The sequence below is a fragment of the Pseudonaja textilis genome, chromosome 10 (assembly GCF_049901715.1).
Source record: "Pseudonaja textilis isolate UNSWEBS1 chromosome 10, rPseTex1.2, whole genome shotgun sequence".
Taxonomy (NCBI): Eukaryota; Metazoa; Chordata; class Lepidosauria; order Squamata; family Elapidae; genus Pseudonaja; species Pseudonaja textilis.
The window spans coordinates 7,547,808-7,818,536 of NC_141999.1; the positions used below are offsets into that span (position 1 = coordinate 7,547,808).

The following is a 270,729-nucleotide window of genomic DNA, read 5'->3' on the forward strand; positions in this document are numbered from 1 at the left end:
TTAAAGTTAGTTCTCAACTTACAACCATTCACATTGCTCATTGCCGGTCCTCACACTTACAACTGTTGCAACTTCCCCACTGATCAGAATTTGGTTGCTTGGCTCTGGCATTAATTTATGATGGATGCAATGTCCTGGGGTCATGTGATTACTTTTTGGGACCTTCCCAGGCATCTTCTGACAAGCAAAGTCAATGGGGGAAGTTGGATTTGCTTAACAACCATATGATTCACTTAACAGCTGCAGTTATTTGCTTAACAACCATGGCAAAAAAGGTTATAAAATCAAGTGCAACTTCTTTAACACCACCTTGGTTAGCAAAGGTGATCCCAGTTGTGGTCATAAGCCAAGATCACCTGTAATTGCCTCTCCAACTCCTTCAATGATTTCTTCCTTCCTTCACCTCTTAATGGCTCTTTCAGATTTTCCCCAAGGACATCTCCAAAGTGTTTGATAAATTACAGGGTACCTCTGTCAACTGCCCATCTTTCACCAGGACTTCTTGGTGAGACCCAGGTTCTAGTTCCCACTCAACCCTGGAATCATTGGGTGATTGGTGTTGAAGTTGATGGTTATACAATCTGGTTAATGATGGTGGTCTGTAGGTGAGGGACAAATGCAAGATATGACCATAAGTTCTTAGTCATCATCTTGATTTTTTTTTTTTTGACCCTCCTCCTGTTGATGTCCTTGGAGTCATTTTTCAAGAAGGAGAGAAGAATTTGCTGTTTTCTGGAGCTTTGTGGTTCTTGGCGCAGGTGAGATCATTCCATACAATTCCTCTTTTTCTTTTGTAGTTTTGACTTTGGAAAGCCTGCTCTTGCCACTCTTCATCTCAAGCCAAAATCCGGGAAACGCCGAAGGCATCAAGTAGACAAAAAACCTTGTTGACTTGGGTGGATTCTAAAAAAGGAGAGGGGGTGGAATGGAAATTTTAATTTTAAATCAAACAACAGGCAAGGTCTACCTTTTGACAAGGGCCAAACCGCAAGGCCAAGCAATGTGGGAAATCTATGCTTTGTATCTGGATCTGTTCAGACCTGGGGATTTCCAGTGATATGATGTATGTGAGGTGTGCTGAACTAAAGGATGGTTGGAACATGTACCATTATTATAGCATTAATTGTTTTTTTATTATTATCCTCTGTTTAATCATGTACAATTCTTGAAGACTGCAGGATATGACTCCATAGTTTTCTTGGCAAGATTTCAGAAATGATTTGACATTATCTGCTTCTTGGGACTGAGAGAGAGAAAGTGACTGGTCCAAGGTCACTCAGCCGGCATTGTGCCCTAAGGCAAGATTAGAAATCAGGGTTTCCTGGTTTCTGGCCTGATGCCTTTTCCACTACACCATATTAGCTCTTCAGTATTAATTACACAACAGTATTAATTATAGAACAGGAGTATTGTAAGTGTGTCATGCCAGTGCCTTGCAAAATGTTAGTTATTCTTCACAAGTAGATGCAAAAGGACCGATTCTGTTCAAACCATCCGCTATGACATGTCAATGTTTTATTGAATGGATCAGCATCATGGCATATACTGTACCTCTGAGAGTTGGTTCTCAGTGACCTACAGATACAAGCCATCCCATTTTTTCCAAAGAAGCAGGCATCCCACAGAGGAGGAGAAGAAGAAGAAGAAGAAAGAGAAGAAGAAGAGGAAGAGGAAGAGAAAGAAGGAGGAGAAGAATTTAAGAATGGATGTGTGTGTGTTTGTGTGTGTGTGTGTATCTGAAAGTAAAATATAGGTCACAATTCTTCTTTCGTTCCTTTGACTTTTTCCTGGATAAATCATACAAATCTGAGGAAAAAACAGTGCTGCTCTTTGGACTGACTTTTTGCAGCTTGATAAATGTGACCTCAAATCCTTAAGAGGCACTTCCATACTTCCCTTGCAAAGCTCTTTAACAACTCACAAGTAAATATAGAAGCCGCCTGGAAAAATCTCACTAAGATTTCATGTGAGAATCCACGTGAGATCTGACAAGATTTTGTGGATTATAAAATGTGCTGCGATCAAGCCACTAGAGGAGAAGATGGAACCTGAAATCAGAAGGTTTTGTCATATCCTGGCCAAATGTGTTGCCTCTATGCAGGATGCAACTACTTCTATGGATTAGAAACCAGAGATTGAAACCATATTTTATGGCAATTTACAGATTAACAGAGTTAGAAGGGACCTTGTAGATCATCTAGTCCAACCCCCTGCCCAAGCAGGAGACCTTGCACCATTTCTGACAAATGACAGTCCAGTCTCTTCTTGAAAACTTCCAGTGATGAAACTCCCACCACTTCTGAAGGACAGTTGATTGTTCTCACCGTCAGAAAATTTCTCCTTAGTTTAAGCTCTGGTAGTTAAAAAATTTTTTAAAAACCCCACGCACAACTAATCTAAGATAGAAATAACCTACATTTGGGTAACATATTTCAACACTGCTAAACAAGAGAGACTTTGCAAGCTGATACTACAGATAATTCTCAAGTTACAACTGTTTGCTTTGTGACATTCAAAGTTAAGACCAACCCCAACGAAAGGGAACTTACAATCTGGATTCAAAGTTTTGGTGGTCAAGTCTCCTCTCTGCGGTGACTAAACTTCAGGCACTTGGCAACTTGGCTGCCTTTCTGGTTTCGGGCAAAACTGTGCCCACAGTGACTCACTGATTTACTTAAAGACCTCAATGTTCACTTAACACCATGAAAAAGTCATAAAAACGCTTTCACAACATACGATCATAATGGGCAGGTTCCATTATGGTTGTATCTTGAGGTCTACCTGTATTTTGGTGAGGAGAAATTGCTAGAGTCTGGTTTGAGTTTAGAAGTAAACATAATTGAGTTCTAGTTAGTACTTTAATATGAAAGTACTAGGATATTTCAGAGATGTGAGCTAAAATAGGGCCTTCAAAAAACATCTCAGACATTAATCCTCAGCATTTTTGTCCTGCTGCCAACACCACTATATGGACATGTCCACGGACTCACCAAGATTTGAATTCAACTCAAGGGCAGCCTATTTTTTTTCTTACATTTTTGTGGCTGTTGAGGAGGTCAGCAACTGTCCAGTTACTGGATTGGAAGAACATTCAGATGAACCCCAAAAGCACTGCTTGGTTTGTTTTCAATATTTTCCTCTGACTTTTCAAAATTGCCTCCCACAGTGGCTTGTATAAAGCAAACCATGCAACGTTGCAATTTTTTTTCACTTTAAAAACAACAGTAAAACTATCTCACAAATCAGGCTGACAGTTATAGAAAACCATTTAAAAATCAACAATAAGCCAGCCATTCAAATCAGAAAATTGGCTCAACGTTCAAAATAATAACTCAGCTACAAGTAATTGGAATTCAAACTGATGAGGAAAATCTTATCCAACTTTCCATTGAGTGTAACTTTTATACGTGTTGTGCTGCAGATGACCTTAAAGCAATCGGTTTTTGATATGAAAACAGCACGAAATGGAAATAGGACTCAGTTTGGCTTGAGTGAGAAACATAACCAGTGTGGCACCTCTACAGTTGAGGATCTGAGGGAGTTTGGGTTCAAATGCTATCTTTGTTCTTATCATTATGTGTGACACACAATAAAAAAAAAAAGAATAGAACTTCATTACACTATCACAGCAGCCTGATTGACTTTCTTTTTATCATACAGCTAGTCCTTGAGTTATGATTGTTATTGAGGCTGTCAATTATAAAAAGGGTCACACATGACTGGACCCAATTTTTCAATCTTTTTCACGGTGGTTGTTAAACAAATTCCATACTAGTTAAGCAAACCCATAGTTTGTGAGGGGTGGTTTTGCTGGAAAACAGAATTAAAAACTGGTTTCCAGCAACACTGATGTCAATCGCAGTCATGCGAAATGGGGCATTGCAAATGGTCATAAATATGGGTCGGTTGAAAAGTACCTTAGATCACCTTGGGAGACGGGACATTGGAACTTCAAAACTGTCTCTCTCTAAAGATTAACATTGGGACATGTATTTTGTTGATTAGATCAGTGGCCCCCAACCTTTTTTGTACCACGATCTGGTACTGGCATCACAAAATGATCCACGGACTGGTACCGGCATCAGCACGCACGACCAAGGCAAGGTGAGCCGAGCGACCGGCCAGCCAGCTGTCCCCCGCTTCTCCCCGCCACCTTCAGCTCCTCCTTTGTACCTTCTCGCAGTCGATGGGCTTTTCGGGCTCTTTCTTAATCTCCTCCTGAGTAACGCGAGACTCTACCGCCATCGGGACGGCTCTTTGTTTGAAGCCGCTCCCCCCCTCTTCGATGAAACTAAGGCGCGAGGATTCCTTCAGTACCCAAACATCGCTTTCCATTCAACCGACGACCGACAAGCTCACCCGGAAGCACTTTCTCAAGCGCCATCGAAACAAGATGGCGGTGCCCAAGCAAAGTAGGCGGCCCGGTACAAAATGATCCACAGACCGGTACCGGTCCGGGGCCCGGTGGTTGGGGACCCCTGGATTAGATGATTAAATGTTTACCCTGATGAGAATGCTTAGTATTGGTGATTCATATCCCTATTTAGGAAGAAAGACATTTTTGTAAAAGAGATAAGCTAAGAAATGAAGTCCCAAAGATGCTTTTTCAAAAGGTAACTGGATTTTGTTTTTCCTTGAAGGTGTTATGCTTCTCAGCCAAGAAGCTTCTTCAGTTCAATTCTCCAGTTCAGAACTGAAGGGGCTTCTTGGATAAGAAATAAAATGTCTTCAAGGGAAAACAAAGACCAGTTGCCTTTTGAAAAAGCATCTTTGGGGGACAACCATGACCTGGATGGCTGAGAATGTTGGTAAAGGTAAAGGTTCCCCTCGCATATTTGTTGTTTCCAGCTCTAGGGGCGGTGCTCATCTCTGTTACAAAACCGAAGAGCCAGTGCTGTCCGAAGACATCTCTGTGGTTGTGTGGCTGGCATGACTAAATGCCAAAGGCTCATGGAACACTGTTACCTTCTTACCAAAGTGATCCCTGTTTTTCTACTTGCATTTTTACATGCTTTCGAACTGCTAGGTTGGCAGAAGCTGGGACAAGGAACGGGAGCTCACTCCGTTAGGATTTGAACCGCTGAACTTTCTGATTGACAAGCCCAGCATCTTAGCCTACTAAAAGATAAACTTTCGCTATGATTACCTTGCAATGACAAAGGAGTTTGCATATCCCAATATCTCTATAGGTTCCACTGTTGAGATGATGGATCACTGAAGGAAATAAAATCCCTCCCCCCCAATATAAATGGCAAACAAACCTAATGGGATTTTGCAACCAGGTCTCTGTCAAGATGATACCTGGAGATAAGGGAGGATGGTATGCAATGTGCTGGTGAAGAAGTGCAGAGGAAAACACAAGTAGGACTGGTGTTTGTGAACTGCTCAAAAGTGAAAGGGACACCCTAAAACCAGAAGGAAAGTTTGATCTTGCAAGGTATGTATCCTTGGCACCTGAAATCTTTGAACCATGAACATTGGCCAGATTGGGTAACAGAACAGAAATGTGAAGACTGAAATCAGACTGTCTAGAAATCAGCAAACTGAAATAGGAAGGAATGGATCACTTCAGGGGTTTTTATGGCAGATGAGAAAATTATAAAAGAAATGGGGAAGCCTTTGTTATTAACACAAGTAAGTGCTTGTATTTAAAATTCCAAAATCATGGAATGATCTTGATTCCAATCCAAGGAAAGCCAGTCAAGAATAGAACGATTCAAGTCTACATAGATTCAGAGAAAGTGAAAGATGAACTATTCTGTGGAGACCGGCTGCAACACATTGGAGAGACAGATTAGAACAAGAGCCATCATACTAATTACAGGAGACTGGAATATAGAAGTTGAACATAAAATAACATCTGGAATAATGAGAAAGCCTTCCCTCAATATACAAAACAAATCAGGAGGCAAACGAGTACAGTTCAGCCAAGGAAAGTTAATGTTTACAGCAAACACTGCCTTCCAACAATCTAAAAAAAGTTCTACGCATGGACATCACTGGATGAACATCAAAATTAAATTGATACTGTATTCTGCACTCAGAAATGGAGAAACTCTGTTTATTTAGACTACATCTTGATTGGGTTCTTTTTTTTTTGTGACACTCATACTCCTGCATCCACACACTCACACCACACAGTGGCTGTCTCAGGCCCATTTTATACACTGCCTGGTTGAAAAGCCAAGATTCCAGAAGAAAATCATCCTCTCAGCTGAATAGCATCTGTGACCAAGGGCTTCTAGAAGACCCTCAAGTGCCCCTAAAATGTGATGGGTGAAGTCATTGCATCAGATTGCCGTAGAAGCTTCCTGGGTTTGCTGGGCAATTTCCTATCTCTCTCGTCCCAAACTTCCTCGTTGAGATGTTATTGTGAGGACAAATGGAAGGAGTCTGTGCCATGCGCCTAAATATAGATATAAATAAGAAAATAAAGAAGGAGGGAGAGAGTAGAGTAGGGTAGGTAGGGCAGAGGAAAGGAAAGGACAGGAGAAAGGAGAAAGGAGAAAGGAGAAAGGAAAGGAAAGGAAAGGAAAGGAAAGGAAAGGAAAGGAAAGGAAAGGAAAGGAAAGGAAAGGAAAGGAAAGGAGAGGAAAGGAGAGGAAAGGAGAGGAAAGGAGAGGAAAGGAGAAGGAGAAGGAGAAAGGAGAAAGGAGAAAGGAGAAAGGAAAGGAAAGGACAGGAAAGGAGGAAACTGCAGAATAAATTTGCCCATTTCAATAGTAGTGTACCGAGGAATGCAGCACAATGGTATTTTCTCTTTATTAGTTGGTAGATTGATTCTACTTATTTCTTCCCTCTGGAAGTTAAAGGCAGTGCATGTATGGAAACATGTTTGGTTACCCTTCTCCAATACATAGGGTGTATTTCCCTCCCTCCCTCCCTCCTTCCTTCCTTCCTTCCTTCCTTCCTTCCTTCCTTCCTTCCTTCCTTCCTTCCTTCCTTCCTTCCTTCCTTCCTTCCTTCTTTACTGTAATCCTATTCTTCAAACCCCTGCCGCCATTCTGTGATTGAGGCAGATGCACCTACAAATAAATACAATAAAAATAAGGATCTCCTTCGATGCCATCTTTAGATTGTAAACATCTAAAAGTGTCCCATGAATTCTATGACCAAAGGAATCCCAAACATGGGCCTCTCCAGTCATGTTAAAGGTAATGTAGGAGATAAGTAGGCAAGGATATGGGGCACCAACTCTTTTGTCCTCGGAAATAGCAAAAAATGAAGTTTCTAACCCTTTTTTAAAATATATATATATTGTGGATGGTTTTCAAAATGTTCACAAAGAGCAACTTCTGTCCAGATAAGGATCCTCCCTACTTAAAAATCGCTCAAGCTGCAGAGAATTCTTACTCCAGTGGCTTCTAAATCAAACTGATTAAGCTCACCAAAATATTTGGATTTGGGGGATTTTAATGAGCACATCCGTCATGTAAAATTGAAAATATGCAGAGGCCAATGGTCTAGATGGGAAGGAGCAATTTTGCAAGATTTTTTTCGCCCCGAAGAGGAGGTGAAGGAGGCAGCAGGCTGGGGATGGGAGGTTTAAAAAGAGAGCCATCCACTAGTTTGCTCGGTTCATTTTAATCGGCTGTGTAAAGGAAAGCTGTCAGCAGGTGATTCCAGATGGACTGGGCCAGACCTGATCCCCAGCAAGAGAGGGAAGACGTGAAAGGGAAAAATGTACCTAAAAGGGTGAAAAGATCAGAATCTATATACTACTAAAACTCTTGTTCCCATAACATTTAACTGGGCGAACTGGTGCATCAGAGGGCAAGTCAGGTATTTTGAACCAAAACATCTCAAATGGGCTAATTCAGAAGCATCCAAAACCTAGGACCCATGACTGCAAATTTTATAAAGCAATATTATGATATAAACATTACCGTAAAACAAGTTTATGACATGTCCCAAAGTTGGTTTTTCAAAAGGCAACTGGACTTTGTTTTTTTCCTTCATTTCTGACTGAATGCTGGGGGATGGAAGAACGGAAGCCTAACTCTAACTCAGTATTCAGATAGAACTGAAGAAGCTTCTTGGATGAGAAGTGAAACATCTTCAAGAAAATAACAAGAAAGTCCAGTTGCCTTTTGAAAAGGCACCTTTGAGACAACCATGACTTGGATGAGTGAGAATCATCGTAGACAATTTAGTTTATGACATAATACAAAATGCCACGAAGTATTTCCTGAGCTGATGTTTGACTGTACTGGATAGTTCAACATGAGCTGTTTTCAAGGCAGAAACATTTCTGAATGTATTCCAACTGTTCCAATAAAGGCAAGTACATTTAGAATCCCTCTCACTACTAAAGGGGCAGCAAGGAGTCTGATTGTCTATCAAATTTGGCGCACAAGGCAGGGCAATTACACAGGAAAAACCTTATTTAGGAACACCAGGAAATTCACTATGGATGAGACGGAGAAGAAAATTCACAGGTTTAATTTGTTCTTAGGACATCGTCTATGATGAAAAACCTTTTCCTATTTCTTCAGGCTTCCTTCCCTCCTTGTCCTAACTTGACCAATGTAGGAACTATACGCCGACAAATTAAATGCTTTGCATGGGTCTCTTTTTTCTTCTTTTTCTCACCCCTTCCCTTATTCCTTGTCTGTTGTATTCTTTTCAACGGTAGGCTTGGAAACTGGACAGGGGTGGGTGGGCTTCGAAATTTTTGGCAACGGGTTCTCTGCCCAGTGAATTGTGGGCATGGCCATGGTGGGCGTGGCCTAGTCAACCTCCTGCACCACGGTGGGGGGAGGGGGTTTGCCCTCCCCAGGCTCCGGAGGCTTTCTGGAAGCCGGAAATGGGCCTTCCTGGACTTCCAGGAGGCCTGTTTTTCCCCCTCTCAGAGCCTCCGCATGCTTCCTGAACTTACCTGCATCCAAAACGGGCCACATGGGGGTCCCGGGGAGGAGAGGGGTGGGGTGGGCGGGGCAAGCCAGGATTGGGATTTGGGGGTTCTCCAAACTGTGCAGAATCTTAGCTAGAGGCTCTCCCGAACCCCCGCGAACCCCCAGCAGCCCAACCCTGAAACTGGGATTCATGCAGGAAGTCCTTGACTTATAACTACAATCAGGGCCAGAATTTTCATTATTAAGCAAGGCATTTGTAAAGCAAGTCATGCTTGATTTTATGACTCTTTTTTGCCACGGTCCTTAAGTGAATCTCTGCAGTTGTTCAGTGAATCATGCAGTGATTAAGTGAATTCAGCTTCCTACTTTCTCAGTAGCTGGCTGAGAAGGTTGCAAATGGTGATTATGCGACCCCCAGGACATTGCAACCACCAAAAAACACAGGTCAGTTACCAGGCGCCCAAATTTTGGTTGTAAGTCAGTTTTTCAATGCCATTATAACTTCACATGATCACTAATGGAATGGTTGAAAGTCAAGGACTACCTGTATTCAGCTGATTTTGGTGAACCGCTCTGAGAGACCCTTAGCCCCACTGTTTTAGCACAAATGGGCTCAGAGAGTTTTAGCTAAGCAGTTGCAGATGCCACGAAAAGCATCAAATCTATCAGAAAAATGTATCAGCCTGGTTTATGCATTACAGTAATCTATACCTTGCTTGAACAAGAAATTGAATATGTTACAATTGGTCCGGATTATATATTCAGCCATGCCCACAATTCAAGAGGACAGAGATGGCGTTACAGCATTGTGTCTGCCAATTTGCTGATTTTAACACCCTCTTCGGATGCCGCTGCACACATGTTAAAATATAAATAATGGTTTAAAAATGCTCAGGGCCTTAGCCTAAATGCTCAAATTCTGTCCCTGTGGATTCTAAACCACTTTTTATGGCTCAGGACAGTATTTTGCAACCTTGGCAACTTTAAGATCAGAGGACTTGCAACAGGCAAAATTCTCCATCCATCTTAAAGTTGCCAAGGTGGAAAAACATTGGCTTAGAATGATGCATGAACTCAGCCACTGAGATTTGTTTAACCAACCTTATCTAAAATATATCTTGGCTTAGTTCAACACATGAATACAGCCAAGGCCTTTTCCCAGATTGATTTCAATGCAAACTTTATCCTTAAAAGTTTGGGTTTTCAATTAGTCTGTCCTCTCTTGGCATATTAAACATCTCCTGGACACAATCCCTCAAGCCAGCATGACAAAGTGGTGGGATGCCATCTGGAGAAAGCTGAATTTCAACACATCCATCCCAGCAGCGAGGTGGCTTTCCCATGACTCTCTTTAATATACAAAATCCAGCTGTTTGCTAGAAACTGAAACAATGACCGACAACTTCGGGGATTATGTCATACATGTTAACTGCACATATTTTCTGCATGGTTGACCTTCCCCGCTTAATTTGGAAAGCAGTGTTGTCTATGATGGATTGGTACTGGCTGGGATACCAAAGCCAAGGTTGGCTACCTCTCTCTGGACATCAGCCATGGCAGCTTTGAGATGTGTGGACTTCAACTCCCAGAATTCCCCAGCCAGCATGAATGATAGCCTGATTTCCGCAAGGTCTGCTGGCAATGTAATTGCAACCAAAGATTGGGAAGATGCCAACATGGGAGCTGAACTGGAAAAAGCTGAAAGCCAAGAGCAATGTCAGTGGGAGGGAAGGAATTCATGCTGGACAAAGAATAGGTAGATCAAGACTGAAATGGCGTCTTGCACAAAGTTCTTTAGCTAACCCTCGATACTTCCAAGTGGTAATTTATTAGACAGTTCCTCATCATCACACTTAAATCAGGAATCCAGTAACTTTCCAACCAACAATTTTTTTTATAAAAGGCAGAAGCTTTCATGACCTGCAACTTTCCTCCTAGGATGACACCATCACCATGATACTCATGGCATTTTTTTTTTAGTGGGCTGAAGGTCATTCTCTTCCATCTTTAACTCTCTTGTTTTTTCCTATCACCATGGCCATTATTCTTTTTAGAGCAGTTCCATTGTGGAGGAAAAACCCAAAGGGATTTTCTGTACATTTTGGATCGATAGTGCTAAATAGGGAAATTATTTGACAGACATGCATTCTGTTACGGTCACCCTAACCCTGGCGCATAAAGCTAATGGAATGGCAGGATTAAACGGATGTTTGCTTCTTAGAAATACAGGGGGAGAGTTTCCCCCAGAAGGCAATTTGCACATACCTCTGAAAGAGGAGAATTCTCACCGAGGGCAGATGTCCCTTATAATTACAGTGACCACTAGACAACCCATTGGCTCATCATTTCAGAGATAGTTCCTTACTTAAACAAAGAAACAGAACGACCAAAGGAAAAAGAACAGAATGAATAAGCAAAAAAGCAGTGGGAGTGGGAGCAGGAGTAACTTTCTATTTCCTACTGGCTTTCCCATTGAGATTTCTTGCGGAAAGCTTGCAGGGAGCATTGGAAATTCCCTTCCCTTCCCTTCCCTTCTCTTCCTTTCCCTTCCTTTCCCTTCCCTTCTCTTTCCTTCCCTTCCCTTCCCTTCCTTTTCCTTTCCCTTCCCTTCCCTTCTCTTCCCTTCCTTTCTCTTCCCTTCCCTTCCCTTCCCTGAGCATAGGGAAGGAGATTCAGAATAACCATACCCTAGAATTTCTCAGGATATATCCAGTAGATTAGAAAGTTATAGCTTTAATTTGGCAAGACTCTGCCATTAGGTAATGAAAGATTGGGCTTGATTGAATCTCATTGTCACGTCTCTGGTCTTGAGCCTGACACAGTGTCCCATGGTCATGCGATCACCATTTATGACCCCTGTTGATTTCCTCATTGACTACAGTGAAGATTGTATACAATAAAGAATATAAAGGTTGTACTTCTTGACCTGGGACTTGTTTGACCAGTGGTTAACTAATAGAATCAGAGATTAGAATTTAAAAAGATCCAAAAGACAATAAAAACTTTTGTATTAAAAATTTTGTAAGGATGGATAAACTAATTTTATTACTATTTTGCAATTATTACTGATACATTTATTATGCTTATTATTGTGATAAATGTTGATTAATACTGCATTTCTACTTAAAACTAGATGTCAGATCTGTGTATCTGTCATTCTTCAATGGAAGAAGAACGGGGGAGTTGGTACAAGTAATCCTTTTTGATGTAACCTGAATATATTAAATCTTACATTGATTCTGTATAACTTTCACATGATATACAACTGGAGGACTGGAGACAGATGTCTAGAAACTTGTCACCTCTTGAAGAGATAATAAGATGAGAAGGGACCACAAAAATTCCGGCTCTGGAAGATACCCCTAGGAACTCTCCTAAGATACGTTCTCAGAGAAGAGGAGGGGGCATTAACATGTTGGTTTTTTGTTTGACTAAATCCACATCTGAATAAGGGAAGGGATTCTAGCTCCCTTTTTCTATTACTGTATGCCTGGAAACATCTTAGACTCTGCTTTGACTAGTGCTGGGATTCACGCCCTTTCAATTAAGGATTCCTTTTGAAAATATCTAGCTTTCAGGAGTTCATTCTTTTCGGTTGAAGGGAAAAAGTCCAGTGCTTACACTAATTGTGTCCAGACAACACACTGTTCAGATAGATATGGAATTTTTATGTGATATAAAAATGTATTAATAAAACATATATTAAAAAAAAGATTGTAAATAGTAATCACATGACTGCAGAATGCTGCATTGTTATGAACTGGTTGCCAGGCCCTGAATCGCAATCACGTGATACAGCAATGGCCACAACTACAGAGACCTGTTATGTCATTTGTGTCCACCCCTCATCCATCCTTGTTGTAGCTTCAAATGGTCACTGAATGAGTGGACGTTAAACAAACTACCTGTCCTGTTTGATTTTAGATTTTTTTTATTAGAATATGCATATGTAGGACCGATAGAGGTAGATTGTAGTGGTTATATTGAAATACGATTTTATTTTATTTTACATATTTATATATTAAATTGTTGTATTTTATTCCAAGTTCATTTTAAATTGTTTTTATAGGGTTTTGTTCATAATTTGTGTTTGGAACTCTGTATTTTGAAATGGCCTATGGGCTAATCAATAAACTAAATTAACTATTAGAATATGTATTTTTGTAAATTTTTTCTTGATTTTGCTCTCGAATTTTCTTTTGTAAAGGACAGTCATAACAATTCAGAATTTTTATCCTTATGAATTTCATTCATATCTGCCCTTTTTCAGGTTTGTCTTTTATTTTTCCAAAGAAAATATGGTCATCGTATCTATATTTCTCACCCAACCTCATCCTACGGCCTCTTCAGCACGAACCTCGTCCTCTGGCTGTCTATGGGAAACTTCTTTAAAGCTGACTTCTCAAGGACAACTTCAAAAGGACGGCTTTCCAACATTCCATGACTTGAAAAAAAGCACGGCTGTTTCCGATGGATTTCCCACCCCTGCCACCCTCATGTCTTTTGTGGTCAAAAGCGCAGAAAACACAGCAGGCCAGGAAACCCTGAACTCCATGACCTCACAAGATTCCATTTAAATAATTCACTGTCCTGCTTTGAATGAAATGTCTCCATCTCTCTAATTTTTCAGAATACCATAGCTGGGGTGAAGTCTCCTCTCTGCATGGCCCTGGGAACAACTGGCTTCGTTGACATTGATGTTTCTCCCGACCTTATTTGTTTAACTGGGGAGTGGTTTGATGGACAGGGCCCAATGCTACAGTAGGCTGCGATGAAATCCAGATCCCATTCTCCTCCTTCTCATCTTCTGGTTCAAAGAAGCAGCTGGATCAGATTGGGTCTGACGGGTCCTTGGTGCCTTATCTTGTTTTTTCTTGGCACGAGACAACAGGCCCAGAGATGCAAGGATGGATGGATGGGCTAAAAGCAATAGATGGACAATTCTGGATCCCCCTGGGATGAGCTACGACTTACTTCATTGGATGCAATCAAGTGGCTAAACTGTTGGGGGCTTAAATTAGAATGAGAGATATGTGAATGGGCAAAAGGCGAAGAAGACATGTTGGTTAGGCAGATGCAGGTGAGACAGACCACAAGTACGTTCTCAGTGAACAATTGTAAAGTGTTAAAAATCCATTGTTTCTTGAGATAGTCCGAGATGACCTGAAACTTACTCGATAGCCCACAAAAGTTTATGCCTTTTAACAGACCTGTAGGTCTGTGCTACCAGACTCCTGAGAAAACAAACCAATCAATCATTGAAGAAATGAATCCACTTAAGTCAGAAAAGACCAGACTCAAATTATCCTAGTTTGGACATGTCATACCTGGAACACCCAGGTATTACCTTCTCCATGTAATATCTGGTCTCTGGAGAAGGCTCAATCGCTGGGAAAGGAGGAAGGAAAGAGACGAAGAGGGTGATCAGGAGCAAGGTGGATGGATAGATTCTGTTACAGTGTGATGGGTACCTCATTGGAAGAGCTGAATGATTAGGCTGGAGACAGATCTTCAAGGAGAAAATCTATCTCCGTGGTTGCTGGCAGAACAACTTGATGGCATATCAATCAATCAGTCATTCAAAAGTCTCCTTTTGGCAGTATACGACTGCAGCTGCTTGGCTTGCAAATAACATGATGAGAGATGTTGCATGAATAGAGATGCACTCCCATTTGTTTTTAGTATACCCCATCCTCCATGACTAAACAGCGCCAACATATTAACCCTGTTGAAATATAGTCCTTAGCCAAAACAGTGCATGCTGGTTCTTTCCTGATGTGTTGTACTGTATTTCTTCTGGATATCCATGACCTAATTTGCCAAAGACCACACTGGCTGTGGCAAGGGCAGTCCCTGTGATTCCCCCCAAAACACACTCCTATCTGTAGATGCCAAAATCTGACTTTTCCAGTTTGCAAAGCCTCTGCAAAATTTATTCTGTTAGCTAGCAGAGCTTTTATTTTTTCTTGGTTCAGAATCCAGATTCTACAGATGCTTGTCTTTGTTACATATCAACACTCAACTTGAGTCCCTTGGTTTGGACGGTAACCTTATTAAGTACAGGCTGGGGATGAATTTGCAATCTCTCACTTTTATTAATAGAGGCAGCGTCACTTCGCCTATCTGTAGGAACCAGCTACCCTCCAACCATGCCAAAGTGCTGTCATGGAAGGCTGTAGCCCGTGTCATCCATCAACTGCTTGGTGATAGCTTTTCCTGGATACAGTAAAAGCATGTCATCACCAGGTTCCTGGTCATTCAAAATAGCCCAGCTGTTCTAAGTTGAATATAGCTCAGGGTCCTTGGTGATAGATGATACATTCGTGCTAGATCATATAACACATTAAGTCAAAATGCATCTGGTTTGGGTTTTGGGTGGACCTGCCTGATGAGCTCAGCTGTTCTGGGTTGGAAACCATGGCTTACAGCAGAAACATGAAACATTTTCTGGGCCTAGAACTGTCCTTGGGCTTAGTGGTACACCAGGGTATGCTCAAATAGGTAGTGGGTGGACTCAACATGAGTCCTAGATTTGGTTTCAGTTGGCTTTCACTTAAGTGTAACAATAGTGGACCATATGTATAACTCAAGGTTGAATTGTTGAATTCTTGTAGGTATGTATGCGTTTATTATTTGAATGTATATGACTAGATGAATGTATATTGACACATGATTCTGGGCAGCTAATAAAGAATTAAAAAACAGACTAAATCAATTGAAACATCAACCCAATTCATCATCACTGAGTAATACCTAAACCAAAACAACCGGATGAGCTCACTATAAAATATTCCTGTGGCGGGGAAGAGCCAGGTTCTTCACCATCTTAAGAAAGGCCAGTCAAGCTGAGCCATTCAAATCTTAGGTGGTGTGATGGTTCCTACAGCCAACACTGTGACAGAGAAGACCCACCTCCTGGGTACATCAGATGTCATTGCTTAATGGATGGGATTGCATTACCAGGCGCAAAGAACCTGGACCATTTGTGTAGAGTGCAGCATAAATGATGTATCCAAGACTATATACAAGAATATGCTCAACTAATAGGAAGCACTAAATTGGCAGTAGCTAAAGGTTAGTGGAATTCAAGGAAGACTGGACATGGATCTCTTGTGGCAATGCAAGGATTCTAAACTGATTATGTATTTTACTCTGCCCCACCCCAGCCTGTCCTATACAATGCCATTTCTATGAGAACAGAGAGAGAAACCATGGAAGACAGACAGTCCCTTAAATAACCTGACTTGTGCCTTGAAATAATTTACAGCACTATAAATGACATCCAGAGCCACTGCACAGTGGACAGTAACCTTGCAGATGTAAGATCTGCATTGGTCTAAAATGTCTACATTTTCCCAGATGAAATTATGGCTGAATGATTTGGGAAATTATAAAAGACGTCACAGTGTTTGGCTGCCACTGATTATAAGAAGACACTGATGGTTTCTGAGACAGTTTTGATAGATGGAGAAACTACTGTTTGGTGGATTGTGATCCCACAATGGGGAATACAATACAATGAACATACTGCCCCTGGTGGCTCACTGAGATATTGCAGGATCATTGGTAAACATAGCAATGTAGAGAACCTATTTCCCCCTGGTGGCTGAATAGGGTCTTGCAGGTTCAATTTCAAAAATGTGTTTAAAAAAAAGCTGTATTGTATAATTGACGGTAATAAAGAGTTGACTTGAGTTGAACCTATATACTTTACTGTCCATTGATGGTTCAGTGCGGTATTGCAGGAAAAATAGGACAATGTGATACAATTAACTGCCCCCAGCTTATTAAGATATTGCCAATTCATAGGGCAATATAAGTTCATGGACACCAATTAACTGTGAGAAGATGTGATGAAAAGTCCTTACTTGCACAACACACTGATTGGCATCCTTCAGTCTCAAGAGACTATGGTATCATGCTTTGAAAAGAGGTCCTAAAACAGCATCTAGTGTGGCTAAAAAGACCACTTCAAGAGTGGCAATCTCTTCCACACTCTGGACAGATACAGTCTGTCTCCTGTCCACCCCCCCACCCCCCAGATTTCACTGGTTTCGGGACGGCCTCTTTGCTTCAGTCTGCCGAATGAGTATCTCTTCGAATTGAAGAAGGCCATGTTGTGTCTTTAGTCTCCAAGCTGAATGATCAGAGGTCAAAGTTTCCCAGCTGTTGATGTCCATTCCCAAGGCCATTAGATCTCTCTTGCAGATACCCTTATATTGCAGCTGTGGTCTCCCAGTGTTCTGACCCAACCTGAGAGCAAACACAAGACAAAGGCAGCAGCCCCCACCTTTTAAGGTTTAATCCACAAATTCTGTTTCTTCACAGATAAAAGGCTGCTTCCAACTAATTAGCTCTGACAAGAAAGAGCCTTGCCAAGTTGTTTGTCAAGGCTGCCCAAAACCCAGAGATAAGAACTAGTTTACAACAGTGGTGGTATACAGCTGGTTCGCAACGGATCGGGCGAACCGGTAGCAAGAATTTGGCGTGGGTCGCTGAACCAGTAGTAAGTTCTGGCTGGCCATGCCCCGCACCCAGTCGCCCACCCACCCGATGCTCGCTTACCCCACCTGCCTGCCTGACATTCGCCTAAGGTATTTCTTTCTTTTTTTCCCCTCCTGATAATCAGCTGTAGATAAGATCAGTTGTGCCGGATTCCCCTTGCTGAGGCCCAGGAAGGCAAAAAATGGAGGCCCCCCCTCCATTTTTTGCCTTCCAGAGCCCCAGAGGAACCTTGGGGGAGCAAAAACGCCCCCCCCAGAGGCTCCTCTGTGGCTAAGAAGCTCCCCAAAATGGGTGAGGGCTGCAAAAAAAGCCACACCCACCCAGTCACATGGCCACACCTACCAAGCCACACCCACAGAACCGGTAGTAAAAGTTTTTGAATACCACCACTGGTTTACAAGAGTTTTCAAATCTTAACTAGGAAGTCCACGAGGCTGAGCTTCAGAGCTTCTTTGCCTTCTGCAAAGAATGCTTCTTCAACAACCCAGTTTAAGACAATATTCAATCTGAAGAAGAGAGGATTTGTTTGAGACATGTTAGCCATAGTCAGGAACATAAATGGGAGCTACACAGAAGATGGGATTGTAACGATTTTCCTTGGTCACGGAAACTAGACTCAGAAATAAGGTGACACTACCTAGATTTTCTTCCAAACCAAGGAAGGCTTCCTAAAGGTTGTTCTTAGGTTGTGGAGCAGTCTACCTCTGGTGGTTTGAGTTCTCCATCTTTGGATGTTCTGACCCAAACTTGGTTCCAACACAGCAAACACAAGACAAAGGCAGCATATAATCTTTTTATGTTTAAGCTAAGAATCCTGTTTCTTCACAGATAAAAGGCTGCTTCCAACTAATTAGCTCTGACAAGAAAGAGCCTTGCCAAGTTTTTTCAAGTCTGACAAAAAACGTAAGAAATAGTTTACAAGAGTCTTCAAATACCAACTGTAATGTCCATGAGGCTGAGTTCAAAACTTCTTTGCCTTCTGCAAAGGTTAGTTTCACAGCTGGCTTTTATCTTTTTGAAGGAAGGGGCCATTACCTTGCAGCCTTACTCCCGAGTCACCCGTGCTGTTGTAACTGTTCTTTCCTCCAAGCAATCCTTCGTGCATGCGCACTTGGCACAGGCTCCTCGGGAACCTCCTCTTCACAGCTGCCAGCCCACACAGTCTCTGAAGGCAGCAGTCCACTCCCTAATGGTCCTGGCCCCTCATCTGATTCCTCACTCTCCTCCACTGTCTGCACCTGCTGCCGGCTAACCACAACACCCTCTAGGGTGGTTCCCCTGCGTAATTCTCCATACAGGAGGTCTTTCTCAATCCACCCATCAGCCATCCTCACGACATGCCCAACCCAGTGTAGATATTGCTTTCAATAGTATATACATGCTATCAATTCCAGCATGTTCCAAGTCTGTGCGGTTTGGAACTTTGTCATGCCAGATGATGCCAAAAATACATCAGAGATAGCATATATGAAAGGTGTTTTCAACACCTTGCACAACACAAGACAGTCTTAACCATAGTTTTCATTGGGAAACTGTGAGAATCTTAGACCAAGCTAACTCCAAAAGTGCTAGAGAATTCCTGGAAGCCTGACATTCAGGGAAATCAACAGGCACATAGAGATAAACAACATTTGCACACCATTCAAAAGAGACAATAAAAAAGCACCTCCTTTCCAGTAGTCAACATTGCAGATAATCAGAGATTAACATTAGGGTTAATACCAGACCAATGGTTAAACAGTAAACAATATCTTAATCGAGGAATTACCAAACAAGCAAACAGTAAAGAAGAGCCTAATCGAGGAACCAACAAGAATACACCTACTACCAGTGACAGGGCAAGTCATTTGTATATCAACAGAGAGCAAATCCCATTCCTTTTTAATGCTGATCATGTTATCTAGCTGGGTACCACTTCATAATGCCTTGGTATGACCCTGCTTGGAATATTGCATCCAGTTTTGGTCACCATGATATAAAAAAGATGCTGAGGCTCTAGAAAGAGTTCAGAGAACAGCAATAAAGATGATTAGAGGACTGAAGGCTAACACTACGAAGAACAGTTACAGGAATGTCTAGTTTAATGAAAAGAAGGACTAGGGTTGACATCATAGCCGTGTTCCAATATCTCAGGGGATGCTAGAAAGAAGGGGTGGGGTGTATCAACCTATTATCCAAAGCATTTGAAGGCAGGACAAGAAGCAATGGGTGGAAACTAATCAAGGAGAGAACTAACCTAAAATTAAGGATAATTTTTTTCCGTCAAATCAATCAATCAATCAGGAGAACAACTTGCTTCTAGAAATTGTGGGTGCTCCAACATTGGTGGTTTTTAAGAAGAGATTAAACAACTAACCAGAATAGAACTGGAAGGATTTTGGAGATTTTTCTAGTCCTATTTCCTGCTCAAGCAGGAGGCCCTATACCAGAAGGTTGTCTAGTCTTTTCTTAAAAGCATCCAGTGATGAAGCATCTACAACTTTTGAAGGCAAGCTGTTCCACTGGTTAATTGTCTTCCCTGTTAGGAAATTTCTCCTTAATTCCGAGTTGCTTCTCTCCTTGTTTAGTTTCCACTTATTGTTTCTTGTCTTGCCTTCTGGTGCTTTGGAAAATAAGTTGACCCAGGGGTGGGATTCAAATTTTTTAACAACCGGTTCTGTGGGCGTGGCTTAGTTGGTGGGCGTGGCTTGGTGGTCATGTTATTGGCTGGACGTGGCCAACTCAACATCACTCACATCGAGGCACGCATCTCCTCGCCTGGCCTTTCATGACTGTGGGGATGCTGCAACAGTCGTAAGTGTGAAAAATGGTCATAAATCACCTTTTTCAGTGCCATTGTAACTTTGAATGGTGACTCCACACAAGCCAAGTCCCAGCAAAGGAGGGGAAAAAAACTCCAGAGACGTTTCAGAGACAGGAAGTCTGGTCCTGCCAAGAATGTAATAAGGGTTAACAGAGAGGCAGTTTCTCTAAGCAACACCAGAATGTTTCCTTCCTGCCTTCCTTACAGGATTAGGCCAGTAATTTCTTCTAACAACCGGTTCTCCAAACTGCTTAGAATGTTAACAACCGATTCTAGCGAATAGGTGCGAACCTGTAGAATCCCACCCCTGAGTTGACCCTTCTTCTTTGTGGCAGCCCCTCAAATGCTATCATGTCATCCCTAGTCCTTCCATTGGCTATATCTAGTTCCTGCAACCATTCTTCATATGTTTTCATCTCCACGACCTTAAATATCTTAGCTGCTGTTTTCTGCACTTTTTCCAGTCTCAACATCTTTTTTGTAATGTGGTGACCAGAGCTGGATGGAAGATTCCAGGTGTGGTCTTACTAAGGATTTATAAATACTTCGTGTGATTTCGATTCTATGCCTCTGTTTATACAACCAAGGATTGTATTAGCTTTTTTGGCTACCGCTGCACATTGCTAGCTTCATGTTTAAGTGTTCATCCACTAGGACTCCAAGGTCCCTCCCACAGTTGCTGTTTTTGAGCCAGGTTTCACCTAATCTGTACTTGTACCTTTGGTTTTTCCCACCTATGTGTAAAAGCCCTTGCTTTTCTCTACATTACATTTCATGTTGTTGGATACTTTTCATGTTGTTGGGCCCATTGTTCAAGTCTGTCAAGATCTTTTTGGATCCCGAGCTTGTCTTCTCGAGTGTTGACTATTCCTGTCACCTTAGTGTCATCTGCACATTTGAGGTATTCCTCTTCTATTCCCTCATCTTTTTCATTTTATTTGTCCAAAATGGTATAGGGCCGTGATGGCGAACCTATGGCCTGTGTGCCACGGGTAGCATGCAGAGCCATTTGTGCTGGCATGCGCATCTGTGTGCCTCGCAGCTGATTTTGGGGTGGTTTGAGGCCTTTTTGGCCTCCCAGAGGCTTGAAAAAAGCCTCTGCAGGCCAAATAGGGCCGTTTCGTCGCTTCCTGTAATACTGGAAATGACAAAACGGGCTTATTCGGCCTGCAGAGGTTTTTTTCAAGCCTCTAGGAGGCTGAAAAAGGCCTCAAACCAGCCAAAAATCAGCTGTGAAGGGCAGTGCAGGTAAGGGGTGGCGGCGGGGGATGGGGGATGTTCTGTACAGAAATCTGCATACTCAAATCCGCAACCCGGATTGGCTAAAACGCACAGCCACCGGATTGGCTGAGTGCGCGGCACTGATTGGTCGCCGGAATCGACCGTGATTGGCTGAGCCGATCGCGGGCGATTCAAAACGACCGATTGGCCGCAGCACTCAGCAGAAAGCCTTTTAAGCCGCACTTCTTCCCCACTTTCCCCACTTGTGTTTTGACCCCAATAAACGAGCTGAACCAAGTCAATGACTCGCGCCATTTGTTCGTATGAGATATACGACACTGAGCACGAAAGGTGGGATACTAGCAAATCCCACACCGCACGTGCCCACGGGACCGCAACCGCAACATGGCCAGCGGCAACGTGCCACCCGCTCCTTTCAACGCTGCTACTGAAGAATGGGAATCTTACATCGACCGATTCCTCATGTTCTTAGAGAGCAACAATCTCAAAGACGCGAACGGACAGAGGAAACGGGCCGCTTTTCTCACACACTGCGGCCCCGGTCTTCAAAATGGCAAAAGCCCTTGCCAAGCCGCCGATGTGAAGATCATGGACTGGGACGATCTCGAACCCCTGCTGAGGAGCCACTACGCACCCGCTGTGCCCACCCTCATTCGTCGGCACGAATTCTATCGCCGCGACCAGAAGCAGGGTGAGAGCGTCAGTAAGTTTGTGGCAGAGCTCAGGGACCTCGGAGGGCTATGCGGGTTTACCGATCTAGACGAGGCCCTGAGGGACCGCGCCGCCCTCGGCCTCCGGGATCCCGTCCTGCAAAGCCGGATCATGGCAAAGGGCGACATCTCCTCGCTGATGCCCTCGCAGACGCCACGGCGGCGGAAGCGACCCGGAGATCCGCAGCCCAACTGAAGCAAACCGGCACCGCAGAACGGACCACCGCAGCCGCAACCGACGACAACTACCGAACAGCCATCTCCACGCACCACGGCGACCTCGAGTCCTCCTCAGGCTCGGAAGACGACGAGGAAGATGTCCATCGCATGCAGACGGGCGCGACCGGCGCGACCCACGGAACCGAAGATCAAAGTTCCAGTGTGCCGGCTGCGGGGTGAGCATCCAAGGTCAGAATGCCGTTTTTAGACGCGATCTGCCGCCATTGCGACAAACGGGACACATCGCAAAGGTCTGCCGCCTAAAGAGGAACCACAGCCCCGCCACCGAGACACAACCCCCGAAGACGCGACACCACCAGGCGCAACAACACACTCCACCAAGAAACCGCGATCGGGACAGCGAGAGCCGCTGGAGCCGGGAAGCGAGGAACCGCCGCTTACACGAAGGCCGCCAGCGTGAGGAAACCCACCAAACGGTCATCGCCGGCCATTCCTCCAACTGGGACTGCCGGAAGGTCCACGTGGAGGTCGAGATCGAGACCGCCCTGCAAAATGGAAGTCGACTCCGGTCGTACCTGTCCATGGTCGCGTGGCGGGAAATTAAGCCGACTAGTACCTTCCATGAAGCGGCACGAGCTGGAGAGCCAAACGCGTCCTCAAAGATTACCAGGGAATCGCATCCCCGTGGTGGGGACCGGGCACTTCAAGGTCACCTTTAAAGGGCGCACCGAGATACTCCCGCTAACAGTCGCCGAGCGAGACCGCCCCAGCCTATTGGGACTACAATGGTTCGCGCCGCTGGGACTAGAAGTGACCGGCACCAACCACGCTGCCGAGGCGGACTGGGAGGAACAGCTCGTGCGCGACTTCCAGGAGGTTTTCACGGAAATCTAGGCAAGTACCGGGCCCCCAATATCGCTCAGCCTAGACCCCACCATTGCACCCATCCGCCTCAAACCCAGGCGAGTACCTTTCGTGACTCCGCCCCAAAATCGATGAGCAATTAAACAAGCTCATCGAACAGGGAGTCCTCGAGGCCACAGACCATGCCCGATGGGAGACCCCCATAGTCACCCCGATAAAGCCAGACGGGTCGGTGAGAATCTGCGGGACTATAAGGCCACCCTAAACCGCGCTACAACAAAGCGCCTACCCCGTCCCCAGTAGTACAACACCTCTTGCACTCACTGGGAGGGGGCAGGGTCTTCGCCAAACTCGACCTGGCACAAGCCTATCAGCAATTGCCGGTAGACGAGGAAACCGGAAGCACAGACAATAGTCACACACCGAGGGGCCTTCCGCTGCAAGAGGCTGAAATTGGAGTCAGCGTAGCCCCGGGCGTATTTCAAAGCCTAATGGAAAGACTCCTCCGGGCATAAAAGGGGTGGTGCCGTACTTTGACGATGTGTTGGTAGCCGGGCTGATCAGAAACAATTAGAGGACCGCCACGGGAAGTACTGAGGAGATTCCAAACGCGGGCTCAAGGTTAAGAGAGAGAAGTGCCAACTGCACACAACACGGGTCGAGTTCCTAGGGTATTTACTAGATCAGCAGGGAATCCACCCCACCGAGGGCAAAATAAAAGCCATTAAAGAAGCCCAAGCTCCCGAAGCCCAAACAAAACGGAATTACAAGCGTGCCTGGGGTTAATAAATTTCTACAATGTTTTCCTGCCCCAAAAGGCAACCGCGGCGGAGCCATTGCATAGGCTGCTCGACAAGGCAGCCACCTGGACGTGGGGAGACGAGAGAGAGGACGCTTTCAACAGAACCAAGGACCTTCTCACATCAGACGCTGTCCTCATCCAGTACAGCGAGACACTCCCCATCACGGTAACGTGCGACGCATCCCCTCTTCGGAGTAGGAGCCATCCTCAGCCACACCTGCCGACGGAAAAGAAGCGCCATCGCTTTTTCTCGAGGACCCTCTCAAAACCCGAACGAAACTACAGCCAATTGGATAAGGAAGCTCTGGCCATCGTCGCGCCGTAAAGAAATTCCACGAATACCTTTACGGCAGGACCTTCACCATAATCACGGACCACAAACCACTGCTGGGAATACTGGCAGGAGACCGGCCACACCAATCATCCTCTCCCCAAGAATGACAAGGTGGTCCGAATTTCTTGCCGCCTATAATTACTGGCTAATCCACCGCCCGGCAAAACAATTCCGCACGCAGACGCCTCAGCCGCACACCGTTGCCAACCCTGGACGACGACCCAGCACCAACCACGTCTACCCTGAGCATCGAGACCTTACCCAACCTACCCCTGACCGCGCCAGACATTGCCCTAGCAACCAATAAAGACAGACGTCTGGCGAGGTCCTGAGATGGGTGGGGAAAGGCTGGCCGGAAAAAGAGGAAGACAGCGAGTTCAAAGCTTACCGGAGCCGACAAACAGAGCTGTCAACACAAAAGGTTGTTTATTGTGGGAGGACAGGGTCGTAATCCCGGAAAAATTACAAAAAAGTCCTAAGCATGCTGCACGAAGGGCACCCAGGCATCGTTAGGACAAAAGCCCTGGCCAGAAGCCACGCCTGGTGGCCAGGGATGGACAAGGAGATCGAAGCCTGGGTAGCCTCCTGCAAACAGTGCCAGGAATCAAGACCAAACCCCCGCCGCCCCAAGCAGAGAATGGGAAACCCCAGGGGCCATGGTCCCGAATCCACGTAGATTTCGCGGGACCAACCAGAGGACACACCTTCCTGGTAACCGTAGACGCTTACTCAAACTGGCTGGAGGTAAGCAACATGAAGACGACCACCACAGACTCCGTCATCAGAGAACTCAGCAAACTCTTCGCAACCCACGGCCTCCCAGATGTCATCGTATCGGACAACGGCCCCCAGTTCACCGCACTACTGCTCGAGAAATTCCTAGCAGAACGAGGAATCCGACACGCATTAACAGCACCGGCGCACCGGCGGCGAATGGTAGGGCGGAGAAAATGGTCCAATTTACAAAAAAACCATCCAAAAGATCGAAACCGCGACATACAGGACAAGATAAATCGAATGCTCCTAATTCAACACATAACCCCGAGTACCACAACGAACAAGAGCCCAGCGGAGCTACTAATGGGAAGAAAACTGCGATCCCCGCTCGACCGCCTGCACCCACATACAACCCGGAAAGACCCCCTGATTCTACCAGCAAACACAGAACATTCTCACCGGGAGACAAGGTCTACGCAAAAACCTCACCGGAGACCCCTCTGGGTACCGGCAACGATCACCAAGCAACAGGGCCACTGCATCGCGCCTCCAAACAGCTGACGGACGAGCGTGGAAGCGCCACATCGACCAACTGAGATCAAGAACCACCGCGGGAAACACAACCGACACGCAGACACCAGGTACAGTAGGGAACCGGCAAGACACCAACCAAGAGGGGAGGGAAGCCCACAAAGAACAAACCCACCCGAAAAGGAACCAGCAGTACTCACCATCTGAAGAACCGGAGAGCGACCCACTCAAGCCTCACCTGGAAGGAGCAGCCGAGCCAGCTCAACCGACCCCGGAAGCCCGAGCGGGAGCAGCCAAGCCAGCTCAACCAGCCCGGAAAAGCCGAGCGGGAGCAGCTGAAGCCAGCAGCTCGACCGACCCGGGAAGACCAGGAGGGAGCCGCGGCGAGAGGCCTGACTCACCTTCCAGGCGGTTCCATCAACGAGGCGGAGAGCGACAGGAGTCCCACCCGAACCGGCCGACAACCAGAAGACAACTGACCAATGCAAGTCAAGTCGGAAAATATGGAGCCCGCCTACTACGGGACTACGTCACGTAGGACCAAACCAAGAGGGGAGGGGTGTTCTGTACAGAAATCTGCATACTCGAAACCGCAACCCGGATTGGCTAAAACGCACAGCCACCGGATTGGCTGAGTGCGCGGCACTGATTGGTCGCCGGAATCGACCGCGATTGGCTGAGCCGATCGCGGGCGATTCAAACGACTCCGATTGGCCGCAGCACTCAGCAGAAAGCCTTTAAGCCGCACTTCTTCCCCACTTTCCCCACTTGTGTTTTGGCCCCAATAAACGAGCTGAACCAAGTCACTGACTCGCGTCATTTGTTCGTATGAGATATACGACAGGGGATTGCGCACACATGCACAGGGGGCGCGCATTGCCTTCTGGGTGCTGGCACGCGAGCGCACGAGTGCCAGCACACACACACACTTTTTGGCACAGGAACCCAAAAAGGTTAGCCACCACTGGTGTAGGGTTTCCTATCTGAGCCGAGTTGGACTCTGTTATTCTGGTAAGTTCAGAAAGCACCAAAGACCTCATTCGAATATTGCAGACTCAATGGGGGGTGGGAGGAAGGCAAGTGATGGGTCATCATTTCGGATGGGTCATCATTTGCTTACCAGATTTCTCAATGCCTTCAACAATAGACGGAGCTTCAAATTCCGGGAAAGATTCAGAGACATATCTGCTTTAAATTCGAACTTTATAAAGCAGTCAAATATCAGGGGTTGACCAAGTTGACCAGAGGAAATCATTTATGATATCATTTGTATTATGCTTTATGATTACTTGCTTTATGATAATGTTTATGAAATTATCATAAACCAATTTAAAAAGTTTGCCCATTTTCAACTCCACCGGATTCATAGATCCCAGATTCTGGATACATTTTGTAAGTTAGCCCATTTGAGGTTCACAAATTACTCCCCTATGATGCACCATTTATCATGACAATAAGAGATTTTCTATTAATGTCTATACTGTAGATAGACTTAACCCAATGATTTCTGCACTCATTGCTATTTTCTCATTTTCTGTGTACAGTTGTCTGAATTTCCTCCACTGATTGATATCTTTATGTTCTTTATAGCTGCCGTAGATTAATTTAAGGAAAATGCTCATGCAAAATACACACGGCTCATGGATAATACAGGACAAAGTGATATGAATGGAAAAACTGCCAATAGAAGAGAATATAGCTCAGGGTAGAACTGTGAACATAAAAGTTATACATTTTAAAAAACCAGGATCAATTGAGAGTTCTGTAGGGCAATGCATTCTTTAGCCATGTAGCATTTTCTTTGTTAAAAAGCCTCTTGTTTCTTATTGCAACCCTCCCACTTGAAATAAATTATCCTTCTTAAAAAAAAAAATGCCCTAAGAGCAGGTTCCGCTATTTGAACCATTTCTTTGCCATCTCATCGTTGCCATGGTCCCCTGCTCCTCCTTTGTAAACAATTGCAGGGAATGCTTTCTGATTGGCTCCTGGAGAGTGTGGTTGCCTGGTAACGTCTTAAAGTGTGCTTAGCAACCTTGCTGATAACAGAAAAGCTGCCGGAAGCAGAGGCCAAGTGGAACAGAAGCGGTGAGTTGAGGGTGCCAATTCAGGGGAGAAAAGCTTTTCTCTTTCTACCCCATTATCCCAAATCATCTAGAGTTGTCGTTCCTTCGTCAGCAGAACATAACTGTAAAAACTTTTCATCTTCTAACCCAGGGTTTCCTCAACCTTAGCAACGCTAAGATGGGTGGACTTCAACTCCCAGAATTCTTTCGACTACATGCTGGCTAGGGACTTCTGGGAGTTGCAGTTCACCTATTTTAAAGTCGCCAAGATTGAGCCTTGCTGTTCTAACCTGTTGTCTGACTGATTGTATGTTTTCAGATGTTTTAATATCTTTTTCTAGTTTTGTATGCCACCCAAGCTCTACTGGAGTTGGATGCCTAGTAAATTAATAACCACCACAACAATAATATTAATAATAATACATAAATAAAATTCAGCTCTGGATTATTTTCATGAGCTCTGTTTGTGACATCTATGATATCGTATCGCTGTATCTATCTATATTGCTTTTCCCCTCATTTCCTTTTTTAAAATAACTTTTATGGAAGAAGTTTTTCAACAAAATGGAAAACTGTTGAATTAAAGAAGAATAAAGGAAAGTAACCAGAAAGTGGAAAAGAAATATAGAAAAAGGAAAGAAAAAGAAAAGATAGATTCTAAAGAAGCAGCTTCCATTCTTCTTAACAGCTGTTATAAATAGATTTATATTTTATCTTCTCTCCCTATGGTTACCTCATAATTTCCGTCTTTCCATAAGCTGCCCTTTCTAATCATCGGACCCATAAATCACAAGTTCCATTTTCCTCTCTTTTTTCAGCAAAAAGTCCGTAAGAAGTTTCCAGTCGTCAATAAATGTGGTTCCTGATCTTTCTCTAGCCAAGCAAGTAAATTTTGCCATCTCTGTCACTTTCATCATGCATTCCGCTGTTGTGGATACCACAGAGTTTTTCCATTTTTACTCATATAGAAACTTGCAGCAGGGGTCATATAAAAAAATAGTAATCTGTGACTCATTTTTAATTGATTGTCCAGTAATCCCAGTAAAAATAAAGTTTGGCTTCAGGTGAAAGTGGAAAATTCTTTGTTATTTTTCTATGTATTTGAACTCAGTTTTCTGGCTGTTTTAGAAGTCTACCTGGTATGATAAAATGACCATTTATGTTATATTTCCAACATAAATTTGAAATATCTTTATACTTTTGAGAGAATTTTTCTTTTTCCTAGTTTCTGATTTTGCCTTAAATTCATTTCATCCTGATTTTGCGTGATGTTTCCCCCCAGCGTCAGTAACTTTTTGTCTGCTTTTCCCCATACACACATAGTCACACACCCGTGCACACACTCACAGAGACTTTCCTTTTGGTTTTGCATACTGCATTCCTGAATTAATGCGTGTTTAGACATTCCTTTTACTAATCTGCTGATCTTTCGATAAGAGAACTGAACTGCAAAGTATAGAAAATAAACAGATTTTTCTTCCATTATTCCAACTGAGCATGCCAAGTTTGACCCAATGATTAACAACAGTTTTGTCTTGAATTTACTACTTGCCATTAAGTTGACACGTTGAAGAACATTGGCGTGTTACAGTATCACATATGTACTTAAATAAGGCAAGTTTCATGTAAAAACAAGGTTTCATTATTTTCCTTATGTGAAATATTTAATAATGCCTTTAAATAATGCCTGTCAAAGAACCAGGAAGCAGAAGGAGAAGAAGCAGGACGACAACAAACAATGATGGCTTTGCTCATTTGAAAGATGGGTTTATTCGACAAACCAAAGTTTGAATAAACCACATCTTAGCTACAAACCATGGCTTGACTGTAATCAATATGCTTTTCTTGGTTTTTCTTTTATAGCAGGAAGTCGTCATGGCCACTCTGAGCGTAAAGCCAGGCCAGAGGTTCACACTACCAGATTGGCATATCAATTCTGACCTCCTCTCGACCAATGCTGAGCGCCAACGCTCTGCTTCTCACCAAATTAGGCAAGAAGCCCGAATCCTTCGCAATGAAACAAATAACCAGGTAGGCAAATACCGACTGGGGAATTCTGGGAGTTGAAGTCCACATTTCTTAAACTTGCTGAGGTTGAAAAACAATGCAGTAATTGTTCCAGGGCATTTGTGAAGACCTGCATGAAATGAATATGATGCCCAAAGTTGCTCATATGTGAGTTGAGCAATATATAAATTGAGAATAGAAATAGGAATAGGAATAAAAATAGCAATAGCAATAGAATAGAATAGAATAAATACTTTATTGGCCAAGTGTGATTGGACACACAAGGAATTTGTCTTCGGTGCAGAAGCTGTCAGTGCACACACAAACAACGAAGTAATATAATCATAAAATACCGATAAAGGAGAATGCAGCAGAAAAGATTAGAAGGATAATAATAATACAGCGTATCTGAATAGTGACTTGAGTTTTTTTCCTCTTCCCCAGACAAAATGGGATGAGTACGACAACCGTACACGTCTTAATGAGCGTCTTGACATTGTCAATCGATGGAAAGAAACTCTGGATAAGTGCCTCACCGACATGGACACAGAAATCAATAGCTTGACTCAAGTATGTGATGGACTCATGTCTTCCTCACCCCAACCCATTCTCCAGGAAATTAGCAGAAAATCTTCCATGTTCTGCAGTTCATTCTAAAGACCCAACACCAAACCAGATCCTGTATTCCTTCTGAATTTTCATGAATTTCATGAATTTTCATTTCAAGATTTCACGCTCAAAACTACTGCTGTGAACCATTGCTTTGTCAGAACTAGCCCAGCACATTTGCACACTTCTGGTAGGAAAAATTGGTTGTGGATTGGAGAGAGCACTAAATTTTTTTGAAAGTCTGAGGCAGTAGCAAGAATGAGATGATGCAAAATTCTTGAGTATTGTTTTGTTCTGAGTTTTGAGAGCAGTAAGTCTAAGTTTTATTCCCCTCTCCCCTTCATTTCCTCTTATCCTGGAGCAAAAACATTTGGAGGATCACAACACTCTTCCCTGAGTTTGATGGAGCAATACAGGTAGTCCTTGATTTATGACAGTTCATTTAATGACCATTCGAGTTTACAATGGCACTGAAAAACTAGACATGTGGCCATTTTTCACACTTACAACTGTTGCAGCATACCCATGGTCACATGATCAAAATTCAGATGCTTGGCAACTGTCTCATATTTATGACTATTGCGGTGTCCCAGGATCATGCAATCTCCTTTTGCAACCCTCGGACAAGCGACGTCAATGGGAAAGCCAGATTCACTTAACAACCACGCTACTCACTTAACAAATGCAGTGATTCACTTAACAATTGTGGTATGAAAGGTTATAAAATGGAGCAAAATTTACTTAATATCTCACATCAACAGAAATTCTGGGCTCAATTGTGCTTATAACTAACTTGAGGACTACCTGTAAAAGTTTTATAAGACATAAACCTCTGTAGGTATATCTAGTTAAACTCTCAGAGATAATGAAGTGGACGAGTAAACAAAGTCCAGTATTACAAGGTTGGTGGTGTTAGAAACATAGATTGCTATACTGCACAATGCACTGCATTAGAATGTTGCTCCTAATCTTGAGTGTCACTGTGATTAATTGATGAGTTCATCTACAAAGTGTAAGCTGAGCCTCAGCAAATAAACCCCACAGAAACTTTAATGAGTCTGTTGCCTCCTACGGCTTCTCTCCACCCTTGTTCTGGCTGATCCTTGGAGGGCTGTTTCTTCTGCTTACTCTGTTGTGACCTCCCTTTTCAGATGAAGGAGGCAGCAGAACATGCCCTCCAAGCTAAAAACCTGCCGTTGGATGTGGCCATTGAAAATCTCACTTACCGTGAGAGTCGCCGAGCCATTGATGTAGTGAAGGACCACGTGGAGGAAGAGCTGCACAAGGAAGTGGAAGTGATTGATGCCACCAAGAAAGACCTTCAGCAGAAAGTCAACGAGGCTTTTGAGCAGCTCTGGTAAGTCAAAAATTTTTTCAAGGGCGAGCAGAATGTACTTATGGGGATCTTAAGGTAGGGTCATGGACTGGGTCTCGTGAAAACAAAGATTGTCTTTGCTCTAATGCAGTCTTGGTTTATCATTCTCAGCCTCTTGCAGGAGGCACGGCAGCAGTTAAATTTTGATCACCGAGGGAAGAGGGAAGCCCTGGAGATCGACCAGACCTGTGTTTCTCTCAATGTCAACGCTCCCAATATCTCCTACAAAGTCAACCCCACCCGGCTGCCAGTTGGGTAAGATTTAATATCTAGAAAGAAGAGATGGGAAGCCTGACAAATAATGAATGAATGAACCATTCAGGCGAATTAATCTGACTTCCTTTTGGTGCCATTCAAATGGCAAATGGGATTTCTACATTTGCAGTACTTGGTGGAAATCCACCCACTGTTCTGCAATGTATTTTAGGCAGCTTCTCTTCGCGTCTTTGGGTGTTTTTATGATTCTTTATTTTATGTCTAGCCATGAATCACCCTGGTAGCACACACAGCAACATATTACTCATTGATTAAAACCTATAAATGTAGTTTGTAGATGAGTGAGATTTTCACATAGTGCTTAATAATGGATTAGATATTTTCATTCAGACTTTTATGGCATTGAGCAAAAATTCCTTCAACCTGGAAGCTCTGGGTCATTCCACTTTGAAAGGATTTGCATGGGAAAGTGCAACAGGATCCAGTTCTGCCCCATTTCCAGTTCAACAGATTTCCAATACTTTCCCAATTTACATATTTATGTATATATGTGGCCACCCAACTCAAACAATGCCGCTTCAGGCAATTTACCCAAAATGGCATAAATAAAAACAACAATCAAAAATCAGATCAATAACAGATGATCTAGTTCACACTTGCCCACTGTCTGCTGAGAACTTACTCATCTGTATCCAAACAATGACGGAATAGTTATGTTTTTAAGACTTTCCTCCAAGCCAGCTCATTCAGAGCCAGCTGAGCACTAGAGATATTACTCAAAGTCACTGAAAAGCCACCCCATCTGGGCCCCAGGAGGGGACCCCATCTCTGTCCACTCTATTGGAAGAGGCAGTCCCCAAAGTAAGTTGAATCCTGTGCCTTGTAGGATGTGTTTACAGATGATGACTGATAACTTGAATGGCACTTAAAAGCTGATACAGAGTTAGTGAATCTAACTTGCAAATCTCAACAAATAAATGCTCTGTCTTACATATTGGCAGAATAAATCAGAAAATAAAAAACAAGCTAAATAGTCAAGACCTTGATGAGGAGCCAAACTCTGTCAAGGACCTTGGAGTACTCATCTCAAATGATCTAAGTGCTAGAGCCCACTGTAACTACATAGCCAAAAAGGCATTAAGAGTTGTTAACCTAATCTTATGTAGCTTTTTCTCTGGTAATATTACATTACTAACTAGAGCATACAAAACATTTGCTAGACCTAGACTTGAATACAGCTCATCAGTCTGGAACCCATATCATGTATCTGATATTAACACAATTGAAAAAGTCCAGAAATATTTCACAAGAAGAGTTCTCCGCTCCTCTACTCATTGCAGAATACCTTATGCCACCAAACTTGAAACTCTAGACCTAGAAAACTTAGAACTACGCCGCCTCCAGTCCAATCTAAATATAGTATATAAAATCATACATTGCAATGTCCTACCTGCAAATGAATTCTTCAGCTTCAATCATAACAATACAAGAGCGCACAATAGATACAAACTCAAGGTTAACCGCACCAAACTTGACTGCAGAAAATAAGACTTCAGCAACAGAGTGGTCAATGGCTGGAATACTCTACCTGACTCTGTGGTTTCTTCCCCAAACCCCAAAAACTTTAACCTTAGACTGTCTACTATTGACCTCACCCCCTTCCTAAGAGGCCTGTGCATAAGTGCACCAATCGTGCCTACCGTCCCTGTCCTATTGTTTTTTATTTTTCTTTATAAGTATCTATCTTATGTATTCAAAATTATATTTATTCTTATACCTGTATCTTGTAAGCGATTGACAAATCAAATCAAATGTAAAATGTAAAATGTAAAAGTCATGTTCTGTGACTAGGGTTTAAGTCTATGTATCTTTTGTATTTGTTGACTTGTCCTATGGGGAGTTGTCTATAGCAAGTTGGCTGTGATGAGAGGTCCTGAGGTGAGTTGACCATGGTGAGTTGTCCTATTCCAACATGGCTGTGCTGATTTTGCACATGGGCACACTTTCTTTTGACCTGTATGTCGAATCTTGGGAATTCTGAGTGAGGGAAAGAGGGTGTCTGCTTGAAAATGGCATGAATTTGAAGTAAATAACCAAACCAACAGAACATGTTTGGCTTTTGTAGGACAATCACACCAGAACAGTGGGACCAATTCAGTCAATACAACAAGGATCGGGCAGAGACAGAAATGAAAGCCGCCACAGAATTGAGAGAGGCCATTGCTCTCACCATTGCGCAGGTTAATAATAGTTTTGCTTCTAGCTAACAACAGCAAGTTAATTGTTTCAACCCCTTCATAAATAATAAGAGCCCATTGATTAGCCATTAGGCCACATCAGAATACAACGGACAGAACCATCATAAGACCATGTATAGTAGGGGTGTCCAACTCAAGACCTGCAGGCCAGATCCGGCCCATGGGGTGCTTAGATCTGGCCCATGGGGCTGCCCTGGAAAAGGGTGAAGGACCGGCCTATGGTGACTCTGCCAGCGAAAATGGAGCTTGGGAGCCTGATTTCGTTGGTTGAGTGCTCAGGCTACCACAGGTACCCCCGATATGAGTGGTGTTCAGCTGACCATCCCCCCCATGCCCCCCCCCCAGATCAAACACAACCCTGATGTGGCCCTCAATGAAATCGAGTTGGACACCCCTGAGCAAAATAGAGTAAAAGGCAGAAGTAAATGGAAACACAAATCTTATGTCAGTGTCCTACCCCTGCAATTTACCAGATCAGATGCATACCTGCAGATCTCAGTTGTACTGTTTTGTTCAGATAAAGGGTCGTGTTATAGATAACATTTGGGTTCTGATTAGACATGAAATGCAGGTAGTCCTCAACTTATGACCAGAATTGGGGGCCAGAATTTCCATTGTTAAGCAAGATACTTGAGCAGTGAGCTGCACCCAATTTTACAACCTTTTTTGGCCCCAGTTGTTAATTGAATTTCTGCAGCTGTTAATTGAATCACTTGGTTGTTAAGTGAACCTATTTTCCCTCATTGACTTTCCTTGCCTGAAACCAGCTGGGAAGGTCACAAATAGTGCGGTGACAATTTTAAATACATGGTACGAAGTGCCCAAGTTTTGTTCACATGACCAGGGGGATGCTATGCCTATAAACATGAGGAACACTTACAAGTCACTTTTTTCAGTGCTGTTGTAGCTTGGAATGGTCCATGTATGAATGGTTGTAAGCTGAGGATTACCTATATGTTGTTTTAATATATGGATCCCCAATTTTTTTCAGTTAATACAGTATTTAGAGGGACACATACAGGGATGTGAGAAGTCTGTAGTAAGTATCTACAGACCCCTCATATCCGGGACATAAATTGTTTCAACTTCTCCCCTCAAAACAACACTATAGGACGCTGCACACCAGAACAACTAGACACAAGGAGAGTTTTTTCTCGAATGCGATGATTCTGCTAAACAACTAACTCCCACAACACTGTCAAATTACTTAGTGAGACTTTATTACCATTATTCTTCTCATCCTTCCTATTACCTATTTCTTCCCACTTATGACCATAACCGTGTTGCTTGTATCTTTACAATTTATATTACTTTATTTGTTTCCTAGTGTGATTTGCTTATTAGTAACCTATGATTATCACTAAGTGTTGTATCTTATGATTCTTGATGAATGTATTTTATTTTTTCTTATGTACACTGAGAGCATATGCACCAAAGACAAATTCCTTGTGGGTCCAATCACACTTGGCCAATAAAGAAGTCTATACTATTTATCAAGCTTGACTACTTTAATATGTGTGGACTTCAACTCCCAAAATCTCCAGCCAGCATGAGTTGAAGTCTATGCATCTTAAAATTGCCAGACTTCAGAAACACCAATCTAATCTGCAATCCAATCTCTCTTCCACCCTCTCTTTCTCTCTCTCTCTCTTTCTCCCTCCCTCCCTCCTTCCCTCGCTCTCTCTCTCTCTCTCTCTCTCTCTGTCTCTCTCCAAACCAGTTGGCATTCAAATAATATAGAAGCTATATCATCTATCTGTAATAGGAGCAATGTCTAATGTTTAGGCTGTAGAGAGAGTCTTTTTCTTCGTTTGTCAGTTAAAGATGAAATATTAAAACACCAACCTATGATAATTGAATGATATACTGAGCTGTGGGATTGTACAGCATTAAATTATATATTTGGGATTCACCTTTAGAAGAACCAGAATAAGAGAATTTGAGAAAGACATTATAGAAACCTGTCTGAAAATTTCAGACAACGTGCTACAGAGATGCATTATAGTATACTATTTGAGAATAAGAAGGATTATGTTTTTGATCCGTTCTTGATGTGTGATTTTGATAATAATTGAATAATAATTGAAACTGAAAGACTTTGGGCCAGTCACTCTTTCTCAGCCCAGCCTACCTCACAAGGTTGTTGTTGTGGGGAAACACAGGATCTAAAGTAAATAAATAATATATATATATAAATATTACCATTTGTATACTAGTTCTATCTATCACTTGAGAAAGAATCCAGAAAAGGACAAATTACTCTGTGTGTGTGTGTGTGTGTGTGTGTATTTCTTTCTGAATTCTATCCTATGTTTAAATGGATGTAGCATCATTCTGGCAGTCAATGCTTTAAAAAGAACAGTGGTAGGTATAGTGATATGTGCATTTAGGACATATATAATGCTTAGTTTAAATGCGATAGCCCAGGTTGAAATTTCAATACATTGAATTATTTCAGCCGGTTCTCCTTCTCAGCCAGATTCATTTCACAGAACTGGTATGCCCTTGAAACATTGAAATTAAATGTGGATGTGGTAGGAAAAAAAACACCTCACCAGCTCTAATGGTGCAAAGCAAGAGCTACCCATTGCATCATTGTGACTTCCATCTTGACTTTCTGACCATACCAGACGGAGACCGCTGAGGACAAGCAAAATGGCTGTTCGGACTATAAGGAGAAGAATCTCTCACAGTTCTTTAATTACAGTTTCTCTGTTGACCTGAGTGTTTTCTTTCTAGACCGACAATGAGTTAGAAGCTCAACGTGTGGCTACCGAATTTGCTTTCCGGAAGAGGATCCACGAACTGGAAAAAGCTCTTGATGAGCTGAGATGGCAAGAAAAGAATGTTAGTCTTCAGCTCGGGCAGGAGGCTCATCAAATTTGTAAAGAGATCCCTTCAGAGTTTGCATGTATAGAATGAATTTGGGTCAAGCTGAGGTCCTCCCAGGCTGTTAACATGGATTAACTGCAGAGGGATGTCCAGGGGACTAAACAAAATATCGCTAATTCTCAGAATTTCCCATAACGCTTCCTCTTCCTTCTCGACAGAATGATACAGGAAAGAGGGATGTTGAGCTGGGGAAGCTGATACACTTCCAGTCCTTCTTTTCAACAGGAAGGGAGCAGATTCTTCTTGATTGGCCCATTCCCTTCCCCTACTATATGTGTCATATAATGTATGTGGGTAGAACAGAGTAGAACAGAACAGAATAGAATAAACAGAGCGGGAAGGAAGACCTTGGAGGTCTTCTAGTCCAACCCCCTGCCTAGGCAGGAAACCCTATACCAGTGTTGGTGAACCTTTTTGGCACCCAGTGCCAAAATGGGAGCATGCCGGGGGGGGGGGGCAGCGCCAGAAACCAGAAGAGCAGCTCCCTGGCGTGCATGTGTGCATTAGGAAGCTGAGCTTCTGGTTTCCGGTGCTTGTATGCGCTTTCCGGTGTGTGCATGTGTGCTGGGGAGCTGCTCTTCCAGTTTCTGGTGCTTCTGCATGTGCAAAGACCAGCTGGCATGTGTGCTGTAACCTGGAAGAGCAACGGGTGACAGTTAGCGTGACCAGAGAGATGGCTCTGTGTGCCACTTCTGGTATGTGTGCCATAGATTTGCCATCACGGCCCTATACCATTCCCGACAAATGGTTATCTAATCCCTTCTTAAAAACTTCCCAAGCACCGCAACCTTTGGAAGCAAGTTGTTCCACTGATTAATTGTTCTAATCGTAAAGAAATTTCTCCTTAGTTCTAGATTGCTTCTGCCCTTGATTAATTTTCACCATATATACATCATTTTGTAGGTATTTATTTTGTCATATTGTACATTGGAGGTGGTGACCCTTTGAGAGCTATATGCAATGAAATTTCATTTTAATGCATACCTAATTAGTGTGTATTTAAAGTGACAATAAATGTTATAAGTCTAAGTGTGACAACTTCTAGGACAAGAAGTTTCAAAGTTCCAGACAGGGATTAACAAGTTATGAGGACTCGTGCTACTTAAGATTCAATATATTGGGCAAACGCAGAAAAAGGGCTATATCAGTAAACTCTTTGGTAAGGAGAGATCTCAGTATGATTATGAATAAATAAAAAATCATCAAATGAATGAAATAATCAAATTCTGAACAAGAACTCAAAAGCGGCTGAGAAAAGCTACATTAATTCTTATGGACTTTTGCTCCTTGCTCAGTTGCTCTCCTGCCAACATCATCGTAACTTTCCCTCCCTATCAGTCATCTCCAACTATAAAAAAAATAATGTAACGAATTTCCCCAGTTCCTTCACAAAGTAACTTTGAGTAGTGGAGTTTATGCTTGCACTCTCTGCTGTTAATGAGAGAACATCAGAAACCACACTTCCTTCTTTAAAAAAGTTGTCCTCCAGAATATCCCAAAAGTGCCTTTTCAAGGGGCAACTGAAGCTTCTTGGATGAGAAGCGAAACATCTTCAAAGAAAAACCAGAAAGTTCAGGCGCCTCTTGAAAAGGTACCTTTGGGACAACCATGACCAGGAGACCAAGAATCTTCATAGACCTGCAGAGGTGTGAATATCAACTCCCAGAATTCCCCAGCCACCTGTTGAGAATTCTGGGACTTGAAGTGTCTGCCTACTCATATTGAGGAAGACTGCCATTGGCAGAGCTCCAGGGGTCGTACGTTATATACGTAGCACTAGTTTCTCCTGAAGTCTGGCCCAGATCTTTCTTGGTTCTACCATAGGAGCTCCTGCTGCATGCAAAATTCATCCTAACATGAGCTGTAACCCCATTCCTATACCTCCCTTTTACGTGGAGTTGGCAGTATTTTTGAATCACCAAGAAAAAAATACCAGGGAATTGGTCACCCATGTTTTCTACGCTCTTTTCGTAGGGTGTTTCTGAAAACAAACCATGGTTTTGTCTCTTGCAGACACTGGAAGAAATTGCTGAGATGGAGGAGGACATTCGACGTCTGGAGGAAGATCTCCGGAAGAAAATGGCCAATCTGAAATTGGCTCACACTCGCTTGGAGACTCGCACTTACCGTCCCAACATGGAGCTTTGCCGTGACCAGGTACAGAATGCTTTTAAGAGTAGAAGGGCAACAGTGGGGATCAGAACTAACACTTGCATTGGGTCTCTGATTCTGCATGAAAGTGGAGAGAAAACATAACACTTCCATGAAAGAGATGTAGATACTGAAAGAAGAGACTGTTTGTAGCTCAGGTTTGAATTGTGGGTGTTAAGTTTGGGAAAAGAGAGGCTGAACCAGAGCATGAGTGCAACAATACTTTATTATAACAATAAAGGGCTGACCGTGCTTGCCAAGCCGGGAACTGGCTCGCAGCGATCAGCAACTGGTTGGACCCCGCAGCCTGCTTTTATAGCTGGATGCTGGGGAGAACCAACCAATGAATGAAGGGGAAGAACGCCCCCGCAAAGTGAATGGACCAGAGTGAGAACTCCTAGGGTTCTCAGAACATAACACCCTTCCCCCAGATGCGAACACGCATAGTCTTTGAGGTAGGCAGGAGGTTTATGCTGGCGCCCGGAACGGCGCAGCTCCGGAACGCTGTCTGTCTGTTCAGGGTCTGCCTGGGAAGGCAGAGCTGGTAAAGTGTCACCAACGTGCACCTCGGTTTGGGCAGGTCCGGGACTCATAGGGTTGGTCACTGGGGACGTGCTCCGTAGACTGGATCGGACTGGTCAGCCGTCTGGGCGCCGCTGTCCGTGTTCGGGCTTTCTGGAATGGCTGCTGGCGCCAACTAGTCGCCGGAAGGATGTGGATGTGGGGTTGATGTTGAGGCCTCCCTTCGTTTTGTAATTCTGGGTCTCTGCTAGCGAGGGTGCCGAGACGCCACGCAGCTGGTCCAGGTGCCTTCTCCAGACACGACCATCCTCCAGTCTGACTCGATACGACCTGGGTCTGGTGATGGCCACGATCTCGCCCGGAATCCACAGGGGGTCTCCAGCGAAGTTCCTCGCGAATACTGGCTCCTGTAAGATAAAATGTCTAACCCCCATGTGGAAGCGAGGGAGAGTCAGGGCAGTATTGTGGGTGCAGTCTGTCCAATACAGTCCTCAGGCGCCTGCCCATCAGGAGCTCAGCTGGGGACTTATTGGTGACTGAACATGGAGTTGAGTGCTGGCTCATCAGGAAACGCGCGAGTTTGTGGTGCCAATCATCCTTACTGAACCTCGCCAGGGCTTCTTTAGTGGTCCTGACGGCCCTTTCAGCCAATCCGTTACTGGCAGGATGAAATGGGGCTGTGAAGATGTGGCGGATACCCAGGTTAGCGGCAAAACGGCTGAACTCGGTTGATGCGAACTGTGGACCATTGTCGGAGACAATGGAGTCGGGTAAGCCCGTGTGTAACAAACAGGCGAGTTAATACTTTGGTAATTGCTTGTGTGGTGGTCGTGGATAGCTGTGCTATGTCAATCCATTTAGAATAGGAGTCCACGACTACTAGGAACATTTTCCCATGCAAAGGGCCGGCCAGGTTGATGTGAATTCTGGACCACGGAGCGCTGGCGCTCTCCCATTTAGTAGGGGTGGCAATAGGAGGAGCAGGACGGGATTCCTGGCAAATGTTGCAGGAACTTACCCATCTGACGACGTCCTCGTCGAGGCCCGGCCACCATACGTAGCTGCGTGCTAATGCCTTCATTCTAACGATGCCAGGGTGTCCCTCGTGCAACGCCTCCAGAACTCGGGTACGCAGTGAGGTCGGGATGACCACTCGAGTGCCCCACAGTAGACAGCCCTGCAAACTGGACAATTCCTGCATGCGGGTCTTGAAAGGTGTGAATTTGTTTTCAACATTACAACCCGGCCACCCCCTCCTCACCCAGTCGAGCACTTGGGCGAGCGTTTTGTCTGCCTTGGTTTTAGCAGCAATGTCAAGGGCAGTGATGGGGAGGTCCAGTTGGGTGACCTCAAAAATAGCGTGGATAGGAGCAGGGTCTTCAGCTGGAGCCGGCAAGGGACAGCGGCTGAGAGCGTCAGCGTGGGACAATGTTTTACCTGGGCGGTGTGTATGAGTCTGTAGGAGTAGGCTGCAAGGAAGAGGGTCCATCTCGTCATTCTAGGAGAAAGGACCTGAGGGGTCTGTTTGTCCCCAGCTAGTAGACCCAGGAGTGGCTTGTGGTCCGTGACCAGCTCGAAAAAATGGCCAAAGAGAAACTCGTGAAATTTTTTTCACTGCTGCAACAGCTGCTAGAGCTTCCTTATCGATCTGGCTGTAATTGCGCTCTGTTGTAGAGAGCGTCCTGGAGAAAAAGCAATGGGAGCCTCGGCGCCATTGGGAAGCCTGTGACTTAATACTGCCCCGATTCCAAAGGGAGATGCGTCTGCTGCCAGCACTAATGGAAGGTTGGGGTCGAATTGAATAAGTACCGCCTCTGACGTGAGCAGTGATTTGACGGCGTGAAAAGCAGCGTCTTCTTTGTGCCCCCAGTGCCAAGGTGATTTTTTATCCAGTAATCTGTGTAGGGGTTCAGCTACTGATGCTTTATGGGGCAAGAAGGAGGCGTAAAGTTCAACAGCCCCAAGAAGGCCTGTAGTTCAGTTTTGGAGGTTGGAGTGGGTGCCTCGTGGATTGCCTTAACCTTGGACTCCAGGGGTGAATGCTTGAGGCGTCAATTTTATAACCCAGAAAAGTCCACCTGTCTAGTGGCAATGGCACATTTTTCTTTTTTTAATTTGAGGCCATGCTGTCTGAACCTCTCTAACACTGCTCTGACTCTCTGAAAGAGTTGGGGTCTGTCCCTGGCCGAGACTAAGATGTCGTCGAAGTAGGGTACTACACCAGGGAGGCCCTGCAAAATCCGGCCCATGAGGGATTGAAAAATACCTGGGGCAACACTTACGCCAAATTGGAGACGCTTGCATCGGAAAGCACCCCTGTGAGTGACAATTGTCTGGAGTTCCGCTGTTTGGTTGTCAACAGGGAACTGTTGATACGCTTGAGACATGTCCAATTTGGCAAAAATGCTGCCGGGTTCAAAAGTGTGTAATAAATGCTGAATGACGGGCACTGGGTAAGCGCTGACTTGTAGAAACTTATTGATTGTGGTCTTGTAGTCCGAGCAAATTCTCAGGCTATCGTCTTTTTGAGGGTGTGACAATGGGCGTCTCCCATTTGGCGAAATCTGTTGGCTCAATGACCCCTTGTTTTAACAGTTTATCCAATTCCGCATCTAGTTTTGGCCGAATCGCGAATGGGACCCTCCGCGATTTTAGTCTGATTGGGACTGCCTGGGGGTCGACTGAGAATGAGATAGGGGTACCGTTATAACACCCCAGCTCATCGCTGAATACATCTGAGTAATCAGCGAATAAGGAGTCAGTGTCAGAGGTTGAGACAGCATGGACTCCTGTTAGCCCTAGGCCGAGATGGGGAAACCAATCGAGCCCCAATAAAGTAGGGAGATTGCCGTTAACTACCACTAGAGGTAGGTGACCTTTAAAAGCTTTAAAATTGACAAGGAACTTGCCTCTGCCGATTACAGGAATGGTCCTCCCCTGGTAGTCCTTCAGGCTAAACTGGCACTTCTGGAGCCGGCTAGTTGATAGGCTGGGCTGGAGCCTCTTGAGGGTGTTCCACGAGATAATTGAGAGCGCTGACCCTGTGTCAACCTCCATGCGGCACGGTTTACCTTCTAAGTAAACGGAGAGAGAGATTTTACTAACAGTGTGGCAAGTGTGCTTGGCATGGTGGTGAGTGCGACAGTTCAATACTTGCCTCTGCGGTCCAGAGTGTGAGAAGGGGGTGCCTTTGTGCTGAGTTTTGAGGGGCTTGGCAGATTCTCGCGATGTGCCCCTTTTATGGCAGTTATTGCAGGTGGCTCCCTTGAACTTGCAGGTGGCCCTCAGATGAGATCCACCACAGGCTAGGCACAGGGTGATGTGCTTGGGCGGACCGATGTTTTCTTGTTTGGCTCCTACCTGCGGTCGCCTGGCGTTGGAGAGACGGTGGACGTCGTTTTCATCACTAGGGCTTCCTCTGCTACCACCTCCTCGGAGTGGACTGGAACTGTCGTTAGCTTTGCAGTCGGGCCATGGATTTCGGTGGCTGAGTGCGCTGCCAGTTCTGCTGCCAAGGCCTTCTCGACGGCTTGTGCTAGGTTGAGGTCCTTTTAGCGAGAAGGAGCCTTTGAAGGTGTAGGTCCTTGACCCCGCATACTAGTTGATCGAGGAGCATGTCCTCCAGGTAGGTTCCAAACCCACAATGCAGTGCTGCTGTTCTGAGGGTGGCCATGTACTGATTGATGGTCTCCTTGTCCGATTGCTTCCTCATTCGGAAGGTGAATCTCCTGGCAATCTGTGAGGGCCTGGGAGAATAGTGGTTAGTGAGGATTTCAAGTAGTTCAGACCAAGGAACGTTTTTCAACTCACGTGGAGCCACGAGGGCTGTGGCAGTATCGAAACGATGGCTCCACAGTAGATCAGGAAATACGATTTTTTCCGATGCTCCCCAGCATCAGCCAGCCCGATCGCATCGATATAATGGTTGAAGCGGTTCTTGTATGATTCCCACTTCTCCTCATCTGGTTTGAACGCTGGGAAGACTGGATTGGAATTCATGGTGATGGGGCCGGTGGAACAACCTGTGGACAAAATCTCTGGGGCAGCGGCAAAGGTTCTAGTGCCTGTGGCAGGCAAGTGATTTCAGCTCTGGAGAGGCTTTTGCAATCCTCTCTCTCTCTGGGCTAGCACACGGTTTGGCTATCAGCCGTTGGCAGCATTTGAATTCGCGCCTGTGTGGGCGTCAATGACTTGGCTACAGCACCGCGCTGTACCTTTTAGGTTTGAAATTCAAATGACAGCCATTTGAATTTCGCGCCTAAACAAACGAGTGGCTGCGGCTCGCAGCGCTTCACTTTTCCTGTAGCTGGGCTAACAAGCGGCTACAGACGCTTCTAACTTTCGATTCTGACCGCTCTCTCTGGCTGCGGATCAGCGTTCGCTTCTTAGTGCTTGCTGACCGCTTTCTCTGTCAGCGGATCAGCGTCGCTTTTTTTTGCTTGCTGACCGCTCTATCTGGCTGCGGATCAGCGTTGCTCTTATCGCCGGCCGATCGCTCTTCTCTGGCTGCGGATCGGCGGCTAGTGACTCAGCGGTTGCATGGTGCTTCTGGTAGCCATCCCACCTTCGTCGCCAGTGTTAAGTTTGGGAAAAGAGAGGCTGAACCAGAGCATGAGTGCAACAATACTTTATTAAACAATAAAGGGCTGACCGTGCTTGCCAAGCCGGGAACTGGCTCGCAGCGATCAGCAACTGGTTGGACCCCGCAGCCTGCTTTTATAGCTGGCTGCTGGGGAGAACCAACCAATGAATGAAGGGGAAGAACGCCCCCGCAAAGTGAATGGACCAGAGTGAGAACTCCTAGGGTTCTCAGAACATAACAGTGGGGTCCTTAGTGCTTTCTGAGCTGGGTTGTTTTCTTGATGTGCACTGATGATGTTACCTAGTTTGGTAATGAAATGTCTGCAATAAAACAATCCAGCTCAGAGAGCACCAAGGGCTTCACAAGGGCTTTTGTAGAGGATTCTAATGTGGATGAACCTTAGCGTTCACTTACTTTAGACGCAAGAAGATTGAGCGTGGCTATTCTCTGTACAAGTAATCTTCACTTAATAATTGGTTGTTTAATAACTGAAGTTACAATGGCCAAGGAACAGGTACTTTATGGCCCATGAAGCACCCCTGGCCGTTGTAAGTGTTCATGCTGCCCCCCCCCCCCATGGTCATGTGACAGGTCAGGTGGGTTGGCTTTCTGACTGGCCAGTGTTCTGTGGTCACATAATTATGTTTTGTGATGTTTTCTGCTGCCTTCTAGCATTTTTGCCATTTTGTGGAGAAAAAACATCCATTCAGATAAATGGATTCACTTAATGACTGCCACAAAAAAGGCTGTAAAATTACTTCCAATCATGTGACCACCTTAACTTATGACTGCAATTTAGGGCAAAGATTACTTGCAGAACGCAATTTTTTTATAGCAGGAGGTGGTAATATGGAAAGAGTTATACTACTCTGACCAGTCTTGGCCTTTGCTATTTCTGAACCCTGAATTGCTTGCTTTCTGTCTCCTTAACTCTAGGCTCAACATGGATTAACAGATGAAGTTCATCAACTAGAAGGCACAATAGCTGCATTAAAGCAAAAAATGGCGCAATCACAGTAAGTTGAAGTTAGTTCTTGTTGCACCTTTGGCACAAAGCCAGCTTGGTGACTTTGGGTTAGTCACTCATTCTCGTCCCAAAGAAGAAGTTAATGGCAAGCCACTTCTGAAAACTTGCCAAAATAATTGCAAGGACCTGTCTATACAGCCATGAGGAATAAAAAGCTGACTCAAAGGAATCAAATAAATAAATAAATCCTGTGTATATTTGTGTATACACCCATTTGCGCGTAAGCCAATCTTCAAATTTTTAACCAAAATACTGTGAAAATTGCACCACCTGCAGATAAGCCAATGATGAAAATTAAAACATGAAAATGTTGAGGATTGTATTATATGCATATGGTGGTATTTTGGTTAAATTCAAGGCTCAGGTTATTCATGCATGGGCTTATCCACAAGTGCAAATGGTAAGTATAATTAATTTGATGAATTTTAACAGATTTGTATGCAACATACTTTAAAAACACAGAGAACCCCTATTGGTTATGTAGCTGCAAACACATAGGAATTTTAGGGCCATAGTACGAAGGTTGTGTAAGGGTAGTGATCTGGGAAAGTGATTAAAACATCAGCTGAAATGAAGTCATGACAGATCTATAATGGTATCAATTCAAAGCCAATTAAATATTACTTTGGCTTTAGCTTCCAAAATAGGAGAGGGCTGTGATTTTGCGATTTGGCTTATGTCATGCTACAATTTATATCACATCTGACTTTGTCTTGTTTTTGTAATGTAGTAGGATAAAAAGTATGTAAGCTGTCGTTCTGTTTTTCCTCAGGACTGTTCAGCAAGCTGCCAATGCTTTTCTGGGAGCTTGATCTGTACTGTAATTACTTGCGTGCTTAATAAATTTATGTTGTGTCTTCAGAGTGATTTGGTGGCTTTAGATAATTCAGGTTTTAGCCACAACATGGCCAAAGCTCAACAAAAGGAAGGGAGGAGGCTGAGGGCCTCAAAGCAGACTAGATTATGTAAAATAAGTCAGTCAGATTGGGGGATTTGGATTTTATTTCTACTTTATTTTTCAACTGTGATACAGTTAAGGATTTTAGTGCAGTTTTTGTGCATTTCTTCTCAGCATGGTAGGAAGTTGTGAGTTCAGAGGAGATGCCTAAGGCTGCAAAAAAGAATAGGTGTGGGCTGTCTGTGACCCTGCGGCTGCCAGTTGCCCACCTCTGCAATAATTACCTGCGAAATAATTAAATCTGATTGCAAATCGAATCAATAAATATCGTGTTTTTATGATTGTAGGCCACCTAGAGGTTTCTTTAGGTGGGCCGGGTGACATAAAAGTTAAATAAACAAACAAACAAATAAATAAGCAAGCAAGCAAGCAAGTAAGCAGGCATATGGCATTATTACAACAACCACAAGACCACAATGCTATTGCCGAGCCGTAGTTTGGCTTGCCAAGGTACAGGACATGCTTGCATGCTTCCAAGGAAACCGCCTGCCTGCACAGAACACTAGCTTGTCTCCTTACCAATAAAGTGGTAAGGAGATATTTATATAAATATTTACATATTTATCTACTTGCATAGAACATGTTTTCGAACTATTAGATGGACAGCAACCAGGGAGAGTTATGGGAGCTAACCTTGCCACACAGTCCTAGGACTCAAACCACCAGACCAGAAACCATCCCCCATGTCATAAAGCCACTGAGTCACCATGCCTCAAACAAATGAACAAATAAATAATTTCATTTGGTCTAATGCAGGAGTCACCAACCGGTGGGCTGTAGCCCACTGGTGGTCTGCAAGAAAATTTTGGTGGTCTGCAGAGAAATGTCCTCCCCAGAACACCCCCTGAAGCAATTAATCCTGGCTGTGTAGGAGCACAAGGCTGCGCTGCCCACATGGCCCACTCACTCCTTACCTGGCAAACTTGACTGCTGTTGCTATTTTTCCTTCCCCCCGCCCTGACTATCAGCTGTTCTGCTGTGCCAGGAGAGTTAGATTAGCTAGAAAGCAGGAAATCGTTGGATTTCTTGCTTCCTAGCTAATCTTTAGCTGAGCCAAACCTTCTTTAGGACTGAAGCAGTGCAGACTGAGCTAGCCAATGGCAGAAACACAGATCTCTAAGTGAGCAACTCAATCTGCCTGCCTGCTTTGCTTGATTTTGGGTAAAAGTTGCTCTTTTTTTAAATAAAAAATTCAGTATTTACATACATGGTGTGATGTGAGCTAATTTTCTGAGTTTGCTTGCAAGCAAATGTTATGTGACAGACTCAGGTAGGCGATGGCAGAAACACAGATCTCTTGAGTGAATCTGCGATTCTGTGAGCAACTCAATCTGCCTGCCTACTTTACCTGCTTTTAGGTAAAAGTTGCATTTTTATATAAAAAATTCAATATTTATATAAATATTTATAATATTTACATACAAGCCATGCCCACCCAGTCACATGACCACCAAGCCACATCCACAAATTAGGCCACGCCCACAGAACAGGTTAGTGATCCCCGGGATTTAAAATTATGAGTTTGGTGATCCCTGCGGTCCAAAAGGTTGGCGACCCCTGGTCTAACCTATTTTGAGAGATGTATAAAAGCTGGTCCTAATATCTCTAGATTCGTGGTAAACAATAGCTAGCAGTGTGTTCACAGACATCATGTTGGCTTCATGGAACTGTACAAGTAAAATGGTTATCAGCTGGGAAATGAGATTATGAAAAAAAAAATCCTGGTCCCATCATACTTTTCTCTCTAAGGGGAAGTGCTTTTTGGTGGTGGTAGAAGGGGATGATCTTTCAATATCAGTTGGGAAATCGTGTTGTTCACTCCCTTTACTAGTTTCAGATGTTCCCTGTTTCCATCTCTTGGCAATAAATGTCGGAATAAGATTGAAGTGGGAAGATTTGCAATTTTTAGTTCACCTGGAATGAAGCGGCAATCATCTTCTCTTTTATTTTTGCAGGGACGCTCTGGATGCCCTCTATAAACACCTGTACCGCATCCAGGCAGATATTTCTTACAAGATGAACTCTCTGATGCTGGATAACAAATGCATGGATGGCAGGCGTAAGCTGATGGTTCCGGCCGAGAAATTTGTGCCAGAGGTGGACACTTTCAACCGCACAACCAACCGTACTCTCTCACCCCTCAAGAGCCGGCAACTGGAGCTGGCCTAGGATACCTGAGAACATTGTAGACCTTTTCAGGATTGACTTCTAGCCAAGCCAGGCTATGGTCTGCGTTGGGTTAGAATGACTCAAGTCATCTTCTCCTTGACCCTTCCCAGAGTTGTGTATTTGCCCTTTATTTGATTCTCTCAGCTTTGGTATATTGCAAGAAAAAAGTGGGATAACTAATTAAAAAAGCTGCCCTTGGTGTTGTCAAGCCATTAAGATTCACGTGTGGTTTTTGATGCTACTTGAGATTTTTGACAAGCTTGCTTCAACTTGTGCACGGCTAGACCTTCCATCAGTGCCAGGTGCTGGAGAAAAATCTGTAGGAGGGAACTCCTCGATTTCCACACCATTTAAGAGTTTTCTCTCCCTTCTAAAGATGAGGTTAATTTTGTCTACTTATGCAGGATACTGAAGTACTTCAGTCTCCAAATTTTATGATGAGTTTGCAAGAAGGCTCCAGGGCACATGATCACAGAGATCTGGGTTGAAGTGTCTGGCTGGAATCAGGAAATAAATTAATTCATGTAAATCTGCCAAGGGAAAGTAAGGAGGAAGGAAACAATTTATGAGGTAAGAATACACTGGAGTTTGACAGTTATGCAAACAGAATACTAAACCTCCCGTCCCAGGGATCAACCCAGATTGGATCTTGTTGTGCAAATAATCCAGAAATATCACATAAAGCTCAAAACGCTGAAAAGTACAGGTAGGCCTTGACTTACGACCATAACTGAGCTCAAAAATTATGTTGCCAAGTGAGTTTTGTCCCATTTCACAACTTTTCTAGCCACAGTTGTTAAGTGAATCATTGCAGTTATTAATAACCAGGTTAAGTAAATCTGGCTCCCCCATTGACTTGGATTATCCGACAGTTGCAAAAGGTGTTCACACGTGATCTGGGGACACTGCAACCCTCACCAATATGAACCAATTGCCAAGCATCCCAATTTTGGTGCTGTGACCATGAGGATGCTGCAATGGTCGTAGGTGTAAAAAATGGTCCTGTCACTTTTTTCAGTGATAACTTTGAACGGTCACTAAATGAACGCTTGTGAATCAAGGACTACCTGTAATAATTTTCAGTAGTAATAATTATAATAGTAGTAGTAATAATTTATACAATTATAATGATAAGGACAAAAAGGAGGACTTGTCTTCTGACTCTGGAAGATACTGGAAAAGATAATAAAAAAATAGATCTGCCAACATCTAGAAACAAGTAAAGTAATAACTAGCAGTCAGCATGGGTTTGTTAGGAATAGATCATGCCAAACCAATCTTATTTCATTCTTCAACACAGTGACTAAATTAGTAGACCAGCAAAATACTGTGGACATAATATATTTAGATTTCAGCAAAGCATTCGACAAAGTAGACTACAACCTACTTCTTAGTAAGCTAGAAAAAAGTGGAATAGATAGCACCACCACTAGATGGACTCGCAACTGGATGGCAAACAGTACTCAATGAGTAGTCCTTAATGGGTCTAAGTCTACAGTAAGCAGTGAGGTGCCACAAGGTTCCATCTTAGGCCCAGTACTCTTCAATACCTTCATTAACGACTTAGATGAGGGAATAGAAGGGGAACTTCCCAAATTTGCAGATGATACTTAGCTGGCAGGAATAGCTAACACCCAAGAAGATAGGCTCAAGATCCAGATGGATCTTGACAGACTAGAACACTGGGCCATATCTAACAAAATGAAATTCAATGTAGAAAAAAGTAAAGTCCTACACCTAGGCAAGAAAAACCAAAAGTGCACATAATAGACTAGGTGAAACCAGGCTCAATAGCAGTAACTGTGAGAGGGATCTTGGAATCTTAGTGGACAACCAGCTAAATAGGAACCCGCCTGTGCAGCAGCCGCCAAAAAAGCTGATGCAATCCTAAATTGTATTAACAGAGGGATACAATCAAGATCAAGGGAAGTACTAATACCACTCTACAAAGCCTTAGTAAGACGACACCTAGAGTACTGCATCCAGTTTGGGTCACTACATTATAAAAAAGATGTTGAGACTCTAGAAAGAGTGCAGAGAAGAGCAGCCAGGATGATTAGGGGACTGGAGTCTAAGGCATATGAAGAACGGATGCAGGAACTGGGCTTGGCTAGTCTAGTAAAGAGAAGGACCAGGGGAGACATGATAGAGGTCTTCCAATATTTGAGGGGCTGCTACAGGGAGGAGGAAGGGGTCAAGCTATTTTCTAAAGCCGCTGAAGGCCAGATGAGGAACAATGGATGGAAACTGAACAAGGAGAGATTTAATCTGGAAATAAGGAGAAACTTTCTGACAGTGAGAACCATTAACTAATGGAACAGAAGTTGCCCTGGGAAATTGTGGGAGCGCCATCACTTTAAACTTTCAAGAAGAGATTGGACCGCCATTTGTCAAAAATGGTGTAGAGCAGGGTGTCCAACCATGGCAACTTTAAGACTTGTGGACTTCAACTCCCAGAATTCCTCAGCCAGCTGCTGGCTGAGGAATTCTGGGAGTTGAAGTCCACAAGTCTTAAAGTTGCCAAGGTTGAACACCCCTGGTGTAGAGTCTCCCGCTTGGGCAGGGTGGTGGTGGACTAGATGACCTACAAGATCTCTTCCAACTCTGATTCTCCGTTCTCTGACTCCCGCTTTCCCTCATTCCCATCCGGCAACCGACACACCTGGAGGCTGGCCGGGCAGGGCAGGTAAATGAGGGTTCGTAGAAGGGGCGGGGCTTCGTGGGCCCGCGCTGCTCCCCCGGCGCCCTCGGGTGCGGAAGAGGAGGAAGGAAGGAGGCGGGGTCGGGCAGAAGCCCCCGCACCCTTGCGCAAGATGGCGGCGAAGGCGGCCGCGCTGACGCGGAGCCGCTGCCGGGGATGTCTTCTCGGGGCTCTGCTGGGCGACTGCCTGGGCGGCGAGTTCGAGGCGCGGGAGTCGGTCAGCGCGCCCGAGTTGCTCCGCTTCGTACTTGACCTGCGACCGCTGCCATCGCCGCCCCGGGAAGGCTCGGCTGCGGAGCCTGGCGGGGAGAGCGGCAGGCGGGTTTCGAGTGAGCAGAGCGGGACCGCCTGGGGGATCCAGTGGGTCGCTGTCTTGGGATCTGGCTTGGGTCCTTGAGGGGAGGGTCCCCCTCCCAGTCAGGACGCTCGGCTTGGATTTCTCCCTGCGCCCCGCCCCCCCCCCCCAACATTTTATTTTATTTGCTATGTCATTATTTTACATTTCCCTTGTGCCTTTCATTTTATTTCATTTCCTTCTTTGGTTTTTAATAGTTTAATAAATAACTTCATTATAATACTTCATATGTATATACATATATATTACATACATACATATATATGTATATATGTGTATGTGTGTGTGTGTATATATAAAAAGTTTTCGCGGGTACTTACACGTATGGCATTCAGCTTTGTTCGGGTATTTTCCCACGTCATTGTAGTTGTGCTTTTAAAGTTGTAGCGACATTTCAGCAGAATCTCATCTGCCATCAGATTATATATATATACACATATATATATATACACATATATATATATACACATACACACACACACACACACACACACACACACATACATACATATACATACATACATACATACATACACGGGTTTGTGTTTGTGTGTGTATTATATAAAATATCATATAATAATTTGCTGGCTGCCATCAGTTTGGCAGTTCGATCCTGAGAGGGCTCTAAAGCACTGTGGAGCCGTGGATAAGACTTAAGTGCTATTGCTGTTTAATTTCTTTATTGTTGTGGTTAGGCCTAAAAGTCTGATTGCTGCTTTAATTCTGCTTTAATTCTTGTTCCCTTCACAGGGTGGGAAAGGCAAGGTGGGATGGGGGATGGGACCCTTCCAGATAAAAGCTTCAGGCTGCTTTTGCTGGCTTCTCCATTGTTCTTGTAATCACAGCTGACTAAGAAGGATAAAAGTGGTGTGGTTAAATGTGTGGCAACATTGCATCACCATCAGGGCAGGAATCACTGCTTAGATTTGCAAAGAGGAACAATTATTTGCTGTGGTTTCGAGTCTGCCTATTAAATATTTCATCAAAGCTTGCTTAAATTAGCAAGGCAGTACTGCATATTAAGTTATTGTGATTATTCATGTCAGTTTGACAAATTTATATTCATTAGACAACTACTCTTATCAACAAAGAGAAATACCACTATTATTAGTGACATTATCATTACATTATTTACCATAATAGTCACGTCCTGTTTGAAAATTAGGTTGCAGTTAATAATAATGCAGTATTGCCAGATTGCATTTAATTAAAAATGATTCTTAAACATCAGCCAAATTTCTGAAAGCATTATTGGATTTTATTTATATTGAATTTTCAAAGATCATAATTAAAACAATTTTATATTATGATAATTCAAATATTAAAATTCTGTACTTTTAAAATACAATTAAAACAACATAATTAGGGGTTTGGTGGCACAGTGGTTAAAATGCAGTACTGCAGGCTACTTCTACTGACTGCCAGCAGTTTGACCTTTTGATTCACACGGGCTCAAGGTTGACTCTGCTTTCCATCCTTCCAAGATCAGTAAAATGAGAACGGAGATTGTTGGGGGCAATACGCTGACTCTGTAAACCTCTTAGAAGCGGTGTTTAAGTCTGAGTGCTCTTGCTCTTACTATAATTAAAATTGATTATATTTTATTAAACTTCCAGTGTTTAATGTGACAAAATTGTAACCTAAGAAGAGATGGACGAGTCACTTTGTGATCACAATCCTAGAAATAATTTGCCCTCTTTCACTTTGCTCAGTTTTTCTTTCTGTGATTCACTTTTAGCAGTTGAGCTAAAAAGAAAAAATACGGCAGCATTCTGTTTACATTTAAGGTGTGGTAAAAAGTAAACACCGAGTTTATGGACTCCAGGCTGTTTTTCAAGAATCTCCATTTTGGATAAACGTATGTTTGATCCAAAGCCTGTAAGGTTCCCTTTGAATCTTCATATTAAATTCAGGAAGATTTTTTTTTAATGCCCAAACGTACGAGGCATAGCAGTGGAGTTTCATATTTACTCATGCCTCTGTATAAGTAGTCCTTATCCCCAATTGCTTTGCAACCATTCAAATTTATGGCAGGCCTTCCTGGGGTTAGAAGTTCCAATAACATCGCCGGCTTACACAGTCATGTGACCCGCATTTCAAGCACTAGGCAACTGGGTTGCATTTGCAGCAATCTTTGAAAAAAGAAACAAAATATGTGAGTTTCCATATATATATATATATATATATATACTCTCTGTGTATAATATATATTGCTTTATTGTTTGTGCCCTAGAAATCCTCTATTACAGCGATGACACAGCCATGACCCACTCAATAGTTAGGTCACTGTTGGCCAAGCAAGATTTTGATGAAGTGGATATGGCAAAGAGGTAAGGCACGTGGCTGTTTTCAGGTAGAGGAAATACTATTGGATTAGGTAGAAGTATTAATTTTGATGGCATGGAAAACTTAAGTTTGTACAATCCGGCATTATTCAGTTTTGAATGTAAATGAGATTTGCCGTAGAGAGTTTTGTTGGTGTGGTGGAGAAAATGAAACAGGCCCAAACCTCCTTTGTATTGGCAGAAAGCACAGGAATATCCCAGATATTCTTCGATATCTTGAATTCTCTTCAGTTCAAGTCCCATCTATTGCTGTGCCTGTATTTTATGAATCCATGTGGAAAGTAATGTTGGAACAGCTGTAAAATACTCACCAGGAGTAGTGTTATTTTACTCTAAATCCAATACTGTATTAGTATTTTACTAATGCGTATGGGATTTATCCTTGCAAAAGATGAACTGCCAAGTGCCGGGGAAATCAGCAGATCTAGGCAGTTTAAATAAATAAAGATTTATTTCAAGCTTGTGCTCCACAAGAATCTGAGCTGCTAACGGTCAAAGCAAATTGGCGGGAGATAAGAGTCAAAGGAATTCAGGGTGGGCTGGATTTAGATCTCTCAGCGCAAAGAGACTGATGACACATTTGACCCCTCTCTCAGGCTTAGCCTGTTCATCTACATGAACAACTGCTTTTTAACCTTATTTATTAATTTTATATGTCGCCCAGTCTTGTGCGTTATGCAAATCCAGGCGATTGGGCTAAATCATCTAAATCTTAGAATTAATTACAGAGCTCTGGATGTAATCTTGATGAGTTAGTATGATCAGTTAATATCCTCCTTACGTGGATTAAACAAATCCTCCAAATAACATCCTTGGGGCTTGATCTATTACCCTTGAATAAAGCCGTCTTCTCCTGTTGTTAGCGTCTTTCCAAGCAGACGGAATGCAAATAGCCTATTTTGTAATCAAAGTCTTCTTCTGGCAGGTTTGCTGAAGAATATCACAAGGATCCCGACCGATCCTATGGAGGCGGTGTGGTGACTGTATTCAAGAAACTGCTTAGTCCTAAATGCAGAGACGTGTTTGAGCCAGCAAGGCAGCAGTTTAACGGGAAAGGTTCCTATGGGAACGGTGGTGCCATGAGAGTAGCAGGCATTTCATTAGTTTACTCTGATGTTCAAGACGTAAAGAAGGTGAGTTAATTGTTTTAGATGCCACGCCAACTATTTACATGGCATTCAAAAGTATTTACATACAGCAATCCTGTTTGATGCAACAAGGCCTTGAGGGTGGAGTTGCTTTCGATTTGGAGTTGTCTCTCGGTTTATATCCCCAAATTAGCTACAAGTAGTCCTTGACTTACAACCTCAATTGAGCCCAACATTTCTGTTGCTAAATGAGACATTTGCTAAATGAGTTTTGCCCCATTTTGCAACTTTTCTTGCTGTTAAATGAATCACCACAGTTGTTAAATTAGTTGCACGGCTGTTAAGTGACTGTGCCTTCTCCATTGACTTAGCTTGTCAGAAGTCGCAAAAGGTGATCACATGATTCCAGGACACTGCAGCCGCTATAAATATGAGCTTGTTGCCAAACATCTGAACTTGATCATGTGACTGTGGGGATGCTGCAACAGTCATAAGTCTTAAGTCACTTTTTCCAGTGCTGTTCTAACTGAATGGTCACTAAATGAATGTTGTAAGTTGAGGACTAACTAGTTTAGAACCACAAATAAGGGGCAGTCCAGGAATTTGTTTGTTATTTTCTCTTTCTCCTTCTACCTGAGCTTGGTTGTTTTCTTGCAGACCTTTCATTACCCAGACTTGGTAACATGATCAGTAAGAAAACAACCAAGCTCAGAGTGCACCAAGGACTCTTCGTTTAACCTGGAGCTACAAATATTCTTTTTTCTTGGTTGTCTTCTACCGTCATGGATGGTCTGCCAATATTTCTGGGAAACTGAATGCCTTTGTAGCTACTATAGGCTTGCTTGAGGTGGAAATTCTCAAGGAATGCAGTCTTGTGAAGGGTATGTCAACGATCCTTTTCCTAGCAAATACTCTTAGAGAAGGAAAAACATTGAAACAGTTGATTTCTAATGCCAAGAACTCCAGCAATGGCATCAGATGTAAACATTAGGGAGCAGTATTAGAACAGAATACAGATTTTCTTTTTCAGAAGAGCCATAAAATTAGCCGTTAAGGAATGCTGTGAAAATAAACAGTGTGTTAAGTTATGAAGGAGATTTAGATATGTTTATGGAAAAGGTGTTCATCCAAGACGTTCAACAAATTAAGTCATATTTTGGACATTTCTAGATTAAATGCACAGTACCCTTTTCCTTAAATACACATTTGGCATACCTGGCCTTGTTCTTAGGTGTCCACCTGAGAACTAGCAAGTTAAACATGTAACAGATGTACACGCACAATCATGTAGAAACTCTTCAGATCAGCTCCTTACGTACTTGTCTGTTCAGAGCTCTTTTGTTCAGATAAGAAAACAGGGCTATTTTTATCAATTCCTGTCTATATGCCTTCCATGAATGAGGATGGAGCCCATTCACACTAGGATGACTAACACAGAAGTTCTAGAATGAAAATCTGTTTGTTTATTGATTTATAATTCATTTTCCCTGCAAGGTCAGGCAAATAAGTATAAGATATGTCTCCTTAATAAGGCCTGTCTACTAAGCTTTGATCAAGACTTTATTGCCTTGAGAAGTTAGCTTATATTTGATATATGTAGAAAAATAATAGAAATTACGTTAGAACCGGTGAAGCTGAAAAAGAGAAATTTAGAAAGCAATTGCCACAAGCATTGTGTTTGCACAACAATGGAAAAAGGAAGAGATCGTTACAGATGAAAATGTAATAAAAATATTAGAATGTGCAGAAATGGATAGACTAACACTCAGAATTAAGGGGAAGGAAGAAACAGTACTTTTTAACATGGGATTTATTTTATCAGCATCTAACTAGCAGAAACAGAAGTTAGAAACTTAAAAGCATAAGAAAATGATTAACTACATTGAAGATTTACTAAAATAGATAAGTATTTATTATTACTATATGATTACTATTGATGTTATGAATATTATTATTACTATTTCTTAAAATCAACTGTACTCAGACAACACACAGTTTATATATATATTGAATTTTTATGTTTAACATTATTTAAAATTTATATATATATGTATATAAAATTTATATATATATAAAAGAAACCAGTTGCCACAAGATATGATAGCAACCATGTCAAGGAGATTAGACATACTCATAAAGGATGCATCTCCCCTTAGTTATTAGTCTCTTCAGAGGAATGGGGTCAGGAGAAGGACCTTTTGTGTGCTGCCAGTAGGTTTTCCTTGTTCATTGGGTGAGCTGACATTAAATACAGCATGTCCCATTTATTCAGAGAGAGGCACAAAATCTTTGGATAGGTATATGTTTACCTAATAGTCTGTTACTGCTTTCTTAAACACTAAAGATTCTGTTTATAAATTTATTTAAAACATTTAAAGAATCAAATAAATTGCTATACAAAAATAAAAAAATGATAAAAGAGGATAATGGATGGAAAATAAAATATCAGTAAATAAATAGTACAATGATAAAACTAAAACTCTTTACATTGATTAAAGTATTAATTGAATATATAAAACAATATTATACCATCTTGAGTGAAAATTGTAAATCACTCTGAAAATCTAAATTTAATATAGGCAGTCCTCGACTTACAACCACAGTTGAGCCCAAAATTCCAGTTGCTAAGAGACAGATGATGTTTTACCACCTTTCCTGCCACAGCTGTTAAGTGAGTCAGTGCAGTTGTTAAGTTAGTAACATGGCTGTTAAGTGAATCTGGCTTACCTATTAACTTTGCTGTCAGAAGGTCGCAAAAGGTGATCACATGACCTCAGGACAGAGGTCATGAGTCAGTTGCCAGTAATCAGAATTTTGATCACATGATCATGGGGATGCTACAAAGTAGTTACTAAGTGTAAAGTATGGTCATAAGTCACTGTTTTCAGTGCCATTGTAGTTTCAGTCAATAAACGAACTGTTGTAAGACAAGGATTACCTGTAGTTGCATGGATATCAGCCTTGTTTCTTAGGATCTAACAGAAATGCATATGACCTCATGAAAAACAAAGAACAATTTAAAAAGACTAAAAAAAAAACCCAGCCAAAAATAGTAAATTCTAGACTCCCTCCCATTGTGCCTGATGATTACATTAAATTATGTATAAAATTTAAAATTGCTTCTAATGATTATATGAAATAATTCACCCTTAAAAACCACACTTGGCTTATCTGAGTTTTGTGTGATTGTCACTGTTTCCTAGGTGCTGCCAGCAGTAGCCAAAACAAGTACAGGCCATCCTCAGCTTACGTCTACAATGGGGAACACAGCTTGTGTTGCTAAACAAAGCAGTTGCAGCTGCACCTGATTTTATGATCTTTTTTGTCTCGGTTGTTAAGTGAATCACCACAGTTTTTAAGTGAACCACACGGTTGTTAAACAAATCTGATTTCCCCTATCGACTTTGGCTTGTTGGAAGGCCACAAATGATGATTGTGTGACCCTCTGGGATGCTGTGAAGGTCATAAGTACAAGGTCTGGTCGTAAATCACTTTTTTCAGCGCTGTTGAAATTTCACATAGTCACTAAATGATTGGTCGTAAGTTGAGAATTACCTGTATTAAGGTAACAAAGGAAACCACCTCTCCCGAAATTATTTTGAAGTTTTCCTAGTTTTTTCTAAAACAGTTGTTTTCTCTCTCTCCAGTATGCTAAACTGAGTGCTGAGCTGACCCATGCAAACTCCTTGGGTTACAACGGAGCCATCTTGCAAGCCTTGGCAGTCCATTATGCTCTCCGTGGGGAGTCAGAACGGGACAGGTTTTTGGATCATCTGATAGGCCAAATGGAAGACGTGGAGGCCGACGACAAGTCTGTGGCTGATGCACAAATGTAAGAACGGTAGTACGAACCGTATAGCACGAGGGGGCAGCGCGCGGAAATATTTCTCCTCTGTGTCTTCTCTTCAGGCTGGGCTACGAGGACCGTCCCTTTTCGAAGCGTTTAAAGAAGATCAGAGAGTTTTTGGAACAGGGTAGTGTGTCCAGGTCGGATGTGTTACTAGAATTAGGTAAGTACATTGCTAAATAGCAGGGAACCATGAAATTATTATAAGAAATAACTTTTGCAAGAAGAAAGGCGGTAGCGTCTTTCACAGAAAGTAACTTAGATGTGACACCTTCAGTCAGCAGCAGGGTGGATTAATGAACAAAACCTTAATTCCTGCTCATTATACAATGATTGCTGCAACATGTACCATATTTTTTGGACCAAAAGACACTCCGAAGTATAAGATGCACCTAGCTTTTGGGGAGCGGGGGGGGAATCTGCCTCTGCCTTCCATCAATTTGCCTCCTTGCAGCAAACAGGAAACAGCCTGGTCAGTTTCGGCACAGCCTGATTAGCACAAGCAGCTGATTGTCGGTTGGATCGGCCTCCCGATGAACAGCTGTTTCAGGCTACAGGGATCGCCATTGCCTATTGTCGCCTCCACGCATCTCATTTTCGGCCTCCGTGTATCCCATTTTTGGCCTGTTCCAGCTGGTGGGAATCGGAATAGGCCAAAAATGGGGCGCGCAGAGGCTGAAAATGGGGTGTATGGAGGCGACGGGTGATCCCTGCAACCTGAAACAGCTGGTCGTTGGGAGGCCAATCCAACCGGCAATCAGCTGCTTGTGCTCATCAGCCGAAGCTGACCAGGCTTTTTGCTGCAAGGAGGCAAATGGCTGGGAGGCAGAGGCAGGCAGGTGGGTGGGTGGGCCTTTGGCAACATTCACTGTATAAGATGCTCAAGACATTTCCACCCACTTTTTTGTGTGGGTGGTGGGTGGAGTCTTATACACTGAAAAAATCCTGTATGTACCTTGAGAAAGAGAAAACAGAATGAAATTAACAGGCATGAAGTTTGAGATACTTAAGCTGTGTAAGTATAAGACTTATACTGTGCGTGTTTGGCCTATCGAACATCACTGTAACAGGGTGTTGCAATAGATGTAGGGGGAAAAGGTGTTAAGATTCAATTTAGTTTCTCATTTATTTATTAAATTTATATGTCGGCCGTCTCCCCGGTAAGATGATTCTGGGTAGCTCCTTGTGATTACGAATGTAAGTTCTGCATTTAGAGGAGGTTTATCTCCAGTTATTGTTCAGAATCAGTAATAATATCTGTGTAACGTTGGCATAGACCACCAGCTTGGTCTAGTGGTTTAAGGAATCAGGCTAGAAACCAGGAGTGAGTGAGTTCCAGTTCCATTTTGGGCCAGCTGGGTGACTTTGGGCCAATCCCCTTTCTTTCAGCCCCAGGAACGAGGCAGTGACAAACCACTTATGCCAAATCTTGTTGAGAAAAAAACTGCAGGGATTTGTCCAGGCAGTCTCCTGAGAATTGGACACAATTGAACGGAAGAAACATAACGGCATAAAAGTACTTTTGGACTTCTCCAAAGCTTTGGTTATGTTGATTTGACTTGGTTGAAGATATTTTTAAGGGGCCCCATTCCTACATTTGGCTTTTTCTTTATGATTCCTGTGAAGGTGGAGACTGGGGCTTCTTACCCCAGCACAAACAGTTTTGGAGCTCTTGCCTGGCATTAAAAATTGCTGTTGCTGAGGGAAGAGCATAGAGGGCCAAGTCTAGAAATTGTTTCTGTTGTACTGAACGGAAACAACTTACAGCAGTTTGTTCAATGACAGCTGGAAATGACAATGGCATTGAAACAAAGGACTGCTTTTCACACTTACAACCATTGCGGCATTCCCATAATCACATGATCAAAATTCAGATGCTTGGCAACAGACCCTTATTTATGACGGTCGCAGCGTCCCTGGGTCATGCGATCCCCTTTTGCAAACCTGACAAGCAAAGTCAATGGGGAAGCCAGATTCACTTAACAACCGTGTTACTAACTTAACAACTGCAGTGATTCACGTAACAACTCTGGCGAGTTGGGGCAAAACTCACTTAACAAATGTCTCATTTAGTGACAGAAATTTTGGGCTTAGTTGTGCTCGTAAGTCAAGGACTACCCGTACTTCCATTCTTTCAGGATTCTTGGAGGACATATTTGCAGGTCATTCCTTGGAAGGGAAACAAGACTCAGTGGGCATTGGTGCATACACAATATTTGCTTTTATATGTCTTGTGGTTCACTTTGCATTCACAGGTGGCAGAAAACTAGAGAGCAATAGAGTTATATACTGCTTCACAGTGCTTTGCAGCCCTCTCTAAGCAGTTTATAGAGTCAGCCTATTGCCCCTAACAACCTAGGTCCTCATTTTACCCACCTCGGAAGGATGGAAGGTTGAGTCAACTGGTGAGAGTCGAACTGCCCAGTTGCAGTCATCTGGCAGTCCAAAGTATCCTGCAGTATTGCGTTCTAACCACTGTGCCACCATGGCTCTGTTCTGTAAAAGTAATGCAACCTTTCGATTCAATGCAGGCAATGGCATCGCAGCCCTGCATTCTGTCCCCACCGCAATCTACTCGTTCCTGCGTTGCATGGAATCTCACCCTGATGTCCCTGATAGCTACAACTGCCTGCAACGGACCATTATGTACTGCATCTTACTGGGCGGGGACACGGATACGATTGCAACCATGGCAGGAGCCATTGCAGGGGCATTTTACGGGGAGGAGCAGGTGCCCCAAATTTGGAAAGAGAGCTGTGAAGCCTATGAGGAGACAGAGAAGCTGGCCGATGGCTTGTACGAACTCTACCACCAGCCAGCTTGAGCCATGAATGAGGATTTGACGCCCGGTAAATCTGGTCTATAGTTTTGCATCATGTACCAAAGGAAGCGAACCATGCCCAGGACATAGTGAATGGCTCCCTCCCAGCTGTGGCTGCATGTTCAGAAGTGCCAGTTCTTTTCAGCCGCATAGTCACTGTTCACCCATCCTTTTCTCCTTTTGCTGTTTTGTTTCCTAATTTTGAAATTTTTGTAATTAATCTTGGTCAGAATTCTCTTTAGTTCATTGTATCCCGTGTTCTCTCTGCAGCAGGTGGCCTTCTGACATTTTCCCAAGCAGATCCTCACCCCAGAAAACTTGAGACAGGACTAAGTTTAGACAAAGTCAAAGGACAAATATGTAACTCTGCAGTTCAATCAACTATTAGATTGAGAGTCATCAGGCCGAGCTGCTTCTATGGGCAATTGGAATTTTAATACTAGAATACCAGAAATGTCTTTAAATGTATTAACTGTAATGCTGGCATTAATAAATTTTACCGCTTTTTAAAAACTAAGATGGATCGATGTGTCTCTGCTGGCTTCATGAGTAAAGTAAACAACTCTAAGTTGAGCCAAGGTATTTTGTAACACTACGTCTTGCTCAACCAGTCCACCTCTGAATACCAGGTTTTGGGGATGGTGTTAATAGAGGTATCAATCCCATTTCTGCAAACACCAGTAGCCACCCAGAGTCACTTCAGTAGTGAAATGGGTGGCATATGTATTTAATAAACAAATAATTGGAGGTACTAAGGAACTTACTGCAGTTTACTTTAGAGCAAAGTGCATTGGATGGGCTGATAATGGAAGCCAGGAATGGAAGCCTGGGTTGATCAGGTACACATCATTCACAGCACAGGTGGATTTGGGACCTCCCAAAGTGCCCGTTTTGTTAGGACATACCCGCTGTTAGTCGAGCTTAAGCATTTTGGCAGCTGAAAAAAAAGTCTAATTAGTAATCAGTTCTACTTAAGGTTAACATCAGGCAGGGCAATCAAATTAATAAGCAGTTAACTATGGAGAGTTTAACAAAAGTAATTGAAGCTAATGGCACACAAGGCAATCAAATGAACAGTTAATAAGTCTATAGGGAGTTTAGTAGAGTTATTTCCATTAGGGAAAGGTGAAGGATTCAAGGGAAGGAGTCGAGAAGTGATTTATTTTACCCAGTCTTCAGTTATTGAAGAAGAAGAAAGGATAAAAACACTCATTTGTCACAAAAGAAGCAAATGTACAGATAGACATTGCACAATTTGGCATTCATACACAGATGCATGCTAAACTGGGCCATTAATATAGAAGCACTTTAAAAACAGAAAATAAGAAATTCTGGACTGAAGATAGAAAGGAAACCCAACCAACCCCATTCCCTTTTAACACTGATGATGTTAACTGGTTTGGTAAAGAAACGGCTGCAAGAAAACGAGCTCAGAGAGCACCAAGGACACCCCAAAATCAAAGTGAGGAGCGATTCAAAGTGACGTTTTTCATTTAACAAAGAATTCCTTTTGTAGAAGATTTCAGACAAAAGTATTATTAACCCACGTAGAGTCACTGTGGGACAAAAACAAAGCTGGTCAAGAGATCATAATCCTAAAGAGATTTTTTTAAAAATAGGGAAAAGCCAGGCCAGATGTCTAGATTTGACTTCCTCCTGGCCTTAACCAACTGAAAAAACGATGACTCCCTGGAATTCTTTTCCCTCCTTGTTTTGATTAACCAAAAGAACCTCAAGGACTGTCCCAAGAGTGCAGCCCACCTGATCCTTATCTAGAAAGGGAATTGCATGCATGTTGGCTTATAAGCCGTCTGATTTTTTTTCCCTTTTCACAATGTATGGACCTAAAGGTGGGTTGCTCTGTAGATACGTTGCCTATATATATATATATATATATATATATACATATATTTACAGGCGATAACTGGATATACAAATAAATCTCTGTAAAATAAGATTTATTGAAGTTGGATCAATACAATCAAGTGTAATTTCCGTTCAGAAGTGAAGGCCAGAAGTGAAGTTTCTGATCACAAAACGAGTGCATTTCAAAACAAAATTTACTATGAACAGTGCATGTAACATAAGTATTTACAAAACTGGAAAAAAAAATCCTCTATATAGTAGAAACAAAGATACTAGCACAATTTTTTTTTTTAAGGATATCCCAATGGTATATGAAGATGCACAGTGTAACGGCGTTCTAGGCCTGTGTTTTTGGCTGACTGAAACTCACTTTGTACAAGTTCTCCCCAATGCAAAACCCAAGTCTTTTCTGACAAAAGATTAGATGCTGTAAATCTCAGCACAGATAAGCTAAGGATTAACCTCTTCAACCCATGCTTCATCGTCCTGTATGTGATCGCTGCTTTTTTGTTACATTTATAATGCATTAACGTATAGAAGGGTCATGCTTTCTATAAGGAAAAAATTATCAGGTTGTAAAACTTTGGAAATCTTTTCCCTGTTTTTTTGAAATTGGAAAAAACGTTGCCTGTTCACTTTGTTTTGTGGTTGTCAGCGCACAAATGACCAATACAGGGAGTCCTTGACTTACAACCATTCCATTTAGTGACCGTTCGAAGTTACGACACTGAAGAAAGTGTCTTATGACCGTTTTTCAAACATACGACCATTGCAGCACGCCCATGGTCTCATGATCCAAATTCTGATGCTTGGCAACTGACCCATACTTACACAGTTGCAGTGTCCCAGGGCACGTAATCCCCTTTTGTGACTGCTGACCAGCAAAGTTAATGGGGGAAGCCAGATTCATTTAACAACCGGGGCACAATTGTGACAAGGAAGGTCATAAAAGGGCAAAACTCACATAACTGTCTTAGCATCAGAAAATTTGGGGCTCAATTGTGGTAGTAAGTCAAGAACTACCTGTATACATAGAAAGAGATTTTTTTTTTAATGTGCAGCAGAGCATGTTATAAATAAATGATGCTCTGGGCACCTAGACCAAAAATCTGGATTTATGTGATTCTCTTCTGCTCTTAGAATGCTTCATTTTTTCCCCCCCACTTCAGATTTTGCTAAACTGTAAAGTATTTTCTTTGAATGGTGTCATGAGTTGAACCAAAAGGCTGTTCTCCACAGGAAAATACACTTGAAACAAGACCGGAAGCCTCTAAAATTGGCCTTTTGAGTATTAGGCACACAGAAAATGTGCCCTCCCATGGCTCCTTCAATTTCAGCCTGAGGCAAACCAAGGGTGAAAATAAAGAAGTTATTTTGCATGTAGAGTGTGCCATTAGGATTATTGTCATCTTCAGGAATTTATAAAACAACTAGATGGAATTAAGATTTTTTTTTTAAAAAAAGGATGGAAGGGGGGAAAAAGGCAGTTGGTATAATATTTGTAATAGCAGATGACCCAAATATTTTATTCCCCAGCAGTTTTCTTTTGATGCTCTTTTTACAGTCCAAGGTGTGATGTTTTTCACTTGTGGCAACCTGGAATGTTTGTCAACAAATTCAGCGTTGATTGCAATTGTTGCTGCAGTTTGAGTTGTTTAAACGTATATATGTTTACAATAAATCTGAAAAACATACTAAGCTGCTCTGGCCATTTCAGGATCTATAAAAAGAATAGTTAATTAAATCCATCTATGTTGTCCACAATTCATGCAGAAAGTAATCCTTAGTGTATATTTTTCATTTCTTCGGATGACAAAACCCTCTTTTTTGTATTTAAGGGGTACAGATGGCTACTTTAAAAAACAATGCAAAAACTAGAAGCCTAAACTTTGCATCTTTTTTTTAAAAAAGGATATTGCACTACTCAAAATGTCCTTTAAAGGAGCTAATATTAAGAAAAATATTACTTAGCACTATTGTGGAAATTACGCTGAAGAATTTTACTTAAAAAGAAGAGATATCAAATATTGAGTTTGGTACTGCCACCTTCATCAACAGTCTGCAGATCCTGAGGAAACATGGTAACAAGGTGTTTGAACTTAACACAATTCAGTCTTTTTTATATATATATATATATATAAAATTAGCAATATCTGCAGTGCTTTAATACTCAGATATCCATAGAAATATATTTATTTATTTAAACTACTGCCTTGCACCCGATGGACATTTGACCGTTTTATATAACCCTGGGCTATCAAACGCATGATGTACAGAGTCCGGCTTTTTCCAGTTGATTTTAGAAGTCTCTGTATGGCTTGAAATCAAGAGTTCCTTTGTCATCCCTTTTCCCATAAACACCGAACGGGATGCTTTAAAGATACACAGAGCCTTGCATGAAAGATGCTTAGAGCAAAGCATTTCACAATTTCATAATTCACCCTTCTGGGTCTTCGTTATGCCTCAGGCGTCGACCGAAATCACATTTTAAAAGAGCTAACACAAAGGGAAGGAGGTGCCTTAAGCTGATTTAATTAAAAAAAAGAAAACCCACAACGTTAAAGGTGACTTTTGTTGGCACAGCTTTCCCGACCCTTTCAGACTTTCAAGGGCCCCAAAGACGTGACGGGCAGCATCTGTGGTCTTGCCAGGCCATGCCGTCCTAAGGATAAATCAAATTCCAAATCCGCAGGATGTCCAGCAACAACAAGATTCTCTTTCCCGGATGCTCGCCTTGGTTGGGTCAAAGCGATCATGGCTCGCACAGTTCTTCCCAGTGACTTTCCTATTTTTTTATTTTTTATTTTCCAAAAAAGACAAGTTTATGACTCAAGGGGAGAAAAGAGCAACTCCCAGCGGCTGTTATGTGGGGCAGAGAAGGAACCCGGAAAAAGACGAATGGATGTATTCGGTGGAGTACAGACCGTTGGCTTGGTCTGACGGCATCTGGATCCAGACTTGGTCGCTTTCCTTGAGTTCAAGCACGGCGCTGCCCGACGCTTGGTCTAAATAGCCTTTTTTGTACTCATCGTAAGTGTAGGTGGCCGGCACGTTGTTTTTGTAAAGGGCCACCCAGACGTTGGTTCCTTTCACATGGACGTGATAGGCAAAGTAATAGATGCCAGAAATGGGGCAAGTGAAGATCCCCGTTCCTGGGTTATAGCTGTTCTGCCCATTGTACAAAGTCCTGTCGAATTTTACGGGCATTCCTGAGGCTGGGAATGGGGAACTCAGGATGGCGGTGAAAGCTGGCAACATTTGGGCAGAGAGTTCCCCTCGACCGAACTGGGGTTTCCCAGGCTTGCCGTTCCCCAACACTGCTCCGTCAACGTTTCCGTTGGGTAAGTGGTGGCCCTGAAACTCCGTGGCAGGCAACACTCCTGGGGCCCCAGGTGGACCTGGAGGTCCCGGGCTCCCTGGGAGCCCAATGATTCCAGGGTTTCCAGGAACCCCTGGGGGGCCAGCGGGACCTATCATGCCTGGCTCTCCAACTCGGCTGATCCCGGGGGCCCCCGGGAGCCCAGGTTCACCTTTCAGGCCTTTCAAACCTTGGGGGCCCATGGGACCCAAGGGGCCTTGTAAACCTGGTATTCCTGAAGGGCCTCTGAGGCCTGGTTGGCCTGGGATCCCGGAGTCCCCCTTTGACCCATGGAGCCCAGAAGGGCCTGGAGCCCCAGGAAGACCCATGAAGCCACCTTCCCCCTTGGGGCCCATTGGGCCAGGCATCCCTATGGCACCGGGAAGCCCTCTCTCCCCGGGAATCCCCGGCTTGCCCACAAAACCGTTGGGTCCCTGGTCTCCCCGCAGGCCTGGGGGTCCTATAGGCCCACTTGGCCCGACTTCCCCTTTTGCGCCGGGGAGCCCATGCTTGCCTGGCAAACCCATGATACCCTGAGGGCCAGGGACCCCAACCAGGCCCTGGGGCCCCATCTCCCCTGGCTCTCCATCCATCCCGGGCTCCCCTTTATCACCGATTATTCCTGGCACTCCCGGTTGCCCACGGTCCCCCTTGAAGCCAGGGAGCCCTGGTTTCCCATACCCTGTAGTGCCAGGCAGCCCTGGAAGGCCACGCAGGCCAGGTTCACCCTTGGGGCCCAAAGGGCCTGGCAGACCCGGCATGCCAGCTACGCCAGGCAGTCCGGTGCCATCCACACCTGGAGGACCACGAGGGCCCATAGGCCCAGGTTGTCCACTCAGCCCTGGCTCACCTGGAAGCCCCAAGTCCCCTTTGTTCCCCGGAGTCCCGGGCAACCCATCCAGGCCGGGTTTTCCGAGGCCAGAAGGCCCTGGAGGCCCTGCAGGGCCAGGCAGTCCCGCATTCCCTCGGGGGCCTGTCAATCCGGGCATCCCCACGCCATTCTCGCCCTTTGCTCCACGCTCGCCTCGCGGGCCGGGTTCTCCTTTCGGCCCAGGCTCTCCCCGGAACCCAGGGAGCCCCGGAGCCCCACTTGGCCCTGGTTTCCCATTCACAGTGAGCCCAGCAGGCCCAGGCAATCCTGGTGGCCCTGGCCAGCCCCTCAGTCCTTGGTCTCCTCGTGGGCCAATCTCCCCTGCTGGCCCTGGCATCCCCTTCATGCCAGCCTTGCCCGGAAGTCCTGGAAGACCAGGTTTGCCAATACCAGAAAAGCCAGGGGGCCCAGCAGGTCCAGGTTGCCCATGAAGTCCTGGTTTCCCGGTGCCTGGTTTCCCAGGATAGCCTGGCGGTCCAGGTGGTCCTCTTGGGCCTGGCTTTCCCGGTGGTCCAGGTTCACCCTTGAGGTCCATCGGCAGCAGTGGAGGCATATCTGTGAAGACATGAAGGACCCATCACTCAAGGCAGGCTGAGCATCTTGGCAGAGGCCAAAGAAGGCAAGCTTTGACTTTCAGAGACAGGCAGTCCTCAACTCTTTTCCTGACACAGGGGGGCCCATTGCTGCAAGCGCTGAGGGAACTTTCTGTCAAAGCAAAGCTCTCTAAAGCAAGAAGACTCTTCAAAAGGGTCTTCTGGGTTATGGATAATGTTTGGAACCATTTTGAGCTCAAAACAGCGGCTTCAAGCATAAAACGGGTCACTTGGATCCTATCAGAAGGTCCAACAGGAGAGAAGATATGTACCTCAAGGTTGACCAGTTGAATTATTGATTGTCTCATAACTCAGTTGTTTGTTTTGTTTTGACCTAACCTGGTAATGGTAAGAAAACAACCAAATTCTGAGAACATCAAAAACTCAACATGTTGGAATTTTTCTAACACTGTTCTGATCTCAAAACAGCTCAGCTTTAAGCTGAGAATAATCTTTTGAATTTGAGATGTTTCACATACATAACACTGAATTTGACATGTCTATAGACTTGAGCCTCTCTGAGAAAATTTGAGGGCTTTGCAAGATTTCTATTTGGTGGACATGACAAACTCAGACTCGACTTCCAAATTTCAACATTATTGGCTTCCATTTCTAAATGACAATATCCAGGAGTGTTACAAGTTAGCTGTAGAAATCAAAGTCCCTTAAAACAACAATTAGCACGTTAGCACTGAAAAACGGTGTTCAGAGGAGATGCTTTGTATTTCTGTTCAATAGTGCAAAACTGAAACTCATTTCCTATCATGTCTTCTGATTAAGAAACTTTTTAAAGAAAAAAAATCATAGAGGAATCTCTGGAAGTTTCATTCCCTCTGGGGAGAAAGGCAGGCTAGCGACAATAATAGTTTTGTTTTTCCTTACTTCATCTCTGTATTCCTATTTTAACCCAGGTCTAAGATCCAGCATCACACTCCATAATGTTTTCAAAGGTTTGGCCCATGCTAATTTTTTTCCTTCAACTAATATAAAACCACTTAAGCAAATCAAATGCCAGCAGAAAGAGACCAATGCCATTGGTGGAATGAACTCCAAGTTGGCATAAAAGAGCTAAGACGACTTTTAAAAATATTTTTATATAGGAAAAAAACCCAAATGGTCTCTTGAATGATTTTTGTTGTTAGTGGAAATTTTGAGTTGAACTGTACATCAAACGTTTGTCTCATTTACGGCTCTAGTGAGGATCACATAAATATCCCCCCAAAATCTTTGTCCATTAAATTCTCGTACTATAATAACGCAGCCAAAACATCTATGCTTAAGCAAGGTTTTTTTTTTCCCCTTTTATTTTGTGTTTGGAAAAAGGCCTTCCCAAAGCAACTGATTTCAATATGTTCTTATGCTTTTTTGATACTTTGGAAAAGAAAGAGCTTTCAAGATCATCCGAACAAGGCAGCGTTGTCAAGGTGATGTGAGATGAAGGACACCCCTGTCTTCTGAAAAAGAATGGTGGACTTGCAAGGGCCACAGCCCGGAGCTATCGGCCAAGTCTAGCCAAAGAAATGGGGGGGGGGGAAGGAACAAAATCTGAATTTAGGATCTTCCAAATGTACAGGTGCAGTTTGGTGGCTCAAACGTGGTATCCTTCAAACGTGTTTGGGTCCTTAGATTCACTAGCCCTCATCCAGACAACCTCAGTTTGAGGAAACAGCGAGCAGGCAATATTCAGCTAGTTTCCTATGTATCATTTATTCTCATCCCCGCGCAGCCGTTCACATCAAAGAGAAAAGTTATCCAGGCTTCAAATTAAAAACCCAGTTGCTTTACAGGTAATCCTCAACTTACGGCCACAACTGAGCACAACATTTATGTTACTAAGCAAGACAATGAATTAAATGAATTTTGCCCCGTTTTATGACTTTTCTTGCCACAGCTGTTAAGTGAATCACGGCAGTTGTTAATAACCCGGTTGTTTAAGTGAATCTGGCTTTCCCCATTGATTTTGCTTGTCAGGTCACAAAAGGATCATATGACCCCAGGACACTGCAACCGTCATAAATAGGAGTCAGTTGCTAAGCATCTGAATTTTGATCATGTGACCCTGGGGATGCCACAACGATTGTAAGTGTGAAAAACAGTCATAAATCACTTTTTTTCAGTGCTGTCATAACTTTGAATGGTCACTGAATGAACTATTATTAATCAAGGACTATCTGTACACTTCATAGATTTTATTCTGTGTTTAGGCAGGGATCCAGCCTTTTAAAACCTTAATGAGGGTCAGGCCTACCTCCATCACAAGGTTTTCCTTAGAAAAGAATCCTTCATCTTCCTTGTTTTTATTACCACAGTATCTGAGGGGGACTTACTCTAAAACAGCATTTCTCAATCTTGGCACCTTGGAAGAAGCGTGAACTTCCTTGCTGGTTGGGGAATTCTGGGAGTCAAAGTCCACACAAGCTGCCACGGTTAAGAAACGCTGTTCTAATCTAGATTAAACGATTCCCCATTGATTTCAAACAACCCTTTGCAAGGTCATAGGGCTTTTCTTTTAAACGCCCGGCATTTGCCAACAATTAAGAGACCAAAACAGCTTAAAAATACCTTTTGTGCTCTTTTTCCTTAACAGCTTTTCCAAAGTCGGCCATCCCGAAATGCTTTGGGGTTATAGTGAGTTGGGGAGAGGTTGTTAATGCTTTGTCAGCCAATGGATTGTATTTGCTGGGTTTCAGCCCAAGAATTAAAAGACTTTATAGTCTATAGCCTTCTGAGATTGGAAGTTATCCATTGTCAAGCCACTTCTACAGTTTTGCCAACAAAACCACAAGGGACCTGTCCAGGCAGTAGCCAAGAGTCAACACTGATTCAAAGACATTTAAAAAAAGCATTTCTATACTGATCCCACCCCATGGACCCATAGTTACCTACTAATAAAAATATTGGCATCCCAAATATGAGAGTTAGTTTGGTGTTGTGGTTAAGGCATCAGGCTACAGATAAGGAACCATGAATTCTGATCCTGTCTTAAGGCATAAAAGCTAGCTGGGTAACTTTGGGCCAATCACCAGGAGGCTGGGAGTTCTAGTCCTGCCTTAGCCGTGAAGCCTGGCCAAATGACTTTGGACCAGTTATTCTCTTTGCTTAGGAAGGAGGCAAGATTATTACATGCTCAAAAATGGAAAGGTCTGGCACTATCCACAATATAGGAAGATGATGGAACTGGCAGAGATGGCTAAATTAACTTGTTTAATTAGAGAAAATATTTTTATTTATAGTTGACTGGAAATCCCCTTATAGATTTTTTGTCATGAAATTTAAAAAAAATGAAATTAATTATGTTTTGATTAGTAAAAAGAAGTTATTAAAGTTTGATTAGTAAAAAGAAGTTACTACAAAAAGACGTTTTAAAACCATGGAATGTATTTGTACTTATATTTGCTATAAAGAATGTCTACTACCAGAAAATCTCCTTTTTATTTTTTCCTTCTTTATTTTTGCACTTTAGACTTTTTCTTTCTTTTTTCTTCTTTACTTATATTAATTCTCGTTAGCTTTTGTTTCCTTTTAAACATTTTTTTTTAAAAAAGGAAGCTAGTTTGTTTCCATAGCATCCACCAGGTGGCAATGTTACTCCAAGACAAAGACTTGCATTCTTCAAAATCTCTGAATTGGGAAAAGATGCCCAGCATAAAGACCTTTTTGTCCCAAATAACATCCTTTATTTTATTGTATGAGAAATCACTGTCCATGCTTCTCCTGGCCAAAATGGACTCTAGTATATGACATACTAAAGAATTTTCTTTAGACATTTTAAGAAAAGAAATAAAGCAACAGGAATAAGAGAAGGAAAAAGAATAAGAGAGTAAAATACAAACGAGGTTACAAATAACACAGTATGTTCCATCATTTTAAAAGATTAGGAATCCCTATTAAGCTTTGAACTAAGAATAAATAGCAGGTCCATGCAAGATATATTGCCAAATGAATGAGAATTAAATCCTTGAGCATTTATGAATATACAGATCCTCAACTTATAACCAATTGCTTAGAAGCCATTTGAAGTTACAATTAATCTCCCCACAGGGAGTTATGACCCAGATTTGTGACCATGGGTTGGATTGGCTTTTATCTAGGGCTGTTTCTAGTGTCCCACAATCACATGAGCATGTTTTATTATGCTTTTACCGCCCCTCCCCCCAAAATAGGCATTTTCTTTTAGTTTTCAGTAAAACTGACCATAGAAGACCATCAGTTCACTTAATTGCCATGTTCACTTAATGGCTGCTGCTGCAAAAAAAGATCATAAATTTGAGTGGGTGATCCACTTTATAACCATCACTACTTAATGACTCTGATGGGCATTTATGGTGATAAATTGGGGATTACCCAATACTCTCTTTTTTGCCTCACAGGAAAAAATGCGATTTGTCTGCCACCTTCCTAGCTTTTCCCATCCTCGCCCCAGCTCCTGCCAAAAATAGCAGTTCCAAAGCATACAAATGTGAATAGATAAATAGGTACCACTTCAGTGGGAAGATAGTAGTTCTCCATGATATCATGTTGGCCATGTGACTGTGGCAATGCCTTTGGACAGCGCTGGCTCAATGTCCCTGAAACAGAGATGAGCACTCCCCGCTACAGTCGGCAACAACTAGCTGAGTTAAATCCGTAGGGCCTCTTACTTCCTAGATTTTAAATTCTACCCAACAGGGGTGCACTCTGGAGGCAGAGGAGTCCCAAAACTATAAAGAAAAGTAGCAATGAGTAGGATTCAGCAGAAAGTAAAAGTAAAGATTTCCCCGGTCCAGTTGTGTCTTACTCTAGGGGGTCGGTGTTTTTAGCTGAAGGAGCCAGTATTGTCCGAAGACCCTTTCTGTGGTCATGTGGTCCCCATGATTAAGATCAGGGGTGGGAATCAAATTTTTTAAGAACTGGTTCTGTGGGCATGGCTTAGTTGGTGGGCGTGGTTTGGTGGTCATGTGACTGGGTGGACATGGCTTGGTGGTCATGTTATTGGCTGGGTGTGGCCAACTCAATATCATTCACATCAAGGCACGCATCTCCTCGCCTGGCCTCTCATGACTGTGGGGATGCTGCAACAGTCGTAAGTGTGAAAAAGGGTCATAAGTCACTTTTTTCAGGGCCATTGTAACTTTGAATGGTCACTCCACACAAGCAAAGCACCAGCAAAGGAGGGGAAAAAAACCTCCAGAGAAGTTCCAGAGACAGGAAGTCTAGTCCTGCCAAGAATGTAATAAGGGTTAAACGGAGAGGCAGTTTCTGTAATCAACACCAGAATGTTTCCTTCCTGCCTTCCTTACAGGATTAAGCCAGTAATTTATTCTAACAACCGGTTCTCCAAACTGCTTAGAATGTTAACAACCAGTTCTAGTGAATAGGGGCCAACTGGTAGAATCCCACCTCTGATTAAGATGATCTGAGATGATCAAAGTCCTGGAAACTAAAGCATATGAAGAACAGCTGCAGGATTTGGGTCTGGCTAGTCTAAAGAAAAGAAGAATTAGGGGGGACATGATAGCAGTATTCCAGTACTTGAGGGGCTGCCCCAAAGAAGAAGCGGGGGTCAAATTATTCTCCAAAGCATCAAAAGAGAAGACAAGAAATAATGGTTGGAAACTAATCAAGGAGAGAAACAACCTGGAATTGAGGAAAAACTTGCTGACTGTGAGGACAATTAACCAGTGGAACAGCCTGCCACCAGAAGTTGGGGGTACCCCATCACTGGAGGTTTTTAAAAATCTAGACCTGTGATGGCGAACCTATGGCAGGTGTGCCAGAGGTGACACGCCGAGCCCTCTCTGTGGGCATCTGAGCCATGGTCCCAGCTCAGCTCCGCTTTGCATGCACATCCCTCCCACCGGCCAGCTCGTCTTTGGGTTTCTACTGCGCATGTGTGGGGGGACGGGGTGCATATGTTGGGGGGGGCGCATGCACAGGGATACATGTGCATGCAGGGATGCACGTGCATACGCAGGGGAAGTGCATGCGTGTGGGGCGGGGCACATGCAGGGTGGCACATGTGCAGGGGACGTGCGCATATCACATTTGGGGGATGCATGCGCTTTGGGCACTTGATGCTGAAAAGGTCTAGACAGTCACTTATGTGAAATTTTATAGGTTCTCCTGCTGGAGCAGGGGGTTGGACTAGAAGACCTCCGAGGTCCCTTCCAGCTCATTCTTCTCTTCTCTTCTCTTCTCTTCTCTTCTCTTCTCTTCTCTTCTCTTCTCTTCTCTTCTCTTCTCTTCTCTTCTCTTCTCTTCTCTTCTCTCCTCTCCTCTCCTCTCCTCTCCCCTCCCCTCCCTTCCCTTCCCTTCCCTTCCCTTCCCTTCCTATACACCGAGGTACATGGACCGCTGTTATCTTCCTTCTGAAGTGATACCTATTTATTTACTCCCATTTTCATGATTTCAAACTGCTAGGTGGGCAAGGGCGTGGTGTTTGGGTCTCAAACTGGGCTGTCAGCTGACAAGCTCGGGCGTCTTTAACCACTGAGCCAATGTGCCTCTACTTTCAGAAAAAAGTAACAAAGTCTAATTCAGAAAGAGAGAGAGAGAGAGAGAGAGGGAGGAGAGAGAAAGAGAGAGAGAGAGAGAGACCCTGGCATGCACAAATCCTCGAGTCCCAGACCAGTATCAGCCATTTTTTTTTACTTCTTCCCAATCCTGCAGCGCTGTAGTTTGTGTTTCCTTTTGGTCTCCTTGGACAAGGAACAGATAAGAACGGTGCCAAAACTGGTCCATCGGAGCTTGTCTTCTGTAAAGGAGAAATCGTCTCCTTTTGTTATGTTTAAACTTTGATTTTCGTTCGGTTTTGTTTCCATTGGGCTATTGGGACCCTCTCAGGCCTTTTAAATGGGATTTTGTTACAGCTAAGAGTTGAGAGATGGAATGTTGAGTTTTATACGCGTTAAGTAATGTTTACATTTTAACAGTGAAGCGGACCCTGCCAAAGCTCAGGGATAACGCTGGGAAGAAGTACTGAAATACAATTGTATCATATTTTATTTATCCGTATATTAAATTATTGTATTTTATTCCAGCCTCATTTTAAATTGTACATTTATTTCAATGTTGTTTTAAATTGTATTTTATTCCAATTTCATTTTAACTGTATTTTATTCCGATTCCATTCTAAATTGTTTCCAATCGGATTTTTGTAATAATTTGTGTTTGGAACTCTGCACTTTGATAACGGCCCATGGGCTAATCAATAAAGTTAACTAACTAACTAGGAAGAAGTAAGATTAATATTTTAGAGGCCTGTTGGGACATTTTGCTGATAATTGGGTTGGAAATGATGTTCCTTATTTGATTTGCCTATTGTGAAGAGATGGATGATGAGAAGAAGAGGTTTTATATTTATATTCACTGTTAATGAAGACGAGGGGAAGAGATTATGCAATTGCTTACAGGTAATCCTTGACTTACAACTCTTTATTTAGCAACTGTTCGAAGTTACAAGGGCACAGAAAAAAGTTACTTATGGCCGTCCTTGTATTTATGACTGTTGCAGCATCCCAATAGTCATAGGATCAACATTTTGGATGCTTGGCAACTGGTATGTATTTATCCCAGAATCACCTGAATGTTATTTGTGACTTTTCCAGCTGGCTTTTGACAAGCAAAGCCAGTGAGAGAGGCCCAATTTGTCAACAGTTCTATGATTTACTTAACAACTGCAGTGATTCACTTACCACTACAGGTAATGCTCGACTTACAGCAGTTTATTTAGTGACCGTTCAAAGTTACAACGGCACTTTAAAAAGCTACTTACGATTGTTTTTCACTCCTATGACCATTGCAGCATTTGATCACGTGATCAAAATTCAGACCTATGGCAACTGACTCATATATATGACGTCTGCAGTGTCCCAGGGAGTCATGTAAATCCCCTTTTGTGACCTTCTGACGAGCAAAGTCAATGGGGAAGCAAGATTCCCTTAGCAATCATGTTACCAATTTAATGAATGTAGTGATTCACTTAACACCCATGGCAAGAAAAGTCGCAAAATGGGGCAAACAAATTCATTTAACAAGTGTTTCACTTAGTAGCATACATTTTGGGTTCAATTGTAGTCATAACTCAAGGACTACTGGTAGTGGCAAAAAGGGTCATAAAATTGGGCATGACTCGCCATGCTTAGCAAGAAATTCTGGCCTCAGTTGGGGTTGTAAGTTGAGGACTACTTGTACACTTACTATGATGAAAGTGGCAAGTTCCCTCTTGCGGGAGGGAAGGGTGTGTGTGTTTGTGTGTGTGTGTGTAGAAAAATCTTGTACAGAGGTAGTCCTCAACGTACGACCCCAATTGAGACCAACATTTCTGTGGCTTAGTGAGCCATTTGTTAAGTCAGCTTTGCCCCATTTTACAACCTTTCTTGCCACCATTGTTGAGTGAACCACCGCAGCTTTTAAGTTAGTAACACTGTTGTTAAGTGAATCCGGCTTCCCCATTGACTTTGCTGGTCAGGAAGTCACCAAAGGGGATCGCAAGACCCCAGGGACACTGCGACTGTCATAAATACGAGTCAGTTGTCCAAATTTTGATCATGTGATCCCGGGAATGCTGCCATGGTCGCAAGAGTGAAAAACGGTCATAAGTCACTTTTTTTCAGTGCTGTTGCAACTTTGAACAGTCACTAAATGAACTCTTGTATGTACGAGGCCGCTTGTACTTTATTCTTTTTCTTTTTAGTTTGTACTATTTTTTTTTAATCACTCTTTTCCAAACTTTTAATAAATTTATTTTCAAGAAAAGGAAAAAAAGAAAAAACTTTGCCAAGACTGGAAAAGGTGGTGCTGGTAGGAAATACACACGATCCATTTTGTGTTTAAACACGATTTGATTCCAGATGCAGGTCTTCAAGGCCAGCTAAGCCATTTGGTGGTTAGTATACCCTGCACAATGGAGTTTTCTCTTATTAGATTGCGCGATAAGGGAAAAGATTATTTCTCTGTCCTGTTACAGCTCTATAAACAGTGGATTCAGTACTCAGGAAATCCTTGCCAAACACAGAACTTCTCAGATGATCAAGTTACGAAAGCCGGGAGCGCCTCCAAAGTCCCATTAGTCAGGAGGTGCCTGGTAGCGTCCTTCCTATCCGACTAACTTGTTTGATTAAAAGGTGTCAAGTCCTCCCATTTGTCATTTGGAGAAGTGGCCACCAGATCCTCATGAATCTCAAGCAGCCGAAGCTAACCTTCAACTTTGCAAATGCAGAATCTACACAAGGTAGGCATCGCATGATCTCTGGATGGTTGTTCGTGAAACAGGTATACGCTACAATGACCAGCCTTGTATGGAGTAGAATTTTGGGAGGGAATTGTATAAAGCAGTGTTTTTCAATACTGGCAACTTTTGGATGTGCGGACTTCAAATCCCAGAATCTCCCCAGCTGAGAACTTGTGTGCATTTATGATGGGGAATTCTGGGAGTTGAAGTCCAGACATCTGAAAGTTGTTAAGGTTGAGAAACAATGGTTTAATAGGAACTTTGCTTGCCTATGTGTCCTCTTTTGAATGGATACATTGTATTATGGGTCAACTCTGAAGCGAACCTGGCTGAAGCCATCTTGTGCTGCCTCATAGTTGCCAGAAAGGGGGAAGGGAGGGGGAATCTAGATAGCCCAGCTTACAGTCAAAGCAAAATGTTTTCTGGTGGGAACCAAGGTCATCATAACAGGTGGCTGGGGAAGGAGAGGAGCCTGCCAGCTGTATTCATTGGATAATGTGACTGGTGACACATGGGGGATGGGGAGTTTTACTCTTTTAATTAGGTGAAAATCACAGGAACCTTTAGAGTTGGTTTTCACTGGCTGTGCTGAGATGATGTCTCCAATAAACATGTTGTCATGCTCCCGTCAGAGTGTGAATACGAGGAGGAAGATGAACAGCCATCAGGGAGCAGGAAAGAAGGCCGATTGGTTGTGGAGGAAACTGGGGAAGGGCAAAGTCAGGCTGGGCAGAGGCAGGGGAGCAGTAAAATAAGGGAGAGGGAGTTCAGAGGAAGACCAAGGCCCACCCCTTCTTCATCCTAGGGCACGCAGGGAAGAATGGAGAAGAGAGCAACGTGGGTTGTGTGGCTTACGAGGGAGGAAAGGGCCCTGATTCCCCTCACAAGGCACACCTGGGAAGGGAGTTTAAAGGAGAGACAGTTTGGGAGGGGCGTTTTTCAGGAACAAACCTTGAGTTTATCTTGTGTTTGGCTGCGGTAATTTGAGTTCCTGGCATCCCCCCAACTGGTTTTATTTACTGCTTGGTTACTTCATTTCTGGAACTCCTTATCTTGCTCTGCCGGATTTAACTACCTTATCTTACTTTGATGGATTTATAGTTTAAAGTTTTCAATTTACAATGTTTGGACTGGAATATCTGCAGCCAAAGGCTGGTGCAGGTTTGTGGGAGAGTTTTTCTCCAGACTGGAAGGTAACCGGGTCATTGGGGGCAAAGTTGAAACTGAAAAAGAAACTCATTCTTATTCACTGACTGTGTTTGCCTTTGTGCCACGCCCCGTGTCATCACTCATGTTCTTTGAGGAACCTCCCTGCCTCGGAGTCCTGCTTTCAATGGATGCATTACTCAGAACATTGACACGGTGATTCCAATTTTCCCCGCTAGAAAGTTAGATCAAAATCTGAACCACACTGTATCTGAATAGGTGCTTTTTCGAGACTTTCTGGTTTTTCTTTGAAGACGTTTCACTTGTCACCCAAGAAGCTTCTTCAGCTCTGAAAACTTAACACCTGCAGTGAGTCACTTAACAAGTGTTGCCAGAGAGAAAATAGGCCAAAATTTACTTAACAAATATTTTGCTTTCAACAGAAATTTTGGGCTCAATTATGGTTGTAAGTCAAGGACTATCTGGATAAAAAAAAATTAGGAGGCAAAATTAATTCTCGATGAGCTCATTAAAGTCTGAAGAAATATAATACAAGACAGACAGAACATCTTCTCTGTGATGGGTGAGAGCAAATTTAGCTTTGTGGATCAACCTATTTGCTTGTGTTTTGATACTGTTTCAGAATAACTAGGCCTCCCAAATAGCTTAAACCAATTTAACCCAAAGCAACTACTGAAATCCTTAAAGGGGAAAGTCTAAAAGTTAATGTCATCCAAAAACTTTAGACAAGGGAATGAAAACTTGGACCAGAGTGGCACTTTGGCAAAACCAAATAAATGTATTTCAGAATAAATATATTTGTTGATTCAGCAAAGGGCCATGTAAGGAACTGGCTGTTCAAAGACAATGAAGGAGCTCTAGACAGAGATTTCCACAGCCTGGTGCCACGTGGAAATCCTCTTGTCCTACAACTCAACCACAGGCGACCAGATGGAGAACTTGAGAATGGAAAGTAGTATAAATAATGGCTGTGGCTCATCATTGGGTTGCACGAAGGAAACCTTTGAGAAGATGCTATCAGGTGAAGATCAAGCAATCATCTTAATGGGGTCATTTAGGATTAACACGTCATCTGGCAGTCAACTCCAATTGGAGGAGGAAATTCGTTAATTTCCAACTACAGGTAGTCCTTGACTTATAGCCACTTAGCAACTACCTGAAGCTACAACAGACTTCTCCCAAAGTTGCTTACAATCCAGATTCAAAGTTCTAATGTCACATGGTCTGCATTTTGGGACCTTGGCAACTGGCCAGCATTTATGGCTGCAGTGCCCTACAGTCACATGACCACAGTTTACAGTGTGGTTTTTTTCCTGGAAACTGGCAAAAAAACCACAAAACCGCACAAATTATAGTGAATAATGGATTTGCTTAACGACCGTTACAAAAAATCATAGTAAAATTGGTCATGGACATGTGCTGACCCACCTAATACAAATTACGACTAAAATTGTGGGCTCCATTTCCATTGTAATTCAAGGACTATCTGCAAATTGATGCGGGCTCTTCAAAGATTTCCCATGTGATCCCAGAATTTATGCCCATATTACAGATAATCACGTCTTGCAAATAAACATTGTAAACGAAACATGGTATTGATCGTATCATGTAGGCTTAGTCTATGTTTAATCCTAATTAAAGGGATGGGTTTGCAGAGTTGAATGTCCTGCCTACTGAGCTACTTTTTTTGGCAGGCAACCTGGTTCTTTCTTGGTGCACAAATGGTTAATGGTTTGATATGCACTAAAACATTCTTAGTGCTGTTTCTAGTCTTGGAATTGTCCAGACTGAATGGAAAGGATTTCTTTTCTCTGGCTATCCAAGAAACAGCAAACTTCCTGTATTACTATATATAATCTGGTGGTTTTGGCAGTAAGCTAGAAAACGAAAGACTGTGAGTTCAAGTCCCACCTTAGCTATGAAAGCCAGTTCTCTCAGTCCAAGCCACCTCACAGGGTTGTTGTTATGAGGAGGAAGTATTGGATATGTTTGCTGCCTGGAGTTATTTGTAAAAGTAATAAAGCTGGGATACAAATAAACACAACGCATAAATCAGTGTAAACTCCTGGGTCTGGGTTTTTATGCCCTCCGGAGCCCAGGGAGGGTGAAGAGAGCCCTTCTGCCATGGTGCAGGAGGCCACACCCACCATGGCCCACCCAGCAACTGGACAGAGGGCCAGTTGCTAAATTTTTTGAAGCCCATCCCTGCTCTACTTCTTAAGTATACATAACTCTGGTGCCAAGTTATGCCACTTAAGCTTTATACCAGCAACAGGTTTATTTTCAAGTTCGATGACTTTTAACCACTTTTTTTAAAAAAAATCAACATCTTTGTCACAAGATAGAGGAATTAATGAGAGGAATCAGCTTCCATCTTAAGAGACAATTAGAATGCCAGATCCAGCATTTCCATTTGATTGCCTGCACATTGTCTCTTGCCAAAATTGTTCCCGAGAGATTAAGCCAGATCTAGTGATTCACCTGACTAACCAGGTATCTGTCCTCATCAAAGGGAGCTCAGTGGTTAAAGAAGCAGAGCTGGGAGAGCTGACAGCCCAGGTTTGAGACCCGAGCTCGGCACAACAGGATGAGTTCCTGTTCTTGCCCCAGCTCCTGCCTTCCTAGCAGTTCAAAAGCAAGCAAATGCGAGTAGATTAATAGGTACCACTTCGGTGGGAAAGTTACAGTGTTCCATGTGCCTTTGGCGTATAGTCATGTTGGTTACATAATCACGGAAATAGTCTTCGGACAACGCTGGCTCCCTTAACCAAGAAACAGAGATAAGAACCATATCCCAAGTCGGACACAACTGGACGGGGAAACCTTTAGCTAGTGATTTACTTTGCTAACCAGATATCTCTCCTCATCCGCCCTGCTTGCATTCAATAACCTTTTCAGGTGTCTTCTTAAATCACCATCTTTGCACAAAACTGTTATTTTCCTCGATGCCTCCTTCCTCAATAAATTAACCAAGTGCCTTCTCTGAAGGCAGAAACAATGGAAGAAATCAGCCTGGGTGAAGGCAGACTTTCGTATTTCCATCTTGAAGGTCCACCAGATGTTAGATCCGATGGTCAACCTTGACGGTATCATTTCAGATGAAAAGTTCAATTGAAATTCATCGCCACGAAGGGGGAAATGGCTAAATTTCAGAAAACATGGTAGGTGGGCCAGTCAAAATTTTTCTGTGCAAGCATTGAATAGCCACCATAGAGTTTACTGGCCAAGCCTGGTAATCACATCTGTAAGCTGTGATTGTATGAGAGAAGCATAGTGCTTGGGTCACACGCTCTGACTATGTTTAACCTGTAAATCCTACCGAAATGCAGAACTGTTGAGACTTGTTCTTAGGCTCCAAAGGTGAATATTTTAATACTCAAATGCAGCTCCTTTATCAGGTAATCAATTCTCCACTTGCAGATTAGAGGGTAAGCTATATTTTAAATTTGACTTATTTTCTTCTTATTTAAAAGTGACTAAGGTCTGGGAATTATCCAAACTGGGTGGGGATTGTTTTTGAGCATCACAATGCCTTCTAAACCCTCCCTATTCTTTTAAAACATGCAGCCACATTCTACACAATTAACAATTTTCTCCCATTGCATGCTACTTGTTTAGAGAGCTTCTTTTCTTTTCTCTGGCTTCTTCATCTCTCTAATTTCCATTGATGCCCCAGACTTCTTTTTTTCCTGGCAACTGTCAAGAGAGAACAATGAGCAACTGCATTTATAAAATTTGCAATGCTTAGTTAGGTAGTAACTTGGCTGTCTTTTTTTGTGGCACAATATGTTATTGCAACAATTAGACATGTGTTTCAATTCACATTCGGTGAAGTCTGAAATGGCATACAGTCTCCTATTTGAGCAGGGGGTTGGACTAGAAGACCTCCAAGGTCCCTTGTTAAGTGAACAATCCAAGAAGTGAGTTAATCCAGTAAATGTGCTGCATGAATCGGACCAGTGTAATTTCTTCCTGTCCTTTGGTAATTCACAGTTGGGCCCCAAACCGTTTCTTGGTTAACCTTGGTTCCCATTGTAAAAAGGAAGGGATTGTGGGAATCAGACAGCAGAGGCTAGATAAAGATATTATTTTTATCTCCCCTTTATCTTGTTGGGGAAAACCAGACAGATATCTTTAAATGTAATTAATGTATCTAAGGCATTTGATCAGCATCTGGCAAGCACACACTCAAGCGAGAAACACAAAAGCCATAAAAGATAATCTCAAACCACAAAGCCAATATAAACAAGGTTAAGATGATAGGCTGAATTTCTTTCCAAAGCAAACCCTTCTGTCGTCTTTCCAATCTGGCCTCCCTGCACACCACGGGGTGCCACTTACCTATGTATTGGCCTTTACCTTCTCGGAACGGGGGTCCGAGAGGCCCTTTCACCACTGGCTGCATGTATTTCATCTGCGCATAACCTCCTCCAGGGCCCCCTCCGGCTATTGCAGAGATTCGGATGCCCACCAGCAGCCACAGAGCCACCTCATGGAACATGGTGCCTTGCTGAGAGTCTCCCTAGAACCAAAAAAAGGAGAAGGGCAAAGTTACTTGAAGAAAACCTCCAGGCTGTTGTCGAAGGCTCATGAGCCAGAATAAAAGCGGGAAGAGGGCAGCTGTATCGAGAGCAAAGCTTGGCTTTGGTACCCTATCTCGGTCTCTCCTCAGCTGTCTAAGCATTGTCAGCCTAGTTCTTTTCCTGTCCAATCACAGGCCACAACTTTCAATTTATCAGAAGCACGCCATGAATGTTGTACCAATACAACTACCACGAGGTTTATAGATTCACAAAATGGGGGCCTCAGCTCCCCTGAATACCCAATCTCCCACATCGTGAAGGATCTCTACTATCTCCTTGCTTTCTGGACACACTTTCAAAATCAGGGCTGGGCTACGGTAAGTTATCTTTCTATCAATGGGCGGAAGCTTTACAGAAGGAGATCCAAATTCAGAATAAGAAGAAATTTCTTGATTACACGAGCTATTAAGCAGTGGAAGAACTAGTGGAACAGCCTGAGCTGTTGGGGTTGGGATGAGAAACATCAAAGGTCCCTTCTACCCCTGAGATGTTACGATTTTCTAAAAACGTTGATGGGATCCATCCATCCCATCAACCGGAAGGAACAAAATAAAAACACATATAGCAAAAAGACCATTTAAACCAGAGGTCTCCAAACTTGGCAACTTTAAGAGTTGTGGACTTTAATACCCAGAATTCCTTTGCTGGCTGAGGAATTCTGGGAGTTGAAGTCCACAACTCTTAAAGTTGCCAGGTTTGGGGACCTTTGATTTAAACCAATAAACAAGGCTGAGGCCCCAATAATGCTTATCCACCAACTATCCCATGGCAGATCCATCATCCTCTTGGCCTCAGTGCCTGGGGAAAAGCCAGATTTTCACTTGTTTTCCTGAAGGCCAACAGGATCAGGGCCAGGGAAGCTGTTCCATAAGGTTGACACCATGACACAGAATGTAGACCTCCAAGCATGCCTACTCAGCTAGATCTGATAGGATAGGCTAAAGCCATTGAGGACAGGCAATCCCACAAATAACCCAATCCCATTCCATGTAGGATATTAAAGATCTCAACCAGCACCTTCAGTTGCACTTCAATTGAGAAGCCTCATGCAGTACCAAAATCCTGCTGTATTTTGAACCAGCTGCAACTTCCAGATGCTCTTCAGCGCCAGTTCCACGTAAATCCCATTTGCGGTTGTCCAAGCAAGAGGTGACTAAGGCATGAGTAACCACGAACCCTTATGGAGGTCATCAGCACTTGTGGAAATGCTGAAAGCGCGTGCAAATACCCAACTTCCCAATTCTTCTTCTTGAAATTTCAATAAAGAAGAGCGCTTCTCTGATGCAATGCAAAAAAAATAAATAAAAAAAAGATAAATAAGGCTTAGAAGAAACTTCCGAGAGTTCTGGGAATCCGTGCGTTGCTTTGCTCATTTCATACCAATCGTCAGATCACTCCCATCAAGAGGGCAAACAAGGGAGTAGATTCAAAACAGGGGCATCTGCCCTCTCCTGCCCACCAACTTCTCTTTTTATGTATCTTCTGAAGATTTGAGGACCCACCCATCTCTCGCCTTCCTTTGCAGAAGGCACTCAAAGGATGAATAGGAGCTCATGATTTCAGCACATTTCTCTCCCTCCCTCCCCTCCAGTTGCAATGGACCATAACTCCCATTATATCTCAATCAACATATCCCTGGCACACCCAGTCAGATTATTATAGGAACAGGAGCCAAGAACATCTGGGGAGCACCTGTTTGGGCAAGGCTGCGAGCAGTTGGGATACATCCTGAGTGCATAGCGAAAATGTGGGAGATGTGGCAAGAAAGGAAGCTTGTAAAAGCGGAGGTCCTTGAATCAGGGGGCCTTGATGCTCTCTCAGCCTGGCTGTTTTCCTGCAGACCCTTCATTACCCAAACTAGGTTAACATCACTGATGACGTTGTTATCTAGTTTGGGTAATGAAAGGTCTGCAAGAAAAAAAAAACTAGGCTGAGAGAGCACCAAAGGCCTCTTATTTCAGTACCGAACTACAAATATTCTCTTCATTGTCTATGGAGAGTCTCAGTCATCCAGGTCATGGTTGTCCCAAAGGTGCTTTTTCAAGCGGCAACTGGACTTTCTGGGTTTTTCTTTGAAGACGTTTTACTTCTCGTCCAAGAAGCTTCTTCAGCTCCAACTGGATGGTGGGGAATGAAAGGATTTATGCTCCTTGCAGACAGAGCTGGTCGTTTGCATTCTGTTAGTGAGTCCTTGAGGACACTTGGAGCTTTATCAGTCACCTGAGTAGTGCAAATGGACGTGGAGCCTTCTTGGCTGCAGAATGTTTTCTGCCCTGTGTCCCTTCACTGGGGATTCTCCTTTCTTGGTCACTTTGAATCAGGCCACTTGTTTTAAATGAGGCTGTAGCGCAGACACCTTTGAAAGCCTTGTCTCCGAAACATCCCTAAAGCCCACCTTGATTGGAGAATTAAAGTAGTCAAGGAAAGGTAAGAGATACTAAACAAAGGTGCCGTCATTGCTCTCTGTTTTTCTCCGCTGTGGAAGATTTCCTTGAGATCTGGCTCTTGAAAATTTCTCCCCTTCCAAAACTCAGAGCTCATTCTGCTGCCTTTGAAAAAATTTTGGCTCAAAGGAAGGGTGTGAAGAAAATCCCCCGTTGCGTTTGGCAGCTTAAAAAATGGATATGTCAGAGGCACAATTCTCTGGCTTGGAGTCCTGCCAGAGGCAGTAACTCTCCAATGTGGTGCTTCTTGAAATGTCAATGGAAGTTTGTTTGGTCAAGTGCTTATGAGGAATCTTGATGGTTTATGATGCTTCATAAGACGAGCTAAAGGGCCCACTTGTGTAAAATTAAAAGCCTTTCCATAAACATCGCTTTCCCCTCTAACAACATTTTCCGAAGCAGGGCTTCAAACAAGGGTCTGTGTGAAGCAAAGGAGAGATTATTTTCTGACAGGTTTAATGACACAGAACACCAAAAAGTGCTGTGGATTAATTGAACCGCAATTGCCATTAATAAAAATTAAAGACGTTGGCCCTTTCCTGCTTGGGAGGGAAGCAGGGAAGGGAAGAAGTTCTCCAGGAACTGGATTGGAATTTCCTGAGCTGCTTTCCTTGAAATAGCAGTGAGGTGGAGAGAGAATATGAGCGAGAAGGAGAGCAGGCAATATGAGAGGAAAGACCACTTTGAGTCGGGGGCTGCAGTGGACAAATGCTCTATAAGAAAGGGATTTGAACACTTCCTGGATTGGGCAGTTTCTTAAACGGGTGTAAGTAATAGTATCATTTCTCGTCCTAGGCAGATAAGAGTTCCAATGTATTCAGTTAAATCCAGGGGTGGGATTCAAAGTTTTTAACAATCAGTTCTGTAGGCGTGGCTTAGGTGGTGGGCATGGCTTGGTGGTCATGTGACTGGGTGGGCGTGGCTTGGTGGTCATGTGATTGGCTGGGCGTGGCCAACTCAATATCACTCACATCGAGGCACGCATCTCCTCGCCTGGCCTCTCATGACTGTGGGGATGCTGCAACAGTCGTAAGAAAAATGGTCATAAGTCACTTTTTTCAGTGCCACTGTAACTTTGAATGGTCACTCCACACAAGCAAAGTACCAGCAAAGGAGGGGGAAAAAACTCCAGAGAAGTTCCTGAGTCAGGAAGTCTAGTGCTGCCAAGAATGTAATAAGGCAGTTTCTATAAGCAACACCAGAATGTTTCCTTCCTGCCTTCTTTACAGGATTAGGCCAGTAATTTCTTCTAACAACCGGTTCTCCAAACTGCTTAGAATGTTAACCCCTGGTTAAATCTGAGAACAAGACTTCTTCCCTTCTCTGGGTTTTTAGTATTTATGACTCAAATCACCCAAGACAGCATTAAACTTTCAGGTAGTCCTTGACTTATGATTATGTTTTTAGTGATCATTTGAAGTTACGGTGGCACTGAAAACTGTGACTTATACTTATGATCACTGCAGCATCCCCATGATAACATGATTAAAATTTGAATGTTGGCAGCTGGCATGTCATTTATGGTAGTTGCCATGTCCCGGGATCATGTGATCACAATTTTCACTTTTCCGGTCAGCTTCCAGCAAGCAGAAATCAATGGGGTAAGCCAGATTTGCTTCATAACCACGTGATTCATTTAACAACAATGTTTCACTTAAAAACCATAGAGCAGCATGGTGGCCTAGTGATGAAGACCCTTGCCTCCCATTCTGAATGTTGAGAGTTTCTTTCTCAGGGCGCAAATAAAAATGTGCTGCGAACTCCTCATGGTATCAGGAAGGGCATCCGGCCAGTAAATGCTTAGCTCCATCCAGTCACCCCAATAGTACCCCAAATTAAGAGATGATAGAGTCATAAAAAGGGAGGTTTTTTATATTCACTTAATGACCATTTTAAAAAAGGCTGTAAAATAAGGCTTGACTCAAATGTCTCATTTAGTGTGGAAATTTCAATCCCAATTGCAATTATAAGTCAAACGCTTCCTGTAATGGAATCAATTTTCCAAGCTTCCATAGGACCTTGGTCAACATCAGACGAAGCAAATGCTGGCCCTAAGACAGAAAGTAAGTAGAATGGAGGATGGAAATCTCAGTGGTTTCTGAGCTGGGTTGTTTGCCTGCAGATGTTTTGTTACCTGACCAGGTAATGAAATGCCTGCAAGCAAACAACCCAAGCACAGAGAGCCCTGAGGATTCCACAGTTCAAAATGAAGGATGCCAGAAGAAATTCAGTGACCTCTTATTTTTTTTTCATGAAACATCAAGATCCATTTTTTCATATGAATTTATTTTTTCAGGAAAGCTGTGTACAGTGCAGTCCTGAAACTGCCTTCTTCAGCTTGGCATTCTCCAAAATTCTGGACTATAGGTATACTTGGGGGTAACGGAGATGTGGATTTACAAATCTGGAAAGCATCAGAAACTTTGAAAAGATGCCTTGAACCACCCTGTCCTTGGAGAAGTCAAAATGACCCACTCAGAGGAGAAGTCTATGTCAAGACCATTCTGGCTCGAAAGAAATGACCAAATGCTTAGGATAAGGAGATTGTGCTGGACTTTCTAAGTAGCACCAATTCACTGACACACCTATGCAAAACTGGCAAGAACGAGAGAGGTTGCACTTCTCTAGAGTAATCACTTGAGTGGAATCTATTGGAGGGGGGGTGTAGTTCCTTTGCCCATCTACCTGCAGAGTAGATTTCTACTCCACGTCGCTTATTGAATGGTGGCTCAGTGGCTAAGACGCTGAGCTTCTCGCTCAGAAAAGTCAGCAGTTTGGTGATTCGAATCCTAAGCTCCCGTTCCTTGTCCCAGCTTCTGCCAACTTAGCAGTTTGAAAGCATGTCAAAAAATGCAAGTAGAAAAATCGGGACCAATTTGGTGGGAAGGGAACGGCGTTCTCTGCGCCTTCGGCATTTAATCATGCCGGCCACATGACTACGGAGACGTCTTTGGACAGCACTGGTTCTTTGGCTTTGTAATGGAGATGAGCACCATCCCCTAGAGCCAGAAACAACTAGCCCATATGTGCGAGGGGAACCTTTACTACATCGCTATCAGTCTGTTACCACTTACATTATCTCTCTGGCAGGCAAAAGCCTTCAAGTTTTCCGGAGAGACAGGCCATCCCTTGGTCACAGCACTTTCTTTTTCTCCTTTTCTTTTTTTAAACATTTTATTTAACAAAATGACAAGACTTAGAAGGGACCTTGGAGATCTTCTAGTCCAACCCCTTGCATAAGCAGAGAACCCTATAACATTTCAGACAAATGGTTGTCCAATCTTCTTTTTTTAAAAAAAAAAAATAAAATCCAATGTTGCAGCACCCACACCTTCTGGAGCAAGTCGTTGCACTGATTAATTGCTCCTACTGTCAGGAAATTTCTCCTTGGTCCTACATCGGTTCTCTCGATACTAAAGCAAATGTGGAGTCCTTGGTGCTCTCTGAGTTTGGTTGTTTGCAGATGTTTCATTACCCAACTAGGTAACAGCTTCAATGCTGTGCACGGATGCAAAGCCCTGATGAAGTTACCTAGGTGGGCACCAAAATGCCTGCAAGCCAGCAACCAAGCAGAGAGCACCAAAGAACTCCAGAGTTCAGGTCAAGCCAGGTGAAAGAAATTAAAACTGCTGATTCAAGCTTTTGCCAAAATTGATCTGACCACCCTCGGTATCTCTTTAATATATATGTTGCAAAAAGTCTATTTCTACAGCTGAGATCTCTTAATATCCACTTCTTGGCTCTATTTAAACAAAACCCCATTAAACAATCTTTTCTAAAAACACGAATTCCTTTCCCAACTCCAATAGAGATCAAACTGAGGAGGGCCTCCCCACGGAGGGAATTGCACTGAATCTGGCTTGCTGCTCCACGAAATCCTACTTGTACAAGAACTGGACAGCTTTTCAGAAACAATCCAGCCTGGCTTTTCAACCTGGCCCGCTGCAGTGGAGTTGTGGTCCTTCTTCTTTCTTGCACAAAAGAGTTTGCGAGAATTTAAAGAGCTGCATATTCTTTCGCTTTGCAGCACCGCTGCTGGATCTGTATGGAATTGGGTTTGTCTAGCGTAGCGAAAAGAAGGACTGGGATGGCACGATAGCCGTGTTCCAATATCTGAAGGGCTGGACAAAAAAAAGAGGCGGTGAGGCCACCTTATTTTTCAAAGCACCAGAAGGCAAGACCAAAAACAATGGATGGAAACTAATGAAGGAGATGCAACCTAGAATTAAGAAATTTCCTAACAGGGACAATAACAATTAACCAGTGGAACAGCTTGCCTCCTGACGTTGTGGGTCACTGCTTCATCACTGGAGGCTTTTAAGAAGAGACTTCAACAGTAGGAAATAGTATAGGGCAGGGGTGTCAAACTGGATTTCTTGGAGGGCCGGATCAGCATTGTAGCTCTCCTCGGTGGGCCGGACAGGGACGGGAGTATGGGACGGATGCCTCCTGCAGCACCCTGCCGGCCAAAATGGGGCATGGAGGGGGGTTTCACGTGAGGTTCCCCCATGCCCCATTTTGTCTGGCAGAGGTACTGTGGGCCAGTCCTTTGCTATTTCCAGCCCCCCCGGGGCAGATTTAAGCACGCCGAGGGCTGGATTTGGGCCTCAGGCTTTGAGTTTGACAGCCGTGGTGTAGGATTTCCTGCTTGAGCAAGGGATTGGATCAGAACAGATCCAAGGTTCCTTCCAACTTTGGTATTCTGTTCTTCTGGGAAACCACTCTCCCCTCAGCCACCATGGAAGCAGGATGCTGGATTACATACACTATATATTTTTTTTTTTTTGCCTGATCCAAGAGAGGATTCTTTTTTAAAAATTCCCTGAATTGCTTATGACATGATTTCTACTTGGAAGGGACAGAGTTTTGAGACAGGCAGGATCAGGAAACAGGCACAGCAAGGACTGCAGGCTTGCTATTGACTATTGTAGGGTATAATTTATTAGATTTTTACCTCACCTTCATTACTTTATAAGCCACTCGTGAATATGCATAATACATTTTCATTCCTCCTGTTTTCCTCACAACCTGTGAGGCAGGTTGGGCTGAAAAAGTATGACTGGCCCAAAGTCACCCAGCTGGCTTTCTGGCAGGGCTAGAGTAACAGAAGTGTTATTTATAAGATGTAACAACATCAATGTTCTCTCATATGGTATAACAACAGAAGTGTTCTTTTATAAGGCAGGGGGTCGCCAAACTTGGCAACTTTAAGATTTATGGAACTTCAACTCCCAGAATTCCCCAGCTAGGATGCTGTTTAGTTTGCCTGCCAAACCCAGACACGTTGAAATTATTATGGAAAGCCACAAGGTTTTCTGGATCTCTTTCCTACGGCTACTGGGCTTTGCCTGATGGGCCGCTTCCTTCTGTGGGAGCAGTACTTTCCCATCTGCGGAAATGGGATGCCAAGGCAACTTGGCAAATAGTCAGATGGGAATCTGGCAACCGACTCGGTCTCTGGGACGCCAAGCCTTAGCTCTGTGGAAGTCCATAAAAGGATTAGATGGAAAGACGAGGTCCATCTTGAACCCTGGCACTCTTCTGAAGTATCCCAGACCCCCATAAATCCTCTTTAATTGACTCCAAATAAATAAGCTTTGACTTTCATAGGCTAACTTCCTGAGTAGCTTGGACTAGAAACAAGGGCTTTAACCATCTATTCTCTCTTTTCTATGTGTCCGTGTGGGTGTGGGTGTGTGTGTGTGTGTGTGTGGTGTAAACCTACCCCAATTTAGAAAAGCAAAAGAGGGCAGCTGCCAATAGCAAAACAAACTCTATTTTGGTCATGGAGATAGATAACCAAGGATAAAGTAGAAGGGGTGAAAGAATAAGAACTAGGAGTTCATTAAGGATCATGGAGACCCAGATCCCATGGCCTCATCTCTTTTGTAACTTTCTTTGGTTCAATCAGCTCCAAGGCTAAAGTCTTCAGTATAGGGGTGCCTGAAAGGGGGTGCAACACATAGAATGCAGACAATGCTAGAATCACATCTTCAGGGCCACCATTTGGATTATTTTTTTTTTTTTTAAAGACTTATTTTTGTAGAATAAAAGGCAAATAAGAAAGGAAGGGAGGAAATGTGAAAGAAGAATCAAAAGGGAAGGAAGCAAAAGTGAAAGACAGTTATTGATGGGAATTGTAGTCCCTATACCTAGAAGACGTGGGGAATGGTGATGGGTGGATGGATAGATGGAAGGATGGAAAATGAAAAAGAGGAAAAAAAATCCTAAAGTTAAGAATTACACGAATGACTTCCACCTTCTTTTCGATAAATAATTACAATTTTCCAAACCTTTCTCCCTCTTAGATATTACATGCCCTTCCAGCCCCTCATTTAATCCACCACTTTCTTGATCCATAAATCATCATTTCATCCCTTTCTTCTTTCTTCAGTCTATATAAAGTTTCCTGTCTTTCAGAAAAGGCTTTGTTGTTGTTGTTTTTTCTTTGATCAAATAGATCAACTTTGCCATTTGTGCAAATTCGGATATTTTCACCATCCGTTTCTCCACCCTGGCAATTTCTTCACCATTTGGACTTTTTTTACAGCACATTCTGGACATTCTGGCTTCAGCGGCTGCATGAAAAGCCTCCCTGCCTCCTTCAGTCTGTCTGAACTAATCCTCTGGCTTATAGATACCAGGTAGTCCTCAACTTATGATCACAATTGAGCCCAAAATTTCTGTTGCTAAGCCACACCAGTTGTTAAATGAATGTTGTCTCATTTTATGATTTTTCTTGCCACAGTTGTTAAGTGAATCCCACAGTTGTTAAATTACTAACTGACTTGTTAAGCAAATCTGGCTTCCTCATTGACTTTACTTGTCAGAAGTTCACAAAAAGAGGATTAGATGACCCTGGGGTGTTAATATGAGTCAGTTGCCAAGTGTGATGACCCAAAGGGGCGTGGCACAAAGGCAACACAGTCACATAAGTAAGAAAAGTCCCTTTAATACTTCCAACTTTGCCCCCAATGTCCAGCTACCTTCAGCTGGAGAAAAAACTCTCCCAAGAATAGTCTTTAAGTGGAGGAAATTCAGTCCGAAAACAAAGAACATACAAACTGTAAATAAAAATACAAACCACGCTGCAGCAATTAACTGGACAGGGCAGGATAAGGAATTACAGACTTCAAAGGCCAACAAAACACACACAGTTGGAAAGATGCCAGGCACCCAGATAAGCCTCGACGATAAAAAATAACTCACGATTTGCTTCCCACGAGTTGCTATGCGCAAACTCCCTTTTTAAACACTGTGTTCCCAGCTATAGCTAATGAACGGAATCAGGGCCCTTTCCTCCCCCGTAAGCCATGCAACTCATGTTGCTCCCTTCTCTGTTCTTCCCTGTGTGCCCTAGGATGAAGGGAGTGGGCCTGGATCTTCCTCTGAATTCCCTCTGCCTTGCACTACCTCTCCCCTGCTCTGCCCAGCCGGACTTTGCCCTTCCCCAGTTCCTTCCACAGCCACTGGAGCCACACTCCCATTCCCTGTCAGCTGCTCGGCCTCCCCCTCAGAATCAGATTCCGACAGGGGCATGACACCAAGTGGCTGAATTTTGATTATGTGACCTTGGGGATGCTGCAAAAGTTGTAAGTGTGAAAGTGGGTTATAAGTCTTTTTCAGTGCCATTGTAATTTGAAACAGTCACTAAATGAATTGTTATAAATTGAGGATTACCTGTATGCACATTATTTAAAACTGGGTAACTTTCTCCTATTTTTCCTTTCTGTTAATAACACTGTGTTCTTTAACTTTTTTTTTTAAAAAAAGGTATATTTGAGGAATTACACACCATTCTCTATATCCCAACTACTTCCACATGCAGTTTGTAACTGACAAACATTGCAAACAAAAGTGGCCATAATTCATACGTTTATCAATACATTTTCCCAATAGTCATTGGCAGCTCTTTCATAAAATGCTTCACCTGGTTTCTAAATTGACTCATTTTCTTGATATGAATTTAGCCACTAAAAGTGACCTCCAAGGATAGAACTCTCTGCAATGCTGCAATGAAGTGCTTTAATCCTTTTTTTTTTTATAAATCAGATAAGTTCAGTCCTCATGATCCCTTAGCAGTGATTCCATAAATTGACTCATTCTGGTGCTGATTCCTAGGATTTCCTGCCTAATAGAAATTAGCATTGGTTATCTATGATTTCTTTATTATACTCCAATCAACAATCTTGTGTTTACTTTTTTTAAAAGATGAACAAGATGAAACAAGCCCCCCACAGGCTCATATAACAAGACAAACAGCAAACAAGCCTATTTTACTAGTTGAACGGAAATTTACACGACTTTGGGGGATACTCTCTTGGCTCTGTGCTGGCTCTAAAGCGGTTTATCTTCAGTCATTAAATGTAATTAAATCATGGTTCTCCTTCTCTCCCCTTCAAAAAGTAAGCATAAAATAAAATTTAATATAGAAACGCACAGCCTCCCTAGCCATACAATAACAATAAAACTATTCTGCTGAAACACAAAGTTGGAATACAAGGGGAGATGTGGAAAATTAAAGAGTGAAGAAAACTGATCAAGGGTCAAACGTCTTGGCAACCTTTCCCTAAAACAATGAAGATTTAAGAGGCTAAAAAGATTGCAGCCAATTTACTACCTTATAACACAGGTTCTCTTGTTCTTACAAACTCTCAAAGCTGCCCCAAATCAGGCCTTCAAAGAAAACACACAATGCAATTCTTACCGCAATGGAAAGGATAAATAACACAAAGACACTAATTGGCTGTATTCCACAACAGGCTTAACCAGGGAAGCTGTTGCATTCATACATGTCCAAATTTTGATTCAACATGTAAAATTTCTGTATTTGCATGTCTTAGGTCATTTTCACATCACCATTGTTCCCAGTTCCTCTGTTTGTCCCCCAAAATCCTCTGAAAGAACCACGGATCATCTTTTTACTTCTGCCAACTTTGAAATGCCGAGAAATGCTGAAACTCGCATGGACCTTTGGTAGGAATGCAATAAACAAACTAACAAACAAACAAACATCCAATCAGTGTCCTATTTCCTCAACTACTGTAGATCCAGTAGCAACCAAAAAAATCTCTCCATTGGCCTTCACAGAAAAAGAAAGAAAACAAACTTATTGGCACCCGCCCATTCCCATGTTTTGTTTGGGTTGGGTATATTGCATTTTCTGTCGACAAAACAAATCCGAGCAGTGGTTATGAGGAAAGCGTCTCTGGCTGCAATGCTGCCTTTGCTTCGGCACTGAAAATTCTCTTGCGGGACTTCCAGTTTGTAAGGCTTTGGCAGTGGCAGGAATCCACGATCGTGCATGGTTTCTGCTGCGCTTGCCGCTGGAGTGCGCCCGATCCAGCCAGATTTGGGGGCTAATGGTTACCCCGTAGAGGTAACTGAAGATAGGGAAGAACCAGCAGGGGTCTGGGGGAATCGCAACCCCCCTCAGCTGGCTTAACTCCCTTTTCTGAAAGTGGTAGAGCGGCGGTCAGCAATGGCCGCCACAAAGAAGCTTGCATCTGGATAAGAATGTGCAGGAGGAAGCTGAAAAAGTGAATGTTCTGGCTGACCGGGATAATAAGTAGCATTTAAATACCCTGGAATTTTAATCTCGTCAAAGATACACCGTTCCCAAAGAAGATTGGGAAAAGCGGCGGATGAAAGTTAAAAGGGAAAGTTTGTTTTTTCTCACTCTCCTTCCTTACGGTGATAGCAGATGGAAATCGGAAAAACCCGTTCTGGCACCAGCAGGTAATTAAATTTGAAAGAAAAATCTCTTGCAAGGCACATTGGCTGTTTTGCTAACAAATGTTTTACCCATTATCTCTCATCAAATGGCCGGCTGCTTTAGCAGCTCAGATGACAGTGGACAAGGCACCAGGAACAGGTGACACCAGGGGCTAGGAGAGAAGATACCACTTCCTGCTGATGAGAACGTGTGCAGGAACCAGCTCTGCTAAACTGCAGAGCTTCGAGATCAACTATTATGATTACAGGTAGTCCTCAACTTACAACAGTTCATTTAGTGACCTTTCAAAGTTACAAGGGCACTGAAAAAAGCGACTTATGGCCATTTTTCACAATGAAGACCTTTGCACCGTCCCCATGATCATGTGATAAAAATTCAGATGCTTGGCAACGATTTCATTCTTATGACTGTTGCTGTGTCCCAAGATCATGTGCTTCGCCTTTTGCAACCTAGCGAAGTCAACGAGGGAGCCTGATTCACTAACCAACCAGGTTACTAACTTATCAACTGCAGTGATTCACTTAACAGCTGTGGCAAAAAAGGTCGTAAAATGAGGCAAAACTCACTTAACAAATTTATCACTGAACAATAGAAATTTGGGGTTCAATTGTGGTTGTAAGTTGAGGAGTATCTATATTAGCATGTGGCGTTGTTACAGTAGCCACGAGACCACAATGTTATTACGAAGTAGTAGTTTGGCTTGCCAAGGTGCTAGCCCTGTTATAGGACCTACTTGCATGCTTCCAAAATGCGTCACACGAGGGCGAGTGGGCTTCAAACCGGATATCAAGTCCAGTGGCTCTTTGTGCTGCATCACCCAAGGCCCCCTCCTTTCCTGCAACTGCCTCACAAACAGGCACTGCAACTGGGAAGGTTTGGATCCATCAGAAATTTGACTGCCTGCACAGAGCACCAGCTGGTCTCCTCACCAAAGTGGTACCTATCTGTCTACTTGCATAGAACATGATTTCGAACTGTGAGGTGGACAGAAGCTGAGGTGGGTGATGGGAGCTCACACTGTCATGCAGATCTAGGGCTGGAACCGCTGGGTCTGAGATAATCTCCAGCATCGTTAAGCGACTGAGCCACTGCGCCTCTTCAAAATCAACCGGTGCAGAGCCAAAAAAAGAAAAGCCAAACCAAACAAAGAAGCTTCAGTTCTTGATAAGATTTGTCCCAAGTCTGAACTGGCATAAAGAACCGTACAAAATACCCTACAGCTTTGTTTCTCAACCTTGGCAACATTAGCATACGTGGACTTCCAATACCCAGAATTGGGAGTTGGCTGGTGAATTCTGGGACTTGGAGTTCATGTATGTTAAAGTTGCCAAGGTTGAAAAACACCATCTCAGAGCATTTTGTCCCAGAAAGACTAATGGACAACGTTTTCCAGGGACACCACCAATGCTCCAAGTTATTCCTTAAGACAGCTATGTCCATATCATTCCTAATGGCTAAAAGTAAAACAATCAAATGTATCAGTTTCTGCAAGGGGCGAGTCATCTTTCTCTTCAAAAAGAACTAAGAACTAAGAGCTAAGCCTCTCTGTTTAATATCCACATGCTTGCCACCAAGAAAGGACAAATTATGTTTTCCAGCAAAGAAGCCAAAAGCCTTTTGCATTTTACCTTTCCTTTGCCAATCCCAGTAAATTGGTGCGGACAAAAATTGCTCTTCAGAGAATGAATTCCTGCAGTTCTTCCAAACAGGGCTAGCAATTTAACGATGTTACCCTCCTTAATGATGGAGGGAGAAAGGAGGAGAAACAGAGAATAATTATTAGCAGAAAATAACCAGATCTGAAGCTCCCATAAAATTCTCTTAATTAAAAAAGGACTATTATACAAAATGACTTGGATGACCGCAAGAAAAGGCAGGCATGTGATTAAAGCTCCATCCATTCCCATTAATGTTGCAGGACTTCAGGAAAGGTCAGCTGGATGAAGTATTTTACTTTATTCCACACAACTTCAATCAGTGCAATATCCATCCATCCATCCATCCATCCATCCATCCATCCATCTACTGTATCTGCCTGCCTGCCTGCCTGCCTGCCTGCCTGCCTATCTATCTATCTATCTATCTATCTATCTATCTATCTATCTATCTATCTATCTATCTATCTATCTATCTATCTATCTATCTATCTATCTATCTATCTATCTATCTATCTATCTGCACCACGAGGACAAAACCAGAAATTTACTTTATACAACTTCCATGTCAATCAATCAAATGTGTTTAATTAATTTCTTTCCCAGGAAGTTAACCCTTTCTTCCTGCATTCTGAAAGGTTCCTGGAAATAAGATTTGACCTGGCTCTCAGAAGCTACTTCCAACACTCTTGGAGGGGCCACACAGGTTTGGGGTCCTAACCTGTAGATGCCCAACCTCTCCTTTGATCAAGGATCAACTCAGCTCAGATGACATTTCCCTGGCAAGCACATGCAATGAAGATTTACAAGTCCAAGATTTTGCATTTCCTCAAATGTAGCATTTATTCTGCAGGTTGAGTTCCCCTCCTCACCACACCAAGTCTATTTTTCTAGCTTCAGGCATACAGGCTATTTACACAATTCAAGCTCGCGCGAATGATAACACTGATCCCTCCTGATGATTCTCAATGGACAAGGAAATTGAAGGAAATTCCATGATCCCCCCCGGAAAAATAGCTTGGAAGAGAAAGTGGGGTTTTTATTTTTTGGTCTTCCTGTTTATCAAGGCACAAAGAAACTCAACTTCGTAAACAATCCTGAGCCTCGTCTTTCACTCACCTGCCTGTCTTTGAAATGGCTGTTTCTTCAAGTTCAATGTGCCTTCCACTTTTCTTCCCGAAACTCCTGGACTCTCTCATTGTGTTTTGCCAAAGTGTGACATACACACCCACCTACATATTCCCTCTAAACATCCATGGGACCCATCCCAAGACAAAGGGGTCAATTTATTCCTTTCACGAGGTTCTCTATAAGCAAATGAGGGCAGCATTAACTGCACACTTCACCTTTTTCGTTTTGCCATGTGAACTGTGGCAGATTCATGATTTTTCATCTCATCCTGAAATGAGTTTTCTTCATGTGCTCTGCATGTCGAGCCAGCAAGAACCATTCACCAGGCTGGAGCGAGGATGGCAGTTGGAAAGCTGTGAATGAAGTGTCTACTCTCTGAATACACAATTTTCTTGCCAGTACACAAAAACTAATTGTAAACTTTTTAATCCCAGTCAAAGAGCTGTATACAGAAGCGCAGAAAAGCCAAAACAGGATATTAGTCACAGAAAGAAGTCACTTTCAATCATGTTTTTTTTTTTTATTAAAGGAAGGTGGAAGCTTCTAGTCCTTGTGGGTGCAGAAAGATCCTTCCACGATTGTGATGACAGCTGGTAGACGAGATAAAGCATTGCATATTCATATTTAACCAAGCATTTATCTTGGATAAAATTCTCCAGTGATAAATATATTATTTTTTGAAGTCGAGCTTTTGAAAGGAGGGGATTGCATTGCAGAGTACTGAATAAACTAGTACAAACGTGATTTAATTCCATAATCATTCACACTCAACTGTTCATTCAATAGTATTAATACTAAATGCAGTTCACTTATTCACCCTCCAGTCACGAATCCAATCATTCCCCGCTCCCTCAACCTGCTAATGAAAAGTACAATTTTGTAATAATTTTTGGAGATCTCAGGGGTCTGGCCCAAGATTTTGGAAAGCTACCTGCCATTCCTGAGCAGGGTGCTTCAGCTTAAAAAACAAACTCCAATGGGTATTTGATCCCATTGGGGAAAATATAGAGTCCTGCAGTCAGGTCAGTATCTGGGATAAGTGTATATTTAGCACATTTCAATAAGAAAAATGACATAATTTTGGGTGATCAGCAAGGGACCCAAATTTATGTCAGCCCACGTTCCATGGTCACATGACTGTGATTTACAATTTTTTTGGGGGAAAACCAGCATTTACTATCCAGTTTCCAGCAAAAAAAATAATAATCCCATAGCAAACAATGGGTTCACTTAATGTCCATGGCATTTGCTTGTGCATAGCATTCATTTAATGAACACCGCAAAAAAAGTCATAAAATCAGTCTTGGTCATGTTTTGACTGGCTTAACGACAACTATCCAGTTTCCAGCAAAAAAAATAATAATCCCATAGCAAACAATGGGTTCACTTAATGTCCATGGCATTTGCTTGTGCATAGCATTCATTTAATGAACACCGCAAAAAAAGTCATAAAATCAGTCTTGGTCATGTTTTGACTGGCTTAACGACAACGTACGATCACAATTGTCTGCTTGATTACGGTCATAAGTGGAGGACTGTCTGTAAGCTCTCTAGGAGATTCTTCCAGGAACTGTGACTGCTTCTGCCTCTACTGCAGGTTGCATGAGGTGTGTCTATAGTGGTGCCTGGGCCTGGTTCTGACTTTCACATACACACACACACACAAGTATTTCACAGAGCAACAATAAAGCAACTTTGAGCAACTTTGAGGGAAAAGGAAAAATGGTCAAACTACAGATTAGAAGCCAGCAGGAGGAATGATCTTTAACTATTGCTACAACACGTCACAAACTGCCATCTCTCTGCCTTATATGCCTGGCCTAAGAGAAGAGATGTACTTCACTGCAGGTAGTCTTTGACCTACAATCACAACTGATCCCAGGGTTTATGTTGCTAAGTGAGTTTTGCCCCGTTTAATGACTTTTCTTGCCACGTTTGTTAAGTGAATTACTGCAGTTGTTACCTACTGCAGTAGGTAACATGGTTGTTAAGTGAATTTGCATCTTCCCCATTGACTTTGCTTGTCAGAAGGTTGCAACAGGATCCCGGGACGCTCCAACTGTCATAAGTATGAACCAAGCATCTGAATGTAAATCATGTGACCACGGGGATAGGGCAACGGTCGTAAGTGTGAAAAATGGTCCCTTTTTTTCAGTGCCGTTGTTAACTTCAAATGGTCACTAAATGAACGGTTGTAATTTGAGGACTGCCTGTACACCCAAAGTACTCCGTTGCTAGCAGTCTTTAAAACATAGGCTGGCTGGTAATTGATTTTGCACTGACTGGACCAAGTGACCTCTAAGACCCCCTCCTCCAATTCTATGGCTCTGTAAGAGGCAGGAGTAGCCGTTATCCGGGACTGTGTTTGCGTGTGTGTGAACTCAGATCCACCGTGGGTCGTTTTTCTTGAGCCGTGGGGTTCAAGGGATGCCTGCACCAGGCAAGAAAGGCAGCCTGGCCTTCAGCACCTTGGAGAGCTCCAAATAGAACAAACCCTCCAACGCAACTAATCCTTTTACCTTCTTTGGGCCCTGTTTTCTATCCTTTGACTCCACCCCCTTCCAAGAGAGTCTTACAGGTAAACCTCGATTTACAACGGGTTGCTTAGTTATTGTTGCAAGTTATGGTGGACCTCCCAAAAGGTATCTGTGACCTTGGTCCAAAGTGCCAATGGCTGCCCGCCCCTCCCCCACATCCGCGTGACTGCATTTTGGACGCTCAGCAACTAACCCCCATTTACTGCCATTTGCAGTATCCCACAGTCCCATGACTATGATTTATGTTTTTGCTGAAAATTGGCGCTTCCAATTTTTGGCAAAAACAGCCCATGGCACACAATGGGTTTGCCTAACAACTGCAGATTCCTGTAACGATTGTGGCGATTCACTTAACGACTGTTGCAAAAAAAAAGGTCATAAAATCAGCTCCGTCACATGATGACCCCCCCCCCCTTCAACCATCATGACTTACAATCATCACAGGCAGGTCCAAGTTGAGGACAACCTATACATTACCAGTTAACTCGGTTTAAAGTTTCAGTTTCAGCACAGATAAGTGCAGGTTGAAAGAATATCGTGGTCATTCTCACAAAATGGATGCCATGAAGGGAGGGGGCTTGCCTGTTTGCAAACAGTGGCCAATCACAAAACCACAATTGCCCGGACACAAACTGTTGAGTTGATTCCTCTTCCATGGACATTCTCCACGGCCTGAGCTTCTCTTTTTGGGGTAGGTGGTTACACTTCCAAACAGAACTCCAGAAGCCTTCATTTTTATTTTTCAAGGTTGCAAGCTCCTGTTCCTTGCCCCAGCTCCTGCCCACGTAACGATTTGAAAGCATATAAATGTGAATAGATAAATAGGTACCACTTTGATGGGAAGGTAACGGCGTTCCGTTCACCTTTAGCCATGCTGGCCACATGACCACAGAAAATGTCTTCAGACAACATTGGTTCCCTTGGCCAAGAAACAATGAGCATCATGCTCTAGAGTCAGACACAACTGGACAGGGAAACCATTCCCTTTTACCTTAAATTAAAAATACGTCATGCTATTTGTTCTAGTCATACATTCAGGTACCAGATGAACCCAGGTTAAGTTAAGAATATGTCATGCTATTGGCAAGGCCTCATTTCTTACTGTAATTTTATTAAAATTCAAAAACATGAATAAAATATTAGCAAGGAAAGAAAGTAGAAAACAAAGAACCAGACAAAAAACAAAGATAAAATTGTAAAGAAAAGAATGGAAAAAAAATAAAGAAATAAAGGAAAAGAATGGCTTCCAATTTTCTTCGGGACAGATATAGATAAAAAACACACCCAACTCTTACTCTGAAATTAATCATAGTCTACTTTACTTCTCTAATCCCATATAATTCTATTCATCAAATCCCAGAATCAAAATTTCATTTCTCTCAGGATCTCGCAAAAAGTCTCAAAATGGATTCTATGTAGAAATAAAATAAAATAAAATAAAATCAACCTCTTTAATCAAAGCTGTCAATTTTGCCAACTCAGCCAAATGGCATGATCTCACAATGCTCCATGTTTTCTGCTACTCCTGAAGCAAAATGGAGGCATGAAGAAACACCAAACGCAACAAGATCGTATCACAGGTCTCGTTTCATTAGGAAGGGAAGGAGACGGTATAGGGAAAGCAAGTATCTTTGTGTCTCTTGACTGTTGCTTCCCATCACGCACGACCATTCTTCATCACTGTCAAGGTAACAAAAAAGCCCTTGTTTTGTACAATTTTTCTTGCTCTTATTTTGATCCCTGCTACTGTCTTGTGATGTCATTCTTAAGCTGAGAAAGAGAAAACTGACTGAGAGCCAGCTAGTTTTCTCCATAGTTGAGCATGAAAGCATGCAACTCTGATCCACCCATGACCTTGTACCTGGAAAATTGCACTCACCTGAAACCATTTGCCCTGGAGGAAGATACTCCGAGCTGCAGTTCCCAAGACTCAGAACAAAGAGGGATGCCAACCAGCTACTCTGTCTTGAGCTTAGCCTGATTGAAAACTGGCTGGGTTCCAAGCTTGTGAGATGCACAAGGAGCATTGCTACTTCTACCACTTAACAACATGGCAAACCACGGTCCCGGCTCTTCCAAGTTCATCAGTCAAACTAGATATAAGTTTGGTTGAATAGGGGACTTTTAAACAGTCTGGTTGTTGGAGGTGGAACTTATCTGGGACTCCCGATGAATATTCAAAGATAGAATCACAGAGTTGGAAGAGACTCTAGAGGTCATCAACCCAGTCCCTTGCTCTATTCTGCACTCTTTCTAGACCCTCAACATCTTTTTATAACATGTTAACCAAAACTGGATGCATTATTCTAAGAAAGTAATAAATTGAAAAGATGTTTTCCATTTCTCAAATTGAAAACAAGGCACAAAATATAGTGCAATGGGTCTAAATGGCACAGGCTGGATAATTTTGGTTTAAAATGTATTGTCCTTTTCAGACAATGGGCTGGATTCAAAGTTTGTACAAGTTGTGCCACTAAAACCAGTGAGATCTGTTGGATTCACCCCTGTTGATTTCAATGTGACAAATCTATTTCAAGGGCTATCCTAAACACAGTCAAGTCAGCTTCCAAACCCTGACTTTAGAAAGCAAACAACAGATATGAAGCTGCTCAGCAGTGCTGTCAGGAATATGAGTCACCTAACAGCTGTTTGGGTTAGAAATATATAAACCAGGATAAACATTTTAAAACTGTATTTTTAAGAAAATGCAAAACTGTAATTAGGTGTGGTTTCTCAAACGGCCATAAGATGGAGCCAGAAACCTGCGTTGTTTAGTCTGAGTCTCAGAAGAGAGTGTGAGTGTATCTCTGTTTCCTTCTGTTGGAAAGTGTTGCCGTTCCTCCATTTTTCTTAATTGACTATTTCTGGATTTAATGTAAGTCTGATACTGAACTGTTTTTTGACACTGGATTTTGTTATTGAATTATCCCTGGATTGAAAACTGACTGATTTAACCTGTGAAGAATGACTTTTGGACTGCTTATCTTGAACTTTGCTTAAACTGTCTGGAAGTAAAAACCTACATTTACTGTACAGTGTATCTGTGTGCTGTATGTGTGTTATTCAAACACTACTCTCAAATACGTCTCCCTGTATGCGCTCATTCTCCTAACAGAGAATTACCTCAACAAGTGCTGAAGCACTTAGTGGAGCTTCTATAACAAGAAGCAATCTACCTCCAAAGAGCCATGTCTTTCATGCAAAAAAATGTCAAATAGGCAGCTTTGGTAATTGGCTTGGTAGTTTCCTAGAGACCTTTGTGTGGCATGGGTGTAGGTCACAAAGGGAGAGGAGCAGGTGACCTTGGATAGGTGGAGAAGGGAGATGAGTCACCTCTTTGGAAAATCTCCTGGCTTTGTGACTTCATCTTTGCAGGCTAAAGTGTCAGTTCCTGTCAGTTATCAGTTACCACAGCAAAGGTGCCTTGCTGGAGGTAAGCTGCTTTCCTGTGGGGCTTCTGGATTCCCTCTTTTTATAGCCAACTGTTAGAGGGATAAGTGAGAGTTTGAGTTTGGGTTAGGGTTAGGGTGGGGATGAGGTGATTAGAGTAAGAGTGAGGATGAAAGGGTGAGGGTTGGGGACAGGCTGAGAGGGAGGGTGAGGTTGAGAGGGTTAGGACAGGGGGAGGGGACAGGAAGGGGGAGGGGCATGGGGAATGGGAGGAAGACTGTCTACTATTGACCTCACCCCTTTCCTAAGAGTTCTGTAGGGGGCGTGCACAAGCGCACCAATGTGCCTACCGTCCCTGTCCTATTGTTTCTTTTTAATTTTTCTTATATGTATCCATTTCATGTATCCATAGCTATGTTTATACTTATACCTGTTGTCTTATAAGTGCTTGACAAAATAAATAAATAAATAGAATAGAAGACAAAAAGGGGAGGCGAGCAGAGAAGGAAGATACTTGTTGGGTACAAGATACACCTTTCTGCCATGATGGTTCAGATCAACATCATCTTTTCAGTGGGCATACTATATCTGAAGGCTTTCTGCAAGGCTTACCAGGGTAATTATTTGGAGCATGGTTCCCTGGATCAGCTAGGAAGAACATCAGCTCACTGTGTTCTTCCAGGACTTAATACCCCTGCCACACTCACCAGAAGGAGAATTCTGTTCATTTTACATTCCTGGAGGTGTGAAAAATGGTCTCCTTCAATTATCTTCTTTCCAAAAGGGCACCATTTATTCACCCCCCCACCCCCATCCCGGGAGTTAATTTCTAAAGAATAGAAGAGAAAAGATGGCCATATGCTTTCCCAGATGTCCAGGAGGGCATCCATAGTGTTCCTTCCTCCTATTTTTCTCCACCACAATGATCCCCTGAGGAAATGTTGGTTGAGAAAGAGAGTTTAGCTCAAAATCATCCTGGGAGCTTCCATGGCTGGGGGAGGGGGCAGGTAGGGAGACTGGAATCTGGGTCTCTGCTCCTAATCCAGACCCATCATCACTCTGCCACAATGACTGCTATTATTGTTTATTATTTGGTGTATGATGAGAACCTGACAGAAGAGAAGAAAGCGCACACACACACAATTCATGTAATTATATACAAAACTACCACAGGGCTACAGCAGTGGCCTGTCACAATAGTTGCCCGCATGCCTAACATTCCTTAAGCTGCAGGATCCAATCTGGGTCATTCACTGGAACCAGAGATTTAGTCTTCTGAGCCTTCGGACTCGTGCTGGAGCCCATCCTCAGACACACACACTGCTAGAGATAAGTCCCCTGAGGATGAGCTCCAACACAAGTTCGAAAGCTGGGTGTCAGCTTGGAAGCCATTTTTCTTTGAGGCTTCTGGGCTGCCACATTCAGTGCCTGGGAATTTGGGAGGGGAATTTCAAGGAGCGGTGGAAGATTAGCCACAACAGCATTCCTTTCTCAGAAAGTCAAGGACATGTTACCCTGCACCTGGAGGGAAGTGACTGGGGGTAGTCTCCAGTTGGACCATGTGATGGACGGTTGGGTGCAGGGGTTGAGTTTGGGATTTTCTTTAGGTTAGGGAAAACCCAGAACTCTAAGATTCAGGTTTTCCTCAGATATGCCAATATGACATCTCTCATAAAGTGGATTTTTGGGAAGAAGATACTCTCAAAGTCTCTTTCTTTGGAACGCTGACATTGGGAAGACTAAACTTCTAGTCCCGATGACCGGCCCAGATTGGATCCTGCAACATTATCCTGGGATGTGTATATTTACATTTCTTAGGCTACACATGCTCCCTGGCAGTGCTAAATGGGTGACAATGACCCAGATGTAGCTGAATTGCCCTCTTGGGCTTCATGGCCATGACAAACAGAAGATATTCGCCACTATTGTAAAACAAACAGAAGTGTATAAATGATTACCACAGCTGCCATGGAGAACTTCCACTATTTATGAAGAAGCTGCTATGCTGGGTATGGAATAATAATAAAGACTAATAAAGACAGGCTAGAAAGGCCATTTCCTAACTCCTCTAGTTCCCCAGGTTATTTTCTGAAACACTATCTCCATCTTTTCTTGGCAAGCAGAACATCTCCAAAGAAATGGCAAATTCATTTTTTATTTTCTTGCAATGACTATGGGGTCCATGCAGATTACAGAGGTGCCCCTGAAATAAAGATGGATCTGGAAATGAATGCTGGATTTTCACTGATTCCTTCAGGAATCTTTTACTTCAGCCAATGAACTTTCTATTCAGCTTCCTTGCTTGATATTCTCCAGATAGGTTTGGCTTACATTGCCAGAATTCCCTAATCAAACTGGGGGAGCCCGTTGTATGTCTTTTGGGAGACAGTGAAGGAAATCACCAAGAGATCCTAATGAGATTAGAAAAAATAACCTTCCCTCGGTGATTGAAAAGGCACCTCTGTTATTCGCCCAACAGAAACTACACTGTTCCCGCTTCAGCCTTTCAAAGTGTTTTGCAATATAGTTTGAAACTCAGAAAATGCACATAGAATTGTGTGTGGCTATATATAATTGTATTGTGCAGAAGATCAAATGCACACAAACACACATCAGCACACATGGGCACAAAGGACGTGCATATTTTCCTGAAAGCTTTCAGTACAATTTTTTTTTTTTAAAAAAATCATGAAACTAAAAAACTTGTCTGAATGAATGAATGAATGAATGAAAGAATGAAAGAATGAATGAATGAACAAAGAAACAAATGAGACTATCTGGCCTCAGCAAATGACTGCATCAAGTCAAGCTTTTCGGCAATCTGGGGAAATTAGAAACAAAACCCAAAATAAGACCATAGCAAACCATTTCTGTACTGCTGCTAACCCAGTTGTACAGATGTAGATATTCTCAGTCCAAAGGATAGGACCTTTTACCTGCAGAATGGCTGAGATACAAGGATCAAACCCAGCTTCATACAGAGTCAGATCAATGGGTCAAGCCATCTAGCTTATTCACTCTAGTTCGATAAATGGTATTTTTCTAAAATCAACCCTGGACTTCTTTTAAGTCAAACAAACGCATAACCCTCCAAGTAAAGCATCTTCCTGATAAATAGCAGCTAAGCAAGTGACTTTACCTGAAGTCTTGGTACAGCAAGACCACGTGCAAATGTTTCGCAGAGACTCGAAGCTGAGTTTCACAGCATCCCTAAGGCTCTTTCTGGAAGCCTGTTAAAGGCCATGAGACCAAGGCCATAGAGTCATCGTCCTAGAAGGGAGCAGAAGAGGAATCACATGGCAGACCTGAGTGGACTCTGAGTCTCTGTGGGACTTTTACAGGAGGTTTAAAATAATGGGTTATTTTTCATTCCACTGCAACCACAGGATAAATTTCTTAATATCACCTTCCTATTTTTTTCTTGAAGCCATGCAGAGTACAGTAATGAAAACACTCCTTATACTACTCCATGTGCACTCAAATTTATTCCAAAGGACCAAGAACACCGCCTCCACTTTTTCCCAAGAAAGCAGTCATTATAAATATATGCATTCCGAAAAATCCACTGAGCTCCACACCAGAGAGAAAGTCTCAATGTTTGGACTACAACTTCCATCACCCTTGCCAGTTGCCATGCTGACTAGAGTTGAAAGTCAAATCAAAACCTTTGATGGACATCATGTTACCAACTATAGCCTTTATAGAAGAGAACAGAGTTCTTTATTGGCCAAGTGTGAACAGATATACAAGGAATGTGCCTGCAATGCAGAAGCTTTCACTGTTAATAAAATGACTAATCGTAAGTTACAAACAACAATTGTTACAAAATCATAAGAAACCAATAGGAGAAGATAGTAGGAAAGATGAAAAGGTGAGAAAAGATGAGAAATGAAACAGTGCTACGGGAGTTCAACGTTTATGTAAATCTTTTATCTCTAGTTGTTTTGGCATGCAATCCTCTATAGCAGCATCCTGAGGGGAGAAGTTGGAACAGATTATATCCACGATGTGAGAGGTCTTGTAGATATTTTCTCAGCCCTCTTGTTCATGCAGTACCAAGCTGGTTTTACTTATGGACACTTCTGACTTTCATGAATTTTGTCAATGGTAAGATCAATATGCATATGTCTAGCAAGAGATCTGCCACAAAGAAGAGGGAGTCAAGCTATTCTCCAAAGCACCAGAGGGCAGGACAAGAAGCAATGGATGGAAACCAATCAAGGAGAGAAGCAACTTAGAACTAAGGAGGAATTTCCTGACAGAACAATTAATCAGTGGAACAACTTGCCTCCAGAAGTTGTGAATGCTCCAACACTGAAAGTTTTTAAGAAGAGATTGGACAACCATTTTTCTGAAATGATATAGGTGTATCATCCTTGAGCAGAGAGTTGGACTAGAAGACCTCCAAGGTTCTTTCTAACTCTGTTATTATGTTATTAAGGGTCTAGAAGGGCAAGTCAAGGTGTCTGCTTTTGATTGAAAGATTCAACAAGAACAGAATCAATCTGGGTTAGAAAGCTAGTTAGAAAGGATCAGGTCTGGTGGTTAGTGCTTGGATGGGAGCCAATCCAGAAACGGAGGCTGGATGGAGGTGATCAAACCGACCCAGAAGAGATCAGTGGTGAAGTATTTCTATACTATTGCAATGAAAGTGACCAAAACATGTCCTTAACAGTCACCAAGGGCTAAACTCAGTTTCAAGGGAACTTTAAACAAGCAAAACTGGGATTGAAAACAGCACAGAACACACCTCTGGGGAAAAAATGGAGAACAGACAATTGATTGTTAAACTGTGAACCATTTGTCCTCCTTGATGTAAACACCACCACCAAGATGTATCAGAAAGCTACATTTGATCACAAAACACACAATTCCTTATAACAATCAAGATAATGTATTTTGGTGAAAGCCATCCATAAACAGCCAACAATGGTGAAGTCAATAATGCTGGGATCATGAACTGAACACTACAATCAATATCTTTGTATGTTCTCTGATTTCTGCTCTTTTTATGTTCATTCCTTTTGCAGGCATTTTGCCAAGAATGAAAGAATCAAAAATCCATCTGCCTGAAAGTCTCACTTCAAAACTTTTCATCTTCAGCCTATTACCCAGGGCAGATTAAAGTGGTTCTCAGCAGCTTTATGTGAAATTATGTGAAAATAGTTATGGCAACAAGCCGTGTGCCAGTTTTGCTGTGAGGGAACCTGATGCAATTCAGGATCCCAACCAAGTCTTGCACCTCCTGGTCTCTGAGGGCTGGGGAAGAACCATTCCCTGTTGTCTAGTTCTTGGAGGAGGTCTAGGATAATTTGCCACAACCAACTCGCTGCGGGAGAAGAGTTACATTAATATTGAAGAAATAATGGAATAGAATCTTTAAAAAGAGGATGCCAATGAAAATGAAGTGTGAATGACAAACATTAAAATATTTTTTATTTATTTTAAATCATTCAATTGAATTGTTGAATTGTCCCACAGTGAGTTGTCCCATGGTGAGTTGGCCATGGCGAGTTGGCCATGGCAAATTGGCTACAGCGAGTTGTCCCATTCCTCTTGAAGTTGACTTTAAGAAACTAGACCACAATTACAAAAATACACACATTTAAGCTCCGGAAACCGAGAAAGCCTGATTGAATGTCTCCTTCCTTCTTCTTACATTCCAATGTGAATGAGATCAGTTTAATTTTGTTTCCTTACATTTTCTGTTTCCTGGGCTGCTTATTCAACTGTGCCTCTCAGTCTAGTTTCTCCATGGCCATTTCCTCTACTCTTGACAATGTCTTCTAAGGCCTCTGTACTTTAGGCAGCAAGGTATCCTTACTGGTTTCCAAGCTGATTCCCCTACAAGAAACATTTCTTCTTTATCCAGGTATTGAGTTTCTATCTGATATTATAGGTAAGATATAGATAAGTGACTTCATTTTCACCAATCTTACTGCCCAATGTATGAATTTGTAGCTTTGGAAGACTCAAAAATATCTGACACTATCTGATGGCCTTGAATCTCTTGAAAGGGATTATCTTAACTTGGTGAACTTTCTGTTATTGTCTGGCAGCTGTGAAAACAACTTGTAACGGACACTGGTTGTAGTGTCAGCAAACTCACAGCAGTACAGCAAACCTACTTACTTGTTCCTTGAAACACTCAGCGGTTATGATTTGAGGAGCAGAAGCAGAAGAGACACGTCCAGAGGCACGCGGGTCCTTCGTTTAATTTCCTGTTCTCTGCAACCAAATTGACTCAGACATTTTCTGGCAGGCTGTGTGAAAAAGAAAGGAGGACAGACAAAAGGAGACATCAACAAGGTGTAAAGAGAGAAAGGATGGGTGGCTAGAATTTGAGCAAACGTAACAACAAAGGAGAATATTTGTAGTTCAGAATTTAACTGTGGGATCCTTGAAGGTGCTCTCAGCTTGGTTGTTTTCTTACAGACCTTTCATTACCCAAACAAAGTAACATTATCAGTGCTGGTGCTGCAGTACTGATGATGTTATCTAGTTTGGGAAATGAAATGTCTGCAAGAAAACAACCAAGCCCAGAGACCTCAAATGTGACATTCAATAAGAGGTTACTGTAGTGGACAGAGGGAATGTCCTTGAAGGACAGGAGGAAGAAGCACTACTAAAGCAATGGTCATAAAGAGGAGCTTGAGCCAGGGTCAAGGAAGTAACATGAATAAATGTCTCAGACCAGTCCTTCCCTTGATCACAGAAGATAAAGGGGGAGGAGGACGAAGTACATTCAGATATGAAACTACAGGTAGTCCTCGACTTAACAACAATTCACTTAGTGATCGTTCAAAGTTACAACAGCACTGAAAAAAGTGAGTTATGGCCATTTTTCACACTTACGATCTTTGCAGCATCCCCATGATCAAAATTCGGATGCTCGGCAAGTGGTTCATACTTATGACTGTTGCGGTGTCCCAAGGTCACATGATCCCCTTTTGCAACCTTCTGACAAGCCAAGTCAAGGGGGAAGTCAGATTCACTTAACAACTGGGTTACTACCTTATCAACTGCGGTGATTCACTTAACAACTGTGGCAAGAAAGGTCACAAAATGGGGCAAAACTCATTTAACCAATAGCTCACTTAACAAAATAAATTTTGGGCTCAATTGGGGTCGTAAATCGAGGACTACCTGTATATGTTACTAAAGATATAGGTAAAGAGATTTGAGAAGTGTTTCCCACCCTAGTTTTCCAGAGACTGAAAAGAAAGGAGCAAAAAAATACATTCAGGCTTCCAAGATTGATATTAGTCCAGGGGTGGGATTCTACAGGTTTGCACCTATTCGCTAGAACCGGTTGTTAACCTTCTAAGCAGTTCGGAGAACCGGTTGTTAGAAGAAATTACTGGCCTAATCCTGTAAGGAAGGCAGGAAGGAAACATTCTGATGTTGCTTACAGAAACTGCCTCTCCGTTAACCCTTATTACATTCTTGGCAGGACTAGACTTCCTGTCTCAGGAACCTCTCTGGAGTTTTTTTTCCCTCCTTTGCTGGCACTTTGCTTGTGTGGAGTGACCATTCAAAGTTACAATGGCACTGAAAAAAGTGACTTATGACCCTTTTTCACACTTACGACTGTTGCAGCATCCCCACCACAGTCACGAGAGGCCAGGCGAGGAGATGCACGCCTCGACGTGAGTGATGTTGAGCTGGCCATGCCCAGCTAGTCACATGACTATCAAGCCATGTCCACCCAATCACATGACCATCAAGCCACACCCACCAGCTAAGCCACACCCACAGAACCGGTTGTTAAAAATTTTGAATCCTACCCTTGTATTATTCCTGCAAGGTCGTCCAAACAAGAAGCACAACCAGCAGTACAACTGTATCTTTTTTGTAAGATTACATCAACAGACTCTTGCAAATCTGAATGTATTTCTCCTTTCCTTCTGCACTCTAGAAAACTAGGGAGGGTCGCATCTGAAACGCTGCCCTGCCTCCCCCCTCTACTTCTATGGTATCTTTTGCGTGAAGGTTGCCTAGTCTGCCACTTTGCCTTCTGTCTCTCAAGGCCCTTCCCACGTACCATTACACACCATCACTTGTGATGAAGTGGGAAGCCTCTCCAGGTAAAAAGGCAAGGAAGATACATCATGGGAATCAGCAAGGGGAAAGATTTCCAAAAGGGTCTAGTCTAGAGGTGCTCAGAAAAAGTGCAGAGAAAAGCAACAAAGATGATTAGGGGACTGGAGGCTAAAACATATGAAGAACAGTTGCGGGAACTGAGTATGTCTAGTTTAATGAAAAGAAGGACTAGGGGAGACATGATAGTGTTGCAATATCTCAGGGGCTGCCACAAAGAAGAGGGAGTCAAGTTATTCTCCAAAGCACCAGAGGGCAGGACAAGAAGCCATGGGTGGAAACTAATCCAGGGGAGAAGCAATTTAGAACTAAGGAGGAATTTCCTGACAATGAGAACATTTGATCAGTGGAACAACTTGCCTCCAGAAGTTGTAAATGCTCCAACACTGGAAGTTTGTAAAAAGATGTTGGATAACCATTTGTCTGAAATGGTGGTCCTACCTAAGCAGGGGGATGGACTAGAAGACTTCCAACGTCCCTTCCAACTCTGTTATTCTATTCTTCCCTGAGACCCCAGGGCTAAATTAGGCCCTCACAAGTCTTGGCTGCAGCTCCCAAGTTCCTCTCAAGGGTCTACCAAATGCTAATTATTAATAGGTCAATAGAAGAACACAACCTGCACAGATAGTGTATTAATTAATTATACATAATTATATCCTCCATGACTACAATTATTTCACATTTATATTTGATTGGAATGAAGTGAAGTTACATTCCTTCCTCATCCTGTCACTTTTTTTGGCCAATTTCACTACTGTGAGAAAACTACTAAAAAATCTGAAGCTGAACAGACTGTTCTTCCTTGCTTGCTATTAATTCTGTTGGGTGGACCAGCAATAATTTTGAAATTATTCAGAAAGCTATTTTATGTTATTACCACTACAATCATTTCCTATCAATAGCATCTATCAATTTCAGGAACACGGATGTCTTCTCTAATTCAGGATTGCACTTGAACTAAAACTCCTTTTATTCCCAGCCAGAACTATTTTAGCCCACATTTACCAGAAGTCATTACAGTGATCGACCAACATCTGAAGGATACCAGATGCTTCTGTTAATTGACAAGAAGGTCTAAACTAGAGTCGCTTTGGGCAATGAAATGAGCAGCATATATATTTAATAAATAAGTAAATAAATACCCCAATTTCCCACATAAGTTGTATCACAAATGTGCAAAGAGAAGACACAAGATACTTCTTGTTCTTTCAGTGATTCTGGAAACCATCTCAGTTTTGAAAAATTCCTTTTCTCCCCTCTTTCCATTGCTCGTGGCATTTTCAAAGACGAACTCTCAGCAATGTTTAAGTCAAAACTTTCCAGAAAATGCCACAGTACATTACAGCTTCTGTGGTTTTGGCTGGTTACCACACAGAGTAATTTAGGCAACAATCTTACGAGACCAAACCCAGCATATTCCTGTGAAAGGGGAATGTGCTGACCAATTCCTTGACCTGGAACTTCTGTAGAGTATTAAAAGTTTTGGCAACCACACCTGGTATTATGGACTGCAGAGAAGAATTCATATCCAGAAACAAGCACGTGCCTGGCTATCAGATCCTCAACTACTATCACATGAAAAACAACAACTGGTTTGTTATATTATTTTTGTTAAACCTCCACAGTAGAAGGTTTGATCCCACAGCATTTTCTACCAGGGCATGCACAATTTTGAGGACCATGAAGTTTCTCATATCCTCTGATATAAATACAAAAAATTGGAGAGGTTCACCATTGGGAAATAAGAGAGGAGATCGGGGAAGAAACTCATCAACTCATCATCTGGTTGAACAGCTGCTTGTGACTGGTCAAATCTATCTTGGTAGCTGTTTTATGAACAGGCAAGATTTCCCACACTCCAGGGAGTTCTCAAGTTACAAGTGTAGTGAAACCTATTCATCATGGTCATAATTTGTGATGGTTGCAAAGGAGGCTGGTCATATGAGTGATTCGATTTTACAACCTTTTCTGTGGTTTACCATCAGCGCAATTTGTTATGGGTGTCAATAGTTCTCTTGTGTATTGTTTTGCTGAAAGACGGAAGTAAATATCAATTTTCAGCAAAACAGCCATAAAATGCAATCAAGAAACCACGAGATGCTGTAAACTGCCATAAATATGACCTGGTTGCTGAGTGCCCAAAGTGCAGTCATTTGACCCGGGGAGGTGAGCATCAGAATTTCAAATCTGGGTCTTAAGTAGGTCCATCAGAATTTTGAATGATCAATAAGTGATCAGTCAAAAGTCAAGGACTACTTGTAGCCATTTTGGAGACCATTTCAAAACAGGCTGTCAAAATGCCTCTGGACTACATCAGCCACATATATTCTAAGAATAAGCAATCCTATGAAGCTTTATAAAGTTCTGGATGGTAAATGCTTCTCTTGGACAAGGTCTGGAAGATGATAAAGAAGAAATGAATAAGAAATGAATTCTGAATCTGGTCAAAGGAGGAAACCCAAAATATCACAGTTCTGATCGTCTATGGAGTGTCATGCCCTTGGTAGAGTCAGACTGTGAGGGAGAGGAGGAACAGCCAACAGGGAGTGTGGAGGTGTGGCTCCGGAGGTTGTGGAGGAGGCTGGGGAAGGGCAGAGGGCAGCTGGGCAGTCAGAGGAAGAACCAGGGCCATCCCCTCTGCATCCTAGGACACACCGAGAGGAACGGAGAAGGAAACAACTTGGCTTATGAGAGAGGAAGTGGCCATGATCCTCCTCATTGGTTACAGCTGGGGAGACTAGTATATAAGAGAGATGATTACAACGCAGCCTTGCCAGAAGCAAAGTGTGTTTTATTTTGGGCTGAAGTTATCTTGGTTGGCATCCTTCCAACAGACTGTGCCTTGTTATCTCCTTGAATCTGGTAATTACTTATCCTGGTCCGTTGTGGGATTTCCTTCATTATAGTTTGTTTGGTTTTTTATTTCCCCTCTATCTGCTCATTAAGTTCGGACTGTATTGCTTTCTTTTGAAGACTATTTTTGAGTACGTTTTGTTTCCAACTGAGAATTATTGAACAGTGGGGCCAAGTTGGAGGGATTAAAGGACATTTATTTATGTTTTGGATTTCGTTACGTTTGTGTTACACTCCGGGTCATCACATAGAGATTCTCAGTCATCTAGGTCATAGTTGCCCCAATAGGGCTTTTTCAAAACACAACTGGACTTTCTGTGTTTTTGTTCCCTTGAACATATTTCAGTTCTCATCCAAGAAATATCTTCAGTTTGAACTGAAAATGCTTCTTAGATGAGAAGAGAAACATCTTCAGATAAGTTCAGTTGCCTTTTGAAAAAGGATTTTTTGCCTTCAGGGTCACAGTTTTGATTTAGAAATAGATTTTTTTTTGTATCTGTCAATGATCTGATAAGTTGCAAATGCTCTGGATTTGCCCCCAAAGTTTGAAATCTCACATGAATAGATGGCCGTAGATTCTTAAAAATGTTTAGTTGGTATTGATGGATTTGATACTTACAAGTAAATCATTCAAAAATGTATTTTGACTGCAGTACAAGTCCCTGTGAGGATTTTTTTTGGGGGGGTAGACTTTTCATACTAGTGAATTAGCCAAAAAATGACAGGATCAGGATGGAATGTAACTTCATTTAATCCCAATTACATATTGATATGAAATAATTGTAATAGTGGGGAATATAATTATGTATAATTATTTAATTATTCATCTATATGATTCATAAATCTTAATTAATTCAATGACTGTGCATATTGTCTTCTTCTCCTGACTAATCATTAGCATTTGACAGATCCTTGGGAAGAAGCCAAGACTTTTGACTCTTCTCCAAAACATCGCATTTTCTTTGTTGTAAGTGTTAAACATTTGAGGTTCCATATAATGGATGGGTATACTTTTGGAACAGTATTTAAAGGGACATAAATAGTTGAAGTCCCTAAAAGATATTAACATAATGTTGAATGCTATCCCCAAACTCTGGAATTTATTTGAGGAATTATGGTTGTACGAGGCATGGAAAGTGGCAAAAAGAGAAACTGGAAAATGTTATATAATTCCAGACATTAAAGATAGGTTCTTGAGATGGGTAATTTATCCATTTTGGATATATTTTGTTTTGTTTGTAATTTTTTATTAGTTTATAATGTAGCATGCAAAGAAAATACAAAAGTAAATAATGGGAAAAATAGGAAAGGAAAAGGGGAAGAGAAAAATGGGGGAAAGAAAAGGGGGAAAAGAAAGAAAAGGCATTGACTTCGGATTCTCTTTGGTGCAGTAGAATAAGGCTGTGATGACCTGGGGCATGACACAAAGGCAACACAATCACACAAGTAAGAAAAGTGCCTTTAATTTTGCCCCCAATGTCCAGTTACCTTCAGCTGGAGAAAAAACTCTCCCAAGAATAGTCTTTAAGTGGAGGAAATTCAGAAACATCAAACCTCAACTTTTTACTTTTACATAATAGTTTAAACTATTATTAAACTACTATAAACGGTATATTTTCAACCAGAGAATGAATCAATTCATTCTTCATCCATATGGATTTCATGATATTTTATAATAATTCAGTGGCATTTATAGATAGCTCTTGCTACAGTATAGGGGTGGCCTGATGGCACAGTGGTTAAGATGCTGGGCTTGTCGGCTGGAAAGCTGGCAGCCTACATTTGAGATCTGAGCTCCACGCAACAGGGTGAGCTCCTGTCCTCACCAGTTGCTGACAACTTAGCAGTTTGAAAGCATGCAAATGTGAGTAGATAAATAGGTACCACCACAGTGGGAAGGTAACAGTGCTCCTTGATGTCATTCTGGCCATATGGCCACAAAAAATATCTTTGGAGAGTGGTGGCTCAATGGCCTTAAAATAGAGATGAGCACTGTCCACTATAATTGGCAACAACTATAATCCGCAGGGATTCTTTTATAGATACAGTATTTTTTTTACTTAGTTTAGTTTTTGTTTTATTTATGCATTACATTAAATTATACTAGTGTTTTTTAATATTTTATGGCCCTTTTTACTGCTTATGTTTTGAATTATTCTACCTTTTTATAAACTTGTTATATATTTCTTAAAAGTGCTAAAATTTAATTTCATTGCCAAAAATAGAAAAAAAAATTGTTTGAAATGTTAGTCTTCTATAAACCAGAAGAACAACCACACCCCTTCTTTTTGCCACTTCTCCACCCCCATATGTGGGAGAAGACATTCGACTCCAAGTTAAGTAGCCAGATCTTCACATGATGGAAGCATTACTTTTGTGTTGGACACTGGAGCAGAATAACAGAATAAGAGAGGTGAAAATGGCTGTCCAATCTCTTCTTGAAAATCTCCACAGTTGAAGCACCTGCAACTTCTGGAGGCAAGTTGTTCCACTGATTAATTGTCCTCATTGCCAGTAAATTTCTCCTTAGTCCTAGGTTGCTTCTCTTCTTGATTAGTTTCCATCCTTTGGTTCTTGTCCTGCCTGTCCTGCCTAATGAGGGAAGCAAATCGTGAGTTATCTTTTATGGTCGAGGCTTATCTGGGTTCCTGGCATCTTCCCAACTGTGTGTGTTTTGTTGGCCTTTGAAGTCTGCAATTCCTTATCCTGCCCTGTCCAGTTAATTGCTGCAGCAAGGTTTGTATGGACAATGTGGTTCCTGATGCTTGCAGCAAAAGGGCCAGCTAGATTGCTCAAACCAAGTGCCTATCTTTCACCCCTTCACTTCCACCTAATTCTTGAGTCGCCTTCAACATCTTAGATGGCTCCACTTTCCTGCTTTAACAGGAGATATTTTGTGAAAGATACAAATCAGACTGGAATGTGCAGGAGAAAATCTTTCTTCTTAAGTGTTTTAGAGACAGGCCATCTCTCTTTATCAATTTTGGCATAAAAGGACCTTATTTTCCCTCCCTCTTTAGGGTGAATATTATCTCCCCATTCCATCCTCACCCCAGCGCTTTCTTCTCTCCTCTGGATGCTGGCTACTGCTAAACACAAGTTTGCTATAGACATTTGGGAGTTTTGTATTCCAAGCATAATGGGATTAAAGAATTATCATCAGCTCACTACAGGGGAGATTTCATATTTTAGATGTCTAAAGCAAAAGAATTGGATTGTCTCAAGACCTACAGTATATATCTCTTTCTCTCTCATCTATCTATCTCTATCTATCTATCTATCTATCTATCTATCTATCTATCTATCTATCTATCTATCTATCTATCTATCTTCTGTTTATTTAATCTGTCATCTATCTACATCTACCCATTTACTCCTGCAGCATAGATGGAAACAAGATTGAGCAGGTCTCCTCTTTCAAATGCCTGAGAGGCACCGCCTTCATTCTGCTGGTAGTAAGAAATCTCTTTGGGCTGATGTTGCTAAAAATGCACAAAGGAGCTCCCATGCCATTCTTAAATTCCTTAAGATGAGAGGTGAGCACTCTATCCCTGGAGCACTCAAATTATCTGAAACCAAGCCAATAGCACAACTTCTTTATGATGTCCAGCTGGGGTGCTTCTCCAATTTTGCACCCTTAAAACTTGTTCAATCCAAATGTCAAAAATAGGCTCTTCAAGTCTCAAATTGTGTCTCTGCTACCATCCTGTGACAAGAGGTGGGCCTCATGAAAGTGGAGACAGGAGTTTGGATGACCATACTCAACTATTGGCTCGGACAATCCTTTGATTCCCTTATCCTTGCTCCATTAACTATGAGCGATGACCTTCAATCCACATGGAAAAAATGCTGTGGCAACTAAAATCCTCATCCTTGGGCTTCTCTCCAGGTCTTCTACTCAGCATGGGGTATGACCAGGCCAAAGCACTCATTAAACAGGGTGTGTAGCCAACACAGAGTGCTAGTTGGAGCTAGCCATGTCCCTGACCGCGTTTCCCATATGCCCTTAGGTTTTAATGTTTGGTTTTAATTATGTTTTAATTGTGTATGTATAAACATATTTTTATGACTCTAAGCCACCCAGAGTTATCCTGTGGTAAGATGGGTGGCCAATACATTCATTTATCTATCTATCTATCTATCTATCTATCTATCTATCTATCTATCTATCTATCTATCTATCTATCTATCTATCTATCTATCTATCTATCTATCTATCATCTATCTATCTATCTATTTATAAATAAATAAATAAATAAACCTTTATTGCCAGGGGAACCAAGAGGGCCTATGCCTCCCCCAGCATTCTTAACTAAGCTTGAATTACCTAAATACCTTCAGTGTCTATATTACAGTGATGATCATGGTAGCCTCATCGCACCATCAATGCATAAATACCCAGAGTGCACAGGGCATTCCTCTAGCTGCCTGTCCCTTGCAGATTCAGTACTAACCCTGCTACAACATATAACATTGCCACGTTCTGGGTAGCACACTTAAAATTCATCGGATGAAAACCTGTACCATAAACTAGACTTAATATCTAGTTCGCCACACTAGAGTGCTCTGTCATTTGACAGATATGGTCTTCCATATAAGTGGTGAAGACACTCGCCTCTCACTTGGAAGGTTGAGAGTTCAATCCTAGGTAGCGGCAGATGTTTCTCTCCTGGGGCACAAAGAAAAAAATGTCTGCGGTCAACTCCCCATGGCGTCAGGAAGGGCATCCAGCTTGGAAAATGCTCAGCTCCATCCAGTTGCTCTACCCCAAATTAAAGGACTATGGGGTCATAAAAAGGAGTCTTCCATATACCACTTTACGTTCCTCTCCTTTAAGATCCTTTTAGACTTGATTTTATATATATTTTTTATTTTGATTATATATATACTTTCTGCTTTAATATATCTTCTAGTGTTACATACTTTTTAAAACTTATACATTCTCTGTGCTTTTTAATTGACTGGACTCCACCCTCGTTGTGTTGGTCTATATAAGGATGTGAGTTAATTTGACTATATCTAGTTTACAAATTTATCCAGTTTAACTCTTATTCTTCCCCTCCAGAAAATTCTGGGACTGTAGTAGAAGCCTTTTTTTTTTTTTTTTTTGAAGCAAAGCTCTCTTAGAAGTTTACTCACATTACAGCCCTTAAGCATTTTGGGGAAAAGTCAAATAAACACCAGATATCTTTTGAATATCCTCTGAAAGTGGTTTAAGAAGGGTCTGAATTGGCTTTCAAGGGCACCACCAAGCAGGAAATCAGCTGGTTCTTGCTGCATGAAATGAATAAGGCAGGGGGCAGCTGTGCTATGGGAAATGGATCTGATCAGACCTGCTAAAGATTTGGCAGCACAAAGTCCCATCACTTTGAGGCAGGAACTACACAAAAACAGAATGGTAAACCCTAGCATAGGTGTAACATGTTTTCCAAACACCCAAAGTGCTCCCAGTCCAAGAAAAACATGGAATATCCAAATCCTGCTCCATTTGTGGTCTCACCCACTTTGCCCTTGGTACCGCAAAAGAGTTTACGGGTGGCTTCTGCACACTAAAGCGTTGTCCGCTCCTTCCAAGGCCTATAATTTACCAGCCATGATTGGGGTTATGAAACACATTAAGCAAAGCCAAACAAACAGCAAAAGTATATTGTTTGTGCATTGACATCCTGAATATCCACATGAGTGTAACCAGGAATTGAATAAATTCACGATGGGCAATTTCAAGGACTTGTGGTCTTGAAGATTGAGCATTAAATCTGAGTTATGGGCAAGAGGCCTCCAAATGCTTGCCAGCTTTAGGGATGAGAACATGTCCACCATCTTCTTATGAGTGGCACGGAGGCATCTGACTGTAAGCCTTGGCTAGATCCATCAAGGACATTCTTAAACAGGTAACCTTCGACCCAAAAGTGCTTTTTCAAGAGGCAACTGATTTCCTTGTTTTTCTTTGAAGACATTTCGCTTCTCATCCAAGAAACTTCTTCAGAAGCAAAACGTCTTCAAAGAAAAACAAAAAAAATCCAGTTGCATCCTGCATAAATCACCTTTGGCTTAACCGTGACCCAGATGATTGAGACTCTCCATAGACAGGTAATCCTTGACTTAAGGGCACAACTGGGACCAGAATTTCCATTGCTACGCAACTCAGTTGTTAAGTGATTCATGTCTGATTTCACAACCTTTTTTTTTTTTGCCATGTTTCTTAAATGAAACATTGTAGTTCTTAAGTGAATCATGTAGCTGTTAAGCCAATCCACGTCCTCCATTGGCCTTGCTCGTTGGAATCTGGCTGGGAAGGTTGCAACTGGTGATCACATGACCCCAGGATGCGGCACTTGCTATAAACACACAGCGGTTGCCAAGCCCCCAAATTTTAATCATGTAACCATGGGGATGTTGTGATGATTGTAAGTGCAAGGACTGGTTGTAAATCACTTTTTTTTAAGCGCTCTTGTAACTTCAAGCAGTGACTAAATGAATGATTTTAAGTTGAAGATTACTTGTATTCTTCTGTATACAAATTCAAAGTTCTACATTTCAAGCAGGAATGTTATATTATTAAGTTGGCAATTTTATATATCAACCTAACTGGAATCCTTAGCTTAAAATCTACAAAACTACAATTTGCAAATTGTTGTGCCCAACTTTAAAAACAGGAATGATGGCTGCAAAATCAGTGAATATATGTCAAGAGGGGAAACTAGATGAGATGATGAGGGGAAAAAACAACACCAAATATTTTCCAGAATTATTTCTGGTTTAGCCTGCATAGATTCAATTTAGGCCAAAGGTTTTTTGGGAAAATTTTCCTGGCAGCTTGAAAACTGCTGTAATTTAACAGATCATTTCAGGTACAGTAATATCATAGTTGGTCATTTATGGTGAGCCTGGATTGTATCTAAGCAATCCTGCAAGAAAGCTTTTGGAATTAGGGAATGACATCTTTCAGATTGTTAAAACAAGTCTAAATGTACCCCCCTAAAACCTTCATTTTCCACCAGTGAGAAGCTTTACAAAATACAAAGTATGAATATGTTTTAATGCAAGTTGTGGCTCTTAAACAGAGATTCTTTTCCAGCCTTCCTCGAGTGCAATTACCATACAGATGTGTGAACTACAGAATCCCCTAGCTAACATCACCATTACTGAGAATAGCAGTTGAAATCCACAACACTGCAGGTGTCCAGACTGGGGAAAGCCCTGTTGTATATAATCATTTTTGTTCTTCCTCACTGCAGTCGTCAGCTGCCTGTCTCCCTTACATTAACCTGATGAAAATAAAGCTGAATTAGGAAATCTCTTTTGGATTTGAACATCTTCCTCTATAGTGCTCAGACTGAAGCAGCTAGTCGGATAAGTAGCGAAAAGTTTCAAACCAAAAAAGAAAAGAAGTCCAGTGGCCACAACTCAACTTCCACATATCTCTACCTGGATGACCGAAGATGTTCATAAACATAAAACCCAGAATATAGTTAACACAGCCTCCCAATTAGTGAATTCCTGTGCATTATTTGCCTCTTCCCATCTAGACCAAGAAATTAAGCGCCAATTTATTTCCATTATGTTGGCATGTCAATGTCAGGCACCCCAGGAAGCAAAAAAAGACACATGGAATTACCTCCGAGTAGTTCCCTTTAAGGTTCCTCACCTATAGACCGAAAACTCATCAAACTAAAGCAACGATTTGCATCACTATAGATATATCTGAGAATCACTAGGGAGGAATGTTTATAACTCTGTTCCTCCTGACCAAACTTTCCTCTTTGCTCTCTGGATTGCAGCCCCTCCTTCCTGGGAATCCAGACTTCATTCCACCACAGTCTACATTAGCAGAAACTTGTAAGACTCTGTTAATGTAACCATATGATATAGTAGAGCTAGTTAATATCAGGTTGTGCTGCTTGTCTAGACAACCTTACCAGACTAGCATCACTTTTGCAAGTCATTTTGATATGGTCTATGGGCTAATCAATAAACTAAACTAACTTTTGCAAGTCTGAAATACATTTCTCCCCCGTCACCTTTACAGCTCAAGAAACTAGGGAAGACCATGTTGGAAGACCCTCTTTTCTAAGCTCTTATCCAACAGCTTCCCAGCTGTGGCTCTGCCTCCTGTTTCCCAAGGTCATTCTCACAGACGAGTACATCATTGTCAGCAAAGTCAAGAAGGTGGCCATGATGGTGTGTCCCATGACACCCATAAAGAACAGATGAAGTTTTCCATCGCTCTGTCACACTGATGGCTCTTTTTTAAAAAACGGTGTCCTATAGCAGTGTTTCTCAACGAAGCAACTGTAAGATGCATAGAATTCAAGCATGCTGGCTTGGGAATTCTGGGAGTTGAAGTCCACATCCAGAAACCGAGCCATGCAAAGAAGCAAAGCCCCATCCACCGGATGCAGGCAGCATGTGAAACCACGCTTGCTCTGGGTTGCGGAAAAACTTCTCTCCATGGCCCCCAACCTTTTGGGCACTCCCTTATAGGCTGGAGATAAGAAGGCAAGGTTATGGAGACCGGCTAAGTATTTCCAAGGCGTATTTGCACACAGTGAGCTGTAAGTGGAGAATGATCCCTGGGAATTGTGCCACTCTTCAACCCCATGATTGTAGTTGCATTACTTTGAAAGATGGCCAGATAATTTAGCCACCAAGGTAAAATAATCACATGAAATAAAGGCTGGCTGCTGATTTGTCATCTGAGCAATAAAAGTATTGTTTACTACCCTGTGTTTAAATTAGGATTGCTCCCTAGTAAATATGCTTCCGATTATAACCTTCTTGAGCATTGTTTGGATCTGCTTTTAATGAACACTGATTTTTCTCTTTCAAGTCTTATGAATTGCAGTCATTTGTTGTTGTTGTTTTTTTTTTTAAAAAAAGAGGTAAGTGACTCAATGCATATTTTTAAAAAACCATTTAGCATGTAGAAGAGCTGAACTCATTGTACACGGCTTTGATCTACTAAACTCTGTTTTGGCAAAAGGTTTGTTTTTGTAATGCTTTGGAAAGCCAACATAGAGACAAATGTTTCAGAGAATGTCGGAAGAAAACTGGAGCAGGATAAATGTGGAGTTGATCAATGTGGTTTCAAAAGACCAGGAAAGGGTCTGCCTCTTAATAAACTGGTAGAATGGGGAGCTTGGCACGCTGGCATGAAGGTGTATCAAAAAGTTCATACTAGCAAGCTACCTGTTAGCTGAAACAGAAGTGAGATCAAAGATAGTTTGGCTGGATGGGACTTTGTCAAAGGCCATTTCCAAGCACTTTTGCTTCCAAAGATCAAATTTTGCAAGCTTTTGCAAACATCACCACGGTTCCTCTTCCTTTCCCCCCCTTCCCCTCCCTCTTTCAGGATTTCTTGCTTTTGAAGACTTGACAAGCCCTTCTGGTCTTCTGCAGACACCCCTCACCCATCCATAATTTCAAGATCCATTGAAATACCAGAGGGTAGCATTAATCAGAGGGCAAGGCTGCCAGGTACATATTTTGGCCAGACCAACAATGCATGCCAAACCACAGGTATTTTCTGGGATGGTTCCTGTTATGAAAGCTCTTTTTTTTTCCCCTTAAAGATTCTTTGTTGCTGTAGCCCTCAACCCCTTTTATTCTCTCTGCTTTTTCCTCCCCACTTTCCTCCCTTTCCTAAGGGGGTTCTTCTTTTCCCAAGATGTCATTCCATTGGCTACTTAACTTCATTTAGCTATGATCTTTTGTGATAGGAGGAAATGCATCTGCGCTTCCAACCTCAGCCAGGGCAGGGACCCTTTGATTCTAACTAAGATCAACCAACAACCAACAAAGCCTGGAGCAATCAACAATCAGCCAACAACCCACAAAGCTGGAGTAATTTTTCAAGGATTTAATGGGTCATGTTAAAACTTGTAACAAGAGCACAGACGTGAGCTGAACTACATTGGTGTTATTCATTAAAGCAGTATTTCTCACCCTTGGCAACTTGAAGGTGTATGGACTTCAACTCCCAGAATTCTCCATCCAGCATCTTCAACTTACCAAGGTTGAGAAACATTGCATTAAAAGGAGGGCTGAATTGGATCTGTTCTAGATATTATACTGCCAGCTACCTGCCAGCCTGTAGACTTGATGTTGGCACTTTGCTCTTTGCTGGATTTGAAGAAAAAGTATTCACTTTCTTCAGTGCTATTATAATTTCAGTCACGGAACGAATGGTTGTAAGTTGAGACTTACTTGTATGTGTCCATGTTCATCACACGTAGCTTGTTTTTCTTCCATTTATCCTTTTAATCTCACAGTCTTCCTGTGAGGTAGGTCAGGATGGAAGATCATGAGTCTGTTTGTAAGTTATGCAAAGGATTTCTGAGTGTTGAAGTTCAAAGATTTTAAATAGCCAAGCTTGAAAAATACTGCTTTAGGGGTTCAAGGCAGCTTACCCAGGAGTCTACTCCAACCACCCCACCAATAATAAGCAACACTACAAGGTGAGTTGGGGTGAGAGAGAGCCCAACTTCACCAATAATGTCAATAAAAAGTCTCAGTCATCCAGGTAGAGTTGTCTGGAAGCTGAATCATGGCAGTTGGACTACTTTTTTTTTTATTTGAAATGTTTTGCTGTTTATTCAAGCAGCTCCTTCGGTTGCCATGACTTAATTTCCAGTTCACCCAATAATGATCTCATGGGGACTTGAATGTGGGTCTCTCTGACCCAAGTTTTATATATTAACACTACCATTCTTCCTAATACAGATCAAGGTCCAAAGAGAAAGATTCATAATCCTTGGCTAACATGGTTTGGGTCTTCAAATTTGTTTGCAAACAGTGTTTTATTGCTGGTAAACAGCCGTTTTCAATTAGTAACTGGTCATAAACTGGCTCCCCACTTTCTCTCCAAGGCCAATTCATTTTTATGAGTTTCTTAAATGTGGGAAGAACATGGTGATTGGCAATTTACATAGCTGGGTGGCAGGGGAATTGTTCCATCTCTTGATGAATGACCATTTTGCGTCATTTGCAACGAACAAAGTTCACCCATCTACTGAATCTTCTACCATTGCAATCGTCTATCCTTGCAATCAAGAGGATCCTGGACCCATTTTGGTGACCCAACATCTAGCATAAACATCATCCTTTCTATCTTACATTTTATACTTGTGGTTTGATACAACCCTACACCGTAGGCCAATGTAGGCAATGATGGACAAATGATTTGAGTTGAAATCCTCTCCCATCCTAATACCTCCAGATGTGTTGGAACCATAGCAATCCTATGTCTAGCGAGGTGTTGCCTATACAGGTAGTCCTCAACATACAACCACAATTGAGCCCAAAATTTCTGTTGCTAAGTGAGATATCTGTTAAGCGTGTGTTGCCCATTTTCTGATCTTTCTGCGGTGAATCACTGCAGTTATTAAGTTACTAGGATGGTTGCTAAGTGAATCTGACTCCCTCATTGACATTCTTTGTGGGAATGTTGCAAAAGGTGGATTCCATGACCCTGGGACACTGCAAAGGTCATAAATATGTGTCAGTTGGCAAGCATCTGCATTTTGATCACGTGACCTTGGGGCCCAACAGTTATAAGTGTGAAAGACAATTATAAGTTACTTTTTTCAGTGCCATTGTAACATCAAACAGTCACTAAATGAACTGTTTAAATCGAGGGCTCTCTGTATAGGACAATAAAGCTAAGATTTCTGGTTTCAATAAGTCCAGTAAGATTCATATTGCAAAGGATGGCAAACTTCTTTTATGTAGAATTATAGATTATGTAGAAAGTTGATTTTTAAGGAATTGGCAATCCTAACAAATAAGAAAATGCATTAGATTGGAAGACTGTAGATTTAATAGCAGGCTGCCTGAATCATTCTGATTGTAGCTTGCATGCGTTTTATAAAAAGGATAAGAGGAGAAGGGCCAATAGGTTATATTTTTCATGTATTAAAAATAACATTTGCTTTTTGTATGAGTATGAGTATGGTATGAGTAACAGGAAGCAAACCTCAAAGTAAGGGTGGAGATGTGTGGATGTACCTATTTTATTGGGACTATTTTCTAAAAGCAGTTACAAAGAAATCCCACTTTAGAAAAAGAATATGGCTTGGAACATGACATTGATCTGACCGTGAAATATAAATAAGAATAAAAATGTGCCTGCTAGAAAATGGGAATGTAGTATAACTGGTATAAGTTAAAGACATGAACGTACAAGAGTAATAGTTTTAAAATGGAGAGAAATCAGGATAGGCTGGAGAGCAAGCTATGTATAGATTGTAATTTTCAGCATATTCTGAAGCTCAGTTAGAAAAAAATGTCATTGACTCTATCTGATTGTGAGATAATAAATGCACAGAGCAGCTAATTTATTCTACACTCTGAGTCATTTCTAATACTATAGTGATGGTTAAGGCCATAGTCTGGAAACCTGAAATTCATCTATCCAGAGGTCCTTTGAGTATTCTCCTTCTGCCCTAGCCTTTTCCAGGGGACATTTTACTTGGTCTCCTAACCCCACTGTAACAGAGGACAACCGAGTGGCATCTTCCTGGCAACTAAATGGTAAACATGCACAAAGGGCAATAATTTCAGTTGTCCCACTTCCTGGCTATGTAACATATAAGCATAATGGCTAGATGTTTAGTCCTTCCTTCCCCTTTTGGGAGAAAACCCAATCTTACAAGAGATAAGCAAAATCAAATTTTGTTTGGTTTTTTTTAAAAGAAAAGCTAACATGTAAAAAAAAAAACCTCTATTTTTATCTTTAAATGGTAATATGCAAACATTTGTCGCTTGAGAAGATAAATTACAGAGCTGCTCCGTTCCAGTCAGCAGTTGGATTAAAAAATAACACACACACACACCAAAAAAAATCAATTTTCAAGCATAATGATGCTCATCTGTTATCAAAAAAGATGCCGCAAAGCTTTAAAATTATTATGACAGGTCACTCCTTTCTAAAGCACAACATAACTTTTTACCCAGTTTTACAGTCATTTTTGCGGCAGTCCTTAAATGAATCACAGTGGTTGTTGAGTGAATTGTACTCTTGTTAAAGGAATCAAGCTTCCCCAATTGCTTGTTGGAAGCCCAGGTGGAAAGGTGGAAAATCAGTCATTTGGCTGCAAAATGCTGCAACCTTCATAAATCTGAGCAAGTTTCTAAGTGCCAGGATTATGATCACATGACCACGGGGGTGGCACGACGGTCGTAACTTCGAGGATGGGCTGCAAGTCACTCTTTCTGAGGCCATTGTAACTTGGACATTACCTGAGCAATGATTATTGATAATGGTTGTGAGGCTGGACTCAAAGAAGAGTGCATAAGCCTAACAAGTAAATTATTACAGTATAATAATTTAGGAGTTATTCTGGAGAGCCAATCTAAGGAGGAGGAGGATGAAACTGGAGAAAGCCAAGGTCAAGTGAAAAGCAAATTAATGCCTGCTTTCCTCCAAACTACTGTTGTCCAGATGCTATAAAATCCATAACTTCGTAGCCTGCAGCAGTGGGGGTTTTTTTTTCCAAGCTTGGCAACTCTACAATGTATGGACTTCAACTCCCAGAATTCCCCAGCCAGCATCTTAAAGTTGCCAAGTTTGAAAAACGCTGCCCTAGGGTTGATGGAAGCTGAAATCCAGTTCATCTGGAAGGCACATCCGGAAGATCAGGGAAGGCCGCCTATTGACAGGGACGAACAGCTGAATGAAGACAAGTGTGGGGAAATGGGACCGAAAATCCCAGCGGCCGAAGATAAAATAACCAAAGAGAAAATTTACAGCTGAGGAACACCCAGTGCAGTTGTGTGCAGGGTAGATGAGGACTTTTTTTTTTAGAGGAAAGTCTGAAAAGAAATTCAAAATGACAATTGTTCCTTTAAAAAAAAAAATCCTTATAATTGTAAAGAATTTAAAAACAATCCAAATCAGGCAATTTAAACTTTTTAAGAAGAAGAAGAAAATAATAGCTCAATATTCCCCCAACCATAAGCATATAGACAAGCCAGAAAAATATACTAGGGAGGAAAAAAAAAACTTAAAGGATAAATTTGTTTGGTCTGGACAGAGGCCTATATATGAGAAAAAGCATTTGCACATTTTTATAGTCTGCAAAAATAACTGCAATCACTTCAATCTCAGTTTTGCAAACCAGTTTCAAGGTTAAATAAGGATTTCTGACGTCCCCTCAAACAACAAGCCACGGGGTGGCAGGCTTTAGCGCCTAACCAATCCGTGCCATTGCCACAACAGGAGAAATAGAAGAGAGAGAAGGATTCCGTCTTTTGCAGTGAATAAAATGCAAAATGTGAGTCTCGTGTTCAAGGCCAGAAGGGTACTCCAATGCATCTGTAATGTTGCCCTGGGGCCCATTTAATAGCTTACCAGATCTGAAGCCAAAGGTTGGTGTGCAAAGCAGCAGCAGCAGCAAAAAAAAAAAAAAATGGCCTGGTATTGCTCCAAAAGATTAATAGACCATGAGAGAGAGAGAGAGAGAGAGAAATCAAAAGACTAACCTGACATTAAGCTTCTCTGAATGTCAAACTCATTTTCTGTATAAGAAAAGATTATTGATCCTGTTAGAATTGCTCTAGGCCCACTGTGGAATGTTCTGGATGTACAGTAGACCATGGAAGAGAAAAGAAGAATTATAGCAGGGTTATGCACAGCATAACAGTATGAGAGAATTTGAGGGTGGGTGGGAAGTGCAGAGAAAAGCAACTAAGGTGGTTAAAGGCCTGGAGACTAAAACATAGGAAGATTGGTTGCGGGAAGTGGGAATGGCTAGTCTAGAGGCTAGAAAGACTAGGAGGTGGCTAGAATGGCTAGAAAGACTAGGAGGTGACATGAGAACAATATTCTAGTACTTGGGGTGCTGCCACAAAGAATAGAACTGGAAGGTCCCTTGGACCTTATTTTCCAAAGTGCCAAAAGGCAAAACAAAAAAACAATGGATGGAAACTAATCAAGGAGAGAGAAGCAACCTAGAATTCAGGAGAAAATCCCTAACAGAGAACAATTAACCGGTGGAAGAGCTTGCCACCAGAAACCGTGGGTGCTTCATCACTGGAGGTTTTTAAGAAGAGACTGGACAGCCACTTCTCTGAAATGGTGTAGGGTCTCCTGCCTAAGCAGGGAGTTAGACTAGAAGCCGTTCAAGGTCGCTTCCACTTTATTCTGAGGTCTGAGTAACTGATTGTTGAACTATATAGCCATTTGAGATCAGCATCTTTTCAAGAAGCCCCCCCACCCCCTCCATCCTAAGGGTCTCTAGATGCATCTAATCCTCAGTTTATGACCATTCAGAGTTATGACAGCACTGAAAAATATGACTTACAACTGGTCCTTGCACCAACTATCACAGCATCCCTACAGTCACGTGATTATGATTGGGATGCTTGGCATTGAAATGCATTTATGATGGTTGAGGGTCATGTGATCGCCACTGGTGAACTTTCCAGCTGACTTCCAATAAGCAAAGTCAACTGTGCAAGCTGGATTTCCTTTAACAACCGCACAATTCATTTAACAGAATAGCAAGGCTCCCATGAACAGGGATTTTGTGTGCAATAAATCACTAGTCTCTTCCATTCTAATGCCATGAAGACAATATTGTCGGTTTATAATACAAATCGGAAGCTTCTAATATTTCAGTGTTAGATAGATCAGTGTTTCGCAACCTCGACAACTTGAAGAGGTGTGGACTTCAACTCCCAGAATTCCACACCACCTCAAGCTGTCTACTATTGACCTCACCCCTTTCCTAAGAGGTCTGTAGGGGGCGTGCATAAGCGCACCAATGTGCCTACCGTCCCTGTCCTATTGTTTCTCTTTATTTTTCTTATATGTATCCATGTATTCATAACTATTTTTATACTTATACCTATTATCTTGTAAGCAATTGACAAATCAAATCAAATAAATAAAGTTGACAAAGTTGGGAAACACTGAGATAGATTTGATTGTAAGTGAGGGAGTCTACTTTAAAAAGTGACTCAAGCAAAAACTTACATACCCACACCACGCTTCACCTACTCAGTTACAACCTAGAGGCTATGTTTGCATAATGTGATGCACTTGGTTAGTTTTGATCCTGGTTAGCTTCTTGATGTCCTATGTGAATCCATTCGATTTGGTTAATTGATGGTTTAGTGAATCACACAGATTCAACAATTAGATTAAGTCTATTGCATAAATACAGAATTTATGTATTTAAAAATTATTTCAATAACAACTGCCATTAGATAACAGCTTCTGGAGGGTTCTTGTCTTAGTAGTTACCAAGGCAGAGAACAAATATAGATTTTCCTGGTCAAAATGAAGCCAAGCAGGACATAAGCAGAGTGGTTTGTGACATTCACATCTTTCTATTTTGTCTCGATTGGACGGTTTTTACCATTGTTTAAAAGCAACAACAGAAGATAGCAAACCAGTTCAACATACCAGGCTGTCATTAATTATTTTGAAAGAGAGAGGAAAGAAACTCATCCACAAATACTAACAACGTTTTAGAATGCAACCACACCCCTTCTCAGAAATCACCCAAAACCCAAATAGAGACAGCAATTTACCAGGGAGGGATCCCAAGAAAATTAGGACTGTCCCCAACAAGGGTTCAGTTTTCCTCCTCATTAGCCCACTTACAAAGATGGCCAGCCACTGACTCTGCACCTAAAATATGAAACGTGTCATAATCCAGTCGTGCTGGAAAATTTAAAGATTAACTCTGAACACAATTACTTGGAAGTGAGTTATGCTGAGTGTAATAGGACTGTAGCTTGTCTGACTTGTAGAAGGTTAGAAAGGTTAGAAAAGGAATGCTCCTCCATGAAACCTTTCTGGAGGAATGACAGGGAGCCATTTACAACTGTGTCTCCTGTATTCCCGTCTGAGCTTTCCACAGTGGGATCTTAGCCCCTGGCTCAGCTCCTGATGGCTGGAGATGGCATTACAAAGTCAGCTATTCATGGCAATGCACGGTGCAGTCTGCCGACAGCAGGCCTATTACTAACCACAACAATTCAGTGCATCTCCTTTGGCCGGCTCCATGTCTCAAACAGTGGTCTAAAAGGCATGCTAGCCCAGAAAGATGCTGTCATTTGGATCCTGGTCCCACTCAAATGGTGGGGAAGGGAAGGAGGGAGGGAGGGAAGGAAGGAAGGAAGGAAGGAAGGAAGGAAGGAAGGAAGGAAGGAAGGAAGGAAGGAAGGAAGGAAGGAAGGAAGGAAAGATGAATCGTGGGGAGGGAGGAAGGAACAAAGGAAGTTTCCACTTTCAGCAACATTTGGGAGATGGTGATGGCTCTTTAGCAGATAATAAGTAAGATTTCAAAGGCCGAAGAAGAGTTTTGAGAATGGATGAAGCCAACAGCCCTTCTCGGTCAGCATTCCTGTTCCCCCAGGGGTTGGAGAGAGGTATTTGGGAAGCTCCCAAGAATGTAACTTAGAACATTGACACAGCCTTATACTAAATAATGTTATAGGAAGGCAAACTGGTGACTCTCCAGCTGTGTGAGGATTGCAATTCCCAACATTCCCAAGCAATTTATTCCCCAAATCCTCTAGCAATTCCCCCATCACAACTGGAAGACATTAAACTGGAGAAAGCTACTCCCTATCAATCAACGTCATGACTGCACATTTTATGATAGGAATCTTTTCCAAAAGCTGGAAACTGAAACTGGATACTTGAGGGATGTAGGCCTTCAACAGTGTTGCCATTTTGAGAGCATGCTATAGGTGCTTTCAGAAAATTATTGCAAGAATGAGCATGGTCAATCACAAAACAATATTTCAAAAGAAGACAATCTGGAAAGAGTTTTCTGCTCCCCACTTTCGAACAAACACTTCCAAACTTCTGAGCTAAGCTGGTGGGTTCTCCAGCTTATCTCACAGCTGGTAGCCATGTTTTCCCAGTGGATAAGCAGCCCGACGCTTCATTTATTGATCCTTCTGCAGACAACCTGTCTCTTGCTAACCATACATTTAGCAAACCTGTGCATTTCGTTCAAGTGGAAGCGGCAATCAACCATCTCTCTTTTGACCAAATGACCCTTTTGGAAACCAGCTGAAGTTCAACATAACTTTCAAAAACAACATGTGAACAAGGCCAGCTGTAGCATTAGGCAAAGCATGGATCAACCTCACATGGTAGAACCTGAGGAACGCGGGCAAAGTGTTAGAGAGTAGACTGTTGTATGCTGAGCAATCTTCTGTATAACACCCAAGAAGTACACAGCTTTAGTGGGGACAGAAGAATTTGCCTTAGTTTAAAACTTGCTGGGAAATATTTTATGATTGAGTAGATATATCTCTATAGATATAGAGATATAGATAAAATGAGATATATTAAGAAGTTATCTTAGTGATTTACTGGGGGGGCGGATACTTTAAAATATATACATTTTAAAATATACCGTTGATTATTTAATGGATACTAGAAATGTATAATGAGAGTATTTTATTATGATTAAAGTAGGGGAATGAAAAATGCCACGTGGATCCTAAATATATTGGCTTTATTTTACTTTTACTCTTTTTAGATTGTTTATTCTATATCGGCTTAGAGAAAATTAAGGATAATAATGATGTGCAATGTAAAATAAAATAGGTGGTAAGCTGAAAATGGAAATAATAGGGGATAAAGAATTGAAAACCTGTGTGGATGAAATGATATTGAATTAATGAATTGAAATATGAAATGCAAATTTATTTAAAGATGAGTGAAATAGATAACGATATGAGATATTCTATAAGATTAATGGAAATGAAAGTATGACTAGGTACAAGTGTTATAATCCAGAATCATGTTGCTCACATGAAGAGATGTGTAAAAAAATTTTTAAAAATAAAAAACTTCTTATTTAAAAAAAAAGAATCTGCCTTACCCAAATCTTGCTGTAAAAGTCAACCACCAATCCTCTTGGCTTCTAAAAAGCTCTGGCCCTGCCATTAGAGAGAGCATAACCATCACTTTGGGAGGTGAATTGTGGCTAGGGCTGAACTTCTTCACCCTGAGCAACTTTTTCTTGAAACTCAAATGTGTTATTCTCTGCAGTGACAACCTCAGCACTATATTCAGCAAAACCCCAGAAAGAGTGCAGAGAAGAGCAATAAAGATGATTCAGGAAGCTGAAACTTATGATGAATGGATGCAGGAATTGGGTCCTTCTATAAAGAGAAGACGTAGGGGGTGACATGATAACAGTGTTCGAATATCGGAGGGGCTGCCATAAAGAAGAGGGGTTCAACCTACCTTCCAAAGCACCAGAAGGCAAAACAAGAAGGAATGAAACTAACGAAGGAGAGAACCAACCTAGAACTAAGGAGAAATTTCCTGATAGTTAGAACAATTAACCAGTAGACCAGGTTGCTTCCAGAAATTATGAGTGCTCCATCGCTGGAAGTCTGTAGAATCCCGTTGCCTCCTGAAAAACATCCATCGCTGGAGGTTTTCAAGAAGAGATTGGAGAGCCACTCATCCAGAATGGTATCCTCCTTGTGCGGGGGGTTGAACTAGAAGACCTCCAAGATGCCTTCCAACTCTTGTTATTCTATATTCTTCTGTTATGTTTAAACAGAAGTCCAGTGAAATGTTTATTTTCTATCCCCCTAAGGGCAGAGTTAGCAGGTAATTGGACATGCACAGGAGGGACAATTGGAAAGGAGGACAATTTTGCAATTGGAAAACTGCAAAAAAAAAAAAAAAAGGTACTTAGGCCTCCATGTAATGAAATTACTTTTTGCAGCATTGGGAAGGTTGGTTTTCCCATCACAGGAATGTGCTAGAGCCACTCAGGAGGCAAAAACCATCAGTTTGTAACTCAGGGGTCCCCAAACTTGGCAACTTTAAGACTCGTGGACTTCAACTCCCAGAATTCCGCAGCCAGCATAGCTAGATGGAGAATTCTGGGAGTTGAAGTCCACAAGTCATAAAGTTGCCAAGTTTGGAGATCTCTGGTGTAACTGATTAAGGTCTTGTCAATTTCAAGGAGCAGCACAAAACAGGGTACTGATCAACTAATCAACAGAGCTAAGTTTTTAAATTTGCTATTATTAGCCTTATTAGGAGGAACTGTTCAGGAAGAAATAGTTGGATAGTCAAATAAGTTGAACAATATTTGATTTTAAGAATATGCCTGCTGGATGGAGAATATGGGCATAACAAGGAGGACATGTCCTCCTTTTGCCCGGCAGCTGGTAAGCCTACCTAAGGAGGTACTGATGTACACATCTATGTACACCCAATGCAAGGGTCTTCAAACTTCGACAGCTTTAAGACTTGTGGACTTCAACTCCCAGAATTCCTCCTCCAGTCATGTTAGCTCAGGAATTTTAGGAGTTGAAGTCCACAAGTCTTAAACTTGCCAAGGTTGAAGACCCTTGACCTAATGGAATGAGCAGGAATGAGCTACAAAACTGGGACCAGAGGGGAAGAAGTCCTCCTACAAAAACTTTGGTTGGGAAACCTCTTTGGTTCACCTTTGTTTGTCTCCAAGGAATGTTCTGTGCAATCTAGACTTGAGTGGCTCTGACTTCATATCTTTTCTGAAATCGGTTCAATGGGATCAAGCTGTTTCCTCCAGAAAAGCCAAGTTGCACACCACTCCACACACAAGTCATAAGCTTTTTTCTTTTCTTTTTGTGTTACCTGTGATCTTACTTTTCCATCCTCAGAAGAACCTTTGGCATTCAATGGGAGATGCCTCAATCAAAGGGGACTGCAGATTTTTGGACTTACAGGCTGTTGCACACATAGGATAAAGTGAGAAGGTAGATTGATGGGAGTAGAATATAATTGATCTCCAATTTATTTTTGAGTAACAAAAGGGAAGTTTTATTCCTTCAGGATTTACAGAGTGATAGGATACAGAATGAACCCTTTTCTTTATTCACCATGAAGTCAACAAAGAAAAAGACAATCCTGGATCTTCCTTCACACTGTTTTCAAGGGGTTAAGAAAAAGAAATGATGATAGAGTGGAAATACCCTTAATCAATGCTGTCAGGCTCCCACAACTAAATGTTGGCAAGACATCACAGGGACTTTACATGGTTAACCTAAGGTGCATAAGCACGGTTCTTAGTTCTGCATCTTCACATTAGTGGAAGACTTACAGACATAGCAAGAAGAAGCTATAGATAGCAAGAATTAAATCAAACAAGACTTTATTGCCTGATGCTAGTGTGAAGTTCCTGTTTCAATCAGAGTAATTCAAACCTGTAGGTCTTTCCTGTTGTCCTTCCCATACATTGATGGGCTCTTTGCACGGCCATTTGGCAAACCATTCCGCCAGTTCTCAGCAGATTTCTGTCAATGCTAACCTTGCCCACTTTCTTCAGTTTCCTTTCAGTAGGGTCTTAGTTTCTACCAAGGTGTTATTTAAGTCACGCCTCGATTGCTTCTGACAATAATTGGTTGTGTTCACCCTCTACAATGAGAAATCTCAAGAAGTTAATCATCAGGATGCCATATTATTTCAATAAAGATGAAAAGACGTGGGTTTCAACACCACCCATAAGGCAGCCTTTCAAACTTTGGAATGCCACAAACCACTAACATTTCAAACTGCAGACTAGTAAGGGGAGAGCTGTTTTTGTCTAGAATAAGCAAAAAAAAAAAACCCTATCAGAAAGTCTGAGCACTGAAGAATGGATGCTTTCGGATTGTGGTGTTGGAAAAGACACTTGAGAGTCCCTTGGATTCCAAGGAGATCAAATCAGTCAGTCTTAAAGGAAATCAACCCCAACTGTCCTTTGGAAGGCCAGATACTGAATCTGAAACTCAAATACTGTGGCCACTTAATGAGAAAAGAGGACTTGTGGGAAAAGACCCTGATGTTGGGAAAGATGGAATGCAAAAGGAGAAGGGGACGGCGGAAGAGGAGACCGTTAGTTAGGGTCATCAAAGCAATAAACAGTGGTGCTCCGGGTGGCCTGGTGTGCTGTGGTCCATGGGGTCATAAAGATTTGGACATGACATAGCGACTGGACATCAAGGTAAAATAGAAAGAAAGAAAGGAAGGAAGGAAGGAAGGAAGGAAGGAAGGAAGGAAGGAAGGAAGGAAGGAAGGAAGGAAGGAAGGAAGGAAGGAAGGAAGGAAGGAAGGAAAGAAAGAAAGAAAGAAAGAAAGGTAGAAGGAATTTGGTAGCATTTTTTCAGAATAAGACACCTGATTAAAAGGCTTGAGCTCACAAAAGCTTCTTGATGGAAACTAATTAAGGAGAGATGCAACTTGGAATTAAGGAGAAACTTCCTAACAGCGAGGACAATTAACCAATGGAACAACTAATTGCTTTCAGAAATCGTGGGCCCTCCATCACTGGAGTCTCTTTTTAAGAAGAGACTGGACAGTCATTTGTCTGAAATAGATTAACAAATTAAGAGATAATCAGAGTTGGAAGGGACCTTGTAGGTCATCTAGTCCAACCTCCCACCCAAGCAGGAGACTTTACACCATTTCTGATAAATGGCGGTCCAATCTCTTCTTGAAAGTCTCAAGTGATGGCGCTCCCACAACTTCCAAGGGCAAGCTGTTCCATTAGTTGATGGTTCTCACTGTCAGAAAGTTTCTCCTTATTTCCAGGTTAAATCTCTCCTTGTTCAGTTTCCATCCATTATTCCTTGTCTGGCCTACAGGAGCTTTAGAAAATAGCTTGACCCCTTCCTCCTCCCTGTGGCAGCCCCTCAAATATTGGAAGACCTCTATCATGTCTCCCCTGGTCCTTCTCTTTACTAGACTAGCCAAGCCCAGTTCCTGCAACTGTTCTTCGTATGTTTTAGTCTCCAGTCCCCTAATCATCCTGGTTGCTCTTCTCTGTACTTTTTCTAGAGTCTCAACATCTTTTTTATAATGTGATGACCAAAACTGGATGCAGTACTCTAGGTGTGGTCTTACTAAGGCTTTATAGAATGGTATTAGCAGGGGTAGACTAGAAGACCTTCAAGGTCCCTTCCAGCTCTATTTGGATTCCGATTCTGCCTGTTTAATAACAATTTTAATAACAGTCAAAAAGGTGCTACAGACCATTAGAAACTTCAAATAAGACAGAACTGTCTCATCACTTTGATGTCTCAAATTCAGAAACCTGCTCTAAATAACACAGCTCAACTAAGCTGAAGTTGAAATGCTGAAGAAATGCAGTGGTTTCGGAACATAAAAAGGATGGGGGGAAAATCTTCCATATAAAGAATTCGTTTTGAGTTGGATGGAATTTCTTGATAATAAAAACATTAGAAAATTTGGTCCTTGTGGCTTTATTTGGAGAACTGGGAAAATGAAGAGAAATAGCTTCCTATCCTTTTTCAGTGTGGATGGTAAATGGGTACTTAAGAGTTTTTCTCTTATTTAATAGCCCTCACCTGTTTAATACTGCTGATACCGTATACTGTTAGATAATTAAAGGAATTTTAAAGGCTGTATTTCTTAAGAAGCAACAGCTACATTCCTAAATTTCAGTAGCCAGAGTTTGATTTAGAACTGGTTTGATGTAGAAATTGAGATGCATATTTGTGGTTTATGGCTGAAATTTTCTCCCAAATTTTTAGGGGAATGAATGAAATAGATATATAAAAACATAACAGTCTGACAAACTTTCATCTGTAAACCACAATTATGTGCATCTATTTCATTCAAAGGGGAATCAAGAGCAGCTAAATTCTTCATTAGGTGGTAAGTTCCTGTTGCTTCAATTGAATTAAGAGTTACAGTAACCTCCTATTCTCCCGCTTTGTCTAGACAAGATGGAGAACGTAATCTTGTAGTTTTCTGGCTTCCTATGTGTGTCTGAACTCTGTCAAATGTGAACCATGCTTTTCCTTCTTGCTCAGCTTGGCTAAGTAGGAAATGTGTGGTTTTCCTTTGTGACTATGTAAGTGAAAATTTAATCACCAGTTCTCTTTCACTGAACTGGTGTCAGGCCCAGGCAACCAGATCCACACATAAACAGTTCGCGTTGAGTAGTTTGTTTTAGCTCTACCTATAGTACAAGAATACTTGTCCCCATACTGCTTGCCTTCCCTTGAGAACAAACAGATAAGGTTCCATGGAACTGGTGTGTGTGTGTGTGTGTGTGTGTGTGTGTGTGTGTGTAACAGAGAGCGGGGGGAGTGTGCGTGTGTGTGTGTCCCCACAACTCTTGCTGTTGTGCAATGACTCAAGACTAATTCCCCGCTTCATCCCTCCTCCTTGGCTGGCTGAGAATTTCCCAACTGGCCAGATAACACCCCTAGGTTGCTAATTTCTGGAGCATTCATCTGCCTCTTCTTTGCCCCTATTTCAGTGGTTGCTAAAATAATTATGAGAAAAGAATGAACATAGGAATTTCTCCTAAGTTAGTATTTTAAAAACTATTTCATTCCATCCTCACAATATGATGGACCGTATATTAGATGGAGCCAGAAAAAAAGAGAGAATGGCAATGGGGGAGGCACTGTGTGATTTCCGTTGTCCTTTTCTTATCTCTATTCCATATTGTGAAGGAAGAGGATCCTCACTTTTAATTTTACATTCTTATTTTTCAGTTGCTAAATAGTATAGCATTAAAAAAAAATGCAAAAATGTTACTGGGTTTGACAGATCTTCATGGTAAGGCAGATCTCTAAGACTAGAATGGGAATAACAGAAAAAAACTGCCCAAAGTCCAGACAAAAAAAAGTGTAAAGTCAAGTCTAAAGTAAAATAAAGTAAAGTAAAAGAGATTGGACTGCCATTTGTCAGAAATGGTGTAGGGTCTCCTGCTTGGGTGGGGGGTTGGACCAGATGGCCTACAAGGTCCCTTCCAACTCTGATTATCTGTTATCTGTTAAATCTGTTAAAAAGATGGAGTGGAGTGGAGTGGAGTAGAGTAGAGTAAAAATAGTTGTGATAGCAGTCACAAATGAGAACCCAACAAGACTTGTATGCTAGTTGTTTTCCTAACTTGTTCCAAACCCACAATTTATGACAACCAAAACCAGGACAATGGTTCCAGTGAAGGAATGGGTGGACCTGGGCACGCTGGCCCTCTTCCAGCTGCATTTTACAGTCTTCTTTGACACTGGATATTTTATTTTTTTTAAAAGCATAATTGTATTTCTCCCTTGACTTTGTTAGGATTTTCTGTCAACATGTCTGAGAAAAGGACAATGTTTTTAGAGTGGGTGTTCAGGATACATTCTTCCAAACATTATGCTTGGGACACTCAGCTAAAATATTTGCAGTTTCCAGTCTGCAAAATCGAGGAGTTACAAAAACAAGGAAGGAGAAAAGAACCAAAGGCTGGGTAAGTTTCACTGGAGCTTGGCCACCTGGATTCAGAAGAACAAGGAGTTCAAAATATCTCCCGAAAAAAGATTGGATTTGGCTGAAGACCTGAAGAAAAATGCCCTGCTGGTTAGCAGAGTGGAGGTACTCTGGTATTCAAGAGGTAGTTGTAGCGTGGATGGAGTCGAGGTTATATTCCATCTTTCTTGTGTTAATAGCCTCCTCTGATGTATTTTTTCCCCGCCATGTCCTAGGCCATGGGGATAGTACAGTACAAGAAAGTCTGCAACTTTATAACCCCAACTGAGCCCCAAATTTTCATCGCAAGACAAAGAAGTTGTTCAATGAGTTTTACTCTATTTTATGACCTTTCTTGCCACATCTGTTAAGCAAATCACTGAAGTTATTAAGTGAGTCATGCGGTGGTTAAATGAATCCAGCTTCCCCTGTTGACTTTGTATGTTGGAAGATTAGAAATGGAGCATCCACAACTTCTGGAGACAAGTTGTTCCACTGGTTAATTGTTCTAACTATCAGGAAATTTCCTCCTTAGTTCTAGGTTGCTTCTCTCCCTGATTATTTCCACCCATGGCTTCTTGTCCTGCCCTCAGGTGCTTTGGAGAATAGCTTGACTCCCTCTTCTTTGTGGCAGCCCCTGAAATATTGGAAAATTGCTATCATGTCTCCCCGGTCCTTCTTTTCATTAAACTAGACATACCCAATTACTACAACTGTTATCATGTGGCTGTGGTGTAGAGTTGTAATTGCAGGAATGTTCCTATCTTGGATGGCAAACCTCAGATAAGGAATGTTTACAAGCAAATACAACTCAGGCAAACAGAGTCACTAATGTAAAGGAGGATTAGAGACAGGAAGTAAACATATGTTAGACTTTAACTAGAGATAATTGTGTTAATTACTATGCTAAACAGTAACGAAAGTTAAGCAGAAACCAAAGTTAACCAATGTTGGAGGATTACTAAAAATGTGTATAAATGCAAGATTAGACTCCAATAAAGTTCATCGTGAATCAGTTGATCATGATCAAACACCTCGTCTGCCTCATCATTACAACACTCTGGGACAATCCAACAATCATAAATACACGCAGTTGCAATTTTGATCATGTGGCCATGGGAATGCTGCAATGGTCATAAGTGTAAAAAACAGTCATGCATTACTTTTTTTCCAGCTGCTGCAACTTTGAATGTTCACTAAATGAATGGTTGTAAGTTGAACTTATGGGATTCCAGAGTACCTGTACTATGGGATCCCATAAGTTATCTGGAGGGACCCTAATACAGAGGTTCCCAACCTCTGGGCGATGGTCCACTATCGGGCCATGGCCTGCTTGCAACTGGGCCGCTGGCTGGTACATACACAGCTGAACCGCAAGTTGTGATGTGCGTGCATGCGCATGTGCACTGACCTACCACTTGAGTGTGTGCGCCAGCCCGTAGCCTGGTTGCAAATAGGCATGGCCCAGTAGTGGACGGTGGGATGGGGGTTGGGTACCCCTGTATTAGGATCAGTGGTGGATTCAAATAATTTAACAACCAGTTCTCTGCCCTAATGATTGCTTCCAACAAACAGTTCACCAAACTGCTCAGAAAGTTAACAACTGGTTCTCCCAAAGTGGTGCGAACTGGCTGAATCCCACCACTGATTAGGATCCCTCCAAAACCACCCTGGCTTGATATATGTTGCAGCCTGTTGGCTGCCAGCCCCTCCAGCAGCTGAATCAAAGGAGGAGGGGTTGGAGTCAAGATCAGCATCAAGGCAACCTGAGAGCTCCGAGGGAGAAGAGGGAATGGAGTAGTGGTGGGATTCAGCCAGTTCGCACCACTTCGGGAGAACCAGTTGTTAACTTTCTGAGCAGTTTGGTGAACTGGTTGTTGGAAGAAATTGTTAGGGCAGAGAACCAGTTGTTCAATTATTTGAATCCACCACTGGAATGGAGCTGGCAGAGAGAGAGAGAGAGACAAAGGCAGAGCCTGGGCCATCCGTCAGTGCTCAGATGGAGAGTCAACAGCCCCCAGGTCTGGAGGTGGCTGATGAGGAAGAGGAGGAACAACTGGGCCCAGTACCTGACGCGTGGATGCACAGAAGGCAGAGGAGAGGAGAGCAGTGGAAATATGTGGGCTGGTCCTTGGGACGGAAGAGCCACCACTACTAGCAAAGCCCCACCCTAGCTCTGTTGGTAAAAGGCAGGGAGAGGAGATGAATATATGTGGCAGACAACTATTCCTCTTCTGGTCAGCCGGAGTTGTTAGCCTGGAGAGAAACTTTTTGCCTGGGCTGCCACCATTCCTAATAAAGGAATCATTTGAGTTCACGTCAGAGGGTTTGTCGTGTTTGGGGAGCTGGGTCAGAACAATATAGTTGCAGCAATGATCTGACTTGCTGCCAATGCATCTATTTTGGCCCTTAACTACTGTCCATTTCTCCAGGCCTCTGGCACAACTTCGTGCCAAATTTCATTGGATTCCATGCGAAAGACTGAAGCCCAACCATTTTGTCTATAATTTTAATCATTTATATGTGGCAGGACATCCAACAACCTTCTTTAGCTCTCCTGGTTAACGTATGATTTGTCACTGACAATTCCAAATATATGAATAACTCATGATCAAACTTTTTGGAATGACTGCTGTAGTTTTTTTTTTTTTCTCCTCAAAACCAGAAACATCTGAGTTCATTGCAAGATCTAATGAGAGAATTTCCACACATGGTAGTCCAAAATATGTTTCTAGCATTTCTGGATGGAAAATGGAACAGAAGTGCAATGCCCAACTTGAACATCCCATTAAACCTGCCATGCCCCTGTCGGGAGTCTGAAACCAAGGAGGAAGATCAACCACTGACAGGGAGTGGGAGAGTGGCCCCATTGGCTGTGTAGGAAACTGGGGAAGGGCAAAGCAAATTGGCGATAGATAAGAATCAACGGGAATCAAAGGGGGCTGGATTTAGATCTCTTGTGGACACGAAGAGACTTCAAACTGATGATGTGCCTGACCCCTCCCTCAGGCTCAGCCTGGTAGTCTCCTATATCAGCTATGCCTTGATTGTGAAACGGTCCACTAACTATTTTAAAGCTCTGTTTCAAATGGCCCTTTTCATAATCCAGATTACAGGTTTACACTGGAAATGTAACAAATCAACAAAGTTCTAAGATCAGTGTTATTCAAAATGAAATGTTTTGCCAATATAGCATGATGTCCTAGATTAGATCCACATATTGCATTGAGCCATGCTTTGTTTAACTATTGTTGACTGAGTAAAATAAAACTGACTGGGTTTGCACAACAATGCTTTATAAGCCATAATCGCTCTATTCACACATCACACAACACCAGAGATAAGCAATGTTTGGAGCTTAGGTAGTACAACCCATGTTCTTAATATCTAAGACAGTGCTTCTCAGCCTTGGCAACTTTAAAACATTTGCAAGTCAACTCCCAGAATTCCCTAGCCAGCATGCTGGAGTATTCTGAGAATTGAAGTCCACATATCTTAAAGTGGCTAGGTTTGAGAAATACTGGTCTAAGATGTCATCCAATGATGTAACATAGATAGAATAGATAGATGGAATTCTTTATTGGCCAAGTATGATTGGACACACAAGGAATTTGTCTTGGCGCAAATGCTTTTAGGGTACATAAAAGAAAAGATACATTCATCAAGAGTCAAGAATCATAAGGTGCAACACTTAATAATCATAGGGTATAATAACTAATCAAAACATACCAGGAAGTCAATATAAATCGTAAGGATACAAGCAACAAAGTTACAGCCATACAGACACAAGTGGGAGGGGATGGGTGATAAGGAGTGATGAGAAGATTTATAGTAATAGTAGTGCAGACTTTGTAAATAGTTGGACAGTGCTGAGGGAATTATTTGTTTAGCAGATTGATGGTGTTCGGGAAAAAAACTGTCCTTGTGTCTAGTTGTTCTCTATAGCATCATTTTGAGGGTAGGAGTTAAAACAGTTTATGTCCGGGATGTGAGGGGTCTGTAAATATTTTCACAGCCCTCTTTTTGACTCATGCAGGTCCTCAATGGAAGACAGGTTGGTAGTAATTGTTTTTTCTGCATCCTAATTATTCTCTGAAGTCTGTGTCTGTCTTGTTGGGTTGCAGAACCAAACCAGACAGTTATAGAGGTGCAGATGACAAACTCAATAATTCCTCTATAGAACTGTATCAGCACCTCCTTGAGCAGTTTGAGCTTAGAACATTCTTTGTTGTGCTTTTTTGATGAGGTTTTTGATGTTAGGTGTTCATTTTAGGTCTTGTGATATGATAGAACCTAGAAATTTGAAGGTCTCTACTCTTGATACTGTGTTGTCTAGTATTGTAAAAGGTGGTAGTATGGGAAGGTTTCTCCTAAAGTCTACCACCATGTCTATGGTTTTGAGTGTGTTCAGTTCTTATTTATCTTATTGACCAAAAATATTCAGATTTGGTTAGCCAAGGGATTGTAGATGTAGTTGGGAAGGAGAGACACCCCTTCCAAGAGAAAATACTCCCATATGATTCTATCCCATTGCTTCTCAACCTTTACAACTTTAAGATGAGTGAACTTCAACTTCCAGAATTCCCCAGTCAGTCATGAATTCTGGGTGTTGAGTTCCACACAGCTAAAAGTTTAGATGGTTGAGAAACACTGTTCTATCCAACACCTGGAAAATAGATGAAATTATACTGTTAAACTAAGAAATCTGGCACAACAATCTTGAGGCACTAAAAGGTGGGTTTCATGCAGTTTGTGTGGTATGGGTGACCACTCTGATGCTAAACCCAAACCAAGTAAACTAGGGGTCTCCAACCTGGCAACTTTGAGGCATGTGGACTTCAACTCCCAGCTGGGGAATTCTGGGAGTTGAAGTCCACAGGTCTTAAAGTTGTCAAGGTTGAACACCCCTGTAAAGCTCCTTGTGTCTCAATGCCATGTGAGGTGGACTGAAATATACCAATATGTCTTTTATTGATATAAACCTTTATTATAGATGGATTTAATCCAAGTTAATTTAAACCTGTTCTGTGAAAACACCTTCAGAAATGGTTGTTGTTCTGTTTTTCTACAACCTGATCCATAATTTCTTCCTTAGTCATATATATCATAGTTCAAGTTAAACCTTTTCACAAAAGAGGGGAAACAGGAAAGTTATTGAGTGGGGATGTTGGGAAAAATGAAAGAATTCAGAAGTAAGAGGAATTAATGTGAAAAATCAGGAAACAATTGGAAAAAATGTGCAAATTCAAGATTATACATAATATGAATAAAAATTAAATAACAATAAATTATGGGAAGAGAAGGGAAGACTGTGGACAGAGAAAATAGTAGTTTTCAGATACGTGAAAGACTGTAACAGGAAGATTGCATGGGTGTATTTTCTATAGTTTCTGAAAGTAGAACAAGAAGCAATAGACGGAAGCTTTATAAAGGGAGATCCAGATTAATGTGGATTACAAGATTCTATAATTTATAAGAGCCTAAATTCTATTCATTCAGTGCATGAAAATCTATTGTATGTTCAGAATGAAAATGATTGATAAACCGAGGGGATAAACCGCAATGAAAAGCAAAAACGAAGGGCAATTGATTCAATGTAAGTGTTTAAGAGAATACGATTTCACCAGTGAGTGATAAAACAAAATCTTAATACATCTTAATAAATCTAACAATACATCCAGTAGTGCCCTGGTAAGAATCATGCCAAGCAGATGAAATCAAGCTCTTTGCTCCTTTTTAAGTCAGTGGGGTCAAGCTGGGCTTTCTGCTACAGGACATGCAAGAGACACTACGAACAGTTCTATTTTTACTGGCAGATGAGTGGACTATCAAACAATGAAAGAATGAACACCAAGGAATCCAACTGTTGGGCCAGTTATTAAAAACAGGATATTCAGAGCAAAAGGAGGAGGTTTTCATCACCAAAGAAAAAAAGTAACAGAACAATTTTGGAGGGTGAAAAAAAAAGGAGCTAGAGAGAAAATGAAGGGTCCTGCTTCTGAAGAGACCACCAGGGTCCCTTCCAACTCGATTGTTCTGTTGGGGAAATTATGTAAGAATCTCCTATCCAATAATATATATATATATTAGTTCTATGCAAATTCTGGACTGTAGAAGAAGCCACAATTAACATGATAAGTTGCTCTTTTAGTACAAATGGAGGGATTCAAAATCTTGCCCACAACTGAGCCACATCAATTTCAGAAAGACATGATGTCCTCCAGACAGATTAACATTCAATTTCAGAGTCTCTTAACTGGCATCAGTGTTTGGAGTTTCTGAGCCAAAGGTCATGATGAGACACCACTTTTCTCACTCTGTGCTGTTCTGTGGCTGGTTTGACACAACCCATATATCCCATTTTATGTGATCTATGGGCTTTTAGATGTGACATTTGTGTCATTTTTTTGGAAACAATGTGTGGGAGTGGATTATCCCCTGTAGCCTTTTTCTGGCATGCTTCCTTGACTTGAGTCGCACAAGAGGCAGAACTTAAGTGATCTCGAAGAACCTAGGCATGGCTGATTCTGGTCAGGATATTGATGACTAGAACTGGGGACAAGTTTCTCCACCCTTCCCCCTAAAATTTCAGGATTAGGCATTGGACAACCACTTCCATATTGGAAAGCTGCATAGTCACATTTCTGAAATGCATCAGGAAGTTTGACTCAATGGAAATTTGACCTTCTGTGTGTGAAGCTACTCATTAGGACTTAGTATTATGTACAAACCAAGTCATTTTTGGCTTCTTAAGCAAACAAGAGCCTTATTTCTCTCTCTTTCTCATCCCTTCTGTGTGTCAATTTTATCTTACTCTTTCTCATTCTGCTCCTCATTCTCCTGCTCTCCTTGCCTTGCCAACTTTGAAGAAGGGGCAGATGGCTCTTGTTAAAAGTTTGAACTGACTTCTTGCCTAGAACTTTTGACAACAGGCCAAAAACTGCACACAAGGTTGTACCCACTTCCAATTTCAAGCAATCCTCTTGGAAAGGCTAGGAGAAGTGGGTTTTGTGGTGGGAAAACTGGACATTCATCTCTAGCACTGGGCTGAACGTGCAATGAATCATGGTTTCTAGAGAGTGCTGTCTACAATGAGAGGGGAGAGGGAGGGAGGGAGGGAGAGGGGTGGGGAGTGTCAGTGTTGACTCCTGGCAACTGCCTGGAGAAGTCTCAGCAGTTTTCTTAACAAGATTTCAGAAGTGGTTTGCCATTGCCTGCTTCCTGGGGCTGAGAGAGAATAACCGGCCCAAGGACACCCAGCTGGCTTTGCACTTAAGATAGAACCAGAACTTACCATCTTCCAATTTCTAGCCTGGTGCCTTAACCACTACACCAAAGTATCTTTCTGTTTTGGTAGAAACTACAAAAATTAAATTCCATCAGTTGACTTTCAAAGGACATCCATCTCTTTTACTAGTTACCATCTGAAATCAATCATTCTAAATAAGATCAACCCACCGTTGCTGCCCTCAAGTCAATTTATCAAGTGGTACTTGATCAATAAACCCTATAAATTATATATACCAGATACGATGTACGGGATCATTCTGAATATTGATGCCACTCATCTGGGGACCACGCCAGGCCGACCTTGGTTGATTTGGAACCGCCAAACAGAGCCAGGCCTGGTTAGGGCTTGGAGTAAAACCGCCAGGAAATCTTACAGCTGCAGACTAGATTTGGACCTTGAAAAATCACCCCAGTAAATGAAAAATGCACGCAAAGGTTTGGCTTCCTCCCCTTATAAGTCTTTTATTTAAAGCAATACACAAGCAATCACTGTTTTGCATCTTGCAATCAAGTAAATAATATAGACAAAATGTTCCAAACGAAGGGATAGAGGCCAGCTACCTAGTTTTCTTATTTAGGATTTACAGTAAATGACTCCCACCTCAACCCCATTCTTTCCGAAGTCTGCCCTCTCTACAAATATAAATACATTCATGAACTCCATCCCATGGACTTTGGAAAAAGATACTACGGTTCTGAAAATAAATTCCATATGAAATGTACGTTGGGACAATGGAGCTTGGCATTCAAACATGGAGGGATGCCTTTATTTTCTGTTCCCCCCCCCCCCCCCAGTCTAAAAGTTCTTTTTTCCTGCCTGAAGCATGGCTGGACCCAACCATGACCACATAAGGGGGAGGGGTGTGATTTTGTGACATGCCAAGGGTTTTGCTTTTAAGCCAGGATGAAGGAAAAGGGAAGAGGAAGAGAGGAAGGAAGGAAGTTTTCCAGGGTTAAAAGAGGGAAAACGTGTTTTTTTTTTCCTTACAGCTTTTCCTGCTAAACTAACCACCTTGATCGTTTCTCTTCTCTCAGCCCTGCAAACTCAAGAGAAGGTGGTGGGGCTTGTTCTTTTCCTGTTTCTAAAGTTTTCCTCCTTCTAAAGCGAAGGTGGTGGTGACAGGGAGCAAGGAGAGAAAGAGAAAGAAACTTGTTTATGCTTCTTTTAATATCTCCCTTCTGTTTCACATTTACAGTCTTTTCAAAAGATACAGTCCTGGCTCTGCCAAGATTCCTAAAGAGATATCCTGAGAAATGTAGACCAGTTCTCTAACCCAGATTCAAAGAAAACAAATGTCAGGCCAGCTATTGATATGAAATAGTTTAAAAATGAGAAAAAGCTGCCTCAGAGCTAGGTTTACATTAAACTATATTTCTGCAATGAAAGGGAAGGGAGCCGCCAAGGAATTTCCCTCAGCTAAGGAAGAAAGAGTACCAGGGCAGGATGGAAAAGGCTAAAATTACCTGCCAGCAAGGTGTCTGAAAAAAATGTGTCCCAGTCCTTGGCAATCACGGGGCCCGAAGGAGAGGGAATGCATTGGGACACCGGGACAACTGGTATTCCCCGACTTACAACAGTTCATTTAGTGACCGCTCAAAGTTACCACCATTACAGCATCCCCATGGTCATATGATCAAAATTCAGATGCTTGGCAACTGGTTCATATTTATGACGTTGCAGTGTCCCAGGGCTTGTGAGCAACTGTGGTGACCTTCTGACAAGCAAAGTCAATGGGGAAGCCAGATTCGCTTAACAACCATATTATTAATTTAACAACTGCAGTGATTCACTTAACAACCATGACCAGAAAGAACATAAAATGAGGCAAAATTTGCTTAACTGTCTCGCTTAGCAACAGATAACAGCTGTGGGGGCGCAGTGGTTAGAATGCAGTACTGCAGGCTGCTTCTGCTGACTGCTGGCTGCCAGCAGTTCCACAGTTTGAATTTCACCAGGTAGCTCAAGGTCGGCTCAGCCTTCCAGCCTTCAAAAGTTGGTAAAATGAGAACTCAAGATTTTGGGGGGAAATATGTAAACCACTTAGAGAGGGCTGTAAAATCACTGTGAAGTGGTATATAAGTCTAAGTGCTATTGCTCAATTGTCGTCATACATCGAGAATTACCTGCATAAAGTTGACGTTGAGGGAGGAAGATAAAATTGTTTTGCATACCATTCCAATCCCTGACATCTGTGTGTCCCCTCTTTTTTATTTACTTATCAAGTCTATTGGATTTCATCCAATTACTTTGGCTTCAGGTACTGCCAACAATAAGTTTATTTACAGTAACTAGCCAATAAGACAAAGCACACACCAATGCACAAAAACAAGACACTTCAGTGTCATAAACCTTTTAATTCCCATCCTTGCCCTGCAGACAAAATCTCTTATTTTCCATTGTCTATGGTATACGACTTTCCTTTCACAAATGAAGTGTGATAGATGTAAATATCCAGGCAGCTTAAGAACTGCCAGTTTATTTCTTAAGGTGGGTCTCATCTTCACAGATCTCCTATGTGTCAGAACTTAACCTTAAAATCTAACCAGGTTTCCTGAGGCCATCTTGACCATATCTACCTCAAAGCATTCCTGGGATGGTTCCTTGATTCATTTGTCATTATGTATGGCTCCAAACATTTGGCTTCCCACCCTACCCCACTAAAATAACAATACTGCAATTGGAAAATGAGACAAACATGTGCCAGATGAGCAAGAAACAGAGTCAATGATCTAAATGTTCCCTTATAAATCTTTGGGTTAGAGTAACAAAGTAGAAAATTCAGGAGCATATATAATTGGGAGTGTACAAATATATTAATTGAAATATCAACAAACGTATCTAACAGGGGGAATCAAAATCTTCAAGTTGGCAGGTATAACCTCTCCCAAGAATGTGACTACTTGTCTTGTGCCTCTGAGCTGAGATCCGTTCAGTGTACTTATCTATATTCCTCAACCTTTAGTATCCAGGGGGAAAACTAGACACATGTCATAATCTCAGGGTGCAAATTGACATCATTTGCCCAATGCTGTCATACGATAATCTATATAATCTCCCCATTGCTCCTTCCAGCCAGCCATCTATGTCTTCAACCATGCTCAAATCAGAAAGTGATACTCTAGTTTGAACCATGTTGACCATTTACAGATAAGAACACAACAGCTTCTTTAACTCCAGCCATTAGTTGTGAAAAGTATCAAGCCACCTGTTCCTTACACTTACTTCTTCAGAAGCAAATCTTGGCTTAGTAAATTAAAGCATGGTATTTTGAGTTAGGATGGTCACCAGGTATAAAGGCAACAAGCCCTAATCATTCTTAAGCATGCCTACCCTGGGTTACTAATATGTGTGCATGATTCACTAATGCTGTTTTTCTCAACCTGATATCCCCTAACCAACCAGGCTGGCCAGACATTCTCATTGCAAATTCATTCAAAGGACCCAAGACTAGGGAGGCAATTTTGCTCAGCCCAGAAAAAGGAACATTTTGTGGAATGCTACATTAATAATGCATTAGAAACAAGATGCCAAACCCTATTTCCCAAAGCAGCAAGACCCAGGCATCTCCCGTTATTCAGAATCACTGCTAGCAAGTCCTAATTGGGGTTCCCTGTTTGCAAACGGTGAAAGGTTTTGTTTTTGATGAGCGAGCAAGCAAAGAACGTAATGAAAAGACACGCACCTTCAGAGCTGGGCCACCTCTCTTCCTCCGCCTCCCAACCCAAAGGATAAGTGGCCTTTTGCAGGAGAACAGAAAATATGAACCCTCCATACAAATAAATAAAATCCCATTAGTAGAGAGACTCCACCCTCTTGAATAAACTCAGCTGCTCCCCTTTTCCTGCCCTTGTTTTGCCCTGTAAGAATGATTGACAAGCCTAGATTTAAATAAGGATGTTGTGGGTTTAAAGCATGTGACCCGTTTTTCCTCTTGTTTTCTTCATTCACCACTTTTCAAAAATCCAGCACAGGGTTTTCTCCTCTCTAACATTTTTTTTCTTTTTTCCTGGACTTTTTCCGCTCCTTTCCCAACGGGATCCTTAATCGGGAGCACACGGGAAGCGTCTCCACGTTCCACATTCACCGCTTTGCTGCTTACACTGGCAACTTTCCTGAACCCGCTGAAGGGTCTCAGTGCCAGCTTTGCTGCACCTGGAAGGCCAGCACCACCTGAAAGATGGACTTGAACAGACTGCCCCTGAACCTGGTTCACTATTTTTTTATACTCCATCCATTACAGGTAGCCCTCAACTTACAACCATTCATTTAGTGACCACTTGAAGTTACATTACTGAAAAAAAAGTGTCTCACGTGTATGACCACTGCAACATCCCAGGGTCATGTGATCCAAAATTTGGGTGCTCGGCAACTGACATGTATTTACAACCATGTGATCCCCATTTGTGACCTTCCCAACCAACTTCTGACTGAGAAAGGCAATGGGGGAAGTTGGATTTGCTTAATAGCCATGTGATACTGATTTGCTTAATGACCATGGGAAAAAAAGGTCACAAAATTGGGTGTGACTCACTTAACAACTGCCTTGTTTAGCAACAGAAACTCTGGTCCTAATTGTGTAAGTTGAGGACTACTTTGCACAATGAAGATTACAAACTGAAGGCCGTGGGGTCTCAATCTCTATTTATGCACCTCTTGATTGCACTTGTTTTGTAAACACAACCAACTATTGTTTACCAACAAACTAACCATAAACATAGAGTCTTTAATACAACGTGTGACCTCAGTCAGTGCTTCTAATTTGGTGGACAGGGAGCAAAATGACTCCAGTTTTAGTTTGAGAATCTGAACATATGGCTTCCATCATCTGTATGACACTTATTGGCCTAAACAGAATTAATACACAATACTACCTTCACACAATAGGTTTAAACTGGCTCATCAATTAAACCATGCTCTAGGTTTGCACCAAAGAACAGGTATGGATTCTTACAACACCCGCCCCCCACCAAATAACATAAAAAGATCTTTGACCTAACCAAGACTGAACCTGATCGCATTCAGCTTATTATTCAAATGCAGACACTGGGTTTAACTGACTTGGTTAAGCATGTTGTATGAATCCAGCCTTGAATTTCTTTCTACTTAAAAGTGAGCCAGAAGCAGCGGCAAACCCTGCTATTTGCGGAACGGGGTTTCAGGAAAACCTGGAGGCCCAACCCTGAATCTATAGAGAATTTTCCAGGATTTGGTTAATGGTTTGGTGCTACTTGTACAAGCAAGTTAAATAATACGCAGTTCCTTTAGGAAAGTTTATGGGAGACTTTCCAGACAAGAATGATTCACTGGCAACCGTACAACCCAGTGTTTTTGGATGTTAAGATGGAGCTTGGAAAACTTCTGCTCTTACACAATAGCTCTTCAAAGAACCGCTCTCCAAACCCAAGTCTGAGTTTTAAGATTGACCAAAAATAAAAGATAAACCATAATTTTGGATGGAGATCTCTTTGGCGGCCTTCTTTTGCCCACCGCCCTTAATATCACTCACTTTATAATTAAGGGGAAGAATTCTAGCTGCAAAGAGATATCAAATCAAATCAAATCAGATATAAATAGCAAACTTGCAAACGTAAGTGAGTGAAAAAATAGCTACATGCCTTGAAAACACAGGAGTTACAGCGGAAACTTGACAGACCTTTCAGCAGCCATAAACTGAACAGTCTGTGAACATACTGAGGATAGGATGTAATTCTTTCCGTACGCTTAGAATAGATTCCAGACACGTGTCTAATAAAGTCCAAAACACCACGGGACATTGGAACAAAAGGAACAGATGGGACACAGAGCAGCCAGTGCGGGGAGGCGGATCAAATATTTCCTAGGCAAAACAGACAAATGAAGGTCCCACTCACTCAGGTCATGGACTGGCCCAAGGGGAAATGGAGATAATTTTCAGAAACCTTTTTGCATGCTAGAGCTGGACTCTTCAAATTCTGCTTTGCAAGAATTCAATGGGGTTTGGTAAGAGAAACAAACAAACAAAAAGCTTGCTCAAATGCAACTGTCTTTCTATCACTACTAAAGCCTTGCTTGTTGATAAGGGATTCTGGCATTTTTTATTTAAGCCAACGGGTTAGTACTGCTTCATATCACCTTGGTAAGACCACACTTGGAATATTGCATCCAGTTTTGGTCATCACAATTTAAAAAAAAAAGAAAATTGAGATTCTGGAAAGAACTGCAGAGAAGAGCAACAATGATAATTAGGGGACTGGAGGCTAAAACCTTTCTGATGAACAGTTGACGAATTGAGTTTGTCTAGTGAAAAGAAGGGCTGGGATGACATGATAGCAGTGTTCCGATATTTGAGGAGCTCCTACAAAGAAGAAGGGGTCAACCTATTCTCCAAAGTGGGGGTCTCCAACCTTGGCAACTTTAAGACTTGTGGACTTCAACTCCCAGAGTTCCTCAGCCAGCAAAGTCCACAAGTCTTAAAGTTGCCAAGATTGGAGACCCCTGCTCCAAAGCACCTGATGTACATTAACCAAGAGAGATGCAACTTAGAACTAAGGAGAAATTTCGTGATAGTGAGAACAATAAACCAATGGAACGGTTTGCCTTCAGAAGTTGTGGGTGCTCTTTGACTGGACGCTTTTAAAAAGAGACTGGATAGCCGTCTGAAATGGTATAAGGTCTCCTACTTGATCAGCGGGTTGGACTAGAGCATCTCCAAGGTCCCTTGCAATTTTGCTATTCTGTCCTGTTCTTAGAGGTGTAGCAACCTGGAAAAGTTTGAGAGCCCCTGAGTTAAAGCACTGTAACTCAATGCTTTAATAAGCACAGACAACTTTTACTTTTCTAAGTTCAGCCATCCAAAGCTGACGAAAGCACAGTCACTGATTCACCCATGCTAGAAAGGCAGGAAATCCAATTTTCAAATTGTACTAATGCCCTTGTTTCACTGAAAATATGTTTGGAAAAGCAGGAAACTGCACTACTGTAATTTAGCGATTTTCCAGCATCGCCGCCACACAAGGCTTTAAGGGAACACACAAGCTGCTCACCTCAGCATAGAACTTTGGGGTTCTCAACCTGAAGGTTGGAGTCCCCCAGGAGATCACAAGCAATTTCAAGAGAGGTCACCCCCTCCACCCCTAAGGCAAACCAGACCAGCCTTGTGCAAGCTGAGTGAGAGCTCTTTCAAAATTTGCCCTGGGCTTTGATCCCTGCTTTGAAACCATGAGTTGGATCAGGCAAAGTTGGAGCAGGTTTTGACCTCACTTCTGCTTTGCCTGGGTAGGTGGAAGAAGCTATCCATTAACAGACCAGATTTCTGTTCTTTCAGGCACTTGAGCTTCCAGAAGACTGGGAGACCACCATTGAGAAGTAACCTGAGATAGAATACCTCTTCATTTGCAACTATCACCCACGGCACTCGGCCAAACGTCTTCCGTCTCCAATTTAAGAATAAACTTGTGATGATTCTTCCTACCAGCAGATGACACCAGTTGGAGAGGAAACCAAAGCCAGGGGAATTCAACAATCATTGCTCTTCAAATCTATAGTCAGGACCAATCCCTGTTCTCATTATAGAGACAGATTAGACCTCTGCTAATAGGGCATCATAGATTATAACATGTATTTTTTAACCAGTTTCAAAAGTGGAGGAATGCACAATAACGCAGCCATGATTTAGATTTACAAAAGATGTACATTTTCTCACCACTATAAGAACTTGAGATGAGGAGCTGGTCTGCACCATCCCTAAATGATGTGGTGGAATGTAGTCTGGATTCCCAAGAGGGAAGAACTGCATTCCTGAGGGTAAGAGGCAACAAAGCTTAGATAGTTTGTTGGGAGAAAGAGAGTTAAGATGGCTCCTCCTTAGACATTCTCAGACTATATATCTAATGATGCAAGTAATTGCTTTAGGTTGGCAAGGTTTCTGTCTATAGCTGAGGAACAGTAAAACAAATCGCTCAGAAGTAAGGCGTCCTTGATTCTTTCTTGAGCTTAGTTCTTGGGGCTCAGAAAATACCAAAGATTCCCCATTTCAACTCTGAGCTGCAAATATTCACCTCTGTCTTGCTCAGAAGTAATTCCATGTGACTTTCTGGTTCTCGGGGCCTGACAATATTTTTACAATACCACCACTGCTCCACGTACAATATCATTTGATGTCTTTCCTCACAATACTTACATATGTAACTAGAGGTAGAAGCTGTGGTAGCTGTATATCTTGTACACCTTATATGACCTGTAAATTTCTCCCCTTATTAGGAGATGCTTCGGTGGCTCCAGTCAGAGAGTTTTTTTTCCCAGTGAGAGAAAAAAAAACTCTTACAAAATTTCCAAAATGTGGTACATTCTGCACCGCTGTTAGAAAGTGTTAGAAATAATCCATACAGAGGTAAGACAGGTTTTGACTCGGAAACTGGTTTATGTCATCTGATATTTTTTTTCCCCCAAATAAGTTTGGCTTTTGTTAGGGTACTTGTTTTGAGTTGTATGTTAACATTTGGTCTCTGACTGAATAGCAAATAAATAAAATTAATGAGGCTGAGAGGATTTATACCCATCTGTTCCAAGACCATTACTTTTAGCCACATAATTATATTTAATTACTTTTCAGCAATTTTTTTAAAAAGAGGGGACCATCGTTGAACCAAATAGTTCAAATATTTTAGCACCTGTACAGGAGTTAATGTTGGAATGGAAAATCCACATGGATTTTCTGAGAAAGTCTGGAGAGACAGTGCCAGAAGAAACCAATACTCAGTTGACAGATCTTTCCTGAAAAATTAATATGGATTTTTGTTCCTGGTGTTTAGTTTTCCACGGCCATTCCTCTGCAGGAAGCATCATTGTGTGCAAAAGCATTGCTGCTAGAACAGTTATGAATTGAGCCAGCCTAATGAAGGTGAAAGAGCTGCTATGTACACTCTGAGCTAACTGCTCCTGCTAACTCTGGCGTTAAACTTAGGAAATTGTCTTGCTGTTTAAATAAAGGAGTAAGGGGAAACTTTCTGAAATGCCTGAAGGTTGAGACAATTTTCTTAGGAAGACCCTGAACACCAACTGCGAATTAGTAAAATGAAATCAGGTTTCAGAGAAACCAGATCAACGCCAAGGTTGGGAAAGAGATGTTTGTGTAGAAGAGAATGCAGCTAATGGATTGATCACAACCAGACGGTGCCCCAGAAATTGGTGTCATATGGAAGAGGCAAAGATTGGTTATCAGGAACTCAGCAATTTTTTCATGTGGAAGACTTGTCCAGGCAATGGGGTCTCCAGGATGATACAGATGGTACATTGAAGTCTCGTTGGTACCAACATGGCCACCATTTTAACATGTTTTTCCATACAGATAGTCCTCAGTTTATGACAATTGAGCTCCAAATTTCCATTGCTAAGCAAGACAGTGGTTCGGTGAGTTTTGGCCCATTGTAGAACCTTTCTTGCCACAACCGTTAAGTGAATCACTGCAGTTGTTAAGTAAGTAACATGGCTATTAAGTGAATCTGCCTTCCCCATTGCCTGCCAGAAGCTCTCAAAAGGTGATCACATGACCTCAAGACATTGCAACAGTCATAAATACACGCCAATTGCCAAGATCCAAATTTTAATCATGTGATCATGGGGATGCTGCAAAGGTTGTAAGAGTGAAAAATAGGCATAAGTCACTTTTTCAGTACCTTTGTAACTTCAAACAGTTGCTAAATGAATGGTTGTAAGTTGAGGAGTATTTGTATGTTCATTGTTACCCATGTAAAATACTGTTGGCTAGCAAAAGATGCCAATCGGAATTCAGAAGGCTGGCATGGATGTCACATAATTTCCTAGCTTGGAATTTTCATTTTTGGATTTTATGATTCTGTTTCTTTAACAATGTGGGGAAAACTGGATTTGAAAACAGGACACCAATCTCTTCTTGCAGAAAAGAGAAAATGTGGAGACTTAAAACTAGATGATTTTTAACTTAGTTCTTCATGACCACTGTATATGTTGAATTGACTATAAGCTTTTGTCTATAAAAAACTAAGTAAACTGACTATATAATCAATGAATTTGCACAATATCAACAGAAATCTGAATAACCTACTGGACAGGTGTTCCTTGACTTACAACTGTAACTGAGCCTGGAATTACTGCAATAAGTCATAATGTCATCATGTGATTACTTTCAAGTTTATGACCTTTTTAACAGCGTCATGATGTGAACATGGCAGTCATGAAGCAAATGCTGCACTCATTAGGCAAATGTGTTGGTCATTAACCAATCAATTATACTCAGGAAATAGCCAAAAATGCTAAAAATCATGGTCATATGATCCCTGGATGCTGCAAACAGCTGTAAATGAAAACTGGTTGCCAAGCATCAGAAATTCAGATTGAATGTTACCACAGTGTGTATGTGTGTGCAGCTGTTGGGACTGTGAAATTGGATTATAAATACTATTGGTCCATCTTGACTTTGACCAAATCCTAAGTGATCAGTCATTAAAAGAGGACTATCTGTATGGCTGATGCATACTCACAGATTTTTTTTTCCTTAATATTTTTCCATAAATAATACTTTACACTATTTTCTCTACCCCATTCCTGAAGAGAAGCATCAGGAGAAGTCAAGGGCTTTGGATTTTTCTTCCATGCTTTTATATCCATCCTCTCTCCTCCATCAAGGAGCATACATGTGCTTCCTGGGAAATCTCCCTTCCATGCACTTTACAATCCAATCTAGCATCAGCATAACGTCATCTTGCGTCATGGAGACTATCTCTTTGCAAGTTCACGCCTGTGCTAATTGCAACCATCGTCAGAGAACTATGACTCTGTGGTGTGGTCTGCCTACCACCAGGCTGCTATATCGGTACAAACCTGTTCAGTTATTGAAGTTTTATAGTTGGGAGGTTCCCCCCCCCCCGCAAACATCTGCTCTGACGAAAGAATCCTCCCACCCAACCCCAGCCATTGCCCATACAATGCCATGGGTGTTAGGACTCCTTGTGTGCAAGAACCAACCACATCTGATTCTCAGTTCTTTAGCCCCATCTGCTTTGCATGTTTGGTGATTCGTGGTGCCTACGGGTGATACCCCTCCCACATTTAACATTGATATGCAGCTTGAAAGTCTCAGCCATGCTTATCTACTCATATCTCATGACCACATTCTCAATTTCTTCTGCAATTAACACAACTTAATCTTTCTTAAAAGAGTCCAGATTCTAGAGGCCATAGTCTTCTCATGGCTATTAGGGTTTACAGGTTCTAAAACACTGAGATAAAAATAGAATTATTCCCTTGTATTTTTTTCATCTTACCAAAAGAAGAGAATATTTATAGCTCAAGGTTGAATTGTAAGGTCCTTGGTGCTCTGTGAGTTTGGTTGTTTTCTTGCAGATGTTTCTTACCCAACTTGGTAACATCATCAGTTCATCAACCAAGCTTACAGAGGGCCAAGGACCCCACAGTTTTTTCCTCTTCTTTGGGCTTTTGAGATACTGTCCAGTAGAAACCCAAGACAGAGTCATGGATTGCTGTTAAATCATTAAGGATGCTGTTAATTCTTGAATGATGCAGCCATCATAAATTAACTCAGAAACTATCCCCATGCTTTCAGCCAAACTCTGATATTAATTACCCGAGGACTAAATGAGAATACACATTAGAAAATTTGCTACCACATTGCTTTTCAGAAGACTTCAGCATTTTTGAAAGTGCAATTTCTTTATCAAATCAAAGAATGTCTACTTCATCCATCTGTGCATCCAGTGATGAAAACATTCAAACAAGTGGCAGTAACTGTAGAGAAAAACGGGACTGTTAAATATGGGTTGTTTCAACCAATGAAAAGACATTTTTAGATTATTTAATCTTTTCCATATTAAGAAAATCTGTTCATGCTTAGAAAAAAAAACTATGGGAATTTGTTGGAAAGTTAAAATACAGTACTATATTTACAAAAAGGAAATGACCTTGAAGTGAAGACAATTCCTTTCCCTGTAAAATAGAGTAGATGTAAATCAACTGTCTGCCACCACTACATTCAAAGCTAACCTAAATGAACTACCCATGTTCAGGATAAACTATTGGAGAAGAGGAAGGAAATGGAATTGGACCTTCCTTCAGTGGAAGATGTTTATTTTGCTTCTATATATTATCTGTGAATAAATCTCTTTCCAACAGTAGAGAATAAAAGTTGTTCAGAGTTAAATTGTTGAATTCTTGGGGTTGCTTAGCTTGGTTGGGTTGATTATGTTACTCCTAGATTGGTAATGAACATTTGCAAGAAAACATCCAAGCTCTGAGATCATCAAGAACCCAATAAATCCCAACAGACTAAGCATAGAGATCAGATTCTTCTATTAATAATTATTCACAGCTGGTATATCAGCATATGCACAGAAAATACCCATATAATAGCAAACCAGGCATAATCACACAGATATATCCACTGTGAAGAGGGCTAGTGGGAGCAATTAGCCATGTAGGAAAGTAAATTAGCCAACAAAAGAGAGAAAATGACCTACTAATTATGTTTTGGTATGTCATCAACTCAGGGTGGCATGGTGGCTCAGTGGTTAAGATGCTGGGCTTGTTGTCTGGAAAAGCGGGCAGCCTAGGCTTGAGACCTGAGTGCTGCATGACGGAGTGAGCACCCATTCCTGCCACAGCTCCTGCCAGCCTAGCAGTTCGGTAAATAGATACCACTTTGGTGGGAAGGTAACAGCACTCGGTGATGTCATACTGGCCATATGACACAGAAATGTCTTTGGACAGCGGTGGCTCAATGGCCTTGAAATGGAGATGAGCACCACCCCGTATAATCAGCAACAACTAGCGGAGTAAAATCCACAAAAACTCCTATGTCATCAATTCAAAACAGATTTATGGCAGCCAATTTAAGAGGAAATTTCCAATAATCTTTTCTGCTGTCCTCACCACTCTCTGCACAGCCTTCCTATCTGAAACAGTAACACTTCTAAACTGAACAGTAATACAAGATGATAAGATGTCCTCAAGTAGAGATCAGCTTCTGAGGCCAGCCAAGATTGAGAACGTGCTAGGAATTGCTAAAGGATTCGTTGCAATTAGCATAAATTGCCAACAGGACCAGTCCAGAAAGCCCTCTCTTCACTCTGGTTTGGTTGTGCTTGCCCACAACAATATCAGTTATAACTGAAACTGACTGGGCAAATACAATTGCACAGAAATTGAACAATAAGATTGAACTTTGCTGGAACTTTGGGCCTTAGATATCTTCTATAGGAATAACCTCTTTTATATCTCAAGATTCAGTTTTACTTCCCCTGCATTTCTTTTTTTCCAAGCATGGGAAAAGATTTATGCTGAAACTTTAAACTGAAAGGTTTTTAGCAGATTGAAATATTTTTCTATAATAAGACAATGGAACAAAATGTAAATGCAGTTGTGATGGCACATTGTCTTGTATTTTTACAGCATGCACAACTACTAACTGGAAGAGCACAGATCAGTGGTGGGATTCAAAAACTTTTACCACCGGTTATATGGGCGTGGCTTGGTGAGTGTGGCCATGTGACTGGGTGGGCATGGCTTGTTTTGCAGTCCCCACTCATTTTTGGGAGCTTCTTAGCCACAGAGGAGCCTCGGGGGCAGGGGGGTTCCCCTAATGCTACTCTGAGGCTCTGGGAGAAAAGGAACAGAGCATGGGGGGGATGCTACACCCCTCCAAGCTCCGTTTTGGGAGCTTCCTAGCCTCAGAAGAGCCTGTGGGGGGTGTTTTTGTTCTCCTAAGGCAGTGGTCAGGGAACAGGGGTAAATTACCCCAAATAGGGTAAAAGTGAAAATCTGGGGGTAATGAGGAGGTTGCGCTGGCCAATGGCGGAACTATCGGCATAGCAGCAGTTATTAAAACACCCTTGAGGCAAATTTATCCCCTCCACCCCACCCTTGTTTCCTGGGTCGGAAATGACTCCAGGCTAGATTCTGCAAGAGCCGCGCCGCCCGTTTTTAGGGAAGGCGAGCTTCTGGCATAGGGCAGAGCATTTTGGGAAAAGGGACGCTTTCCCCGCTGCGATGACCGCACGCTTTGCGCGCAGTTTGTGTCACCGTGGCTCCCAAATATCATCCTCCCTTCCCGCTTCCTCGCCCCCAGGCCCTGCCTGCCTGCCAACTAGCCAGCCAGCCCGGCTCCCTCCCGAAGCCTCTCATCACTGCCAGGCACACAGGAAGCGAAGAGGCACCTGCAACTGCCGCCTTGGCCCCGAGAAAATTCCCAGAAGCCCTCGGGAGCCTGGTGACATTTCATTCCTGGAGCGAGCTATCCCGCCTTCTTCCCAGCCGCGGGGAGGGCACCTCCTCCCGCCTCGACCTCCAAATTATGTGTCAGCAGCCTGAGGTGGCCGGGGAGGGGAGAGGCCGGGAGGGTAACGTCTGCGTTTATAAATTTTTGGGGGTAAGAGGTAAAAAAGTTCCCTGACCCCTGTCCTAAGGCTCCTCTGGGGCTCTGGAGGGCAAAAAATGGAGGAGGGGGCCTGAGCTCCTCCCTCCATTTTTTGCCTTCCTGGGCCTCAGCAAGGGGTATCCGGCACAGCTGATCTTATCTACAGCTGATTATCGGGAGAGAGAGAAAAGAAAGAAATACCTTAGGTGAATGTCAGAGAGGCGGGCAGGGTGAGCGAGCATCAGGTGGGAGGGCGACTGGGTGGGGGGCGTGGATTTAAGATTTAAGATTTAAGCTGTTCCGAGTAGCTGCCTTCTGCAGTTGAATGATGGTGATTTTGTCAATGTTGATATTTACTTTACTCCAGTAGTACTCCAATAGTACTAATACTACTCCAGTAGTACTCCAGATGTTTTGCACTGGCACCCAAGGTGCCTATTACTATTGGTACCTTTGTTGTTGTTACGTTTTTACCACAATCATTCCACTTCCATTTGCAAGAATTTATATTTTGTTATTTGTCTTTTTTTTTTTTTTTTGCTGTTATTCCTGCTCTCAGTGGTTCAGGGCAGCATGGTGGCTCAGTGGTTAAGACGCTGGGCTTATCTGCTGGAAAGTCAGCAGCCCAGGTTCAAAACCCGAGCTCCTTGTGGTGGCATGAGCTCCTGTCCCTACCCCAGCTCCTGCCAACCTAGCAGTTTGAACACTGGCAAATGCAAGTAGATACATAGGTACCACTTCAGCAGGAAAGTAACAGTGTTATGCTGGCCATGTGACCATGGAAATTCCTTTGGGCAGTGCTGGTTCAATGGCTTTGAAACGGAGCTGAGCACTGCCCCATAGAGTCAGCAACGACTAATGGAGTAAAATTTGCAGGAACTCCTTTACCTTTTTATCACAGTGGCTCAAGGTTTCTGGTCAGACTAATTTTACAAGCTTTGTTGAGCTACTTCCTAGATGCATGGAATTACTACATCTTGCAGTAAGTAGTTAAGTGTCCTTGAATCAATCCCAAATCCTGATGACCGAATGGACAAATGCCTTCTGTCTTAATACCCTAATGGGAAATCCAACATCTCTTCCAGGATCATCCCAAGAGTTCCACCACTCTGTCCCCTACCTTTCTTTAACTTTACCAAGTGTGTCCAACATCTGATGTGTCATGTGAAAATTGTGAGTGTAACCTTGCTGAGATGGCATCACATGAGCTGTTGATCCTTACTTTGTCCAAAACCAATCACTTGGCTCTTCTCACAGTCCACAGGACTCACTAATTGTCTCCATATTATTTGAAGGCCTCTACCTTGCTTTTTCTCAATGCTCAGCTGTACATTTATAATGTGTTCTTCATGGTTTATCCAAAGTTCTCATTAAATAAATTACAGCAAATAAATTTCAGGAGGCAACTGGACTTCCTTGTTTTTTCTTTGAAGACATTTCGCTTCTCGTCCAAGAAGCTTCTTCAGCTCTGACAGGATAGTGGGAAATGGAAGGATTTATATTCCTTGCAGAGTCTTCAAAGAAAAAACAAGAAATGTCCAGTTGTTTCTTGAAAAAACACTTTTGGGACAGCCATGACCTGGATGACTGAAAATCTCTACAGGCGTACAACAAACATGCACATTCAGTTACTAGATGCTTAAAAAAAAACCACACACACACACACAACAGAGCAGTGTTTTCAACCTTGGCAACTTTTAAGGTGTATAGATGTCAATTCCCAGAATTCCCCAGCCAGAGGAATTCTAGAAGTTGAAGTTCATGCATCCTAAAGTTGCCGAGTTAGAGAAACGCTACAACAGAGAGGTTATCCAGTGCTGTGTTTATGCCTCAACAGATCCCAGAAACCCCAATTCCACCATGAAATTCACTGGGTCATCTTAGTCCTGTTGATCCAATACTATAAATTTAAGAAATAAACAAGTCCAACCCTGTTAATTCATCACCCTGAAGCTGCATCCCACAGAAAGATTTAGGGCACTTCAGAAGAAAGAGCCAAGAGTGAGACATGGCCCTTTATACCAGATGGAGCTTTTTGATAACTTCATGTTTCAGCTCCTCTTCAAGTTTCCTTGCCTCCCTCCATAACAACTCCTCTCTTCAACAAGCATCACTTTGGGCTGCCTGGCCCAGAAGCCAGGACATCACAAGGTTGTGAAGAAAGCGCACCACCCGGACAAAGCTGGTCCAAGAGAAGTGAAAAACACTGCACAATGTTAATATCCCATTGCCCTTTTAACGATCTCTCGCTCGGCTGGGCCAGGACTGTGGTGAAAATAAAATGTTCTGCCAAACACCCCCCTCCCACCTTTTTTTTTAAAGCATGTGGAGACGGTTTAGAAAAGATATAAACTGGAATTCTTTCCCTTCTCGGTTTCTCTTTGGTTACCAGTGTCTTTGGCTGGATGCCTCGTTTTGCAGCAAATACTATGTCTGCGGGAATGCCAATAACTTAATTAGGTTTCAATAAAACATGCCAAAGATCAGCCTCCTTTCCCCCTTGTCGTCTGGGCTGAAACCTAATCTGTGTCTTGTTTCGGGGATGTCAGAATTGGCTTCTGTTCCTATCCTACTGAATTTCAGATGGTTTGGCCTGGGAAACTGAAACCGTAGACTGGGATGCAATCTCCAGGAGAGGTTGGGTGTATTCGTAAGCCTTGGGTAAGAAAAAGACAGTGAGTTACAAATGCCTAGCAGGAGCTTTGTGAGGAAAGTCAGTTGAAGTACTGGAGCAGCTACCCTCAACAAAACGCAAGAATTTCAGAGACAATTGATTAATTATGTGCCATCTAGTTGTTTTCGACTCCTAGTTACTGGTTGGAAGATAGATACCTAAATAGATAGATGGTGGATGGACGGACGGACGGACGGACGGACAGACAGATATTTTCTATGATTCAAAGAGAAATCTAAATTGCGATCTTTCCTGGATCAGGAGCCTTTGCTCGTGGTGATTCATACCATAGTAACTTCCCATTTGGATCACTGTAATGTACTGTACGTGGGGCTGTTCTTGAAGGGTACTGGGAAGCTGTAGTAGCACCAATAGTTGTGGACATTTCTTGTTAGTGCATATAACACCCTGCACCCAATGGGTTTACAGGTGTGATTGAACGTGCTGTTGTCACCTTGTAGCCCTACACGGCATTGAGCCACGCTATTTCTCCCTTCCAACTCTATGATTCTGTGCTGTGTAATAATAGATGGGGTTTTCCCCAAATGAACCCTAACATCCTAAAATATCTACAGAAGGAAATGAGGAGTGGGGAAATTGGCAGCACCTGCAAGAGTTTAACCAGACTGGCTGACTTCACACAGAATGCCAAGCTAAGATTTTAAACTATGATTTGTGTGGAATAAGCCATAACCTTATAACTCATAATAGGAGATTTGTGTCTCACCTAAGCAAAAGCAAAGAATCCATATTATGGCTCCGTGCAATAGTTAAGCCAGGAATGGAACAAGATGTCAGTTTTCATTAGTTTCCCACCTAAATTCCTTGCTTTTGGAAATCTGTCGACGTTAGTTTCCCAGTCTAGTTTTTGTTTTTGTTCTGTACTTGAATTTGTACGTATTTTGGTCACATATCTGCAAGCATGTGTTTTGGTTTACATTCGTCTCACAAAGCCAGTCTGTGCAAACCATTTCCTCTAATATAATACATTTCTGTATGTCATTCTCCTGAATGGCTGCTTTTTGCACAAACCTTGTCCTTAAAAGGCATTGCAAAATTCGGAAAACCAGCCATGCTGGATCAAGAAGTATGTATTTGTGCATGTGTTGGGTGGAGGGTTTTGTACGTGTGTCTGTGTGTGTCTATCGCTGCCTCTCCTGGATCAGGCATTGTCGTTTTCTCCCCTGATCAGGTGAAAGGACTTCTGGAGGCTCCTGTAAACTACTGAAGGAGGAGAATTGTTTTGGTCTGGTAACTCCTTTTCAGACGAACATACTTTATGAAAAAGCATCATCTTTTGTGAACTTCAGGAGGCTTCTGGTGGCCTATGACAGGGGAGGCATGCACTTTTCAGTCCTTTTGGTGTTTGACTTTTAATAAGGGTGGGGAATCTGGTGGGAAAGACCCCAATGTTGAGAAAGATTGAAGACAAAAAGAGAAAGGCGTGGAAGTGGATGAAATGATTAGATAGTGTCATTGACACAACGAACGTGAATTTGGGGAAACTCCAAGAGGCAATGGAGGACGGGAGTGGGGACTGGTGTGCTATAGTACATGGGGTCGTGAAGAGTCGGAAATAACATAGCGACTGAACAACGACGGGAAAAGAAGTGGATTTCCTGGGATGCCAACAACTTCTATGTCCTCTCTTATATTTCTTCATCCCATGCAAGGAATCGCCGAACATCAAACCACCAAGACACAATGTCCACACTGGTGATGTAATTTCTGGGTGGTTTGGTGGTTTTATGGTTAAAACCAAAAATCATTTAATTGCTAGAGGCTTCTACCGCACCTTTTTCACCCTCATTTTCAAACTACTTGAAGGAATTGTGCTGCTCCAAATTACTCAGGGTTTTTTTTTCCCCTCTTGAATTTTGGCAGATCGGTATCAGAGGAGCTACGTGTGACCTGTGGACTAACCGTCCCTAACATGTTGCTTCAGAAACGTACATTTCAAATAGTTTGCCTTCATGAGCCAATGACAGATTTCTCCCCATGGCTAGTGTGAATCCAAGCATTACCAATCGATTCGCCTCTGAAACGCCTTCACATTACTCAGGGGAATTGCCAAATGCGGGCTTGAATCAACAAGCCTTTGTATTTAACCACGCACTCTTTCCTTTTAAGCTTGAATGCTGCAGAGAAGCGTAAGCACCGATGGCTGTCTTTATTTTATCACACTTTCTCACACCTTGCGCGTAAAGCTTCCTGGCAACCATTTTGGCTGGACACAGGCTCTGTGTTCTTCCTGCCTGGAAGTCAAATAGAGCTGAACCATGTTCAGAAGTTTTAAAAATAAGAGCTGTGTTTCCCGTGTTGGGTACCAAAAAGGAAAGGTGAGAGGTGCTTTTTCAACTGGACTGTCTGGTTTTTCTCAGAAGACGTTTCGCTTCTCATCCAAGAAGCTTCTTCAGCTCTTTTTTTTTTCTTGAAGGCGCTGAGCGTTCAAAAAACAAAATCTGTACTGAAGAGAAAGGAGGATTGACTTTTAGAACACAGGAAGGCACTGATGGCTGAGTGGGGAACTCGTCATGGGTTTGGCAGCATAGTTTTGGTTTCATGGCTTCTTTTATCCATTTCTTTCTGTTAGGTCTACAGGAAGCTCTCAACTTCCAGCCATTCATTTAATGACCGTTCCAACTTACAATGTCACTGAAAAAAAGGGACGTGATCATTTTTCACACTTATGACCATGGCAACTGACATGTATTAATGACGGTTGCGATGTCCCAGGGGTCATGTGATCCCCTTTTGCGACCTTCAGACCCACAGATTCAACGGGGATGCCAGATACACTTAACAACCGTGTTACTAATTTAACAACGATTTACTTAAAAGCTGAGGAAAGAAAGGTTGTAAAATGGGCCACAATTCCCTTAACTGTACTGCTTAGCAACAAAAATGTTGGGCTCAATTGTGGTCATAAGTCAAGGACTACCTGTAAATCTGCCCACTCTCTCTTTCTGTTACAGTGGATGTTCGAAGCAATTCCTAATGAAGGCCCACTTTGACAAAATGGCCACAGAACCTTTCTTAGAGGATTAGTTGATTTATGTTAATTGGGCTGTTTTGTCAGGAAACAAATTATCTTTTGTCACTGATCAAATGTTTGGAGGCTACTGGTGCTGATCAGGCACTATTTCCACCATTTTGTTAGAAGAATCAATTTGAGAATGAAAGATCTCTCTAGATGTTTTTTCAAGACCTCTTTTGACGTTTTTCATGTTTTTCATCTCCTAAATTATGCCACAGGAGGTCCCAGTGTGGTTGGGATCTGCAGCAGAGTGTTTCAACCTTGACAAGTTTACAAATGGGTGGACTTCAGCTTCCAGAGTTCTGGGACTTGAAATCCATCCATCTTAAAGTTGCTGAGGTGGAGAAACCCTGCTCTGGAGCAATACGTGAAACAGAGAGGAACCAATAGAGTTTGTGGCCAGCTGTAACAGACAAGCATTTTGTCTACAAGGAGGGGAAATGAAAGATTGACCAATGGTTTCCCAATGGTTTCATCCTGTGTGTGTGAGAGAGAGGTGGGGGAGAGATAGAGAGCACGCAACTATATAGTATATACAGGAGTGGGATTCTACAGGTTCGTACCTATTTGCTAGAATCAGTTGTTAACATTCTAAGCAGTTTGGAGAACCGGTTGTTAGAAGAAATTCCTGGCCTAGTCCTGTAAGGAAGGCAGGAAGGAAACATTCTGGTGTTGCTTACAGAAACTGCCTCTCCGTTGACCCTTATTACATTCTTGGCAAGACTAGACTTCCTATTTCAGGAACGTCTCTGGAGTTTTTCCCCACTCCTTTGCTGGTACTTTGCTTGTGTGGAGTGACCATTCAAAGTTACAATGGCACTGAAAAAAGTGACTTATGACCGTTTTTCACACTTACAACTATTACAGCATCCCCACAGTCATGAGAGGCCAGGCGAGGAGATGTGTGCCTCGATGTGAGTGATATTAAGTTGGCCACGCCCAGCCAATAACATGACCACCAAGCCACGTCCACCAACTAAGCCATGCCCACAGAACCGGTTGTTAAAAAATTTGAATCCCACCCCTGAGTATATCTCTGTATATTCTGGGAACAAGATGGAAGTGGCTTTCTACAGAATAGGCATGGCCAATGAGAAGGCACAAAAACAGATGACATTTTCGGATAGAAAAGAATGTCCTCTTGAATGGAGCTAGGAAATAGATGGTCTATTTGGAAGTCTTGGAGGTCTTTTAGTCCGATCCCCTGATCAAACAGGAGGTCCTGTCCAATGTCTTCTTTCAAACCTCCAGTGATGGAGCCTCCACAACTTCCTGAGGCAAGCCATTCCACTGGTTCATTCTTGTCCCTGACAGGAAATTTCTCCTGAGTTCTTGGCTGGCTCCCTCTTGAAAAGCTTCCATCTGTTTCTTTCTGTCCTGCCTTCAGCTGCTTTGGATTCACCGGTCTTCTCCACAAAGCCTCCCAAGTATTGGGAGGCTGCTATCACGTCACCTCTAATCCTTCTCTTTGTTATTGGGTGATTCTATTGGGTATTTTTCCTCTTTTCAAATGCCCTTTCCTTCACTTTTGCAATCAGGGAAGAAACATGGAATGCACATATATTTATTTTCCTCATGATGGTCCCTACGTAGAGATTTTAAGGGGGTCAGCACCTTATTTCCATCTTACTGCAATGTTTAGCTAAAGAAAGAGAAATTCAGCTGTATCGGGAAAGAAGCAAAAATGGTACAATCACCTCATTAAAGCTGGCTTAAAAACAAACCACCACTTTTACAACATTAAAGATGCCACAGAAGGAAAAAATATTGCTCAGGAGTGGGACTGCTGTGGATTATGCCCACAAAGATGTTCTCTGGAACACAGTTAACAAGTGCATTTTATTCAACACACATTATCTCTCCAGCTCAATTTTGCATCATATATTTTATTACATAGAGATTTTAGCCAATGGGGTAAATAATTCTAGACAGCCAGCTGCTCCTTATGCACCATGTCTAAGTTTTTATTGCCAAAATGAGTATCAATAAAATATGGATAGTCCACGACTTACAATCGAGTCCAACATTTTTGTTGCTAAGCAAGGCAGTTGTTAAATATGTTTCGCTCCATTTTATGACCTTTTGGGCACAATTGTTAAGTGAATAACTGTTGCTGTTAAGTGAAATCAAGTAGTCAACAAATTTGTTGACCCCCTCCTCTTTTGGCAACCTCTCAAATACTACAATACTATTATCATGTCCCCCAGTCCTGCTTTTCTTTAGACTAGTCAAACCCAAATCATGCAACCATTTTCAAACATTTTGGTCTCCAAGCCTTTAACCTTTAATTATCTTAATCTTTCTTTCTTTCTTTCTTTCTTTCTTTCTTTCTTTCTTTCTTTCTTTCTTTCTTTCTCTTTCTTTCACTCTCTCTTTCGCTCTCTCTTTGTTTCTTTCTCTTCCTTCCAGGTTTTTTTTTTCATCTTGGCAAACACAGCTATTTTGCAGACAAACTGGGCCTCCCATGCGTGTGTAGAACATCAGCTATAAGAGAGTACAATATACGTGGTTCACATGTGCATGTTTCTAGACAGCATATTAAAAAGCAGAGACCTTGCCCACATCCCTTGTTGACAAAGATCCATATAGCCAAAGCTATACTCTTCCCAGTAGTCATGTATGACTATGAAGGTTGGACTATAAAGAAGGCTGACCGCCGAGGTATTGATGCTTTCTAATTGTGGTGCTTAAGAAGATTCACGAGAATCCTTTGGACTTCAAACCAGTCAATCCTAAAGGAAATCAAATCTGACTGAAGGACAGATATTGAATCTCAAATACTTTGGCCACCAAATGGGAAGAGAGGACTCCTTGGAAAAAACCCTGATGCTGGGAAAGATGGAAGGCAAAAGGAGAAGGGGACAGCAGAGGAGGAGATGGCTAGGTAGGGTCATTGACACAATGGAGGTTAATTTGGGCAGGAGACAGTGGAGGGCATGAGGAGCTGGTGTGCTGAGTCCACGGGGTCAGAAAGAGTCAGACACAACTGAACAACAAGAACATGTATGTGTTTACTATCTCAATGTAACACATAGCCCATGTAACATACAGTCCGTGCTCTGATATGCCCTCTTAATGCTATCTGCTCTCCACCATCAATGCTCTTTGCATGCCCGACTCCATTTCTAAAAATGCTTTCGGGTAACTGTTACTTCTTCTGCTAGTCAGCGCAATTTTTTTTTCTGAGTTGTGGTATTTTCATTTTGCTTTTGGAAGGCGGCTAAAGGGAAGGGCTTGCTATTTTTATGGGACAGAAAATGGGGTGGGGAGGGGCAGTTTAATAGGCGCTGAAACTGACAAGAGGAGATTAAAACCGAGCTCTCTGATAAAATCTGGCGATCTAAATTTGACCGGAGAAAAAGTCTGAAATCCTTTCTACTCGGTTTCATAGTCTGATGTTGAAAGTGAATGAGGTGCCGAAGTGAGGACAGGGAGGAAGAGGCAACATAATCCCAGCTTTCTGCAAAGAATTATTGGGTAGAAAACAACGGGTGTCTTTTTTTTCCAAAAAAGTTACATCAAATAAACAGAAACAAAGGAACAAGAGTCTGGACATGTGCACTTTTTTTTGGCAAAAAAACTAGTCTGAAAACAACCACAACTTCACTTTCCTACTTCTCCAGCATGTCGACAGTCTCCAGCCCAGACACTGTGCTATTCTGATCTGTGCTACTCCCAATATTTTGGGCTTGTATGTCATTGCCAATGAAGGGAGAATTATAGTTATGTTATTATATGTTACATTGATGGATTACGTGTCAGCAAACCATTGCTAACACTTAGGAACCACATAGATCGATTTCTCTGTGATGATCTGTTCCTAGCCTGGTCCTTCAGGTCTTCCAAGGATGCCTCCATACTACTGAAACTGGGTCCATCCACCTGGCTGCTGATCGTCCTCATCTTCTCTTTCCTTCCATCTTTCCTAGCATGAGAGCCTTTTCCAGAGGGCTGGATCTTCACGTAGTGTGTCTAAGATGGATGGATGGATCAAGGATGGATGGATGGATAGGCCAACAATTGGAGACTGCATAGACAGGCCTTTTTCATGCCTATCTGAACCTGGTCCTTCAGGTCTTCCAAGAGTGCACCCACTGACACTGTACCTGAATCTTTCCATCTTGCTGTTGATTGTCCTTCTCCTTCATTCCACCTTTCCCAGCACCAAAGCTTTCTCCAGAGAACTGGGTCTTCACATAATGTGTCTAAGATGGATGGATGGATGGACACAGGGATCAACCGACAGACAGGCAATCAATTAGAGACTGCACAGACAGACCTTTTTCATGATTACCTGTCCTTAACCTGGTCCTTCAGGTCTTCCAAGAGTGCACCCACTGACACTGTACCTGAATCTTTCCACCTTGTCCTCTTCTTTTTCCTTCCACTTTTCCCCGCATCAGAGCTTTTCTATATCAGGGGTGTCAAAATCGCATCGTCATGGCATTGTCAGGTGACATATCAGGACTGTCCTCTCCTCCGCTAAACTGAGTGGGGATGGGGCCAGCACATGACACATCCGGCCCATGGGCCACGAGTTTAACACCCCTTCTCTAGAGAGCTGGGTTTTCACATAATGTGTCCCAAGTAGGATAATTTGAACCTGATCATTGGTGCCACAAATGAGAACTTTGGGTTAATTTGTTCATTGATCCATTGGTTTCTTTTCATCTATATTATTTTCAAGAGTCCTCTGCAAAATCAAGGTTCAAAAGGGTCTGTGATCTTCTTATCTTGCTTCTTCAAAGTCCAACTTTGGATTCCATGGGATGAAAGTGTACCTCTCACACGGGGGTGGGATTCAAATTTTTTAACAACAGGTTCTGTGGGTGTGGCTTAGTTGGTGGGCATGGCTTGGTGGTCATGTGACTGGGTGGATGTGGCTTGGTGGTCATGTTACTGGTTGGGCGTGGCCAACTCAACATTACTCACATTGAGGCATGCATCTCCTCGCTTGGCCTCTGATGACTGTGGGGATGCCGCAACAGTCATAAGTGTGAAAAATGGTCATAAATCACTTTTTCAGTGCCATTGTAACTTTGAATGGTCACTCTACACAAGCAAAGTACCAGCAAAGTGGGGGGGGGGGGACTCAAGAGATGTTCCTGAGACAGAAAGTCTAGTCTGGCCAAGAATGTAATAAGGGTTAACGGAGAGGCAGTTTCTGTAAGCAACACCAGAATGTTTCCTTCCTGCCTTCCTTACAGGATTAGGCCAGAAATTTCTTCTAACAACCGGTTCTCCGAACTGCTTAGAATGTTAACCAGTTCCAGCGAATAGGTGCAAACCTGTAGAATCCCTCCCCTGCTCTCACATGGAGGTACACTATTTTGATCTTTGTGGGCATTTCAATCTCTTTTCCAAGTCCACCATGGCTATGCTAGAAATGCTAGTCTACACTATATTTCATGATTGCTTATTCCTTTACTAAAAGGTATAAACTATCTACTACATCAATATCTTCATTGTCAATTCTAATTAGGATACTATTTTTGAATAATTGCAGACAAGAGAAGGAGGAGTCTCTGGTGGCTTAACAGTCAGAGAAAGAAACTTAGGAGGGACTGACCCTAATGGATCAAGTAGTTAAAAGTGTGTATCTTCAGACTTGAAAGATTCTGTTAATGCGGCCTTACAATAAGGTAGAATTAGTTAATCTTGTGTTTCCTGTCTTGTTTACCAGGGGGACTGACAGGAGGTATCTCTTTCCAGTTCTTTAAACACTAACAATTAGACACTATAAACATAACAACTAACAATAAAAAACATTAACCTAAACTATTCCCAATTCCATAAACACCTGTGATTAAAATGGAAACTGGAGAACAACCAGGAGGAGGGAAAGGATTCAGATATGACTCCATTTTTATTACTAACTTTGAAAGTTACCAAGATACATCTTCCAGTCCAGGAGGACTTTTTAGTTAATTACTTATTTTTTAACAAGTTCTCTAGTGGAATAGCAAGACGTTTCTTTCTTTAACTGAAGGAAATAAATAACAGGTCAAAATAAATAAAATGGTGGTCTTTTTCCTTCCTTCCTTTCTTTTTTACCAGTCTTTCTTCTTTTACCAGTGTTTTCCAGCCTCAGCAACCTTATGAAGCGTGGATTTCAACTTCCAGGATCCTCCAGCTGGCATGATGGCTGGAGAATTGTAGGTGTTGAAATTCACATCTCTTAAAAGTTGCCAGGGTTGAGAAACACTACTGCAGATACACACCAGACAAGTGTCAGGGTTCCAATGATTGCCCTAATTAAATCATGAGCCTCGAGCCAAGCTTCAAAAGAATCCAAGATTTATTAGGAGCAACTTGTCCAGCACTAACCCATATGAAGCCAACTCTGAGACACATAATTTACTATCATCTATGACCCCGTTTCCCCCCACCCCCCTGGGTGTGTCATAAATCAGATTCTCCAATGAAATGTTCATGGGCTGGGTGTCATCAATCACACTCTCCAATGACGGATTTTTGGGGGCAGAAGATCCATTAGCCTAGGCTACAATCTCCACAAGATAAGCATGGAATGTGCTTCTGGCCTTCATCTGCCCCACTCTCCCTCAGGCCTTTCCCCCCTCTTTCTTACGGCAACTCGGAAACAGGCATAGGAATGATTTACGAGTTGACAATGAGATGATGATAGGAGGTGGTCAAAGAGGGACCCAAGTGAAGGCCAGGTGTGGAAAGAAAAGAGGATGGTGTTTGCGCTTCTACAATGGGAAGGATGGATTAAATTGCTGAGGAATTTACCCTTTGTGATTGTCATAACCCTAATTTTGATATCTATGGTGATTCTTAGTCATGGCTGTCTGAAAGGTGGTTTTTTTTTTCTTCTTCAAGTTTTTCTTCTGGTTTTTCTTTGAAGACATTTCCCCACCATCCAGTCAGAGCTGAAGAAGCTTCTTGGATGAGAAGCGCAACATCTTCAAAGAAAAACTTAGACATGTAGCTATGCTCTTTGGGATGAACACCCTTTGAATGGTACAGGAGTATGAACAGATTTCCAGAAAAATTGCAGACTACAGGAACCATTCGTGTTTCAGTTTGAGATGCAGGCCTCAATGACTCGCTACAAGGATGCAAATGACCAGCTGTCTGCAAGGAGTCTAAACCCTTCCATTTCCCACCATTCAGTCAGAGCTGAAGAAGCTTCTTGGACGAGAAGCAAAATGTCTTCAAAGAAAAACCAGAAAGTCCAGTTGCCTCAAAGTTTTTTTTTTTTAAAAAAAGCACATTTGGGACCTAATTTGGATAGAACTCATTATGGCCAAGGTGGAGGACATGCTGAAACCAGGAAAGAGATTCTTTAAGCCCGTTTAATTTCCAGGCAGGAATGAAGCAGTTAAAAGCTGCAACTCAAGAGAAAGTAAAAAACCTACAAACATTGTCCTCAGCTCTCTTAACCATGACAAAACTTGAACTTGAGATCTTCTGTCTAAAAAGCAGGTGTTCTATCGTTGACCTGCACTCATTTCTCATTAACAAAGCAATTTCCTTTGTTTTACTGCTGCTCAGGGAAAGCAAAAAGGGAAAAGATTGCCAAGCATCTGGCAGACCACAATAGAAGAGAATTATTTTGATGGATCACCTCTTGGGCCTTCCTTAAGGAATTTGCTCTGTTTTACACTTCTGGGTAACGTGATGATAAAACCCAGCTTTGGCTGCCATAAAAATTATTGAGATTCCGGAGAGAGACAATCTTGGACACTCTTCAAGTGTCCTGTTGCACCCTGGAATAATTGTTTCCTTGTGTGGTAGGTAGCAACATCTTCTCTAATGGACCCTAGAGAAGAGATTGCGACATGACTGATGAAAAGAGCAGACCATCAACTCCCAATTGTCAAAATAAAAATGAAATCCGATGTTGTGGCATTTTGGGGCCCTCCCGGAATGAAAATGCTCAAATCAAGATGATAGAATTTTGCAAGATTTGGATTTTCAGGGCCTGAAATATTTGCAAATAGCTCCATCAGAGACATCAGGGCAGTTTTGGAAATCTGGTTTTTATTAGGAAATGGCACTGACCACCCAGGGAATCCCAGACCCTTGCAATGAGCTTGATCTTCTCTGCACAAGAGCCTTCTGCTCCCACCAAAGCTGCAAGCAGGGAAGGTGGAGGCACAGTGATTTCCTCCCCAGTCCCACTCTCTCCATACAATTTCAATAATTTGTCCAGACATGAAAGCGGGTAGCAAAATTCCAAGTCAGTTGGCTAATCTGAAACCAAGACAAAACATCTCAAGACCTTCAGCCGCAGCCATCCTCAGGGAGCTTTTTAAAAGAAGCTGTTTTGGTGGAATAACAGATTGGATCATCCCAGAGAAGGAAACCACAGCACTGAGGCGATTCATCAGCCCCGCTTACAAAGGGCCCCTTGTCTGTCAGATGCTTGGAGGCTCCCTCCCTTCCCTTGCCACCCCCACCCACGTGCCAACCTGCCAGGAAGGAAAGGCACTAGAAAAAGGCCATGTGCGGCTCTCCGAGTGCCAACCCTGGGGAACAATTGTCAGCCCAGAAAGTTGGACTTCCTCTGCCCCCCAGGTCAACCTATAGCCCTTGGGGTCAACCTTGGGGAGCTCAGGGAAATGAAATGGCCACGCGCCAAAAGGGCAGCAATGCTTCCAAGCATGCGTTTAGAATTAGGGCCCCTTCTTTCGATCCCACAATTTTTCCCACAAGGATGTGTGAGTTTGCAACCATTTCCTCTTCCTTCCACGTCTGCTTTGGGCAGCAGTTCCTGAGTGCTGATAAACACAGCAAAGCGAAGAGGCCATCTCCGTGTCATCATAACATACAGTTCCTGCAAGAACCTTTTTATATTTATTTATTTATTTATTTATTTCTGGGTGAGGAAAGTTGAATGGGGGAAAGGGGGAATGCAGGAGGGAGCTAACTCAAAAGTCAATTAAGTGGTATCGTGGGGAACAGCCACCCATCCTTACAATGGAAAGTCCTGCGTTACCAGGATTTTTAATAAAAATAAGCGGGACACAGAATGCTCCTGCAAAGATGGATTTTTTTTTAAGTGGGAGTAAGGAGGGACACGGTGGCTCAGCGGCTAAGACGCTGTGCTTGTCGATCAGAAAGATCAGCAGTTTGGTGGTTCAAATCCCTAGTGCCACATCACGGAGTGAGCTCCTGTTACTTGTCCCCAAAACAGGGACTACTTTGGTGGGAAGTTAACAGCGTTCCATGCACCTTCGGCATTTAGTCATGCTGGTCACATGATTATGGAGACGTCTTTGGACAGCACTGGCTCTTTGGCTTTGAACCGGAGATGGGCACCAGCCCCTAGAGTCGGGAATGTCTAGCACATATGTGGGAGATGGAGAACTTGTGGTCTTCCAGATGTTACCAGGCTCAAGCAATGCTCAGGGGTGAATGGAATTATAGTCTAACAATCCCTAAAGGACAAAAGATTTTCAAACTCAGACCAGGGCAAATGTAATGGATTCCCAGGAGGGAGGGGCTGCTTTCCAGAAGAACAAGAGACAACTCACTTCAGATACTTTTTGTGAAAGAAAGAAGGTGAAGACAGATCCTCCCTAATAGTTCCCAGAGTATACGTTGGATGAGGTTAAGTAATCTACTTTAGATTGACAAGATTTCTATCGATAGGTGAGGAACAATAAAGAAATCTGCATAGAAGAATCACAATGTGTCTTTTTTCTTAGTTTTTGGAGCCTGATAGGAAATGAAATAAGCAGGCTTCTTAATGATCCATCAGCTCCAACCATGGGAATCTGGAGATGTTTGAGAAATCTGGAAAGCCATGGGGACAGGAATAAATGACTAAGGCAAACTGCAACCTACTTCTGAAATTAATTCAAAGTGAGCTAATTAGCAAAATGTAAGTTAGCTGCCAACTTGGGAAGCGTGTGGTTTCGTTGGAATATAAGAAGGGTAGACAGCGGCAATGTTTGTAGACAATGTCCCTGCATGATAAAAGGGAAAGAATTAATGGGATTTGTGTTTAGCCATCCATCAAGATTGTCCCAAAGGTGCTTTCTCAAAAGGCAATTGGACTTTCTTGGTTTTTCCTTGAAGACGTTCTGCTTCTCATCCAAGAAGTTTCTTCAGTTCTCAGAAGCAACAGCTTTCCCGAGAAGCAACAACAACCAACATTGCTTTTAGACCAAAAGCACAATTCCTTTCCCTCCAAATTCTGCCATCGCCACCCACACCCACTTCTAAGAAAATGTTTTCGAAGCCCTCTTTCTCCTCCAGGACCACAATTATAAACAAGGTGCAGAACTATTTACCAAGTTCAGCAAGATCTTTTTTTTTAAAAAAAAGAGATGCTTTGGCAAACTCTTTTTGAACCGAACCACCATCTAGGGTCCTCTAAGGGCAAAACCCTGCTGATTTTTCATTTTCAAGTGCTTAATCAAACCCTGTATAATTTACAACCCCTGAACATTCAAAAAGTTGGACAGGATTAGGTTGGAGTGAGCAAACGCCGCCTAAACAGTTTCTTGTGCTTGTTTTTAAAAATAAACTTTTATAAATTCAATTGCCACTTGCAACGGTTGTCCTTTCTCTTCTCTTTTGTTCTTTTTTTTAAAAAAAGAACTTTGTCTTTTGCTTAGTTACTGTTGACTTTAATTCCTGTGAGACAGCCAGTGGCATTTCATTTTATATGATTTTTTTTAGTGACCTCGGCTTCACTAAACAGCTCTCCACAGAGCCCGACATAACACAGGGCAATACAATTCCAATAAACACATGAAACAATTAAAACACAGCAGGCAACAAAAGCAAAAGTCAAATTAAATTACTCCCCCAAAAAGTCCTAGGGGATAAAACAATTGTATTGCAAAGCCATCAAAGGAGGCTGTGGTCAGCCTCTTCCACCCTTTTTAAAATTATATTATTTTAAATCTTGATCTACTGCATTGTTTCAATACAGTAATGTTTATATCATATTATACACATATAAAAGATATCACTCTTTATATCCAAGGTTTTTAACATTCTATTACAGATATCAATCTTCATATCAAAGATTATTAACATTCTATTATTTAGGTAGATTATTGACAATACGAAAGAGGAGAAAACCATTCAATCAACATTAGTTACAGTTTAGGATGTCTGTTCTGTATTCCAAATATCAAATTATTCATTCAAAACTAACATTGAGAAAAGAATCACTATGACTCACAACAAAACATTTGTTGTATAATAGAGGTTTTGATTTTAAACTGATTCTTTATATTAAGATCTCCATTGTATTATTACAGACATATGTTAATGAAAGGAAAAGAGAGAGAAACTGAACAAATTTAATAAGAAATACCCTAAAAGTAGAAAAATAAAATTAAAAAGGAAAATAAAGAAAAAGGCTTTTGGGTTACTGACTTCCCTCCTTTTTAAAAGCAAATCAGCTTATTTGCAATATTTGTAGACATTTAGCCCTCACAGAAGCCAGACTGAAAGTAATTACTGAATATTTGCCATGTTCTATGATATATTGTATGTATTGGGAACCACTCTTGCTTAAATATGGTCAGCCTTGCCAGGAAGAACAAAGGTCCAGCCAGTAAAATATGTTGTAAGTCATTGTTGACAAAGCACATTGAATTAAACGGACATCTATTCTAACAGACTCCAACCTAACGTCCTTTAGATTTCAGGGGCTATTTATTCTTCATGCAGGCTAGAAGATGGGAAACCTCAATTGTCTATCCCTCCTCCTCCTCCTCCTCCTCCTCCTCCTCCTCCTCCACCAGCACAGCATTGTGATCAAAGCTCCTTGACAACCAAAGGAGAAGGGGTTCCATTGTGATTCTGTCTTGCAATTTTGACACACACACTCCCATAGATGCCCAGGGACCTGTTCATTTCACAATGTTGGCTGTGTTCTGGAAAAGAGTCAATTTATTGTGACTCAGTCAGTTTGCCTCTGAAATTGCAGCAATGCTGGTCTTTTCAATCCTTTTTTCATTGATGGGAAATCTTATTTCACCCTGCTCCCAACTGCTTACCTTTCCTGCCTTCCATCCCCCATAATGTCATTCAAACAATGCCCAGTGTCACAAACATCTTAAAATAGCTTGGGGATAATTGTGTCATGGCCCACAAAGCTAGACAAGATCAAGAAACCAACTTCTATGTAGACCTCAACAAGAGATTTTTCCATTATAGTCTTGGATATATTCAGAGTTTTCAAAACTGGAAGAATTCCTCAGCTTATGCCCTTCCCAAAGTCCCAACTCTACAAAGTGGAAGGGAAAATCTTCAGTTACCATTGACTCAAAGTGATTTTGGTTAACCTCCAACATTTTTGTTTGTATCCATAGATCCATTTAGAGGTCCTCCAGAAAATCAAGACATTAAGTTGTAAGGGCAGCTTTGCGTGTGGAGAATGTGTGTGAAGCACCTGCTACTGCCAGGTACAGAGGTGAGAGGCTGGAAGGAAAACATCCTTGATAAAGGAAAAGTATATGCAGGAACCCATCTTTACAGGTCGAAGGAACCATATTTTTTAAAAAAATCTAAAGGCACTTCCCATTGTTGAGCTGAAGTGCTCTCCACCCATCCTGGAGTCAGCAGAGAACAGTCTGGCCTGACATTTTTTGACCCCATTGTTGATCCCAAATCTGCTTCTCTTTCCTCTGTTCTCAGCCACTCCAGTCCCTAGACTTCCTTCCACAGTAATAGGTGACCGCCTAACAGATTTAAACACATCCATGCCCTTGGATGAAGTCAGGAAAAAGAAAACATAGTGTTTTAACACTGGTACAAGAAAGGAATTATAGGCCAATCTCATTTGTGAGCTAGGGATAAGGTGAAGACAACATTATACAGAAGAAGACCAAAAAAGTTAATGAAGAGAAGGAGAATGAGGAGAACAAAGGAAAAGGCAACAAAGACATGATTATGGTGATTGCTAGGCCAAGTGGTTTGGTGTTATGATAGAAACCTGAAAAAGTTCACTCAGAAGCCAAACAGAAGCAATGACACCCTAACTATATCTGAGTGGAGGAAGGATGCCTCAAGGGTTAGAATATTTGGGATTTCCCCCATTTTGAACCCACATCACTTTCCATGCTGCTGGTTCAGTCAAATTTAGTCAAATTCAATTCTCCACCCAGCCTTGCCTAAATCAAGAAATTTCCAAGTCTCACTGAGAAATCAAATAACAGCGTGTTTACATATGCTATAGCCAATATTGTCCTCCAAAGAAATCTAATTGCTGTTATTAATACATTTACTGGATTATATGAAATATCTGAGGAATTTGAAGAACTTTCCAAATCTCTGAAATCTGATAAAGTCATTGGCAAGACAATGGACTCAAGTTCTCCAAATGATGCCCTCAACCTCAGACTGAGACCCAAGCAGTCGCTTTTGAAGACAGATCATAGAAAGATAGAATCATACAGCTGGAAGAGATCTTGGTGGTCTTTCAAGCCAGTCCTCTGCCCAAGGCAGAAGTCTTCATGCCATTTCATACAAAGGCTGTCCAATCTTTTCTTGAAAACCTCCAGCGATGGAGACCTCACAACTCCAGAAGGCAAGCTGTTCCATTGATTAATTGTTCTCACTGCCCTTCCTGAGAACTGTCCATGAGGAGTACTTTACTACTCAACACTTTCTAAAGCAAATGGGAGCAGATTCTCTGCCTGAAATATGGTAGGTGTTCCAAAACCTGCCTATTCCTCTTCCTTGAGGATTTATCCCTGAAACTTGATTGAACGTTGGCCATGATTATAGGGAAGACACACGAAAGCTGTTTCAACAATATTTCAAGCTCCATCTATCACCTTCTCCATTCCTTCCTCTCCAGATGACCTCTCTCTTTTTAAAGTTTCCAAGTCACAGAATGCCCTCAGAAGAAACACTTGAAAGTTGCAGAAGGTGCCCAAATAAACACAGATTCCTATGCTAAAGCAATAGTGGGTGGCTTGTCCTCCTCTACTCCCCCTCACTTTCCCACAGACCACCCTAGTTGGAAGTTTGTTAAAGTCAGGAAGTAAAGGACAGAAATATCTTCCCATGTGTTTAGTGCATTCCAGTTCTTTGAACAAATCAAGACTTCAGACTACCTCCCTTTTTCATAACTTTCCACTTCCATTTATTTAAAATGGAAGGCATCTACCAGCTATTAAAGTAAATCTATTGGGGACTCAGCTGTCAGAGCTGTCCTTCACCTTCACGGTGAAAAACAACACATGGATAACCATCTTTCTAACCAAAGATTAGGAAGGTCTGGTGTCCTCACCCGTAAAACTGCTGCCATTTTATTCATATTATAAATATATTAAACTTGTATGCCTCCTCCTGGCTTGCAGTGATTCTGGGTAGCTCACCACAAACATACAAAGTACCATAAAACATAAAAAGTAAAGGAAAAAAAGTGGCAAGTGTGATGAAGTGAGGTTTCTCACTCTCCATCACCAAAGACCTGGTGAAGAGCCTGGTCTTCACAGCTCTTCTACACCAGGTATCTCCAACCTCGCCAACTTTAAGAGTTGTGGACTTCAACACCAAGAATTCCTTTTCCTGACATCTTTTGCTACTTGACTCTTGCCAGCTGCCATGGAAACAGGGAGAGGGGTAATTCGGTGTTTTTTTGGGGGGTGGGGGTGCTGGAGGGAGAAGTTGTGTGAACTGAAAAAGATGGGACGCTTTCTTGTTTCCTGCACAACTGCATACCCTTATCTTTTCTAGGCCAAGGTCAACCTTCTTGGCATAGCAGATGTGTGAGACACTACATGAAGATGTACTCAACATGACATTATACACACCTCAGATTGGATGCCCAGTTTGAACTACTGAGAGAGGGAACTTGGGATAACTTTCAATATATAATTTCCACTTGCTTTCCTTTTGTTGCTATCACTTCTAATCCAGTAAAAGTACTTTTCTCTATTTTAATGGAGTCTAAGATTTTCTTTCTTGGATTTTGAATGGAGGCACAGCTGACATTAAGCAAGTTCTTTATTTTACCATCCCACCCGGAGATTAACCTCTGCCGTGGAGGCTGAAAAAATAATGTCTAACCGAGGCAGCGATCAAGAAGATATGGGAGCTGTTGGATCAACCCCTTCACGGCTTCTTTGCAGTCAAGGGGAAGCTGAGCTGCTGTCTGAGTTGCAGATTGAAGAGAAACCAATGGTTCATCCCGAATGGTTTTTGGGAGTAGGACGGATGGAAATACCAGAGGAGCTTCCCTCTGGAGTGACGGATGCCAGATGCCGTTTGGGGAGAAACTGCCTGGCAGGAGGAAGACAGAGAAGACCTTCTGCTGACCCAAGCTCTGCATTTATTGAATGAAGCTCTTGAGAGTCGGAGAGCTAAGGGAAGGCATGCATTGCCTGCATGCAAAGTGGCTAGGGAAGAGAGAAGGGGGCCAGAAGCCTTTGCAGCCCCAGGAGTGCTTCCCATGGCCCAGCTGGGGCCAGCCCAGGCAGCAGGAATGCCAGCGGCTGCAGTAGCCCCAGGCCCCCCTGGTGTGTGTGTGGGGGGGGGGGGTAGCACCACGGAGGCACCGATTTCCAAAAGGCCCTCCGCTGGAAGTAGAATACGGAGGAGTTTCCAAGGAATTGGGATTCTTCTTAGCCCAAGTCTGGAATCCTATGGAGGAATATGGGGATGACTTTGCCTCAGAAGCAGCCAAAGTGAGGTGTGTCACTGAAGCCCTAGAAGGGACTGCAGCCCAATGGATGGTCACCCTTCACAACGACGATGCCCCTCAGCTAAGGGATTATGACATGTTTATGGCAGCCTTACGCACTCAGTTTGAAGATTCCCTTGCTGAACGTAAGGCAAGAATTAGGATGAAAACCATAAACCGGGGCAAAAGTCAGTAGCTGAATATTACCCAGGAATTTTGAGAGTTGGCATGCCACATACAAGGGTGGTCCCAAGAGCCCTGATGGAAGCTTTCAAAGAGGGGCTAAATGATGACATCTACCAAAGCTGTATCTCCAGAAGATATCCTAGAGATCTTCAGCGATGATATGTGTTGGTAGCTGATGTGGAAATTGATGTGACCAGAAACAGACACAGGAGTGGCCCCAGCTGGAGTAAGCTGCCACCTACCACTCCCCAAGAGATGCCTAAAGTTCAAAAGAGTGGATCAGCTGTGAAACCCAAATCCACAGCATGCTTCTGATGCGGGAAGGAGGGTCACCGAGCTGCAGATTGATGCACCAAACTGGATGTCAAAGGAACCTTGGCCAGAGTGAAGAAAGTCAAAAAAAAACCCAGCCAAGCCGCATGAAAGGGCCCCAAAGGCCATGGAAGTCATTGAGTTCACTCCTCCAGGAAAGCAGGGGTTGCGAACTTGACCCCTTCAGGCAAGAGTGAGTCTGATTCTGATGATGACCCTCTGGTAAGTCAACAAGTGGACCCCATGACCATCCCAGTGGAATTAAGGGTGCCTTTATCCAGCACTCAGGGGAAGATGTTGGCTCTGCTGGACTCTGGGTATACTAGATGCGTAATTAGCCTAGAGGTCATGGATAAACTGGGGTTGAGACTAAGAACTTTGAAAACTCCCGTAGCATTTTGATAACTAGATGGATCAGTGGCTGGGGAAGGCCCGGCTCATTTTGTAACAGAGCTAATGGAAATGAGAGACTTTGCGCTTTATTGTGGCCCCATGGATGGAGCACCCCCTCTTACTCGGATTACCCTGGCTCCAGAAATGGAACCCTCAGGTGGGACTGGAGGAAGGGTCTGCTGCACATACACTCCACCCAACCACAGAAGGGGGGAAAACGCTAGTAAGGCCCCAGGACTCCAAGGAGTGGGCATCGGTGGCAAGTGAACACATTGCAGGAGAGGAGAAAATTCTGAAAACACACTGGGACCTCAGGGAGGTTTTTAAGCGAGAAGGCTTTGGATGTCCTCATCGCCCCACAGATTGTAGCATAGAGATCCTTCCTGGAGTGAAGCTCACAAAGCCAATGATGACACCACGAGAGCTGGAGGAATTGCATTCTTTTATTGATTAAAAACCTAAAACGGGGTTTCATCCAGCCTGCCAGGCCCTGAGTGGAAGCCTCAGTGTTGTTCCGAGAAAAAAAAGATGGCTCCTTTTTGCTTATACGTGGATTACAAAAATCTGAACACCATTTGCATGGAAAACGTTTACCCACTCCCCTTAATGAAGGACATGTTAGCTCACTTTGCCAAGGGAAAGATTTTGACTAAGCTTGATTTGAGAGAAGCTTTCTATCGAGTCCGAATTAAGGAAGGGGATGAATAGAAGACTGCATATAATTGCCCTTTAGGTTGTTTTCAATTCAACATACTCCGTTTGGCCTGCAAGGAGCCCCTGCTGTATTCATGCAACTGATAAATGAGGTGCCCCTGTACAGGGAGGTGTTGGTTTACCTCGACAATATTCTTATCTATTCAGAAATCATGGACAAGCATGTAAAGTTGGTGCAGTCAGTCTTGAAAAAACTCCAGGCGGCTGAACTGTATGCAAAGCGTGAATTTCAACAAGGGAAAATTGACTATCTGGGGTATCACATCTCACATGAAGGAATAGAAATGGACCCAGGTCTGAGCCATTTTAGAAAAGGCTCCCCCATGCACCAGAAAACAACTGCAAAATTTTCTAGATTTTGCTAATTTCTAACATCCATTTATCCTGGCTTTTGCAAAGATTACATTACAAACCTCCTAAAGACTAAAGGGGAACTGAAAGCAAAGCCCAATCAACCTTTGGGGTGGTCCATGGAATGCCAAGTGGCTTTTGAGAAACTGAAATGACTTTTTGCAGCCAAGCCTGTTCTTAAACACCCAGATATGGATGCTCCTTTGGTAATCCAGGCAAGTGATGTTGCGGTGGGAGCAGTCCTGCTTCAATCAAATGCGGATGGGACTTTACAACCTTGTGCTTACACCTCCCGAAAACTGAGACTGAATGGAAATGGGCTATTTGGGAGAAGGAAGTGTTTGCTGTCCAATGGGCATTATTAACTTGAAGACATTTCCTTGAAGGGGAAAAACACCCCTTTGAGGTGTGGACGGGTCACAAAAAACTAGAGACTTTAAAAACCTCACAAAAGCTGCCTCCCAAGCAAATTCGTTGGGCGCAATAGTTTAAGCGGTTTAATTTTTCCTTAAAATACTTGCCAGGGGGAAAAAATTATGGCCGACGCTTTATCTAGATTGCCATAATATAATAGCGTCTGACCTGAAGTGATCTGTCCTATTGTTCCTATTAAGCAACTGGCTGTCCCAGTGGTCACCAGAGCCCAGGGGAAGGGAAATGTTAACATTTCAAATGATTTAACTGAACGGTTAAAAGAAGCTTTAAAATTGGAAGATTGGTTTTTATCCCACTCAAATGATTGTACTATTTGTGATGGCCTGGCATGGATGGGGGTGAAGTTATATGTCCCTGTTAGCCTTAGAGGAGCCATCCTAAAATATGCCGATTCAAAAGTTGCCGAGCATTTTGGGTTCGTGAAAACTTGTTAAATGGAAGTTTTGGTGGCCATCTTTAAAAAGGGACATATAAACTTATATCACTAGTTGTCCTGTATGTGCTTTGGCCAAATAACCTCCTGGTAAACCTCAGGGTTTACTACAGAATGTGGCTAGGCCAAGTGCCCCATAGAAGGAAATTTCCATGGATTTCATTGTGGAATTACCTGAGAGTGGGGGAGATACAATCATTTGAGTGGTTACTGACCTATTTTCCAAACAGGTACACTTTGTACCCTGTGCAAAGATTTCCTCTGCAAAAACTTTGGCTAAACTGTTTATTTTACATGTGTATAAACTACATGGTATTCCTGAATGGATAATTTCAAATAGGGGGGTAGGAATGAGGAATTCTGGGAGTTGCAGTCCACAAGTCTTAAAGTTGCCAAGGTTGGAGACCCCTGTTCTATACAACCGCAGAGTGAGGGGCATCTGGATCTTAGGGGGAACATTGTTCCAGAGGGCAGATTTTCCTACAGGGAAGGTTTCTGGGTCCTGAGAGATGACATTGTTTAACTGAAGGAACCAGGAGTGTACCAATCCTGCAGGAAAAATTGGCCAGGCAGATACCATGCAAGACAGGGCCCCCTCAATTAACCAGGTCCTCTGCCATGTAGGGCTTTATCAAGCACCTTATATCATCTTTGGGTGAAGTGTGTTATTTTCTACCTTTGTCAGAAAAAAACTTTTCTACTTTGGAATTTATTCTGTGCTTTTTTTTTTTTAAATGCCATTTCTCAAACTGCGAACTGAAGCAGAAAAAAAATGAACAAACAAATTGGATGATCAGATAAGTCATAAGGTTATGGTTATAGCAGCTAAGAAGGATAAGGGTCTGGTTCATAAAGAATCACCTTGCTTAATCGCCGTTTTCTGCAAAAGCAAAAACTGGCTGGGTTTGCAAAATACACACTGCCATTAAACATGGTTTACAAATCATTATGGTTTTTGGCTTGGTACGCACACCTCAAGGCACATAGCAAAGTTTCTTGGTATATTAAAGCCTTTTTTAATTATGTCTGGCTGCTGTGTGTTTTATTTCTTGTTTTATTTTAGCACTGGTGTGTGCAGTGGTGGGATGCAAAAATTTTTACTACCAGTTCTGTGGGCATGGCTTGGTGGGCGTGGCAGGGGAAGGATACTGTAAAATCTCCAGTCAGAGGTGGTGTTTGCCAATTCTCTGAACTACTCAAAATTTCTGCTACCGGTTCTCCAGAACTGGTCAGAACCTGCTGAATACCACCTCTGGGTGTGTGTATGTGTGTGTTTAACATTGTAAGCTGTCCAGTCATGCACTTGAGATGGGCAGCCAGGTAAGTGCCAGGAACATGATCGACTATCCCACCATACAATACCAATAGGAATTTGCTCATGCCAAGAGATTCTCAGAGGAGAAATGTAGAGAATGTAAATATTCAGCTGCCACTAACAACTGCATTGAGAAGATGAAGGTGGAAAGCCCGTTATGTAAGGGAGACATAAGTAAAGAGGGAGGGAGGAGATGGGTGAGGAAGGAAGGAAGGAAGGAAGGAAGGAAGGAAGGAAGGAAGGAAGGAAGGAAGGAAGGAAGGAAGGAAGGAAGGAAGGAAGGAAGGAAGGAAGGAAGGAAGTTTTTTATCACTGAAGCTTTGCTTCTTGATTTAAGATTTGGGCTTTCCCCTTTTTTAATGAATGGATTACATAGTTTGAAAAGCCTCTATTGCGTAACCTGAGAGAAAAAGTGAGACAGTATTGGCTGCTACGCTCTCAGTTTTTATCATATTGATCCTCAGCTCATGTAAGATATGACAGCACAGTAGTCAAGGAGGCTATAACCACTCAGACATTCTGATCTGCTACTCCCAGCCTTTGTGGGTAATGGCAGAGGAAGTATAGTCTAGCAACCCTACCCTCTTCTCTCTATGATATCCACCCACCAAGTGGCTCTACACTTTATGCAATGCTATCAGGCATGAGGTAACCAAGAACAAAACCTATAAAAGCTCAGAGCAGTTTCTTTATTGCATGTTTGCCCATGGACAAATCTTGCCTGACTAAAGCATGCTGTGCATACCTGTCTAATAAATGCTGAAAAGAAATTAGGGAGGATCCCTTCTGGGCCACTTTCGGCATAGCAGTGATTCAAGGCTGATGGTTCTCTTTATTCCCTCTCTCATAACTCAGTGCCAGATTCCACCACAAGTCCTTTTGCCATATAAAAAGCCACTTTCTCTAGATACCTGGAAAAGTAGACGTTCTTCAATCAACAACACAGCTGTTTGGGATATAGTCAATATCCAGGTCTCATCCTCGTTGGAATGAAAGGGGTTCCTCTGACACTTCTTAAATCCTGCATTCCACTCCTTGCTGTTAAAGACACTGAGCTTGTCAACTGGAGAGCTAACAGCCCAGGTGCGAGACCAGACCTCCACACAATGGGGCGAGCTCCCATTCTTTGCTCCATCTCCTGCTCACCTAGCAGTTCAAAAGCAAGCAAATGCGAGTAGATTAATAGGTACCACTTCAGTGGGAAAGTAATAGCCCTGTGTGCGCCTTTGGAGTATAGTCGTGCTGGTCACAGGATTATGGAAATTGCCTTCTTGGCTCAACTGGCCAGGAAACGGAGATGTGCCCTAAATTGGATGTGACTGGACAGGGAAATCTTTATTACCTTTTACTTCTTAACCATCATTGCAAAGTGCTTTAATACAGCGGGGCACTGTGGAAAGATTTGTGAAAAAAAAGAAGCCCTCACTGTGAAATCTTTTGTGCAGTGTTATGTCCAGGCGAGGCGGGGGGAGAGTCTACGAGGACAAGAGACCAAAGCAGACAGGATGTAATACTGTGCACCGAGAGGGAAAAATACAACCTAATACCAAATGCTCCATGTGTGAAAGAAATTATGCTTAGGTCTGGCAAAGGAGGAAGCGTTGGACTTTTCATTTTCTAGTAAAAAGAAATGACAGACCATTAACTTTGGAGGAAGAGAAGGGAACCTCAGGCACCAAAGCTTGAGTGCACCGCAATGTCTGGCCTGCGCAAAAGAAGGACAGAAGGCACACTGAGAGAAGGCGAGGAAAATTTGAGGCCTCACCAAAAAAATCATTAAGCAGCATTTTCTCGACTTGCAGAAAGAACGGGGTGGGTGGGTGGGGGGGGAACCCGAGAGGATTTCAATTGCAAGGTATTAATTCCACATGTCCGAAACTTTAGAGGGCTTAATAAGCAAACCTGCTCCCAATTCCATGCACGCTACTGAGGATTTGAAGACGGAGAGGTATGTGCTGCATGGCACGGATTTTAAAAACCTCAGTCACCCAGAGAAGCATCCTAGACCAAATTTAGATCAACCTTTCTGAGTACAAGTACACCTCAACTTACAACCACAACTGAGCCAAGAAAATTTCTGTTGCTAAGTGAATTTTGCCCCATTTTACCATCTTTCTTGCCACAGTTGAGTGAATCACTGCAGTTGTTAAGTTAGTAACCCGGTTGTTAAGTGAATCTGGCTTCTCCGTTGACTTTGCTTGTCAGAAGTTCACAAAATCACGTGACCCCTGGGCATAGCCATGGTCATAAGTATGAAACAGTTGCCACGCATCTGAATTTTGATCACATGACCATGGGGATGGCTGCAATGGTCGTAAGTGTAAAAAAGGGTCATAAATCACTTTTTCCAGTGCCATTGTAACTTTGCGTGGTCACTAAATGAACTGTTGTAAGTCGAGGACTATCCATATCCCTTAGTACTAGGGGTGAATCCCAGACACAGTTCCAATTCACACACTGAGTTGAGTCACAATTTATTTGCTCTATTTAATCAGGAATGGCTGGGTTCAGATAACACACAAAAGCCAAACTGACCCTCTTATGGCTGAACCCATTGTGTGTACTGATCTTCCTCAACGTGTGATATCTGCCATCCAAGATACGATAAGGAGCAATTAAAAAATGGGGTGGGATTTCAGTTTAGAGTTTTCATTAAATCGCTTGGAAATCTAGAGCATTTCAGACAATTTTAGGACAGCAAACTACAAATGAATTGACTTCACAGATCCTCTGGGGGGAGAGAGAGAGAGAGAGAGAGAGAGAGATTTGGGATCTCTATATGACCTCATATTTAGACACCTTAGAACAGGGGTCTCCAACCTTGGCAACTTTAAGATTTGTGGACTTCAACTCCCAGAATTCCTCAGCCAGCTTTGCCTTAGAAGACAGAGGCTCAGTCATAGGTGGTGGAAGGCATAAAATAGCAATAAGCACTTAGACTTATATATCGCTTCACAGTGCTTTACAGACCTCTCTGAGCAGCTTATAGAGTCAGCATATTGTCCCCAACCATCTGGGTCTTTATTTTACTGACCTCAGAAGGGCGGAAACCTGAGTCAACCTTGAGCCTGTCAGAATCGAAATCCTGAAGTGGGCAGTTAGCCTGCAGTCCTGCATTTTAACCACTGCGCCACCACGGCTCAAAAGCTGATACGTTTCCCCTCTCCGCTCTCTCTGTTGGCATTTTTCAGACAGCATAACTAGATCTAGAACAGAACGCTTGTCTTTTCATCACAGAGACGAGGGGGAATGTTTGTGTGCATTTGAATGCAAAATGATCCGAGTTCGTTACTATCATCCACAGTCAAGATTCAATTCTTTTTCAGTTGTGCATGAGTGCCAAATATAATAGGGAAGACTGCATATTGGAGGAAAGTATATGTAATATGTTGAGTGTTAGTGAAAATTTTCAAAAACATGGAAACTAGAAAAGAAAGAAAATTTATAAACAGAAAATTGAAAGATTGAAAATGACAAATTCACCCATCCTGACTTTAGCATTTGAGCCCAGTCTAATTGCTTTCATCCATCCCTTTTCATACCCTATTATTATTATTAATAATGCTATATTATTTATTAAATTGTGTGCCAGCAATTTCTGCAAGACTTAAGTTGGCTTCAAATATGTTCCATAACCGAACAGCCACACACTATCTGCATAAAACTCTGGAATCATCATGAAAAAAACTTCAGAGCAAGGTTAATACAGCTTCATCAATATGTTAATACAATTAATATTTATAGTCATATATTTCAGAGAACAGATTAATTATTAACTATGGATGTGCAAATCACTTAAATCATTCAATTGACTCAAACTGAATTTTTGAATCAATCTGGGGAAAAATTACATCTGCACCCAACTGTTAAACTGACTCAAAAGCAGCTTGATTGGGGATATCATTTCAATCAAATCTTCAAATTCCCACCCACATTTTTTCTCTGACTTCAAGTAAGGGCTAGTTGCCTGAACCTGGTTCAGGATTGTTCCCCAGGGCTGAGAGTTACACTAACCTGTGTTCTTTATCGCTTTAAGACTGTTGAGCAGGAGCTATAAGCAATCAGGGCAATTAATTTTGAATACATCGATTCACTCATTTATCATTAAATAAATTTATATGGCTGCCCAACTCACACAGAGGTGGCTCCAGGCATCTACATTTAGAGGGTATCATTTCTTAGCCCTATTATCTGCTTCTATTATAATTGTTCCTTTTAGTATCAGGGACCACATGATGAATAATGTGCTACTATAATATTCATCAGTGAACAAGAAATTAAAATCAAAAACCTACAAAACAGCTCCATTAGTTGAACCAAAATTAGAGCCACAACCAATATATCACATACCAAAGGTTCAAAAAGCTTATTCTGTCATACAATAAAAAGACAATCACCAACCAGCCACTTAGCTATTATTTTGACCCGAATGGTATTGTTCCATCATCATACAGTAAATTTAACAACATTATATAATTTAATCAAACAGTATAACAAAGTTGGAAGGGACCTTGTAGGTCATCTATTCCAATCCACTGCCCAAGCAGGAGACCCTGTACAATTCTGGGAATTCTGGGAGTTGAAGTCCTCCTGGTTTAAAGTTGCCAAGGTTGGAGACCTCTGCTTTAAAATGCTTCTTCCCAGATTTCTGTCTGCCTGTGTTATATTGCTTCTTCATGAGATATGTTGATCACTGGCTCACTTGTTGAAAAACACTCCCTTAAATGAAAACAGCTGAACCTTCATAAAATGATGTAACCAACTGCATAATTGTCCCAAAGATGTTTTTTTCAAAAGGCCACTGGACTTTCTTGATTTTTTTCCTTGTAAACATTTCCCTTCTCAACCAAGAAGCTTCTTTTGTTCTAACTGAATGGTAGGGAATGGAAGGACTTATTTAGGTGTCAAACTCGATTTCATTGAGGGCCGCATAAGGGTTGTGTTTGACCTCGGGGGCTGGGGTGGGTGTGGCCAGGGTGGGTGTAGCCAGCTTGCCATCACTCGTATCGAGGGCACTGTAGCCCGAGCACTCTGTCAGAGAAAATGGAGGAGCTCCGTTTTCGGCTGGGACAGCCTCCTGCAATCCTCTGCCAGCAAAAATGGAGCTCGGGAGCACTGCATTTTTGCTAGTAGAGGCACCGCGGCCCAGTCCTTCGCTATTTCAAGGGGGAACCCCACGGGCCGGATCAGGCCTCTGGGCTTTGAGTTTGACACCCTTGATTTAGAGTCATTTCATGGTTAGCACTCTGAGGGTTAGTTGAAGCCACTTCAGAGTTTATCTGAATCAGAGTGCAACTGTCTTGGGATTGCTGAACGGACTGTGTTGTAGACAAGAGATAGGTGCTGTTATATTCCTATCCCTCTATTGAGAGGGGGCTCTTTAATTTTAACACAAATGGTATCTTTGATCCTCTCTCAGGCCAATGGTTCTTTCTGTCCAGAATGTGAACTTTGCTGTCTTTAAAAGAGTGGGCCTTTGTCTTTCAAGGAAAAAAAAATCAAGAAAGTCCGCTTGCTTTTTGGAAAAGTACCTTTGGGACAACCATTACCTGGCTAATTGTGACCCTCCATGAACAACTGAATGGCACACCATCTCTTTTACCTTGGCCATATCTGGCGACGCCTTTCTAAACTCAGGACTATACACAAGTCCTCCAGCTAATATTGCTGAACACTGTAATAAAAACAAGACAGAGTTGGGATGGAAGAGGTTGAGAAGACTGAAATCAAGCTATAATTTCATATCCTTAGAGAGTAGACTCAGGTTAATCCAACCGATGTACACACGCTGTGACCGAAAGTCATCCCATAGAACCACATCAGAGCCTGATGGCTATCATCCAGCCCACACACAGGATGGCCTCAAATTGGAGTCTGGCCCAAAAGTGGTCAACTTGATGGACAAAGGCATTGCGAATTAAAGAGTTTCCCGCTGTTTTGTAGGCCAGCCAAATCAACACTTTTGAAGATCCCTTTGGCTCAAAGCATCTGCAGAGCTTGTGACATTCCAGCCATTGTTTTCCCACAGAGAGAGGCATGCTTGAAGGGCCACACAGCAGACACACCATGGTTCGGTTAACAGTTGTACAGCCAAGATACCCATGAAGGCTCATTCCTGTTGCAAAAATAGAGGAAGACTTGCCAAACCACCATCCACTAGAATGACTCCGGGGAAGCCCTTCCAGAGAAACTATCAAAAGTTTAGACAGCAAGATACATACAGTACATACCGATAAATGCTGACCAACATCAGCTCCTACGCTTTCCTCGGTAAATGCAGCATCAACAACCAAAGGCCAACTGTTTGATTAAATGATGCAACAGCAGCATCTATAGCTCTGCTAAGGATAAACCCAACCCAACGCAATAGTGGCAAATATCTGTAGCTCAGGTGTAGCATGAGGGTGAGTTCCTTGAGCTTGTTGGTTGGTTTCCAAACAATTCATTACCAGGCTAGGTAACACCTTCAGCGGAGTTTAGGGGGGTGTCAGTCTCAGTGTGCTGTTTATAAGGGCTTCAGGTGTGGGTGTGTCAAGTGAGCATTTTGTGACAGGTCTTGTGATGGGTCAGCTGTCAGAGACTCACTGTTCAGATGCAGTGGTGGCATTCAAAAAAAATTACTACCAGTTCTGTGGGTGTGGCTTGGTGGGTGTGGCTTGGTGGGTATGGTGTGGCTTGGTGGGTGTGGCTTGGTGAGTGTGGCAGGGAAAAGATACTGCAAAATCTCCATTCTCTCCCCACCCCACTAATCTGCTTTCCAGCTCTGTTCCCCTGTGCAGGGCAACCAAAGAAGACCCAGCCAATCAGCTGAGACTTGGGAGGCAAAGAATAGATAGGGGCAGAGCCAATCAGAGGTGGTATTCCAAAATACTTAAAGTTCTTCGAATTTCTCAAAATTTCCACTACCAGTTCTCCAGAACTGGTCAGAACCTGCTGAATACCACTTCTGTTCAGATGTAAGAACGCATCATGCAAGAAACTGGATTTATGAAGCTTAACTGTTGTGAAATTTTCTGTCTAGCTACAGGATTATCTCACTATTTCTGAGGCTGAGATAAATCTCTATGGTGCTTTGCACTGCTGGATATTAGGCAACGAAACCTGTACCCTTTTCGATGTGGAGTTTGTCTGGGCTGAGAAGAAAATTAATGGCTAAGAAACATTTGGAAACCAACTCACAAGCTTGGAGAATGAAACTTTGCCCTCAAGGTTGGTTTGTTTGTTTAATTTCTACAGCTGCCCATCTCAGTCAGTGACTCTGGGAGACTTACAATTCAAAAACTTCATTACAATTAAAAATACTGAAATTTTTTTAAAACAATAATAAGAGTAAAAACATGTTGCTGAAGAAAGCTCTCTTACGTACAGGTAGTCCTCAATTTATTACCACAATTGGGACAGGAATGTCTGCTGCAAAGCGAGGCAGTTGTTAAGTGACTCACACCTGATTTTACCAGCCCTTTTGCCAGACGGTTGTTAAGGGAATCTTTGAAGTTGTTAAGTGAATTGCATAGGTGATAAAATAAATCAGAGGCAGCAGAAAGGTGGAAAGGATTGGCCGATCTTGCTGAGATGGACAAATTGATTTCTTTGATTAGAGGAAGGGCCGTATCTACAATTATGGGTGACTGGAAATCCTTCTGGGCTTTTTGCATAAAACAGAAAAAAATGACTGCAATTTATGGCTTTGTTGATTAAACGGGGTAGATAATAGAAAAAAGAGAGTCATGATGCAACTTTAGAGGGAGAGATTAAAATAAAATTGCACGTATAGCTGCTATGAAGAATATTAGAAGCCCCTTATTTATATCTTTTTCTTCCCCCCACCTCTCCTCTCTTCTCCCTCCCTCATTGTGCTTTTAGCCTTTCCTTTCTATCTTCCCTTTTCATTTTCTCTGTTCTATTTTAGTTCGAATTAGTTCTTATTATTACTTTCAAAACTTGGAATAAAAATTATTTAAAGCAATAAATCAGAGGCGGCAGAAGGCAAATCAAAACACGCTCTAGTGCCCAGATATTTCTCAATAGCAATGATTAAAATGTGTCAGAATCAACTTTTATTGTTGATTCTAGTGACCACCCAGCTAGATTTTCTCCATGATAATCTGCTTCTAATCTGGTCCTTCAGACCATCCAAGCTCCAGTACTAAAATCAACATCCAGACAAAACTGAAGTCTTCACAAGTGGTGGAATTAGGCATTATGATATACAGGTAATCTTCGACTTACAACCATTTCTTTACTGACTGTTTGAAGTTACAACTTCACTGAAAAAAATGACTTATGACTGTTGAATGAAGCAAAATAAAATTTTAAAACTTAAGTTTCCTGCCTAGGCAGGGGGTTGGATTAGAAGACCTCCAAAGTCCCTTCCAAATTCTATTCTTATCCTTATTCTATTCTCTATTCTATTCTATTTTCTATTCTATTCTATTCTATTCTATTCTATTCTATTCTATTCTATTCTATTCTATTCTATTCTATTCTATTCTATTTTCTACTCTATTCTCCATTCCATTCCATTCCATTCCATTCCATTCCATTCCATTCTCTATTCTATTCTATTCTCCATTCTATTCCATTCCATTCTATTTTGCAAAATATCTTTACAATCTACAAGGCATATGACAACTTTTGAGCCCCCTAATGTTTGGAAATTGAAAATTGAAAAAATGGACATGCCCTTCACAGTGTTGCAGCATCCCCCTGGTCACATGGTCAAAATACAGACACTTGGCAATTAGCATGTATTTCTGGTGGTCCTGGGGGGGGGTTCATGTGATCCCCTTTTGCAAACTTCTGACAACCAAAGTCAATGGGGAAGTCAGAGTTCACTTAACAACCATGTTGCTAACTTCACAACTGTAGTGATCCATTTAATAACTGTGGCTAGAAAGATCATAAAATGGAGCAAAACTCACTTAACAACTGTCTTGCTTAGCAAGGGAAAGTTGGGCTCAATTGTGATTGTAACTCGAGGACTACCTGTGCTGACACTGAAAATATCAATCATGTTGCAGCAATTCTCACCAGCTCTAAAATTCTTTATGCTTCAGGTGGTCTTAATGGGCAACCTTCCATGCTCCCTAACCAATGATGGACAATCAAGAAATATGTCGCTTGGTTGCACCAAAGGAATCAAGGCTGGACCCGCCACCAAGTAAAGCAGAACTTTGTTGTTTCTGCTGTCTGAGGGGTCCTTGGTGCTCTCTGAGCTGGGTTGTTTTCTTGTAGACGTTTGATTACACTGACCAGCTAACATCATCAGTGCATTGTCCTCCCTGGTACTACTGTACACTACAAGCACCAAATCTGGAATGGAAAAAGCTATGGAGTTGTTCCTTGGTCAAACTCTGGTGAAAATGTAGCCCCAGGTTACCAGTAGGTCAATTCCATCTTTAGGATTAGAAAGCTAAACTGGTCAAGAGTCCAGGTTGAGGAGTTTTAATATCACTGCACAATTATTAGATTTCTTGGATCCCTTTTCACTCTCTGACAATCTCTGCCACATTTGCAAAACCTATGCTTTTGTGCTTACAGATAGTCCTCAACTTAGGACCATTTGTTTAGCATTCAAGGTTACAATGGTGCTGTAAAAAGGTATTTATGACCAGTCCTTACGCTTAGGACAGCTGCCATGTTCCCATGGTCTCATAATCACAATCTGGGCCCTTGGCAACTTTATGACAGTTGCAGCATTCTTGGGTCGCATGATTGCCATTTGCCTGCTTTTAGCCGGCTTCCCCCAAATTAGTGGGGAAGGTCTCAAATCACGATCAGGTGATGTCTTGCTTAATAACTGCAGTGATTCACTTAACAACCTCAGTCATAAAATTGGGTGGAGGGTCACATGATGCCTCGCTTCACAATTGCACCATCTGCACTGCCCAACAAGCAATTTTCAGTGGTTGGAAGTGAAGGGATATCTGTTCAAAAGAGTTTGATAATATTATTGTAAGCAAAGGCCCTTCTCAAAGAAGACAAATAGACATTTTAGTTTCTTTGCATCAGTGTTTGGAAAAGTAATCACTTTCCATCAAAAAAGAACTATAAAAAGAACTTAGCACAACAACATCCTGGTCACTGGTTTCCTCTTTCGATCGCCAAGTAAGCAAAGAACAAGACATCTTTAACCAGAGTTCCTATTCCAGCTTTCCAACATTTCCTTACCCAGAATTCCGAAGGATGGTCTTGATTCACAAGCTTTCCATCCAGCTAATCAACACTTCACTGGGTTTCCTGCCCTTGGCAGCCCAAACAAGAATCCTGGGCCATCATGAAAGTTAGGAAGGATCTGACTGGATGCCAGCCAAGACCAGCATTAGTTTACCTCTTCGACATCAACGCATTCAATACGTTCTTGTTTAAGTCCCGAGAAAATGCAAATTCTCCTGTTAAGGAGGTTGAATAAAGGCTCTGAATCAAACAGCAACATGAAAAGTGGGGGGGAATTATTCCTGACATAAAAATAAAGCTGTCTAACCTGTAATTCCGTGGAAGTCTGGAGTTAATCAAACCACTCTTTCCAAATGACTATTTTGCCGAAAGAATGGGCTTCCTCGATTTTCATCAGATCAACATTTCAAATTTAGAGCCAAGAAGGTTGGAGGGGTTCCCCCCCACAAGAAAGACAGAAGTCTACTTTTTTACTATTTATTTTGACCAGGCATAGAAGGTGAATACCTAGCAAAAAATAACTCTTACCTGGCTGAATTTTGAAAGCTTCTCCCTTTTTGGGGCCATTTAATTAATGAAATAAAATTTTGCACTTTGCTGGATGCATAAGAGTCAGCCACCAAGCAACCTGCCACGTGGTTTGGATAAAATTTTGCACTTTGGAAAGCTAAAAGAGAAGGAGGAGGATTAATCTAATGGCAAGAATACTGGGCTGATGGGCTAGTGTGTGTAGCCTGGAGAAACACAATTTATGCTGGCCTGTAATTTAGAAGAATCAGAATGGGACTGGGGACCAGGGTTGTCTAAAAAGCAGTTTATCATAAAAGGAATAACCCTTATTTATATAGCTCCTGAAAGAAAAGTGTTGGAAATACCTGAAATATAGATGAGAGGTAAGAAGTAATCATAGATCATTAAAAGTTGGCACCATAGAGATCATCTTGCCCAGAATTTTTCAAACTTGGCTCCTTTAAGTTGGGTGAACTTCAACTCCCATGGGTTGGGAGTGGGTGGGAATGTCCACATAAAGGGGCCAAGTTTGAAAAACACCAATCTAGCCTAATCCCTGTAGAAATCCTACTACAGCCAATATAGGTGAGGTTCAATTGCATTTTTCTTCAGCTTGTTGAGGTAGAAATGTCTTAGGATATAAATTACCCAATTTCCACCAAGCATATCCATTGTGAAGGTGGACACCTGGCCAACTTCCTTCGTGCATTTGGAGATTCCAGGTTGAGGGTGGTTTAAGTTGTAAAAATATGGACATGCCCAGATGTCTGGTAAGCACATGAAAATCTAGGAGGATGACTTCACAGGGGATTAACATTTATTAAAAGAGCCCTTAGTAGCAAGGCAACCCACTAAGTGTAGTTTAAGTGTTCCGGTCTAACTTAAAAGTCCTGGGACTCGCTAGTGGTCTCCTCCCCAAGTCCTAACAAGCCTACCCTGCTTTCTTCAAAGCCAAGCCAAAGTCAGTCATTTGAAGCCACCAACCAACTGCGTTGGTGGAGTTCAAGCCATTTATTGCATTACAGTACACTACAAAAATGAACATTAAAATATTATGGTGTAATAGGATAATGGTCCTCTTTGGGTAAGGGAGAGAAGAAATTGCAACAATGTTATCATACAGAATTTCCCCTCCTTTTATGTTTTTTACAGGAAGGAAACCTGAAGAAACTTGAGAAAAAGCTGAACAACGGTGGCATTGTGTTGATGCCCACCACAAGTGTGTGTGTGTGTGTGTGTGTGTTGGGGGAATGCAGCAATTCCAAGCTAAAACACTGGCACTGTATAGAAGCATCCCAGCGAATATTAATAATGGAAAATTCTCCTATTTCCTATTTGGCCTGCCAAATACTACATGCTTTGTGCTTTTTTTCCCTCTCTTCTCTTCTTAGCAGGAGAAAGGAAGGTTGCAACTCGACAAGAATTTTAAAAATTCACAATAGAGCTTCTAGCAACCTCAGTTCTCCAACACATGGAGAGCAAGCGGTTCACGTTGCTAAGGTATCTAACACAGAAGTTCAAACCTGTATGATGGAGACTTTGATGATGTGATTACTGCTCTCTCGGGCCTCAGGAATGAGTATGGCCTGTTGGGTTTCACAGAGTCAGTGGAAAGACAAAATGCTTCAAGACACTCTGACAGCCTGCACCAGCTACAGTAACAACATTCACTGAACATAATTGTCTTTACATTTAATTCATTTCTATTTGGCTCTGGCCTCCTTTGGACAAATCTTCTTTTGTGGCCTCTTTATCATGAGGTCTCCAAGTTGGAATGGTGCTTGGCTTAAGGAAGCTTGATCCTTGAGTTGAGGAGTACCTGGAAGTAAGACGGACAGCCAATAAATTTGACAAATAAATAATCCTTCTTAACCAAGTCTCACCCTTCTAAGGCACGCTGAAAACCCTCAGTGGCTTCAAAATTTCCATCAGGGGTAAAAAACAGCAATTGGAATTCCCAGACTTCGTTTACCAATAAGTTCATTAAGCTGGACTTATTTTTGGAAGTCTTCTTCCCAATTCCTTTTTGCAGTCTGGACTCAGATGCCATTTAGAATAGAAGTTGCTAAGCAATTCTTCTACTATCCATCAGTGGCCTACCATTCCAGGTTGACTTTCTGAGCTTCCTCACCATCTTTCATGCCCTTGATGGAATAAGAAGCACCATCAGGAGAAGCACACCAGGATGAAGTTCCCAAACAGATCTTCAACATCGAGATTACATCTGCTCTGTAGGATCACAACCTTTACTGGATCCAAAAGAGAATCAAAGGATTGTTAGACCAGAAGTTCCTCTTGATGGTTAGCAAGCCCTCAAGGAGACCACAGTATGGCAATGGCCCCAAGAACCACCACCACCCACAAAAAGCCACATGTTCCAGCAGCCTTCTTCTATGCTCACATGGACCACCCTTGCAATTCAATGAACACTCCTTCATGGCAACAGATGAGGCCTCTTTTTGAAGGAAAGTGAATGTCAGGAGATGTTTCAAGCTTTAGCCGCTCTTGTAAGTAGCCTGAACAATTAATGAGGTTCTAATAATTAAAGATTCTCTGTAATAATAACAGCTATGATTTCCCCTTCCCAGCGGAAGTTGATAAACTCACTATTCTGCATTTAATGCTGGCTTAGCCATGGTGAATAAGCCCACCCCCCCAAAAAAAAATCAAAGGCTGATTCAAAAATAACACTAAGCCATGGCTGAATACATCACAATGGGTTTCCTTTTACACAAACAGCATAAACCATGGCTTACAGATAGCTAATGAATTAAGGCCAAATAGGCAAACAACTTTGGTTCTGTCAACATTTATTAACCTATTTATTTATTTTACTCAGCTTCTACACTGCTCCTGTGCTATGCAAGTCTGAGCAGTTCACATATGCTATTCTGTAAAATCAGGCTAAAATATATATACAAATTAAACAAGTTACAAACAATTCACAACTCTGTGCCAGGGACAATAAAGAAGCTTGGTTCAAACAGAATACCACTTCCCAAGCAAGAACATTTCTAAAGACATCCATTCTCAAGGGCTGTTGTAAAAGGCAGCTTTTCATCACCTTCTTAAAGTCCAGTAAGTTTTAGTCCATATGTATCTCAAAGTGAATCTTTCCTCCCCAAAATGGGAGGTGGGAACATTTCTGTTTTGCTCAGTGCTAACTCCTCCATAGGTTATGCCAAGGTCAGTTTGGTATTCATTCATTCCAGACCTGGATGAAATTTGACAACAGGTAAGGCCGTTGGTAAGGCACCAAATGTCCTCTAGAGGAGACTCCATTGGGTCTGGTCAGCCAAAACCCTATTTCTCAAAAGGGCAACTGCCTCTAAATTGGATCTCTGAGTAGCCTGAAGATATGTCTACAAATCAAACGCAATGCTAAAGATGCTTTATTTTGCTGCACAGAACCAGCTTCTGGTTTCATTTAAAAAAATAATAATAATACAGTATTAATTAAAGGATCTAGAAAGGCAGTTGTGGTGGAAAGTAGTCTGGATTCCAAGGAGGGAGGGGCTGCATTCCAGAGTACCAAGAGACAGTAAAGCTTAGATAGTCTGGTTGAAGGAAAAGGTTTCAGGCTGCTCCTCCCTAGAAGCTAATCATCAATGATGCAAATAGTTTGGCAAGATTTCGGTCCATCAGTGAGGAACAATAAAGGAAACTGCTTAGAAGTAACTCTGTGCGTCCTTAGTTTTCAGAGCCTGACCATCCTGGGCTTCATGCTGATTCCTGGATTAGTTTCTTGGTTCTCTGATAGCAACATAATCTTCATTCCAGATAGTAACCTGTTGACTACTTCAACACCATGACAAATCAACAAGCAGCTGTGTACTGCAAAAGCCATCCTCTATATCTATATCCTCTATATCACAAATGAGTCACAATCATATCTGAGCAGTGTTTCAGAGAAAACTCACAAATAACATCTGTATTAGCTGAAGAAATTTGCTAAACAGAAAGTTGTAGTCCAACCAATAATGACATTTTAAGCAACCAGAATGTTTGTCCATAGAAGGCATCTTAGAAGAGGATCCAAGGGTAGGTTCATTCCTGAGGCAACATAAAAGAATGGAAATCAATACATGGGGTGGAATCTCCAACTAGACTAGGATCAAGAGGTTCCAAGAAGCAGAACAGGCCTGACTGCCACCCGAATCCTTGAAGTCCCTTCCCAAGGGAATGCAGTCAGTCTGTTGAGATACTTGTGAACCTGGGTGACTAATTTTAAGCTTTGAGACTCTTCACGTGTGATTCTGGTTGCTTTTGATTGACATTAGGCCACCTTTAAATAGTCGCTATTTATTCATAAAGGGCTCAACTAATTACAACTTGGTGTTACAGAGAAAAAGTAGAAATATTCTGGAATCAAGCTCAATCCCCCGGTGACTTCATGGACACACACACAGACAACTTTCTTGCCAATAACGCAGAAGTAATTCGCCTCTCTGAATTGCTGAGCAGCAATTATTCAGGCACTGGAGTGCGAGGCTGTGGAAAGGCAGCAGGGGAAAAATGACATTCCCTCTGTTGCAATGCCAAGGCTAGGAGCAAAACTAAACCCCAGCCTTTTCCAAGACTTGAGGGTGGAAACATTATAGACTACGGGAAGCTCAGGGGGAAGTTGGCAAGAGCCAACCGAAATGGCATAATACCGCTTTAAAGGAAGGAAAAGGTTGCAGAAGAAAAATATATATATCATCCCGGGAAACATTTGGAGAAGGGCTCATCCAAAGCCCTACTGGAGTTTATAAGGAAATGAGTAGAAATGTAACCCTACTTTGTACGTCTATACAGTACCCACTCTGAGAGCTAGTAGGTGGTTTTGGTGAAGATGCTGGACCAGGAGTGGAGAACTCCCATTATTGGAAGAATTAGAAATACAATAAGCAATAAATAAATATGGTTTGCAGTCACCAAATGACCTATCGGTCCCACACAAAGACTCTTAACAGTCATGCAACAGCTAACTCCCTCTACCCACAAATTCTCATCATTTCCTTACTGACAGAAAGTCTGCTGGTGGTACCCCCACCCCCCAAAAAAGAGATTTCTTCTAAGGAGCCTTAATTCCCAAACAGCTCCAGATTTTGAGGAGAGGTGTGGTTCCTAAAGGATAAGATTGTGAAAGGGTCAACAGCTGGCAAGAACAAAAATACTTTATTTAAAAGTAATGCTTGACTTTAGCAGCTGGGAGTTCAGAGAGAAAGATGGGTGGGTGGGGGAACCAGTGATTTTCAGGACTTGCAAGGAAACCACAAGAATTTGGAAGCACTAAAGGGTGAGACCACCAAACTAAGTTTTGCTCTGGGTTTAAGCTAAAGTTTCAAGTGGGGCCTCTAGAAGTGAAGACTTTAGGACTCCAGAGCAGCAGAATTTTTGAGCATGTCATTAACTTGCCTATAAGCCAACTGGAAAAACAATAACAGGAAACAATATTCAAACCTACCTATGCATTTTTCTCCTTTCCATTTTATGTTAACAGCTACCTGGTCCCTACTTTTGAATTGGCCAGTCTCTTCCCACCTGTCCCTTGTGATTGCAATAGATGGAGTCGTGATCATATTGTTTTTCACTGACTGGGTAAGAACAATCTCTCCCCGATAAAATAGAACAACTGAAGCAAAAATAAGTCTAACAAGACATGTAGTGTCAGGCGTGAAGAATCAGGATCAGACATTAAAATCCAGTTCAGAATTTGGGTGCTCAAGTCTGTACGCATGAATCCAATCAACTAATGGTCAGGCCTAAATTGGTATTAGAAAAGAGTCCACGGAATTCAGGGTGAGGGCTAGACTTGGAGTATTTGTAGACATGTAACAATTCTAGGCTGAATTCTCTTTTGACTCTGCCTTCTAGAATCAGGAGACAGTAAGACTTGTCTTTGACTGGCTGGCATATGAGTCTAGGATGGGAATCCAACATCTGAGACTTCCACAGTGAGAAAAGCTTTGAAGCTTATGTGAAAGTTAGAGTGAAAAGCAAGCAGGCTAGCTGAGAAGGAGCTGTAAACCTGTGTGTGTGTGTGTGTGTGTGTGTGTGTGTGTGTGTGTGTGTGTCTTTTATTGGTTTTTCAAACTATAAAAATACAAAAAACATGAAGTAGTGGAAAATTAAGAAGAGAGGAAGGGAAAAGAAAAGGCATATAGTGTAAAGAGAGAAAAGGAAAGAAAAAGGCACCAAATTCTGACCCTCTTTAGCACAGTAGAAGACAACATTACAACCACAATGTTTTGCTTTTACACAACAGTATGTTCAAGCCATTTCTACAACAATAAGCCTATCTAGTTAACAAAAACAAAAATGAAGTTTTGGGGTTTTTTTCATTGCAAGCACAAAATCCAGAAGCAATTTCAGAATAGAAATAAAGTTAGATGTATTCTTTTCTTTGAGTAAAAGAATCAATTCAACCATCTCAGCTTCTCTTTGTTAGGGGGAGTAATATATACTTATGTTAAATCATTAATCTTTATCATAAGGAAGTCCTGTATATTATTTCAATTTTTTTAACCCTAAAGGGAGAAAACAGTTAATAAAAGTTAACAAAATATCAGCATTTTGAAAAGTACTCAAGTATTATATATAAAGGAGAAAAAAGAAAATTCTTCATTTTAAATATATCACACCAATATAAGGCCAACCAACGGTACTTTACAAACTTTGGGAATTATTCAGCATGACGTAAAAAGGCAGAGAGGACATACATTTACAAACCATTTTACACATGCAAAACTAACTTACAGCTTTCTATCAAGTCCACCCTAGACTTAATATGAAGGAGAAATCAAAATTCGTCACTAATTCCTCGCAAGAACAATGGCCTTTCGCATTGACACTGCACCATGTACTAGCAAATGCCATTCAGCTGCCAAATGGACAGCGCCCTTCCCAGGAGCCCACATGTTCATCTTCAGGGCTTCACATAGCACACTTAATGTGCTGCTGGCCTGAGCATGGGCTGGGTGAGTTTTTCCTTTCCCCACTGTGGGTTGGCTACGATACGAAACTTTGAGAAGAACCATTTAAAGGAAATTAGTCCTTAGGAGCCCAAAGTTTTTATTTAAACAAGAGATCTGCCAGAAAAATCACTTCCAACTGTTTTGGAGGAACGAGTTTGAAGGAGCAATGCTGAAGCAGAAAGATTGGGAAATCCAAACTTAGCAGTTTCCCCTGGCACCTGGCTTACATGAACAGAAATAGCTATGGCTCCTAGACTTATATACCACTTCATAGTGCTTCACAGTCCTTTCTAAGCAGTTTACAGAGTCAGCATATTCCCCACACCAACAATCAGGGCCCTCATTTTACCAATCTTGGAATAATGGAAGGCTGAGCCAACCTTGAGCCAGTGAGGATTGAATGCCTGGCTGTTGGCAGAGTTAGCTTGCAATACTGCATTCTAACCACTGCGCCGCCACAGCTACGATCTACGGCAGAAAGAAGCAATAGCGTTGTTGTAGTTGTACTTGTCATTTTTATGATGTTTGACAAAAATGCACAGCAATCCTTTTTACAGAATATGGAGTTGTGCATATTTTCTAAATGCATAAGCATGGAAGTGATTAATTCTAATAACAAACTAAACCAGCTTTGTCATCAGAGAAAAATCAGGATAACTTTAAAAATTCGGATGACTTTGGGCCAGTCCCTCTCAGCCCAGCCCAAGTCATGAAGTTATTGTGATGAGAAAAATAGGAGGTGACAACATTACTTATGCTGTACAAAGTAAAGGCAGGATATAAATCTGTTCATCATCATCATTCGTGTGATGTGGCTTGCGATGGATGTTTCAGTTTGGGTAGAAGCAAGTGGCATTACAGATGGGTACAAATTTTGGGAGAAAGGAGGAGAATTATGACTTTTTATGTTTTTGTTTTGACAGGCCTGACTCTTGGCAACTGCATAAATATAGCCCTGTAGTTTTCTAGGCAGCATTTTTCAGGAGATACTTGTCCTTGCCTTCTGCCCAGCATCAAAAAAGAGAAGAACTTGGTTTCTCTGCTCTTAATCCAACATCCTAGTGACCAGCCACAACTGGCTCTTATTTAGGAGACTACGTGAGAGTTTTGTGAGCAACACTTCTCTTCTCTATTTCTTACTTCAAAAAAGAAAATAAGCATAAAAGAAAGTGGCAGACAGAAAATGCAGCTCCCTCCTTTTCATTTATTTAGGGGGTGGCGGGGCCTAGTCCAAATTAAAAACACAGGCTTGAAGCATGCTGCGATTCAGTTCATTTCAGTTGCAATGGAAAGTCTGAAGCAATCACCTTGGACAGAAAAACAACATGTTTACATGGGATGTCTGCAGAAGGACAGTGGCAACACATGAAACAACACAGCATCAGTATGCATGATCTGTAGTGTTAAGAGCGGCTGGCTTTTAGGTACCAGATGGAGCTGGAGTTTGCATTTTGTAGGATTTTATAGAATAGTTGAAGGGACTCTACGCTTCTCCATCCATTCCCAGTTTCCCCAGGTAGACCAGACATGAAATATGACCTGATGAGCTGATCCACTTTACTGCAAGGGTACATTAACAATAGCAATAGCACGTAGACTTATAGACCACTTCACAGTGCTTTCAGCCCTCTCTAAGCAGTTTACAAATGTCAGCCTATTGCCCCCAACAATCTGGGTCCTCATTTTACTGACCTCAAAAGAATAGAAAGCTGAATCAACCTCAAGATGTTGAAGATCAAAATCCAGACTCTGGCCAGAATTAGCTTCCAATACTGCCCATGGAGATTCTCAGTCGTCCAGGTCATGGTTGTCCTAAAGGTGCTTTTTCAAGAGACAACTGGACTTTCTGGTTTTTCTTTGAAGATTTTTTCTTTTTTTTTCTTTACACCTCCTTGCAGATGCACTTTTCCACCAGCACTGAAAGTCACACAACATGTCATATACTCATCTCAGAGCAAAATTCACAATATTTGTGACTTGTATCAGCTCTGGTGTAGAGGGAGCTGCTCAACTGAGGAGCGCAGAGTGTGAGCACTGGAAGACCATGAGTGATGGATTCTTGGTGTTCTCTGAGCTTGGTTGTTTTCTTACAGATGTTTCCTGACCAAAACTAGGCAACATCATCATTGCTAATCAAGAAAACAACCAAGCTCAAAGAACACCAAGGAGCAAGCTTAGAGAGGATTCCTCATTTGAACCTGAGCTATAAATATTTCCCTTTATGGTCCATGTGTAACCATTCAAAGAATTTCAGGACTTCTGTCCAAGGGGACTGTTGGTCTATCTGAACAGGATGAATATCAACCAATGGTTTCCTATAGCACATAACAATTTCATCAGAGGAGGGCCTAACTCAAACTCATCAAAAGCTGCAACTTTGCTTGTGTACCAAAGAAACTGGAAGATAATGGTGCCATCTGGTGGCACTTGCCATAAAATGTGTCATGTCCCATGTCAAGGACAAAATCATCCCCACCAACACGCCAGAGCTGAAGTTTACTTAATGCTGCTGGGAGTCACAAATTGCTAATGGGTCAAGACAAACAGGCAGCCCCATACCATGGCTGGTTTGAATTAAGCTTAACATACAAGCACAGCTCTTCTGGTTTACGTCTCAGTGGGATGTACAAACTCAGCCAGTGACAGCTGGTCCATAAATCTTAGTTCAGCAAAACCCAGTTTTGTGCATAAGCAGATGGGATGAAGCAGAGTGGGAACCAAGGGCCTTAAGAATAAACTTTCAAAGTACAACTGCTCAACTTCTGGTTTTGTCAGTTTGAAGGCAAAGTTGTAGAGAGCCATGCCATGTTAGAAACTGTGACATTCTGTGAAAGTGACGATTGGGCTTTGAAGAAGCAGAATAGGAAGCATATTGAGACCTTTGAAGTTTGCCGTTGGAGAAGATTCCCGAAAAGCCAAGAAAATTAACTGAAGGATTATTGAATAAATCAGCCCACTTGAGGCTCAAATTATAGAACAGAATAGAATTCTTTATTGGCCAAGTGTGATTGGACACACAAGGAATTTTTTTGGGTGCAAATGCTCTCAGTGTACATAAAAGAAAGGATACATTCATCAAGAGTCAAGAATCATAGGGTACAACACTTAATAATAGTCATAGGATACAATAAGGAATCAAATTGTACTAGGAAACAGTCAATATAAATCATAAGGATACAAATGACAAACTTACAGTCATACAGTCACAAGCGGGAGGGGATGGGTGATAAGGAGTGATGTGAAGATTAATAGTAATAGTAGTACAGACTTTGTAAATAGTTGAACAGTGTTGAGGGAATTATTTGTTTAGCAGAGTGATCGCTAAAATATCCTAATTTGGACACGTTATATGAAGACCCAGTAGTTGGAAAAGGTTCTGATGGAAAGAGTGGGGAGGTGACCAGCATCATTACAGTGATGATGGATGAAACTTTGGAAGACCTGAAAGTTCAGGTGAGGGACAAATTACCACGAAGAAGCCTATCAGTGTGGTCTCCAAGAGTGGACAACCACTTGATGGCTCCTCATCAACCACAATCCTTGTTGAGCCTGGGTGCCTAGAGACCGTTGGCATTCATGGAACTCAAACATTGATCTTCTTTGGCATTGATCTTTTAAAAGTGTCTGGATTGAGAAGGAGGATGTTTTACAAACAAGACTTTTTTTAAATATTTATGACAAGAAAGATCTGCCAAAGCTCTGTGGCAGCCACTCTGCTGATTATCGGTTTGCTTGTTTATTCAATTTATATCTCTCCTTTATTTGTGAACAATTCTAGACTACATACATACCACTTCAGCCTATTTTCCTCATAACAAAAACAATACTGTGTCATGAAAGGGGGTGACTGGCCCCTACAAATCCCCATGGCTTGTTGCTAATAAGCCATCATGCAGTTAAACAAATCTGCATTGGTTACAGGTGGTCCTCAACGTACGGCCACCATTGCTAAGCAAGATAATTATAAAGTCAGTTTTGCCCCACTTCTTGACTTTTCTTGCCACAGTTGTTAAATGAATCACTGCAGTGGTTAAGCTAGTAACACGGTTATTAAATCAGTCCAGCTTCCCCACTGACTTCGCTTGTCAGAAGATCGCAAAAGGGGTTCACACCCACATCTTCGGGAAGCAAGCTGTTCCACTGATTGTTCTTGCTGTCAGGAAATTTCTCCTTGGTTCTAGGTTGGATCTCTCTTTAATGATCTTCTCTACCTGTTACATCTTGTCCTGCCCTCAGGTGCTTTGGACAAAAGGTTGTCCCCTCTTCTCTGCGACAGCCCCCCACCTCAAATATTGGTAAACTGCTATCATGTCTGTCATGCTATTCATAAATTTTAAAGATAGATAGATGATAGATAGAGATAGATGATAGATAATAGATAGATACATTTTAGATAGACGATAGACAGATAGATAGACGATAGACAGATAGATAGATGATAGATAGGTAGGTAGGTAGGTAGGTAGATAGATAGATAGATCAATGATAGATGATAGATAGATGGATGGATGGATAGATAGTTGATAGATAGATAGATAGATAGATAGATAGATGATAGATAGATAGATGATAGATATATTGATGATAGATAGATAATCGATGATAGATGATAGATGATAGATGATAGATGATAGATGATAGATAGATAGATAGATAGATAGATAGATAGATGATAGATAGATAGATAGATAGATAGATAGAAAGATAGACAGACAGACAGACAGACAGACAGACAGACCCCTAATCCTCCTCTTTGTTAGGCTAAACATACCTAGTTCACATAACTAATTTCAAGACAGGCCTGGTTTATCAAGAACAGAAGCTATTTTCTCTATGGCAACTATCCTGTGAGGCGATTTGGCTGAAAAAGAGTGACTGGCTCCAAGTCCCCCTACTGGCCTTCAGGCCTAAGACAGGACTAGAACTCACAGTCTCCTGGTGATTGACACCAAGTCACCTAACTGGCTTTTGTGGCTAAGCCGGGATCAGAAGCCACAGCCTCCATCTAATTTTTCCATTTACTTCTTCAGTCAGCCCCTCTAAAACCCTAATAACCAGTCTTGGCCATCTAAAAACAGGTCCTCTGCATAAGTATAAGCCTCTCTTTTTGAGAGCCTCTTAGTTAAGAGACAGCCTGTTCTTCAGCCAAGCGTTTCTCCACTGGTTTTCAACCTTCCTCCCTCAGCTGCATCTCCTTCGTTGGCTACTGCTTCCGTTTCGGCCTTTTATTCCAACCTGGACCTCCTCCAGGTGGGACTCAAATCTCCTTTCTAGATTCCAATTGTGAGTTGTCTGAAGCCAACAGCTTCTCCAAGAATGCAAGTCAGATGGGTGGGCAGACTAAAACCTCGATTGGTCCTCCCACAGAGTTTCCCTGCCTCAGAAGCAAGATGGATTTTTAGTTTATTTATTATGTCTATGCCTGTGGTCCTGCGACTATTTATGTCATGGTAAAAAAAAAAAAATTCCTTAAGGGACCCTCTTGCTATTTCTGGGCCTAAATTATACCTACATTTAGGTGGGTGAGTATTGAGGTTTGGTTAGTTTTTCCTTCCCCCATTTCCTAGAAGGTTTTTTTTCTTCTCCTTGGTGGGGTGGATTTCTTCTCTAAGTAGTTTAAACTACAACTCCTTTTAAAGTATTTTTCTTTTCCTCATTAAATAGACTGGAGGCGTCATCTAACCTTCAGCCAACACTGGTCAACCTCTTTTTCAAACCAGGAACACTATGCAAATTTGAGATTTGCTCACTTTGCAAAGCTGCTGTGATTTCTTGCTCATAACAGATTGTGTACCCGCAGCTTTCAACATCTGAAGCTGTCTCCTTCCCTTCATTAAGCCTTTGCTAAGCTAATGTCTTGGTAATCAGCTTAGCAAAGGCTTGGAATATTGCATCTAGTTTTGGTAGCCACAATGTAAAAAAGATGTTGAGACTCTAGAAAGAGTGCAGAGAAGAGCAACAAAGAGGATTAGATGGCCAGAGGATAAAACATGTAAAGAATGGTTGCTGGAACTGGGTACGTCTAGTTTAATGAAAAGAAGGAGTAGGGGGTGATAGGATGACAGTCTTCCAATATCTCAAGAGCCGCCCCAAAGAAGAGGGAGTCAAGCTGTTCTCCAAAGCACCGGAGGGCAAAACAAGAAGCAATGGGTGGAAAATAATCAGGGAGAGAAGCAACCCAGAACTAAGGAGAAATTTTCCGTTAGAACAATTAATCGGTGGAACAACTTGCCTCTAGAAGTTGCGGGTGCTCCAACACTGGAGGTTTTTAAGACAGAGATTGGACAACCATTTGCTGAAATGGTATAAGGGTTTCCTACAGCGGTGGGATTCAAATTTTTTAACAACAGGTTCTGTGGGTGTGGCTTAGTTGGTGGGCGTGGCTTGGTGGTCATGTGACTGGGTGGACGTGGCTTGGTGGTCATGTTATTGGCTGGGCGTGGCCAACTCAATGTCACTCACATCGAGGCACGCATCTTCTCACCTGGCCTCTCATGACTATGGGGATGCTGCAATAGTCGTAAATGTGAAAAACGGTCATAAGTCACTTTTTTCAGTGCCATTGTAACTTTGAATGGTCACTCCACACAAGCAAATTACCAGCAAAGGAGGGAAAAATAACTCCAGAGAAGTTCCTGAGACAGGAAGTCTAGTCCTGCCAAGAATGCAATAAGGGTTAACGGAGAGGCAGTTTCTCTAAGCAACACCAGAATGTTTCCTTCCTGCCTTCCTTACAGGATTAGGCCAGTAATTTCTTCTAACAACCGGTTCTCCAAACTGCTTAGAATGTTAACAACCGGTTCTAGCGAATAGGTGCAAACCTGTAGAATCCCACCTCTGGTTTCCTGCTTGAATAGGGGGTTGGTCTAGAGGATTCCCTTCCTTCCAGCAGTGACTGTTCAAAGTGATTCACTTTACAATCATGGCAAGAAAGGTTGTAAAATGAGGCAAAACTCACTGAACAACTGTCTTGCTTAGCAATGGATATTTTGGCCTCAGTTTTGATTGTAAGTTGAGGACTACCTGTACTTGAGTGGGGGATCATAGGACATCCTATTCCTATGTCTGGGAGTCAAAGACACACCCATGGAAAAACCCGAAAGCCACATTACTCAGAAAACCTATGTAAAAGTCTACAGTATAATGCTGGGAAAGGTGGAAGGAAAGAGGGAAAAAGAAAATGACCCAACATTAAACTACTTCTGGATTGTAACCACGAAAATGTCCTGGACACATCAATGCAGTGACACAGAGACAAGTTTGCCTTAAAAAGGTTTATTTCCACCCATGTCTTATCCACATTGGTCGACTAAGTGGATGGTTTCGTTCAACAGGAAAAGCCATAAACTATGGTTACACACAGGCAAAAATCTCCCAGAATTCACTAAGCTCAAGTTGGATGCCTGGAAATCAGTTTTCCTCACCTTAATTTTCCTCACCTCTCTAATGTACAGCATTCCATACCCTTGGGCCACTGTTTGCCATCCTTGGTCATTTGAAGGTGTGTGAAAGATGTTAAGGAAGAGAGCGGAGAAGAGCAACAAGGATGATTAGAGGGCTGGAGGCTAAAACTTATGAAGAACAGTTGCAGGAATTGGGTACGTGTAATAAAAAGAAGGACTACAGGAGACACGATAGCAGTGCTCCAATATTTGAGGGGCTGCCAAAAAGACGATCAAAGGTTGAACTATTTTCCACAGCACCAGAAGGCAAGGCAAGAAACAATGGATGGAAACAACTCAAGAGAAGTGACCTAGAAGGAGACACTTCCTAACAGTGAGGACCATTAACCAGTTGGAATGCCTTGCCTTCAGAAGCTGTGAGTGTTCCATCGCTGGAGGCTTTTACTGACCAACACTTGTCTGAAATGGCGTAGGGTTGGACGAAAAGACTTCCAAGGTCCCTCCCAACCTTCCAATTCTGTGACTTCAACTCCCAGAATTCTCTAGCCAGAATGGAAGGAATTCTGGGAGTTGAAGCCTACCTTAAACTTGCTGAGAAACACTGATCTAGGGAATTGATCCAGCTTGGGAATTCTGGGAGGGAAGACCACACATCTTCAAGCTGCCAAGGTTGACAAATACTGCACGATGGCCTCCTGCCTGGGAATTTCAATGCCAACCCATCTGGAGGGCAGCAGACTTCCGAAGGCTGCTCCAAGGATAATATGCTCCCTCAGAGCAGCATCCAGCCCCACCAGATTTTCCGACAAACGGAACCTATGAATCATGCTAAAGAAGCGCAAAGCATCCACCGACAAACAGAAGAAGAATGACATTCTTCTCCCTGAAATGGAGGAGATCGGGCAGGAAAGGAACGATCCCAAATATTCAGCATTTATTTTGTTTTAGAGGGACTTGAAGCAGGGAATCAGAGAGACGGCATGTGAGCCAGCGAGAAGGAGTAACAGTAGCTCTGTATGTGTGTGTCTGTCTCTCTGCTTGTGTGTGTGCTGTGTGTGCTTTCAGGTTTCCCTGAAAGAAAGAAAAAACAGACTGGAGTTATTTGCTCTGCCAAAAACCCAGGTCACAAGAAGTTGGAATTCTCTCTTCCGTCTCCTTTGAAACGTGACAAATTCCCAACTGTAAGCATCACCCTTCCTCTCTTTCAAAACCTCCCCAAAGCTCCCAGCAATCGGAATGCAAGTTTGCGTTCCTTTCAATCCAGCTTTTCCCAAAGGCTTTCCTGGGAAGAGGAAGAAGAAGAGGCCATGCCCAGAACCAGGGATGCTACAGTTAGGTTCTGCCCGCATCAGGGTGCCCTGCTATAACATCTCAGAAACCAACCAAAGGGTGAAGACCAGTGTTATCAAATCAAATCAACATTACAGTCTTCGGCAAACCCCTTAGAGCAGGGGTTTCCAAACTTGGCAACTTTAAGACTTGGGGACTTCAACTCCCAGAATTCCACCCCCACCCCCCCAGCCAGCTGTTGTTTTTCTTAACGGGACACCTCTGCTGAACCCAATCTATCCTTCAGAAATGTGTAATGAACACAAAATGTCACAAACAGAAATAGAAGAAGAGAGGCAGTTAAGATCTTGTAGGGTTATTGCAGCCTTGAGCTCCTAACAAGAAGACAGGATGGCATATAAATAAATAAAAAATATTGCTTTATACCCCTTCCCTAAGCAAACACAGATAAATAGCAGCCTTCCTGGCTACACTTTCGATTAAATTACTGATCCTATTTTTTTCTCCTCTCTTTCTCCTTCTCTTCCAAGAACAAGCGAGAAGAACCATCTATTTCCTTCTCTTGCTCCCCTGCAGGAGTTAATATTCTAGCTGGCAAGTGGATGGGAGCTTCTCACCATTGTTTTCCGTGGGGCAATAGTCCTCTACTTCAGTGGTCCCCAACCAGTGGGCTGGGGACCACTAGTGGTCCGTGAGAAAATGTTGATGGTTCGCAGAGAAATGTCGCCCCCAGAGCAATTAATCCAGGCAGCGCGGGAACACAAGGCTGCACCGCCCACACGGTCCACGGGGACATAAGGCTTGTGTCGCTTGCATTGCGAACAGCACGAGGTAATGAGGGGAGCGGGAAAGGGTGGAGGGGGGAACTTGCCCCACGCGCCTGGCCTGGCCATCGGGCTTCTTCTTTCCGCTTCTTTCGTCTTCTGCTTTTGGCTGCACACAAGGAAAGCAGCAAAAGTTTCTTTCTCTCCCCCAAACTCTGCCAGGAATGAGTCTTTGCCAGGGTAGCCTCTTGGAGCAGGATACCTTGCAGGGTCCCAAAGACTTCTGCTGCTTCTGCTGCTTTCCTTGCATGAAGCCAAAAGTATCTCTCCCCACCCCCCCACCCTCCCAGAACAGAGCTGGAGACGGTATCCTGCGATCCCAAATAAAGAATGATCGATAGGTAGGAAAACAGGGCGGGGAATTTTCCTGCAGACTTTTTTGGGGATTTTCACAGGGTCTCTGGTCTGCAGGATTTAAAATTATGAGTTTGGCGGTCCCCGAGGTCCAAAAGGTTGGTAAGCCTTGGTCTACACGGTCTCCCTAGAACCAAATTCAAAAGATCAACCTGCCCCATAACAGGTCGTAACAGCATAAAAGCAAACCAGACATCAAAGCCTTCTTGGAGCTGAGTGCAAATTGCCAGTTAGCTTTGACCACACAGATGTAGAGTTTTGGAGACCGCCTTGGAGAAGACAACATGTCTTCTTTGTTCCCTCAAGAGATGGGGAAAGAGGGTCAGTCCCTATGCCAGAGACTATGGCTAACAGGTGTGTAGCTATCTCAAACTGGGTAAATCTAGAGTTCAGGATAAGGCACTTTTATCATTTTCTGCAATCTTGGCACCATGAGCAAGAATAGTGGCTACATTTCTTCCCTTCTCCTACCTTCTCCTATTTCCTTCAAGACCAACCAGGAAAACATCCAGCTTTAGATGATGTCTACCAGAAGTGGGATAATCTCGCATATACACAGCAGGGAGATTTGCAGGGGACGTCCAAAGGAATCCAAATGGCAGCCACAACAGCTCCAGCATAAAGTCTGCCCATCTTTAGGTGTGTCACCCCACAATACATGCAAACACAGGTCAGAGTTTGGGATTGTCTACCTGTGGCCACCATCATAACCATTTTTAATCTCACCTTGCAAATTGATCCCTGATCCCCCATTTTTTATTTCCGTGTAGGAAACACACAAATTCCATGTAATGAAAACTGAAAGACAAGGTTTCCTAAACTGCAGGTAGTCCTCGACGTACAACCACAATTGAGCCCAAAATTTATGCCGCTAGGTGAAACATTGATTAAGTGAGTTTTGCCCCATTTTATGACCTTCCTTGCCACCATTGTTAAGCAAATCACTATGGTTGCTATGTGAATCTGGTTTCCCCATTGACTTTGCTTGTCAGAAGTTTGCAAAAGTTTGATTACATGACCTCAAGGCCTTGCAACCATCATAAATATGAATCAGTTATCAAGCATCTGAGTTTTGATCTTGTGACCGAAACTAAGTGTGAAAAATAGTCTTTTTTTTTCAGGGCTGTTGTACCTGCGAATGGTCACTAAATGAACTGTTGTAAGTTGAGGACTACCTGTACAGTTTCTCAGGAAGACCAAAGCTTTTACCCCAGTTAAAAATTTCTTTGAAAAATCTTGACTTTGCTCTACCTACAATGAAAGCCATATTCATCGCAAAATGGGACTCCCCCCCTTTTAAAAAAAATGCAATTACAACGTGTTAGTATTGAAAACAGTTTGAGGCAAAAAGAATGCTGGCAAATGTTAAGACACTGTACTTACACATCATGCTAAATCAACGCATATTAAACCCTGGATTATCAAATAAATCACTTCATATATTATACTAAATCCAAATGAGTAGATTCACATGTCTTGTTAGATCAAAACAAACTGATTACATTATTTATGGCTTAACATAATCTGTGAACCAGACCCTAAATAGCATTTTTTATAAAGTCATTTCCAAGCAAACAAGCACAAGCTTGATTCAATATCCATAGCAGTGAATGCTATTTTTTTTTTAAAAAAACTGAAATACAACTTCTGACTAATAATTAGGATTTAAATTAAATCTGAATAAGAACTACATGCTTGCTTTTTTAAAATAATTGCTGGCTGTTCTTGGCCTAGTTTATATACATAATACAAGACCATAATGTGGTTTATTTGGTTTGGGGCTTCTAGCTTACTGTTACATGTGAACCGAGCTACCATGGTTTGTTCAACTAAAACTGCTTTTAGTAAGTTCAGAGTTTGCCTTACATGTAATTTTAGCCTCTTTATAACTCCTTAGTTTTGTATTAGCCAAAGAGAGCAAAGAAATCAAATTAAAGGGTCTGATTCACACAACATATAGCTGGGTCAATGATAAACCCCGTTCTGAATTTTCACAACCAGCTAATCTCCAATCTGTCTTGGAACAATGGTAAGGACTGGCTTAGCAATAGTATTTAGCCTTGTATGACGCTTCACAGTGCTTTACAGAACTCTCTGAGTGATCTACAATTGTCACCATACTGCCCCCAGCAATCGGGGGGAGGGGGGGCATTTTACTGACCTCAGAAGGATGGAAAGCTTAGTCAACCTTGATATGGTCAGGATCGAACTCCTGGCAGCAGGCAGAGTCGGGCTGCAATACCGCAGTCTAACCACTGTGCCACTACGACTCTTGGAAGGTTGTAAGTACCTCCTTGCAATGGAATGTAGTGAGGAGGAGGGGGATCCCCAGTATAGAGGGGGTACATTCTAGAAGAGAAAGAAGCAGCTCAGCCTAGCTATCGTGTGTGAGAGAAAGCGGGTGAAGACAGCTCCTCGTCCCTAATAATTCAAGAGTATATTTGTAGAGTACCTGCAGACAGTAGAGTCTTTAGCTTATAAGATTTGATCTATAGATGTGAAACAATGAAGAACTGAGCTTGGAAGAAATAGCGTGAACAGAATTGTAGAATATAAGCAGATTCTGAATTTCTGATTGTCATTATTCCTGGGTGTTCCATCCTGGCTAGCCTTTCTGCATGTCTCTCTCCAATATCTATTAATCAGTGTACAATTTTTAACATGTTGTGATATTGCTCTGTGAAGTAGAATTTTGAGTAGTGATACTTTACTCTGTCCTTATAATGCCAAGAACAAAAGACCCAACAATCGCAATGTCTAGTCAATGACCTCCTAGTCACTTTCCTGAAAACACTTGAAAATACCTCTCTCCCATTTAATACAGCAGCTGCTATCTCACAAAGCGTTGCGATAAATAAGCTATGGAAATTACTTTCAATCTGTTTGTTAATTCAGAACCCTTTATGAATTTTTTTGCATAAAATAAAAAAAAATATGATTATGGCTTTAATGATTAGACAGGATAGATTACAGAAAGAAGAGAATCATGATGTAATTTTAGAGAGAGCTTAAAATATAATTGTACTTATCACTCCCGTGAAGAATATTTATCTTTTTTTCTTTCTCTTCTATTTCCCTTTATTTTCTTTCCTTTCCTGCACTTTTGGCTTTCTCTTTGATTTCTTTTTCTTTCCTTACATGGTATTAGTTTGAATTAATTTCTTGTGTGTGTGTGTGTGTGTGTGTGTGTGCATACGGTATATACAAAACTTTTTAACTAGCAATTAGATGCATTCGTCATCACCATCAAAAGAAAACAATGCCAATGGGCATCTTGGCATCCGCTGTGCCTCTCTCCATCTTTTTAAAATTAAGTTCAAAATAATTTTGACTTCAAAAATAGTTAAAGAGGTTTGCTGTGATGCAAAGCAAAGCTTCATCCTTTGGCATGCTCTGCATTTCCAGAAAGATCTCCGGGCCTTGTGTCCCTTGACCATTTCTGAAAAGTGTAAAACCGTTGTGTTTGCTGAAAGATGTGCCTGCTTATGGTGGGTGACAGAGGCTGTTGGGAGCACAGGGCTAGAAAGTCATCAGAAAGTCTCAGATGTTCATGAAAACATACGTATTTTCTTTGGAATGCCGTCCCCTGTAAGTTGTTGTATTAGTAAGCAATAGTAATTTGTTTCCACACAGAGTAATTATTGCTAACCTGACTCCTAGTCCTTAATTAAGGAAAGATTAACAGGTAGTCCTCAACTTACAACTATTTGTTTAGCGATCTTTCAAACTAGAATACCACTGAAAAAAAAGTGATTTAGGATCAGTCCTTACACATTGCAGCATCCTTGTTAGTCACATGATCGAAATCCAGCCCCTTGGTACCCAGGATGTATGTATGATGGTTGTAGCATCCCAGAGTCACCTGATCACCATTTGGGACCTTTTCAACCAGATTCCAATAAGCGAAATCATTGGGTGAAGTTGGATTCCTTTAACAACCACATGATTCACATAATGACCAGGTGATTCGTTTAACAATGGCAACAAAAAAACATCATAAAATTGGGTGTGACTCATTTAATGACTGTCTCACTTGGCAATGGAAGTTCCGGTCCCAATTTTGGCCACCAGTCAAGAACTACCTTTTAGTGAATTTTGGCACATGAAATATTGCATCGGACACCTCTAGAGCTGAAGGTAACTGATTTTTCAGTTGCAACAGGAGAAAATACGGCCAACTCATAAGCATCTGATTGGCTACTGTGAGAAACAGGTAGCTCGACTAGACAGAATTTCATTCCAATTCCCTAGAATCCCTCTTTTTTGGAACAAGCAACTCTGGGTGAGGGGAATCCACTGTCTTTTCTTTCTACATGTTCTGGAATTTGCTACGAAGTGTTGATACAGGGTGTTTAAAAGGAATTGGAGAGCACAGGAAAATCGTCATGTAGCGATAAGAAGTGTGCCAAAACGCAACAGGAATACCTTTTCCCTTCAACTTCCTCATTACTACTGAAACTCCAGATTTACACCTGATGCAGCTCAGCAGCTTTTAGGGTTCAGTTCATAACATGACCGCATGGAGGTACAGATGCAGAAAGAAACTTATTAAAGTAGCTATGTCTTCCCTCAGGGTTCTGTAGTAGCCATGCCATCCTGGGAAAAGACACAGCTGCTTTAAAAAGTTGCCGAAAGGTACATACCAAAGCCCCTTTTTACAACCAAATCACCATGTGCGAGTCACTGTGTGTGAGTTGGACAGCCAGATCGATCTATTTAATAAACAGATAAAAATAAGTCTAGAGCGTTGCACAGCCTTAGATCTTGCTTCAGGAAAAACAGGATCTTGAGAGCAGCAAGCTGGTTTATGGCGCACCAGATGTGTACCCCATACGGCATAAAAATGGTCCAAGATGGCCTCATCACTGCCCACCCTTTGCATTAGCTGTTCCACTCTCCACCGAAGGCAGGTGACAACAAATAAAATCTTGGCAATCCCACTTGAATCTGCGACCAGTTGGGAAGAAGGAGTCATTCCCCTCTCGGCCTCTTTCACATTTGCCTGCTCTAAGGAATACTACACTGCCTGCAACGGAGCAACTCAGAAGAAAGTTGACAATCTGAATCAAGACAAAGGCCCACAAGTAAAACTGGATTAGCGTGTGGCTGAGGGCCAATTCTTGGACCGTGCATATTTTGTCTGGCTGTCAACCCCACTGGTATGAATGTTTAAAATTTCTGCATCCCCCGCCTCCATTTCCGACACGATGCTCTAAAAGTACAGCTTTAATTGAAGCCATGGCTGTACCTGAAACATTTTTGGCTCCAAGACATAAGCCTCAAATACATGAAGCATTCATAAAGGAGGAGAGAGAGAAATGCTGAGCTCGGATAAAGTGCTTTTCCTTCCCCAAATGACAAATACCAACCATTTCTAACACGCTGAGATTAGGTTAAAAGGCAAGATAATCTGGGTAACCAACTCTTGGCATGGCTTAGGGTGAAAATAAAGCACCACTTTTAAGCATTTCTGGCTAGCCAGGATTTGACATTCCAGTGGTCAAGTCAAGAGAAACATCGGTGTGCCATGCAGAAATTTTAAACATTCATTTCTTCACCACCTCGGTATACAGCAAGAAATCTAGATGCCAACTTTATATGCCAATGTTTGAAAATGGCCAGTCTTACTCCCTCCGAATCTTGATAGATCGAGAGCAATAGCACTGATATACCGCTTCATAGTGCTTTACTGCAGTCTTCCCCAAACTTTCTGGCTCCAGGGACCAGTTTTGGAAGGAAAATGTTTTCTACTGACCAGCGGGGGAGGGAGGTGATTTCACCTACGTAACCTAGATCCTGTGCATCAGTGGTGGGATTCAAATGTTTTTACTACCAGTTCTGTGGGCGTGGCAGGGGAAGGATACTGTAAAATCTCCATTCTCTCCCCACCCCACTAACCTGCTTTCCAGCTCCCTTCTCCTGTGCAGGGCAACCAAAGAAGACCCAGCCGATCAGCTGGGACTCAGGAGGCAGAGAAGAGATGGAGGCGGGGCCAGTCAGAAGTGGGAAATTTGCCGGCCCTCTGAACTACTCAACATTTCTGCTACCGGTTCTCCAGAACTGGTCAGAACCTGCTGAATACCACCTCTGCTCTTCATGTGCAGATAAAGCTTCACTCATTCAACTATCCTAGTTCCCAACAAGCTGAAGACCTGTAAGGGTATTGGTCCATGCCCCAGGAGTTTGGGGACCTCTGCTTTTTAGCCCTCTCTAAGTGGCTTACAGAGTCAGCCTGTTGCCCCCAGTAATCTGGGTCTTCACTTTACCAACCTCAGAAGGGTTGAAAGCTAAGTCCACGTTGAGCCGGTCAGGATCAAACTCCCAGCAGTGGGCAGAGTTAGCCTGCAATGCTGCATCCTAACCACTGTGCCACCATGGCTCAGCGGTGCATGAGCACAAACCTATAATTCCAACCATCTACACTCCTTCTCAAAAATATGCCAGTTTGAACCAAGGACGCAGAGACCTCAAGCTGGCAATCAACAAAACAGTGGAGTTTGAAGTGTCAGGATCCAACTCAGTCAACAGACAACAGAAATTTCTTTCTGCTTCTGGTCATCAGAATGAAAACCATAGCTTTAGCGGCTTTTATATATTTACGTATTTATCAGAGGTCGACACCACCATCTTAATCACCTAATAGCAATACCACTTCTCAATGCTTTATAGTCCTCACTAGGCAGTTTTTTACAGTGTCAGCCTATTGCTCCCAATAATCTGGGTCCTCATTTTACCAACCTAAGTGACTCTGGGCATAAAACCATACGAAGCCATAAAAAAAAAAAGTCTAAATTAAAAACAGGCTAAAAACAGATTAAAATGTCAAGTTAAGATAAAAATCAAAATACAAAATCTCATAAGGATAGGAGGTTAACAAGGCAACAGGCATGCTCTAAGGCCACCAGCCATCCCCAGGGCTGCATCCATACTTTTACACACACGCACACACACACACACACACACACACACACACACACACAGAGGCTAATTTTACAAACTCACACCCCATTTTTTGCAATGTGCAATGCCCCACAGGCAAATTATGTTTATGTCTGTCTTTAACATATGGATGGCTCAGATATTTGATTCAGCAGGGGACCCAGGAATCCATTTTCCCAGTTTACGTGTTTATCTGTGTGTTGTTTATCTGTGTTTATCTGACACTAGCAGACATAAAACAAGGCATCTCTTCCAGTGGGACATCTGCCCGCTCCGATTCCATACAAAAAAAATCCTCTTATTTCTGCAGAGTCTACTAATAACTTCCTTTTGGCTGGTGGTGTCTGTTTTCTCAGTATCACTTACGTTAAGGAAAAAAGACATTAAAACATCCCTGGAATTTGCTGGCCCTAAGACTTATGAAACATGTTGCATAAGCGCACAGAGGAAAACCATCTACCGTATATTGCACAAACTCTCTCTACGTCGGGTTATTGTGTTACTTGGGTTCAACTGATATTGCCTAGAGAGGGGTAAATGTGTTTGTCACAGTGCATCTCTCTTTGAAGCCACCACACCTTTTCGGAAGCACAGCCAGCAATCCCATTTTATCCTAGTTTTCTTCTAACAAGAAAGGGGAAGAAGAAAAGGCAGGGTTGGGATGCAGGTACATTTTTCATCTTGCAACGCGGCAACTTCACACTTTCAGAATTCCATTGCCAGATGGTGAATTCTGAAACTCCCTTTGGACAGAAAACTCCGTTTTAGTTTTTTTTAAAAAATATTAATATGTTCTAGCAATGCGAAATTGGCTCAGCCAGATAGCAAAATACAATACACTACAATACAAATCTGCACCAAATCCACAGGAAAAAATAGGGAAACAAGGACTGACAAAAATGCGACAGCCATAAGATCAAAAGAGTTTTCAATACTTTGGAAGAAGTTTTGTTTTGTTTTGAAGAAGCTGCATTTCCATTTCTAGGAGCTGAGGAAGAAAGAAAACGTAGCATTTGGCATGCAGAATGATGACATCAAAGACATTGGTAAAGTTAAATTGCTCCATATTCAAATCTGTGTAAATCAGATTTCCCTAGGCTGATGGAGACTACAGGTCCCATATTGCTTACATCAGTATGCTGGCCGAGGAATGCAGGTGTCGCCTCAACACTACACCTGGGTGAAACCAGCTTGATGGTGGGAAACGTGAGTGTGTGTGTGTGTGTGTGTGTGTGTGAGAGAGAGAGAGAGAGAGAGAGAGAGAGTCAAGCTGTGTTCACCCAACTCAATTACTCTGCTTACCCAGTTGAACTATTTTCTCGGTTTGAGCCCTGAGCTACCCACAAGCCAAGCCACCCCCTCCCCACAAAAGACTCGGCATGTGGGCAGACTGGCAGAGCCAGGAGGCGCCTCACTGACCTGGGTACGCGCGTTGTGTGAACTCAGCCAGCTGCCCCGGGAAGGAATCCAACGGGTGGAAAGCAACAGAAGCCGAGGCACCTGACCTCGGGGCGCAGCGACGAGGAAGAGACCGTGGGTTGAAAAGCTGGGCAGGCGGCGGCGTTGGCAGCGAGGGGAGCCGGGCTGTGGCTTGCGAGCATACGCGGCGGCTGGACCGGCTGTCCGCAGAACCTTCTTGGGCAAAGCGCAGGGAAAACGGCCGCGCAGCCAGACAGCGGCGGGCGCGCGTGGTGAGCCAGCCAGCCAGGGCTGCGAAATGAGAGCGCGCAGGAGGGAAGCCGGCGCTTTTCACGCCCTCGGCGGGGTTTTTTTTTTTTTTTCCCTTCCTTTTTTTCCCCTCCTGTCTTTTGGGGACCGGCCAATGCAGCTCCAGAGGGTTGGGCCGGCTGCTTGCAAGCAAATAAGACCCCCCCGCTCCCTCCTCTACCCCAAATCTCTGTCGCTCCCACTTGAGCGCCTTCCAGCCTCCCAATGATTTTTCCGTGGCGCAGGACGGAGCGGGCTGGTTCAGCCGGGAGGGTGGCGGGAAGTCTTAATGAGGGGTCTCCAACCTTGGCAACTTTAAGACTTGTGGACTTCAATTCCCACAACTCAGCTTTGCTGACCTTCAACTCAGCTTTGCTGGCTGAGGAAGTCTAGGAATTGAAGTCCACAAGTCTTAAAGTTGCCAAGGTTGGAGACCCCTGCCTTAAACAATACTTGTATTATTATTTCGGTATTGCGTACCTGTTGATAATATGCATTGCAGTCGGGCTATTCCATGTTATTGATGAGGTCGCTATTATTCATTGGTGCGTTATTATGCCTATTGTGCTTGTTGTCGTTGTCATCTCCATTGTCATGACTGGCACCGGGGCGCTTGTCCAGGGACCCCAGAGGGAGAGGCCATCAGCCAAAGCCTCTCTGATCTTTGAACTAACCGACTCAATAGGCACTTTCTATTCGAGAAAACCCAAATCATTGCATTCCATTCCAGTAAAATCCAAAAAATTCTGAGGTGCCCGGGATGGTGGAGAGCCCAGCTGCCTACAAGTTTAATACATTATTATTATATGGTTGGTTACAGAGTCAGTCAGATCTTTAGACTGGATCTGGTATTTTTATCCACCTATCCAATCTTTCCAAAGACCTGGGATAGGCAAATAGCAATAGCACTTAGACTTACATACTGCTTTATAGTGCTTCACAGCCCTCTCTAAGCAGTTTACAGAGTCAGCTTATTGCCCCCACAATCTGGGTCCTCATTTTACCCACCTCAGATGGATGGAAGGCTGAGTCAACCTTGAGCCCTGTGAAATTTGAACTGCCAGCAGGCAGCAGAAGTAACTTGCAGTACTGCACTCTAACCACTGCGCCACCAAGGCTTAAATGTTGTTGGATGGTGTTAAAGGTACCCTTGAGGGAATCCAAGCTGTTCCGAGTAAACCCCGCCTTCTGCAATTGACTGAAGGGGATTCTGTCAACGCTGGTGGTGTTCAAGTGGTGTTCTTTTGGGGTTGCACCCAAGGTACCTATTCATATTGGTACTCTCTTTGCGTTCTTTTTACACAGCTGTTCCACTTCTATTTGCCAATCTTTGTATTTTGTGATTTCTTCTTTCCCTCCTATTCTGTGTCTCCAGGTACTGCCCCCTCCATTATCCAGACTGGCTGAGGAAGTCTGGGAGTTGAAGTTTACACCCCTCAAAGTTGCTAAATGTTGAAAAGAGTTCTGTCACCAGGGTCCTGTCTCCTGCCTCTGGCTGCCTCATCTTTAGCAGGAACAGCCTGGCTCTCAGTTGAGTTCATGGTCGCTATTTTTTTTATTATATCAGGGACTCTGCCAAGATACCTCTTGAAAACCTCATCCCTCTTCCAAGTGCCATTACTTTGGGGAAGGACAGATCAGGTCTTTTCTGCAAGTTCAACTGTGGCTGAACGAACTTCTAGAACAGGGGTCCCAAACTTGGCAACTTTAAGACTTGTGGACTTCAATTCCCAGCATAGCTGGCTGGAGAATTCTTTATTATTTCCTTTTCTTGTATTCTTGCCTAAATGCTCTCAATTGGCTTCTTGTCCTTAAATTATAATGCTAGGTACAACTTTCTCTTCTAACCCTGGGATCACATACCAGGCTGGCCCCATTTTCTGTCAGTAAATAGAGGTAGGAAACAGTCTTATGTCTGACTAAAACAATGGCACCCCTTCCTCTGGTTTATTCCACCTTCTCTATTTGTTGCCCGTGGATATATATTTTATTTTTCTTAACTGTCCATCACCCTCAGAACAAAGGTTAGACTGCAAGAGATAAGTAAACAAACAAACATGAAATATCAAAATAATAGAGCTGGAAGGGACTTTGGAGGTCTTCTAGTCCAACCCCTGCTCAAGCAGGAAACCCTATGCCATTTCAGACAAATGGCTGTCCAATTTCTTCTTTAAAAACCTCCAGTGATGGGGCACCCACAACTTCTGAAGAAAAAGTCGTTCCACTGAATCATTGCTCTGTCAGGAAGTATCTCCTTAATTCTAGGTTGCTTCTCTCCTTGGTTAGTTTCCATCCATTGTTTCTTGTTTTGCCTTCTCGTGCTTTGGAAAATGTGTTTATACTGGCAATTGATTAATTATTTAATTTTAATTAATTATTTAATTTTAATGATTTAATTAACTTTGTCATTTGTAAATTTGATGAGTTTCCCCTTCCATCCCATCATCTAAATTGATTAAATCAATGTATCAATTAATTTAATTGATTTAATTATTTTTATTAATTAATAGTTGATTGGTATATTGATCAGAGAGTAAGGAACCATGGGTACTATATTAGCTAGTCCAAAAAAAAAGCACAATAAAAAAAAAATTTTTTTTTTTTTTTAAAAAATTATAATAACACAAAAACCCCCCCCCACCCCTTCCTCCACAAAACAAAAAAAATTTTGAGGATTAAAAATAATTTTTTTTTTTTTTAAAAAAAAAAAAAAAAAAAAATTTTCCATTTATATACCCAATTTGGAGTAATTTACTCAGGTTTGGGGAGTCCTGCACTAACAGAATTAGCAACAGAGAAACAGAGAGAATTACTAACAAAGCAAACAGGCTTAGTCTAGTGAAGAGAAGGACCAGGGGAGATATCATAGCAGTGTTCCAATATTTGAGGGGCTGCCACAGAGAGGAGGAAGGGGGTCAAGCTATTCTTCAAAGCCCCCAAAGGCCAGATAAGGAATAATGAATGGAAAACTGGAAATAAGGAGAAATTTTCTGACAGAGAGAACCATCAACCAGTGGAACAGAAGTTGCCTTCGGAAGTTGTGGGAGCTTCATCACTGGAAGCTTTCAAAAAGAGGCTGTCTGTCAGAAATGGGATAGGGTCTCCCGTTTGGGTGGGGGGGGTTGGACTGGATGACCTGCAAGGTCCCTTCCAACTCTCTAAATCTGTAGAATGTTACAGGGCTGAAAATGCTTCTCTCCTTTCCTTTAACTTTTTGGAAAATTAGGGAGAATCCCTTCCGAAATGTTTCCCTGTCGCTTTTCTTTCAGTGGGCTAAGGCATCTTTTACTGTATGTGCAAGATGTGTCCCATTTCCGGCTATTCCTGACATCTTCCAGGGTTATTTCCACAAACCATTACATGGATACGGTGTGTGTGTGTGTGCGTCAGAATTTGAGGAATAAGCACCAACCCACATAGTACAGGTAGTCTTCAACTTACGACCATAATAATTGAACCCCAAATTTATGTTGCCAAACAAGACTTTGGTTAAGCGAGTTTTGTCCCATTTTACAAGCTTTCTTGCCACTGTTGGTAAGCGAATCACTGCAGTTATTAAATTAGTAACACGGTTGTTAAGTGAATCTGGCTTCTCCATTGACTTTGCTTGTCAGAAGGTAGCAAAAAGGGATCGCATGACCCCGGGATATGGCAACCGTCATAAATATGAGTCAGTTGCCAACTATCTGAATTTTGATACCGTGACCATGGGGATGTGTCCGTGTGAAAAAGGTCATAAGTCACTTTTTTCAGTGACGTTGTAAGTCTGAAGGGTCACTAAATGAAGGATTATAAGTTGAGGACTAGCTGTTTGTTTGTTTTTTTAGCCCAGGCATGCAAATCCAATTAGCAAGGGGAATTAGAAGTAGGTAACAAGTAACCCAACAGCAGGGGTGGGATTCTACCAGTTTGGGCGAAGTCCTTGCTCCGAAGATCAGGTGGCAGAGAAGCGGTTTGTTGCGATGATCACATGGGCCCTGTGCTTTATTTCCTTTGTTTAGAGCACAACCGATTTGCACGGCACGGTGGTTTGCCCCGCCTCAGCTGTTTTATTCACAGGGACTCCTGTAGAAGGTAAGTATTTTCTAAATGCGGCGCACGCACAGGGATCACCAAACCGGTCGTCATACCGGTGGAATCCCACTCCTGCCCAGCAGGTAGAAAGAATACCACCTTCTCACCAAAGTCTTTTTTCAGGGGTGTCTCTTGGGAGAAGCATCCCAGAAGTCTGCATCCAGTTTTGTTCACCACATTATAAAAAAGATGTCGAGACTCTAGAAAAAGTACAGAGAAGAGCAACCAGGATAAATTAGGGGACTGGAGGCTAAAACATACAACGAACAATTGCAGGAACTGGATGTGTCTAGTGTGATGAAAAGAAGGACCAGGGGAGACACGATAGCGGTCTTCCAATACTTGAGGGGCTGCCACAGAAAAGAGGGGTCAAGCTATTTTCCAAAGCTCACGAAGGCCAGACAAGGAATAATGGATGGAAACTGAACAAGGAGAGATTCAACCTGGAAATAAGGAGAAACTTTCTGGCAGAGAGGACAATCAACCAATGGAACAGCTTGGAAGCTGTGGGAGCGGCATACTTGAAACTTTCAAGAAGAGATTGGACTTCTGTTTGTCAGAAATGGTGCAGAGTCTCCCGCTTGGGCGGGTGGTTGGACTAGATGACCTACAACAGAGGTGGGCAACTATGGCCCCTTTATGACTTGTGGACTTCAACTCCCAAAATTCCTGAGCTAGCATGGCTTGCTCAGGAATTCTGGGAGTTGAAGTCAATAATTCATAAAAGGGCCATAGTTGCCCACCCCTGACCTACAAGATCCCTTCCAACTCTGATTATCTCTTATCTGTAAAGTCAAAATTGTGGCCACACCCATGAGATTGAAGCCCTGCCCCCTTTCATCTTGGAGGGAGAGCGACACCGGTCTGATAGTTGGCAGGAGAGATCTGAAGAGGGTCTGACTAATTTGTTGCGCACTATCTTGGCCACATTTGCAAAATGCAAAATATACATACTTCCTAAATAAAAAAAGGGGGGGGGGCAGTCAATTCAGTTTCTCCCAGTTGCACAACATCAAATCAAGAGGGACTTTGACCCATATGCTGTGAGAATCTGTGACCACCATCACTCTATTCTGCCTTGCTATCCCATTTTCTGTGGCCTGTTTTTGTCACCAGCTGTGAAAGCCACGATCATCATAGTTTCTCCCAAATAGTACCACTTAGGAATGTCCACCAGATTTTATTCAAAAAGTCAAAATGACATGCAGGAGTCGAGACTGAAAGCATTGCCTATTGGCTATGTGCAATTCACAAAGTCTTGGGCAGCATCCTTGCTCCTGTCGTGCCAAGCTGGAAAAGATGAATGGGTGAGCTTTAGGAGCATTAAGATGGATTTAAGAACTGTCATATTTAGAACTCACTGCCAGGGGGTGTGTCCCCTTCTAGCCAAACAGCCCGGGGGGCGGGGGGGTGGGGGAAACAGAGCTTTCCCTAGAAATACAGAAAGGAAGCTTGTTTTGATAAAGAAATAGCACAGTGGTTTTTTTTTCTGTTTGTTTTTGGCAATGAAGATGCTGCGTTGAAAAACCGAATACTGAATACAATAAGCCAGCACTGTGAGAAATCAAGGCACACCATCTCCTAAAACTATCACTCAACGTGGAGAGGAAGTATTGATTGATTATGAGAACTTTTATACCCCTTAATCATGCGGATCTAAACAGCTTATGAAGGTCCGAGTGAAATTTGCTGGATCTTTTATTGAGTAGCCGCCTTCTTCTTCTTCCTCTTCCTCTTCCTCTTCCTCTTCCTCCTCCTCCTCCTCTCTCCTCTCCTCCTCCTCCTCCTCCTCTTCTTCCTCTTCTTCTTCTTCTTCTTCTTCTTCTTCTTCTTCTTCTTCTTCTTCTTCTTCTTCTTCTTCTTCTTCTTCTTCTTCTTCTTCTTCTTCTTCTTCTTCTTCTTCTTCTTCTTCTTCTTCTTCTACCACGGTATTTTCAAACTTAGCAACATTAAGGTGGGCAGACATCAACAATTGATTTCTACCCCTCTTAAAATATGCTGGCTGGGGAAATCTGGGAATTGAAGTCCAGCCAACTTAAAGTTCTCAAGCTTTTTTTAAAAAAAACCATTCTGTAGCGTCTTCTGTTACTTTATATGCTTTGATATTGACACTTTCCAAGGTTAAAATATGCATGACCCTTTCAATTGAGGGGAAATGAGGGGGAATTGGGGGAAGGGGAATCAGCTACAATTGCTTCGTCAAGCCCTATATATTTTTTGTAAAATTCCAGAATAGAAACTTCAGACTGTTTTATTTCACTCATTTTGGTTTCTGGGATCACCACAGGGGGCAGCAATGTTTTCATTTTAGTGGCGGGAGGGGAGGATTACAGAAAAATTATGGGCTAAACCTCCTCGGCGGCGAAGAGAGACAGAGAGAACCGGTTTGCAGATGAATTTCACCCGGGCGATCTAGTGGAGGGCATTAGCAGGATCCTCCTTTCGAGCATCTGCAGCCAGGGACTTCCACGTCATAATTTCCTATTCCAGAAGCGTAGCTAGATAATAGAGCCAGTTTGGTGTAGTGGTTGAGGCGCTAGGCTAGAAACCAGGAGATTATAAAGCCTGTCTTGGGCATGAAGCAAGCTGGGTGACTTTGGGCCAGTCACTCTGTCTCAGCCCTAAGAAGGAAGCATTTCTGAAATCTTGTTGAGGAAATTGCATGGTCTGGTTTAGGCAGGAGTCTACACTGACTGAAAGGAAGAAGAGAAGAGGAGGAGGAGGAGGAGGAGGAGGAAGAGAGAGAGAAGAAGAAGAAAGAAGAAGAAGAAGAAGAGAGAAGAGAAGAGGGAGAGGAGGAGGAGGAGGGAGGAAGGAAGAAGAAGAGAAGAAGAAGAAGAAGAAGAAGAAAAGAGAAAAAGAAGAAGAGAAAGAAGGAAGAAGAAGAAGAAGAAAGATAAAGGAGGAGGAGGAGGGAGGAAGAGGAAGGAGGAAGAGGTAAGAAGGAGGAGGAAGAAGGGAAGGGAGAGAAAGAACAAATAGGGAAAAGCAAGGAGGAGGAGAGAAGAGGAAGAAAAAGGGGGGAGTAGGAAGGATGACTAAGAGGGAAGAGGAAGGAGGAGGAAGAAGGAGAGTTCTAGTTTAACTTTAGCCACGAAAACTTACAGGTTAAGATAAGATTTATCTGTTCGTTAGGTTTATATCTCATAGATGAGGCATGCTTATCTCTCTCTACCTGTTGGATTAGGAGTGGGGGAACTCAGGCTCAAGAGACCCTTCTCAGTCACAGAAGCTGCTTGAGGGATCAACCTTCCTTACAGGAAAGTTGTTGTAGGGAAATCTGTAGGAGCATTGGTATATAAATCTCTTTTAAAATCTTCAGGGAGGGAGGGAGGTTAAGTGGTGAGATTTAGGACTTGAGCTGTGTGATTTAGAGCCCTTCCACTTGCATTGAGGCTTAACTAGTTGTCCTACGTTTCAGAGCTTTGGACAAGATCATTGCTTCTCAAACTTGGCGTCATTAAAATTCCCCCAACCAACAATGTGTCTTAAAGTTGCCACGTTTGAGAAACACTGGACTAGATGCTCCTTGCACCCTTTTTACAGATTTACCATTATGAACAGCCAGCCAGTTTGGTCTAGGCGGGGTTACAGCACCAGGCTAGTAAGCAGGAAACTGTGAGTTCAAGTCCCACCTTGAGCATGAGAAGCAGTTGGGTGACCTTAGGCTAGTCAGTCACTCTCTCTTGGTCCAACTCACCTCACCGAGTTGGTATTATGGGGGAAACAGAGGAAGGTGTGTTGGATATGTTTGCCACCTGGATATGTTTGCCACCTTGGGCTTCAGTGGTATTTTGTTACTCAATTGCTATGAAACGCCTCAATGCTTTGAGACTCAAGGCATTTTGACACACAAAAATTCTCCCGGTACTCATTGTTTGTTCAATACTCAACGCACAAGCTAGTACTTGTCAGCGTTGGCTGCCTTGTGATGCCCCACATCATTCCTTATGGGAAAACGTTTAATATTCATCTTTTTTTTGGTACTCATCACGCTTCTTGGAACTAATTAACAATGAGTACTGAGGTACCACTGTATTCTTAAAAATGATAAAGATCAACCCAGAAGTAAGGAGAAATTTCCTGATAGTTAATGGAAATGAGTTGTGACTGCTCCAACGCTGGATGTTTTTAAGAAGAGACTGGACAACCATTTGCCTGAAATGGTATAGGGTTTCCTGCCCAAGCAGGGGTTGGACTAGATGACCTCCAAGGTCTCCTTCCACTCCATTCTTCTGTTAAATAAACAGAACGATATGCCTCTCTCACACTTCAATCCCCCTCCCAACAATCCCAAATGGCCTCAGAAGGACTGTTGTCTTCTGTTCTAAACAAGTCAAGCAACTCTCCGGCATCTTCCCTTGGTTGCCAATGAGGGCCTCAACTGGCAGACTCTTCTTAATAGGGTTATTGTGGCTTCATCCCAGGTCCCTCATGAGCGGCTTCCCCAGGCAACAAGGGGAATAAGTCAGTCAACAAATGCACAATCCTGATGCATTGCAATCATTAGCAGTTGGACAACTCATCAATGGTTTGTTCCAAAAATGCCACTCTGATGCTCAAGACTGGAGAAGGTTGGAGTGCATAGAGGTTGCACCTTTTCCCGCCAGAGGCCGAAGATTTCCGGTACTGGGCAATCAAAGGCCCCATAAAGAATCCCTTTTCCAGCACCCCTTCCCTCCCGCTCAACAAAAGCAGCTGGTTGAGAAGGAACTGGGAGATTCCTTCTTGCTGGACCTTCCCATACAAAAAAAAAAAAAACGACAGCAGAATGAAACGAGAGAAATTCGGTGGGAGGGAGCAAATGAGTGCTGCTTGCGCACATGTTGGATTCTTCTTCAGGAATGAAGCTGTCCGATGTCGGCTTGAAAAAGACTCGGCTCAATCCAGAGGAAACTGATAGGAAGCGGTATGCAGTCCCTCTGCTTTAACCTGGTTTAACCTGTCTTCCTTTGGTGTCTGCTGAGTAGTATGAGCTGTGCTTTGACCTCCCCATCCAGTGAGATTCCCACAGGAAGTCATTGTGCAGCTTGAAGCTTGAAGCTGCCTATAAAGGTGTTCCTCCACTTATGACCACAATTGAGCCCCAAATTTTCATTGCTAAGCAAGGCAGTTCTTAAGCAAGACATGTGTACCTTCGGGGTGCTTTTTATGCCTTTTGTTGCCACAGTTGTTCAACAAATCACTGCAAGTTAAGTGAACCATGCGGTCTAAGGGAAAGAAGAGGGAGTCAAGCCAGGGGTGGGATTCAAATTTTTTAACAACCAGTTCTGTGGCCGTGGCTTAGTGATCATGTGACTGGCTGGGCATGGCCAACTTAACATCACGCACATCAAGGAACACATCTCCTCACCTGGCCTCTCATGACTGTGGGGATGCTGCAACAGTCGTAAGTGTGAAAAAGGGTCATAAGTCACTTTTTTCAGGGCCATTGTAACTTTGAATGGTCACTCCACACAAACAAAGTACCAGCAAAGGAGGGGAAGAAAACTCCAGAGAGGTTCCTGAGACAGGAAGTCTAGTCCTGCCAAGAACGTAATAAGGGTTAACGGAGAGGCAGTTTCTGTAAAGCAACACCAGAATGTTTCCTTCCTGCCTTCCTTACAGGATTAGGCCAGTAATTTCTTCTAACAACTGATTCTCCAAACTGCTTAGAATGTTAACAACCGGTTCTAGCAGATAGGTGTGAACTGGTAGAATCCCACCCTTAAGTCAAGCTATTCTCCAAAGCACCTAAAGGCAGGACAAGAAATAATAGGTGGAAACTAATCAAGGAGAGAAGCAACTTAAAACTAAGGAGGAATTTCCTGACTGAATAATCAATCAGTGGGATGACTTGCCACCAGAAGTTGCAGGTGCTCCATCACTGGAGGTTTTTAAAAAGAGATTGGACATGTGTCTGAAATTGTATAGGGCCAGGGGTGGGATTCTACCAGTTTGCACCTATTCACTAGAACCGGTTGTTACAAGAAATTACTGGCCTAATCCTAGAAGGAAGGAAGGAAGGAAGGTAGGAAACATTCTGGTGTTGCTTACAGAAACTGCCTCTCCGTTAACCCTTATTACATTCTTGGCAGGACTAGACTTCCTATCTCAGGAACCTCTCTGGAGTTTTTTTCCCCTCCTTTGGTGGTACTTTGCTTGTGTGGAGTGACCATTCAAAGTTACAATGGCCCTGAAAAAAGTGACTTATGACCCTTTTTCACACTTACGACTGTTGCAGCATCTCCACAGTCACGAGAGGCCAGGCGAGGAGATGCATGCCTCAATGTGAGTGATGTTGAGTTGGCCACGCCCAGCCAGTCACATGACCACCAAGCCACGCCCACCGCCTAAGCCACGCCCACAGAACCTGTTGTTAAAAAAATTGAATCCCACCCCTGTATAGGACTGTGATGGTGAACCTATGGCATGCGTGCCAGAGGTAGCACGCAGAGCCCTCTCTGTGGGCATGGAAGCCGTCACCCCAGCTCACCTCTGTGCATGCATGTGCGCCTCCCACCAGCCACCTAGTTTTCAGATCTGTGCTGCATATGTGTGAGAGGCGGGGTGCATGTTGGGGGGTGGGATGCATGCACGGGGATGGGGTGCATGTGTGGAAGATGTGCATGCATGCGCAGAGATGGGGGCATGAATGGTGGACATGCACACATGCACAGAAGCGCACACATTCAAAGGGGTGGGGCGCATGCATGAGGTATACACACACATACGCAGGGTCCTCGTGTGCCTATGTGGGGGATGCTCATGCATTGCATTTTGGGGTTGTGCGTGCCCTTTGGGCACTCGGTGGCAAAAAGGTGTAGGGTTTCCTCCATGGCCCCTTCCAATTCTGTTATCCTTTTAACTCTAAAATGTCAGAAAAGGCGGGTCAGTCCCAACCCTGCCACTTTTAAATGGGAAACATTAAACTACAAGTCTTAAGGTTCTAAAGCATGTTGTTGCAATTTGATTGTCTGGCTCTCACAGCATACATTCTAAATATGTGGCTCTCTCTCTCTCTCTCTCTCTGGATTCTCAGACTCACATTGATCTCAAATACCTGGCAGGGGTTCAAACGTGGCTCTAAGAACAGATGCAGAGGAATTACAAGCTTCGTCTCTCACAATTCCCAGCATGTGACCTACTGTGACCTGGAGGGCCAATGCATTAAACCAAAGCACCTGCTTATTTGAGCTGTGCTCAAATACTATTTTTCTCTCTCCTTCTGTCTCTCATAAACACATGCAAGCACCAACCTATAAAGACTGAAATAAGTGTACTTCCGAAGAGATGCCATGGCAATTATAAATTGATGTTCTGGGGTGCCAACTGACACTTCATCTCTGGTGGTCGAAAGAGGTATGGAAAAAGGAGAGTTTTACCTCAGCAAGTCTCCACAACAGCGTTTCTCAACGTGGGCCACTTGAAGATGGGAGGACTTCAAGGCCCAGGATCCCCCCAGGGGCACTCTGGGAGTTGAAGTCCTCATGTGGCCCACATTGAGAAACGCTGCTTTACAGGTTCAGGTGATGCTTCGGCAAACACAAAGGGGAAAAGCAGAAGTCCTAGAGTCCCCCTAAAAGCGAGATGTGTGAAGTGATCTGGAAAACCTCTCCCTTCTCTGCTGGATTAATCTTCTCTAATTCAACCCAGTCTTCAAGAACCACACGGGAAGAAAGCACCCTAAGGGAAGACACGTTATTTCAGTCCATGCGTCTTTGACATCTCGTGGGAAGGAAGGAAGGAGGGGAGATGATTATTATAATTAATTATTAAACAAAGGAACCCACGAAGCCTCCCTAGATGCTGCTGAAATGTAAACATTGCAGACATTTTGAGACAGGAAAGATATAGAGGGGAACGAACATTCTTGGTCTTGGAAGGCAGCTATGGTAAGGGTGGTTCTGGCCCGTTTTCATCACTGCCTCCTGCCTTACCTCATCCCATTACACCCCACCATTAAAGCAGAATATTTTTTAACTCAAGATTGAAATGAGGGGTCCTTGGTGCTCTCTGAGCTTGGTTGTTTTCTTGCAGACGTTCCATTACCCAACTAGGTAGCCTCATCAGTGACAGGAAGAAGTGAATTTATGTTCCAGTAACTTGCCCTATCAGTATTGGTGTGGTGGCAATCAGCACTCAGATGAGCGGAGAGGAACTCCAAGATTAACATCAGACCAACAATCAAGAAGTAAACAATACCCCAATCAAGGAACTGCCAAACTGACAGCTGACAGTAAACCGACAAGTCAAAGAATCTCTAAGATCACCCCCACCAACACTGATAGGGCACACCATTAGAACTGGGGTGGTGGTGGTGTCAAATTCTGGATGACTCATGCGCTGGCCACGCCCACCAGCGCATAGCAAAGCGGCGGGGGAAGGTCACAATACATTATGTGACAACAATGTGATGCCGCGGGTTTGACACCCCTGCACTAGAATATAAAGTAGAAACAAACCCCATTCCTTAATAGCACTGATGATGTTACCTAGTTGAGTAATGAGACGTCTGCAAGAAAACAACCAAGCTCCAAGAGCATCAAGGACTCCTCACACCTCCCCATGGAGGTCTCAGGGGTTCTCAGGGGTTTCTGAAGTTCACCAGGATTTCCCTGCCGGTCCCAGTTTGCCCACTGACAGACAACAAGACTGGAAATAAATTCAGTCTCTAGCATGTTGTAAATAAATTACAAAGCTATGGAGCGCCACTCTCCATCCGTTCTTAAACATCTTGAGCTGGATACACTAAATCTGGATTTTGATTGCTGGCTGGAGAACAGAGAGGCTCTGCATCTGAGTCTGTCCATTCCAGATCTTCCAGCCTCTGCACCCTCTTCCTGTTCCTGTGTGGTGCTTCAATGCAGAAAAAGCTGTGATTTCTCTAAAATCCATTTGCAAGCCCCAGGAAGCAGCAGCACAGTGCTGCCCTCCTCGCAAAAGGAGCACATTTCCCCAATCATTTTGCCAAAGACACATTTGAACAAGGACATATATACTCACTATATGTATACATTCAATAATGGCTGTGTTGACCCAACAGGATTGCTTTGTGGCATAATATGTTGAATGGGCCCAGGTGTTTATGGCTAGTTCATCGTTCAAAGCAAAGCCAATTCCAATCAAATTTGATTCAGAATATGGCTAGTCCTTATTTAGTCATTACAACTGGCACTGGCAACATGGTTATTATGTGAAACGGTCTGAAGGTGAAACCACAACTTTGCTAATTAACTTCCTTTGTTTTTCCTTTGCTTTCTGTACCTGCAAAGGTTATACAGTGAGGATGGATTGCAACTTTACTTTTTTATCACTGTCATAACTGCAAGCAGTTGCTAAATAAGGCAGTCATCAAATGAGTGCCTAGTGTGAAGGAATACAACTCTGAGATTGATAGATGGGTGAGAGGAAGGAAGAAAGGAAGGAAGGAAGGAAGGAAGGAAGGAAGGAAGGAAGGAAGGAATCGCAAGTTTGAATAACATGTGCATCCACTAATTTACATATGTGGATGCAAATGTAAAAATAACTATAAATTAAATAAAATTTAATCCCCTGTAAACAAGACAACTCCTTCTTGGATAGGCTGATGTCTTACTGCTCTTAATCCTAGATTGGAAATTTCAAGGTTTTGCTCTCCTGAGGCTTCTGGGACCAAAATTCCTTTTAAAAAGCAGGCAGAGCCTTCCCGTTTCCAATTCAGAGCCTAACATCTGTAAAGCAGGACCTGGTCCTACACATGAAACAAACAAGCATTTTCTCCCAAATGGAGGATGAACTAATGGCAATCTTTGCTGGGAGTTTAATGAGCATCTGGAGCCAGTAGCAAATTAGGCATCTGGATTGTTTTTAAAACCCCCAAGGAATAACTTTGTTGCTGAAAACTGCAAAACAAAATGGATCGATTCCAACTTTCCCAATGGGCCTTTCATGGTACCAGAGAGAAATTCGGTTACCTTCCCTGCTAATAATTGACTTTGATCCGTTGCCCTGAGGATCCTTGAGTTGTGTCTGCACTGAGAGGGAGGGTAGCTCAGGGTATGTCTGTCGCTTTGTCTTAATGTAGCTTTGTGTCACATAAGTAGCATATTAAATATTGGCTTGAGACTGCAGAACACAGTTAAACCGAATTAGTGAATTCATCCATGTTCTGTGTTTGCACAACATGAGGAGACACAACTCATCCCAATGAAGAAGGCAGTGGCTTCTCCTACACACTTATCTCCATCTTCTTTGGTGGTTCCTTGATCAGATAATTCTTTTTTGCCAAATAGTTTGTCCGGTGTCAATCTCTGCATATCTTAATATGTTTTTCAGCCTATTCTTTTTTTTTTTTAGTTGTTTCCTCAGATCTTGAATTTTTAGCTCCCTTTCCCCCCTTTATCCATTTTACCCCACATTGAATTGTTTGATCGTTAAAGATGGCGTCTTCTTTGTCCAGCCCTTCTTGTTCTTCAAGCATTTCTTGTTGTTTTTCATAGTTCAGAATCTCCATTTCTAAGAATTGAAGTGCAAAGCCAAAGGATCCTCCTCCCTCTCGCGACTCTTCTTTCATTTTTTTTAAGTTCCATTTTTAATTCCTCAAGGAGTACCGCCATTTTAAGCACTTTTAAACAACCACCCAATTAATTTTAATCCAAGCCACTAAAAATCCAACACCCAAAATTCCAAAAATCACCAAATAAATCCCAAACTATTTCTTCTTGCTTTTTTTTTCCCTTCCCCTTTCGGGGAGGGGTGGGGGGGCGGCTCTGATATCTTATAACAAAGTTTCAGTTACAATATATCCTTTGGAAGTCTTGTTAAAATTTCACAGTTATTTCTTTTTATTTCCAGGTGGCACTCTCTGTTGTTTCCAAGTCCACCCTTTCTTTTTTCCTTCACTTTCCTCCTTTTGAAGGCTTTAAAATATCCAGAAAGTCTTTATTTTCCCTTTGACACTTTAATTTCAGCTTAAAATTGCCTGTTAGTGTCAATTAACACAAATTTCTTACTTAAATCTCTTCTTTTTAGCATTCAAAGCCAATTGCAACTGTCCATGTGAGAAAGAAAAACATCTTTTTTTCCTTTTCCCTCTCTTCTCTGCCACTTTAAAAATCTTCTTTTAGGAATAACAATCTTAATAATATTAGTTCCAGGGTACCTTGCATAGATGTTATCTCTGCTTAGCCCGGTCTGTCAATAAATGTTAGGCATCCAGAAATTATCTATGGTAATCAGTCACTCCGAGACAATATAATCTCCAACTGATTTATTAGGAACAGCTCTGGTACTTCTAAGGCATTTCCAAAAGTGAAAGTCATTTTCACGCGTTACACAAAATCCACCTTCTCTCCTCCCACTTCTACACTTCATTAATCATGAGAACCAATTAACTGCAGCTGGAATTTCTTAATGCAACATACAGAATAACCTTGAACTTTCCAACTCCTCCACCCCTCTTTTCATACTTGGCAGCTGAATCTCAGAGCTGACAGGCGTCCTCCCTTGAAAACTCCTTCTCCTAAAAGAAAAACAGACCTTTGTCTTCCCTCCTGCTCAGTCTTGTCTGGTCGGGTTCCTCTCTGAGGTGGCCATTTCTAACCACTGCTACAACCACCTTCGGGAAAGGGAGTAATGGCCAGATGAGGAGGAGAGATGCGACTCCCCTTGACTCAGCTGGCAGTCTCCCCGCTCTTCACCACCTCTAAAGGGTGGCTTCAGCCCTGAATCCAAAGGATCAGGGCACTCCAATGGCAAGCACGGATCGAAACTGTGCATAATCGCGGATTTTGGTCAGTCACTGAAGAAGCCCAAACCAGAAGACCTGCGTATCTCAATATGTTGTAGTCTTTTTGTTTCAGTGGTGCTATTCTACTGGTTCAACCCAGTTCTGGCGAGCCGGTAGCAACGATGAGCAGAGGAGTCCAAACCGGTTCTTTCCGCTTCTCTGCTGTTGGGCCCACCCGCCTGCCTGGGCTCCCATACTCACCTTTATCCACTGAATTTGAAGCGCAGCTGCTTTGCGCGGCACAGAAGAGTGTTGCGCGGCAGCTCTGAAGCAACCAGGATCATGCAGGCTTGCAGGAGGTGAGTTAGAACGCCTCTGCACCCACACAAAATGCGCATTCGGCGCACATGTGCATGCAAAGTGTGTGCACACATGCAAAGTGCGCCCACCAAGCCACGCCCACCAAACCAGTGGCAAAACTATTTGAATCCCACCACTGTTTTGTTTCCTTCCTAGGTTATTATTGTCCTTTTTGAATAGTGTACAGGTAATCCTCAACCTATAAACACAGTTGAACCCAAAATTTGTTGCTAAACAAGATAGCTGTTGAGTTTTGCCCCATTTCATGATAAATGGAGGGAAGGACGATATGTAGGAGTCTTGATCTTTTGAAGGAAAGGCAGGTGAGAAATATTGCAAACCTACTTTGATAAGTCTTTGTCTCTCTGCATCAGAAATGTCCCCAGATAAAAAATGGACAACGCTTCGATTGTATTGTGACCACTATTTTGACTTTTTTTGAACACACCCTGCAGACATCCCTGCTCCCATTAAGTATCAATTTCTTCTCTTAAGAAAAGTCAGGAAAGCAATGAACCGATAGCCAAAGGGGGCTGCCACAAAGCACCAGAAGTCAAGACAAGAAGCAATGGGTGGAAACTAATCAAGGAGAGAAGCAACCTTGAATTAAGGAGAAACTTCCTAACCGTGAGGACAATTAACCAGTGGAACGGCTTGCCACCAGAAGTTGTGGGTACTTCATCACCGGAGGTTTTTAAGAAGAGTCTAGACAGTCACTTATCTGAAATAGAATAGGATCTCCTGCTTGAACAGGGGGCTGGACTAGAAGACCTCCAAGGTCCCTTCCAGCTCTATTTTGATGGATTTGAAGAATGTATCTGGGCTGTCTACCCTGCCGTGTGTCCCCACTAGAATCCTATCTTTAAAAAGTGCTTTTCTGTTTTTAATTTCTCTCCATTGAGCCAAAAAAGCCCTCCTCCCTCCATCATAGGCTACAATAACAGAAGCTGAAGTCCTCCGGGTTTCTTGCGGTGAGGGCTTGTATGTTGAACGGAGCCCGGAAGGAGGCCAGGATGATTTACGAAGCCGCAACAGCCACTACAGCAGAGGATCGGGGAGCCCTGCTTTCCAGCCAAAGTTCGCCCAGGGATGCGCGTGTGAACTGGGAGAATTCACAAGCTGCTTGTTTGCACAGATGGAAGGAGCCCTTGGGGTGGGGTGGGGGAAGCGCACATACCGCTTCCTTCTTTGCATGCAAAGAGAGGTAAAGGCTGAACCAGGAAAAGGGGAGAAGAAAAACCTTGGCAAAACTTTGGGATTTGCTGTGAAGTCGGGACTTTGAGAAGGAGGTCACAGTGAGTCTGGGGTAGCAGGAGATGCCGTGCTCTTCTGCACCATCCGAGATGCCAAGAGATAAAGCATGGGTTGTGCCCTCCAATACAGATAGTCCTTGACTTATGACCACAACTGAGACTCAAATGCACATTGATAAGCAAGGCAGTTGTTAAGTGAATCATACCTGATTTTATGACCTTTTGGTAAGTGAATCATTTCTGTCGTTTAGTGAATCATGCCATTGTTAAGTGAATCTGGCTTCCCCCATTGACTTTGCTTATTGAAAGCCAGCTGGGAAGGTCACATGACCAGGGGTGGGATTCTACCAGTTCACACCTATTTGCTAGAACTGGTTGTTAACATTCTAAGCAGTTCGGAGAATCAGTTGTTAGAAGAAATTACTGGCCTAATCCTGTAAGGAAGGCAGGAAGGAAACAATAATAACCCTTATTACGCTCTTGGCAGGACTAGACTTCTTATCTCTGGAACCTCTCTGGAGTGTTCCCCTCCTTTGCTGATACTTTGCTTGTGTGGAGTGACCATTCAAAGTTACAATGGCCCTGAAAAAAGTGACTTATGACCCTTTTTCACACTTACGACTATTGCAGCATCCCCACAGTCATGAGAGGCCAGGCAAGGAGATGCGTGGCTCAATGTGAGTGACATTGAGTTGGCCACGCCCAGCCAATTACATGACCACCAAGCCATGCCCACCCAGTCACATGACCACCTAAGCCATGCCCACCACCTAAGCCACGCCCACAGAACCAGCTGTTAAAAAAATTGAATCCCACCCCTGCACATGACCCCTGGACACTGCAACCCAGTGGTGTGTACCGGTCCAGCCGAACCAGTAGTAAAAAAAACCTGCAACAATTAGCTGAGAGGAGGGGGGGGAGAAGAGAAATGCGCAGGATTAACCTTCTTTATCCTCTCAGCTGCTTGGCACTGCAGGTCTCAGCTGGTATGGGGAAAGCTGCGCACAGGCGTTAAGCAAAGCACACCCACCAAGCCACGCCCACCAAACCGGTGGTAACCCAACCTGAATCCCACCACTGCTGCAACCATCGTGAATTCATGCCAATTACCAAGTGCACCTAACTTGATCACCTAACCACGGGGATGCTGCAATGGTTGTAAGTGTGAAAAATGATCATGTCCCTTTTTTCTGCTCCATTATAGCTTTGATCTGTCACTAAATGAATGGCTATAAGTCAAAAACCACCTGTGTTGAACCTCTGATCATTAAAGGGTGCACACCGTCTCTGTGTGTCTCAGTGTTCAGAAGCCCCCTTGTGAAAGCTCTGTAGGGCTGAATTGATGGATGAATTGATCGTTGGATACGAGATGGGTGGCAAATACATTTCTAGGACAAGATAGGACAGGACAGGATAAGACAGAACAGGACAGGACAGGACAGGACAGGATAGGATAATCTGCCCTGAATTTGAAAAGGGAGCACAAAAGTTTGGAAGAAGTATTCACCCCCTTGGAAATATATTCTGACCTAGGCAGGAAAAGTTCCAAACCCTCCATTTTTTTGCTGACTCCAATCATCGGGATGGTTTTCGTTTTCTCCAGGCGGATGGGAACCTTCTTTTCCAAGGCTCCCTTCGGCTGCTCAGGTTATCCTGCTCCCTGGGCCCCTTGTATCAAAGCTTGCCCTAGTATCAGTGCACACAAAGAAAATGAGCAGTATCATACAATCACTTTTTCAACCTTGATGCTAATTAACTCCAGCTTTGCAGGAGCTCAGAATCCAGACGCAGCAGCTCTGAACCAAAAAGCCTCCTTTGGATTCCCAAGTATATATTGTATATATTTTTAAAAGACTAATAAATAAAGTCAATGAATAGATTGTCTCTGTGCAAGCCATATTTCATGCAGCTGTGCTTCAAAGGAGAGTTTAAAACAAACCTAAGAGTTCACATGGGGGGGAGAGTAACCTGCACCAAATACACACACACACACACACACACACACACACACACACACACACACCCAACATTGCCATACATTGCTATTATATTACAAACCGGTGGTTTTTTTCCCATTTCAACAGGTTTAAGATAGCTGGACTTCAACTCCCATAATTTCCCCAGGCAATGGGTTCACTGGGAGATTCTGGGAATTGAAGCACCCAAAATCCAAAGCTGCAGAGATTGAGAAATGCTATTGTAGAGTACTGTATAACTAGACCTGTAAAAGGCACAGCGCATTAATGGTTCAAAAATAGATTTAATTATTCTTTAATTTGTTCCTTTCCTGCCATGGTCAGAAGGACCACCATCTGAATGTAATTTAGCATAATAGAGAGGGTAAAATCCCTCTTGATGGCTCGTAGATTCTGAGGATTGAAGTGTAGCTATCTTAAAGTTGCCAAGGTGGAGAAATACTGATTTAAAACCTTACTAAATGCATTCTGGAAACTGCTGAGACTTACCAAGAGAGTGAAATAATGGGAAACAGCTCTTCAGTTTAGACATGTCCCAAGCAAGTCAACCAGATATGGTCCTTCCAAACATTCCCTTACCAATTTGGCACAGTCCAGAAGTGTCGGGCTCTAGTTCCCATAATTCCAAGAGAGCATGATCACCATAATTGATGTGGATGAAGATGATGACCAAATACATGATGTTTCTCAGAAGGTCTCTTTCTTGAGATCACCATCCTTCATAAAACAATACCTATAATAAAAAGAACGAGTTGTCCTTCTTTATTTCAAGTTGGAGAACTATCTTGAAGAGCCATGAAATGTCCTTAGTAAGCCATTAGTATGACCATAAGGCCACCATCAACCTTTGCAATTTGATCCCTCCAAGATATGTTGGGAGAGAATTCCCAGAATCCCTTGGGCTTTGCTTGCTAGAAATTTGGGACATTGCAATCTCCGTGTATTTGAGAGCACCAGGTTGGGGAAGGTTATCCCTGAGCAATGAAATTTGAACTTTAGCAAAGAATGGTAGAGGGGGAGATTTAAAATGGTGGCTCCCATCAGACCCGCTGTCCAAGATATGAGACCCACTCATCTCTCTTCTTCAAAATTGCTCGAGTCTGGCACTCCATTCCTCATTACCTCCTCATCTTTAAGTACGTCCAGCCTTCCAAGCCCACTTGGCAACTGACTAGAGTGCTTGGCTTCAGCCTTCATATCCTGTTTCCATTGGGACAACTTTTCCTCTGCAAAACCTCCAGCTGGCTAAGTCTGCAAAGGAAGAAACCTTTTCCTAGGACACATCCAACCATTGAAGAATGAGCTGGTACAGATTTGTACAGAGACACACCAGCCAACCATGTGCACAGACACAGCAACTCTGGAGTAGCTCCCCTCAACCAGAGAGCATTGCAGTCTCCTCCCTTGGCACTCGGTGGTGAGGAGCCCCACATGCTCCAGACTGGATTGCTCTCTGCCTTTCTGATGTGGTTTCAGCCCTGACGAGCTCCCTTGAGCTCATTTGGAAGAAGGGCTGAGCATGTGTGTGAATGAGCGACAAAAGTTTAGAACTGGTGCTCAAGAGCAACAAAGAAGATGAACTGAGTGTATTCCAGGCCATCCTCAGCGGGTTCCAGCACTCCAAGAAGAGAATTCAAGGGCAATTTATCTTGTGCTTTGTTGCAGCATCAAAGGATGGTGACACCAGCCAAGTGCAAAGTCACCACTTTGAAGCTTCTTCATGCAAACGGAAGCGCCATCTGGCTGTCGTGATGGAATGGCTGGCTATGACAGGTTTGCACTTGGGACAACAGGATCCGGTCTTCTGGTCCATGACGAAGCTTTCTGAATCAGTTTCAGAAAGTCTCTCGCTGAGTTTATCCATCATGTTAAGCCATTGTTTGCTTAATGATGGTTGCTCAAGAAACCTGACTGGCTAGGTTTATATAACATAGGAAACTACAATCTATGATTTACAAATCACCAAGGATGGATTCAGATATCACCTTAGGTTTGAACCAAAGAAACCATATTAGGATTAAGTGCATGCATTTGTTCATTTGTTCATTCATTCAGTCAGTTTTATTGATGATCAAAGATCAGACTTTATATAGAGATGGACAGAGAAAATTCTCCACTCTCATCTAGGATCAGTGTTTAAAGTCGTTTTTCAGCCACTTTAAAAGGCTGGCTAGGGAATTCTGGCAGATGAAGTCCATAAATGCTAAAGTTGTTGAGATTGAGAAATACTCATCTGGCACAGGGCCGTCAAACTCCCCACCCACAGTCTGGATGCATCATGTGCTGGCCAGACTCATGCCCGGTTTAGCGAATGTCACGTGACGCAGCTATGTCACGTGACGCAGCCGTGACAACATGAGTTTGACCCCTGATCTACCATAACCCTTGTGGACCTTGTCTTTAAGATGCCTCCAAGAATCTTCATGGTTTGACTACAGGTAGTCCTTGACTTACAGTTGCATAACAACCCTTCTAAGTCTTGACAGATTTCAAAAAAAGCTACTTGCAAACCTTCCTCGATGTTACAAATGCTGCATCAACCCTGTAGCCAGGGGATCACATTATGGGGGCATGGCAACTGGCTTGCATTTATGACTGGTTGCAGAATCCCATGGTCACATGACCATGATTTATGAATTTGGGGGGCCATCTTTACCAGAAGATGGGCCACCCATTAGATACATTGAACTCATTTAGCTATCACGTGGTCACCTAATTACTGTGACTTACTGTATGACCATTGTAAAAATGGTCACGTGGTGCCTCAACTTATAATTGTCATGCCCTACAAGCAAAATTCTGGGCTCTACTGTGGTCTTAAGTTGAGGACTACCTGAATCACCTATTTTTTTTATATATATGCCCTCTTTGGGCTTGAGAACACATTTCCTTCTCTGCTTTCCAGAGTAAGTGCAGGACTTGCCAAGTTTTATAACCAGATACCAGCATTAGAGAGATTTGTTCCAAAAAGGATTCTGCATTCAATAGCAGGAATTGTGGCTTGTTCCATTTTGCTGAGCGCAGGCCTTTCCATAACACAACTTCTTAGTTAAATGGCCGGACCTGGTTCCAGATTTTGACTGTGGGGAACCCACTTGGATCATCCCAACATCCTGTCTGGGTTAACTAATTGTGACCAACCTTAGCCCAAGCAAGGGACAAGGCGGTGAGAGTTTCATTAATCAAGTTCCCTAGCAGCTGTCTTTCAATTTCCAAACATTGCATTCTGTGGCAGGATCACATTTTCTCAGCAATAAACCACAAGCCAGCCCTGTGGAAAACTGGGGGGGCGGAATTAAGAGCCCGGAGAAGAGCTAAAATCAGACATGTGAGAAGTCCATATATTTCTGATCCAATCTTTTCAAGTCTTGAATTTCATTTTCATGCCCTGCTAAAATTTCCTGGGAGCTTCTGATCATCCAGATTTGGAAATCTAATTCTGGGCTTGGTGGGAGAGATCCACTTGTCCAATTTTATGCAATTCAATTCAGAGCAAAGGTTTTGCAGACGGGAGCCTCAACACCAAATACTCGGATGATCTATCCTAAAGCCAGGGATGTTTGTAGGGATCAGAAAAATCAAGATGGTGCCCGTAAGGGTCCCATCAAAACTCCATCTGGGCTTCTGTGCATTGATGCACCTCAAAGACCTGTGGGGATTCAATGACGCTGTCTTGACTTTTTTTGACCCTATCCTGCAGGGATCCTTGCCTAAAGCATTCCTTTTGGAGTCATTCTGCTCAGCCTGCTTTTTTCTGTTGGCTGATCGAGGGATGGATTGATTTGCATGCTGAAATCTCCCTTGGGCCTTCCATCTCTTCTCCAAGCTCCAGAGTTTGCACCGGAGGGAATGAACAAGATATTAAATTAAGGATGTGGAGGTGGGTGGAGCTGCCCACTTTCTTTTGATCAGACTCTCATTTTTCCATTCTTTTTTTTTAAATTTTATTGGTTTTTAAAAACAAACATAAACAAACAAAACATAAAAACATCAAGCTGTCTTCCATAGGTGTACATACAGAGTGCCGGCTGGTTTACAAATTGTTTTGTGCTTCCATTTCGTAGTCTTCAATTACAATTACATTACATATAATCTCATATTGTCAATCAAAAATTAAATACCTTAGTATCATTATTAATCAATCATTTGACTATACTTTTATTCATTCATGTTTTACAAGATAACCATAATTTACTTAATTTATTTTATAACAGTTCATATTATCATCTCATTTTTCCATTCTTGAATTGCCATCGAAAACAGAATAAATTCTAGAACAACAGAGTTGGAAAGGACCTTGGAGGTCTTCTGGTCCACCCCGCTGCTCAAGCAGGAGAATCTATACCATTCCAGACAAACGGCTGTCCAGTCTCTTCTTAAAAACCTCCAACCTCACAACTTCTGAAGACAAGCTGTTCCACTGAATAATAATTCTGTCAGGAAATTTCTCCGTAGTTGCTTCTCTCCTTGATTAGTTTCCACCCATTGCTTCTTGTCCTGCCCTCAGATGCTTTGGAGCAGTGGTGGGTACAGGCGGTGGGTATGGGACCACTGGTAGTCCACAATAAAATTTTGGTGGTCCACAGAGAAATGTCCCCACCAAAGTACCCTCCCCAAAGCAATTTATTCAGCCTGTGTGGGAACACAAGGCTGCACCGCCCAAATGGTTCACCCACCCGCTGGCCCCCATCCTTCGGTCGAGTGCAACTTTGAGTAGAGCCACGTGAGCTGGAACTGGAAGGTAAGACCAACGGTGGAGGAGGGAAATCTGCCCTGGTGTGGCTTGCTGATGTTGGTGGGGAAAGTCAGTCCCATATTCCAGAGCTGCAGTAGTCACAGGACTGGCCCTTTGTTCATCCCAGAGCAGTTGCTCCTCCACCTGAGTGCACCGGCCTGCCATGGATTGGAGGCAGGGGTGGGATTCTACAGGTTCGCACCTATTCCCTAGACAGGTTGATAACATTCTAAGCAGTTTGGAGAACCAGTTGTTAGAAGAAATTACTGGCCTAATCCTGTAAGGAAGGCAGGAAGGAAACATTCTGGTGTTGCTTATAGAAACTGCCTCTCCGTTAACCCTTATTACATTCTTGGCAGTACTAGACTTTCTATCTCAGGAACCTCTCTGGAGTTTTTTTTCCTTCCTTTGCTGGTACTTTGCTTGTGTGGAGTGACCATTCAAGGTTACAATGGCCCTGAAAAAAGTGACTTATGACCCTTTTTCACACTTACGACTGTTACAGCATCCCCACAGTCATGAGAGGCCAGGCAAGGAGATGCGTGCCTCGATGTGAGTGATATTGAGTTGGCCACGCCCATCCAATAACATGACCGCCAAGCCAAGCCCACCAACTAAGCCATACCCACAGAACTGGTTGTTAAAAAATTTGAATCCCACCACTGATTGGAGGAGCTGCTCTGGGATGACCAAAGGGCCAGCAGCTCTGGAATATGGGACTGACTTTCCCACCAATGTCAGCAAGCCACTGTCAGTCAAAATCCGTATTAGTGGTCCGTGGAATTTAAAATTATGAGTTTGGTGGTCCCTGAGGTACAAAAGGTCGGTGACCCCTGCTTTGGAGAATAGCTTGACTCCCTCTTTTTTTGTGGCAGCCCCTGAGATATTTAAAGACTGCTATCATGTCCCTTCTTTTCGTTTGGTTTGTGCATCCAGAAAGATTATAAAATTCACATCATGTGTTTATGATACTGGCTATCCTCGACTTATGAACATAACGGAGCTGCCCATTATGATCATCAGACATGACGATCATATAGTCAGTCATCATGTGGCCAATTCAATGTTATATTTTTTGTGCGGGGGCAGTCATTAAGTGAACCCATTGTTCGCTATGAAGTGTTTTTGCCAAAATCTGAAACTGCCAATTTTCAGCAAAAACATCATAAACTGGAGCCACATGGCCACCAGATGCTACAAACAGCCATAAAAGCAAGTCATTTGCCACATGTGGCTTTGGGGCGGCCGTTGGAACTTTGAAACCAGGTCATAAGTACCTTCTGGGTGGGTCTGCCATAACTTCAAACAGTCACGAAGAGACAGGTCATAAGCCAAGGAGTACCTGTACTGAATTCTGTCTCGAGGCACAAATAGCCAGGTTGAAATTATCCCTCTTTGGACACCTTATAAGAAAATCCTACTCTCTGAAGAAGGGCATCGTATAAGAACAGTGGAAGGAAAAATGAAGGGGACAACCAGCAGCAAAAATGAGTGGCCTCCATGACATGGGGATGGGCAGAGGTGGGATTCAGCAGGTTCTGACCAGTTCTGGAGAACCGGTAGTGGAAATTTTGAGTAGTTTGGAGAACCAGCAAATATCACCTCTGACTGGCCCCGCCCCATCTACTCTTTGCCTCCCATTGAGTCCCAGCTGATTGGCTGGGTCTTCTTTGGTTGCCCTGCATAGGAGAACGGAACTGGAAAGCAGGTTAGTGGGGTGAGGAGGGAATGGGGATTTTGCAATATCCTTCCCCTGCCACGCCCACCAAACCATGCCATGCCATGCCACGCCCACAGAACTGGTAGTAAAAAAAAATTGAATCCCACCACTGGTGATGTGGACACCATTGGAAGATCTGAAGGACCAGCTAAGGGATAGACTGTCATGGAGAACATCCATTTAATGTGGTTGCTAAGAACTGATAATGACCCAACGGCACACACTCTATTTTTAAAAACCGACGTTCATTTCCCGTCGTTTTCAAGAAAGAAAAGCGATAAAATATTTGCCACTTCAGCTAGGACAGCACCTAGCTGACCTTGATAGATCTAAAACAGAGTTTCTCATACTTGACCATTTTAAAAGGTGTGGATTTCAACTCCTGGAATTCCCTATCAGCCATGCTAGTTGGGTAGGGAACTCTGGGAGTTGAAGTCCGCACAACTTAAAATTGCAAAGTTTGAGAAACATCGACCTGGAGCAGGAGTCTCCAACCTTGGCAACTTTAAGACTTGTAGACTTCAACTCCCAAGCTGACTGAGGAATTTTGGGAATTGAAGTCTACAAGTCTTTTTTTTTAAAAAAAAAAAATATTTTAACAACAAAACAACATAGACATACCACATAAAACATAAAAATATCATCCTTCTTCATAAATTTATTTATGAAGTCTACAAGTCTTAAAGTTGCCAAACTTGGAGACCCCTAAGCAGAGTCAAAGCTTGGGTAGGACTCACATGGGAGACCACCACATATCCCAGAGCTGGAGGTGAAAATGGAAAAAAAACATCTCAAAGTTAACAAGAAGCTGCAACCTTTTTGAACTGAAAGTGTCATAAGCATTAGTTCAAGCATGTTGCCCTTGATAAGAGCATTTCACAGCCGATGCAAGAGAAGCTATTAATAATGAAAATACCCAACTGCAAACTGGCCATGATAGCGTACCCAAAGTTCAGATCTTGGACTTTTTCTGACACAGTGTTGAAGAGGGAGGGAGGAGGAAGAGGAGCAAATAGAGGCCGTTTACAGTCATCCTAGAATTAAATTTAAATGTTCAGTGCTTGATTAATTTTAACTTACTGAATACATAAGTGTATTGTTATAAAAACTACATACCATTTTTAAAGTCTGGATTAATATCCGTGGTCAACATAGCAGAAATCATAAAATTCTCTTTCAGCTACTGAAAAGTCTCCTCAATTAACTTCGTGTATCATAACATAACTCATAGTGTATAAGTATCAAAATCCAGATTGCAGACGTGCCACTCTCCCATTCATTGCCGTGAAAGATACTCATGTCCCAGCAGGAGGATGGTGGCATCTGTGTCTTGCTAAGGTAACGGACCATTCTTGGGTCCTTGGTTTCTGGCTTTGACAACTGCAGCCCTCACAATTGCCAAGAAAATGGCATAGATGTGCCCATGGTCTCCAAGAATTAAGCTCAATACAAAGATTGGAGAACTTACCTTAGGCTTAAAATCTTGCATGAGGTAAGGAAGTAAAATAGCCAGGGAATTTGGGGATTTTGATTCTGTTACTTGGGAGGGGAGGTCATGTTTATTTACCGTGTTTCTCATATAATAAGGCCGGGTCTTTTTTTTTTTTTTTTGAGCCCTGAAAAAATGGCTAGGCCGTCTTTTGGGGGGTGACTTGATTCCCCCCCTTGCATCTTCAGGCGGGCAGGAGGCGACGGCTTGGATGTTGACCTCGGCGTTGGTGGGGCACTTCGTATCGGGGTCAACGCAGGCAGCACCACATCCAGGTGTGCAACAAAAGTACTTCCTAACGGCAACCCCCCTGCCATTTCCCCCCCATTTCTCATGTTTTAATATAGGCCTTAATTTGGGGGGAGGGGCTTAATTTCATTTCATGCCTATAAAACATGCTGGGGCTTCCGATTGGGGGAGGCCGTATTGTTGGAGAAACAGGGTAATTTTCCTTCCTTTTAAAAACTCCAGAGATCAAGTTATCTTTACCTGCTGAAATAAATACAACCTTACTTTTTAATTGCAAGAAAATCCCAAGAATCTTTTCAGCTCCTCCATATCACACCAGTATCACATTACTAAATAAAATATTTCCATAGTGGGTGCTGATAAGAACAATAATGGACATCAAACAACATCTGCTGGACCAGAGACTGAAGTGGTCACAGCCACACCTGGGGATGAAGTGTGGGTTACAGGTTCAGAGGACCCTAATCTTTCAGGGCATTTCAAGGGGGTGATTCTTAAAGTTTGGCCCTGTTCAATGAGCCCTAAAAGAGCATTTTAACATTTAGGTATGAGGAATGCTAGGAGTTGAAGTCCACAAGTCTTAAAGTTGCCAAGGTTGGAGACCCCTGCTCTAGACTATACAAAAAGAAGGGATTAGAAGCTTATGTGGATTCCATAAGCTTCCTTTGGTGGCACCCTAAAATATAAAGGAATTCTCCCCAGTGGTGGGTTGCAATGCTCTCCATCCGTCTTTGACTCTGTAGAAGAGGGGCTCCCAATTTTGGCAACTTTTAAGATGCGTGGACTTCAACTCTCAGAATTTCCTATTCTGGGAGTTGAAGTCCACAAGTCTTAAAAGCTGCCCAGGTTGGACACCCATTCTTGAAAAATCTTCCCAGTATGATGTTTACTCACCAGTCTCTTCCTTTCTTCTCCTTTGCTGCAATCCCCCAATTTTCTCCAAGACAAGAGCTGATGGACCTCACAGATGTTAGACCTCTTGAGATGGCCTTGGATGATGCTGGGAGAAAGAGGGAAATCTTTGAACATCAGGACAGCTAAGGGTGACTTACCTCCTAATGCCATTGGTGTGATGCCACCATGATGCACATTTGCTCACATAACATCATTTGTTCTAGATGTATCATGAGATTCAGGAAGAAAATAAGTATCAGCAGGACATAAGGGAATGGTAATTACACACAAGGGCAGAAAGGGGCTCCACTCCTTTAGCACTGGAGGTCTTTCATTTTTTTTCAATCCCCATTTTTTTCAGCCAGTGGGAGGGAACTGTGCCTGGGGCAATTATTTCTTTTGTCTTTTTCTGTCCTCCAGTGATTACTTCCCAATGCCTCATCACATACACACAATGCTACCTACAAAGGGACAGAGGAACTTCGAGTGAAGGATTTTAAAAAAGCTTGATGGTAGCTATGTCCCTATTTATGGGTATCACAGATACCCCAAAAGAAGTCCACAAGTCTTAAGGTTGCCAAGGTTGGAGACCCCTGCTCTAGACTATACAAAAAGAAGGGATTAGAAGTTTATGTGGATTCCATAAGTTTCCTTTGGTGCCACCCTAAAATATAAAGAAATTCTCCCCAGTGGTGGGGACAGAGGAACTTCGAGTGAAGGAATTAAAAAAAGCTTGATGGTAGCTATGTCCCTATTTATGGGTATCGCAGATACTCCAAAAGAAGATGGAGCTTCAGGTGTGCAGTCAAGGCTGCCATTTTGATTCTTTTTAAAACTCTTCCCGAGACTGCTTGTGCTCAGAGACCTTCGTCATCCAAAGAGTCGCTGGTTGGTTTGGTCCCCTTCACATTATGGTGCTTCTCCTAGTTAATTTAACCTTTCCAGTGCAGAGTTGACCTCCAGACAACCTCTCCAAATTGCTCCACATGTGGATACCAGCAGAAATTTTGCAAAGAGCAAGGTAAGAGGGAGAGGGAGGGAGGGAGGGAAAGAGAAAGAGAGAGAAAGAGAGAGAGAGGGAGGGAGGGAGACACACACAGAAAGAGGGGGGAGGGAGAGAGAGATGTGGGAAGGGAAAGAGAGAGGGAGGGGGAGAAAGAGAGAAGGGGAGAAGAGAGAGAGGGAGAGGGAGGGGGAGAGAGGGAGAGGGAGGGAGGGAGATCCTCCATCACCAATTGCCAGTGGGAATGATGATGCAGAGCCAAAATTCAGGGAGATCCAAACGTACTTTATTATAACTTAAACTATTTGTCCCAACTTGGCTTGGTCCAAATTTGCAAGACTACAGTTCCCATCATCCTCAGTACTCAGAACACCTTTGAATACAACTGGATGAACCCAAACTGAAAAAGGCTGTTTTCAGCTAATAATTATTCTAGGCAAGCGACTGGAACCTCATACAGATTCCATTACTTACCAAGATGGGCTGTCTACACCTCATCAAACCCGCTGGCTACTCCAAGCTCCCGGCTCAAATTCTGGGTCTCCCTCCTGCTAAAACATTTCATCTGTTTAAAGACAGGCCAACTTTTCCAGACTGTCCTACCAAAGAGTATCCATTTCCTTCATGTACTATACTATTTTCTTTTTTTTTTCTGACTGCCCTACAGTACTTACTGGCTGGATTCTCGCAACAAAGTCATTAAGGCTAAGCTGGGATTTGGTAGTTTGTGGTTTCACTTTATGGGAACTCAGGGAGGGTCTCAGCATGTTGCATGAGCCGAAGTATGGAATTAAGCCATAGAATGGTTTGGTCATGGCATAGTATGTGATCCTTGACTTTTTACCATAACCGAGCCCAAAATTTGTTGCTAAGTGTGTTTTCTCTCATTTTACAATCTGTCTTGCCGCAGTTTTTAAGTGAATCACTGCAGTTGTTAATCTAGTAACATCGTTGTTAAGTGAATCCGGCTTCCCGGTTGACTTTGCTTGTCAGAAGTTTGCAAAAGGGGATTCCATGACCCCGGGACACTGCAGCCGTCATAAATATGTGTCACTTGCCAAGCGTCTGAATTTTGATCACATGTTCATAGAGATGCTGAAACGGTCTTTGTGAAAAATGAGCATAAGACACTTTTTTGTAACTTTGTATGGTCATTAAACAAACTGTTATAAGTTGGGGACTCTCTGTATTGCAGCCTGTTGTTTGAATTTAGAGTTAGGCACATTCTGTGAATCTACCTCATGTGTCACACATTTCTATTTCCAAAATGAGGAAGGATAAAGAGGCAATTTTTTTCACAAATAGCATTTGACATCTGCTAACAGAGCATTTATTCTACAGAAGGAAAACTGAGGCCCTGATGCATTTTATTGGGGAATAATGCCCAGGAAGTCCTTTTGTCTGTGTAAAATCACATTGCAACATGGCAGAGGTGCCTATTGTAAAATCTGATGCTCCCACCACCAGGGTGAAACTTAGTTCCCTTCGTTAGGATTACCATGTCTGGTTTGTATAAAAGTCAAAACCATCCATCAAGAGGCGACAGAGAGATGCAGAAACCAATTGTATCATTTTTCCACCACTTCTCTTGAATTTTGCAGCCCAGGCCTGGCAGTTATTCCATTTTGAAACAAGCCCCTGAAGAAGCACCTGACCGACCTTGGCTGATCTTGAAGAAACTAGGCAAGATCAGGTCTTTGGGTTGTTCACAGGAGCAGCTGCAGTGAACAGCCAAACATGGGGAAATCCTTGGAAACGGATCCTTTGCTGTATAGAATTCCAATTCCCATTCGCCATCTGGAATCATGGGATTATTATGCAGTCTGGAATAATGGAAAATATAGTCCAATGCTTCTGAAGGATACCAGATAGAATTCTGCTCCTTAGCCTGATGACTCACTCAACCTTTCCTGCAATACAATGGGGCTGCTGAGTTCCCACTGCACGGGGGAGCAGTTTTCCCACAATCCAGAAGTCTCCAGACACTCTAGATCATCTGGATCTCCAAGCAGGCTGGCAAGGAAGGCCTCCTTCTGGTGCCAACAGCTGGACCCAGTAGCATTAGTGGTCCTTTGGGAAGTGCAGGGCAGAAGCAGGCAGCCGGTTCATGGATAACTCGGGAGCCAAGTTTAGCAAATCAGTATTTCAGAGCGTGTGTCATGAGCCATGTCCCTTTCCCTGCCCCGATTTATTTTCTGTCTGGTTTTCTGTTATTAGAGAGGTTCCTGGGGGAAAAGAAGCCTTTTAAAAGTAATAACAGGCAGCATTTGTATGTCAACGTAACATGTCTATGGTTGTAATAGCTTAAAGGGACTTGAAAACATACCAGAGTTGCAAAATAGCGCTTCTTTTGAGGGGCAGAAAGCACTAGATTTCTGTCCTCACTTTCTGACACCCTGGTTCCCTGTTTCTGAGGAAACTATCCCCCTCTTCCTCCTCAGTGATGTCTTTGCTGAATGAATGATTGAATGGAATGAATTTCTCTGGAAACCAAAGCAGGTATTGAATCAATAGAAGACTCCGGGATTTACAGCCAATATCCAACCCTAGCAATGACATTTGTCCCAAGAGTAAGAACAGACATGCCCACATGAATAAGAACAGAAGAAATTTTTCAACATATTTTATCTTTACGGCAAGAACAAACATTCTTGAGGATCCACAAGAACAAAATTTAACTAAAAGATGGAGGAAGGAGACCACTGAGCAAGGAATAACATTGAAGGAGGTTATGGCTGAAGGATCTCTGCTCCCTTATACTATTTAGAGCAGGGTGTCCAACCTTGGCAACTTTAAGACTTGTGGACTTCAACTCCCAGAATTCCTCAGCCAGCTGCTGGCTGAGGAATTCTGGGAGTTGAAGTCCACAAGTCTTAAAGTTGCCAAGGTTGGACACCCCTGATTTAGAGTATCCTGGATAGGTTGGGGTGCCTAAGTGTTAAACCAATATGCTTAAGTGGAGACTCTTAGTGAATAACAACACACTGTGTGCATGTGGAGAGACATAGAATCTGGCCCATCTGCTGGTATGTCAGCTACTACCAAAACAAGTACCAATAATGACATTTTTGGTGAAGACAAAACCAAGAAGGTAACTTCATTCTGGCAGTTTAAAGTTTGATCTAGGCATGAAAGAAGAACAACATTTCTCAAAGAAAGGCTCCTATTTTTTGTCTTCCCAAAAAAAGATGAAGGCCAAGTACTACATACATGGAACTGGTTTGTTACCTGAGGGTTATGACAAATCTTTGAGAAACAGAGAAATCATTTTCTTAGCATGTTGAGTGAACTAGACCTACATATTAAGACATAGTGGGTTTGATTGAGCAGAGCAGGTGATGTAAACACAATTGTGTTTTCTAACTTGGGTTTAGGATGTTGTGTGAACCCATCCTACGATCCCCATTTGTAGATTTGCTCTGTTTGCTGAATTCCTAGGTTCATCTCTGCAATCAAAATTCCTTGACAAGATACTCAAGGTTGATGAAAACAAAATAGCTTTCCTGTTGCTGGATTGTGGTGGCCAGGTTCTTTTTTTATGGCAGGGGTCTTCAAACTTGATAGCCTTAAGACTTGTAGACTTCAACTCCCAGAATTCCTCCTCCAGTCATGTTAGCTCAGGAATTCTGGGAGTTGAAGTCTGCAAGTCTTAAACTTGCCAAGATTGAAGACCCTTGTTCTATGGCCTCCTCAGTGATGGAGACCAACTTTTTACAGTGACTTGTCATGTCCTGCAAAGTACTAACCCTGTAAAATTTGGGCTGGTTCTATTGTGTGACCCCAAAACAAACATGAAAATTCCAAGCACAATAGACTTACCAATCTGATTCCGAGCCATATGGCCTTCTACTTCCACAAACATTTTCACCCATGGCTAAAGAGGCTTTGAGAACCTCCTTTGCTTCATCCTCCAGATGCTTGCAAGATTCTTTTCCTCTGTTCTTGCAAATTAATGAAAGAGGTGCACCTGTATTTTTTTTTCATCTGTTACATGTTTTTGCATTGTTTCACAGCTGTTCATAATCTGGGAAAACTCCAAGAAAGAGCTTCATGCTGTTTATTTCTTGGATTTAATCGAAACATAAGAAGTTCAAGGTATTAAAGAAGTGATGGCACAATGAAAAACAGGGTACAAATGCACCCTCTTCATCAAAGCCTTCCAAATGCATAGCAGTTCCCAGAATTTACCAGTAACCCTGCTGCTTCTATGGTCTGAACAACTATAGGTAATCTTCTGTTTATGATCACAACTGAGACCAAAATTTCTGTTGCTAAACAAGGTGGTTGTTAAGTGACACCTAATTTTACCACCTATTTTGTCATGGTTAAGCCAATCACTGTTGTTGTTAAGTGAATTAAATGGTCATTAAGCAACTCTGGCTTCCTCTATTGACCTTGTTTGCTAGAAGCCAGTTGCTTAATGACCATGTCACAAGTCACAAATGGCGTTCACATGACCCTGGGTAGTTTGGGTAGTTTGAACCACTGTAATCATTGCCAAATGGTGAAATTTGTGATCAAATGACCATGGTGATACTGCAATGTTCCTAAGAGCAAAGAGTGGTCATAAGTCACTTTTTTCAGTGCAGTTGTAACTTCAAATGATTGCTAAATGAATGGTTGTAAGTTGAAATGTACTTCTACATACTTTGTGCAGTACGTAGAGCGCTGTTTCTCAAACTTGAAAAGTTTAAGATAAGTGGACTTCAACTCCCAGAGTTCCTCAGCCAGCATGCTGGGGAATTCTGGGAGTCAAAATCCACACATGTTAAAGTTGCCAAGGCTGAGAGGCAAGGCAGTGTGGACAGGTGATATCAAGGTTTTCATATCTTGAGAACACAATGTTGGAGAAGTTATATCTAGATGGATAATCAAATGTCCCATTCAGTAGAAGGTACTTAGTTTTATATAGGGTGGGAAAAACGCCACCCGCTCCTCTCAAGAAGTAAACACAGAAATAATGATGAATCTGTGGGGTTTTTTTCTGCTGTTCCGATTATTTTTTTAATTTACTTCGTTGAAGGGTGATTGATGTTTTCTGGATTGCTGATATTGCAGACTGAAGGGAGGAAATTGTTAACATTTCCATCTCCTTGCAAGAGTGTCAGAGATTTGGTTGATGTTGAGAATATTGGCATCGTCTTCAAGGTTTCGCTTTCCATTTCTTTGCATTTGATTACTGGGGAATTTAAACTGTAATAACTCATAAAGCCTGGCTCTGCTTTCAGCTTACAATATACAGTGGGCTCCAACCACTCCAAAAGGAAAGAGATGGATTTATCCACAGGAGGAGCTGCTGTCGCTATTGAACCAGCCAAATTGGAAGATTTAGACTTTTAAGATTGATTATAGAAGTGGCATATGGTTGGGTCTGTGTGATGCTGTCTTTCTCTGTGATAGAGAGGGAGGTTCCATCCTTTGTGAAAGGAATATGCTGCTTCTTCTCAGGAATCCATTATGAGACCCATCAATTGGATAATTTTCATCTAGTCTCCTTTTTTCTAAGGAAGGTGGCTGAGAAGGTGGTTAAGGCTGAACCTTCAGAGCGCCATGAGGGAAATGGATTGGCTGGAACCTTTTCCAGACACATTTCAGCCAGGGGTGGGATTCAAAAATCCCAGCTGCCCAATTGCTGGGTGGTGGGCAGGGCCATGGTAGACATGGCCTATCAGAACTTCCAAGAGGACCATTTCTCACCCTCCCAAGGGTCTGGAGGCTTCCCTCGGGCCACTGGGAGGGTAAAAACAGCCTCCCCCAGGCTATAGAGGCCCCCCAGAAGCCAGAAACAGGCCCATTTCTGAACTTCCGGTACTTCCGGGATGGCTGTATTTCCCGCTCCCAGAGCCTCCACACGGACCGTGCACTTACCTGTATTGAAAATGGATCACGTGGTGACTCCTGGGAGGGGCAGGGAGGGGCAGCTGGATGGTTCAAATACTGATTCAGTGAACCAGATGCAAATTTAACATCCAGTTTGCTCACACCTGTCCGAACTGGTAGAATCCCACCCCTGGTTTCAACCCTGATATAATATTGATAGCGTCTGTTGATGACCTCTGAAGTAGCCAGGATGGAGAGAGGCAAGTGTACAGGCTTTCCTTGATCTTACAGCATTCTTTCATAGTATCCTTTTGGACCAAACTATAGGGATTAGTAGGAGAAAGACATGGTGTTGTAGTGATTCTCCTTCTCTGTAACCAAAATTTCAGTCTATGTTGATAGGAAGGGAAAACTAGAGTCAAAAACTCTTGACCTGTGTGGGGGGGACTCACAGGCTGAATACTCTTGGTCCTCCTATTTAGCCTGTACATGAAGTAATTGGGTGAGGTCATCTGCTAGCATGGGGTCAAGTATCCTCAATACACCGATGATGCCCTATGAAGGGGCTATCAACACATAAATCCTCCGAATCCAAGGCTACCCTTGAAGAACTCTCAGAAGCTTCCGTTGATCTAGAATCCAACAATGCGGGCAGATATGGTCATGCCATAAGATGCCCACGGGATTTCTCTGCTCCTCAACTTCACTGGCTACTGGTGTGGGGGAAATTAATTTTCTGATGAATTGAACAGTTGAAGACAAATCGAGACATAAAGAATGTGACCTTGCAATATCTAGCTCACAGACCCATTACACATTTGTAACTGAACATTCCCTTTGCAACCCTTGATTCTTAAGGAGTCAGTGTTTTTTTTTTACTTACAATTTCTCTGTGAAGAGCAGAAGGTTACCTGAGGTCATCACTTATGAATATGTATTACTGATGCATATGTATGCCTACGTTGTTTTCCCCTTCTTCCGGAAATGCATAAGTAGAAGTGCATCTCTTCATCTGCAGGGGTGTCTCACTACACTTTTGAAGAAGTTAACTCCTTCCCTGATACAGACCGTTTAATAAACACTGCAGCGAGCCTTGTTTATTTGCTTTGGGTCCGACGTTTCGATTCCATGACTGATATGCTTCTGGGTGCAACATCACCTAATGATTCCCAAACAACATAGAGATGAATTATTTGAGCTCTGCCCCTGTCCCACTGCTTCTGCCTATCATACATAATCAGAATTGGTAGACCTATTCTGAGTCTAAGGTGGGTGATATTTTAGCAGTCTTCCAAGTATTTTAGGGGCTGTCACAGAGAAGAGGGAGTCCATTTATTCTCCAGAGCACCTGAGGACAGGAGAAGAAGCAAAGGATGGAAGATCATTAAAGAGAGAACCGATCTAGAACGAAGGAGAAATTTCCTGACAGTGCGAACAATTAATCAGTGAAATGACTTGCTTTGAGAACTTGCGGATGCTTCATCCCTGGAGGTTTTCAAGGACCGGCATTTGTTTGGAATGGTATACGATCTCCTGCCATGGGCAAGGGGTTGGATTGGAAGATCTTCAAGGTCCCTTCCAATCTTATTATTCTGTGTTTTATATTCCAATCTATTAAACAGTGTCATCTGACGGGACTTAGTTCCATCAGTTCCATCAGATGACGTTATCTGGAATAGTTCTCCGCAGATATTTGGACAGCTTGAATTCTACTCTTCATTACACGATCCTTGAAGATCTAACTCTTTCTTCAGACTTTGGGACAGAGTGGGTTATGGGCTCTCTTTGTGAGGGTTGATGTCTGCCCACTGAGTAGACCATCTTCCTTCTGTTGTCTACTGCTCTTCTGTTTCTTTGGTTTTTGGTTTGTTTGTCACCGTTATTGAGAAGTTGGGTTATTTTTTAATAATAGAAATATCTGGCAGAAATAGAGAAGTAAGTAAATATGGCTGCAGAAGTAAGTAAATATGAGCATCTTTGAAAGAACCCTGGAAGGCCTCAGAAACTTTCAAACCTCCTTTTGTTCCCCATCTTCCTCACCCCTCTGCCTCAACACATAATGATTCCCAATCACAGAGTCTTACACCCCATAATTCAGGAAGCTGAGTAATGGAAGAAACAACAACCATTTAATCACTCAGCACTGGTGGTCTCTCCACAGAGAGGTACGAGAGGGAAGCGTTTCTCAAAAGCTGTGGTTACCTCCTCCCATTCCTGAATTTTGGGTAGAAAAAAAGGAAGTTTTGGGTAGAAGGAGAAGTTCCTTGCCAGGAGAGTTGGGGGCACGGCGTGGGAGCCAGCAAAGGGGGTCTTCCCATGGAAAAAGGAGTTCCCATCGGCAATCAGCTCATAAGCCAGCTACTGAGGGAGATTGAAGGAATCATGCTAGCCAGGCTGAAATGCTGGGATTCTCGTGAAACGCTGGAGCCAAAGAGGTTTTGGCAACCTGGAGCCTTCCGGATTCTGTTCCCAGAATTCCCCAGCTGGAATGACCACCAGGAGCTGAAGTTGCAAAGGAAGGCAGCTGTTAAGGTTTTATATTCAGTAGCTGTATTTCATTGCAGATTGCTTTTTACAAACAACAACAACAGAAGCCCTTTGTTGAAATGTCTTTGAATATAAGTAGCTCCGGTTGGTAATTATGTTGTTGGTTTGAGCTCAGAGCTTGGCGATTTGGTGGCAAACGTTTCGTCCCCATTCGAGGAAACGGCTTCAGTGTGTGCTTTGGATGGAGAAGAGACATCTTCAGGGCACTTTGGACAACCCAAAGCACGCACTGAAGCCGTCTCCTCGAATGGGGATGAGATGTTTGGAACCAAATCGCCAAGCTCGGAGCTCAAACCAACAACAGAAGCCCTTTGCACCAAAGGTTCGGTTTTATGGTCAGTAGCTGCAGCCTTGACTTACAACCACAACTGGGACCAGAATTGGCACTGCTAAGCAAGGCGGTTGTTCAGTGAATCATGCTTGATTTTACAACCTTTATTGTCACCATGGATAAGTGAGTTGCTGCAGTTGCTAAGTGAAGCGCATGGTCCTTAAGCAAATCCAGCTTCCCCCATTAGCTTTGCTTGTTGGAAGGTCTCAGATAGTGACCACGTGACCCTCACTCTCACCCATGGTAAATACATGCTGGTTGCCAAGCACCTGAATTTTGGAAAGTGCAAGGACTGGTTGTAACTTCGAATGGACACTAAACAAATGGTTGTAGGTGAAGGACTACCTGCATATTTGCCCTTGGCACAAATAATTTGGAGAGAAGGGGAAAGTTTATTAAGTAACACAAGCTGTGTTATCAATGACCAGGATCAAAATCAGCCTGGTAATTTAAAGGTGATTTGTTATTTTAATTTGGACGGGGTTGGGGGCAGAATTCAGCAGATTCTGACCAGTTCTGGAGAACTGGTAGCAGAAATTTTGAGTAGTTCGGAGAACCGACAAATTCCCACCTCTGACTGGCCCCGCCAATCCCATCTATTCTCTGCCTCCCATTGAGTCCCAGCGGATTGGCTGGGTCTTCTTTGGTTGCCCTGCACAGGAGAACGGAGCTGGAAAGCAGGTTAGCCTGGTGGGAGGGAATGGAGATTTTGCAGTAACTTTCCCCTGCCACACCCACCAAGCCACACTCACAGAACCAGTAGTAAAAAAAAATTTAATCCCACCACTAGTTTGGGGGTGCTTCTAAGGTCCATCAGGGTAGATCAAGATCAGGGGGATTTTTTGTTTCTGTCTCTGTTGTCCTGTTTTTTCTTGGCCTGGGTTTTAACACCTTCTGTCCTTTCCAACATTCAAAACTCCATCAAGAGAAATTTGAAACAATCTTCAAAGTAGAGTAAGGTTAGAAGGCAGTAATCTCTTTCCCTGCAGGAAAAAAAATTTTTTGAGAAGTTTTCAAGGCAGATTGCGCTAGCTGGATTCCAAACTTGCACCATTCTTGGATTCCAATGGTTTCATTTTCCAGGGAATTAAATATAAATTATACATTAAATATAAATTAAATGATTTTTAGGAGTTGTTTCCCCCCTTCCCCACGCCCCTGCAAATTAATTGCCTGGCTTCACCCAGTTTGGAAAGAGGATGTAAGAGGGCAAACTTTGCACTCTCCTCACAAAGTGTTTATTCACAGAAAATACTTTTCATTTTTATTTGTTTGGCTTGCTAATTTGATGAAAGTGTGTGCGTCTGTGCGTGTGCGTGTGCATGTGTGCGTCTGCACACACATGCACATGAGCAAAGGGGAAATGTATAGGAATAACTTGCTGTGGAATAAATTACCATCAGCCTGGCTGAATCCATGTTGTTGAAATTTTGCAAGAATAAATCTGGAAAATATCTGTTTGGGATGATTTAGGGATAATTAATTTCCACTTAGGGGAAGTAAGATAGCTTTTAAAGCTTTTCTTGTGTCCCAGATTTCAGTTTCACTGCTGCATTCATGCCCTGTTGCATCGTTGATTTCCTTCCTACATTGGCTCCCTTACTCCAAAAGTGACTTAAGCAGTATAAAAACATGTAATGAAAACAAAAGTTATTTTGGTTGATCTGGAGGGTGCCTGATATAGATATTCCTTGACTTATCATCACAATTGAGCCAAAAATTTATGTGGCTAAGTGAGAAATAGGTTTTATTTTTATTTATTTACTTATTTGATTTGTCAATTGCTTACAAGATAATAGGTACAAGTATAAACATGAGTAAGAATACAGGAAATAGGTACGAATAAATGGGGACAATAGGACAGGGATGGTAGGCACAATTGTCCACTTATGCACACCCCTTACAGACCTCTTAGGAATGGGGTGAGATCAATAGTGAATAGTATAAGGGTAAAGAGTGGGAGTTTGAGGATGTAACAACAGAGTTACAGAGGTACATTCCAGCCATTGACCACTCTGTTGCTGAAGTCATACTTTCTGCAATCAAGTTTGGAGAGGTTTACATTGAGTTTGTATCTATTGCGTGCTCTTGTATTGTTGTGGTTGAAGCTGAAGTAATCATTAACTGGTAGGACATTGCAGCAGATAATTGTACTATGCTTAAGTCCAACCGTAGGCGACGTAGTTCAAGGTTGTCCAAGCCCAAAATTTCAAGCCTGGTGATGTAGGGTATTCTGTTGCAAGAAGAGGAGTGCAGTACTCTTCTCGTGAAATACTTCTGGACTCGCTCGATTATATTAATGTCTGATATGCAGTGTGGATTCCAGACAGATGAGCTGTATTCGAATATTGGTCTAGCAAAGGTTTTGTATGCCCTAGTTAGCAATGCAATATTTCCAGAGGAGAAGCTTCATAAGATTAGATTTACAACTCTTAATGCCTTTTTGGCAATGCTGTTACAGTGAGCTCTGGTGCTTAGGTCATTTTATATGAGTACTCCAAGATCCTTGACAGAGTGAGGGCCATCAATGAGGTCATATCCGCCTAGATTGTATTTGGTGTACTGATTTTTTTTACCAATGTGTAGGACAGCATTTGTTGGTAGAGATTTAGAGTTGCCAATTGTTTAACCATTCAGACACATAATCAAGATCACTTTGAAGGACAGTAGCATTGTTGGTGGTGTTGAATAGTTTTACATCATCCGTGAAGAGGATGCAGTTTGCTTATAAGGTGATCGCAAAGGTAATTTATATAGAGTATAAAGAGTGTGGGTCCTAGAATGCTACCTTGGGGGACACCGCTGTTAACTGGAGCAGGGTTTGATGTAGCGCTCCCTATTTTTACTATTTGTTGCCTGTTTGACAGGAATGCAGTAATCCCCTTATGAAGGGGTCCGGAAATGCTGTAAGAGTTTAGTTTTAACAGTAGTTTGTCATGTACCACTGAATCAAAGGCTTTGTAGAAGTCTATGTAAATTGCGTCTATTGCTTTACCCTGGTCGAGTAGAGTAGTCCATATGTTTTTGCAGTGTAGGAGTTGTAGATTGCAGGACATTTTTTTCCTGAAACCAAATTGTTTTTGGGAGAGTAAGTGGTTTGACTCTAAGTGGAGGGTGATGAATTGATTAATGATTGTTTCCATGACTTTGCACATGATGCATCACAGTAAAATTGGTCTGTAGTTTTCAACCAGGCTGGGGTCATCTTTTTTGAAGACAGGGATGACCGTAGCTAAGGACCATAGGTTCAGTAAGGAGCTGGTTCTGAATTATACATCATATTTAATGCTTAGGGGTTCTGCTGTGGCAGAGGAGAGCTTTTTTAAGAAGTATGCACATAATCCATTGGGGCCAATAGATAGGGATGGTTTCAGGTTACTTTGTACCTTTTCTATGTTGTTCCAAATTGTTGGAAGAAATATCCTTCTGGGTTCAGTTCGAAGTGGGAAATCGCTCCACTGGCTGGCACCTCCCCTCCACGCCCTCTCACTCCTAACTTGGCATGTGAGCCATTCAACTTGCCTGGTTTGGTAAGTTGCTATTTTTCCTTTTTTTTTCAACCATCAGCTGTTCTGCTCTGCCGGGAGATTTAGATTAGCTAGAAAGCAGAGCCGAACCTTAGGACTGAAGCTTCTACTTTTCAGTGCAGAGTCAGACTCAGGTAGCCGATTGGAGATAGATAAATCCAGGGGTGGGATTCAAATTTCTTAATAACCGGTTCTGTGGGTGTGGTCTAATTTGTGGGTGTGGCTTGGTGGTCATGTGACTGGGTGGGCATGGCTTGTATGTAAATATTATACATATTTATGTAAACATTGAATCTTTTATAAAAAATAAGAGCAACTTTTACCCAAAAGCAGGCAAAGCAGGCAGGCAGATTGAGTTGCTCACAGAATCACAGATCTATCTATCTCCAAATTTTATGTCGCAGACTCAGATAACTGATTGGAGATAGATAGATCTCTATGTGAATCTGTGAGCAACTCAATCTGCCTGCCTGCTTTGCCTGCTTTTGGGTAAAAGTTGCTCTTTTTTAATAAAAAAAATCAATATTTACATCAATATTTATAATATTTACATTCAAGCCATGCCCACCCAGTCACATGACCACCAAGCCACACCCAGAAATTAGGCCACGCCCACAGAACCGGTTGTTAAGAAATTTGAATGCCAACCCTGGTTGTAAATGCTCCAACACTGGAAGTTTTTAAGAAGAGATTGGACAACCGTTTGAATGAAATGGTATAGGGTTTCCTGCCTAAGCAGAGGGTTGGAGTCCTCCAAGGCCCCTTCCAACTCTGTTGATCTGTTGCCTTGTCTTGTGTTGCATTGTGTTCCATTCCGTTCGCCTGGATCTCCAGATTTCCCTGGTGCTTGGCAATCTGGCTTGCAATTGGCTGTCCCCATTATTAATCCCTTTCCTGCCTTTCACAGTGATCCCAAGCCATGGCTGAATGGGCTGAATCGCGAGCATCCATGCCACTTACTTTAATTAAGGCAATCTGTTTTAGCAGATTGCAAGCAGAACAAAGGGGGGGAGAAACCTGCTGAGACCCTCAACAGGAACACGGAGGGTGTGAGTCTGCCTGCCTTTTCTAGACTGACTACAGACAGAATAACAGAGTTGGAAGGGACTTTGGAGGTCTTCAACCACCAGAAAACCCCTATTTATTTGTTTGTTGGTTTGTTTGTTTATTCTTTTATTTATTTTGTCAAGCAATTATAAGATAACAGGTATAAGTATAAACATAGTTATGAATACATGAAGGGATACATATAAGAAAGATAGAAAGAACCAATAGGACAGGGCGGTAGGCATGTTGGTGCGCTTATGCACGCTCACACAGACCTCTTAGGAAAGGGGTGAGGTCAACAGTAGACAGTCTAAGGTTAAAGTTTTTGGGGTTTGGGGAAGAAATCACAGAGTCAGGTAGAGTATTCCAGACATTGACCACTCTGTTGCTGAAGTCATATTTCTTGCAATCAAGTTTGGTGCAGTTTACCTTGAGTTTGTATCTATTGTTTGCTCTTGTATTCTTATGGTTGAAGCTGAAGTATTCATTGACAGGTAGGACATTGCAATGTATGATTTTTATATACTATACTTAGATCAGACCAAAGGTGGCATAGTTCTAGGTTTTCTAGGTCTAGAATTTTAAGTCTGGTGGCATAAGGTCTTCTGCAACAAGGAGAGGAGTGGAGAACTCTTCTTGTGAAATATTTCTGGACTTTCTCAACTATGTTAATATCAGATATGTAATGTGGGTTTCAGACTGATTAGCTGTATTGGAGTATTGGTCTAGCAAATGTTTTGTATGCTCTAGTTAGTAATGTAATATTACCAGAGAAAAAGCTACGTTAGGATTAGGTTAACAACTCTTAACGCCTTTTGGGCTATGTAGTTACAGTGGGCTCTAGCATTTAGATCATTAGAGATGAGTACTCCAAGGTCCTTGACAGAGTTTGGATCATCAACAAGGTCTTGACTATTCAGCTTGTATTGAATTGTATATGTATATTGTATATTGAATTGTATATGTAAGACAGAGCATTTATTTGTTGAGATTTGATGAATTTCAGGCAAATCTCTTCTTAAAAACTTCTGAAGGCAAGCTGTTCCACTGATTAATTGTTCTAACTGTCAGAAAATTTCTCCTTAGTTCTAGGTTGCTTCTCTCCATGTTTAGTTTGCATCCATTGCTTCTTGTCCTGCCCTCAGGTGCTTTAGAGAATAGTTTGACAACCACCACCACCACCCCGACTTCTTTGTGGCAAGCCCTTAGATTGCCCTCCCACCTCATCCCCGTCTGAGCATCTCCCAAGTTAAAATAATGTGAAATAACAGATGGGATGACCAGGGGGAGGGGTGGAAATAACCCTAGAAAACAAGGAGGCCGACCCCATCAGAATTATGCAATCAGGTAGTTCTTGTACAGCAGGAAAGCTGAAACCAGGAGTGAGATGCTACCGGTTCAGCCTGGTTCTATAGAACCGGTAGCTCTGAAGAGCAGCAGACACCGAATCAGTTCTGTGTCTGCTGCTGTTTGGCCCACCTGCCCACCCAGGCTCTTACCTGTCCTTTATTTCCTGCTTTTTCAAACACAGCTGTTTTGTGCAGCACAGCTGAGGTTGCAAAAGCAGGGGAAAAGAGGCTTTTCAAATGTTGCGCACCTGCACGCTGCGCTTTTCAGCTCTCTGCGTGGCACAGCTTAAGGTTTTTTTACATACACGCACAGCGTGTGTGCACACGAAGCAAAATACAGTCACCGAACCAGTAGTAACACTGGTTGAATCCCACCCCTGGCTGAAACTATATACCTGTGGGGCAACAGTGGTCTGTTCCCAGGGGTGGGATTCTACCAGTTCACACCTATTCGCTAGAACCAGTTGTTAACATTCTAAGCAGTTCAGAGAACCGATTGTCAGAAGAAATTACTGACCTAATCCTGTAAGGAAGGCAGGAAGGAAACATTTTGGTGTTGCTTACAGAAACTGCCTCTCCGTTAACCCTTATTACATTCTTGGCAGGACTGGACTTCCTGTCTCAGGAACTTCTCTGGAGTTTTTTTCCCCTCCTTTGCTGGTCCTTTGCTTGTGTGGAGTGACCATTCAAAGTTATAATGGCACTGAAAAAAGTGACTTATGACCCTTTTTCACACTTACGACTGTTGCAGCATCCCCACAGTCATGAGAGGCCAGGCAAGGAGTTGCATGCCTCGATGTGAGTGATATTGAGTTGGCCACGCCCAGCCAATAACATGACCACCAAGCCACGTCCACCCGGTCACATGACCACCAAGCCACGCCCACCACTTAAGCCACTCCCACAGAACCAGTTGTTAAAAAATGTGAATCCCACCCCTGTCTGTTCCTTCATAGGCAAAGAAGCCAGTGATGGAAAGTGACAAATAAACACAGACACCAGGGTAGAAATTGCCCTTCAGAGGCTATCATATTTGTGCAGCCAGTTCCTGTAGGATGGGAGAATTGAAAGTGACTAATTGATGAGCAACTAGGTTTTCTACTTCGGTATGAGGACTGAAGAAGTGATTGAATTGACAAACACACAGGAACTAGCAAATCTGCAATAAAATATGTATTTGATGTTCCTTATTATTTTATGGACACTGCAAGGGCAAATGAGGTTGCTGCAACAGAACTTCAAAGCGCCTTACCAATTTTATTTGAAAGTGATGCTAGTACAGAGATGCCCTGATATATCCCTTCTTTTTCTATGACTTATTCTCCAAATGTACTCCCTGGTAGGAAGGCAGCGGGAAGCTGTGTTCAAAAATAAAGAAGGGAAACGTTAAAGGTATGAAAGGAAGTCGGGGGGAAAAACAGAGATAATAAAAAGGATAATAAAATAATAATAAGTAAATAATATAGAAATAATAAATAAAATAAATAAATACAAGTAATTCTTGACTTAAAACTCTTTATTTAGTGACCATTAAAAGTTACAATGCCACTGAAAAAAGTGACTTATGGCTGGTTTTCACAGTTATGACCTTTGCAGCATCCCCATTGTCCGCTGATCAAAATTCAGGCACTTGGCAACTGACCCATATCTGCAACAGTCGTATGTCCCGGGGTCCTCAGGTCCCCTTTTGTGACCTTCTGACAAGCAAAGTCAATGGAGAAGCCAGATTCCTTTAACAACCGGGTTACTAACTTAACAACTGCAGTGATTCACTTAACAACCGTGAAATAAAAGGTCATAAAAGATGAGATAAAATTAACTTAACAAATGTTTCAACAATTTCATGTACACATAGTCTCCATGATAACAAAATGCCTTTGTCCTCTACTGGTTGTGCTTTAGATAGATGATGATGATAGATAGATAGATAGATGATAGATAGATAGATAGATAGATAGATAGATAGATAGATAGATAGATAGATAGATAGATGATTGATCAATCCCAGGTTTGATTCCAGTTTATGACAAGAACAAGCATTCTTGAGGGTATACAAGAACAAAATAGAATTAAAATATGGAGGAAGGAGACCACCAAGCAAGTAATAACACCTCTCTCCCTTCTATCAGGACCCTGGTCAATTGGAGGACCCCAAATAGGTTGAGAGTTAGCGGAAAACAACACCCTCCTGTGTAAATGTGGAGAGGCACAAAGAGTGGTCCATGTCTGCTTGTATGTCAACTTCCACCAGTATCTGAAGCATCTGTCAATAATGATTTATTTTTAGCCAACAACAAAGTCAACAAGGTGTCAACTAAAAAGATACTCCTTTGGTCTTTTTAGCTGCCAGAGGAAGAGAGTGAGGGAAAACAGTGCATTCCTTAAGTGCCTAGATAATCACCCTGGCAGCCCAAAGTTGTCGGAGCGCAAGAATATTACTGGAGAGCATGTTTGATGACTCTTGGCTATGGATGTGTTCCATTGGAGAATAGACATCCAGGGGGTGAGGGGAAGACCAGGGTCAAGGTGGAAATGAATGATGTACACTGCTCAAAAAAATAAAGGGAACACTTAAACAACACAATGTAACCCCAAGTCAATCACACTTCTGTGAAATCAAACTGTCCGCTTAGGTAGCTACACTGATTGACAATCAATGTCACATGATGTTGTTCAAGTGGAATAGACAAGAGGTGGAAAGCAGAGGCAGTTAGCAAGACATCCCCAATAAAGGAGTGGTTCTGCAGGTGGTGACCACAGACCACTTCTCAGTTTCTATGCTTTCTGGCTTATGGTTTGGTCACTTTTGAATGCTGGCGGTGCTTTCACTCTAGTGGTAGCATGAGACGGAATCTACAACCCACATAAGTGGCTCAGGTAGTGCAGTTCATCCAGGATGGCACATCAATGCGAGCTGTGGCAAGAAGGTTTGCTGTGTCTGTCAGCATAGTGTCCAGAGCATGGAGGCACTACCAGGAGACAGGCCAGTACATCAGGAGACGTGGAGGAGGCTGTAGGAGGGCAACAACCCAGCATCAGGACCGCTACCTTCACCTTTGTGCAAGGAGGGACAGGAGCACTGCCAGAGCCCTGCAAAATGACCTCC

General features: G+C 42.5%; 3 protein-coding genes across 17 annotated transcripts; 2 read left to right on the forward strand and 1 right to left on the reverse strand.

Annotated features, from left to right (window-relative positions):
- The first annotated feature begins 27,587 nt into the window (after positions 1 to 27,587).
- Positions 27,588 to 48,584, forward strand: TEKT2 (tektin 2). Of its 6 annotated transcripts, none has more exons than XM_087939593.1 (11): positions 27,588 to 27,628; positions 28,425 to 28,487; positions 29,470 to 29,637; positions 30,058 to 30,183; positions 31,374 to 31,579; positions 31,709 to 31,852; positions 33,939 to 34,053; positions 36,811 to 36,918; positions 38,977 to 39,120; positions 45,155 to 45,234; positions 48,159 to 48,584. In XM_087939593.1, exons 3-11 carry the CDS (start codon positions 29,482 to 29,484, stop codon positions 48,370 to 48,372), a joined length of 1,293 nt encoding a protein of 430 aa, XP_087795719.1. In that variant the 5' UTR covers positions 27,588 to 27,628; positions 28,425 to 28,487; positions 29,470 to 29,481; the 3' UTR covers positions 48,373 to 48,584. The 6 variants fall into 6 exon arrangements, with proteins under 6 accessions (XP_087795719.1, XP_087795721.1, XP_087795720.1 ...); XM_087939594.1 differs by having other exon boundaries at positions 27,592 to 27,628; positions 28,425 to 28,491; positions 29,477 to 29,637; XM_087939596.1 differs by having other exon boundaries at positions 27,598 to 27,628; positions 28,425 to 28,491.
- Positions 48,585 to 51,139: 2,555 nt separating this feature from the next.
- ADPRS (ADP-ribosylserine hydrolase) lies at positions 51,140 to 62,046 on the forward strand. The gene is made up of 6 exons (XM_087939608.1): positions 51,140 to 51,402; positions 53,662 to 53,758; positions 54,699 to 54,906; positions 58,509 to 58,693; positions 58,771 to 58,871; positions 61,240 to 62,046. The coding sequence occupies exons 1-6, from the start codon at positions 51,186 to 51,188 to the stop codon at positions 61,530 to 61,532; spliced, it is 1,101 nt and encodes a 366-aa protein (XP_087795734.1). The 5' UTR covers positions 51,140 to 51,185; the 3' UTR covers positions 61,533 to 62,046.
- A 1,424-nt stretch (positions 62,047 to 63,470) lies between these two features.
- Positions 63,471 to 223,623, reverse strand: COL8A2 (collagen type VIII alpha 2 chain). 10 transcript variants are annotated; one of them, XM_087939603.1, is made up of 6 exons: positions 223,273 to 223,622; positions 110,204 to 110,334; positions 107,211 to 107,341; positions 96,987 to 97,094; positions 82,937 to 83,117; positions 63,471 to 68,179 (listed from the first exon to the last, which is right to left on the reverse strand). In XM_087939603.1, the coding sequence occupies exons 5-6, from the start codon at positions 83,094 to 83,096 to the stop codon at positions 66,258 to 66,260; spliced, it is 2,082 nt and encodes a 693-aa protein (XP_087795729.1). In that variant the 5' UTR covers positions 83,097 to 83,117; positions 96,987 to 97,094; positions 107,211 to 107,341; positions 110,204 to 110,334; positions 223,273 to 223,622; the 3' UTR covers positions 63,471 to 66,257. The 10 variants fall into 10 exon arrangements, with proteins under 10 accessions (XP_087795729.1, XP_087795725.1, XP_087795726.1 ...); XM_087939599.1 differs by lacking the exon at positions 96,987 to 97,094 and adding an exon at positions 109,772 to 109,915 and having other exon boundaries at positions 223,273 to 223,621; XM_087939600.1 differs by lacking the exon at positions 96,987 to 97,094 and adding an exon at positions 119,640 to 119,693 and having other exon boundaries at positions 223,273 to 223,621.
- Positions 223,624 to 270,729: the final 47,106 nt, after the last annotated feature.

Excerpts from the sequence above, each read along its gene's own strand:
- TEKT2 (XM_087939593.1), top strand. The coding sequence starts at position 29,482 with ATGGCCACTCTGAGCGTAAAGCCAGGCCAGAGGTTCACACTACCAGAT. Across the intron at positions 34,054-36,810 it reads TTGCTCTCACCATTGCGCAG|ACCGACAATGAGTTAGAAGC; the intron begins GTTAATAATAGT and ends TTTTCTTTCTAG. Across the intron at positions 39,121-45,154 it reads TGGAGCTTTGCCGTGACCAG|GCTCAACATGGATTAACAGA; the intron begins GTACAGAATGCT and ends CCTTAACTCTAG.
- ADPRS (XM_087939608.1), top strand. The coding sequence starts at position 51,186 with ATGGCGGCGAAGGCGGCCGCGCTGACGCGGAGCCGCTGCCGGGGATGT. Across the intron at positions 51,403-53,661 it reads GAGCGGCAGGCGGGTTTCGA|AAATCCTCTATTACAGCGAT; the intron begins GTGAGCAGAGCG and ends TTTGTGCCCTAG. Across the intron at positions 53,759-54,698 it reads GAAGTGGATATGGCAAAGAG|GTTTGCTGAAGAATATCACA; the intron begins GTAAGGCACGTG and ends TTCTTCTGGCAG.
- COL8A2 (XM_087939607.1), bottom strand. The coding sequence starts at position 83,096 with ATGTTCCATGAGGTGGCTCTGTGGCTGCTGGTGGGCATCCGAATCTCT. Across the intron at positions 68,180-82,936 it reads AGGTAAAGGCCAATACATAG|ATATGCCTCCACTGCTGCCG; the intron begins GTAAGTGGCACC and ends ATGTCTTCACAG.